This window comes from Acipenser ruthenus, chromosome 22 (assembly GCF_902713425.1).
Source record: "Acipenser ruthenus chromosome 22, fAciRut3.2 maternal haplotype, whole genome shotgun sequence".
NCBI classification, from domain to species: Eukaryota; Metazoa; Chordata; class Actinopteri; order Acipenseriformes; family Acipenseridae; genus Acipenser; species Acipenser ruthenus.
The window spans coordinates 18906013-19137978 of NC_081210.1; the positions used below are offsets into that span (position 1 = coordinate 18906013).

At 39.2% G+C, this 231966-nt stretch overlaps 8 protein-coding genes and 1 long non-coding RNA gene across 12 annotated transcripts; 8 read left to right on the forward strand and 1 right to left on the reverse strand.

The window, feature by feature from the left end:
* Positions 1-8118: 8118 nt before the first annotated feature.
* On the forward strand, positions 8119-19626 carry LOC117431316 (arylsulfatase I-like). Of its 2 annotated transcripts, XM_058996072.1 has the most exons (3): positions 8119-8331; positions 8934-9218; positions 17416-19626. In XM_058996072.1, exons 2-3 carry the CDS (start codon positions 8968-8970, stop codon positions 18809-18811), a joined length of 1647 nt encoding a protein of 548 aa, XP_058852055.1. In that variant the 5' UTR covers positions 8119-8331; positions 8934-8967; the 3' UTR covers positions 18812-19626. The 2 variants fall into 2 exon arrangements, with proteins under 2 accessions (XP_058852055.1, XP_033908015.3); XM_034052124.3 differs by lacking the exon at positions 8119-8331 and having other exon boundaries at positions 8338-9218.
* Positions 19627-26065: 6439 nt separating this feature from the next.
* LOC117431681 (calcium/calmodulin-dependent protein kinase type II subunit alpha-like) lies at positions 26066-117165 on the forward strand. Of its 2 annotated transcripts, XM_058996073.1 has the most exons (19): positions 26066-26228; positions 32092-32186; positions 65749-65808; positions 74553-74607; positions 86936-87001; positions 87454-87526; positions 90070-90172; positions 93698-93781; positions 101608-101702; positions 101977-102099; positions 102203-102286; positions 102741-102783; positions 107365-107405; positions 108447-108479; positions 108884-108932; positions 112105-112180; positions 112665-112759; positions 113042-113270; positions 114444-117165. In XM_058996073.1, exons 1-19 carry the CDS (start codon positions 26167-26169, stop codon positions 114445-114447), a joined length of 1470 nt encoding a protein of 489 aa, XP_058852056.1. In that variant the 5' UTR covers positions 26066-26166; the 3' UTR covers positions 114448-117165. The 2 variants fall into 2 exon arrangements, with proteins under 2 accessions (XP_058852056.1, XP_058852057.1); XM_058996074.1 differs by lacking the exon at positions 108447-108479.
* Positions 117166-126785: 9620 nt separating this feature from the next.
* On the forward strand, positions 126786-137214 carry LOC117431095 (T-cell surface antigen CD2-like). Of its 2 annotated transcripts, XM_034908527.2 has the most exons (4): positions 126786-126913; positions 127675-127992; positions 136356-136613; positions 137009-137214. In XM_034908527.2, exons 1-4 carry the CDS (start codon positions 126853-126855, stop codon positions 137137-137139), a joined length of 768 nt encoding a protein of 255 aa, XP_034764418.2. In that variant the 5' UTR covers positions 126786-126852; the 3' UTR covers positions 137140-137214. The 2 variants fall into 2 exon arrangements, with proteins under 2 accessions (XP_034764418.2, XP_058852570.1); XM_058996587.1 differs by lacking the exon at positions 127675-127992.
* Positions 137215-138417: 1203 nt separating this feature from the next.
* Positions 138418-152837, forward strand: LOC117431268 (uncharacterized). The gene is made up of 7 exons (XM_058996609.1): positions 138418-138493; positions 148188-148445; positions 148665-148922; positions 150603-150857; positions 151672-151767; positions 151995-152090; positions 152532-152837. Exons 1-7 carry the CDS (start codon positions 138418-138420, stop codon positions 152762-152764), a joined length of 1272 nt encoding a protein of 423 aa, XP_058852592.1. The 3' UTR covers positions 152765-152837.
* A 9699-nt stretch (positions 152838-162536) lies between these two features.
* Positions 162537-170878, forward strand: LOC131699528 (uncharacterized). Its single transcript, XM_058996610.1, has 4 exons — positions 162537-162581; positions 166432-166618; positions 167158-167463; positions 170663-170878. The coding sequence occupies exons 1-4, from the start codon at positions 162537-162539 to the stop codon at positions 170791-170793; spliced, it is 669 nt and encodes a 222-aa protein (XP_058852593.1). The 3' UTR covers positions 170794-170878.
* A 5506-nt stretch (positions 170879-176384) lies between these two features.
* On the forward strand, positions 176385-178373 carry LOC131699529 (T-cell surface antigen CD2-like). The gene is made up of 2 exons (XM_058996611.1): positions 176385-176699; positions 178033-178373. Exons 1-2 carry the CDS (start codon positions 176636-176638, stop codon positions 178371-178373), a joined length of 405 nt encoding a protein of 134 aa, XP_058852594.1. The 5' UTR covers positions 176385-176635.
* A 1096-nt stretch (positions 178374-179469) lies between these two features.
* Positions 179470-183065, forward strand: LOC117431267 (uncharacterized). The gene is made up of 4 exons (XR_009308143.1): positions 179470-179718; positions 179989-180104; positions 181255-182740; positions 182970-183065. It is a non-coding gene; the product is annotated as an uncharacterized LOC117431267 (long non-coding RNA).
* An 8523-nt stretch (positions 183066-191588) lies between these two features.
* Positions 191589-196661, forward strand: LOC117431021 (uncharacterized). The gene is made up of 5 exons (XM_058996612.1): positions 191589-191914; positions 192581-192766; positions 193046-193144; positions 195107-195202; positions 196438-196661. Exons 1-5 carry the CDS (start codon positions 191734-191736, stop codon positions 196659-196661), a joined length of 786 nt encoding a protein of 261 aa, XP_058852595.1. The 5' UTR covers positions 191589-191733.
* Positions 196662-203575: 6914 nt separating this feature from the next.
* LOC117431090 (uncharacterized) lies at positions 203576-212811 on the reverse strand. The gene is made up of 7 exons (XM_058996075.1): positions 212626-212811; positions 211600-211896; positions 211062-211346; positions 205979-206275; positions 204939-205193; positions 204016-204147; positions 203576-203792 (listed from the first exon to the last, which is right to left on the reverse strand). Exons 1-7 carry the CDS (start codon positions 212678-212680, stop codon positions 203683-203685), a joined length of 1431 nt encoding a protein of 476 aa, XP_058852058.1. The 5' UTR covers positions 212681-212811; the 3' UTR covers positions 203576-203682.
* Positions 212812-231966: the final 19155 nt, after the last annotated feature.

A 231966-nucleotide genomic window follows, 5' to 3' on the forward strand; every position in this document is an offset into this window, starting at 1 on the left:
GTGATAAACCACTTTATTGAATTGGAGTAAATTATTAGTGCCATGGGAATTTTAAGCAGTCTTCCAGCACACCATTAAATAATATATACTGCACCTAAGCAACATTCTGGCAGATGTCATATTTAAAACTGCCTTTCCTGGCTCTTTTAGAAAACACTATGCCCTATTTAGTGTGATTAATTCCAACATGGTTTCTGAAGGAGGCCTCTGGGGAGAGACACAGCAAGAGAGATTCATTTCAAGTTTATTTGGCAAGAGGCAGACATTTTGGGCTGCAGATTGAAGCCAATATAAACACAAACATAATGCAAAATTAAAGGTAATAAACCCATACTGGTTTCAACTAGATCTCTGAATTGAAGAAACATTTAACAACCAGCAGTAAAATAAATAGCGATATACCAGTACTTTACGTAACTGGCAATTCACCTGATACCACCTTCTGCTTTTGAATGTAACGCTGCACTGCAGAAAAGGACTATATGTTGCTTTACATTGGGTGTTTGAATAAATGCTGTCTTAGGAGCAGGGCTGAAATTCTCAAGAGAAAAGTGCAGGTACTCATATGTGCAGCCAGGTGTAAACGTAACAAATGGAGCCAATTTGAGTGCCAATGAATAAATACTTCTAAAATGTATAGATATCGGTACACGAGAATTTTTTAATACAAATTAAGCCTTAAAAAATAACAGATACAATATAACCAACTCACCATAAACAAAGAAGCTGAAAATACTGAAAGCTTTGTACCCTCTGCATGTATCACTCAGTCATGTACTGTAATATAACACTAAAGTTAAACCTTAAATGACAAGTATTAAGAAATATTACACTATGCAGTAACTGCTGTAGAGAGGGAGTTTTATTTCAAGATATCCTAAAAAAAGGGATGATGTTATACAAAATGGTATAAAAAAATGTCAAACAATGCACAATAGGGGCTAAAATATCCCTCAAATTTATTATGTAACAGGCACTACTACTAATGATGATGCCATTTTAATCTCCATAGTATTCTCTGAAATCATGCCCATACTTTCCAACAGGACCTGGCCATGCTACAATAATAGCCTTGGATTAGAACACATATCCCTGTTTCTTTTATTTATTTTGTACTTATTTTATGGTGTGCTTTTCTGTTGTGTTTCTGTGTAGATTAATTACCATATCTATTCCAGAAAAAGATTTTTCAGGTAGAAACAGTATAAAAGTAGCCTGTTTTATTTTATCCCTTGTATTGTCAATGTGGTAAATCGGTGCAAGGCAGAACACGTTATATGTACACTATAGCAGCAAGTCCTTCCTGCACCTGCTCTGAGTATTTCACCAAACATATCACAAAGCATTCTGGGATATTGGAGGATACACAAAAAATGAGGTATGACACAGGCCCGGTTTTTGGGATGGAACCGCATAACAGTCTCGCGTTTTGATTGGTCCATGTCTGTCACATAAATACGTCGTCACACGAGTGGAAAAGCATGCAGGCATTTTTAACATTGTGATCAGATAGAGAGAGTGATCTGCTTTCCACAACCTTACCATTAAAATATAATGTGGTATTACACTGTACTGATATTACAAACTATGAGGAATTACTTTATATAAATTATCATGTTATGCACGAATGTAAGAATTGGCTTTCTGTGGTGGTGTACTTTTTTCTTTCAAGTAGCATATATCTATAATCGTTTTTGCGATATATTTTAATATAAAACATATACGCTATTGCAGTTTTGTTACAGGATACATTAGTTTATCTCTAATGTAATCACAGTTTTACATATAGACTGCCCCTGTTTTCATTTACGTCGCAAATTCTGGGCCGCTTTACTTTTCAGATAATGTCCCAAATTCTGGGCCGATTTGGTTTGCAGATAACATCCCAAATTCTGGGCCGCTTTGGTTTTTAGATAACGTCCCAAATTCTGGGCCGCTTTGGTTTTTAGATAACGTCCCAAATTCTGGGCCGCTTTGGTTTTTAGATAACGTCCCAAATTCTGGACCGCTCTGATAACATCCCAATTTCTGGGCTACTCCGGTTTTCAGATAACGTTCCGAATTCTGCATTTTCAAATTCAGGCCAGTTTTTGAGATATTCTGCTTAGCTGACAGCCGAGTTTCTAAGTCATGCATGCACAGTTTACCATAAACTGGACCATTAATTCATTTAAGAGTACATGAATCAAAGTTCTTTGATCTTTTTACTCTCCTCAGAAAACATTTAGGAACATGGTATACCAAAAAAAAAAAAAAAAAGGTAATCTCATTTGCTTATATAATGTCCATCAATATATAGTGAGGCATAGGGGTTTATCAGAACTTCTGGGTTTAAGAGACCAGTGCCCTTCAACAACTTCAAATAAATCCTATTGTATTGTATTAGTCAGCATTTCCCTTATCTATTCCTGATCATTTATACTGTAGGTCAGGGGTTTTCAACCTTTTTTTGAAACTGTACCCCTTCTATCTGGAGGTTTCAGCTCGAGTACCCCTTTACAATTTTCGCTCAACTGAACGGTACCTCAGTTACAATAAAATGGAGAATGATCTGATGACCCCCCCCCCCCTGTTTATTTAATAAATCTGGGTGACAAACTGCTGGTTTAGGACAGAACAACAAACAGTAAGCTTAATTCTTAAAACTTTTAACTACAAGTATTTGGATGCACAGAATTAAAAAGACAAGTATTGGGTTAGGAGCACACCTATTTTTTTGTAACTTTGACGGCCTTTTGTAAAAGTTTGAAGGCCTTTTGATACCCAGCATACACTGCAATACCTAGCAAAGTTATACACTGATATTCTGATAGCACAGCAATTCAAATGAAGTTTGTAATTGGTTGTGTTCCTCAAATACACAATAAAAAGTGATATTTATAGGGTATACAGTTATACAGCGATACAGTGGTTTCGGACATCTAAGAACAGGTACTGCGAGCATCTGGATTCATACTCAGAGGTACTCTGTAGCCTCCTGGGACATTCACAGCTTGTTTGACACCCTCTTGTAGTTGCCCGTTTCTGCATATAAAGCAAAATGCTGTTTGTCAATCTCTCTTTTTTCTTATAAATCAGTCTTTGCAAGAATCATTCCAAAAACACTTGAATCAGTTAGGCACTACCAGTCTGACACTACAGGCCTTTAAATTGCAGTACCAATTTGCAAGTTGCTAAGTGGTTGCGTTCCTCAAATTTGCAGTGCAAAGTGATATCTTAAAGAATAGGGTATATAGTGCTTTTTTTCGCCTCCCCTCGCTTTTGGTGCAAAACTATGCTCCGATACACTCAGGCTGATACTGTGATCACAAAACACTTGGAATGGACTTAAATTGGTGCTTCTGTACTCTTTTTAGATGCACAACAATCTTAGCTAAAGAAAATGGGTTCCTTCGAGTTCGTAAGACCCACGACCGCCATTGGCCAAGCCTTACCCCAATGGTGTTTTTATAATGGGATTTGCCATAGGGAAGGGGGTGGTCTCTTATCGTACCCGTATCTCCACGACCCCTGGGCCAAAGAACTCAGAAGGGCACTCTTTGCGTGCACAAGAGTCTTAGCTAAAGAAAGACATCGGCCACGGGTTCATACGCCACCCCACCGCCAGATGGTGGGCGTTGCCCCAAAGGGGTTTTATAATGGGATTTCCAATAGACATTTTTCAGGGTGCTATATCTCAGGTTCCGGCGGTCCTGAGACTTGAAAATCGGTACGGAGGTCCACCTCGGGGCCTCTGTCGATCCCTCCAAGCGACGTGTCCCCAGCTAGAAAGGACACCAGTTTAGACTTTTTTTTACCAACCTGGAGCTCAAAAGCTATTGGAAATGCAACCTTGATATGCCATCATGCTGAAAATGTGTAAATTTGTTGAAAATATAGCATTTAAAAACGGGTGGCTCCCTGTGAAAGAGAGCCCCCAGACATGACCCTAGGAAGTTCAACCCGGTTTCTAGGCCCCGGGGTCATGGAGATATGACCCCGAAAAGGGTAGTTTTTGGACATTTTTGACAGGATGTATCTCAGGTTCTGTGGGGGTTAGGAACTTGATTTTATTTTTTGCGGCGGGGCCCCATGGGCCCCCGCACAAGGAGTTACCATTTTCATGGTTCAGATGCCAGGACGGCTTGGCAAAGTGAATTTTTTCGTCATGACATGAGTTTTTGGGTGAACCACCACACAGTTTTAGGGGGTGGTTTGGGGTGCTCCCCTGAGTCTATATCACTTTGAATGGTGATTCTACGTGCTCGGGTTCGAGAGATATGCCTGAAATGTGTTTTTCAACCCTGCCATAGACATGAGTGAGGCTGAACATCCTGAACGCCCTGAAAATATTTTTTGCAAAGAATTGCTACAAAACTGGGCATGTTACATTCAGGCTGGTCTAGAACCATTCGAACGGTGGTTGTAGGTGCTCTGGTTGGAGAGATATGACTGAAAATGTGTTTTTTAACACTATCATAGACATGAATGGGGCTGAATACCCGAAAATATATTTTGCAAAGAATTGCTACAGTGGGTGTATGCGTGCAGGGGTTGCATGGTGGTGTGTGCGTGCAGGGCTTGCATGGTGGTGTCTGCGTGCAGGGGTTGCACATTGGTGTGTGCATGTAGGGGTTGCATTGTGGTGTGTGCATGCAGGGGTTGCATGGTGGTGTGTGCATGCAGGGGTTGCATGGTGGTGTGTGCGTGCAGGGGTTGCATGGTGGTGTGTGCGTGCAGGGGTTGCATGGTGGTGTGTGCGTGCAGGGGTTGCATGGTGGTGTGTGCGTGTAGGGGTTGCATGGTAGTGTGTGCGTGTAGGGGTTGCATGGTGGTGTGCATGCAGGGGTTGCATATTGGTGTGTGCATGTAGAGGTTGCATGGTGGTGTGTGCATGTAGGGGTTGCATGGTGGTGTGTGCGTGCAGGGGTTGCATGGTGGTGTGTGCATGCAGGGGTTGCATGGTGGTGTGTGCGTGCAGGGGTTGCATGGTGGTGTGTGCGTGCCGGGGTTGCATGGTGGTATACGTGTGTGGAGGGGAATTGGAGTGCAGGTTTTGCGCAAAAGAGGGGCGGGGAAAAGACTGGGAAGGGTAGGGTAAAAATTACTACAATCATTTATTTTCACTTTCGACTCCCAGTCTCCTTTCCCTCACTTTATGATTTTATTTTGTGATTATTTAATTATTGTCAAAATAAACGGCCTTCATCTACTCACAGTTGCAGTCTCATTTCTGTCCAAAAAGAACCTGAAACAGGTTGGGCAGCAGTGTGGAGTAGTGGTTAGGGCTCTGGACTCTTGATCGGAGGATCGTGGGTTCAATCCCAGGTTGGGGACACTGCTGCTGTACCCTTGAGCAAGGTACTTTACCTAGATTGCTCCAGTAAAAACCCAACTGTATAAATGGGTAATTGTATGTAAAATAATAATGTGATATGTGTATAATGTGATATCTTGTAACAATTGTAAGTCACCCTGGATAGAAATAATAATAATAATAAACACTACAATATATTGATGGACGGGACATAAGAAAATGAGATGTCCTTTTTTCGGATTACCATGTTGCTTCCCAAAAATGTGTTTTAATATTAGCCTTTAATAAAGGAAAACGACTGCTTTAATTAATTTTCATGTATCTATTTCAGTGCAATGTAGTTTCTTCATGTAATAAGAAATACGTTTTTTTTTAACATTTACATTTTATTTCTGTTTTTTCATTAAAAAAAAAAAGATTTCTGGGGAGAGTAAAAAATACATTAACTTTGATTCATGTATTAAGGGTTACTCTCAAATGAATTCACGATCCAGTTTATGGTAAACTGTGCATGGATGACTTAGAAACTCGCTGTCAGCTGAGTCCCCAAAACTGGGATGAATTCGAAAATGCAAAGCGGCCCAGAATATGGGACGTTATCTAAAAACCAAGGCGGCCCAGAATTTGGGACGTTATCTAAAAACCAAAGCGGCCCAGAATTTGGGACATTATCTGAAAAGCAAAGCGCCCAGAATTAGCGACGTAAATGAAAACAGGGGCAGTCTATATGTAAAACTGTGATTACATTAGAGATAAACTAATGTATCCTGTAACAAAACTGCAAAAGTGTATAAATTTTATATTAAAATATATCGCAAAAACGATTATAGATATATGCTACTTGAAAGAAAAAAGTACACCACCACAGAAAGCCAATTCTTACATTCGTGCATAACATGATAATTCATATAAAGTAATTACCCATAGTTTGTTATATCAGTACAGCGTAATATCACATTATATTTTAATGCTAAAGTTGTGGAAAGCAGATCACTCTCTCTCTGATCACAATGTTAAAAATGCCTGCAAGCTTTATTTATATATATATATATATATATATATATATATATATATATATATATATATATATATATATATATATATATATATATATTTGTACATTTGTGTGCAGTTTTAATATAAACTATGTTCCTGTGGAATGCAACAATTAAATAAGCCTTGTAAATTGCTTGTCTGGAAAGCATTTTGATATACTGGTAATGTACAAACAACCCAGGGCTTTGCAGCGAATGAGTGAGGCTTGGCAGTGAATATCAGCAGCAAGGCTTGTAGTGATAAGATATAGACACTATGTAAAAAATCTATAACAATGTAAGTAGAACCAGTTTTGCATGGTTTTGTACATGGGACTTTGGTTCTGATACCATAAGCTGGAGAATCTCTATTTTACAAGATGATAAAGGTTTTACAGTATGGAAAAAGCAGTTTGCTGTTTGTGAGTTTGTTGTAAGATGGCTGTAAGCAAAGATATATCAGAATCGAATGGGGCATGACTGGTATTTCAGAACTGGATCTCAGACTGATACTGCATCCAAGAAGTCATGTGTTTTTAAGGAATGGCACTTGTCCTTTAATACAACCACTGATTGGTTTTCAATGTAAGTGACTGGTTTCTGATAGGCGTCAATAAGCACAATAACCTAAACGTGGATTTCTGCAGGTATCATGCAAGCTGTATCACCCTGACCTAAAAACAAAACCTTTCAGTCATTTTCCTAAGTGAAACGGTGCTCCTGTAGAAAGAAATACACACACACACACACACAAGCTTAAACAACAGGACATGATTACATATCCTTCATGGCAGCTAGTCTGCAGTTGCCTTTGGCAGAAGCAGCTCCCTGGGGGAACCTCTTAAGCAATTGCCTTGCCCAGCAAGAATCAAGGCTGGTGTAAGGAGACAGTGTCTAAGGCTTGTGTACATTTGTGTGTTCTACCCATTACTGTAGTACACATTTAACAGATGAACTATATGCAGATATATGGTGCCATACACAAGAGCACTATTTATTATAATTTTAAACAAATAAACAAAAAAAGGTTCTGACTAGTTGGTCCTGTCATACTTTTTTGGCTAAAGGCTCCCTGTGATATTAGGCATCCAGACTAAGGACCCCCACCCAGTGAAAATGTACCACAGTGCCATGAAGATTCAGGGTGTCAAATTATTAAGACTATCATCCCCAAGGTTGTACCAAAGGATTATGGCAGTCAAATGTCCTGTTAATGTAATGTTAATACAACATCCCTTGTCCAACGGGAGGGACAAATATGAAAACTTAGTTAACCCAGCTCCCGTACTTCAAAAGCTCAAATCTATCATGAAGCTGCATCAATAACAATATATAACAACTCTGGTAAAGTAAAGCAGTGTATTGAATACAGACTAGCTAGATCAATAAAAAACGTGATTCAGTTATGCAGTGCTTTGTAAGATTTACAGAAACATTACCAACATATTTGAAGCCTAGTTACTTTTTTTGAGGTGCAGGCAGGGGTCTGAGAGAGAGAGAGAGAGAGAGAGAGAGAGAGAGAGAGAGAGAGGAGAGAGAGAGAGAGAGAGAGAGAGAGAGAGAGAGAGAGAGAGAGAGAGAGAGAGAGAGAGAGAGAGAGAGAGAGAGAGAGAGAGAGAGAGAGAGAGAGAGAGAGAGAGAGAGAGAGAGAGGGTGGGGGCATGTAAACAGAACATGTCAAAATTCCTCCTGGGGCTTAAAGCCTTCTGTTTCAACCTCTCCACAGAAAAGTGAACATTTGTAAAAGCGATCAAAATAACATGCTCATGTATTATTTGCATTTGCATTGAATTATATTATAGTGAATCAGGTTTAAGCACTTTGCAAGTGTCTACGTGTGTAAAGGGAAATACGCGGGTTTCTGCCGCCAAACCCAAAGTGCATTGAGATCCAGCGGGAGTGTTCTACTACCATTACCATTGGCTCATCGAAATACAACTGGGCGGGGATGTCTCTATAACTGTGAGAAGAAAATTTGGAGGAGTTTTAAAATCTGACAGAGTAAGTAACAACATTGAATGGGTATTTTAATTCTGCCAAAACTGTTTACTTTCAGGGTCGCTTTCAAGTATCAACTTTTTGATAGAAGGATCTGTGCTTAATGAAACAATACCTTTATTTTGGACGTTTATTTCGTGGGTTTGTTAAATAATCATTTTTTTGTTAAACAATCTTTAACAACTATTAAGCGAGAACTTTTCAATAGTCATTTTTAAAAGTTTTTAAGTTTTTTTCCCCTTATTTTTAGTTTTTTAAAGGCTGTTTCATTATACTGTAACGGATCGTTTACAATTTTTTCCTATTTTAACTTGATCTTATAATGCAGATCTCTCTCGGCTTTATTACAATAAGACATTTGCCTCAATGCATATTCTTAATAGAACTATTGTATAATAAATCATAAACTATAAATATATATATATATATATATATATATTGCAAACATATTTTGATTCGTTGCAACTCGATATATTATTAATAAATACGTACATATTTTATTTAGTTTGTATTTATTTTGCTATTTTTATTTTACAATGTATACTCTTTAAGTTCATTTTGTGCGCCATGGCAGTGTATGCCCTGACCGGGTTCTCCCTTGTCAGTTTGATAAGTTTTGGTTACGTGTCTTGGGACTGGATGAAGCCTACCCTGATGGAAAATGAACCTGCTGAAGACTACTCGGACAAAGCGTCGGACTTCGCCCCAAAACCGCCACCCCATATTATCTTCATTTTGACCGATGACCAGGGCTTTCACGATATCGGATACCACGGGTCAGAAATTCAGACTCCGACATTGGATAAGCTTGCAGCAGAGGGAGTGAAACTTGAGAATTACTACATCCAGCCCATATGTACCCCATCCAGGAGTCAACTCATCACAGGCAGGTAAGAGTTAAACGTCTTTACACAATTTGCCGTAGCGCTCACCTATGTATAGGTCATTAGCGTGATCTCTTTATTGCATTCCACTTTGTTATTTTGAAAACCATAACGTTACACTCCTGATAAAAAAAATCACGAAATAGGGATTGGACAAAAAAAAAGAAACACTGCCAGAGCACAGTCAATGGGGCTTCAGAACCAGGAAAGGCTCTGATTTATAGCAAGAAAAAAAATAACAAAAAACAACAAAAAAAACCCTGTACTCCAGATTCCCAATGGCCCATAATCGTCATCACCACAATGAAGCCTCCATATCTGCTGTCTTGCCTATTGTGACTGGAAATGAGTTGCAGCAGGGAGATGCAGCTTTTATATTTGACATAATAAATAAATCAGTCACACAAAGAACAGAGGGTTTAAATGATTACCTGTCTTGCATATGTTTTTGCCCAATCCCTGTACATTGGTCACTGCCTAATAACACCAACTGACTGTATTCATAAGAAAATTATATTAAGGTATGTTGAGATACATAAGACAAACTTTTTATGTAACACAGAATAAGGTAATCTAAGGGCTTATGCACGTTTTTGTAACTTCTTCATCTGGATACTGGACTTGTTCTCCTTGTGGCAGTTGAGTTAATAATACTGACATCAGCATAACACACATACTTACCTCATTAGTTGAACAGAGATGTGCCTCATTGAACCACATGATTTGCACTTTCCACCCAGGCCTTGACTTTCCATTCTATTGAATCGGCAGAGATGCCAATTCGTTACAAATTTAAGGAAACTTTGTACAGGAGCAAAGTATTTGTGAATATTCCCTTAGCGTCTGCTTGAGTTAATTTAACACACAGCCTGTGTTGTACTTCAACAGAAACGGCTTTGGTTTGCATAGTATGAAGAATGGGCACAGATCCAAGGTCTCTTGGGTCAATCTGTACATTCAAAGCTATGTGTCATGCAGGTCAAGCCCTACACATACGCAGCTCAATGCAGACCGTCCTACATTTTTCAAATTAGTCACACAGATTAATATAGGTAAGCATTTATTCCAAGCCTAAACATACAAAAACGGGACTTTCAGATTGAAGGAATATGAAATAATCCATGCCAAGTATTTATTGCCTGCCTTTTAAAAAAGTACTTTAGCTGGCAGCAGAAGAAAACAGCTTAGTCACCCCTACTATGATGAATTGCATGCCAACTTAGGCGAAAACAAAAACACTTGAACACAGTTAATTCCCTGGCACAAGAACAAAAGGTGATGAAACTTAAGATAAGCACGGTGACGTAACATTGTTATTCCCAGGGACGATGTGGTGCAAAGAGAGCCCCAATTGAGCAGTACTGTACATCAGGATGTGCAAGTCTATACTTCACATGCTGTTGGATTGGCAGGTCACATTAAAGCATAGGTGATATTCAATGTGGTTTGAGGATTATCATGTAACTGCTTTAGAGATGGGGAATGCACTGCTAAACCAGGCTAGAAACCTACCCACTAAGACTACTGCTTTAAACATGAGGAATGGACTGTTAAACCAGGCTAGAAACTTACCCACTGAGACTGAAAAGGAGCAACAGGGTCAAAAATTGAGCTTAGGCCTACAGACTATAGAGCCACATTACAGTTGACTAATCTTCTTTTCCTTCCTAACCTCTTTAAGAACTGCAGACAGGCTGTCAAAGATGAGTAGGGGATGTTTAATTACCCAGCGTACACTTGGGCATGTTTATAGAAAACACATGATAGGTTTGCTGTGTGTGGAGAGTGTATACAGGATCTAAATAAGTATACCTTAAATATGGACCTTATTGAGTTTTTAACATTTTCAAGTTGATAGTGTATTTTCTCCTGCACATTCTCAATAACGACAGAACACTTACAAAGAGACAACAAAAAGACAATGATGTCTACTCAATTGAGCTACATGCTGCTCGGTCTAAATCATAATAAAGGGCTAATGGTTATACAGTACAACTCAAATATCCATCAGGACATGCTGGTATCTTTAGTTTATTTCTGTCTGTAAAAATGTTAGTCTAAATATTGAAATAAATCAATCTAAATAAAAATGACACAAAAATCTGATAAAAACATATTTTAATCTGTTTATATACTGTAGAACCTGTTGTGGTTTAAACGTTTAGACTCCTTTGTCATTGACATTCTGAGGGAAATTAGAAGTGTAGTTGCTGCTAATCGATTCCAATTGGGCCATGACTTATAATGTATTTCAGGACAACAGTCTATACAGTAAGAGCTTTATTTCTGTGCAAATATGTTCTGGCTTGGTGTGGACAAGCTACATTGAAAAAATATACTTCCACATGAGCTTTACTGTCCCTGTTAAACTACCGATATATCAGAATAACAAGTGCTTTCCTTGGCAAGCTATTTAATGAAATCTCTAATCACCTTAATGAAGGGGAGAGATGAAAGAAACTTCATCCTACGACACATTTCCTTATTGTTAAATCAAATATTGCATGTGGGTTTAAGAGCAGGTGGTACACAGCGTGACAGAGTAATGAAGACAGGATGGCAGGATACAGTATGCAGGAAAAAGAGGAGGGGGTTGTAAAAAAAAATCAAAAGTTGGGAATGTATTTTTTCATGCGATGAGGAATAAATGCATGTGAAAGGCGATGGGCTGACAGGATTAGTGAGTGAAGATGAATGTTTGTTCCTCTCGCAGGAGCTGTAAAACAGACACGCTAACATGGAAATGAAGGGCTTGGTTCGGCTGGGTCCTGCACTGTAAGGGCAGGCAGACACGGCACATGAAGTGAACGCATCCTCCAAACCCCAAAGCAGGGTGCTCAGATTACCAGCAGCATCCATTAAGTTTACTGAGATGTTTAAGATGAGCTATTCATCAATTCATATTTTTTGACAAGTTAAATGATTACTTTATCATTCGTTATTACTTTGTACTAAGTTTTAGGCTATTGAGAAGCTTTTTTTGTTGCTAATAGTCAGATAATACCCACTGCTTTCTTTTTCTAGTTAATAATTGCACGCCCCCTCTATATTAAACCCTGTGTTAAATAAGATTGCAAACGTTCAGCTGTTTGACATCAACTTCTCAGAACAAATGTACTAGTGCACAACAAAAAATATAAAATACACACAAACTCGACACAGCCGTCTGTAAATCCACCTCCGGTTTCTGCTGCCCATGATAACTCACTCATGATAGCGTGCTTGTTATGTCAGCAGAAACCCTCACTGGAATTTTAGCCTTTTTGTTATTACACTTTCTTGTTCTGGAATGGCAAGAGGTTCATGTGGATATAAGATAAAACTAAGTTTGTTCAAAGTGTTAAGGAGCGAACTCGTTTAAATTTAGCCACATTTAAATTGAACTACTTTGAGCACAGTTTTGCTTAGCAGTGTTTGCTTTTGTGTTTATTTACTTATTTTTACATTTTCACCAAAGCCACTTATAGCTTTCCTTAAGTCTGACCATTACTTAACTATTTCTGTTATAGAACTACTTAAATAGGGGGTGATATTTTAAGTAAAGTATGCAGACTTTAAATATTCATCTATTCTCTAGGAATGTATTTCAAATATAATAATGGGTTGGATACAGTATATAATCATCACACAATGAAATGGATCGCTCCAAAACCAATGAATTCTCTCGACAGCAGGAACAGAGGACGCCCAGTCATCATGTACCTATGTGTGAGCACCTAGATTATAAGGATATATACTTTAGCAGTTCTAGTTCTGTGGTAACATTGACTATATAATAACGTAAATTAAATAAACATGTTTCACTGATGATTGGTACTTGAGAATAAGCTTTGAAACAAACCTTTTCTTCACAAAATGAAATTGAGTAGAGTGATGTGAGCCAATGAGGGGTGTAATGAAAGTCCAACAGAGGGTTGATGAGAAGACAGAGTACTTCAACATGTGTTATTGATACCAGCTATTGATAAGGGCAAAACATCCTGGAAATGATCTTGGAAAGACATTGTGTACAAACACCAAACAATGCTTTTAAACACTGCACCCATTCTGTGGGGGTAATTCAACTTGATTTGCAACAGCTGCCATATCTGTGAGTCTGTATTCTTCCTGTTCAGTTTTTAACAAATGAGTATTCACAAGTGCATGTGCACAAGGTCTCATTGACCTAATAAACAAAACTGTTACACATGTCGACACTGCGATCCAACCACAAGCAGACAGATATGCTTGGACACAAAACCCAGTTTAATCCCCACACCTCTCCCTCCAAAACCAGGGGACTTGATGTTGTAATCACAACTACTTCCACCTGTCAGCTTGGATAGTTGTTCTCATTATTTATGGGATCTTTGATTCCCATAAAACTGAATAAGTACAAAACAAACAGGGCCCAGTTTACAGTTCTTTCCACCAAATGCAGTTTGCACCATTTTACAAACCAAGTAAACAATTCAAAAGTTGAATTCAGGGACTCAAAAGTGTAGTAGTAGGATGTTATTAGTTATTTTACATTACATGCTTGATTTTAATTTTAAAAACATCTTACACTTTGGCGTAAAGATGTTGGAAAATCTGTCCCAGTGTTAAAGTTTGCGCTCTTGTCTTAAAGCTTTGGAGTAAAGACGTTGGTAAATCTGTCCCACAGTGTTAAAGTTTGTGCTCTTGTCTTAAAGCTGAATTTAGTTTTTTAGACTGTACAATATTTACTCCCGGATCGCATACAGTATATAGTGGAGGGCTTTAATTTGTTATGGACTTTCAATATCACAGATTCTGGAGAGCATCAGAATGTAGGTATTTTAGATATCATTTGAGAACCACTCATCACCTTGTGATAACCACATTTCTTGAAGATTGTGTCACATGGAAACCTATAATGTTATTAAAGGATATTTCTTGTAAGTGCTCCACTGAACTGAATCCAACTGCATTTGTATATATTTTATAAAGTATATCCAGAAAAGCTTTCAAGGTCACTGATTTTTACTTGTATTTACTGTATGTTTTACTTATATTTAACTGACACAGTGCATTGTCTGATTTCTTATGGGCTGTGCCAAGGCAGATTTAATCCACCACAGCTGCAAAGCCTGCAAACAGGAAGCAGCTAATCAATACAATCTGGCTTTTGCTGAAGTCTTGAAACTATAACATGGTGACAAAGGGGGTCTGTTGGAATAGTGGGGTGGGGGTATGGAATTCTAAATCATTTTCAAGTCAATAGCTACTCGGATGAGAAAAAAGAAGGGCTTTCTCTGTTCAGACTGAGGCCTACAGTGGTTGCAATATGGGGTTTTAAGCAATTATTTTACTGCATGGGTAACAGCTGAAGGTTGTAAAGATACACTGTCTTGTCTACTGGCCAGTATAAACTAGAACATCCTGCAATTAAAGCATGAGTCACTTTTGGGATGGGGTGTTCCTAAAACTCAGACTTCCTTCACGAAAAAGTGTAGTCGATGTCTGGCCGATGGGATGGCGAAATGAAAATGGATACTGATACTGTGAAACTTTAATCTTTTAGAATGGTGTATTGGATTAGCTTATAATTGCAAATAGTAAGTGCTTATGCAAATTTAAAACAATTTAAAAAATGTTGCATACAAATCTTTATTTTTCACAGCAGCACTAAAGTCAATGAAGCCATGTTCCAAATCACAGTTCCTCTATCAATCTTAAATAAGCTCTTTATTGCAAAGGCTGGAAGTATAAAAATAATATTTACGAATTTAATGAAGCACTGTAATCACACATACCAATATTGTTCAATGAATGTAAATACAGACGTGCTCAAATTTGTTGGTACCCTTACAGCTCATTGAAATAATGCTTTATTCCTCCTGAAAAGTGATGAAATTAAAAGCTATTTTATCATGTATACTTGCATGCCTTTGGTATGTCATAGAATAAAGCAAAGAAGCTGTGAAAAGAGATGAATTATTGCTTATTCTACAAAGATATTCTAAAATGGCCTGGACACATTTGTTGGTACCCCTTAGAAAAGATAATAAATTATTGGATTATAGTGATATTTCAAACTAATTAGTTTCTTTAATTAGTATCACACATGTCTCAAATCTTGTAATCAGTCATTCAGCCTATTTAAATGGAGAAAAGTAGTCACTGTGCTGTTTGGTATCATTGTGTGCACCACACTGAACATGGACCAGAGAAAGCAAAGGAGAGAGTTGTCTGAGGAGATCAGAAAGAAAATAATAGACAAGCATGGTAAAGGTAAAGGCTACAAGACCATCTCCAAGCAGCTTGATGTTCCTGTGACAACAGTTGCAAATATTATTAAGAAGTTTAAGGTCCATGGAACTGTAGCCAACCTCCCTGGGCGCAGCCGCAAGAGGAAAATCGACCCCAGATTGAACAGAAGGATAGTGCGAATGGTAGAAAAAGAACCAAGGATAACTGCCAAAGAGATACAAGCTGAACTCCAAGGTGAAGGTATATCAGTTTCTGATCACACCACCCGTCGCTTTTTGAGCGAAAGTGGGCTCCATGGAAGAAGACCCAGGAGTACTCCACTTTTGACAGAAAAACATAAAAAAGCCAGACTGGAATTTGCTAAAATGCATATTGACAAGCCACAATCCTTCTGGGAGAATGTCCTTTGGACAGATGAGTCAAAACTGGAGCTTTTTGGCAAGTCACATCAGCTCTATGTTCACAGACGAAAAAATGAAGCTTTCAAAGAAAAGAACACCATACCTACAGTGAAACATGGAGGAGGCTCGGTTATGTTTTGGGGCTGCTTTGCTGCGCCTGGCACAGGGTGCCTTGAATCTATGCAGGGCACAATGAAATCTCAAGACTATCAAGGCATTCTGGAGCGAAACGTACTGCCCCGTGTCAGAAAGCTCTGTCTCAGTCACAGGTCATGGGTCCTCCAACAGGATAATGACCCAAAACACACAGCTAAAAGCACCCAAGAATGGATAAGAACAAAACATTGGACTATTCTGAAGTGGCCTTATATGAGTCCTGATCTGAATCCTATCGAACATCTATGGAAAGAGCTGAAACTTGCAGTCTGGAGAAGGCACCCATCAAACCTGAGACAGCTGGAGCAGTTTGCTCAGGAAGAGTGGGCCAAACTACCTGTTAACAGGTGCAGAAGTCTCATTGAGAGCTACAGAAAACATTTGATTGCAGTGATTGCCTCTAAAGGTTGTGCAACAAAATATTAGGTTAAGGGTCCCATCATTTTTGTCCATGCCATTTTCATTTGTTTTATTATTTACAATATTATGTTGAATAAAAAATCAAAAGCAAAGTCTGATTTCTATTAAATATGGAATAAACAATGGTGGATGCCAATTACTTTTGTCAGTTTCAAGTTATTTCAGAGAAAATTGTGCATTCTTCGTTTTTTGTGGAGGGGTACCAACAAATTTGAGCACGTCTGTATATCTAAATACTTCATTAACAAACGGTGCTATGGCAATAAAGAGTAGCTTTTTAGGTAATCACTAAGGCTATCATTTTCTTAAAGGGATGTCATTTGCTCCTGATTTGCTAACAGCTCCTGACTCCCACTTTTTCTTCACGAATTCCGTCAGTGCCCAGCTCAAACTCCCTTCAAAATCACAACATGAAGGGGACAGTGCAATCCAGCTCAAAACGTAAAGCACTTTGCCCTTACTTTTAAGCTTTACCGCGTTTCCTCAAAATCAGGCCTCAAGTGTATTGACGGCATTTTAAAAGAATGAAGTCCTCTTCTTCACTGTACAGTAGACTGTTTTATCTGAGTTTCCAGGTATGTGATAAAGCTTGACCCTTGACAGTATCAAAATCAACCCAGGTGGCATACAGTGTCATTCTACGGTTGTATTGAAGGCTATTTGTTTTTAAGTTAGGCAATGCTTACTTCAACCATCCTCCTGCAGTTAGATATGAAAAGTTTCATCCATAACTAATACATGCTAAATAGGTAAGTAAATGGAGAGAGATTTCCTTTAAATAGATAGGTAGAGGCTACTGAGATAGTGAAAGTCAAATGCAGGGATAAGGGGGAGAAGTGTGTGCAATGACCAATTATTGGATATCGTTGACTTTTAATTAAGGAATCTAGTTTTAATCAGAAGTAATTTTTATTGATTTAAGAAAAAATGTCTCTAGGTTCCCTTAAGGATTTCTTGTTATGCATGTCGCTCATCTTGTTGCCTTCAGATACTAATTATTTTGTTCTTTTAAGGTATCAAATCCACACCGGGCTGCAGCACTCCATCATCCGGCCTCGACAGCCTAACTGCTTGCCCTTCAACCATGTCACTCTACCCCAGAAGCTGCAAGAGGCTGGCTATTCCACCCACATGGTGGGCAAGTGGCACCTGGGCTTCTACAAGAAGGAGTGTTTGCCCACACGGCGAGGGTTCGACTCCTTCTTTGGCTCGCTGACGGGTAGTGTGGACTACTACACCTATGACTCTTGTGATGGGCCTGGTCAGTGTGGCTATGACCTGCATGAGGGTGAGGGTGTGGCGTGGGGGCAAAGTGGCAAGTACTCCACTCAGTTCTACACCCAGCGAGTCAACAAGATCCTGGCCACCCACGACCCTCGCCAGCCCATCTTCGTCTACCTGTCCTTCCAGGCTGTGCACACCCCGCTGCAGTCACCCAAGGAATACATCTACAAGTACAGGGGAATGGGCAATGTGGCCAGACGCAAGTACGCCGCCATGGTCTCTTGCATGGATGAAGCAGTGAAGAATGTAACTTATGCCCTACGCATGTATGGCTACTACAAAAACAGTGTTATTGTCTTCTCTACCGATAACGGTGGACAGCCTTTTTCGGGAGGCAGCAATTGGCCTCTTAGGGGGCGCAAAGGTACCTACTGGGAAGGTGGGATAAGAGGCCTTGGGTTTGTGCATAGCCCACTCATCAAACGCAAGAGGCGGGTTAGCAAGGCCTTGATCCATATCACGGATTGGTACCCAACCCTGGTGGGGCTTGCAGGGGGTAATATGTCAGAATCTGAGGGCTTGGATGGGTACAATTTGTGGCCGACCATCAGCGAGGGTAAAGAGTCACCACGCAAGGAGATCCTCCATAACATTGATCCCCTCTACAACCATGCAAAATACGGCTCCTGGGAGGAAGGCCATCGGATCTGGAACACTGCTGTCCAAGCTTCAATCAGGGTTGGGGATTGGAAGCTGCTGACTGGGGACCCTGGATACAGCGACTGGATCCCACCCCAGACCCAAGCCAACTTCCCAGGGAGCTGGTGGAACCTGGAGAGGCGCACGGACATCCAGAAGTCGGTCTGGCTTTTCAACATCACCGGAGACCCCTACGAACGCTATGACCTCTCGGAACAGAAAAGGGAAGTGGTGAAGGAGCTGCTGGCTCGGCTAGCCCACTACAACCACACCGCCATCCCAGTCCGCTACCCTGCTGAGGACCCTCGTGCCTCCCCGGAACTGAACGGGGGGGCCTGGGGGCCATGGGCTGGGGAGGAGGAAGAGGACAACTGGGACGAGGCTTTACCGAAAAAGAGCAAAACCAAAAAGAAGAAATGCAAGTTGTGCAAACTGAGGTCCTTCTTCAGAAAACTGAACACTAGAATAATGTCAAACAGAATATAGAGACTATGCAGATGTGGGTACTTTATCACGATAGCCCATTAATTTATTTTGATTCCATTAGCACTGCAGTATAACACCACTCACTTAATAGAACCCTAAGAGTACAATACAAGACATTCTTCTGTAGCATGTTTTATAAGGCACTTTACAAATTGAACAAAGCAAAAAACCTTGACAAAATAGTAAAATCTTAAACTTAAAAGATGTGAACAGTGCTTGCATAACAACAGTAACCAGTCAGTGAATTTACCATTTTATTCTGAGTACAGTTCTATTCGGGCTAATAGTACCTTCTCAAAAGCACTTGAATGTGTCACTAACTCTTCAGTAGGGTACTTTTGATCACTTTAGAAATCACAGACAATGTTTTCTGGTGTCGTGTAGTAAGCCTATATCACCTGTTTATTAAACACTTTATTGTTACATTTACTGCTGTGTAAAGCTTAAAGCTGCAATACCTCTTCAACCACCTAAATGTCAGTATTTATACTTTTTTTTTTTTTTTTTTTTAGGGTAATTCAAAACCTTGACACAAATTCCTTTAAGATTATTAAGTAGCATGAAGAATGTAAGTGTTATCAATTTATCAAGTTTAGAATTCCTTTCTGGAAATTTCTTTTTTTACTGTTTTTTCAGCAGTAGTACCAAATACATTAAAAATGTTTGCACAAAAATGATATAGGTTCTTGGTAAACCTTGGAAACTTGCAGGTTTTCAGAAATTCAATCACAAGTTTGATCAGACACTACTTTTTGTACAGCATTTGGACATACAGTATAAAACAAATGCAAGGAATAAGAAATATAACTTTTTTTTTTAAATCGTGGTGCATGTGTGGTTTAGTGGTGTCTAAAGGGCCAATGGCACTTGCTACAGGACCACTGCAGTACATTTCATGCAAGCTTCCCCCCACATCTCAGTGAATGCACCTCAGTCATGACCGGACCCCCCTCTGGCAGTTAGTCTTGTGCACTGTAAACACTGATCCCCCTCTGCCAGTCTTGGCATTGCAAACAGGAAATAGTAAAGGAGCCGCCCTGCCTTTTGGAATCAGATAAGTCCCTGGCCATTCCAAACACACCCTAGTAAAGTGCTGCAGAATATCAAGTGCTGTAGAAAAAACAGTGTTCTTGCAATAGCTTTTCAAGTACTAATTATTTAACATTATTTTCAGATCATTAAAGTTCCAGATTACTTAGCCACAGATTAGGAAACTTCACCCTTGTTGGGTACCATTTCCGATCAACCTGTTCTGTTATTTGTGTGGTTTATTTTTGGGTGGTCGTTTTGCAAGCTTGCTAACTGATCCAAAGCTATACCTGCAATACTACCTAGCAGAATGTAAATTTGTATATATCCTTTGCAGCGACCTGCCAGTTAAGTTCTTTATAATATATAATGAACAGTGTCCTAATGTAATCTAGTATTGTATCATCTGGCACAACACCTATAAGTCACACATCTGGAGATCCGCTCATCCAATTTCAGGCCATGCATGGAAATTTACTTCAGACATTGTGAATGTAGGCATTTTTACCTTTACCATGGTATACTGGGGTGAAATCTCTTAAGGGTAGTACAGACAGGTCAAATTGAGCCAAGCCAGGCTAGATTGTGTGCTCTGACATGTCCCACAATGTATGTACTTAAGTTCTTCTTTGAAATCATGCCATGGATATTTCCGTGGAGGTCTCCCATCAAAGTACAGACCTGAACCTTGTCTGGTTGAGAGCTGATGAGGTCACACTCTTCTAAGGTGGTCTGACTGTTGGCATGGACTGTGTACAGGGTTAGCCTGTCTGCAGCTCACTTTGATATGTAGCGTCTTTGCAGATTCCAAGGTATGTAGAAGTGCTGCCACCATTCTCTCTTATCCTTGTGTCCATTTGTTTTTCCAACCAAATAGCTACTGGACAGACTTGCCAGACTTTAACGAAACGTGAAACCCAAAGAAAATTGTAGTCAACCGGTTTCCACCCGTTCAAGAATTCACAGTGTAGTTCCTGGATATACTCCAGTGACTGTTTTGCATGCAGAGGAATATAAACAGGGATTTAGAGAGTTTCTGTTTTCTCTGACTTTTGGGAAGAAACTTCAAAGTGGTACCCGGACGTGCTGTGGCTAAAGAGATGCAGAGATACAGCAAATCAGATACAGAAAAGGGTCTGTTTAGATACAGATTTGCAGCTTCCACTGGGAGACTTGCCTTTTTAGAAGCAAAATACATTTAAATGAACAGATCTGCACTTTGTCTGCAGTCAAAACATTTATATTTGGGTGACTTATTTCACTGTATTTTGTATGTAGCAATGTTAATAATTTCCCACTTGTTGTCATTGCAATATACTCATTTCCCCTGGGGGAAAAGTCAAGATGGATTAATACAGAGTGGCAGTATTTAGACCAGCCACTGTTTAGAAATAGACCTCAGCTTGTTCTATTACTGTATGTTCTGTATAAGCAACTTTGTTAGACAGAAGAAGGTCATTCAGGTATGTAAGCCTTAGTTCCATATTTCAGGAACCAATTTAAATGAGCTTTCATTTGCTTCTGTTAGCAACAGAGAGAGATCAAACAGATTTGAATTGGTGTAGCTCCAGTAAAGATTTTTGGCATGGCCCAATAAGCATGTGTGAAAGTGATGTACTTCTAAAAATCTGTCGACCATTACCAGAAATAAGCAAACACAACATATCAGACATATTTGGTTTCACATCAATGTGTTGATTACCATTATATACAGCATCAGTAAAACAGTATGCAGTAAACAGCCCAATAATGCTCCTGCAACCCACAGACTGAGAAGAGATTCCTATTAATCCTGCATTCCTGTGCGAGAGCATATATTTGTATTGCCTCTAATTTGATCCCATCTGAAAAATGACAAAGCTAATTGGACTCAGTTAAACTCACTGTCTACAAACCCATAAGATCTTGAATGTGCTCTTGTGAACACTTGAGGAGTTGGCTACTATCTTGTGCTTTCTGAGTTCATTTCAATATTTGACTTGCTCTTCAAGACATTTCTAGGTTGTGTTATTGAGACCCCTAAGGTGTTCTCAGGATTTGCAGTTACACCTTGTTTTTTTAACGTATTCCCACTTTTCTTTGGGAGTTTAATAATTACCACAGCAAGGGATTTAGAAATTGAAAGCTGGTCATGTATTGACTGTAGAAAGGGCTGTGCGTGTTCTGTTAACATTTGCAACAGCTCCTTGCGATCCTAGGAGGCCATTTTAATCTGTTTTCTTCTAGTTTTTTTAAAACATTACAAAACAGTATGGTTACCAGGTAAGATTAGAGGCACAGAGTGAGTACTTTTAGTATAATATACTGTGCATATATTTTATAGCCTAGATGTGGAGTTTTTCCACAAATCTAATGTGAATGACTAAATTTGAAATATTTCATTTGTTCCAACAGTGGCCAAGTTTAGCCACTTAAACAAGGCATTGACCAGGTCTGCAGAATACTTTTGTAGGAAATACAACACTTATAAAGTGAACATTCCACATGCGATCAGTTATATTGGGAGTATGAGTATGCACCATTGGCTACGTGATATATGCCAGTAGTGTTCATAATAGTAAAAGTGCTTTTTTTTCAGTCTGAGCATAAATTCTCCCAAAAGTAGGTTTGAAAGACGGAACTTCATGTTTTCATGCTTACAATTGTAAGTCGCCCTGGATAAGGGCGTCTGCTAAGAAATAAATAATAATAATAATAATAATAATGTCCACCCATGCACGATAATTACCGTTGCTTAGTATGCATATTGCCAAAGTTACATGTAAACTTGAAATTCTAGAGGAATACCATTTAAACACAATATTCAGAATACATATTTATATATGCGTCTTACTGCAGTATGTGTAATACTTAGTGTGTGAGAGGAAGGTATTTTTTAAGAAGGGAATGTCCTGTGCAAAGAAACGTTCTGTTTGTGAGTCTGCAGTGTCTCTTGGTTTATTGGTGCTCTACTTAAGTCAAACCCTTATTATTTGAAATCCATTAAATGTATTTAAGCTTCAGAAAGATAAAATGAGCATGTAGCTTTATTAAACAGTGAATAGGAGCTGAATGCTGGGATTGTACTGTGTGTTTTTATAGGAGCATATGTTTTATTCATGTAATCCTTATTTATCTTAACTATAACCATGTATGTACTGTACATATTGTATGTAAAATGTGAAATGTTTAGAAAGAAACTACTGACTGTGAACATTTACAGATGTTTTGTTTTTTTATTATTATTTTTTATAAAATGAAATAAAAAAAAAAAAGTTGAAACGTGTAATAAACCTCAGTCACATAGAACTCTTAAGAAGAGGGCTTTACCATCTAAGGCCCACCTTGTGCAGTTAAATGCCACAAATAAATACCTACATGCTGTGTTTTCATTGCTTCAGGAAGTTATTATTTTTATTGGTGTCATTAAATCCAATTCACTAACATTAACAACGGCTGGTGTTATGTAAATGTTTCAGTCATACTGGAACTGAGGCAAGTAATTACAATTTAAAACTAGTACTGCTGACAAACTCCATTTTTCTATGGATGTTTCCTTATTTTATTAATTAATTACATTATTTAATGATGCGCTTCACACTAGTTACTCTGCAAAGCCAGCAAGGACAAATTCCTTTTCAGTTTTCACGAAGCACTAAAGACACACACACATACAAAAAATAAAAAAATAAAAAAAAATAACACAGATGTGTCCTGATGGTGATTCATGCTTTTACGCTGCTATGGAAACAGTGGAATTTGACTTTAGCCAGCAGCTTGATGATCTCCACGGAGTACAAACATTTGCACTGTCATATAGTGAACACACAAAAAAGCAGACTGCTGACTTTATAGCATATGGTCTATGAGATGTGTTGTCTTCATGTAAAATCCAACAAAATAATCAGTGTGGGGATTCATTTGCTACAGCAAACATTTTGATCGGATTCCAAAAACAATCCATACCTTTTATTCTAAGAATTCCACTGCCTTAATTGAATGTGGAAACCTGCCTGGAATATTTCATTAAAAGGGCTGCTTTCTTACAATTTGGGCATTAATTTAATTAAATCTTTCATGACAACTTGGGTGAGATAAAATATGGAAGAAGCTTTCTACATATGTGCAATTACACATGATAATGACAGCTATACGTATTCACACAGGGTTGACATAAATGTGTGTGTAACTGGAGGGCACTGCAACTGAGTGGGGTGAAATTGATAAGAGCTGCTATTGAGGAAGGGAATGCGTGGGCATGTGTTCATTACATTTATTGGCTCTGCATAATTCCAGCTTTAACATTGTGCTATGTTCTAGCGTGTTCTTATAGACGCTTGTTAGCTCTTTGGCATGAAGGCTGTACATTGCGTAAGAGACTGAAACACCTTTTCATTTCACACCCTAAAGATAGCAGTGGCCCCATTTCTCTATTGAGAATAAAGTTAGTTCACACATTTGCAAACAACTGTCAGATCTGTCCTCTTGCCCAATATGACTCAAACTGAGTAGGGGGATGCACCTTTTAGATACAACAGAACCTAGCTGCTTAGTAGAGTAACCAGTCACGTTTTGTCTGGTAACACCAAAATGTCTGCTACACATAGATGCTGTTCTGGCTGCCCAGTGTGGCAGTGTGATGGGTGGTGTTTCTCTGTTATATCCAATCCCTAAGTTAATATGTACAGCTGTCTCTGTCTCTTATAGTGTCTTCCTGGGAGAACTCTGGGTGGGCAAGAGGACAGCCAAGTGACGCTGTCCACAAGGGACACGGTCAGCTGTACATATTAACATCATGTTTTAATTGAACAAACAAACACAATACATAGTTAACTGGATATAGGAGTTACACAGACCAAGGGAAACTTGAATGCTGTTCCTAGTGCATGGAAATAGTCCTATCCCTTTTCTTTTTTCAGTGAGGTTTTATGCCACTAGGTGGCACAGTTGCACTGGAGGTAGCTGAGTGTCCTCTGTAAGGTATGGTTCTTTGGAGATTAAAATCTTTTGTTTTCCCACACGGCATAACGATGTATCTGATATGAAGGTGCAGCGCTCAATAAGCATGGTAGATTTTACACCACAATATCATTACTGTCTGTTTTCTATATTCTTCTATGACTCGTGCAACCCCTGAAACCACATTCTGTAACACGTGTGGTTACATACAGCCCTCATGCAGAAATAAAGTGCATATATACAGTATATAAAAAAAGATCACAGATAATCAAATGGGGTTTAGCAACTGTGTATTTAGCCAGTTCAGTGTTTTTGTGTGACTTTCTTTTTTTAGCGACACATCTACAACAGAGCAAATAACCAAGAAGAACTGGTTTAAAGTCACAGTGGAAATGTGTGTGGTTTGCCTTAATGCTAACACAAAAAACAGCATTTAAATAAAACAGTGATGGCTTCCTGTAAATATACAGTAGACTTTACATATTGAAATGCTTTTTTAAATTATGTTTAAAGTACATGCTGTATCAGGAAGGACTTTCTGGCCGTGTCAGTCTGTCGCTCTGTCAGGCTGTCGCTAGCAATACTTTAAGACCTTGATTTTATACATTTTACCTTGCGGAACAACAATAATAATAAAAAAGAATAATCATTATATAACAGTGATGCATACAGGTTTTTTCTTTCTCTCAAGGTAGTTGGTTAAATAATTTTGTCAGGTGAAAACTCTTAGGAGGAGGAAAAAAAGTGAAATGTTTCCATTACAATATAAAAGCACTACATTATTGTCTGCATTATTTAAGGCTAACACATAGTTAACTCTTCTTAAAATGTGGGTTACATAATATTCACCTGCAAAATTTGGTAACACTTTAGTTTAGGTATCCATTATAATACTGGTCTTATTATTTCTAATCATATTGTTAATAGCACAATTAATAACATGTTTATAGATTGTTTATAATCACTTAGTGGAGATCTAAAGTGTTACCCAATATGTCAAGTTTTTAAAGGATTCCTGTCACCATGGAAACCACTTGCTATTAATTAACTGGCCAGAAAAGAGCAGTTGCCAAAGTAATAGAACAAAATCAGTTGCCTATTGGCTGTTGAAGTATGTAGTTGCCCTTGCAAACAAAGCAGAAACCTGTACACTGTGGGTGTATGCGTGTGTGTGAGGAGTGGGATGCAGTTGCTATGGAGACCAGGCTATGTATCCAAGTGCACACTCACCAGGATTGGAGGAGGGACAAAGGCAGTCCGACGCTACAAGAGCAGGTCTGTCAATCAAAGCATCTCCCTCCAGTCGAGAGATCAGGAATGATAGAGGCATACTGTATCGAGCAAAGCAAGCTGAATTCAACAGAAAGACCAAGATAAGCATCTGAAGCATGGCAACCATCACCTGCACCAGGTTCACTGAGGAATTTCAGCTTTTTGAAGAACTGGGCAAGTAAGTTTCATGCAGACACTAGTATTCATAAAAGATGCTCCAGATTTTACGTTCAGTACAGAAATTAAGTGCAAGCACCAGGTAGAAAGCTTTTTGTTTGTTCGTTTGTTTGACATACTTTCATTTTTAGTACATACAGTTATAGTGTTTTTGCAAAGTAAAAGGATAAGAATGAAAAAGGTTTAAATAACAAAAAGGTCTACATTTCTACGTCTGTTATTGACACATATGGGTAGTAGCTGATTACTTTAAAACATTTTGGAAACGAAAAGAACCCACATCATTGTGTTTAATTACTGAGATAAAATATGATTTAAGGACACATTTTCAACCCGACAATACATTCATGAAGAAGATGTGATGATAGCTTTGTCAATGGAATAATGGAAATAGAATGATTTCATCTCTAGAATTATTGAAATACAAGGCAATATTGCAAGCTGCTTTGGTAAAATGCATTATCTGTGTACTTCAAATGCTTATGATATTGTGAGGTATATAGAGAAGTGGACACACATGCCAGGACAGTAAGAACATGAATACATAAGCTGTGCAAGCATTTCAGAATATTTTGTTTTAAAAAAGCTTCAAAATGTTGCTTGTCATTTAACTGTTCATACATTAACTGGTTGAATGACACACGCAATAATTCAATGGAGTGGAATGAAGCTAAGTGATTTTATTTAAATATCTCATATCTTCAGGAATGTGAGGGTGCTGGTTGAATTGCACCTGGACTCTCTTACTGTTTATGGCTGCTTATTGTCTCCAAAATATAACCTAGAACCCACAATTTCTTACAACCAGATAGATATAGAAATGGGAAAAACCAATTAAAAGGTTGAATCTAGTGTCTGTTTGCATGTCTTGCACCAAATTGTGGGATTTCCAGCCCTCTGAATCGATGTCAAGAGGTTTATATAAGGCGCCGCTGAAAGGTTTGAATTGGATTTCATTTCTAATATATATTAGTATACACACAAACTGCTCGGACAAGTTCCCAGATTTCTTTCTTCATTTGTATGTATTTGTATCTCTGGTTCAGCGCACAGTGCATTTTAATCTGGATTATAATGTTAGGATGGCTATTCAGAATTCTAATGGGACTTTAGCATTGTCCAACACCCACTCTAAGATTCTTAACTAGACAGCCCCCATGCGTTGTTTTGACAAACCCAAGGTAAGTACTGAGGGGCTGTTATGTAATTCAATTTCGAGTGGCAATTATATGTAGCTCTGGCCTAACTGACCTATGTGATTTATAATGCACAGTATATCAATGCACCAAAAGCAAAATGTTTTCTGTTTGAAGTTTTCTTTGATGCTTACACAAAAAAATAAGATGCAGTTATATGTAAATCTGTTGCATCCCTTATTAAAGCTAAAGCTGTCTTGACTGAGTAATAACCAAGGCTTTCACATCTATTTTATTATCACTGGACTCCTTTTCTTGTGCAGAAAATCAATAATAATAATAATAATAATAATAATAATAATAATAATAATAATAATAATAATAATAATAATTATTATTATTATTATTATTATTATTATTATTATTAGTAGTAGTAGTAGTAGTAGTAGTTGTAGATATATACATCTGTATAAACTACAGGAGTTTACAGCCTTTTTATTTACAGTTGTGGTGCAAAGCTAAGGTAGTTAACAGACACAAATGAACAGCTGTTCAAAACACTTGGCAAAATCAGCAGATCCAAACAACATCTTGATTTAAAATGATTTTGATAAATAAGGAGGAGGAAGAAAAAATGTATTTAAATTGAAAAACTGCTACAACATGAAAGAAATCCACACTGCTTGTGCTTTCTTTTACGAGAGTTGGATAGTTAAACTGCATACTGTACACTGTTCATTCAACACAACGTTATAGCAATACATTAAATAAGAATAACAGTGAAAATCTTTAATGAACAGGTACATTCCTAAACACTCTCTCCATTTCTAAGGCTCCTGTAACTGAAGTGTTTTTTTAAATTTTTTTTACCAAGCTCTATTCTAATGCTTTGGACATTAAGAAGTAGATGGAACCAGATTTACAGACCCATTACTTAATGCATATGCACAAGTGCTGTATCTTTACAGCAAGACTAGAATAACAATGTTTATTCTGTTATGTGTGTGGGTGTTCCAAAGCATTTTTGATCTTTCAATTCTCATTGCACAGCTTATAGCAGTGATATCACAATAGCGGCTTCACCAAGCTTTGAATCCAGAGCCTCCCACAGCAATGGCAATGTTTTTTTAAAAAAACAATCCTGTTGCTGATTGAGAACTTTATATCGTGTATCCTCTATAAATTGTTTTGTTGTTCTAGATAGGTATTTCCTATACTAAGGGGTGAAATTCTCAACAGTGCAGGTACAGCCTGCACAGCCGGGTGAAAACATTTAAAAAATTGAGACAATCTGAGAGCCAAAGAATAAATACTTTAAAATGTATACATATTGGTACATGATACATTTATAAATACAAAATAAGCCTTATAAAATAACTGATCAATTATAACCAATTCACCATAAACAAAGAAAATACTGAAAGCTTTGTACCCTCTGCTTGTATCACTCAATCATGTACTGTAATATAACACTAAAGTTAAACCTTAAATGACAAGCATTAAGAAATATTACACTATGCAGTAACTGCTGTAGAGAGGAAGTTTTGTTTCAAGATATCCTAAAAAAAGGGATGATGTTATACAGAATGGTATAAAAAAAAATCAAACAATGCACAAAACAAAACATTGATCACCATGGTTAACATGTACCTTGCAAGTTGGGCCCGTGTTTGAAAAGCGTGAAGCGCACCTCCATCTGTATCCCAATTCTGACTCGCTTACCAAATCTGAAGCTGCACTTTGATCCTGTTTTATTAATGTTCATCCCTACTGTCCCACACATCACTTGCCATTTTAGAAAATGTCGCGCAAATTCTGACAATGTGGTAAATCGGTGCAAGGCAAAACATCTAATTTTTATCAACTATGTAATTTATGGTGAACACTGACATGGATTTTTGCCTTCAAATTCATGTGCAGCAATGTTCATTTCGAATATTTCAGATAGGTTCTCCGCCACACTAAAGAAAATAATTATTACTTCATAATAATGATAATTACTCCATGCTGCTGTTTTCACGTTGCACTGCTAAAGCCTTCTCTCGTTGATCAACGAATGAGCACTGACACAAAGCAAAATTGGCAGAGATTTGTGACTCATGCCAAAATGAATTCTGATCAACATGCAGTGATTATTCTGATGTTAATGGTGGCCAATAGCAGCTAACAGAAACAGAAGCAGTGAGGAAACAGAATGCAAGAAGCACGAACTGTGCTGAATGAAAGCGCATTTGAGAAATGTTGCGCTAGTGGACTGTGTGTGAGTGGATGGAATGCATCTGCGTTGGATGAAAATCAGATTAAATAAGTCCCGGTGAGTACCAGCAGAATTTCACCCCTGCCTATACTGCTAGAGCGGTCTGCTGTTGTTGTCTTCTGTAGAAAAGTTAATGCTTCTTTCAATTGTTTAAGGCAACTTGCTGATAACACTGACACGTGAACCAAGTAAGTATCAGCTACCTGACATTTGTCTCCATGGGGCTTCTATAGATGTTGTAGAGCACAGTGCTCTTAAGCTGCCAATATCCAATGGTTTTAAATCAAGGATAAACATCTATATAAGGTAACAGTCTGGACATTAAAACATAAAACTAGTGTAAATAAATACCTTTCAGCTTGCCAGCAACCAGATGAAGGAGGCTGGCCTGGTGTCTGTGGAGCACATTTTCAGGTCTCTTTGATGAGTTGTCAACATGAGGTACTGTGTAAATCATTCGCTCTGTGAAAACATCAATTATTAAATACATATTTTCATTTAGTGATCCTATCAACCCCCAAAGTGAATCAAACCTCAGACTGCAATAACATATTTAAAACCCCTGGGTCGGCTGATGTTATGCAGATTTGAATTCCCTTTGATGGTGTTCTTTATAAAAGAAGGTTTCTGTTCTTGCTGTTTCATTACTGTATCGTGCTTCAGGAGAGCTGCAATTAGGGGTGCTTTATTCAGCAATGAAAAACCTCATACAGACGATACTGGCTAGCTTACAGTAATAACTTAGTACTACTGTCTCCTGCTAATAGAAACAAAAGGACATACATTACTAAAATGCCTGTACGATAATCTATGTAAGGAATGTACTGCTTTGAAAAGAATCAGTTGTTATTGTTTCATATGTCAATATGGTTTATTACAATGAAAACAGATGGTACTGTACTATTCCCATTTCAACCTGTATATGACACTCTTCATTTTAATGTTAAAATCTCTGCTCTATACTATAATAGCCACCATTTGAAAAAAGTATGGCCACAAAGGCAACCTGATCAATTTTGGTTGCGAGAGTTGAAGGCATCCAATAAATACATCAAGGGTTGGGAATCCCATCACATTGAAAAAAAGCATTCCCTAAGAGCAGCGAAAACACCCAATGGGTCTGAAACTAACAGTTCCACATAGTGGTGACGTAAATGCAACAATAAACCTTCCCAGCTATTTGGTGCCATGGTACCATTATTGACAAACTATTTCATGGTCACTCATTGCAAATAGTTTGGCTGTGGTGCCAAAACAGTATGGTCTGGCAATGGCTAAATAGTGTCTGACCATGGTATTGGTTTATATGAAGAAAACTAAAAATAGCTACAGTTTTTACACCCTTACTGCCCTATTAATTGTCAAAGGTCAGCAGCTTTTAGCATGAATTCATGCCTGTCTCCAAACTTCAAATGGTCTGCACCTGTTGAGTGTCCACTGAGAAGCTGGAGGGTTGAGGTCTCTAGGGCTGTCAATCCCTCACCTTTCACAAGCAGCGGATTCATTACTGTGTTTACACATGGTGTAACCACTCACTGCACTGAGGGCGGGCCTCGTCTCTGGTGCTCAAATCCATTGCCTTGCACAAACACACCATTTACCTGCTCAGAACTGTGGAGACAAACAGGGCATTTTTAAACATTTACATGTACCATTTACCAAGTGTTGTAAAGCAGTAAGAAACAGCAAAGTAATATTTAATGTAGCACTAGTAGTCTTAATGTTAGGCACAGTATTTGACTTATCTAAACAGTGGTAAATCAAACTATGTTGGCATGTTGCCTACTTTTAAATAAATTAAAAAAAAATACTCTGAAGATACCAACATGCACACTAAAGGAATTGTTTTTACCAACATGCACACTAAAGGAATTGTTTTTCATAACCTTAGTCAGTAAAAAGCCAAATTCTTGTATCTAAACCTGAAAAGCTTTTCTCATTAACTTCAGCCCCTTTTGTTTTATTTTAAATAACCTTCGAAATTATGTGTTAAATAAAATTAATCTTGTGCATAATGTTCAAAAGCAATTTAAAATAATTAGTTTAGCCTATTTATTTAGTTATTTAGTTATTTAAATTTATATATATATATATATATATATATATATATATATATATATATATATATATATATATATATATAAATTTAAATAACTAAATAAATATATGATGCATCCTTAATATTATATCCATTATAATAGATGGTAAAAGCATAGCTAAGTAAAGTATATTGAAAGTATGGTAAAGCACACACATGCTTGGTAAAGCAACTGACCCCTGGCAGACCACAGTAAACTAATTGCATAGGATAATCGTGGGGAAAGGCAGGTAAAACTAACATTTCCATGTTTCCCTTTTATTTATACACGAAGCCGTCGTTTCCGCGGTTTGTTAGGTTTCTACCTTTACAGGCTGCCAGAGAAAGCACATGGATTTCCAAGAACGTATCCAGTTTTGTTTTGTATTTTCAGAGGTGCGTTTTCTGTGGTGAGACGCTGTCTGAAGGTCCTCACAGGACAGGAGTATGCTGCAAAGATCATAAACACCAAGAAGCTTTCGTCCAGAGGTAAGAAGGATTTGGAAACCTTTTTATTTCACTTTGCTTAACGCTTGAACTGAGCTAGATCTTTGAGCATGCTTGAGCAGATCGCTGATTCAGTATCTCAGACAGTTAATGAGATTATGAAGGCTTGGCTTACACAAAGTCAGAGCATATGGAGACCCTGAAATAATACATCAGTATTGGCAATGAAACAAAAGCTGCTTGCATTAAGTACAGTACTCTGATTTTCCTAATTGTTGTTAATGTATGTGTTCATTTAAAACAATAGTGACCAAGATGACCTTTGCATCAGATTATTCCAAAGAGTTTCTATCTAGGCTAACACTTTACATCAAGTGTCTCTAATTACTGTGTATTTACATATTAGCTATTTAGTAAATACACGTGTACTGACACATAATTACAATGTTATTATGCATAGGTTACAATGTACTTAATATGTAAATCTTTTTGCATGATATAACCCTAACCCTAACCCTAACCTTAACCCTTAACCCTTTTCTGATACCATTGTGTACTTTCACATAGTGTGCAAAAAGATGTACCCATTAAATACATTGTAATTGTGTGTCAGTACACATCTATTTACGAAGCATGGTAACTACTATGCACATACACAGCAATTAGAGACATTAGAGAATTATATCCTCGACTCCGGATGATCTTAACACAAAGGAAGAGCACAGTTTTCAAAATACAGTCTAGTATGTGATCGTCACATTTCTGCATGGTGCATTTTCTTTATAGGATTGTAAATACTCACTATACCCGCCTATACAGGGTTGGATAGGTGATGTTCCTCTGTAATGAAAAAACAAAAGTATAATGAATTAGTTTACTCATTTGAAAGGTTGACAATAACTATTTATATTATTTAAACAACAGCAGATACAGAGCATCCCTAAAACACACAAAACACCTTCAAAGTGATGTGCACCAGTTTTAATTGTAATGTCAATACCGGGATCAATAATTCACACCTGGTAAATGACTTCAACAGGAGGCAGCATTCAACCTGCCACGGTTTAGATAATTAAAATAGACCCCATTAGCGTGTGGCGGGCCTTTTATATTAGTCAAGCAGTAACAACATCAATTGCTTTTTATGTAGAAACATTTACAATTGTGGTACTTTACATAGGCATAGGCAATGTGAAATTACAAGTGTTTTCACATATAGATGCTTAATAGATTATGTATAATATAGTAACAATATAGTAATAACCTCATCAGTACAGTATCTTCCTAACATGGCCAACAACTGCACACTAATGCGGTCCATTCAGGGTTATATTGCTTAATCATAATAGATGGAAGTATTCATTTTATCCAAAAATTCAGCCATCATAGATTATTTAAACTGCATTGGAGTCAGAATTTGATTTTGATGGTTCCGTTATAAAAACATTCTAGATCAGAATTGTTGTGTCAACCAGGTGCAAGAGATTTCCATATTCCTTCTTTTGCAGATGTACAAAATCTCAGTTATTGTTCTTTGCTTTGCGAAGGAAAAACAGAGCACAGCACAGTTCTGTACGTAAAGCAAGGCATCCATATCAGGCAATTAAAACCGTTTGAAAAGATGGCATTCACAGAAGACCTATTCAAAAACGAACAATAGGCAACGATGAATAAAAGCGTGCGTAAGATTCTACAGCAACAATTAATCAATGTCATATAATTAAAGGTTCTGTTATTCTGTTAACATCAAAAGCCTATTATTACAATGACAGCTCCCCCCCTTTTTTTAACCAGAATTCAAAACTGTTTAGAAATGAAATTAGATAAAAACCAGGAAAGTTTGGGGTCAATGGCGAATGTTGCACTAAAGCTTTTTTTAGTTGTATTCACTTTTTTGATTGAGTGCTTGAAGTTTTGGAAGAATTGCAGCATACTCTGCCTCCAGGCAATGGTGTGCTCTGTGCATGTTTTGAGAACAGGTAATATGTATTAGTCTGCTTTACCCAGAAGCATCTGGAACTATTCAAAATGCCAATGTCATGTCTGGGTGAATAAAGCGCATGATTTCTAACACTGTTTATGAGCCACTTGATGTCCTTGAAAAAGGAGCCATCTGTGTTTAGAGTCAGGTGCTTGAATGGGTCGTCTTCAGGGTTATCTGTCAGTGCTCAGCTGCCAGGCATGTTTGACTCGTGTTAGTCTAGTCAATTTCAAAAGTTTAAATCACATATAAGAAATGAATCAATCACTGTGACAAATTTGTCAAAATTCCATCCTGTCCAGATAACATCCTGTGCATAGAGAATACTACTATAATTATCCCTACTGTTACTACTAGTGTTGCAATTTCCACACATTCACAAATTGTTAAAAAACAAAATAGCTATGCTGCCTGTAGCCTTCCTGCTTAGTGCATTTAGCTACACCACTTTATAATTTACCATTATATTTTGCCAGCTGACATTTTCCTTATGGAACACAAGCTGCTTTTCTCCATGATGATTCTATCTAGAGACTGTAGATCAATATGAATCCTGCACAGTACGGCACAAGCGCTTTGCTCCAGTTACTCACATTAGCAAACCCCCTTTGGTTAGCCTCACCTGGATGAATGTTGTCCCTCCAGGTTCCAGCTTCAGTTCAAATCAAGTTCAAAGTCAGATGATTAAAACAGCAATGGGTTCTCTCCGTGCTAAATCAACCAGGAATATGGAGTAGGAAATGTAACAGGCGTCCAAGGAAAAAATAAAAAAGGGAGAATGAACTGGCTGAACAGGTAAAAAAAGAAATGGGAAAATGTAAAGATAAATGCTAAAACAATCTAATCTTTTTTCACTCATCATTAATTGTTTGTTGAAACCAGAAACGGCTGGTTAATCGATTAATCGATTATTTTGATTATTGATTAAGCACACCCAGCAGTGGAGAGATAAAAAAAATGTTTAATATTTGAGACACCTGTTTTTCCAAGCTCTGTTGCATTATAGCTGGAACAGCTTGAACTAGAGCTTTTGAGTGTATGTCTTCAACTAGATTAAGTTGAATGTAAATAGATGAATATAAATAATAAAGCTAGTCAAGTCTATTGAGGTTATCTGTCATGACCCAATCTAGTATAATATGCATAACTAGAAAAAAATTGCTTACTTGAAGCATGTAAAGTCAAATGGTGTAGATAAGTCATCTCGAATGACTCCTTCAAATTCAGCACAGAGAGATGAGCCAGGGGGCATGGACAGAAGCTGGAGATGAACAAATGATCTGAGAAGAATATAGTGTGTGAAATAGTTTAAATGGCAAGGTCATAGGCTGAAGGCTTTGATATCGGGGACTTTCAGGCAGCCATTATAGCATATGCCACTGTGGGTAACTTGTTCTGGCTTCCAACATTTCCTCTGAGATTGTGAGTCTGCATCTGAGTCCTGTTTGAACTTACAGACTTAATGAGGTTAAAATTACCCAGCCTTCCATCATTTTACACCTGCTAGGAATTGATAGATGGGAAAATGGTGGCCACATCCTGTGTCCTACCCAATCATACATATGCAGTATTTTGTGGAATGTCTTAAGCAGAAATTGTCTCCATTTTATACCTGCTACCATCAATGAATTACAAATTGGCACCACCGTACATGGCACGTGCATTTTCATGTGAATCTGGAAAGAATTCTTGTACTTTCTATACTTTTACACACTGGTCTTCAACTTAGGCACATCAAGTGTTTCCTGAGCAGTTCAAGTCCAGCAGGTAAAAGGCAGAAGAATTTAGCTATACACTGTGTAAGATGGTTCAGAATTCAGAATCATGTCAAAGGATGTTAATATTTTTAAATATAGGCCACACATGAACAAACAGATGTACATTTTGAACGTGTTCTATGTGTCCCAGTTATTTTAAAAGGGATTTTCTAATTATACAAATAAATTGGCCACAGATTCATAATGTGTAACTGTCACAAAGACGGCCAGAGTGGGTGGCGTCAGACCAGACAGGAATACACAGACAGCAGAGACGGTGGTGATGATGAGCTGAGTGCAATGGCTGCACTCAGCGTTTAATAACAAATAAAGGGTTTTAAACAGTACAAAACAGGACACGGCACTTGCGCCAAAATAAACAGACATACAAAACGACTAACACTAAACAAACGGTGCACGGACAGACAAACAAACACGGTGAGTACAAACACTTTACGTTTACGATTTTACTACTACTTATTCCTCTCTCTCTCTCTCTCTCTCTCTCACCCGTTCTCCTCTTCCGAACACCCAACCCCCGAGTGACTAAACGTGCATCTATTTATACTGTTTGTGCTGGGATTCAATTACTAATTAATTACTCACTTGAATCCCAGCACGTGAATTCATTACGTGAAACCCCGTGTTCACATATTACATTTAACCAGCACGTGAAGTGATTTGTGCTCTCCTCGTGCCTAAATACAAATCTACACTTTTTAAATACACGTGAAACACAGACCCGTTTATATCCCGTGTACCAATCTATACACCGACATTAACACACGCAACACGCAACACATAACACACAATTGCACACAGGGGCGGGGCACATTGCCACATATACCCCCCCTTGTGCGCAGCACACATGGCCTCAACGGCCACCTCCCCCCTTAAAAACCCAGCAGTCCAGGACAAAGTCTCGGGCTGGGAAGGGAGGCTTCAGTGGGCCCATGGCTGGCCATGCTGTCAGCACCCCTGCCGGTAGTGGCACGGCTGACAGCCTGTTGGTCCCGTCCTGCAGCGAAAAAGCTGCGGGGGCAGGTGGTCCCCCGACCTCCCCCTTCTTCGTAGCCGGCAGCTCCCTCCTGTGGGGCTCCGGCCACAAGAACTCCTGCAGCGAAACTGCTGCTGGGGAAAGTGGTCTCCAGACCTCGTCCCCCTTCTTTGTAGCCGGTAGCTCCCTTTGGTGGGGCTCCGACCACAGTACTGCCGGCAGCGAAGAAGCTGCAGTGGGAGCAGGTCTCCTGACCTCCCCCACGATCTCCGGCAGCGAAACTGCTGCTGGGGTTGGTGGTCTCCAGACCTCCTCCCCCTTCTTCGTGGCCGGCAGCTCCCCTTTCTGGGGCTCCGGCCACCGTACTCCCTGCGGAGGTACGGGCAGCAGAGGCAGCTCCTGCTCCTCTGCTCCGGGCGGTGGCGGAGGCAGAGGCAGCTCCAGCTCCTCTGCTCCTGGTAGTGGTGGAGGCAGAGGTAGCTCCAGCCCCCCTGCTCCTGGCGGTGGTGGAGGCAGAGGCAGCTCCAGCTCCTCTGCTCCTGGCGGTGGTGGAGGCAGAGGCAGCTCCAGCTCCTCTGCTCCTGGCGGTGGTGGAACCAGCAGGTATTCACCCTCTGCTGGTGGAGGTGGGAGGGGCCAGCAGTCCTCCCACTGCGGTGAAGGTGGAACCAGCAGGTATTCACCCTCTGCTGGTGGAGGTGGGAGGGGCAAGAAGTCCTCCCACTGCGGTGGAGGTGGAACCAGCAGGCATTCACCCTCTGCTGGTGGAGGTGGGACCAGCGGGTATTCACCCTCTGCTGGCAGCTTGGGTCCTAGGGCTGTGGAAGCCCCGACTTCCCTCTCTTCGGGCTGTGGACGCACCGACTCCTCCCTGTTGGGCTGTGGACGCCCCGACTCCTCCCTGTTGGGCTGTGGACGCCCCGACTCTTCCCTGTTGGGCTGTGGACGCCCCGACTCCTCCCTGTTGGGCTGTGGACGCACCGACTCCTCCCTGTTGGGCTGTGGACGCACCGACTCCTCCCTTTTGGGCTGTGGACGTTCGGGCTCCCCCCACTCAGGCGTAGGACGTTCGGGCTCCTCCCACTCAGGCGTAGGACGTTCGGGCTCCTCCCACTCAGGCGTAGGACGTTCGGGCTCCTCCCACTCAGGCGTAGGACGTTCGGGCTCCTCCCACTCAGGCGTAGGACATTCGGGCTCCTCCCACTTGGGCTGTGGAGGCAAAACCAGCAGGCATTCACCCTCTGCTGGTGGAGATGGGGACAGCAGGTACTCACCCTCTGCTGGTGGAGATGGGGACAGCAGGTACTCTTCCTCTGCTGGTGGACCTGCTACCTGGGCTGCTGTTCCACTTATAATTGCCTCCAGGTAGCTGAGGACCAACCCCACACCTTCCTCCCAGGTGCTTACAGTCTGTTCCCTTGCATATGCCTCCCATCGCTCTCTGTCCATAAACTGCAGGAACTGGACGACTACTGGTATAGACTGGGCCTCCAGCCCAGCATTTTCCAGCATCCAGTCCCGCACTTTGATGGCGTCTTCTGCCATTTTTTTTTTTTTATTATTTTTTTTTTTTTTAAATCCAAAACTGCGGTTCCTGCTCTGGCCTGAGTCCTGGAGGCGCTGTCGATCCCACGCAGGACACCACGTGTCACAAAGACGGCCGGAGTGGGTGGCGTCAGACCAGAAACAGGAACACAAACGACAGAGAGATGGGGTTTTGGTGAGGCTGAACGCGTGATCGCGTTCAGCATTTAATAAACAGAACAGAAAATAAAAGGTTGGAACAGACAAAAACACTGGACACGGCACTTGCGCCAAAATAAACAGACATACAAAACGACTAACACTAAACAAACGGTGCACGGACAGACAAACAAACACGGTGAGTACAAACACTTTACGTTTACGATTTTACTACTACTTATTCCTCTCTCTCTCTCTCTCTCTCTCTCTCACCCGTTCTCCTCTTCCGAACACCCAACCCCCGAGTGACTAAACGTGCATCTATTTATACTGTTTGTGCTGGGATTCAATTACTAATTAATTACTCACTTGAATCCCAGCACGTGAATTCATTACGTGAAACCCCGTGTTCACATATTACATTTAACCAGCACGTGAAGTGATTTGTGCTGTCCTCGTGCCTAAATACAAATCTACACTTTTTAAATACACGTGAAACACAGACCCGTTTATATCCCGTGTACCAATCTATACACCGACATTAACACACGCAACACGCAACACATAACACACAATTGCACACAGGGGAAGGGGCACATTGCCACAGTAACATGTTACATTAAGTGTCTCTAATTACTGTGTATTTACATGTAATCCTTTAGACAAGGTTTGGGGGATGGAAGCAGGGGCTCCGTCTATACTCTATTAATCAATTAACACATTTAATTGATACATTAACACCCTATACGTTAATCACTTAACCCACCTATTTAAAGCCAAAACGCAAGCATCTCCTTGTCAAAGTGTTCCCGTTTTCAAACAGGACACAGCAAGACCTCTGTCTTTTTTGCTAGTAAAAGTAAAAAGACAGCCCGTTACCATATCTACTAGCCAGATCCCCTCCTTCTCTTCTGACTCAGATGATAGCCAGCAGCCAGGTACCTCAAATTCAGCCTTTCAGTCACCGATACCCCACCTCAGCAGCTTCGCAGATCCAAGAGCCGCAGTTCAGCACCGCAACCACTTCATTATAAAGACTGGCCAATTGGCCAATCCTGAACACTCTTTTTGATAAAGGTATACCCATACCAGCAGGAAGCGATCGTCTGGCGTTATTTTATATCCTCTGCTCAGATCTTAGAGCTGAACCGGTGATTCCCTGGGGTCACCAGTGGTCAAGGAAATCCATTTTATTCTACAGCTACAACAAATCAACAGTCCAAATCATCAATAAAGGCTGATCATCCTCCCTTTTCATCATGCAGTTACTCCGCTGGATTATTTGGATCTCTGTTTCAAACAATTTCATTACTGAATCCTGTTACTTGCCAGGCATCCATAATAACACAGCTCATGCTCTTTCTCGTCTCCAGGTTCTCAGATTCCGTCAGCTAGTTCCCGCAGCAGCAGCAGAACCTCTTCACATCCCCCAATTCAAGGACCCGATATTCAATTAAATACATCAATCTCTAACCTGCTTCAATCCACCTGGACCTACATGGCAGCCGCTTTGTACAAGGTCTTCATACTCCATAGCATGGTCTACCTTCTCAATCTTATGCGCCCAAAATTATATTCAACCCATTCCGTTTAACCAGGACTGGATTTGAGCTTTTATAGTCCACGCAACTCCTTAAACCTCACGCCAGCAACCATTAAGACATACATCTCCGGCATCCATTACCACTATCGCCTCATGTCAGTACCGTCTCCGATCCTATTACACCGTGTAACAATTTTTTTTTTTTTTTTTGGTTCCTGGGTAGTAAGTGTTATTTCCTAATTGCTTATGCCTCAAAAGTATAGAAAATGGCTATTATTCCCCACAAACTTTGCTTTTGTGACCAGGACAGTGATATTTTGAAATTTACCTATTTTCCAGAACATTCCAGATAGATTCAGTGCTGAGTAAACTTGGAGTAACTTCTAGAACTTTCTAGAACTTTCCAGTAATATAAATAGTAGTATAAATACAGGGGTCTTAAGCCCACCAGTTCAGTTTAGTTCCAGCTGCCTAAGTGGATAATTATCTGCATTTTTCTGAGATGGCATCAAGAGGCTGCAATGGTGGCATTCCTGATGGGTCTCCAAGGTGGTTTTACCAAGTTTCCCTAATATCTTTGCCTTTGGGACAGCAGGGACACCAAGGCGCACTACCACAGGCGGGACTGGCCACAGCGGACCGAGTTCTCTGTGGGGAGGAACAACGTCAAGTGGGAGCCACTGATGGACCCCCGGAAGGTGCTGATGCCACCACTGCACATCAAATTGGGCCTTATGAAACAATTTGTCACAGCTCTAGATAAGGAGTCGGCAGCCTTCAAGTACCTTCAAGACTTCTTCCCTAAGCTGTCTGAGGCAAAGGTCAAAGCTGGTGTCTTCGTCGGACCACAGATAAAGAAGATCCTGGAGTGCAATGAATTCCCCAAGAAGCTCACTAGTAAGGAGAAAGTGGCTTGGAACAGCTTTGTCGCAGTGGTTCGGGGCTTCCTGGGCAATCACAAGGCCGAAAACTATGTGGAGCTGGTTGAGACTCTGGTGAAGAACTACGGCACAATGGGCTGTAGGATGTCCCTCAAAGTCCATATCCTTGATGCTCATCTTGATAAATTCAAGGAGAACATGGGAGCGTACTCGGAGGAGCAAGGCGAGTGCTTCCACCAGGATATACTGGACTTTGAACGCCGCTACCAAGGACAGTATAACGAGAACATGATGGGAGACTACATTTGGGGGCTGATTCGTGAAAGTGATTTACAGTATAATCGTAAATCTCGAAAAACTACTCACTTCTAAATCTTTTGTAGTCATTTTTGTATTACTTTAGTATAAATACATGTTAATTTGGATTCATATGTTGTTTTTTTCTGACTTTATGTGAACGAAAAGACACAAATTCGCCCATTTTGTCATTGGAAATAGGTAAATTTCAAAATATCACTGTCTGGTCACAAAAGCAAAGTTTGTGGGGAATAATAGCCATTTTCTATATTTTTGAGGCATAAGCAATTAGGAAATAACACTTACTACCGAGGAACAAAAATTGTGTTACATAGTGTTATCAATCCTAGCAATACAGCTGATGCTTAGAGGGATAGCAAAAACTTCAGCCCCTGTTTCCACGTCTCGACTACCTATATCTTCAGACCTTCTCCTCTCGCTGATTCTGATTCTCCAGAAAGGTTGCTTTTCCCTTTTCGAAGATCTACTGATGGAAACTCTATGCCTTACTGCCTTCTTTAGATTCCTGAGATGTGCCGAATTTACTGTTACATCAATCTCCAGCTTCCCTTCCCTCGACATCCATTCCAGCGATATTTCCCTAGTATCTAACTCACACTTTATCATCTTCCTTTGCACCTCCAAAATGGATCAGCTGCGTCAAGGTCAATTCATCCAACTTGCTAATCTCAACTCTCTGTTATGCCTGTATACATCCATGGTAACGTACATCTCTCAGAAGAAACGTTTGCTCACATCGGATCCTTTGTTCATTGACAGATCACGCTCAGTGGTAACCAGGTACTGGTTCTCATCCCACCTAGCCTCCCTCATCTCTAGAGCAGGGCTACCACCTCAATTCTATACTCCCCACTCTTTCAGGATCAGAGCAGTCACTTCAGCAGCTAAAGCTAATGTCAATCAGCATCTTAGAAAGAGCATGGGGTGCTGGACATCATCAGTAGTAGAGGGCTACATTTGTTCATCAGTTTCAGACATCACTGCTGCCCACCAAAGGATAGTTAGTATGCCCGGAGTGGGGGCTATCTGACCGTCTGGACCACCAGAGGTTTCCTCCTAACAAAAGTGTTTTTTTTCCTCTCCACTGACGGCAGGTGTAAATCACATAGCCTAATCTCACTAACCCACTTTGTTTGTCTTGTTCGTTTTTCTTTCTAGTACATGAGATGAACGGCATGTCTGTTTATCCCACGTGTGTGGGGTTCTGCGGGGAGTCCTTTCTTTTGGGGGGTAGTGAGTCTCACTTCCCCGACCTCGGGTTGGACGCAACACAGCGAGCCTCTGTTCAGGGAGGTTCTCACCATGTCAGAGGGGACCCCCAGCCATGCTGTGTATTGGTGCAACTAAGCACTCTAATTCCCCTCACTGGGATGAGGCTCTATTCTAATCGAATTTGGGACATGGCTTGATCTTGCTCTCAGCGATCGAGTCCCAAACTAAACTAACACCTTGCTGTTTCCTTCCTCTTTCTGTCGACATGCTCAGCGAGCCAGACATCTATTATGTGTTTTCATGATATCTCAGGGTTGCCCGAACCAGCCTTGGAGGCAGCGCCTCTTCGCAGCAAGGCTCCAGCGTGATGAGACCCCTATCACTATTCTATCCTATATCAAGGGACTGCTCAGTGGAAGCATTCCAAAGCCTCGAATATTCGGCAGTTAAGTGGAAATGGCCGAAATGTTCTATGTAGCCCCTGCTTTCAACCCGTGAAATAGCAGTTACTTAATAAATACATTTGTATTTACACATAATTCCAATGCTATTGTGCAGAATTACAATTAATTTGTAAATCTTTTTGCCCGATATATGTAAGTACACAGTTGTATAAGAAAAAGGTTAGGGTTAAGATTAGGGTTAGGTTTAGGTTTAGGTTTATGGTTAGGGTTAGGTTTAGGGTTAGGGATATGGATAGAGATAGGGTTATGGTTAGGGCTAGGGTTGTATCGTGATTAAGTATATTGTAACAATGCACAATAACATTGTAATTATGTGTAAGTACACATGTATTTACTAAGTAACTACTGTATAAATACACAGTACTTAGAGACACTTCATGTAACGTGTTACCTCATAATTAATACACAGGCGACAATTAATGGGTAACACAATCTGGGGCTGTCTGTTGTCTGTTTCATAATCTCTAACATCTCAGAAGAATCTGCAAGATCAGTTGTTGTTCTCGCTGAACACTGGAGGTTAAGGCTGAAATACCTTTCACAGATTTCACATGCTCTGAATAGTTTTCATTCAATTAATCCAAAAGCATTGTTGAGACATTCTGGTAATGGATAGCATTCACATTATTTTCATTGTCTGGCCAGCTTTAGTTGTGCTAATGGGCAAGTTAGGCAAATGAAAAGAGAGATAGAGGGTGAGAGAGGGAAAGGGAACTGATGTCACCTAAAGGCAGCTTCTATCTATTCAACTACGTACTGTATCTATTTTACTAAAAAAATATTCTGCTGCTTATACTTATGCTACATATTTTGTCATACTGAGCATATATCAGGAAAATGATAATACATGGAGGTTTTCATCAACAAGTCATAACATTTAAAACAACACAGTAGTTTATTGAGCAGCATACAATTTCAATTTCACATCTTTGTGAAGGAAAGATCCAGTTTGCATCATCAAATTGATGGATTTGAATGGTTGTTGTTTTTTTGTTTTATATGTATGTTTGTTAGTTTTATGGACATAACACACTTAACCAACATAATTTTAATATCTTATTCTGCTTGCAGACTATTTATCATTAAGTGATAAGTTAATTAATAATCGCAGACCCCTACTGTGTAGATTAACCACGAGCACTTACCCCTGATTCCCCATGGTAACAGTATCAAGATTTATGTAATTTATCTAGATTACATATTTATCCTTATTGCTCACCTTCTAAAATGTTACCATGCTAATTCTGCAGTTTATTGTGTGTACGCCATGTATTTAGCACACGTTTCAATTGTTAACTATGGTTTTTACAATACAATACTTTGATATGATTTACCATGATTTCACAATGCTTTTAGAAATGCTATGCATTTACCTTGAAATACTGTGATAACATTTTATAATAGCTATCTAACAAGACAGAATAACCAAATAAATAATAACAAATGATTTGCTCATTTATTATTAAAAAAGATAACTAAACCGCACCTCGCGGTTCATGTCATTGTCTTTTTCTTATGCTCTTATAATGGACTCCGAGCTGTGTTTTGTCCTATATATTATTCAAGATATTCTTCCCTGCCATGAAAGATAGTGGGTTACCTGGCAGCCCTGCATATGCAATATGAAGTGTAGCTGAGAATTGGTGCATACGAGTGAGAAGAGAGCAAAGCGGGGAGGCTTAATAAAGCTGTTAAATTAAATAAAGAGAATATGCAGGTTGTCAGCGACAGTCGGACGAACAAGTAAAGCTGTCAAAAAGGATGTCTCTGGCTCATTAGGATGTGCTGCTGCTGCAAATAGATTCTAAATATATCTGCTCTTAATGGATGGGGGGTGCTTAAAGCTTCAATGCATATTAATAGAATTGTACTGTGCTGAACCAAAAATGTAATATAATATCTCCTGATGAAACACCTAGCTGCAGTAGCCTCAGGAAGTCGAGATACTTAATAGTAAGGAAATAATGTAAAGTGCTGACATGTAAACACATGTCATGTCATAAGAACATCGTGCTATTTTTTTTTAATTGAGATTCACATAGATTTTAGTGGCATCCCTAAGGCAAGTTACTTAAATATCTACAATTATTAGCAAGTTAACTAATTGGCAGGTTGCATAAAAAAGATAAACACAGAAAGGCTAGAGAGTTAAAGCGATATCAAATATCATCTCTTTTATTGATCCTTCATTGTAAAAACTGTTTAATTGTTTTTAAAATACAACTGCTCTAAGAGGATAGTTTTACAGTATATTTCAGTTCTGTAGCAGGGGCTAGTGCAGTTGTACTAGTCAATTCTATAGAGCAAAAACTGCTGACACTGGCTTATTGAGTCCAGCTCAGTTATCAATTTGTCCCATGCTAAATGAACCGTGAGCACCCACACTTTGAATTGTATCTATTGTGTAAATAATATTATTTTATACGTCCCGCTGGGGGACTGAAAAGCAATTTTGAAATCTTATAGTGACTCTAATGATGGGATTAAATTCGATGTTGGGGTTGAAATTGGGATTAAAGGTTAGGATTTGGAAGGAAGGGTGGAGGCATAGTACTGCGTGTGTCTACAGGAACTGTGGCCCTCAAACATCCTGCTGTCTGGTACAGTATATCACAAGGGGAAACAGCTCCTAAATTACATCTCTTCTCTCTGATAAACCTTCAAGCCCTTGAGTTTCTTTTATTTTAACCCTTTGCGGTCCTATGTCGGACCTGATCCGATATTGCAATTATTCCTATCTGGTCCAATGTCGGACCCTGTCCGACATCATCAAGAAAACGCAAAAAACGGGTTTCTAGTAGTTTTTTCTCCGGAAAAAGCCAAGAAAACCATTCAATGGCCGAGTGGGAGCGACAGGAGCCGAGACAAGCCGGAAAAAAAGGGCGTATCTCATGAATAGTCATACTTGCCACTGGCATCAGATAGGGGCGGCCATAAGGAAACAAGCTGGCTGTTACTGAATCAGCGCACAGAGAATATCACGGACATTTGCAGAGATTTTTTGAGATGTTATAGAAATAGAAAAATGACTTGGATTGCATTATTGAGGAGTTTGGTGATAAAACAAGTGATCAGGAGATGATTGATCGGTATGTACGACTATTATTATTATTATTATTATTATTATTATTATTATTATTATTATTATTATTATTATTATTATTATTTATTTCTTAGCATATGTGAAAGCGATAGAGAATGAAAGGGTTGGGCGGGGCTGGAGATGCCTAGTGAGTGCTTTGTTGATATGCAGGGCCATTTAAACAGCGCGTCTAAAATTAACTGCGCGTGTGAAAATAAATTGGACCTGACGCGCCTGACACATACTTAATAAATGGACTGCAAAGGGTTAAAAACAAGTAAAACTGATTACAGAATGATTTCCATTGCTGTCATAGCCATCTTTTCTGCTTTTATTGTTACAACAGCATAAGCAAGTACATTAACTACAGATGGGTGTATGTTATGAATGTTGCCTAATGCATGCACCCAATAAGAGGGCTGAACTGAAATATTGTTTTATTTTTTCTATCTCTATACACTATTATTTTTCCATCTCTATTTATACCCATCTATTCCTGTCAACCTTTCTCCTCGTTTCTGTGAATGTATGTATGAAGCAATGAACATTATCTTGTTTTGACCTGTGTGTCTGCCTTCATATCTACTGCAGGTTTATGTTGCCTGTCAGCCAGCTTCTGCATCTAGCTGTGTTTCTGGCTAACGACATACCATAACAAAGAGTGAGTGTCCTTCCTTTCATCCTCAAAGTGCCCAGAGTCCAAAAAGATTTTGTTCAGAAAGCTCACTCTCGAAACATAAAAGAAAGAAAAAGCATTTGCTTTAATCCATGTTCATTGGAGGAACAATGATCTGAATTACAACATCACCATTTCCATAGTGCATCCTCATTGCTTTGTGGTTGTCAGCTTGCTAGCTATCAACTTAGATTAACATCAGTCAAGCTGCGGATCTCAACGCCTCCTCCTCTCCACTAACGCTTTCATTGAGCATAGTGGGGTCCACAGATTCCAATGTAATGATGGCCTATTGTATATGGATCAACTTCAATGCAGTTTGGAAATACAGTCTCACTAATCCCACTGCAGCTGAGCTCTTTTTTGGCTAAAATTCTATAGCGATGATCAAAGAGCCATACAAACAAAAAAAATCATACATGAAAAAACAGTGCTGTCGACCAGACCACACACCGTTTCAGTATTTTTGTGCTTATTAAACATGTTTCATGTTTATACAAACAAAACATCATTTGTTTTTTTACATTCTCAAAAGAGACATACATCGTTCAAAAGCCATCCATTGGACAGCCTTGCCCAACAGTCTTGAAGTTAAAATAGCTGCCATTCCAATGTAACTCTAAAACGTCTAAGTTAGCACAATTTACAGTAAATATAAGCCTCTTATTGCTTATTACCCAAATACTTTTTGAGAGTAAAACTTGAAAAAGGTCAGGTCTACCTTTTGAAAAGCTTTAATCTGATTGAGGAATAAAGACTAATGACTTCTGTTAGCTATTCCATAAACACAGACCGATGCCCATAACTGAGGATACTTGCTACTCCAAAGCATGCTGGTCTTCAATGAGAAGCATGTCTGCTGATAATAGCTCTGGCACTGCTAGAGCTTTTTGCCAAACAAAGTCACTCCACCAACAGATAATGTGATGGATGCCAGATACGTGGCCTTTCAAGAAGTGCCCCCTGTGAACCTGCTTAGCTGGAGATTAAACTATAACATTAGTATGTGTTGTGAAAAAATTGAAGATTCCTTTACTTTGCCTTTAGGTTGAAGTTACATTTTACATTTTTAAATGCCCGCACATCACCTCTACAGTTTCATTCAGTTGTGCTGATTTGTAATTGTATTGTTGGGTCTCTGGATTACGTTACTCAACATTAAAACTGTCCCTGAGATTCATGAAATACTTAATTACATGTCATATTACACTGCTATTACACTGTAATTGCACATCTGGTTACTTGGAAATTACATTGTAATTACACAACCACAATGTTAAATGCATGTCATTACAAAAGACATGAGCAACTGCCTAACATTTTAGTTTTGTAATAAACACATAGCTGCATTGAAAAGAAGTACTGCTCCTATATTCCTATAAATAGGCTTGTTTAGCATTTTTGTGTAAGCTGATGACTTATTTATTCAAACCTAGACACATATACCAGTAGTAATCATATAGGAAATTTCATAGGCAACATATGTAGGTTTTCTATATATATATATACTATATGGTACCTATATGGTATCTAGCACCAAAATACTACATAATACAATATAAGTATCCTATAAAAATGTTATAGGAGATTTGTTTAATGTTTCTTTTAAACGCATACAGTCGTTATTACCAACCAGTAAAATACCAATAAAGGCACTGTTTTTCACTTTCTAACTGTAGCAAAGGTAGCTGGTCTTGTCTGTATGGTAGCACTCTTTCCTCATACCTTCCCAACACAGTCAACTAGCAGACGGTAATGCTTTCTCATCAGAGTTCTACTGCCTAAATATCTGACATTCTCTGATCTTCATCACTCTGATCTACTGTGATGCTTTTACAATACAAAGCATAATAGATAATCATTCAAATAACAAATCAAACCAGTTTATAGTGAACAACTATGCAAGCATATCGATATGACGATAAGTATCCAATCCACCAATTTCACACCAAACACATCTAATTTGAACTCAGATGAATTTGATTCTCTCTGATTGTTATAATCGTAAGCGTGGTATCATGGATCTACGGGACTGAAGAGCATAAAAGAAGAGGAATTGAAAACCTATTTCAACAGCTGTAGTAATGTGGGGCTCAGAAATGGCACAATATTCAGGGTCAGGCAAATATTATTATTTATTATTATTATTATTATTATTATTATTTATTTCTTAGCAGACGCCCTTATCCAGGGCGACTTACAATTGTTACAAGATATCACATTATTTTTACATACAATTACATTATTTATTTATTTTTTTTACATACAATTACCCATTTATACAGTTGGGTTTTTACTGGAGCAATCTAGGTAAAGTACCTTGCTCAAGGGTACAGCAGCAGTGTCCCCCACTGGGGATTGAACCCACAACCCTCCAGTCAAGAGTCCAGAGCCCTAACCACTACTCCACACTGCTGCCCCAATTATACCCCAATTTTTTAAGCAATGACTGACAGCTACCATTTATTTCCTGTGAACAAATAAATTAATAATTTTCTGAAAAACCCTAAGAAATAATTCAATGCCAGTAGCAGTGATTTCCTTCCCAGTATACTTTTAATGGCCGTCAGGTATTAGTTATGTATACCACATATCTATTATTATTATTATTATTATTATTATTATTATTATTATTATTATTATTATTATTATTATTTGGAGGAAGCTTTTGTTCCTGTTCAGCCTGTTGCAGCAAAAGGTTGATTTAAAAAAGAATATAGTTAACGCTTTCTGAGGTATTTTTTTTCTAAGTTTATTCCCACATTCTTGCTTTATGTTTGTTAGCTGTCTGTTTTTCTTGCTGGACAAAATGATACTGGATTGCTGCCCGGGGAGTGTGCTTCTAGCCAAATGCCAATTGCTGACCGAGGATTTTTCGGCTTAGACTTTTAATTGGTTGAAACTTATTGTTGGTTTTGAATCCTTAGTTCCCAAAACTTTAAGTCATTATTTAAGTCTGTTTGAATGAATTGAATGTCTTCTATGAATTTAATGTTTTGTGAATATTGCACTTTATTTATCTGAGCAAAACAGACTTCAAAACAACCTTTTTTTTTTTAATAACTTGATGCTAAAACATACACAGTTCTAAACACATATTCCTGGCCAGTATTTATTGCTATATACTACTGAGATTTAGACTTTCTTACAAAAAAATCTACAGTGCTGTACTTATTGCAGATTCCACAACCAATCTTCCTATTTATATTACCTGCAAGTAAAGGGGATGAAGATAATGAAATGTAATTTGATTTTAGCAAAGAGACACACATGGCTCTAAAAAATACTAACAGCAATTTAGGAATACGTTTGCCAGTACCCTTAAAGTGTTGAATGAGAGCCAGCTGTTTTATCCAGCGGGAGTTTGCAAGGATAAAATAATCTGCTGTATCAGTTATGATTCTTGTCTCTTTTGGTATTGCTTCCTATGACAGAATACTGAAAATCCTTATAGGCACAGAGTTTTCTATTTAACCTCTACAGTAGCGTCAACAAGGCTGATAGAGGACATACACACGCAGGGTCTGCCAACACACACTGCAGAATAAAATGCTGCTACTCTCACCCTCATGACATCAGTTAGCTCCGCACACTGTGCCAGCCTCCTAGGAAGCAAGTAAATTGACAATATATACAAGCAGTTAGTCACAGACCATTCGACTTGATGTTCTGTCATTATGTTAAAAGACAAAGGACCTTCTGGCCAGACACAAAGACAAATCATGTTGCCAATCTGATCAAAGACAAAGACCATACCTGTCACCACGTGTCCATTTATGGAACATTAACCTTGTTTTCTTTCCTCTAAATGCCTGTCCCTCACATCACTGTAAAACCCATGACAGAGGCCTGGGGGTTATTCCACCAGTTCAAACTATATACTCTATTCTGCACTTTAAACTCATTCAATATCCCCTCTTCACAGGATACTCCTGTAATTTTCTGATGCAGATGGTGTGTAGTTTTCAAAGTCTTTTTTTTAAATTATCATAGACCACACATTTTCCCCCTTCTCATTCTTTAGAATTAATTGGTATGAGATGAATGTTGAGAGGACAGACTTATAGGAAAGATACAATAAGTCATCTTAAACCCTTTGAACAAGAACTTGATTGTGGAGGAAACTGTCCCTAATTAGGATATCAAGACCTCCGTTTCATCTGGTTTTTAAGCCTTAAGTCTTATTCAAGTCCTAAGCAAAGAGCAACTGAAAAAGGAACTAGTGCAATATCACGTTGCTTTTTTAAAGCTGCTGCTGCTGCCTCAGAAGTCCACAAAGTGTACCTCTGAATATGATTAAACCTTGTTTTGATCTATTCTTGCCCTGTGGATTATATTAAAGTGCTTTGTTCTATCCATTTGGATCCAGTCAATCTTAAATTGCTACTAGTAATTCTATTTCCCTCTCCAATAATATTTTAAACTGTATTTGTTTTTGAGTATGTGTGCTGCTTTTTTATTATGGAAGTTATGTGTATGGCAAGTGTTCCACTTTAATGTGCTTTTATTGGATGTTTTTGAAAAAAATATATATAAATAAATACCATTTTCATCGAGTCACTGAATACCAAGCCAGCTGGCAATGGCAATTTAAACTTGATAAAACCCATAAACTTGATGGAAACCAATCAGAATCATTCCTGGATCTTCTGTTAAACTGGATGCATTACAGTTTGCTTTCAGTCATTTCGTCTTGAGCTGTTTTTAAGAGGGGTGTATATTTTGGCTCTGGTGGGGTTTCACTTTAGAGTTTGGAAGGAGAATGAAAAACCTCTGGGGCCATCTCTTTAAGCACAGACAGAAGAATAATTGATATTCCACATGAAAAACCTGTCAGCAGAAATTACATCACCATTGAATGGAAAGGAAATAACTGTCTCCAATTGAACTGCTGGAATGCTGTATTTTGCTTGCAATGCACATTTTGTGGAGTTAACTAGGGATCTAGATGTTGCCCAAAGAGTGGGACTATGAGCTGAATTTTGGTGCTCCTGAAATATAATGGCAGAACTGGAGACGAACATCCTCTCTATGTATCCACACTAACACTGTGACACAACTTACTGTCAATTCCTGAGACTGCCTACAAAGTGTCCAGGGCCATTTGAGCCAAGCTGGGTGATGGGTTTGTGCACTAATGTTTATGTATGGCTCAGTTTAATCTACCTAATTCACTTTACTATTGACCCAAGCTGAACTGAAACCTGCCAAATGCCATGTGGAGTGCAATTATCTTTCCTTGGTCACTTTCCTGGAGGCCTGCTGTGTTAATTGATATGACCACTGATAGATTATTCCTCTTTACCTTTGTTACGTTAAGATTATTATTATTATATTACACCTAGCTGTTTTTTCAACTTGGCGAATTAAACCTTTTGACAAGTCTTGGAGGTCATTCCTCTGCAGATTTAGACTTTATCAATTATTATTATTATTATTATTATTATTATTATTATTATTATTATTATTATTATTATTATTTTTACTAAAAATGGATAGAGATGTTAAAGCCTACATTTATACTGATACTTAATAAATAGCTTCAAATTCATTTTTTCTTATATTTTTCCCCTTTCATGATGTTTGCAATTATGTGCCGTGCTTCTGGGTTCTGTTGATCCACTATTGCGTTATTACAATTGTTTTTATAAATCTGTATTCACCTGTCTGTTGTTTGGATAATTACCTAGGACTGAACAGACTTCCTCGTTCCATTCAAATGAAGGAACAAAATGGTTTTTCAACTTGGCTAGTCCCATCTACTCACCCTCTCTTTATATACATACAATAGGTTGGGCCAGCAGAGTGGAAAGTTAACATTTAAAGGCATGTAAAAATATAGATACAAATGATAATTACTCAATATTTGAACATCAGAACCCAGAATCAGTCTCAAGATTGCACTAATCATAAACATTGAAAAAATAGGAGCACGCTAAAAGAGCAATGTTCTTGTATTGACATTGTGCTATAGGCTCAAGTAAATATACAGAATGTCGTAAAAAGTCAAGCACTCACCAGGTATCTGCTGTTAAGCTTATATATTATTATAACATCATTATGAAAAAAACGATGAAGCGAATTCATGCATGTGGGCAGCAGTGTAGAATAGTGTGGGCAGCAGTGTGGAGTAGTGGTTAGGGCTCCGGACTCTTGACCGGAGGGGCGCGGGTTCAAACCCTGGTAGGAGACACTGCTGCTGTACCCTTGAGCAAGGTACTTTACCTAGATTGCTCCAGTAAACTGTATAAATGGGTAATTGTATGTAAAAATAATGTGTAAAAAAAATGTAATTGTATGTAAAAAGAATGTGATATCTTCTAACAATTGTAAGTCACCCTGGATAAGGGCGTCTGCTAAGAAATAAATAATAATAAATATATAAGCTTAACAGCAGATACCTGGTGAGTGCTTGACCTTTTACGACATTCCTCACCATAAACAGACAAAGGAAAAGGTGGAACAAATATATAAAATGACATTTGAAGCTACTTGCTCTTTAAGAAATGTCAGATCAATGGAGTACACCAGTAAGTGACTCCCTTGCTACAGTGTGGGTGAGCTGTCCCTCTGCGTCTCACCCCTGAACTGAAAAGAGCAAGAACGCTGCAAAGGCTTTCTCTGTCCCCAGGCTTATCTGTTGCAAGTAGAGCACAGCATGTTGTATTATTCCGAGTGGTTAGTGGTTTTGAATGTTACCTGATTGGTAGTGCTGGAGACTAGAGAGTGACACAGAAATTAAACTTGAGTTCCGTCCCATCCTGTCCCATCATACATTTTCCTGTCCAGTTCCATCCCGTGAACATTATTTCAATGTCATTTTTGATTCCATCCTGTCCCACCAGAATCTTTCCCATCCCATACTGTTCCGTACATATCATTGTTTTTTTCATTCCCATCCCTTGTCAAAAAATGTCCTGTCCCCTCCCGTCCAGTGATATTTAAGAAAAAAGGGAAGACACTAATTTATTTGAACCTCTCGCTGTATTAGGCAGGATATTTTTCGGGTTGCCCTTTTTTTGTTATGTTTTTCATTCTCATCCTGTTCCCAGTTGAATTTTTAAAATGTCATTCACTACTGCCATATTACCTATTACAAGAATAACAAGAACCACACACACCTACTTCAACCATTTTATTATGCATAACGTGTTGATAACAGGGAAAAAAAAAACCTCAAGGGTCACAGTCTTTTGAGTTTCACTCCAACTTGAACTCCAATAAGTTTAATTAATCCAGTTATTTGCTGAGGTTGGCATATTTAAAATTAGTTTAGGTCTTTTACAGTTTTACTGTAAATGTTGGTTGCAATCAATGACAGCAAGACACAGTGGGTTTGAATTGAATGGGTGGGCCAGTGACATCACTAAATGGGGTGTCAATTAAAATGAGTGTCATTGATAAGAGGGTAATAGTGTCTGTCTTGGTAAATATATGGATACCCAGAAGTCTAAGTATGTATTTGATTGGTTTAATTTTACAACATTTCATATTGATTGGTTTAATATTACAACATCTGAAGTTCTTGTAGCTCGTCTGACAAACTAAAGTTTGGTACTGTACTGCTCTTCCCACTTCCTTCAGTCTTGCTCTCACCCGCTCCTGGAGCCTTTAGTTCCACTCCTATCCGTTCCCGTGAGATTTAAAACAATTTATTCCCGGTCCCACCCGTCCCTGCCAGTTTCATTTCCATTTCCATCCATTCCCCCAAACATAAAAATAAATATACAGGTATGTCACTCTCTACTGGACACTGAGGTCCCTCCATTTGTCAACTGAGAAGTTAAAGCACAGGCTACAATGATTCAAGCTTATCTACAGAGTCCCACACATGTTTTTAAACCCTGCTGTGAGCCCATTCTCTAAGAGGGGTGGGAAGGTTATTCAATGTCCATTCAGTCTACTGCCAAACCCCATCATATTTTGACACGCCGGTATGTGTGTTTAAGTGTCTCGGCTTGAATTTCTGTAAAGATATCAATAGTTATACTAGTACTAGTTGAAGGAATATATTTAGGGATCTCTATACCGCTACCACTGCAGCATGCTCATATTAAAAATATATCACTGACTTTTTAATATTGTTTTTGATATAGTTGATGCTTCCTTTAGATATAATTTCCCTTAAATGACTTTCTGAAAGAGACTTAACCTTAAATAACAGCACTTTTTCTGTCAGCTATTATACTCATTGACTTCAATACGAGCAACAGTACTGACATTATTTTAACTAAGAGCCCGATTATCATCTGGACAGTTTCCAGACATGGACAACTAAGCACTTAATGACTTGATCGACGATAACCAGGGCTCAAATTGAACAGCTGACCTACAGGTCAAAGACTGCAGTTTTTCTGATGACATTGGCAGCCATAAGACTTAATTTAAACTGATAAATAATTTCACTAGCGACCAAAGCGAGACAGATTCTGGGTTGGATATTTTGTCCCACTATATTGAACAAAGGAAATCATATTTTAAAAGGAGAGCCATGTCACATTTCATTGCATTCATCATTATCAGAGGCAGAGTGCAATCATCTGCCCAGATCTGTTTCTATAATAATATAATAAGAAATTAATCACAGATATATTGGAAACACATACTTTACTGTACAAGCTAAAGCAAGGCAAGCAACCAAATACACATTATATAATGAGCGTAAAGTTTATAATAATCTGAAAACATTACATTTTTTAATGTACAGACGTGCTCAAATTTGTTGGTACCCTTACAGCTCATTGAAATAATGCTTCATTCCTCCTGAAAAGTAATGAAATTAAAAGCTATTTTATCATGTATACTTGCATGCCTTTGGTATGTCATAGAATAAAGCAAAGAAGCTGTGAAAAGAGATGAATTATTGCTTATTTTACAAAGATATTCTAAAATGGCCTGGACACATTTGTTGGTACCCCTTAGAAAAGATAATAAATAATTGGATTATAGTGATATTTCAAACTAATTAGTTTCTTTAATTAGTATCACACATGTCTCCAATCTTGTAATCAGTCATTCAGCCTATTTAAATGGAGAAAAGTAGTCACTGTGCTGTTTGGTATCATTGTGTGCACCACACTGAACATGGGCCAGAGAAAGCAAAGGAGAGAGTTGTCTGAGGAGATCAGAAAGAAAATAATAGACAAGCATGGTAAAGGTAAAGGCTACAAGACCATCTCCAAGCAGCTTGATGTTCCTGTGACAACAGTTGCAAATATTATTAAGAAGTTTAAGGTCCATGGAACTGTAGCCAACCTCCCTGGGCGCGGCTGCAAGAGGAAAATCGACCTCAGATTGAACAGTAGGATAGTGCGAATGGTAGAAAAAGAACCAAGGATAACTGCCAAAAAGATACAAGCTGAACTCCAAGGTGAAGGTACGTCAGTTTCTGATCACACCATCCGTCGCTTTTTGAGCGAAAGTGGGCTCCATGGAAGAAGACCCAGGAGGACTCCACTTTTGAAAGAAAAACATAAAAAAGCCAGACTGGAATTTGCTAAAATGCATACTGACAAGCCACAATCCTTCTGGGAGAATGTCCTTTGGACAGATGAGTCAAAACTGGAGCTTTTTGGCAAGTCACATCAGCTCTATGTTCACAGATGAAAAAATGAAGCTTTCAAAGAAAAGAACACCATACCTACAGTGAAACATGGAGGAGGCTTGGTTATGTTTTGGGGCTGCTTTGCTGTGCCTGGCACAGGGTGCCTTGAAATTGTGCAGGGCACAATGAAATCTCAAGACTATCAAGGCATTCTGGAGCGAAACGTACTGCCCAGTGTCAGAAAGCTCTGTCTCAGTCGCAGGTCATGGGTCTTCCAACAGGATAATGACCCAAAACACACAGCTAAAAGCACCCAAGAATGGATAAGAACAAAACATTGGACTATTCTGAAGTGGCCTTCTGTGAGTCCTGATCTGAATCCTATCGAACATCTATGGAAAGAGCTGAAACATGCAGTCTGGAGAAGGCACCCATCAAACGTGAGACAGCTGGAGCAGTTTGCTCAGGAAGAGTGGGCCAAACTACCTGTTAACAGGTGCAGAAGTCTCATTGAGAGCTACAGAAAACGTTTGATTGCAGTGATTGCCTCTAAAGGTTGTGCAACAAAATATTAGGTTAGCGGTCCCATCATTTTTGTCCATGCCATTTTGATTTGTTTTATTATTTACAATATTATGTTGAATAAAAAATCAAAAGCAAAGTCTGATTTCTATTAAATATGGAATAAACAATGGTGGATGCCAATTACTTTTGTCAGTTTCAAGTTATTTCAGAGAAAATTGTGCATTCTTCGTTTTTTGTGGAGGGGTACCAACAAATTTGAGCACGTCTGTATATACTAAAATGCTTTCAGCTTATTAATACAGAATGTGACCACGTTTTTAGAAACTACTTAAACAATAACTAAGAGCTTCATTGAATGTGCGAGGAGATAACGTCATCTGAATGGATAAAATCCATGAAGAAAGTGTACTGTTGGTATTGGCAGTAGTGTGGAGTAGTGGATAGGGCTCTGGACTCTTGACCAGAGGGTCATGGGTTCAATACCAGGTGGGGGACACTGCTGCTGTACCCTTGAGCAACGTACTTTACCTAGATTGCTCCAGTAAAAACCCAACTGTATAAATGGGTAATTATATGTAAAAATAATGTGAGATCTTGTAACAATTGTAAGTTGCCCTGGATAAGGGCGTCTGCTAAGAAATAAATAAATAATAATTATTCTAGCGAGAGAGACTGTCTACAAGTATACCTCATGAACCCTTCATTTGTCTTTAAATTGAGTGAGATTTCAACAGAATCAGTCATTCAGAGCCAGGCTGTTCTATAATGTGCTGTAAATGGGGGTCCTTGTGATGTTTGTTCAGCTCAATGATATTATGTCCTGTTACTGCATGCTAACATCCCAATGAAAATTAACAGTAGAGACAGGCACAAACTTCTATGAGCTACAACTTTTAGAAGACAAGGTTTTTGTACTTTTATTTTATTTTGAAATCCTGAATTCCTGATGTAATGTAGAGCTGTTGTCACTTTAGACTCTGCTAGGAGTAATCAGCTGCAAGTGCAGCAATCAAGGACCATTTTGTCCCAATCTTAACAGAATGATAAGCTTCCCAGAGTACAAGTGTCTGCTTCTGGTCTGAAGGGATTGGTGACTGATTGGGATGTTAGCTGGAGAGTACTTGAAATAAGTCAACTTAATGCATACAGTAAGCCAAAACGGAACACAGAGCAGAGCACTATGAGCTGACTAGGATCCTACCAAAGTCAAAGATGATTACTACTATTATATATATATATATATATATATATATATATATATATATATATATATATATATATATATATATATACAGTACTGTGCAAAAGTTTTAGGCAGGTGTGAAAAAATGCTGTAAAGTAAGAATGCTTTCAAAAATAGACATGTTAATAGATTATATTTATCAATTAACTAAATGCAAAGTGAGTGAACAGAAGAAAAATCTAAATAAAATCCATATTTGGTGTGACCACCCTTTGCTTTCAAAACAGCATCAATTCTTCTAGGTACACTTGCACAAAGTCAGGGATTTTGTAGGCATATAGTCAGGTGTATGATTAAACAATTATACCAAACAGGTGCTAATGATCATCAATTCAATATGTAGGTTGAAACACAATCATTAACTGAAACAGAAACAGCTGTGTAGGAGGAATAAAACTGGGTGAGGAACAGCCAAACTCAGCTAACAAGGTTGCTGAAGACAGTTTACTGTCAAAAGTCATACACCATGGCAAGACTGAGCACAGCAACAAGACACAAGGTATTTATACTGCATCAGCAAGGTCTCTCCCAGGCAGAAATTTCAAGGCAGACAGGGGTTTCCAGATGTGCTGTCCAAACTCTTTTGAAGAAGCACAAAGAAACGGGCAACGTTGAGGACCGTAGACGCAGTGGTCGGCCAAGGAAACTTACTGCAGCAGATGAAAGACACATCATGCTTACTTCCCTTCGCAATCGGAAGATGTCCAGCAGTGCCATCAGCTCAGAATTGGCAGAAAACAGTGGGACCCTGGTACACCCATCTACTGTCCGGAGAAGTCTGGTTAGAAGTGGCCTTCATGGAAGACTTGCGGCCAAAAAGCCATACCTCCGACGTAGAAACAAGGCCAAGCAACTCAACTATGCACGAAAACACAGGAACTGGGGTGCAGAAAAATGGCAGCAGGTGCTCTGGACTGATGAGTCAAAATTTGAAATATTTGGCTGTAGCAGAAGGCAGTTTGTTCATCGAAGGGCTGGAAAGCGCTACATGAATGAGTGTCTGCAGGCAACAGTGAAGCATGGTGGAGGTTCCTTGCAAGTTTGGGGCTGCATTTCTGCAAATGGAGTTGGGGATTTGGTCAGAATTAATGGTCTCCTCAATGCTGAGAAGTACAGGCAGATACTTATCCATCATGCAATACCATCAGGGAGGCATCTGATTGGCCCCAAATTTATTCTGCAGCATGACAACGACCCCAAACATACAGCGAAAGTCATTAAGAACTATCTTCAGCGTAAAGAAGAACAAGGAGTCCTGGAAGTGATGGTATGGCCCCCACAGAGCCCTGATCTCAACATCATAGAGTCTGTCTGGGATTACATGAAGAGAAAGAAGCAACTGAGGCTGTCTAAATCCACAGAAGAACTGTGGTTAGTTCTCCAAGATGTTTGGGCAAACCTACCTGCCGAGTTCCTTCAAAAACTGTGTGCAAGTGTACCTAGAAGAATTGATGCTGTTTTGAAGGCAAAGGGTGGTCACACCAAATATTGATTTGATGTAGATTTTTCTTCTGTTCACTCACTTTGCATTTTGTTAATTGATAAATATAAACTATTAACATGTCTATTTTTGAAAGCATTCTTACTTTACAGCATTTTTTCACACCTGCCTAAAACTTTTGCACAGTACTGTATATATATATATATATATATATATATATATATATATATATATATATATATATATATATACTGTATATAGGTTTGGGGTCAGTCAATAAAAGGTAAATATCAGAAAACTCATTTTGATGGATCAAGTACAAGTACTCTAGTGGGTTGTAGTGGATGGCTTTAAACAGCTTTAAACAGTGTTTACACAACACTTCCCTGCAGTAAGCAGGGAATTCAAAACCTTAATGCATAATTTCAGTTTAATATAATTATAATTTTTAAAGTTGAAGTACAGTAAATTAGTGTCACAAAGACGGCCGGAGTGGGTGGCGTCAGACAGGCATCCTTGGGCGAAGCGTGGCAAGCATCCTTGGGCGAAGCGTGGCAGGCATCCTTGGGCGAAGCGAGGCAGGCATCCTTGGGCGAAGCGAGGCAGGCATCCTTGGGCGAAGCGTGGCAGGCATCCTTGGGCGAAGCGAGGCAGGCATCCTTGGGCGAAGCGAGGCAGGCATCCTTGGGCGAAGCGAGGCAGGGAGTCAGGACAAGCTGGGGTGCCAGTGTTGGCCCTCTTCTCGACCTCTGCGGCCGGGCGGTTCTTCCCCATGCTTTCCTCAGCAGCCTATGCAAGGGCTGCTGAGGACCGCCAGCATCTAGTCCTGGTTTTTCTGGTGAACGGAGAGGCAGCTCCTGCTCCTCTCCTCGTGATGGTGGGGAAAGTGATACCAGCAGGCATGCATCCTCTGCTGGTGGACGGGAACCCAGCAGGTATTCACCCTCTGCTGGTGGACGGGAACCCAGCAGGCATTCACCCTCTGCTGGTGGACAGGGACCCAGCAGGCATTCACCCTCTGCTGGTGGACAGGGACCCAGCAGGCATTCACCCTCTGCTGGTGGACAGGGACCCAGTAGGCATTCACCCTCTGCTGGTGGACATGGCAGAGGCAGAGGCAGCTCCTGCTGCTCTGCTCCTGCCGGTGGAGGTGGCGGAGGCAGAGGCAGCTCCTGCTGCTCTGCTCCTGCCGGTGAAGGTGGGAGCAGCGTGTAGTCTCCTGGCGGCGAAGGTGGGAGCAGCGTGTAGTCTCCTGGCGACGAAGGTGGGAGCAGCGTGTAGTCTCCCCCTTTTGTAGGGGACTGGTGCTGCTCTGCCTCTCTTGCAGGGGACTGGTGCGGCTCTGCCTTTCTTGCAGGGGACTAGTGTGGCTCTGCCTCAGAAGGGGAAACCAGCAGGCATTCTTCCTCTGCTGGTGGAGATGGGGACAGCAGGCATTTTCCCTCTGCTGGTGGAGATGGGGACAGCAGGCATTCTCCCTCTGCTGGTGGACATGGGGACAGCAGGCATTCTTCCTCTGCTGGTGGAGGTGAAACCAGCAGGCATTCTCCCTCTGCTGGCAGCTTGGGTCCTAGGGCTGTGGAAGCCCCAACTTCCCTCTCTTTGGGCTGTGGACGCACCGACTCCTCCCTTTTGGGCTGTGGATGCACCGACTCCTCCCTTTTGGGCTGTGGACGCACCGACTCCCCCCTCTTGGGCTGTGGACGTTCGGGCTCCCCCCACTCAGGCATAGGACGTTCGGGCTCCTCCCACTCAGGCGTAGGACGTTCGGGCTCCTCCCACTCAGGCGTAGGACGTTCTGGCTCCTCCCGCTTGGGCTGTGGACGCTCAGGCTCCCTCTTCTCCTTTCCCCTTCTCTGCCTCCTCCTCCCCTTCCTCTCCTGGGCCAGTTCCTCCTCTCCCTCTTGGTAGGGGCAGCGGAAGGGACAGTTGGCGAACAGATGATACTGGTCGCAGAGGAGGCACCCCGGCGATGGCTTGTTAAATCGCCGTGGATGTCTGGCCCTTAGGCGGCACTCCTCCTCTCTGTCCTTCACCTCTTTATCCTCCTTCCATCCCATTTTATTTATTTATATATATTTTTTTGTAATCCAACAATTTATTTATTTTTTTTCCCCCAAAAAATGCGGTTCCTGCTCTGGCCTGAGTCCTGGAGGCGCTGTAGATCCCACGCAGGACACCACGTGTCACAAAGACAGCCGGAGTGGGTGGCGTCAGACCAGAGCCAGGAAATAAACAACGGAGACTTGGGGTTTTGGTGAAGCTGAGCGCGTGATCGCGCTCAGCATTTAATAATTAACAAACAGAAAATAAAAGGTTTTAACACAAAACACGGGACACGGCACTTGCGGCCAAAATAAACAGGTAAACAAAACAAACAGACACTAACAAACAGGGACAAACACTAAACAAATACGTACTGTGCTGGTCCTCCAGCACCACGTAGCAATTGCGCACTTTCACTTTCTCTTCTTACTTTCTCTCCTCACTCTCTCCCGTTCTTTCGCCCTGAACACCCAACCCCGAGTGAAAGAAACGTGCATCTATATATACTGTTGTGCTGGGATTCAATTACTAATTAATTATTCACTTGAATCCCAGCATGTGAATTAATTCTGTGCAACCCCATGCTCACATATTATTACATACTTTAAATGCACGTGAAGTGATAGTGCAATCCCGTGCCTAAATATAATTATACAATTTTAACTCGCACGTGAAACACAGACCCGTTTATATCCCGTGTACCAATGACTATACACCAACATTTACACACGCAACACGCAACACACAAATGCACACAGGGGCGGGGCACATTGCCACAATTAGGCATTCAAAAAAGCTTGAGTAATACTATTTTAACTTTATTAAAGTACCTTTTCAAATATCTTTTTACAATATTTTACCTTCTCAATATCTCAATATAGTAACACATGGGTACAGGCTACAAACATCTTAAGCGAATTACTGTGTCGAAAATCTGGAAATACTGAAATTAGACACCCTGATAAATTCTGGATACTAAATTTAAAGGTGGAACACTTTGGTACAGTTTTGTACAGATTTATTTGACAGGGGCTCTGCCTAAAGTGTGTATCAGATCTATAATGTTCTGATTAAAAATGTATATAAAAATATTTACAGAATGTCAATTATGAATCAATCCCAACAGTACCATTGAATAAGAGAATGTGAAATGAGTCCAACGTGCTTCCATTTTTCCTCTGCCTTTTACTTGTAAAGCTGATGGTTTTAATTTATGATGGTTTAAAAACTTCCCAACCCAGTGTGATTTGTTCTTATAATGCCTTTCAATGAAAAAAGAAATTACACTAGAATCTAATGGAAATTCTAATAATTTCCTCTTGGAATTAAAAGGATTCGTGGAGACTGAAACTGAAAGAAGGCTGAATTGAACTATACATACTACAGTAGATGACTGATAATATTCAGTGCTGAATGAAAGGGGATACAATGTGTAACATATCTATATTCATGTGCCATGCCCATCTACTTGCATTTAAAGTATAACTGTGTTTCAATTATACAACAAGTAGTTTGCGGCTGACCAGCTTTCTGGAAGAAAGTTGTCAATAAGAACAAGTTCAAGTGATTGTAACAGAATAGTTCCATAAATCTAAATCTGTTTTGCACTTCTCAAAGAAACACAACTTATTACAAACATGTTATCTGGTACTAGGGTGTAGAAGTGTTCAGTTTGCATGCCTTTACCGGGTCAAAGCATGTTACTGGCTGAAAGCATGCCAGTCAATAAGGGAAGCGACTGATTGGTTAATGAAAGAAGCTGTAGGTTTTATTAAGCAGTGAGGAGGACAATGAGCAAGGAAGTGCCGCAACACTATAAGAAAGCATGGCTTGCAAACATGTTTTATATTACCAGGTATCATGTTTACTATGACATGTGTTTCTTTTTGCACTTTTGAGATCTAGAAAACGCATGGAAGTGTCCAACAGGAAAGAATAATGGAATTCTTCTGTTAGCTACAATCGCTTTAAGAAATAAAATTACTTCTGCGAGGAGCAATAGCAACTGTTCAAGTCTTGTCAGGCTGATGCTTCGAGCATTGAAAGCTCACATGAAACTGTGCTAAGAATCACTGGAGCAAAGAAATAATGCAGTGATCCTCACACTATAATGTTGGATTTCATTTGGGGTCAGGACTACTTGTCTCTCCCTCAGTCAGAATGCTGTTACAGTACCCTTAAAGTCAACTGTGTTGCCAAGCAACACAGATTTAGAAATCCGGCTAATGGCTTCTGTGGTTGTTAGAGAATAAGTTAAAAAGCAAACTCCCCAATAATCACTAGCCCTGGCTCAGCAAGGAAATGGGAAATGCACCAAATGCAATAATACTACTCAAAGGACTAGACATATAAAAAAGGTCCCATTGTGGCTTTTATTTTAAACGTAGAAACATCAAACTTGATTGAATGTAGAAAAACAAAGGGTAACAGAATACATTTTTACTAAACAAGCTTAAACACACAAGTCTCCAAAAACACTCGTCAATACTGAACTTCAGGTTCAGGGCAACTGTTTGCCTACCTCATTTCCAGAGACGTTTCATATTGCTATCCCAACACCGCAGTGCTATAATGTGACAAATGAACCAATGCACTCAATAAAGGGGCACTAATTCTTTGTCAATAATATTTCACATAATATAACAAGACACCCTACTAAATCCAGAGCACAACAATATAGTCATGTCACCTGAGTTTATTTGCATAATATTTAGGAATGTAGGACATATACAGTACATTCATACAGTATAGAGTATATCATAATGTACAGTATTTTCATATTACTGTATAAAATCCATTACATACTGTACGTTAATAACAATATGGTAGAGAAATATTTTTCAACTTGAGTGCCATAATCAGCATTATTCCTTTTGAAAAACTAAACAATAACAAAGTGTATTAAAAATCTACTGAATCTCACTCAATCTATTGGCAATTGTTCAAGTTCTAGATAAAAAAAGAAAACACATGTCGCTTCAGATAGAAACTTGGACGGATTCTCCCAAGGAGATACTCAGCTAAGAGCGTCAGATAGTTTACTTATGCCTCTGTGGCATGTGCATCCACCAAAGCCTAATCATCGCTCTGTTAGAGCACTCGAAATCAGACATAATTACCTAGAATTTAAATATAGTATATACAGCATAGGCTACATAGAGTGTTCATCAGTGTTGAAAAACCCTTCTCTGTGCAAAAGCGGTTTTATTTTGCTAAGCTGCTTTTTTAGCAGGCAGCCTCACGCCTCCACATTTTCATTAGCAGAGAGAAGTCTAATGCAAAACCACCTCATTGGAGTCTTAACGTGACCTCTGCAACATCCTCCCCCACACCCAGGTCCACGCAAAGCCACCAACTCCATTTTGCATGCATATCATCACATAGATATGGCAGGTGTGCAGCGTTTAAATTAGACAGCACTCATTAGAAAGGGGAGCTTGTTTGGAAAGTAGCTCCGGAAACATTTTTTAAACATCTATTGCTCCCCTGCTTGATTTAAAAGGAAGATTTGATTGTACAGGGTTTACTATAAGCTTGCTATACCTTCAATTTCCAGATACACTTAAAATTACAGTTATATTTCCTACACCAGAGATGGGCAACTCCAGTGCTTGAGGGCCATCTTGCATCCGATCTAATGGTTATAATGAAACAATCCCCTGTTCTGGGACTTGGTTGGAACAATGATCTGCTCTAGATTAGCTCATCCATGGAATGTGCTGTAGATACACTTTTATTGAGTTCTTTTTTTTATATAACAAAATATGAAAAAAATAACTTTGTTAAGTTCATGACAATTGGACTGAGAACTGGCAGTTGTGTTTTACATGACAGATGCGGTTCTACCTGGTAATGCATTTTTTTAAATGATGCCACATCTATTGAATTAGAGCGAGGGTGAGCATTTCCAGTCCTGGAGAGCTACTACACATGTTCAATAGGAAAAATGAAGTGATTCCCTAGTTTAGGACTCAATTGGAACATGGACTGGAAGAGGCAGTATTCCCTAGCCCTGATTTTAGAGGACTGATTGACAGTTGGATTTGACACATCTCCCTTGGTCTTCCTAATGCTAGATCTCAGTGGTTTTCCAGACTTCACAGGTTTCTGTTCAAGCTGGTAAACCGGCATACATTGTTACTGATTGGTTGAGTCATGATACAACAATAATGAAACCAGAGGATAAATATATACATTCCTTTTCTTTTCAGATCACCAGAAACTGGAGAGAGAGGCTCGTATCTGCAGGCTTTTAAAGCACTCAAATATTGGTACGTTTTTTTGTCATTGTATTTTTGATTTTTTTTTTAATGTGTTTAGACTGTTGTTGACTTTTATTACCGGTATCTTTGTGAATGAGGCCCACAGTTTGAACTTGTTTTTAGTAGGACATGCCCTCCTTTGTGGTGGCAAAATCTGAGGTTATTTGAGAGATCATACACAGACTAATTAAGGAAAGAGTTGTAAAGTAAATGTGTTTCTGAGACATTGATATACTTGTGCTAAAGGAATACATTATCATGGCCATCTTTTTTTTTTTTTTCATTAATCGTAATTTATTATTTATGATATGTTTCTGCACTCCTTGTTATTTAGCATGTTTAATGAAGCCACCAGCATACAGTGCCTTCCCTTTAGGGCCAGTCTCTGAGCAAGCAGGATTAAGGTGGAATGTCTGTAATGAAGCCAGAATAGAAACAACCCCCTGGGTGTGCTCTGGTATTTTCTGCCCTCCTGAAACAGAAAGTGTATTTGATTTTCAGACTGGCCTGAAATTCCACTTCGCTCAGGCTTGCACAGAGACCGCTTAAAGGTAAATATGTATCAAGAGATAATAAACAGACACACAATACATGTATTATAGTAAGTAAATATCCCTTTATTCTTTACAATTTACATTAATCAGGAAATTATAGGAACCATTAATGTAATTAAACAATAGTTCCTGTAGTGTACAAGGTGATAAACATTCAGAGGTTTGATGGAGATTATTTACTTGTGTGTAATTATCTGTAATTTCCTCTGTTTCTATGAAACAACATTGATTTGGCTAAGTTTGAGGTTAGAGTTGGGGCATTGGGTAATTTATTGAAATATTTTAATTTAATTGAAATAATTTTCACAGCACTTTTTGGCAACCTAGACCAGTTATAATTACTTGTAACATAAAATGCGGTCATGTACCTTTTAAACAGAGGTATCTAGACAAAGATTTCAAATCCTCACATTCCGATCTGCACTCTTGCTTTTCACTGAATTCGAATATAAATCACAATGGTGTGTGTCATTTTCTGATTAAGAGGCCATTCAAGGCTTTTCTTAGCTCCTCATATGTTAAATAATGCAGCTTGTTCTCTCTGCTGTAGACATTATCAGCTACATTATTCATTCCCTGTTATTTTCATCCTTTTCTGATCTTGAGAGATGTTCTCACAGACAGATTGAAAATGATTGAGAAGCAATTCCTTATGCTCGCTCACTGGTCAGGGTTTAGGCAGGTGTGAGTTTCCTGAGGATTAGGAGAACATCTATACTGTTTTTTTAAGGGGCAGCATTTTGTAAAATAAGTGAATAACTTATAGACTATAGAGAGATTCGCTTGAAAGGGGTTGGGGCTATACAGCGTCACTGTAGAGTAAGTGCGAAAACAGCTTTGATAATTCAAATCATAATGAAATTATGTAAACATTTTATGTATCACTATCATGTCTAAACATAATATAACAAATAAAGTATATGTTCTCAATAACCTGTAGTTTATTCAATAGTATGGTCTCAGACAATAGAGTGTGTCATGGATCTTAAACACCTGCTCTGTAACTCTATGATAAACCTGCTGGCGTCCATCCCCTCAAGGATAATTCATTAACTCACTTATTAACTACACTACATATATTAAAAACACAGTCAAACAAAGTCCTCAGTGAAAATGAGTTATACATTTTTTGGCGGTATTAAGATATGTCACTGTTTAGCTCATTAAAATAGACCCAATAATGTGTTGATACACTGATCAATTTTAATCCCATTTCACAATGTCTTAGTAAATTTAGATTTTAGCAGACTACATTCTAGCTTTAAGGCAATTGCACACCAGAACCATTTCTTTAACGTGACAACAAATATTTATTTAAAAACATGAAAATCAATGTTGGCCCATCCACAATAACTGGCTTAGGAGAATGATGCATCGATTTTGGATTTTAAATGACAGCAACAGAACAGATTGCCTTTATTTAACATTTTTGTAATATATCAAGCACCCAGAGCCACATTTCTATGTATATGTATATTCGATTGATTATTCATTCCCAGTTATTACAGTCTTGTTCTGTAGATGTTCTACACAGTACATCTTTTAAAAGAACATACCTCAGATAAAACAGAACAACAGACTTAAATGTACATTCTTAGGTGAAGGTCATGTTTTTTTTATTTTTTTATAGAAAAGAAATAAAACACACTCAGGCACATAACACCTTACGCTCCTGGTTGGCAGAATCTCTGATAAGCCCCAGGAACTGAGATTTTTGACTGCCGAGGTGGGTGATGGAGAGAGGGAGAACAAATGAAATCAGCATTCAAGGAGAATTGATGTGGATAATATTTGGAGGCAGGAGAGGGATGAGCATGTGTACAGTCATTTCAATTGAGATGAGCAAACATACAAGATCTTTGCAGAGTGTTACACAGCTATTCAGTGCATATTGTTTTCAGTGAAATTGAGAACCTGCTTCCACCCACAACTTGTGCGGGGGTTTGATTTCACCAAGTTGCTGATTTGTTTCGATAACAATGCTAATAAAACAAAGTCTATATCTTGCATTTGCAACCCCTGACTCCCAGACAACAAGTGGGTGCCTAAGGGGTGACACTGCATAAAATTGCTTCACCACTTTTTATATGATGACTGACGAAGAAGTTCATTCTTGTTGGGATCCTCATAGTATTTTTATTTTGTATATTAACTGAGAACCTTAGAGCATTAGCAAAAAAAAAAAATACTTTCTTTAGTTTTTAGAGTATAGAACAAATGTAATAGGACCCACCTTGCTCATATGTCTTATTAACCACACAGACTGTATTTAGTATCTGAAACAAAAAAAACAATGTGAATAAAACGGCAAGTTATCAAAAGCCATTTAAAGTAGAGATATCAAAAACACAAACCAAGTTTCAAGAAACCACTGGGGCAACCTTGCCCAGCACAAAGCAAATAGGCACAACTGTAAAACTGATGGGGACCAAGGTTGCATACAATTCAAAGGTTGCCCCAGAAACAACTGGGGCAACCTTGTGCCTATTAGCTTGGTGCTGGCCAAGGCTGCCCCAATTGTTTCTTCTAACTTGTATCAAAAACATAAGCTAAGCTAGAAGAAACAATTGGGGCAACCTTGGCCAGCACCAAGCTAATAGGCACAAGGTTGCCCCAGTTGTTTCTGCTAACTTGGCTTGTGTTTTTCATGCGTTTGATCCGCGTTTATTGTGTCTATATAAACATGGATATTCTCATAGAGATCAATCAATTTCTCAATACACCTCCATTGCCACGTAACTACAGACACCATTTCTCCAAGCTGTTTGAATTACTTTTATCACGTGACACCAACAGCCGTGCTTATTGGTTGATTCTGAGCAACTTGTCGCCCAGAATAGAGGAGAGCTCTATTTTCTGACAACCTGCCGTTTCTCGCAGATGAGAGACGATTTATCATCATAGATGGGGCGATTTTGTCAGACGGACATGTCGCAGGCGACAAAATCGTTATTGTACAGTCATCCTGCTTATTTAGAATGAACTACCACATGGGATTGGACCCATGAGAAATGCTGTACATGAGTAGGGGTCCCGTTTAGTCTGTACCCTCAAGCAAATCACTGCACAGAAGCATATAAAACCTTATGTCACAGCTGGGGGCCTTTTGTGCGTGGAACTGCACCTTAAACAGGGCTAGTAAGTAAAAAAAGATTAATAAAATCATTCATTTTATATATCAAATATGATTTTTTTCCATTTCTTCTCACAAACAAAGACTGCAGCTTGATTTTCAAACCAAGTTTGTGTTTGTACTTTTTTTTTTTTTGGAGCTGTCACACTCAATCATTTTCTAAATGTCTGCTCAGCATAAAAAAAACATGTTTTATTGTACAAAACTGTGGACACTGTGGTTTCCATGGAAACACTGACATCTGTGATATCCTGGTGGTGGGTGTATTGGGGGTGGTCTCCTTCACCATAACAAATACAAATAAATAAACCAAGATTCAAAATAAGGTGGTGGACAATTTAATTCATTGATTAATTTATATTTTGTCATGGAGTTCAATAGTCAAGTTACGACTGAGACCTAAACTGTTTCCATTTCAGAGTGAAATCAAGAGTCCTCAGTCCATCCTTTTTGTTTCCCAAAATATGGGACAATCATTTGTTTCCATTGTTTTATTGTTTCGGATTCAATGTTAGCACGCCACATTTGAAGCACCCTGTGAAACTCACTTCTTGCTGTCCTTATAAACACATCTTAGTGGTACAGATCCCTGAAACTAAATGTATGGAAACATTTAGTGATCAAGGAAAATGTATGCTTTCATTTAATTTCATTCTTGTTATCTATTTTCTTGTTCTTGATCAAGAAGCTGTAAATGCAACCCCACCTAAGCCCAACTACTTTGTGCATTAAGCTATGTAGGTGTCGGAAAACAACATGGTAGTAAAACAGCCTGTAATACAACATGTAATTAAAAACAAGGCGTGCATATCTTATTTGGCAGAGACGTTAATCATTGGTACCAAAGATTTGTGCTAATGAGCTGGAAATACCACCCTAGTGGCTCAGTGTTTAAGACTAAGTACCCTGTTCATTAAAAATGAACACGTAACACTTCTGAATTCAAATGAGGTGAATTAGGTAATCCATTCAATTTAGACAGCGCTTTTATCAATGTTAAAATAATCTTCATCGGGTGGTATCTCAAAGTATCTATGAGATAGATTAATGGTTCACCTCATTAAATACAAAATTAACACCCTGATATGAATATTGCACAGCTTTATGACCTGTGCATTATGCATGTTTTATGACGCTATTCAATTAAACTGACACAGCAGAAGTAGGGGAAAATCTTGTGTTAACATTATTAAGTTATTAATTTGATACCCCCAATACTATAGCTACAGGTTGAAAGTTACTCCATATAAAGACCCATTGCAGCAGCCAAAGTCATTTTCCTCTCCATTACCCTCCATTTCAGTTTTATTATTGACTGTCAGCCTTGTGATAAAAGCCAATTTCACACTCCTAAGTGTACGGTTTGGACAGACTGCCCCTTCTATACATTAAATGATGCTGGCTGGCACTTTTATAGACAAGGGTCAGTGTATTTGATTGTATCAGACAGGTAATGACAAAAAATAAGTTAATCTATTTAGATTATGTCAGCAAACTTGTGCAGTCGGTCACATATTTCATATCCTGTTACATGACTCTCTCAAACAGCTAGAACTAGTGAAATGGTCCTGAAATACAATTATTTAGATAGGTTGAGACAGTGATAGGCAAGCACAAGAGTTTTGAATTGTATGCGAGCGGCCATAGGGAGCCAGTGGAAGGAGTAGAACAGCGGAGTAGCGTGGGAGAAACGAGGAAGTGAAGTGGATAGAGATTACTTATATGACAGCAAGCTTCTAAACCCATCAAACAGCTGCTAATCGCAGAAGGGTAACATGTTGCATTAAGTGTTTCTAACTGTGCTGTAATTACACTAATGACAGTAATTACGCATATGGTTGTGTAGTTACTGTGCAACAACATGCTTCATTACAAAATGAAAAACGATGGCAGTTGTTAGAGTATATCATTTATAATATAATTGAAATGCAGCCACAAATGCAATGTAATTACAGTGTACTTAAAGACACAGTGTACATTGTTACCCACACAAGAGTTTGTGTTTTTGAATTTGCCGGTGTTCATATTTGTGTGAAATGAATAGTTTTGTAATGCAATGGTAGCTGCTATTCATCAAAGTAGCATATATGTTAAAGCTCTAGAAGAGTTCTGATGGAATATAACAGGAAGATCCAAATGCATGTTGGAAACAGAGGATATCCCATGAGTGATCTGTCTCAATATTTGAAGGGAAGTTATTTTAGCCTACACATATAACTTGTGCTTTTACACAAGTTTAGCGAAGCATGAGCCTGTATGTAAGGCTATTATACATATATCCTTGAATCAAATGCTGCGTACTTGCTTTGACCAAGCATTCATTGCAATCCCTTCCCTGTGAAAACTGGAATAATAAAAAAATTACAACAATTGAAAAACACTTCCAATGTCCAACCTTTCTTTCAACTTGACTGACAATTTTCCTTCTTCCATGGGATAATTAAATACCAATAGGTCCCCTGACTCATCCCCATGTTCACACTGTTCTCCACAGGCTCCGCTGTGATTTGCGACTCCAGTGTCTGGAGCTGATGAAAGGCACGGATTTGTCCGTTAAAAATATGTGATAGTATTCCTCTTTTATTTTTGTGGGGGACAATCGCTCACATAATAACTAAGGTCAATGACCTCCCTGCCATTTCCAATTAAGATATGGGAAGCAGTCACATTTCTGTAGTGAGATCCCTGCTTGACTAGAACTGAGAATCGTATTAAGGGTGCCACCACACAGCTACAATAAGTGTGTTGGGAAAAGATTGCTTTGCTTAAACATTATATTTTGTGATAAAAAGTTTTTTTTTTGTTGAAAACATGTAAGCTATATCAATAATGTATCTTTAATTATATATATATATATATATATATATATATATATATATATATATATATATATATATTTATAATGTTAATGTATCAATATATCAATAATATATACCAGAAATGTGCTTCATATATATTTCATACTGTAGCAGGGCCAAAAAAGAAATGATATCTCTGAAATATACAGTGCTGAAATACATTTGCAGCATGTGATTATTTGAAACCTGGGTGAATAACTTGCTTTTAAGGTCTTTTCAGACTGACAGGCTCAGAAAGCAGACACTACCATATTATTATTGTGAGTTTATGCTGGCTTGTTGCACAAAGGGGATGACGTGGCTAATTCAATGCATGAGTGCTTAAACTCCCTGATTTTATGGTAGGTACCCAATTTAATCTGAATCAATGAGTATCTAGTAATTACAACATTAACCACTTCTATTGCCCACCAGTGCTCTAAACTGCTAAGTTGCTTGCTTTTTCAACATGATAAACAATAATTTCATATTCACTGTGACTATCTCCATCACAATTGAAATAAAATCAAAACTAGAACAATGTTAATTCACAGAATCTACATTCTGTGAGGTAAGTACTTGACGCACTATCCTATTTTTGAGTGCTCTGCAATAGAGCAGAACCCAGTTAAATGACAATCATTTAACCCTGTGTTGCATACTCTGGATTGTATTTCGTTTTTCTGAGTGTACACCATCGTGCAGAAAGGGGTCTAAGTGACATCCATCACAATAAACATTTCTAGACTGTCAGAGCTCCACAATATGCTTATACTGTGCTTATACATCCTGAATCTTTATGTTTGTTGACCATGTTTTACCATGCCTTACAATGATTCACATGGTTAAAAAGAATAGTTTAATTTCTCATACCTTTTATGATGTTCACACTTATTATGAGTGAGTGATTCTTATTTTTGGTGTGCTCTTTGACATACATTCAGGAGTTGCTCTTCAGTTTTATTTGCCTACAGATTATACACACATCAAGCACAATTAAATCTTGTGATTTTTTAAAATCAAAATATATTGTTGTTAAATTGTTTTTGATTGTTAAGTTTAGTTATAGATACAAACTATACATTTCTTAGTGGACTGGGGTCCTCTCAAAATATCATTGCACATCCACCCCCTTAAATACATAGAAATGTGGGTGATTAATAAATGACACACCTAAACTTATAATCAAAATGGTATATACATAATTTTAGAGATAATTTTAGAGATAATAGAGATACATAATTTTCTTCCATCATTAACTGGGGCCACAGTTATAGTGCAGGAAATCTGAAATGCAGTCTTTCATCTTCTGTGCCCCCGCATACACACACACACACTCACACACACACACACACACACACACACACACGTACACCCACCCACACACTAAACAATGTATTTTTTAGTGGAGGCTGTAAGCTGTAGTAACATAATATACAATCCATGTTGTTTTAGAAATACATTTGCACTTGCTAGTGAGAGGCCTAAAATCATCAAATATTCTGAAGAACTATTTGATGCAAGATTGACAGAGAAAATAAAACTGCCTTTTCATCTGAACATTGATAATGTTTGGTTGCTAAAGTCTAACATGTAATGGGGCAATAGAAATTTGAATGAAGCTAGAAACAGTTATGTAAATTGGATGACTAAGTGTTCTATTTATAGATCTGGGAAAGTGATAGACTTTAAGAAGGAAACAATGCAATTAGAAGGAATACAATATGTTTGTTTTAAGGGAACTAGTATATTGTGATAGTTCTACTTTCAACTACTTTCAATATTTTAATTTGTACTGTATATGAAATCCCTGTGGTAACACATACACCAATATACATGTTAATAAATTGTTTTGAGTGAGTATTGTATTACTAGATGTATACTGTTTAAATTGCTTTTGAATGTAAGGCTCTTTTAATTGGTTAATGTTTCATAGAGTGGATAGCTTATTGAATAATATTGGTGATGCTGCATACTCTGTATGTCTTTTTTTTTTTTTACTGGAGCAGGAAACCAAGTCTTAAAAAACACACTCAACATATGAGCTCAAATGGCAGTCTAATGATCGATACACACATGCATGGCATCTCTAATGATTGTTTATTAGCATGTAGCTAAACTTCCGCAAATGGTTAATTGCATATTAATGTTATATTTATGGCACTCAAAATAAAGTGTTACCAAACTTTTTGGATGCAATTTCTCTAAAGCTTGTTCTTTCTGTTTCAGTGAGACTTCATGACAGTATCTCTGAAGAGGGTCACCACTACCTAGTCTTTGATTTGTAAGTACTTTGTGTTTTTACTTGTTCGGTATCTTTCCTCAGAATCATTTGTCGCTTGATTACTTTGCTGATGAGGAGAGCAATGAAGTGTGGCAGGTTAAGGCACCATATGATAAGCCACAAGACTAGCTGGTCGTGGGTTCAATCCCAGGTGGGGGAACACTACTGCTGTACCCTTGAGCAAGGTACTTTACCTAGATTGTCCCAGTAAAAACCCAACTGTATAAATGGGTAATTGTATGTAAAAATAATGTGATATCTTGTAACAATTGTAAGTCGCCCTGGATGAGGGCGTCTGCTAAGAAAATAATAATAATAATAAAATAATAATATATAGGAGTGTCACAAAGACGGCCAGAGTGGGTGGCGTCAGACCAGACAGGAATACACAGACACAGACAGTGGTTGTGATGAGCTGAGTGCAATGGCTGCACTCAGCGTTTATTAACAAAATAAAAGGTTTGAACAATGGAATACAAAACAGGACACGGCACTGGTAGCCAAAAGAAACATATAAACAAAACGGACTAAACACTTAACAAACGGTGCACGGAGACAAACAAACACGGTGAGTACAAACAAAACACTTATTATACGCTTTCTATTTACTTTACTTTCACTACTCTCTCTCTCACCCGTTCTCCTCTTCCGAACACCCAACCCTGACTGAACGAAATGTGCGTCTATATATACTATTGTGCTGGGATTCAATTACTAATTAATTATTCACTTGAATCCCAGCACGTGAATTAATTCTGTGCAACCCCGTGCTCACATATTACATTTAACCAGCACGTGAAGTGATTTGTGCTCTCCTCGTGCCTAAATATAAATCTACACTTTAAATACACGTGAAACACAGACCCGTTTATATCCCGTGTACCAATGACTATACACCAACATTACACACGCACGCAACATACAACACAGAACACACAAATGCACACAGGGGCGGGGCACTTTGCCACATATACCCCCCCTTGTGCGCAGCACACATGGCCTCAACGGCCACCTCCCCCCTTAAAAACCCAGCAGTCCAGGACAAAGTCTCGGGCTGGGAAGGGAGGCTTCAGTGGGCCCATGGCTGGCCATGCTGTCAGCACCCCTGCCGGTAGTGGCACGGCTGACAGCCTGTTGGTCCCGTCCTGCAGCGAAAAAGCTGCGGGGGCAGGTGGTCCCCCGACCTCCCCCTTCTTCGTAGCCGGCAGCTCCCTCCTGTGGGGCTCCGGCCACAAGAACTCCTGCAGCGAAACTGTTGCTGGGGAAAGTGGTCTCCAGACCTCCTCCCCCTTCTTCGTGGCCGGCAGCTCCCCTTTCTGGGGCTCCGGCCACCGTACTCCCTGCGGAGGTACGGGCAGCAGAGGCAGCTCCTGCTCCTCTGCTCCGGGCGGTGGCGGAGGCAGAGGCAGCTCCAGCTCCTCTGCTCCTGGCGGTGGTGGAGGCAGAGGCAGCTCCAGCTCCTCTGCTCCTGGCGGTGGTGGAACCAGCAGGCATTCACCCTCTGCTGGTGGAGGTGGGACCAGCAGGTATTCACCCTCTGCTGGTGGAGGTGGGAGGGGCAAGCAGTCCTCCCACTGCGGTGGAGGTGGCGGAGGTAGAGGCGATGGGGCTGATGCTGGCCACTCAGAGGGAGGCTGTGGCGGTGCTGGCTCCCTCTGCTGTGGCGGCTGGGCATGTGCGCGCCGTGCTGCCTTCAGCAGCATAGCTAGAGGCTGCTGGGGGACACCAGCATCCTGCCCTTCTCCCCCCCAAAAATTTTCAGGGGGTTGAGCCTGTAACTCCTCCCCTTCTGGCTCTTGGGACGGCACCAGCAGGTATTCACCCTCTGCTGGTGGAGGTGGGACCAGCAGGCATTCTCCCTCTGCTGGCAGCTTGGGTCCTACGGCTGTGGAAGCCCCGACTTCCCTCTTTTTGGGCTGTGGATGCACCGACTCCTCCCTTTTGGGCTGTGGACGCACCGACTCCTCCCTTTTGGGCTGTGGACGCACCGACTCCTCCCTTTTGGGCTGTGGACGCACCGACTCCTCCCTTTTGGGCTGTGGACGTTCGGGCTCCCCCCACTCAGGCGTAGGACGTTCGGGCTCCTCCCACTCAGGCGTAGGATGTTCGGGCTCCTCCCACTCAGGCGTAGGACGTTCGGGCTCCTCCCACTCAGGCGTAGGACGTTCGGGCTCCTCCCGCTTGGGCTGTGGACTCTCAGGCTCCTCCCATTTGGGCTGTGGACGCTCAGGCTCCTCCCACTCGGGCTGTGGACGCTCAGGCTCCTCCCATTTGGGCTGTGGACGCTCAGGCTCCTCCCATTTGGGCTGTGGACGCTCAGGCTCCTCCCATTTGGGCTGTGGACGCTCAGGCTCCTCCCGCTTGGGCTGTGGACGCTCAGGCTCCTCCCCATAACTGCGGAAGGGACAGTGGGCGAACAGGTGATCCTGGTCGCAGAGGAGGCACCCCGACGATGGCTTGTTACATCGCCGTGGATGCCTGGCCCTTAGGCGGCACTCCTCCTCCCTGTCCTTCACCTCTTTATCTGTCTCCCGCTTGGGCTGTGGAGGCAAAACCAGCAGGCATTCACCCTCTGCTGGTGAGATGGGGACAGCAGGTACTCCTCTGCTGGTGGTCCTGCTACCTGGGCTGCTGTTCCGTTTATCGTTGCCTCCAGGTAGCTGAGGAGAAACTCCACACCTTCCTCCAAGGTGTTTGGGGTGTGTTCCTGCTGATAGGCCTCCCATCTCTCACTGTCCATCATCCACAGGGCCCGAACGACTATGGGCAGAGCCTGGGCCTCCAGCCCAGCATTCTCCAGGAACCAGTCCCGCCATTTTGTGGCGTCTTCTGCCATTATATATATATATATATATATATATTTTTTTTTTAAACAAAACCCCTCCTGGTCTGACGCTTGGAGGCGCGGCTATCCCACGATGACACCACGTGTCACAAAGACGGCCAGAGTGGGTGGCGTCAGACCAGACAGGAATACACAGACACAGACAGTGGTTGTGATGAGCTGAGTGCAATGGCTGCACTCAGCGTTTATTAACAAAATAAAAGGTTTGAACAATGGAATACAAAACAGGACACGGCACTGGTAGCCAAAAGAAACATATAAACAAAACGGACTAAACACTTAACAAACGGTGCACGGAGACAAACAAACACGGTGAGTACAAACAAAACACTTATTATACGCTTTCTATTTACTTTACTTTCACTACTCTCTCTCTCTCTCTCTCTCTCTCTCACCCGTTCTCCTCTTCCGAACACCCAACCCTGACTGAACGAAATGTGCGTCTATATATACTATTGTGCTGGGATTCAATTACTAATTAATTATTCACTTGAATCCCAGCACGTGAATTAATTCTGTGCAACCCCGTGCTCACATATTACATTTAACCAGCACGTGAAGTGATTTGTGCTCTCCTCGTGCCTAAATACAAATCTACACTTTAAATACACGTGAAACACAGACCCGTTTATATCCCGTGTACCAATGACTATACACCAACATTAACACACACACGCACGCAACATACAACACAGAACACACTAATGCACACAGGGGCGGGGCACTTTGCCACAAGGAGGCAGTGTGGTCTAGTGGTTAAAGTCCAGGGCTTGTAACCAGAAGGTCACCTGTTCAAATCCCACCTCTAACACTGACTGACTTACTGTGTGACCCTGAGCAAGTCACTTAATCTCCTTCTGCTCCATCCTGCGGATGAGGTGTTAAATCAATGTCCTATTGTAAGTGACTCTGCATATAATGCACAGTTCACAGCCTACCTCTGTAAAGTGCTTTGTGATGGTGGTCCACTACGAAAGGCGCTATATAAAAAAGATATATATAAAAAATATAACCACCATTTTTCTTGAGGGCTTTTGTTATTAGCATACAGTAACACTAACAATGGCAGAAGACTCTAAGAAGGTAGTTCCAAACCTCATCATCACAGATTAGTTTGGTTAGCTATTTTCTTTTTCTTTCACAGCAGCACTGAGATATATTGTAAATGTATTGAGGCTGGAGTAGAGAGAAGTGTTTCCAACCACACATTTCTCAAGTGTATATTTAATTTATATAACCTATTGATTAACCAAGTCCACCATTTCCCATTTCATTACTCTATCGATCTCACTGAAAAAAGCCTTATTGAAATTGATCACCTCTATTCAGAAGGAGACAGTTCTCAAATTCAGTAAGATACCGCGACCCCACTACATCATGGCAAATGTGTTTATTAATAAATCATGTACCAATGTTTGAAGGAGATTTTTTTCAAAGCGTTTTACCTGAATATAGTCTTACATTTTCTGAAAAGAGCTTTAACGTCTTACAATCATGTTACAAAAGGGAGAAGCAAACTTTGAAATTGTTTAAAAATCAGGCTTGTACATTTTTCTCCTTTTACAAAAATAGGAAATAATTAAAGACTGGAGCAATACGTGATATGAATGTTTAATTTAAAGTACTATATAGATGCCATATACGATCCATCTGTCTGGCTTCCTCCTGTGCAAGCCTGTGTAGTTTTTTCCATGCTTCATTTTTCTTTCTTTTTGTTTTGCTTCTTGGACTTTGTTGATTAAACCTGCTTCTATATTTTACCATAAGATAGGTGGGGTCAGCAGAGTTCAAAGGTCACATTGTCACGATAGATCATGTTTAGGGCTGTATTTTTTTCACTGTAAAAATTACTTATTCGATAGCATTTCACTTTCTAAAAATGGTCACATTCAAAATTGATCATTTTCTCTAGAGTTATTATATGAGAAATTTTCCTAAATATTTTAATGCTTACCTGAAAAACAGTAAATACTAAATTATAGAATATTTAGTTTATGTCCACCTTTTAAATACATTCTATTTTTACCATCAGCGAATTATCAAACAAAATAAAAACAGAATAAATGTAAAAATAACAACAGAAACCTGGAATGCCTCTTTCTTGTACTGGACAGAACGATCATTGGCAGAATTTTTTTCTGATCTTTGATGCAGCTGGTGTCTTTTTCATTGAATATAATTTAAAGAAATCATGCAGCTCTATGCAGTGTGTTCAATCATTTACTGGAAGCAATATAAACTGGCTGCTGGTTCTTCCTGTAAATGCAGTGTAACAGGTAGTGCGTCAATAAGGGAAACGTTTGCTGTATTTATTTTAAAGTGATAAAAACATGTTTATTTACACAGCAATGGGTACATTTCATGAAAATCGTGATAAACGTGAAAAAAATACTTTAAAAAAAAAATAGATTAATGGGAATTAATGGTTGAACCCAGTGGAATGTTATATCCTCAAGCTGAGCCAACAGTGTAAAAGGCCATGTCCCTGGTTGTTTCTGATTGACAGTAATGAAAGCAAAAAAAAATAAAAAATCTTCATTCAAATGGGCATTTCCAAGATCAATGCATAAGTCCAGGTCATGGCATTCAATAATTTGTCATGCTGAAAATGGACACCTGGCTGATCTTCAATGTAATGATTTTCTTTGCAGAAATTAGAAGGTTGAGATTTCTTTGGCTTTTGAATGGGTTTTAGAGAGGTATGTGGTTAAACCAGCACATCTCCACAGTTTCAGTATCACAGTAATGGGTCACGTGTTGCTTCATAATGGATTGCCTTTTCCAACTTTTCAATAGACAAAATGATACTGAAATTCCAGCAAGGGCTGTCACTGAGTCAGGTCAAGTCAACATTTGAATCTATTTTGGTAATAATTGACGCCACAATTAAAATTATAAACGAAATGGAGAAAACTGCACACGGCATCTCTATAGCGCTAATAAAAATAAGTTTAATCTTAGACTAGGAGTGCTTTCTCACTTAATACAGTATGTGGCTGGCTTTAAGCCACACACACAGATGCATGCACAGAAAAAACTCAAAAAGCAGAGAGATTTTTCAGAGTGGCTGCAGAGATACTGTAACCTGAGCGGAAACACTGCAGATTATGCCATTCCAGTTGGCTGGCTTTCTGAAATGCATCACGGTGCTTTACAAGATATGAAATCTGTTACTGTACAGGTTGCATGTTAAAACCACCCCCCCGAGCGCTTGCAAAACAGTGCGACCTTCAGCTCAGAAATCAATTAGCCCCCCAGACCCATCCATCAGCTCCTAGTTTCTATCCTCTATTTCTTGCAAGCATACAGTGCCTTGGGAACAGCACAAAAAGAAAAAAAAGTACACACAAAAACACCCCAAAGCTATTAATATACAGTAGTTTGTGTTAGCAAATGTACTATTAGAATTAGACTTTTCAAATTCGACCATAAACCTTAACACATGAAAAAAAAAAAAATGGCAGTTTGACTAATTGTGTTGTTCCTTGACAATTATTTTACAGTTAATTTGCAGTTATACAGAATTATTTTACAGTTAATTCACAGCTATAGTTATGCAGAATTATTTTCCATAACTAGCTTGTGAAAATACAAACATGCCACAAATACAAGCCAGCCAAGCAGACAGCTGTTGTAATGAATAATGTATTACAATTTGAATTAAAAACGTAATTATAGTATGTCAACTAGTATTTGATGCATGACCGATTCAGATTTTTTTAAAAAAAAAATCAGTTTAAAAACTAAAAATTATTTTCAAGTAGGATAAACAGAAATACTATGGTTCTGTGTGGGTAACAGAAACAAGAATCAATAAGGAAGACAAAACAACAAAAGAGTGTTTTTTGTGTTACATAATAAGACCCATTATATATATCCTAAATGCTGCTCTTCAACAAGAATTGCAACAGCTGGAGATTAGTGTCTCACTTATGAAAACTGCATTGCAACATAATGTGAACCAGGGCTGTATATAATGTTTCAGCCATTCTGTCAAGCAACGCATTCACCCAAACATGTATATGACTAGAAAATGTACATGCTATAGTCATATATTATTATTGTCTTAGTAGATGCCCTTATCCAGGGTGATTTACAATTGTTACAAGATATTGCATTATTTTTACATACAATTACCCATTTATACAGTTGGGTTTTTGCTGGAGCAATGTAGGTAAAGTACCTTGCTCAAGGGTACAGCAGCAGTGTCCCCCAACTGGGATTGAACCCATGACCCCCTGGTCAAGAGTCCCGAGCCCTAACCACTACTCCACACTGCTGCCCCTATAGCACAATTTATGGAGGGTAGTTCATATTAGGCCCTTGTGTCTGCTCCATGTGGACTACCCTGTGGCCATATTTTATTTTTTAAGTTTCCGTTTTAAAACGGAGAAACAATTAAATGATATATATAGTTGCAGACATAAGTATTTGGGCAGTTAAAATAAAATGAGAAAAACCACAAAGAAAGTGATTTCTATCATTTCCAATTGTTCTTTTGAAAGATATAAATTAGAGATTCAGCTTTATAATAAAACAACAAATTATTACAAAACATGCATACAATGAAAAATAACATTGAAAAACTAATTTCATTCTTTGACAAAAGTATTTGGGCACCCTTACGTTAGCATTTTTTGTTTCCACCCTTTGCTTCCTTTACAGCTTGCAGTCTTTTTTGCCCATTCTACAACACATACAGCTTTGAGTTCTGCAACCGACTTTGGTTTCCTTTTTGCAACAGCAGCCTTCAAGTCAATCCACAACATCTCTCAAGTCTGGAGAAAAATAACATGCACAAACTAATTAAATACTTTGACAAAAGTATTTGGGCAATCAACATGTTTTGTATGAACCCATTCGTTGCTAATTATTGACAATTATCATGATTGAAAAACACCTGATGATAATTATAGAATAAATACATACATAATCATCAAGTGCTGAAAAATAAATGTGATTTAAAAAAGCAACAAAAACGGTTCAAACTAAAGAGTATAGCAACGATCACAAAAATTGCAGAAAGATTCGGTTTACCGAAAATCACTGTGTGGGCTATTATTATAACAGGAACTAATGCAGCCAGCTCCAGGTATGGAAGATCAAGAAAGATTTCTGCACAATCTGGAAGAAGAATCGTTCGAGCAGCTGGTAAAAATCCTTGGATTTTGACACAATAATTGAGAGAGGATGGTCAAGAAATTCACAATCAAACAATTCAACGATACCTTAACAAGAATGTCCATGGATGAAAACCAAGATGCAAACCTTTGTTAAAAAGAATACACAGAAAAAGCGATTTGAGTTTTCCATTGAATACTTGAAAAGGTCAGATGATTTCTTCAAACAAATTTTATGGTCAGACGAATCCAGAATATAACTTTTTTCACCAAGAAAGCAACAATTTTTGGAGGAAGAGAGAAATAGAGGAGAAGAATTTAAAGAAGTGTTAAACATGGTGGAGGTTGTGTGATAGTATTGGCTTGTTTTTCTTCTTCAGGCCCTAGCAACTTTTGTATTGTAGAATGAATGCTGCAAAATATCAAGAAATTTTGCACTCTCGTTTGTTACCCAGTGCTAGAAGACTTATTTGACAGAAGTTTGTATTCCAGCAGGATAATGACCCTAAGCATTCTGTGAAGTCTTCAAAGAAATTTCTGAAAAAAAGGAAGATTACAGTTATGAATTTGCCAAATCCCCAGACTTAAATCCCATGGAGATGTTGTAGATTGACTTGAAGGCTGCTGTTGTCTATTGCACAACTCAAAGCTGTATGTATTGAAGAATGGGCAAAAAAGACTGCAAGCTGTAAAGAAAGCAAATGGTGTGTGCCAAAAATACTAACATAAGGGTGCCCAAATAATTTTATGCATGTTTTGTAATAATTTGTTGTTTTATTATTAAGCTGAATATCTACTTTAATTTATATCTTTCAATAGAACAATCGGAAATTATAGAAATCACTTTCTTTGTGGTTTTTCAAATTTTTTTAACTGCCCAAATACTTTTGTCTGTGACTGTGTGTGTGTGTGTGTGTGTGTGTGTGTGTGTGTGTGTATATATATATATAGATAGATAGATATATACATCTCTCTCTCTCTCTCTCTCTCTCTCTCTCTCTCTCTCTCTCTCTCTCTCTCTCTATATATATATATATATATATATATATATATATATATATATATATAGATGAACTCATTTTATATCACCTCACTTAATATCATAGCCTGTTTATTATCACACTCGCCATGCACCATAGGTTCTTTGAGAAATTACCTCTCTTAATATCATCTCACAAATCCGCTTATTGTCACGTTTTGTGCAGCCTGTCAAATGCTGCAGGGCTTTACTAAGTAACCACAGGATATAATTAATTTCCAACGCAACTAGCAACCAATAATTATCTCAGCTGATAAACTGACATTTTGTGCAGGCTACCAAATGCTGCACGAGCAGACTTAAGGGGATAAAGTTCAGTTACAAAACACCAACGTTACCAAATTGTTCTTCTTTAACATAGTCTTGCTTATACAAATTCACACAAAAAAACCCAACCAACTGCAACACCTAATTGATAGTTCTCATAAGTCGACTTTTTTAGTCGATTCATGCTTTTTTAAGATAATGACACAAACTGTTTCGTTCCAGTTAATGATACAAAACGTATTTGTCCTGAAGTCAACTATATGCATTTGTATAAATGTAAAGAATAAAATTCAAAGGGGAAATTTGCCTAGCTAGGCCAGTACTGTCAAATAGTCCCCTGTTTCACCCCATAGATCCCACGTGGAGCTGGCAGACTGCTGGCACAACTTGAGCTGCCCCATTAAGCAGGAAGCTTCACACTCACCACTGATTACTCCTTCCTCATTTGCTGTAGAGATTAGCATACATAACAAGCCCAACTCTCACACACAGCTGCTCTGGTAGTTATTAGGGAGAAAACAGATATACGGAATACATTTGTCAGTACTGCAGCATGCACATGTTCCACCCACTGAAAACTACACAGGACTCTTTGACTCCCCTGGAAAGTCGAATAACAGCCTCTCTGCACCTGAATATTGTTGCTGATCAAGTCTGCCCCACAATGTCTATCTTGATGGACAGGGTAGCTTTCATTGAAGGAATGACACTATCAGAAATACATCATCCCTATTGTATTTTCATTTTACTAAATGTGGTAGGGTCTGATTTCTGTGGTGTCTGTTCCTTCAGAATTGGCTCATTGACTAATAAATGATTCTGTCAATCTAGCACTTGCAGTGGAGACAATGCTTGCAACGGAAGCACGTATGTGCCAATTAAAGATAGAGTTGTTGTCAAATTCAATTTTTAAGCCTGGCTGACCTTATTCTGTGTGTCATCTGAGTTGTCAGAATGAACATGACTATTTGCATGTAACAGACACACGATTGCATTTGCTTTCAACTGCACATGCAAATTCAAAGGACTGGAGTAAAGCTTATATAAAGCTAAAGGTTATATATGAGCCATAGAAGGGAAAAACGGTGTAGATTCGATGTGGTTTGAGGAGGCTATGGGTTCACAGACTTTCACATTAACAGGCCTTTTAAGACTTCATGAAAGTTGCTGCAATTTCCATAGCCTAGGTAGTCTATGGGATGATATTTATTATATACATTCTGCAAGTGTTTTTAATGGATTGCTGGGATGGCATTCACCAGAACAAAACTGCTTTTTAAACTTCTGAAATCTATTTATACCTGTAACAGGGGGTCTTAGTACCTGCTACTTTAGTTGTGGGTGTCCGCTGAATGATAAGAGAGAGACAGAGGGATGCAGTTGACAATGCCACTCAGGCGTCAAGATTTTATTAAAGTAAACAAAATGTTGTGACAGGTGACTGCCACTAGGGTACCAGCAATGATAGCCTGAGTGCACGAGGACATACACAGACAGAGTGTAATCAAAATAAGAGCTCAAAAAATACAAAACAAAACACAGTGAGAAACAGCTAAAAACAAAAGTTTGCCAAACACTGACTTAGCGCTGCTCCCACTAAAAGGGAGGTCCCGCTCCGGAACCTACTCTGACACACTAAAATAAACTGGGGTGGGATCAAAATCCCCTAAATTAATCCCTATACAACTCACTCACACTGGCTCTCCACACAGTAGTGCGGCTGCATGCTGGCTGAAACAAAAACCACCAGAACTGCTTTTCCAGCTCCTTTTTTATACCATGTGGCTGGGCTTAATTGATCATCAATTAGTCAATTAAGCCCCAGCCACATTCTGCACATGGATTTGGCAGAGTTGGATTTAACCCCATCCCTGCCAAACTTAAATTCAAAACTTCACAACTTTATTTACAACTGCAAAAACCTGCCATATCTAGTGCACACTTATTCTATATATATTTTAAACTATACATACACACAATACAATTCATTATTTACACGTGCAGGGCTTTTGCCCTGCCACAATACCATTTGAAAAACATTGTAAAGAAATGCATGATTCTGCAGTTAGGTCATGGCTCAGGAAAGCAGGTATAAAATAACTCTGACAATGTTGGATGCAGCTATTACAGCTGCTGCTTTTTATTTGTTCCTATTGTTAACAGGCTGTGGAAATAAATACATGGTTATGTAACATTTGTGTGCCCCCTTAAGGCTAATGTAAACACAGATCTGAATGAAGATGCACTGCTATTACAGCTGCTGCTTTTTATTTGTTCCTATTGTTAACAGGCTGTGGAAATAAATACATGGTTATGTAACATTTGTGTGCCCCCTTAAGGCTAATGTAAACACAGATCTGAATGAAGATGCACTGTGCATTGTTACACAGTATTAACAGGCTCAAGCAAGGATGACTAACTTTGGTTGCCATCAGTTCTACAACTTAATGATTAGTGTAACAGACACTGGTGGTGGGTAGACATTCTAAACGCCAGAGTTCTCTACACAAGGTCTCAATCTCATCATTGTAGCCAGAGGGAATACTGGAGGAAATGTAAGTGAACAGAATAAATATGGAATTACTTTTCGCCTGCTGAAAAATACTATTGGGAGATCATTATAAAACTAGAGTTATTACCCCGAAGAAGCCATAGCGGAACAAACAAGCACACCAAAGATTTTCTACCAATGGATGCACATTTCCCCAATGTTTCTTATACAGCAACATACTGTACTGGTAATAAAAAACATTGTTGCTGCAGCAGGGATAATGATGGACTACCAGCGTGCAATACCATTATGCCACCACTGATGTGTTAAAATATGATAACGTTTCCACTATCATGCCTTTCTACCACTGGCTCATGCCACTGTAGCTGCCCTTGTGCTGCCATTATCCCTGACTGCAGAACCACTATTGTTGTGCTGGTGCATTATCATTGAAGACCATTTGGAAGGGTGTTCGGACTCTGTAAAACACATTGAATACCATTCATTCTCCAAGGGTACAAATGTATCAATGAATGTGTTGCCTTATTTTCCTTTCTTTTTGTTAGAATAACTGGAGGAGAACTTTTTGAAGATATTGTTGCGAGGGAGTATTATAGCGAGGCTGATGCCAGGTAAGTGGTTTGTTTTGATTATTATCATTTATCTTACAATAAAACCTCTCCCCCAACCGCTGGTTACACAATTTCTGTGGTATCGTCAATAATTCAGTTGTACCAATTCCTTTATTTGAAAACACACCCTCCTATATATTTTAAATGTTATCACTTGTAGTAGTATTTACCTTGTATATATATTTTATTATCCTTATCATTTCAATCACAGGGATAAAAGAAAGCATACAAAAGCAGACACAATTGTAACCTTACAACATCAATTTGTCAACGGATACAGTAACGCCAACGATGGCATTACAATCTAGCTACAGTAGAGCAGTCTGAAACAGTCATACTTTCTTATATTTAGACATTAAAAAATCTTGTATTTTAATGTGCTACACTTTTCTGTGTAAAGGACTAAAATGAACAGCTTTTTAACCCCAGAGGGAATTGATTTTTTTTTCAAGTCACTGTATTCAGCAAATCCTGGAGGCGGTTCTTCATTGTCACCAGATGGGAGTGGTCCACAGGGACCTGAAGGTATGTTTCACAGCTCAGCTACAGCTAAAGAAACACTTCAACTTTTTCATAGTGAATAATAAAAGAGTGTGCATGACGCATCTGTGTTTTTGGCCAGCTGTTAATTCCTCAGTGGCTTGTGGTGCCGTGCATGGACGTCTTAGTTTGCTTTGGGATTCGAGAAAAACATCTCTGCCAACATATAGCATCTTCACAGCAGCTATGTGGTAGTGAAAGAAAATCCACAAGCAACCTGCGTGGTGTGAGGACTACATATCAACCTGGTAATTGTTGTCACAATGCCTTGAACAAGTACGGGTTTGCCATTTTTGCCAACCCTTCTGTTGTACCTCCAGCAAAGGAATTTTGAAAGACAGTTGGCTCTACAATGCTGGATATCTGACTATTTTTATTATTTTTTCAAAATTCCCTTATGGAAAAAAATATATATTTGTAATATATGGTAGAAAAATATGATCCTTATATTTGGCCCCTTTTTATATATTTAAAATATATTTAAATATATATGTAATCCATATATTTATTTTATATGTTGAAAATATACTGTATGGTGCACCATATATTTTCATTAGTCTGTAATCCATATAAAATAAATATATGGATTACAGACTAAAATATATTTGAAATATATCTCATAAAAAAGGGGCCAATTTCTATATATGAAAAACATAAGGATCATACTTCTATCATATATTAAAAATATATGTTTTTTCCATGAGGGTTTAAATGTCAAATTCAAATGTAGCCTCACCCACTTACCGAAGAGAACTAAATATCAACAAACGACATTCTTTTCTGCAGCCAAGCCAATCGCCTCTCTTCACCCGGTGAACCTAAGCAGCAAATGTTACCAAACTCCTGAATCCTGGAGGCAAGGACAGTGATGTGTGATGAGCCCTAGTTTACCCTAGTGTAGTCAGTGCAGCTCTGTTGTTTAATTAGTCTATAACTTTTCATGAGCAGTTTCTTAAAGTGATTTTGAATACACATTTACCATTTCAGTTCTAGGCCACAAATATGATTGCTAAGTGATCGGAGACACAAGTCACCCCAGTTGGAGTGTCTTAATTCTAATTTGACTTATCATCAAAAATCACATAATACAAAATGCATTAATCTGCTAATAAAAAAGGACAATTTAACATAAGTGGTGGTGGCAGATGCAATCGTTCTGTGTGGCACATTGTGGGACACTTTCAGTGGCATGAGTGCCTTCAATTGTAATCTTTTGTCTCAGCAACCACAGTTTGTATCGAAAAACGATCTTCCATCCCAAAGATTTAGAAATAAAACTACAGGATAAAACTTTAGAGCACAAAAGCAAGCAGGAGGTTAATTACAGTATTGTGTGATTCCAATAAGACTCCCTCAGTCATACGAAATAATCAGTGAAATCTTTTTTTGTTAATAATCCTGTTCAATCTATTGTAAAGACTTAATTTAAGACTTTTATGCTTCTTGAAACGTATTGACTTGAAAAAGTTATTGCGGTAGAAAATTCTTCCGAGACACGTAATCGTGTCTTTTGATGAAAACAGGAGACAGGAGAAGTCCTTTGAAAAACCTTCCTTTGAAAAACATAACGGCATAGCTAATAGAGCTAAGGATTTATGAACTTGAATTGGCTTTGGATTATGAGGATAAAGGCTGCTGCACAGCCATTATTGGATATTGCATGTAATATGTTGCATAGCAACCAAAAGCTGTTATTGGAAAAAAAATGATTTAGTAATAATTTACCATGCACATTTACCACTAAACGTGGACAATGCTTTGCTTTTTAATATGCTTTCCCTTTTACTCTCCCTGTGTACCACTCTTTTACATGCTGTTACCATAATACACTTTTATAGGTGTGACTAAACCCCTTTGTACTACGAAGATGACAAAGAGGGGCCATTAAGTTATGCTCGCTTGCATGTTTATGGACAGTAATTGTATGTTTGCTTTAACAATTTTTGCTATTGTAGCAAAAAAAGCAGATTTTATCAAGGTTTATAAAACTGAATAAATATCCTATTGTGGGCTTAACTGTTTAGCAAATATGCATTCCATTTTACCAGAGAAGAGTCTCATTTCCTACATGACTAAGTGTTATAAATTACTTTAAAGTCAACTGTGATTCTTAATTAAAGAAAGAAAACGAACATATCCACACTAGGGATTCAGTTTTTAATTCACAGTTTGATAAGTTCTACATTTTACTTTCAGAGGAAATTTTTACATTACGAAGTGAAGGCGGCATAATCCCAGTTGGCTCAACATAATTATTACACCTTAAACAGGAGCAGAAAACCATTGTCTGTTTTTCTTTATTTTGTTTGTATATTTTAAATCATGAAGCCACTCTCAGCCAAAATATGATGTATAATAAGTTAATATGTAAGGTTGACCCTGTCTCTTAATGAGAGTGTCATCTCACTGTCCTCTTGCCCACTCAAAGAGCTCTCTGCTATATGATCAGAGCCAGGGTCAGCCGTACATATTAGATCTACAGTATGTATATAATCAATCCCTTTTGCTGTACTCTTTTTCCTGCAAAGCCTGAAAACCTGCTGTTAGCGTCCAAGTCGAAGGGAGCGGCGGTGAAGCTGGCTGACTTTGGCCTGGCGATTGAAGTGGAAGGAGACCAGCAGGCTTGGTTTGGTAAGAACAGCAAACACCACTGCAAAGATCTACAATGCAAAGGAGCGACAGAAACAATCACAGCCTTCCCTTTATAAATCACATGTGTTTAGACATGTCTCCCACTCAGTAAAACACAAACAGACTGACAACATGCACTCTTTAAGCTCCCCCCCCCCTTTTTTAATTTAAGGGATCGATATCAGTTGACTGTACACATCTCTGAATTCCTTGCAGCTGACATTGCTTTGCACATCGCAGGGGATGATCAGATATAATAATGCTTTATGAGTGTGAGGTTCTCTGTAGCTCTGTTACCAAGACTTGAGTTAGTGTGGATGTGTGGCAAAGTGGTTAGCGGTGATGCGGTGCAGGAGTGACAGGCAGACAACGGTAATCCAGTGACAAATGTTTTTATTTATTTTGTTTCCTGGTCTAGCGACCGTAAATAATAAACCCCGGCAATACACAACGATGTGTAGAGCGCGGGGATGAAAAACACAGGTTACAGTCCTGAAATAAAGAAAACAAAAACACGTTCACCCGTCTCGGGTGCGTGCAGTCGTGCTGGTGGTGAGTGAATACGCTTTTTATTCGGTGACAGTTCGTGAAGTGGTGATCCGGCTTGTGCTGGCCCAAGGCGACAGCTCCGGATGTGTTTTAGCTGTCTGGTGGTTGTAAAAACACAGACAGTTATTTTTTTACAGTGATTGAAACAAAACACAAACACACACACACACGCAACTCTTTACACAGTATCACAGTACTTTACTGTCTCGTCCTTCTCGGGCCTTGGCTTAACCCAAACGAAGGAAAAGAACAGCGTTACCCTGGCCCCTATATGTAATCCCGCATGATATCTAGGTAAACGGTTGCAGCTGCCTTATTACTTGCAGCTGCCCCTCGTTTACCTGTCAAATCAATACGGTCTTACAACAGAGTCTCGCTTCCTTCCAGGCTGACCCACTTCCCGGTCCCGGAAACGAACTGTCAGGCCAGCCCTTCCAGATACTTCTCCTCCCGTTCTTTAGCGCCCTCACAGGTCGGGAGGAAGATTTATCACCAGAACTCATTGTATTTCTGTCACAGGATGTTTAAAAAACTCACATGTTGTACTAATCCTATAATCTATAGTACAAAATCTGAATATATCTCACACTGACAATAACTAATGCTATATCCTTAATACCAGATTTGCTGTTGTACTGTATGTATGGTTCAGGAAAAGGACTACATTTATATTTGGTTGTGTTGGGTAATAACCATGATTAGTCTTCCCCATTGCCCTAGCCACTGGTAAGGTTATACTCTCCCTGATGGGGTGGGTGTACTCAATCTCCCTCTGGTTGCTGGAATAAGCCTGTTCATTCTCTCTTAAATTTCCCCCCTGTTACATACCGTATGGTATATCCCTTATCAATGTGTGCCACTATACATTTACAATGTCATTTTGCAGTTTTCCTGTGTTTTAACCATGGTTATATTAGGCATTGACCATGGTTTACCATGGTTTGGCATGTCTTTAACTATGCTGTATTACACTTTGCTATGCTTTTACTATGGGAAACTTTTATAAGGGATCTGCTTGCTGGCTAATAAGGCAGTTATTCTACCTGCCTGCTTATAAAGCTGTGATTTGGGTGAGATAATTGTGTCCTTATTATAAAGTTCAGTCTGAAAAGAATTGTGAAGCCGTCCTCCAAACACATTTACATTTGACATTTCAACCTTAAAGAAATGTGATTTAGGGATTGTGTTGTTCACTAAGTCATTAACAATAAGAAATGCTCTCAGTGCCATTATTACTGACTGTTATGTGTCATAAGCACATTACCTGCTGTGAATTCACAGCATATATCTGTACTTTTATGTTTTGCTCAGGTCAGTGTACTTGCATTATTTATGACTGGTGCCATAAAGCATGTGAGGTTACTGTAACTTATAACTTTTGACATCACCTGCCAGGTTGCAACCCATCATGTTGACCTTTAACCCCAACAACTCAATCTACAATATAATTATAACTGCTGATGGCTCAACAACAAGACCTTCACATCTGCTTTGAGGTCTTTTAGCTGTTAAACTTACTGCAACAGCTGGTCCTGTCTTTTACTTCTGATTTAGCAGAACACAATGTATAAAGAATGAGATTATTAAACAAATATTTGCCATTCCTGACATGTGTTTGAAATTGTGAAGGCCACACTGTATATTATTATTATTATTATTATTATTATTATTATTATTATTATTATTATTAATATTATTATTATTATTATTATTAGTAGTAGTAGTAGTAGTAGTAGTATTACCAGTAGTAGTAGTAGCGGTGTAGTATGGCTCCTGAGTCCTCCATAGCTACACCATACCCAAGTTGTCAGAAACCATCTTGGGGCATGTTACATTAAATAAATCGATACATAAATGTAGTCTGAAAGCAGCATTTGGCAATATAGAGTTACTTGTATGTGTAAATCCCATCTTAACCATGCATGCTCTTGATATATTATTCTTGCTTATATTACATTCTGTAAATTGGATCTCTCGTTAAAACTGGATGCCTCATACCAATGGCTAAAGAAATACTGACACAGGATTAACGGTCTTCAGTATCTTGGCATCCCTGTGATCAATAATGCTTCTATAATAGCACCCAAGCCTCTAAAGGTTGCTGTGCAGGGGTATGAGTCAGACACAATCTTTGGTTTAGCACTTTAGGAAATAAGCTACCTGAAACAATGTTTACTTTTTACTGGTACTTGTATTAAAGGGTGGGTAAATAGTATTAAAAAAAAGTAATTTTAAAATGGCTGCCAAGATGGATATTTATGTATATTTCATAAATCCTTTCATGATATTTGCAATGATTCTGAGCTCTTCCAGTACTCTAATATTATTATACATATTTTGTATCTATAAAACAACTCATATTTTAGAATCACTTGAGAAAAAATGCAATTAAAAGGCTTCTGAAGATATTCATTTTTTAATGAGATCACAAATTCCACTGGGTATATTTTATATATGATCACTTTAGAGATATTTAATAGATATGTGAAATCAAATGGAACACTTGCATTTAAAGATCAGTTACAGATAGCCTATGTATACTGTATGTAGCAGACTACTGGTTTCTGTTTTCAATGATCTAATAATATCATGTTGCAATGACATTGTGTTAGAGATCGTAATTGTGTAGCGCTAAGCCAATAACTGGTTCTGGAAAAGGTTAAATACTACTGTCGAAACAGTGATGTGTGCTGTTTTATAATAATGCTTATCCATCGCCTAGCCCATGTTATATCAGCTATGGAGTCAGACATATGCTGTGCTACATAATCTTGATAACTGCCGGCATAGTGCGATTTAGTCAATACCACATTTCCTTTGAAATGACAGCTCTGATAAAAGTACTATTGATCTGCAGAAAATTTCTGCAACAAATTGAGCTAATGATTTCCTGAGGTCTGTTTTTCGGGTTTGCAAGGAAATCAAATGACCGTTAGCGAGTCATTTCAAATGGCCCTTTGCTTCCTTTCACTGCAGGCTTTGCTGGAACCCCTGGCTACCTGTCTCCGGAGGTCCTGAGGAAAGACCCTTATGGAAAACCAGTTGATCTGTGGGCCTGTGGTAAGTATCGGCCCCTGTACTGGGCTCATGGTCCTGCTTCATGTTTCTCCCACTGTCCACGTAGTAAAGGCACTACCATATGGAGTACAGGGTGAATCATGCCATCAGAACCTTGTCAGTTCAAATTCCAGTTGCGCCAAGTTGCTGGACTTGACTGGGACACCACAGAGAGCATTACTGTACATTGGCCTTTGCACTCAAGTGAGTTATGTAAAGACCATTGTCTGGGATTGGTTTGAATCATTGCACCACAGTGACCCCTGCTGGTCAGGTGCCAGAGGAGGTCAGGCAGAGACTGGTCAAACTGAACTGTCTCCTTCGGGGTTCAGTAACTTGGCACCATCCTCTGCTTAGGTTTGCTGGGTGAAAGAGGTGATTGCCTTGCTCAGTCCTCCTGGACTGGGTTACAGTATTGAGGTGAGATTCAAACTGGCCATGAAGAAATGCTGAATTCATTCTGCTGTTTTTGAACATTACCCCAGCGATGGAATCACTGCAGGCAAATAGAAGCACCTATCACTTATAGGTATTGGACGCAATGGTATACACACTTTTAAGTCATGAAATTAACCATCTGAGATCTTTGGTACACTGTGGCGGAGTGTCCCGCCTCTATGCATCTTTTATTATATTTAAAAACCCCGTGAGGATGCATGGCTGATCAGCTACTGATTATTTAACTAGCTGACAGTCATGCATCCTTACCAAACGCGTGCAGACTCTGGCCGAGGGATAATAAGATAATTACCAACTAGTTAATCCCTCGGCCAGAGTATATAAACCTGCAGCTCTCTGCACTCGAGGTTGGGTGTACAGAGGAGAGTACGGGGAGCGGAGAGAGCGAGCAACATTCGAAAAACAATTGCTAAAACGTGCTGGATTGTCCAGCACGACACTTACTTGTTTGTTTGTTTATTTGTTTGGCCCTCGTGCCCTTTTGTTTTGTGTTTTGTTGGTTTGTTTAAATATTTTGTTTATTAATAAATACGCTGAGGGCCGTTGCACTCAGCTTTAACCGCCCATCCATTGTTTGTGATTCAGTTACTTCCTGGTCCGTGACGTCGTCACACTCACCACTGCCAGCCAGTCTGCCACATATGGTGTCAGAAGTGGGATAAACAACGCCTCCAAGAGCCGGACCAGGACAGAAAAGTGCGTTTTTTTTTGTTTGTTCGTTTTTTTTCAAATTAAATAATGGGAAGAAGGAGGAAACAGCAGCAGCAGGTGCAACAGCGCGGGGCTGGTCGCAAGTCCCGCCGGGTCTCTGCTGTGCTGGACGTCTGCCTCATCTGTCTGAGGGGTGAGGAATGGTGCTTCGCCGTTGGTGAGGTTGGGCATGTAGCACCCGACCAACCCCCTCCATGGCAGGTGAGGGAGGAGCCTGAACATCCTGCGCCCATATGGGAGGAGGATGAGGGGTCGGTCCGTCCACAGCCCAAGAGGGGGGAGGCCGAGTGTCCACAGCCAATGGCTCCACTAGCAGGGGAAGAATACCTGCTGGTTTCACCTCCACCACCACCTTCTGAGGGAAAGGAGCAGGAGCTGCCTCTGCATCCTCCGAGGCGGACTGGTCCACTCTCCTCAGAGGGGATCTGGGACTGGCTGGCGGAGCCTGAGAGGGATATTGTGGACGCCCTCCCTGCTGTGATCAACCTCCTGTGGGCAAGAGATGGGGAGCGCTGGGAGGCCTGGGAACAGAAACACCACCCAGCATCCCTCCCAGATATCGCAGCCATGGTGCTCAACTACCTGGCTGCAGATATGGGAGGGGCCCCGGTGCTGTTTCTAGCGCCAGAGGGAGAGGGGTCATCGCTGCCGTCTCCAGCGCCAGAGGGAGAGGAGCCATCGCTGCCGTCTCCAGCGCCAGAGGGAGAGGAGCCATCGCTGCCGTCTCCAGCGCCAGAGGGAGAGGAGCCATCGCTGCCGTCTCCAGCACCAGAGGGAGAGGAGCCATCGCTGCCGTCTCCAGCGCCAGAGGGAGAGGAGCCATCACTGCCGTCTCCAGCGCCAGAGGGAGAGGAGCCATCGCTGCCTTCTCCAGCGCCAGAGGGAGAGGAGCCATCGCTGCCGACTCCAGCGCCAGAGGGAGAAGAGTCATCACTGCTGTCTCCAGCGCCAGAGGGAGAAGAGTCATCGCTGCCTTCTCCAACGCCAGAGGGAGAGGAGCCATGGCTGCTGTCTCCAGCGTTAGGGGGTGAGGAGCCCTCGCCACTGTCTCCACCACCAGGAGCAAAGCAGCAGGAGCTGCCTCTGTCTCCACCACCGTCAGGAGCAGAGCAGCAGGAGCTGCCTCTGTCTCCACCACCGTCAGGAGCAGAGCAGCAGGAGCTGCCTCTGTCTCCACCACCGTCAGGAGCAGAGCAGCAGGAGCTGCCTCTGTCTCCACCAGGAGCAGAGCAGCAGGAGCTGCTTCTGTCTCCACCATCACCAGGAGCAGAGCAGCAAGAGCTGCCTCTGCCTCCGCCACCTCCACCAGCAGAGGGTGAATGCCTGCTGGTACCGCCTCCACCGTCGTGGGAGGACTGCTTGCCCCTCCCACCTCCACCAGCAGAGGGTGAATACCTGCTGGTTCCGCCTCAGCCGCCATGGGAGGACTGCTTGCCACTCCCAGCTCCACCAGCAGAGGGTGAATACCTGCTGGTTCCGCCTCAGCCGCTGTGGAAGGACTGCTTTCCCCTCCCAGCTCCACCAGCAGAGGGTGATTACCTGCTGGTTCCGCCTCAGCCGCCGTGGAAGGACTGCTTTCCCTTCCCAGCTCCACCAGCAGAGGGTGAATACCTGCTGGTTCCTCCTCAGCCGCCGTGGAAGGACTGCTTTCCCCTCCCACCTCCACCAACAGAGGGTGAATACCTGCTGGTTCCACATCCACCGTCATGGGAAGGACTGCTCCTGCCCTGCCACGCACCACCCAGGGATGCTTGCCTCGCTTCGTTTAAGGATGCCTGCATCGCATCGCCTGGGGCTGCCTGTTGCTCTGCATCGCCTGGGGCTGCCTGTTGCTCCGCATCACCTGGGGCTGCCTGTTGCTCCACATCGCCTGGAGAGCCACCAGCTACAGGGAACGAGGGAGAAGTGGAGCTCCCGCTGCCGCCTCCATGGCCAGGGACTCCCCTCCCGAGTTCACCTCCCGAGGGTCCGCTGCTGCTGCTGCCGTCGCCTCCCGAGGGTCCGCTGCTGCTGCTGCCATCGCCCCCCGAGGGTCTGCTCCTGCTGCCGTTGCCTCCCGAGGGTCCGATGCCGTCGCCTCCCGAGGGTCCGCTGCCGTCGCCTGGGGTCGCCAGTGATCCTGCTTCGCCTGGGGTCGCCAGGGATCCTGCTTCGCCTGGGGTCACTACACTATGGCCAGAGCCCTACGGAGGGGAACGGACGGCCGTGAAGAAAGGGGGAGAGGTCCGGAGACCAGCTCCCCCAGCCGCACTTTCGCGGCCGGAGATCATGTGGTCGGAGTCCCACGGAAGGGAGCTGCCGGCCATGAAGAAAGGGGGGGAGGTCAGGAGACCAGCTCCCCCAGCCGCACTTTCGCGGCCGGAGATCATGTGGTCGGAGCCCCACGGAGGGGAACTGCCGGCCTTGAAGAAGGGGGGGAGGTCAGGAGACCAGCTTCCCCAGCCGCACTTTCGCGGCAGGAGATTGTGTGGTCAGAGCCCCACGGAGGGGAACTGCTTGCCGTGAAGAGGAGGGGGAAGGTCAGGAGACCAGCTCCCCCAGCCGCACTTTCGCGGCAGGATAGAGTGTGGAGGGAGCCCCGGAAGAGGGAGCTGCCGGCCACGAAGAATTGGGGGGTGCCAGAAATTCCACCATGGCCACCCCCCAGAAGCAACTTGCTTCCCCCTCTTCCAGGACATTGAGACTGAGGGGGGAGGTGGCCGAAAAGGCCATGTGTGCTGCGCACAAGGGGGGGCATGTGTGGCGGAGTGTCCCGCCTCTATGTATTATTATTTGTATTTTTGTTTGCGGCGAGGATAAAAGCGCTGCGTCTTTTATTATATTTAAAAACCCCGTGAGGATGCATGGCTGATCAGCTACTGATTATTTAACTAGCTGGCAGTCATGCATCCTTACCAAACGCGTGCAGACTCTGGCCGAGGGATAATAAGATAATTACCAACTAGTTAATCCCTCGGCCAGAGTATATAAACCTGCAGCTCTCTGCACTCGAGGTTGGGTGTACAGAGGAGAGTACGGGGAGCGGAGAGAGTGAGCAACATTCGAAAAACAATTGCTAAAACGTGCTGGATTGTCCAGCACGACACTTACTTGTTTGTTTGTTGATTCGTTTGGCCCTCGTGCCCTTTTGTTTTGTGTTTTGTTGGTTTGTTTAAATATTTTGTTTATTAATAAATACGCTGAGGGCCGTTGCACTCAGCTTTAACCGCCCATCCATTGTTTTGGTTTCTACTTCCTGGTCCGTGACGTCACCACTGCGAGCCAGTCTGTCACATACACGTTTTGTTTTTCTTTCACAAAAATGGTGCAAATTGTATTTGGGCGTTACAAGCGTGATCAATCTGGTTAAACATGGATAGCAATACCAATTTAAGTGCCAATTTGATTGCTAATTTATTACGGTGAAAACACATGTACATATATTAATATGTTTTTCTCTGAGTTAATTGGTAATTCCCTCCTTGGTTAAAAAAATCATGAATTCTGCTTGCCTTGAAAATGTGCATTCATTCTCTTTTCACAAATCCAAGATCTACTGTGTTGTACTGTATATGATATTTTTTGCTAAACCAGGTACAAAAAAGTTTAAATGAAAATACAGGTTTCCGGGTATTAGAACAATTGTTGTGTCATCTTCAGATTTGATATGCGTGTGGGAGGGAGTGTGGGGGTGTGTGTGTGGGTGGAGAGATCATGGTTAACAGTTTCTTGACATGGAATTCATTTTAATTTATGACACAACCTGCAGAAACTTTTTTTCTTTTCTCCATATAGATAGACATACGTTATCCTTATTTGAGCTCTGGGGAAATATGGGCCAGATGCGTATAACGTATATGAACATTGATTTAGCTTTCAATATCAGTACAGGATGACAGCGAATACAATAGATAATGACTGTGTGCAATCAATTTAACATGTTTAAATAGCAAAAACCCCTTCAATGGATTTTTTTTATGTGTGTGGAACATAAAATAGATTAATAAGATTACAGATCCAGATAATTATGCTACAGCTATGTATCTTACTGCAGTAGCTAAACAATTACCTTATTAGTGTGTGTAATTATATAACTTATTGTTATAAATTATAATGCTAGTTTTAGGGGTTGTTAACTGCACTGTTCACCCTATTTACGACACCAGTTTCCAGGACTGTATGAGCTCAGTGCTCCTTTAATTTGTGGACGTTCTTCCTTGGTCATGCCTCCACAGTAGATGTTACAGCATTACTATACCTTTCTAGAATTGGAAACTTCTCATTTAAAAAATAAATAAATAAACAGGACCTTGTTGGTTCAAATTCCAGCTGCACCAATATAATACACATACATAAATAATTATTGTAAGACTGAGACACAATATGAAGGAACATGGCTTGTTGTAAATAAAATAAAGACATATCTGGGTCATCATCATAATCAAATTCCTTTATTTTCTGCTGATTTACCGCAGGGGTCACTAATCCCATTTAAATCATGGAGAGAATGGTTTATAATGCCCTTACTGTGGTGTACCAACACATTGAGGAGAGGGGGTTTCCTTCTATGATTAAAACTTCTTAAAAGTCCAAACCAGATCTCTGACAGAACATAAGCACAGCCCCTTGGCTGGGACATGCACAAAGAGCCCTATATGGTATTGTGCTCAAAGAGCTATTCTCAAATCTGACAGCACGTGTTAAAGAAAAAGCACAGGTGAACGCTTGGGGAAGTTTGCACTGATAGACCTTACTAAGGGTTTCCAGGGCACAGGGGATCGTACAGCTTCTCTGAACTCCCAGATACAATATCAGCAGGATGAAATAAGAGTTATATTTATCAGGCCAATGTTTTATTGCCTAAAGGGCACCACTTCACAATCATTGGCAGTTTGTATGAACAAGGGTTGGAATACATGTGGAATTCACTATGAATTGAGTGTCACTTTGCGAATCACTAGGAAAACAACACCAAACGGGCCCTATTCACAAGCTTTAACTCTGGAGTCATTTCAATCATTTTGATAATATAAGTACATTTTGATATTAATGAAGCTCTTCTAGACTGTCATTGTCTTCTATAACAATTGTCTTGAACAGTTACCCACTTGCAAAACATACTTAATCAAAACAGAATTAATAAAGTGTCCTTAATGTTGCCTTGTTATAGTCAGTTGGTAAGTTATATATACTGTATATATACAGTGGCTCTCAAAAGTATTCACCCCCCTTGGACTTTTCCACTTTTTATTGTGTTACAACATGGAATCAAAATGAGTTTTTGCCACTGATCAATACAAAAAAAGTCCATAATGTCAAAGTGAAAAATAAAATCTACAAATTGTTCTAAATTAATTACAGATACAAAACAGAAAATATTGATTGCATAAATATTCACCCCCTTGAGTCAATATTTGGTAGAGGCACCTTTGGCAGCAATTACAGCCATGAGTCTATTTGGATAAGTCTCTAGCACATCTGGACACTGCAATTTTTGTCCATTCTTCTTTGCAAAATTGCTCAAGCTCCATCAAGTTGGATGGGGACCTTTGGTGAACAGCAATTTTCAACTCTTTCCACATATTCTCAATTGGCTTGAGGTCCGGGCTTTGACTGGGCCACTCCAGGACATTAACCTTTTTGTTTTTAAGCCACTCCAGTGTGACTTTGGCTGTATGTTTGGGGTCATTGTCCTTCTGGAAGATGAATCTTCTCCCAAGACCCAGGTCTCTTGCAGACTTCAGCAGGTTTTCCTCCGGGATTTCTCTGTACTTTGCTGCATCCATTTTGACCTCTATCTTCACAAGCTTTCCAGGCCCTGACGCAGAGAAGCATCCCCATAGCATGATGCTGCCACCACCATGCTTCACGGTAGGGATGGTGTTCTCAGGATGATGTGCAAACTCTAGCCGAGATTTGTTGTGAGTTTTTTTCAAAAATGGCTTTCTTTTTGCCACTCTCCCATAAAGGCCAGTTTTGTGAAGCACCCAGGCTATTGTTGCCGTATGCACAGTGTCTCCCAGCTCAGCCGTGGAAGACCAACTCCTTTAGAGTTGCCATTGGCCTCTTGGTGGCCTCCCTGATTAGTGCCCTTCTCGCCTGGATACTCAGTTTTTGAGGACGGCCTAGACAGATTCACAGTTGTGCCATATTCTCTCCATTTCTTAATGTATTACTTTATCTCTAACTTCTGTAGAATGCTCTTTGGTCTTCATTTTCCTTCAGATTCACAGCCTGACCAATGATCCTTCAACAGTGGGGTTTTTATCCAGAAAATGTGACAGCATCTTTAATGGTTCACAGGTGGAGGCCAATGGTAAGGTAATTGTGTCCTCGTTAGGGCAATTTCTTTCACTGGTGTAAACTGGGAGCTTCCACAGCACAGAGGTTGAATACTATTGCAAGCAAGATATTTCAGTTTTTTTATTTTTCTTAAAAATATTTCTCAACATAAAACCAATCTCACCTTACAATAATTGATTTTGAGTTTCAGTGTTTTAAAATAAAATATCAAACAGAACGAAATTTCAATGTACCATTTTTAATTGAGTAATATGACAGAATTGGTCAGGGGTCTGAATACTTTTGCAAGGCACTGTATATGTTGAACTGAGTGCTAGGTTTTTCACTCTACACTCGAATTGCACCTTTAATAATTGGTCCCTGTCATACTTTTTAAGGTGTTATTTTATATATCCTCCTGGTTGGATATCCACCATTTTGGGATGAGGACCAGCACAGACTCTATCAGCAGATCAAGGCTGGAGCTTATGATGTGAGTGATAATTATGTAGATTACAAAACAGCAACTTCATGAAAAGACAACCAATTACCAGATCATTAATTAATAACAATTACGACACACATGATTATAGTGATGGCAGGATTAAATACATAACTACAATTGAAACTTTTCCATACCAGAGTGTACATTTATGAACTAATTTCTCAAAAATGACGCTCAAAACTAATTCGACTTTAATGTGAGACAAAACTTAAATGCAAGTGCCATCTCTTGTATAGAAGTCAACTCTACTTCTTCTCTTCAGTTCCCTTCTCCAGAGTGGGACACCGTTACCCCTGAAGCAAAGGACCTCATCAACAAGATGCTAACCATTAACCCTGCAAAGCGTATTACTGCCGCGGAGTCTCTCAAACACCCCTGGATTTCGGTATGTTTGGGGTGTAACTTGAGATGATTCACATTAGTTTATAGATCATGTCTCTGAGATGAGTTTACCCAGCATTTACATGTCTGTTTTTCCATCTCTGCAGCATCGCTCCACGGTGGCGTCCTGCATGCACAGACAGGAGACGGTGGAATGCTTGAAGAAGTTCAATGCGAGGAGGAAGCTCAAGGTACAGTGGCAGTGACCTTTCCTTCTTTCTTTCGATCCCACGTTTCATCACTTTTAAGAGTTTGCATTACAGCAGCAATTGAAATTCTTACTTTGATCTTGTCTTGGTGTACTTCACGAAAAATTCATCAAACAGTAGGAGTCCTATGTGCTGATTCACAGAGGACTCCTGGTGACTGACGCTGAATCCTGTTTCCACATATTTTATTGCTCATTGAAAATTGGAGCAAATTCACAAAGCAAGCAAAAACGTAGTGAACAATTTAGGCTTTTTGCTACAGTATGCTGCATTTCTACATATCAGATACAATCCTCAGTCTGAATATAAAAGGCTGCTATCTTACCTATTTGTTGAACAGTTATGATTAAAACTATTATTTAATCATCAATCCATGTACCAAAAGGTTTACAATTCCTCTCTTGTTTTATTTCACCATTTTCATCTTTTAATTTAGGGAGCTATCCTCACTACAATGTTGGCGACAAGAAACTTTTCAGGTAAGTTCTTCTACACACACAGTACTGTAGATCCATTATTATTATTATTATTATTATTATTATTATTATTATTTATTTATTTATTTATTTATTTATTTATTTATTTATTTGTTTCTTAGCAGACGCCCTTATTCAGGGCGACTTACAGTCATAAACAAAAATCAACTATCACAGTACAAGTATTAATACAATTAAGAGCAAGATAAAATACAATGACTTTGGTTCTAGCAAGTACAAGTATGACAAAATACGATTCAATAACGGAGCAGATAACAGTGATAGTTACATCAGGATATAATTAAATACAAAATACTACAGATTAAATAACACTTGACAGATTACAGTAATCTAAAGTACAGGATTAAATGCAGTAAAATGGGGAGCAGATAAGAGCAAGTAAAGCACATTTAAGGAAGAGTGATAGTGTCCAGAGGGAAAAGAGGAGTTCTACAGGTGCTGTCTGAAGAGGTGAGTCTTTAGGAGGAACCGGAAGGTGGTCAGGGACTGGGCAGTCCTGACATCTGTAAGAAGGTCATTCCACCACTGCGGGGCGAGGGTGGTGAAGGAGCGGGCTCTGGAGGCAGGGAAGCGTAGAGGAGGTACAGCCAATCTTCTAGTGCAGGAGGAGCGGAGAGGTTGAGTGGGGGTGTAGGGAGAGATGAGGATCTGGAGGTAGCTGGGTGCAGTCTGGTGGCTGCGAGCAGTGATCGGGAGCCAGTGGAGTGAGCGGAGCAGTGGAGTTGCGTGGGAGAAGCGAGGCAGAGAGAACACCAGGCGAGCAGCGGAGTTCTGGATGAGCTGGAGCGGACGGGTGGCGGATGCAGGGAGGCCAGCCAGGAGGGAGTTGCAGTAGTCTAGTCAGGAGAGTACCAGGGCCTGGACCAGGAGCTAGGTGGCGTAGTTGGTGAGGAAGGTTTGGATTCTTCGTATGTTGCTCAGGAAGAATCGGCAAGTGACTCTGAGGTTCTTAGCTGAGGAGGAGGGACAGTGTCGTAGATTCCAGAGGGATGGAGATAGAGAGATCAGAGGAGGTCATTACCTTTTGATCCAAGACACATGGTCATTACTTTTTGATCGAAGACACATGCTTTCATTGCTGAAGGAATGAAATTAAGTTTGTTCCTGGGGAGCTTCATGAGCGGATACTGCTGCTTCAAAGCAGAGATTCATAGGCAGTGGCTTTGAGTCAGAGGATTTCATAACAACACAAATTAGCATATTTCACATCCTCGAGGCAACTCCAGTTTGGCAAATTAAAAAGAGACAGCCTGATTGTAATAAACATGGGGGCCTGAACCACTTTCTCACAGAAGTGGAGGTGGAAGAGTAACAATGATTTTTTTGGAGTGGTAATTTTTTGGCTGGTGTCCCTGACCTTCAATTAGATGTGTTAGCGAAGCAAAATTACATAACACACAGATATAGTATACAATATATAATATAATTCATGTTTTGTTTACCATCTGTGCAATAATGGTTCTTCAACAGAATTTAAAAGCGGTCCATAACAAAAGTGCTAGTGAAAAGGCCTGTCAATGCAGCCCACTTATATTGGTGCCATCTGGATCATTTCTTTTCTCTGACTTATATAGCAGGCTTTTTGGAATGCCAAATTTACCCTTTTGTAACATTGTATTGTACATAGTAAGATTTTTTTTAATTAATAATGATCTACTATTGCATTTTAATAACATTTATAGTATATTTTTTGTGCTCCGTTTGCTTGGAGCTGTCCTTTTGAACAATTCACTTTTATAAATTAACACTAGCAATTGTTGACCAATAACTAACAGCTACAGTCTGATTATAAGAATGACAGGCTAAATGAAGCACTCACCCTTTAATTAAACAGTTACACAACCTTGTCCATGCTTTGGACTATTACTAAAGAGCCTTGGCCTGTTATAAAATAGTTGGCTGTCCCTTCATTATTGCAGGAGATGAATCCCTGCACTCCTGCTCAAGGTTTTGACTGGTGACACTGAGCCGCATGTCTGCATACTGACAGCACTGCTAATTGGAGGGACTCTTTAGTTTAATCCTGTTATGACAGCTATCTGAGCAGCTTTCTCACAGAATGGAAAGAACAGAATTGCACAGCTGAATCTCACCACAGCATGGAGAGAGATACAAGTACAATAAAGGGCTACAGAAACTAAATTGTATTGGAAATAAATTTTAAAAATCTGTTGTTATTAGGATTGGCCGGTTTGTAGCAACCCATACGAAGGTTTATTCCAGTAATTAAGGAGTTTACAATGTTTTCATAATGTAGACACCATGTTAGGATTTTACAATGATATACCACGATAAATCTTTATAAAGAAAGGTGACTGTCACATGGATGGCTTGGTGGTGACGTCAGACCAGGAGAGAGACGGACACAGTACTGCGGGATGAAGCGCTGATGCATGTATTTATTATATTAAATAAAATATTTAAACAAAACAAAAACACTTAACAAACCACAAGGCATGTTGGCCAAAACAAACTGACAATACGAAACACAGAATCCAAAAACAGTATTGTGCGGGTCCAAATCCAGCACGAGTAGCAATTGTTTCCATTTCTTTTCACTCACGTCTCTCTCTCTCTCTCTCTCTCTCTCTCTCTCTCTCTCTCTCTCTCTCTCTCTCTCTCTCTCTCTCTCTCTCTCTCTCTCTCTCTCTCTCTCTCTCTCTCTCTCTCTCTCTCTCTCTCTCTCTCTCTCTCTCTCTCTCTCTCTCTCTCTCTCTCTCGTTCTTACTCCCTGAACACCCAACCTAGACTGATGGTTCCTGCCTCTTTTATGCAGCTGTGCTTGAGCTCAACTGCTTGTTAATCATTCAGTCAGGCTCAGACACATTCTGCACCTGAAGTGATTTGGCAGGGAAGGCAATTAACCCTTCCCTGCCTGCCTAAAACAACAGTGCCCAAATACATACATTTAAATAATAACAATACAACACAAATACAACAATAAACAAAATACGCACCGGGCAGGGTGTCCCCGCCACAGTGACATACTGTAAACTTTATCCCAATTTGAAATAATATTGTTGCTCTTGGAGGATAAACATTAAAGTACAGTATCTTTTCAACATTGTCTACTGTCCTACCTTGGATATACTATAAGAGCCTGATAACTAAGACTGTATAATAAAAACATTGCCCAAAGGCATCTTAATTACACAGTGCAAAAGAGCTGTGAGGGCCTCATGCAGTGGGAAATGTGGGCATGCATCAGAGCTTTATTACACTTTTTTAAAATATGAATTAAGAACTAAATATATGTTTTTGTGCTGTGGTCATTTTCTCAAATATACAGCATTGTTGCAAATGACTGATTGTGTGCTTGCCATCTTTAGAAAGATGTTTTTAATGTTCAGAGCACACTCAAGAATATATCACTGCACATGGAAGAGTGATAAAGAAGCTCAGGAAGAACTTAATGACTATACATGGTGTGTTAATAGACTTGGTGGTCCATTATAGCCTGGTATCTAATATAGCAGGAGCATGAGATTCTGTACTGTACATAATGTGGAACAATGGATTTCTAGTCACAATACATTTAGCACAAATGTGATTATACAGTTATACCTGCTTGTGGCTCTGTTGTATTGGTCTATTTAGAATAGAGGTTTTGTTCTAAGCCAATGGTGGCTCTTCTAAGTTAGGCACAAGCATGCTGTAAACAAGAAGTGGCATCTGAGCTATCATGGGTAAATAATGTCAACACAAATAACCCACCTTTAATACCTCTGCCACAATTGTGTTCCAGTGAACCAAAAAAGCACACCGAGGGATTTAGAACCAGCTTACTGTTCTATTTATACCCCCTCTAACAGGACTAATGGGGCAAATGTGAGTGGCCCTTGCTTATTATTAGCTCCTTGAATTATGCAGTGGCCTGGATTCAGGGGATGCCCCACCATCAGGCATGACAAGCCTCTGGACTGAAACCAAGCCCCCAGAGACTGAGGGTCACTTGCCTATCATGCTGTCAATAGGGCTCCTGCCAGAACGAGGACCATATGACCCGATAGAGGTTGGTCTAAAATTCTCTGATAAAAATAAAACAAGCAAACCAGAACCATAAGGAATCAACGAGGATACAGCGGTTAGCTGAACTGGGCAGTGTAGTATAGCACGATTAACCAGTTATAGAGTAACCCCTGGAATATTCCATACTGATGCATTTTTTTAGTCCCCTGTCAGGCAGTTCTTGGGTCTCTGGTTTTACTTTCTTCTTTGGTCTCTTTTCAGCTTCTGAAGGCTGAAGCAGGAGGTCTCTTGTGTGTCTTGTCGGACAAGCAATTTTGAATTTCTTAAACAAATATTACAAACGGAAAACTAACATTGGAAATACGCATATTTTTCAGAACAATTACGTGATTCGACATGTGGACCCAGTGTCGGCAGTTTCTTTAATAATAATTTGACTACAAAAGGCTGCAGCATTTCTGACCTCTGGATTTCTTTGGATTTCTGTCAATTCAATGCTGAGTTACTTTGACTCCATAACAATGCCGTTTGCTTTCCTGTTTTGGGGGTTTATTCCCTTCCTGGTCTCACTGATTATCCTTATTTTCTGTTCAGGGAATAAGAGTGGCGCTAACAAGAAGAACGATGGGGTGAAGGTAGGGAGGAACAGTGCCTTTATTAATGCTTACAGAATGTGTGTGGTGGTGCTCATTTACTGTGCAAGTGGCTACATATCTCATACTCAGGGCTCAAATCAATAAATATACAAACAATCCACATATCATTTTTTTATTTGACATTTAAGATTGAAGCAAGAAATTATTTTCAGTGTCAGAATTTGAAAAAAATATAACTGCAGAAACAAGTTTATTTAGTTTTACCTAAAGCAAATTTTAGCTGCTTGAATTTGAGGCTTTGCTGAAATTGTACTGAAAAGGCAACCAAGTATCCAGTATGTACTAAAACAATCAATACAAATAAAATGCAAGACCTATGGTATGGTGGTATGGATTCAGTTTTCATGATTCTGTAATCCACAACGTCCTTAATATTGAGATATGTATTGGATCATTCCTGCACAGTAAATACAGTTAAAGTGTATATTCATTTTCCTGTGTGTTTATGTAATATCACATTTCTCAATTTCAGTGGAACCTTGAGTCCTCAATCGTGAAAAGCTGGCCTGGTTGTACTGAGAGGTCTAAAGCTCAACCTGCAGTGTGAAAACAATAGCCACATTGGATATTTAGCACTACTCGCATGACTTTGGCATGTTAAATCTCAAGCACTTTAATTTTAGTGCTGGGATATCCCCTGCAACTCAAAAACAAACTATAGCTTTCAAGCAGCCCCAGTAATATTGACAGCCAAACCGTAAACTCTGAGCATAAAGGAATCTATTCAGGGAATCGCTGGGAATTCCCGCAGAACAGGTTGTGACAAGACAAGCAAAACATGTCACAGCAGCACGTTCTCTGATTAAAAGGAATTCCTCTTTGGGCAGGGCACCAGTTTCTTTGTTTTTTTTGCTCAAATGTGAGCCACACACACACACACACACACACACACACACACACACACACACACACACCAGAAACACAATGGAGCTCTCTGGCTCTGCTGTCTCCCATGTCCTCCTCTCCGTCTCCATTACCTTCTACCTGTTCCTGTCTAACTTATTCTCGTTTCTCTTCCAGAAAAGGAAGTCCAGTTCCAGCGTCCAGCTCATGGTGAGTGTGCTATTCCCTCTTGACAGCGTGTGGTGGCTTGCACCACAGAGGAGTGAGGATTTTCTTCTCAGTCACAACTATTGCAAAATGCAATATAATTCAAATGGAGCTGGACTTTCTTTTTTATAACATTCCATTTTAATGTAATGTTTGTTCATTTATACCACATTTATAAATTCACACTAAGGCACTTTTTTTCCACTCAAAACTAACGAAAAAAAAGGGGCTGTGTTCCGTTTGTTTTTGAGGTGCAATTTTTTTTTTTTTTTTTTAATTCTTTGGGGAAAAAAAATGCACTCACAAAGGATGTGTGAGTTCAGCCCTCAGGTTTGCTGTGGTGTAATTAACATGTTTGTTTAAGGAGAACAAAGTAGAGACTAATTGTGCTCATATCTTCTTTCCAGGAATCCTCTGAAAGCACTAACACCACCATTGAGGATGAGGATACCAGAGGTAGTGAACCGTTTCATAGACTGTTAAGCAACAGTATTTTCAAAATATTTATTTTCATTATTTTTCTATTTTTAACCAAGACAGTCCATCAGTTTGAGACACGGGACAAACAACTGACTACAGTATTTTTTATCATTAGCGCTGTTTGCAATTAATTTGCAAATTGCATGATTACAATCCTGGATCTGCTTGCAGACTGTGGAACCGGTCTAGTAACAGTTTCTCAGGCAATCCACAGCAGACCACTTTAGAGGTGCCTCAGATCCTTATACAATACACTACAATACAATACAATGTGTTTTTTATATTGCGCCTTTCATAGATTGGAGATAGATAGAGAGAAAGTAGAGAACTTGGGTGCTATATTTTGTTTGTTTTCCATGTAGACTGCCTGCTGAGGGTGGCATAGCAGAAAACCAATGGCCAAAATAAACAAAACACTAAACAAAACACACTAACAAGTATCACACTGGTGCGAACCAGCATGAATAGTTATTGTTATTGACTTTTACTGCTCTCTCTCTCTCTGTCTCTCTCTCTCTCTCTCTCTCTCTCTCTCTCTCTCTCTCTCTCTCTCTCTCTCTCTGTTCAGGCTGGGCAACACACATTCACTGAACTGTCTCCAACACACTCTCCAAACAAGCAGTCCTTTGTTTTTATACCATGTCATGTGGCTGTGCAAGGTTGGCCATCTTGATTCCAGCTTCCTTTACCAAGGTGGCTGCCAGCCAGCAAACTCTCACACACACATGTGTACACCCACACACCCGTGCCCCCATGTGCAGAGCCTCTACTCTGTCACATATCCTCCCCCTTGTGTTTACACACATGGCCATCCCACCACTGCCAAAAATGTGTGAAAGGTGCCTTTCTAAGGGTTGTGGGAATTCACTGGGTGTGATAATGTTAAATAACTGTCTCTGTGTCCTTGCCCAGTGAATTCACACAACCCTTAGAAAGGACCCTTTCACACAGCCATAGAGACAAAGCGGAAAGAAGGAACAGATGTAATCAGAGCCAAGCCTTATAGGTCAGAAGTAGGACTTGAAACTAAATTCTCTGTTGAACAGGCAGCCAATGTTCTACCTGATGTAGGAGCCAATACCAGAGGGGATGATTACTGGCATCATACATGATCCTTTCACTACCTTTATCCAGACCTACTTTTCGTAGTGTTGACTGTGTTGTTGGAGTAACTGTAAACTGTAAATAGAGTATTACCTCAAGCTTCACCTAAAGCCTGAGATTTGCCCATGTTCCAAACAGGAGAATTTGCTGTGGAAAATCAATGCTTCCATCTGGCTTGTAAATGGCACATTAATATGAAATGTGCTTGATATGAGTACAGACTCAAAATGATAGGAAGGGCTCTCTATTTCTCATAAGCACTGACTTTTCACATCCATACACACCCACACACCTACATACATTTACCATCTTTAATTTAAAGGGGCACTTTCTTAATGCATTTACTGTTAACAACAAGCTTAACTGGTTGATTAATATATGGACTAATTAAACATACTTGCCAACATTTGGAAACTGTTTAGCGGGGACACTCGTCCCCTGGGAGGGGGAGGTGTTATACACATGGGAGGGGTCATATGCAAAAAAACTCTCTATTATATAATAGACGTATCCCCTCAGCTCAACACCACATGACCAGCATGACAGTAAACATAGACACAATGAAGCGTTCTTACTTTTGTATACCGGTAAGTTAGTGATCAGCAGATGTGTCAGCCGCACGAAGAGCACAGCGTGTGGTTTTCACTAACTCTACTGTGCAGAATAATTTTTTTTTTCTATGTGTAAATATCGGGACTATGCATAGGGACGTGGGACATTTGCTAGGAAATCGGGACTGTCCCGACCATATAGGGACTGTTGGCATGTATGATTAAAGTGTGCTGTGACAGTCTGATACAATAGTGCTATTGGGTTATTTTTGTGTGATGTCCTCACCAAAGAAAACTGTGAAATGTTACAGGCAGGAAGAAGTTCTGGTATGTGTGTCAACACAGAAAAGCCATTAACACTTTTATAACAGGAGTAAAAAGAGAAGTGAATTGTTTTTTTTTTACTTTGAATTAATCCAGTATCAAAAGCAGCGGCACAATCCCCAGGCCACATTTCTTCTCAGTTCATGTCTTGTGGGTTTGGTTTGTTTGCATGGTGCCTCTTTGTGTTGCTATGGCCAAAACGGTGAGTTTTTTTTTTTTTGTCTGCTCTCAAAGATTATTTTTTTGCTTTCAGTCAGGTTTCCAAAGCGGCATGTTCCTTGGAGTTCCGGTGTACATTTAGTTACATAAACATAACACACAATGGTGATAAATTTTGAAACACTAAAAGAAACTAAATTAATTCAGTGACAAACAGTTCCATTTTTTCAGCTGAATGTCTTCAGTTGAAAAAGGCTTCTAGTCAAAACATTTAATGTACTTGGTTTCTTTTAGTATTTTTAAAAATGCATATATTTTTAATTGTGCAGAAAATCAGCCTGAAGTGCCTAAAGTAGAGGGGGAGAGGAGGGGTATATTGTAAATGTACCCCTCATTGGTCTGGAACCAACTCCCCAGTAATGTTGTTGAAGCTGACACCCTGGGATCCTTCAAGAAGCTGCTTGATGAGATTCTGGGATCAATAAGCTACTAACAAGCAAACGAGCAAGATGGTCCGAATGGCCTCCTCTCGTTTGTAAACTTTCTTATGTTCTTAAATAGGTTATATAGATTCTGTATGTTAACCTACTGTTAACAGCACATATATGGTCATATGTTAGCATGTAGTTGTAGACATTTAATAAATAAGTGCCCTGGAATGTCCACATATTGTATATCTTACACACACACCCCAGTAATATATGCACTGTTCTATCTTAATACATTTATATCATAATCTTTTCTGATTAAGAGTCCACCCACAATCTCTCAATCCTCATTTACCTGAGTGTGAACAACAGCTGTTATCAGATAACATTTGTAGAGTTTTCATTCATAAAGAGTATTTTAGTTATTTTAAACTGGGAAACAAATGTGTAATTTTTCTGATTACAAACTCCTTTCAGGGTGCAATAAACATCATACTTGGAAATTGCATGCAGTTGGTTATTACAATATCTAGTAGCAGACCTAACTCCCTGTACACAAATAACCCTATTCTGCAATTGCAGGGAGGAAGCAGGAGATTATTAAAGTGACAGAGCAGTTGATTGAAGCTATCAGCAATGGGGATTTTGAGTGTTACACGTAAGTTATTTTATTTTATACAGATACGAAACATTGACTTCTTATTATAACCAAACTGACTTTGCTGTTCTGTATTCATGCTTTTTGTCCTGAACTGACTATTGTGAATCCCTGTTTGGACTCCCTGGTAAAAACATTCTCACCACTGCAGTTTATTCACATCCAGCCTCTTATATACTGACATATAGCAGATCCCAATAGCAATAATGCCCCCTCTGAAACGGCTGCACTTCCTTTAAGGCAGAGAACTGCTCTTGACATGCCTCTGGATTTGGGGTCTGTGTAAAATTGTGTTCTCTATCCAGTACATCAGGTTCATACCACTATTTTTCTCCAGGGAAAGTGCGATATGTCCAGATTTTGAACTATTTGGTGGGATCCCTATAATAAAAACACTATCAATTGTACGAGGGGATCAGTATAGTGACTTCTCACCCTTCACTCATTTTGATGTTAATCATTTGTCACTTGCTATATTCTTCAGGAAGATGTGCGACCTGAGTGTCACCGCTTTTGAACCCGAAGCTCTAGGAAACCTGGTGGAGGGACTTGACTTCCATCGATTTTATTTTGAAAACTGTAGGCAACTGAGTTTTTATAACTGGTTAAATCCTGGGAATTTAAGCTATAGTAAATATTGATGTGAGCGCAGTAGGCTACCCTTGCAAAATGTATCAAACTAAGATCTGATTGTTTTAAGCAAACTTAAGTTGATGAATTATTCTGTTTTATAACCATATTTTTTTCACATGATTAACATGTATATTCAAAATTAAATTCCTTAACAATAATTCCAGTAACTTGCATATTTTGATTGTCGAAGCCTTGTCGAAATGTAGCTCAAATGTCTTCTTTTTTCAGTGTGGTCTAAGAACAGTAAGCCGGTCCACACCACAATCCTGAACCCCCACATCCACCTGATTGGTGAGGAAGCTGCCTGCATTGCTTATATCCGCATCACCCAGTACATTGACAGCAGCGGTCTGCCGCGCACTGCACAGTCAGAGGAGACGCGCATCTGGCATCGCCGTGACGGCAAGTGGCAGATCGTTCACTTCCACCGCTCCGGCACTTCTTCGGCAATTGCTAAGTAAGGACCCATGCAGCAAACCCATCCAGCTTAAGATGCACTAAAGTATAATTTGCGCTTGAACTACTTAGTGTTTTGAAGAGTGAAACATGACAAAAAGAGAGGATTTCTTATTCCATCCACTCTGCTGAAAGATCAGCTTGAATTAAACCATGTCACTGGCATTCACTTCATTCACAATCACGTTTTCAAAGCATGATAATCGCATATCATTTGGCTGTGTAAATAGGTTATGAGATAACTTTCAATGTATTCTTTGTTTCTGACTAGCTGCAAACACTGATGTCTCAGTGGGCCAGAAATAGCAAAGAAATGAGATCTCAACCCTGCTTGGCTAAGATAAAACTATGTGTACCAAGCTTGTATTTTATTATTCCTATTCTTTACATTCAATATTTCCACCCCACAGAGCCAGAAACCAGCGTTTGCAGCTAGACAGCAACAAAGAAAAACAAAACCTGTTGCACAATTCATCAATGGGTTTCATTATATTAAACTGAATCCATTTAAAACAAATACGTTTCTCTAACAGACGTGTGATTTATTACAGAACTTTGGGCACTCCTCAAAAATAAATAGTTCCATATGTCATATTTGGCTTCTATATATATATCACAGCCTCTTTCATGCATGTTTATAAATATGTGCATGCCAGCAGAGTAAAGTGGGAATGAAACCTTACATCTTACTTTTCTTAGGAACTAACTTTTTGATTTAATATCACAGTGCACTTTGAAACTACTGCAGAACTATTTTGCATTTTGCAAATTCTTTAAAAATGTATTTACAAATAAAGCAGTAATGGGAAACAAACCTATACAACAGAAATAATAATTGGTTGGCATATCCAGTTCCTGACACACTCTCCTTTTTGAAGTAACAATGTGCATTTATTTTCTGCTTTATAGAAATGTTTAACAAGCTATATAACATGCTTTTTTATGCTTTTGCTATACTAATACAGTGTTATGTTCAAGGGGTGTTTTGTTATGTTGTTTTTTTGAACCACACCGTATAGCGCTGGTATATTTTCTAAATGAATCTGTCTTATAATCAATAACGCTGTTTCACAATTACAGCCATTGGCCAGTTGCATGTTAAGAAATTGCACTCTTTGTGTCTCTATAGTGTATGGGAAACCTGTTAGCGATTACCTATCCCCTTTTCTTTCAGTTGAACTATCGGATTTAGGAAATGAGCTGCAAGACTCTCCTTAAAGTCTCCAATCAGCTTTCCATCCAGGAGCTGTCAGAGGTCGGATCACCAGGGGAACTGAAGTCCGTCGCATTTCATATCTTACTTGAAACCTGTTTACACTTCCACTAAGTCAATATGAATGGTATTATAAAACACTATCATTTATATATAGATATATATACATACATATACATACTTCATATCCATTAAAACAGAAGTTGTAGAAGCATGATAAACTGATTCATATTGAAAATGTTTTATTATTTTATACATTTATTAATAATTAGAACTTTTTGTTTTTGTAAGCAGTATTCCTGATTTTAAATCTTTTTTAAAGATTATTCCTGGTCCTGTATGTTGTTAAACTGAAGTAAAAACAGCTTGATAAAATTAAGTATAGTGTTGGAACAATCATCTTAAAAAATTATTGCATTTTTATAGTTATACTGGTTTAATAAATGCTGATTTAACTATTTAAGAACAGCACACTCTATCCCCCTAAAAGCTAATTTGAAAGCCTGATGCTTAAGAAATGAACTCTGTAGTAATACTGAAGAAGACACTTCTCAAAGAGATTACTAGACTTGCAGTGGATGCATTATCTTTAGCCTGTATCTATTTAAGCACAAGCACTAGAATAACTATGTGATTATAAATAGAACAATATCTGTGTAATGTGTAAGTGTTTAAAGACTTGGCCTTTTAGTATCAGCATACTCTGTCTTGGTAGTAAGGTTTTTGCTTTCATGTAACACCCTGGGATAGAATCTTTTTTTGCCCACAATTATCATTAACACCAAAAAAATACAACCAAAAACAACTGAGCCATTTTATTTTGGGGCTTGCAATAGTATTATCATTATTATTTTAAAATGAATTTGAAAACTGTAGTAGTGTGCTAATGGTGATTAGGAGCTTTGAGAATCTCGCCCCCGAAGAAAGATGACCCTTTTAAGAGAGACTGAAATACTGTTGCCAGCACAAAGAAGTATTACAGTTCAGAAACACCCCACATGCAATTTCAATTCAAATTTAAATACTACAGTATGAATGAAAAGCAGATATTAATTATCTTAACAGAAAAATGTGTAATTTTCAAGTTAATTATTCTTCATACTTTTTAGACAGCTGCCGTTTTTACACTTATCCACACAAGTAAACACTAATCACCACAAACATGTAAAACATGTAAATTGGTAGATGAGATTTTCTTTAAGAGGTTCATTTATCTTCCAGTCTTCAATGATTACTTGATTTGTTTAAAATTATATTTACACAGAACTAGTTTTGCACTAAAATTTGTTCTGTAGGTTAAATGCTGATTATTATTATTATTATTATTATTATTATTATTATTATTATTATTATTATTATTATTTATTTGGCAGACACCTTTATCCAGGGCTGACTGGCAATAGTTTATGTAAATGAACTAATTCAAGTAATTACTATATATTATGTGTAGAAACACAAATAGTGAGTCAGTTCTGATGTTGTCCATTTAGAATTCTGTTTTAATAAGGTCTTGCTTAATTTAATATTTTCAACTGATTTGATTTAATGATAGTATATAATGTGTCAAAGTATAAATGCACATTTTATAGCATGCTTCTGGTTTAATAGCTTGGCTCTAGTATAAATCCAGGCTTTAAGAAGTTAAATGTCTAACTCGCTTTTCTACAGGTGCGTGTTATAAAGTATAAAAGTACATTTTATACATACAATTTACAGCAGGACTGGTATTCTACACATGTGTGCAATATATCAGCATACTGCTGTCCTGTTGATACTGAATATACTGCACTTATAGCAACACAGGATATTTTGCAATACATGTATTATTGATCATGCTGATTTTAAGATGCACTTTTTGTTTAGTAACTGTTAGATTTAGTAAACTAACATTATGTTGCATGTTTACAGATTTAAAAAAGTTTTGTTACTGTTCGCCCCATTCCACTACCCTGTACTTCAGAATTATCAACTCCAAGTCAATGTAATGTGTTTAAAAAGGGTCCCAAACCTGAACACCGCACTCAGATTCGGACAAAATAGCGGGGTTATGGGAATGTGGAAAATAGCTGTCACTGCTGACGGCTTATTAAAAACCCTAGTGGCAAGACTAGTGCATTACATCACAGAAAAAAAGAAGAAAAAAAGGAAAAAAAAGAAGAAATCCCCAGTAAGGCTATCCCCAGCATGTTACTGATTATACTTTTTTTTTTATGTATTCCTAATTGAGTTACTCTATGTTTGGCATGTGTTAATATTCAAGTAAGCTAGTTGTTAACAGTTGATCAACAACAAAGTGTTGTAGAAATAGAGCATAAATGTATTTTATAAGATTTTCTTTTTCCATACACACACACACACACACACACACACACACACACACACACACACACACACACACACGCGCGTTTGCATTCCTATATTTGTGGGGACTTCTCATTGACTTTTACTATATTTTTATTTACTATTTCTAACTCCAGTCAGACAAAACTCCACACAAGGTGAAAGTCGACAACAAACTAAATATTTTGGCACTTTTTTATTTTATTTTTTTAAGACATATTTAGTTCATAAAAATGTGTTTTACAAAGAAGGGACGTCCCCACAACGTAATTTTTTCAGGAGTTACTATCTTTGTGGGGATATTTTCTCAAATTGTGTCCTCACTTTGATAGTAATACCTGCCCCCCCCCCCCCCCCCCCCCCCCCACACACACACACACACACATACACACACACACACACACATACAGTACTGTGCAAAAGTTTTAGGCAGGTGTGAAAAAATGCTGTAAAGTAAGAATGTTTTCAAAAATAGACATGTTAATAGTTTATATTTAACAATTAACAAAATGCAAAGTGAGTGAACAGAAGAAAAATCTACATCAAATCAATATTTGGTGTGACCACCCTTTGCCTTCAAAACAGCATCAATTCTTCTAGGTACACTTGCACACCGTTTTTGAAGGAACACGGCAGGTAGGTTTGCCCAAACATCTTGGAGAACTAACCACAGTTCTTCTGTGGATTTAGGCAGCCTCAGTTGCTTCTCTCTCTTCATGTAATCCCAGACAGACTCGATGATGTTGAGATCAGGGCTCTGTGGGGGCCATACCATCACTTCCAGGACTCCTTGTTCTTCTTTACGCTGAAGATAGTTCTTAATGACTTTCGCTGTATGTTTGGGATCGTTGTCAAGCTGCAGAATAAATTTGGGGCCAATCATATGCCTCCCTGGTGGTATTGCATGATGGATAAGTATCTGCCTGTACTTCTCAGCATTGAGGAGACCAATAATACTGACCAAATCTCCAACTCCATTTGCAGAAATGCAGCCCCAAACTTGCAAGGAACCTCCACCATGCTTCACTGTTGCCTGCAGACACTCATTCGTGTACCGCTCTCCAGCCCTTCGGCGAACAAACTGCCTTCTGTTACAGCCAAATATTTCAAATTTTGACTCATCAGTCCAGAGCACCTGCTGCCATTTTTCTGCACCCCAGTTCCTGTGTTTTCGTGCATAGTTGAGTCGTTTGGCCTTGTTTCCACGTCGGAGGTATGGCTTTTTGGCCGCAAGTCTTCCATGAAGGCCACTTCTGACCAGACTTCTCCGGACAGTAGATGGGTGTACCAGGGTCCCACTGTTTTCTGCCAATTCTAAGCTGATGGCACTGCTGGACATCTTCCGATTGGAAGGGAAGTAAGCATGATGTGTCTTTCATCTGCTGCATCTACTGCGTCTACGGTCCTCAACATTGCCCGTTTCTTTGTGCTTCTTCAAAAGAGCTTGGACAGCACATCTGGAAACCCCTGTCTGCCTTGAAATTTCTGCCTGGGAGAGACCTTGCTGATGCAGTATAAATACCTTGTGTCTTGTTGCTGTGCTCAGTCTTGCCATGGTGTATGACTTTTGACAGTAAACTGTCTTCAGCAACCTCACCTTGTTAGCTGAGTTTGGCTGTTCCTCACCCAGTTTTATTCCTCCTACACAGCTGTTTCTGTTTTAGTTAATGATTGTGTTTCAACCTACATATTGAATTGATGATCATTAGCACCTGTCTGGTATAATTGTTTAATCATACACCTGACTATATGCCTACAAAATCCCTGACTTTGTGCAAGTGTACCTAAAAGAATTGATGCTGTTTTGAAGGCAAAGGGTGGTCACACCAAATATTGATTTGATTTAGATTTTTCTTCTGTTCACTCACTTTGCATTTAGTTAATTGATAAATATAATCTATTAACGTGTCTATTTTTGAAAGCATTCTTACTTTACAGCATTTTTTCACACCTGCCTAAAACTTTTGCACAGTACTGTACATGTACACACACACACACACACACACACACACACACACATATACACACACACACCCACACACACACACATACATATACACACACACACTCACACACACACACACACACACACACACACACACACACACACACACACACACATACATACATATAGATACACACACAGTCGCAGACAAAAGTATTTGGGCAGTTAAAAATAAAAGAGAAAAACCACAAATAAAGTGATACAATAATTTCTAATTATTCTATTGAAAGATATAAATGAGAGATTCAGCTTTATAATAAAACAATACATTATTACATAATGCATAAATTGAAAAGTAATGTGCAAAAAGTAATTTCATACTTTGAAAAAAGTATGTGGGCACCTTTACATTAGTGTTTTACAGCTTGCAGTCTTCTTTTGTATTTTGAAATCAATTCCTGACATCTTTCCAGATATATTTTTGCCCATTCTTCAACACATACAGCTTTGAGTTCTGCAATCGACTTTGGTTTCCTTTTTGCAACAGCAGCCTTCAAGTCAATCCACAACATCTCAATGGGATTCAAGTCTGGGGACTGAGATGGCCAATCCATTACTGCAATCTTCCTTTTTTTCAGAAATTCCTTTGAAGACTTTGCAGAATGCTTAGGGTCATTATCCTGCTGGAATACAAACTTCCGTCTAATAAGCCTTTTGGCACTTGGGTAACAAATGAGGGTGCAAAATGTCTTGATATTTTGCAGCATTCACTGATCCTTCTACAATACAATCTTGAGGAAGAAAAACAAGCCCATACCATCACACAACTTCTACCATGCTTAACACTGGGCATGATGAACTTTTCTTTAAGTTCTTCTCTCTTCCTCCAAATATATTGTTGCTTTCTTTGTGAAAAAAGTTATATTTTGGATTCGTCTGACCATAAAATTTGGTTAAAGAAATCATCTGACCTCTTCAAGTATTCAATGGAAAACTCCAATTGCTTTATTTTGTGTATTGTTTTTAACAAAGGCTTGCATCATGGTTTTCGCCCATGGACATTCATCTTGTTAAGGTATCATTGAGCTGTTTGCTCGTGAATTTCTTGACCATCTTCTCTCAGTTCTTGGGTCAAATCTTTTGCAGTAATCCGAGGATTTTGCCGGGCTGCTCGAACGATTCTTCTTCCAGATTTTGCAGAAATCTTCCTTGGTCTTCCATCTATCTGGAGCTGGTTGCAGTAGTTCCTGTTCTCCTGTCTTTGTCAATAATAGTCACAGTGCTTTTTGATAAACCGAGTCTTTCTGCAATTTTTCTGGTAGATTGTCCTTTTTCGTTTAGTTGCTATACTCTTTAGTTTTAACCATTTTTGTTGCTTTTTTATCACATATTTACAATTTATTTTCAGCAGTAATGATTATGTATTTGTTCTATAATTATCATCAGGTGTTGGTTTTCAATCATCATGATAATAATTAGCAACAAATGGGTTTCATACAAAATATGTTGATTGCCCAAATACTTTTTAATGTTATTTTTCATTTAATACATGGTATGCAATAAATCTCTTCTTTAATTTATATCTTTCAATAGAACAATTAGAAATGATAGAAATCACATTTTGGTGTGTGTGTGTGTGTATATATTTCTGGCTAATTATTAAGAAATTAGGTGGCTCCAGCAAAGCTTACAATATAACAGACCTATCCATTTCAGTGGTCACTATACAATTAGACACGTATATTTTCAGAGACATTAAATTAGCCATCATCAACCAAATAAGAACAGTCTGTCCTAATGAGGATTGAGACATGTTTACAAAGTACCCAGTCGGGCACTGCTTCTGTGCTTTATTTACAGATAGCTGTAACCCAGCACTGCTTTCCATATCGAGTACTAAATAACTAATGAGGAAACTGTAGAAAACAGCTTTCCTCTGTGACTTCCATTGGACATGGGGTTTTAGACATTCCACATTGGCTTTACTCAGAAGCAGGATTTTGTTCTGCACTTGTTTTGTGGTTAAATGTCACATTGGAGTTTGGTAATTAACAGTTTTAAGGAGAACATAGATACTGCAGCTTTAATATCAAAAGTTCCAGAAACTTTTTTTTTTTTGCATCTCATCTTCCATGCATTTGGACACTTGGTTGTAGGAGTAAGAGACAGCAGCGCAGAAACGGGGGCCTGTCCTCTTCACCTTTGTAAGGACAGCCCCTTGCAGGGTTTCTGATAACAGATGCCACTTTAAGGCCTCTTTTATGTTCTGACTTCCCAATTATTATACTCTTTTTTTTTTAATCTGAAATGCAGTTTTGGTGTTGTCACGAAAGCATGCAATTTGTTCAGTGCTGATGTGCGAGTGTGTTTATTTTTGTAAGTGCTTAAACAGTCTACCAAAATTGCTATAAATATTGATAGACACTCTTTGAATAAAAAATAACTATCAACTGCTAATGATTTTTCTAACAGCATATCTTTATGAAGTTTTATGGGGAGTTGTGTATTATAAGCCTTTACTTGGGTATAATGGATCTGTATGCACAATAATCTTGCTGTTTGTTAAAGCAAGGGACACACTTTTTAAAGCTAGTTCGAGCAGTGTGAAATGATGTTGCTAATAAATGGACAAACTGGGGTTTGACAGAGGTGGAAGAAGATTAATAACCAGACTATTTCTGTCAAAATGAACTTGCAAATACAGTACATAACAAAAAAAAAAATGGATGCATACCATAGTAAAAATAAGATATTGCTGTTTCATTTCTTATATACTTTAAATTAATTTAATTAGATACACTACAATATTATGTACTTTTTTACGCAGAGTAAACAAATGAAACAATCATTTAAACAAAATGTAATATTTTAATATCAGTGTTTAAAATTGGATGGTATAGGGTTATACTCAGAACTGGGACCTTTTTGATTCTAAACATTTGGGGACAGGCAATTTTATTACCAGAAATGGTTTCAAGCCTTCATTGACACATTGGTTCAGGGTTCAATGTACAGTAGATGGACACAATAAGAGACACCTTCAAATCCACAATTTAACAGTTGTTTTACACTAGTTTTGTGCCAATTTTACATGGAGTAACCAGCACTAAATAAACAGCACTAAATATCAAAACATATTAGTTAAAAGAGTCCCTGTATCTGCGATTCAGGCTTCAGGCTTTCCAGCCAGAGAGCATAAGGTACTGTGCAATGTGCGCCCTCTATTGGAAAAAGGGAGAATTTCAATTTCCATTTCTGTCGCACCTGAATGGTTTGTTTTGGAATAATATGCTTCTCAGGCATGTTTTGGAGTCCTAAAACAGATCCACTTTCCTCTCAAATATTGTTAAATATTGGAAGGCATTTTTTTGTATAAAAATTGGTGTTTAGTGTCTACATAACATTTTTATTTTGTATTATTTTATGCCTGCCTCTTTATTTTACTGACTGTAAAATAAAGTGCTATTGTGTGAAAACATGAATAGACAATCCGAGCAGAGATTGTAAGGTCTTACACACATGGAGAAAAACAACCTTTTTATGGATTCTGAGGAAGAAATGTAGGAATCTTCAAAAATGGAACCTGTTGTGTGTGATATTCATTATCACAGGTATTACACAGAAGCATACAGGACATCACAGAAATAAAGGCCCTGAAGCTACACAGGAATAGAGTAAAATGATCTAAAGCTGCACCTTGAATGCTGTGCTTTTTCGTGAGCTTTAACTCATGAACAGTTTCATGAATATCAATCTTTATTTTACTCAGAACAAAAAAACTTCAATTCACTTGTGAATGGGGGCCTTTGTCTGAAATTGTATTATTATTTTTTTTTTAAAAGCAACATCCGCATTTGAGGATGTGGTTTTGTGAGCTTGGCCCCTTGTGCAGAGCATTGCATTCAGTGTCTAACATTTATCAAAATATCCTAATGGCTTTATGTCTTTAAAAGTTTCAGTGATATATTTTGTAGAAATCCGTAGTAAAATATTTTTTTCACTGCACTAGAAAATACCTTCAAATGTTTAAACCGCTATCAGCAGATTTGACTTTTTTATATGGCACATTATTAAGCAGTTGTAAAGTACTGTAACCTGGACAATGAACATATTTTACATCAGCAACTACTGTACAAGTATCAGAAAATCTCTTATTTAATTCACCATAAAGCACACCACTATTCACCACTGATGATGGTCACACTGCAGACTGGTTATTAGCTTTTGGAATTAAACTGTATAAGATTAACAGATGAGTAATGTTGAGTTTATGGCATGTCAGTGTAAAACACATGTGCATTGTTCTTCTCCATGTGCACAAAGTCATTTTTAACTGGTTGAACACCAACATTTGATAACTCTGAAAGACACATTTATTAACCGTATTCTGGTTTTGCATCAGTAGTGTAACTTTCTTGTGAACTGAACGAATGCCTTGTGTATTTTTTTTGTAGGTGCATTTAATAATATTGTAAACTATTGTATCACTGCAGAATAAGTGTATGATGGTTTGAACTTGAAACTTTTTTTTTTTTTTTACATGAATGTTTGTATGTTCTGTTTTATCACTGCCAGAATCAAATATTTAGTGGTGTTTCACAAATAAAGCTGTATTTACCAGTTAACAATATGGTTTTGCTGTCCTTGGTATTCATTGAATACTGTGATTTGATATCGGGGCAGTTCAAGAGCAGATAACAGTGTTGATAGTTATGTCAGGGTTACATAAGAGTGCAAATACAAAATACTACAGATTGGGTTAAGTGCAGGATTAAATGCAGTAAAATAGGGAGCAGATAAGTGCAAGTTAAAGTGCATTGAAGGTAGAGTGCTATATTGTCCAGAAGGGAAGAGTTGAGTTTTACAGGTGTTGTCAGAAGAGGTGTGTCTTGAGGAGGCGCCGTATTAGGTCCTCTCCTCTTCCTAACCTACATTAGTGACTTAGATTGTGGTATATTAAGCAAACTTGTTAAATTTGCAGACACAAAAATAGGAGGAGTGGCAAACACCATTGCAGCAGCAAAGGTCATTCAAAATGATCTAGACAGCATTCAGAACTGGGCAGACACATGGCAAGTGACATTTAATATAGAAAAGTGTAAGGTACTGGCAGGCAGGCAATACAAATGTGCATTATAAATACCGTATGGGAGGTACTGAAATTGAAGACATTTGACCTGAAAAAAGAAACAAGGTCCAGAAGCCAGAAATGGAGATTTTTCTTTTTACACAGAGAATTGTGGGAGTCTAGAACCAACTTCCCAGATATGTTGTTGAAGCCGACACCCTGGGATGCTTAATGAGATTCTTGGATCAATAAGCTACCAACAACCAAACAAGCAAGATGGGCCAAATGGCCTCCTCTCATTTGTAAACATTATGTTCTTATAGGAACCTAGCGCTTTTTTTTTACAACTTTGAATATCTAATGCTATATAATATGTGAAAGACCCCTTAAAGGCCAGTACTGAAAAAGAAATCTGAATATTAGGCAAAGCCCTATAATACATCTAGAGATTATGTGACAGACTAGGTTGAGCCTGTCACGTGCAGGACCATCTTTATTATTATTTATTTATTAGCAGACACCCTTATCCAGGGCGACTTACAATTGTTACAAGATACCACATTATTTTTACATACAATTCCCCATTTATACAGTTGGGTTTTTACTGGAGCAATCTAGGTAAAGTACCTCGCTCAAGGGTACAGCAGCAGTGTCCCCCACCTGGGATTGAACCCACAACCCTCCAGTCAAGAGTCCAGAGCCCTAACCACTACTCCACACTGCTGGCCATCTTTACTTGTCTTTGTGTAAAAGGATCAGCACTCCAAAAACAGGTAGGTTTTAACAGGACAAGCCAGTATGTTTATTTTAAACATAAAAAAATGAACAAAACAAAAACTGAACTCCTTCCAGGAGTGCTAACTAAACATTTCAGGTTTCTAAGCTAATAAACTGGACAGCTAAGCTGTTCACCAGTATCAAACAAAAACATATCCACACAGTACTTTTTCTACTTAAATTGTTAAGTTAATCCTAAAATAAGATTTCTTCAACAGTTTTCTTGAAATTAATTACATGCTCTAGTTTCTTGTTTATGCAATGCAATGCATTTATCAATTCATTTTTCTTTAATAAGAAAAGATTACACATTAAGAAAACAGCAATCTCATATTAGGAAGATCTTTTGGGTTCATTCTAATATCGTGTCTCTCAAGCATTATATTTAGTTTTTATTCTGTCATGTACATAGAGCTTAACACCACCAGCTAGTCTTCCTGTGTTGCCTATAGGTGTTAAAACTGTCACATTTGTTTTGCTCTGTGGTTCCACTACTACTTGCCATGTAAGAGCCTCAGTACTTTCTTGCACAGACACAAACTTCCTGACTACTGGCCTATACCAAGTGAGATATTTCACTCTTCTTGTTTTGTGACTACCCTGTGTGTTCTTAATACAATGGATGCTATGAATTTCTGCACTGAAACTTTTAAAACTATTTTCAAAATACACTGATCTGTGGTAACATGGAGAACCCACACCAGGCCAATGCTAAATACAATCGGCTAGACGAGTCCTAATAAAGTGGCCAGGGCATCAATATTTGCAAACAAGGATATATCTGGAGATAATACAGCAGAAAATTAGTTACTACTATGACTACTACCATAAATAACTATGACTACCACGGTGTATAGAAGGAGAGAGGTGGAAACTCATCTGTCTGCTCTCTGAACCAGACACGAATGGTACTATCCCAGGCCAACCATCCCAGGCCAACCACGGAGCCACGGCGCTAGGGTATCATTATGTTTAGGAGGATTTAGGATTTAGGACTAAGAGGCATTTAGCCATAATCCCACGACGGTCTAACCCCAGGTCACGTTTCTTATTAGTGGGTGAACAATCGAACGCTTGGTGAATTCTGCTTCACAATGATAGGAAGAGCTGACATCGAAGGATCAAAAAGCAACGTAGCTATGAATGCTTGGCCGCCACAAGCCAGTTATCCCTGTGGTAACTTTTCTGACTCCTCCTGCTTATTATTATTTGTTTATTTAGCAGACACCTTTATCCAAGGCGACTTACAGAGACTAGGGTGTGTGAACTATGCATCAGCTGCAGAGTCACTTACAACTACATCTCACCCAAAAGACGGAGCACAAGAAGGTTAAATGACTTGCTCAGGGTCACACTGTGAGTCAGTGGCTAAGGTGGGATTTGAACCGGGGACTTTTGGTTACAAGCCCGTTTCTTTAACCACTGGACCACACAGCCTTAAAACCCAAAAAGGCAGCAGGAACTCGAGGCCCCGCTTTCACGGTCCGTATTCATACTGAAAATGAAGAGCAAGCAAGCTTTTGCCCTTCTGCTCTATGGGAGGTTTCTGTCCTCCCTGAGCTCGCCTGGGACACCTGTGTTACCATTTGACAGGTGTACCACCAGAAGAAGAAGAAGAAGAAGAAGAAGAAGAATATACAGCTATGACCAAAAGTTTTGCATCACCTAGAACTTTAGGATTGAGACATCATTTTACAAAAAAAAAAAAAAGAACACATTAACATAATTTAGATCTTTTATTTAACATCACACAATCAAAGCAACTACAAAATGATATTGCAAAAGTCTTCAGGAAGCTATAATAGTAGCACAGCATCTCACATTAGATTTTGAAATGGCACACTTTAAAATGTTTGTCAGTTTTTCGTTGAGTATATGGAAAAAAAGTGGTATGTAATTCAATATGTTAACGTAACATTATTCATCAGGTTTCATTCCACTTTATGAAGCAAAATTAGTTCATTCTATAGGGTGATGCTAAACCTTTTTTGTGTGTTTTGTGATTATATTGAAAGATACAGACTTTAGTGCTCATAAGAGAAGGGTTACAAAATAGCTTTGATGTGTTCGTGTTTTTAGCACTATGCAAATCTGCTTGGGGGAAATAAGGAGTGGCTTCAGTCAGTTACTTTGAAGAAACAACTAGCACATATTCACTGCAATCATAAAACAGTTGAAGATTGCTAACAATACTGCAACTGTTGCCATCAACCAGAAAGCTGTGCTGGACCTGCTGTACAATGATAAACCTTAACAAATTCATTCCTTATTGGCTCTTCTTGTTTTCTTTTAAAGGATACGGTAAGCAACTTTCTTATTGTTTATGAATCTAATCAGTTTAGAAACATGTTCAATAATCCAAAGAAAGTAATCATGATCTCTATTTACTTGCATTTGTTTAGCATTATTATGGGAAATACACACATATACATTACATGGGTATTGCTATCAAATTACATTAAAACAATGACATTACAAATGCACTAGTGCCTATTTAATATAGATTTGTTTGTATTATTATCTGCAGCCCTAAATGATGCTTTCTGTTCGTCTTTCACACTCCATAACTCACAAACTAAATAAGATATGGAGGTCATTGTCACATATATAAGCATATATAAGGAGTGTGGGAAACCTTTGACTTTTGACCTCCAGGTCAAGGTCACAGAATACCAAGCCAATTCTCATATGAGTAGAACCAATAATGCGATTTGTAATAGCATTTTGTAGAATTAAACAGTTTGGTACGAACTTGGTTCCTATTGCATTTCAAGTAAATCCGTTTGTAGATCAAAATGGCCTCTGTTTTTATGGCAAGCCAAGTTATTATTATTATTATTATTATTATTATTATTATTATTATTATTATTATTATTATTCTTTAGTCATTTGGCAGACACTTTTATCCAAAGCAACTTACAGAGAGGGGGTGAATTATGCAAGCACAGCTACTTTTTTGAGAATATTTTACTAATGCTGCACAGGAAGCTATGAGGTTTTGGTGTATCATATTGTAAAGCCATAGAATAACTTTACTTCTAATTGGATATTCATTTTTACAGTTATTGCAGGAACTTCTAAAGAAAATATAAGTGTGCCTGTATATGGAGCCCTGGGGGACTCTGTGTATCTGCATTTCAATACGACCTTGAACAGCAGCGTTGAGGTGCAATGGAAGCAGGGACTCAATCGCATTGCTGTGTTTAAAAATAGCAGAACTGTCCTCTATGATTCTTATGTAAACAGGGCTGAGATTTTTGCTATTGCCACTCTCAGACTGGACAGGACTCAGAAAAGTGATACAGGAAATTATTGTGTGGAGGTATTTGATATTACTGGATGTAATATACTTAATGGATGCATCCAGCTGTATATCCAAGGTGAGATGTTAAATACAACTTGAGTTTAATGTTATAACACTGTTTTAACAGAAGCTACTGTAGTCGTTCCCATGAAAGCACACATTGTTAGATTTAGATTATAGACATACAAACATAATATAATTAATTTATTTTACAACATAGGAACAGACACTGCTGACATGAACTGTATAACACATTCTAATGAAACAAAAAAATTATATATATATATATATATATATATATATATATATATATATAGATAGATAGATAGATAGATAGATAGATATATATATAGATATAGATATAGATATAGATAGATAGATAGATAGATAGAGTGCCTTGCATAAGTATTCACTCCCTTGGTCTTTTCCACATTTTGTAGTGTTACAACCTGGAATTAAAATGGATTTAATTAGGATTTTTTGTCACTGATCTACACAAAATAGTCGAAGTGTGGAAAAAAATCTATATATTTTTCAAAATTATTTACAAATAAAAAACCGAAAAGTCTTGATTGCATAAGTATTCACCCCCTTTGCTGTGAGACCCCTAAATAAGCTCTGGTGCAACCAATTGCCTTCAGAAGTCACATAATTAGTTGAATGGAGTCCATCTGTGTGCAATTAAAGTGTCACATGATCTCAGATTAAATACACATGTTTCTGGAAGGCCCCAGAGTTTGTCAGAGAGCATATCTAAACAAACAGCATCATGAAGACCAAGGAGCTATCAAAACAAGTCCAGGATAAAGTTCTGGAGAAGCACCAATCAGGGTTGGGTTATAAAAAAATATCCCAAACTTTGAACATCCCCCGGAGCACCGTTAAATCCATTATTAAAAAATGGAAAGAATATGGCACAACTGTGACTCTGCCTAGAGAAGGCCGTCCACCAAAACTCAGTGACCAGGGCATTAGTCAGAGAAGCAACCAAGAGGCCAATGGTAACTCTGAAGGAGCTGGAGAGATCCACAGCTGAGATGGGAGAAACCGTCCATGGGACAAATGGTAAAAATGGTAAAAATCCCAATTAAATCCATTTTAATTCCAGGTTGTAACACTATAAAATGTGGAAAAGTCCAAGGGGGGTAAAATGCAAGGCACTGTAGATAGATAGATAGATGCAACATTTATTTATTTATTTATTTATTTATTTATTTATCCAATTTCAATATTGGAATGAGCAGCAAGAAAAAAAATAGAGTGCTCCTTTTTCACACAAACATTAACATAATATAGTACATCAATCACTCAACATAACGATGGGTTGCGGATGCAACCCCGGTTCCCTGAAAGAGAAAATAACCATCAAGTATGGGACATTGCCGTCAGGCAGTAGGGATTGGCTGAGCTTTATAGCAAAGCTGCCGATAGGCCTCTGCGTGAGCTGCCACGTAAGCCCGCCCCCCTGGGAGCTTACTATACGCAGCGTGCAGAGACTATCTTCCTTTTTTGCTCTTCAGGTCGTGAAGGCTTCCGGAGCAACCTTGCGGCTTGATGGTTATTTTCTCTTTCAGGGAACCGGGGTTGCTTCCGCAACCCATCGTTCCCTTTCAAGTCGAAAATAACCATCAAGTATGGGAACAGTGTACCCAAGCCGTCGCGAGGGAGGATTCTCGGCAGTAGGACAGACTTACGTCATAACGCAACTGCGTAGGCAATACATCTACGCATATGCGGAGCCGTGCCTCAGCGTCTACGCTCGCAATGACACCTATCCTAAAGTGGAGTCAACACCATATCGTGACAACACTCAATATGATCGCCAACTAGGGCGTCATAGAATGTAACACGGATGCTCCGAATGACAGAGCAGAGGATTCCAGTACATTTAAACGGTAGAACCTCATAAAAGTATGCAGTGTAGCCCAACTGGCTGCAGCGCAAATGTCAGACACCAGCACCCCTCTAAAGAGGGCCCAGGATGTCGCCATACCCCTAGTGGAATGTGCCTTCAACTGCCCTGGTGGCAGAAGGCCTGCAGATTCATATGCTAATTTAATAGCATCCACTATCCAATGGGAAAGGCATTGTTTAGACAATGGCTGACCCAAAATCCTAAAACCATGGCATATGAACAGCTGTTCTGTTCGCCTCACAGTCATTGTATGGTCAATATAACACCTCAATGCCCGCACGGGGCAGAGCATGTGTAACCGTTGTTCCTCTGGGGAAGAAAAAGGAGGAGGATGGAATGCCATCAACTCAACTGGTTGGTTCATATGAAACGGGGATATGACCTTGGGTAAAAAGGCCGGATTTGGACGCATGGAGACCTTAGAACCGTCTCCTGCGAAACGAGTACATGACGCGCGTTTGGCTGATACCACTGATAGCAAAAACGCAGTTTTCATAGACACGAGCTTTATACCCACGCTGTGGAGAGGCTCGAACGGTGCCTTGGTAAGGGCTTCTAATACCACGTCAAGGCTCCATGACGGTAAACTGGTCGTCCTTGGAGGCCGCAAGCGTCTTGTGTCTTTCAGGAACTGAGATGCCAGAAAATGGCAACCTGGTGATAAACCGTCAATGCGTACATGGCAAGCCGATATGGCGGCTAAATACACTTTAAGTGTAGAGAGAGATTTCCCTTCATCTAACAGTTTCTGTAGAAACTGTAATATCACTGCCATAGGGCAGGATATTGGGTCATGGCCCTCTGCCAGACACCAATCTTGAAACAACTGCCATTTGTACGTATATTGCGACCTAGTAGAGGGCGCTCTGGCACTCTGAATGGTTGAAATCACCGCCGTCGAAAGCCCTAAGGCTGACAGGCGCTCCCGCTCAGGGGCCAAGCCCATAGCTGCATGAGCTTGGGGTTCGGGTGCCATAGCCCTCCTTGGGTTTGGGACAACAGGTCCGCTCGCAGAGGGAGCTCCCTCGGGCGACCGTGCAACAACTGCACCAGACTCGGGAACCATATTCTCCGAGGCCACCGAGGAGCGATCAGAATCACTGTCGCTTGCTCTACCCTGACCTTCTCTAAGAAGGCGGGGAGCATCGGAATCGGTGGAAATGCATATAGGAGTCCTGGTGGCCATTTGTGAGCCAGTGCATCGACTCCTAGGGGGCTGTCGAGGTCCTTCACGAGAACCATAGGGGGCAGTGCGTGGTCTCTCACAAAGGGAAGAGATCTACTTGCGCTGTGCCAAACCATTCCCAGATGTGCTCTACCACCTGATGGTGAAGACGCCATTCGCTGGGAAGAGGGCCTCCTCTGGATAGGAGATCTGCTGCGTAATTAACTCTGCCCGGTAGGTGAACCACACGCAGAGAGGTTAAACGCGGTTGTGCCCACAGCAACATCTGTGTTACCATCCGGTGAAGACCGGGGGACCGCAAGCCACCCTGGCGGTTGATATACGCCACAACTTTGGTGTTGTCTGACCGCACTAACACATGCTTGCCTAGAAGCACTGGCAAGAAATGCCAAAGGGCGAGGTCCACTGCTCTGAGTTCCAGAGCATTGATGTGGGCTGACCTCCAGGGTCCTGATAACACTCCACGGGTCCCTGTCCCGTTCCCGACTGCTCCCCAACCTTGGTTGGAAGCATCGGTCGTGATGACTTCCCTCCGGAAAATGGGACCCAAGCATACACCCTGGCGGATGTTCGACGGAACTTTCCACCAGCGTAGCGCTTCCCAGCAGGCTCGGGATACCCTTAGCCTGCGGTGTTTGTCTCTCCGCGGATGCAACGCGAAGGCATTGAGCCAGGCCTGCAGAGGTCTCTGGTGTAGTAAGCCCAAAGGAAGGGCTTGCGAGGCGGCAGCCATCAACCCCAGCGCTGACACAGCTCCATGCTGACTGTTTCTCTCAACCTGAATAGGGAGAGACACCGCTCCATCGAGGCAACTCTTTGTGTCGACAGGGTCACTTCCATGGACACTGAGTCCAGATGCAGACCCAAGAATTCGGTCTGTTGGCTCGGCACGAGGCGGCTCTTTTCTGAATTGACCTTCAGACCTAGCCGCTGAAGATGGTCTGTAACCATCACTGTGTGCTGTGCCAACTGCTCCTTCAACTGCGCGCAGACGAGCCAGTCGTCCAGATAGTTCAGCAGTCGGACGCCTTGAGCCCGCAAGGGAGCTAGAATAGCATCCATACATTTCGAAAAGGTTCGAGGAGCTAGTGACAGGCCGAATGGAAGGACACAAAACTCGTATACCCTGCTCTGAAATGCGAAACGCAGATACTTCCTGTGACCCGGGCAGATGGGAACGTGAAAGTACGTACGCATCTGTCAGGTCCACGGTGGTGAACCAGTCGCCGTGTCGGACTGACTGGATGATGTGCCTGTGCGTAAGCATCCTGAACGAGAACACCCACAGGTATTTGTTCAGTACTCGCAGATCTAAAATAGGGCGGAGCCCGTCGTCCTTTTTGGGCACCGGGAAGTATTTGGAATAGAACCCCTAGTCGATCAGAGCAGCGTCTACTTGTTGAACTTCCTGAGCAATGCCTGTATTTCCACATTCAGAGCTGAGGACTGAACCGAGTCCTTCACTGCAGTAACCACCACTCCCCGGAAGGGGGGAGGTTTTAACCGGAACTGAAGGGTGTACCCGGTGAGTATAGTCTTGTGCACCCAGATGTCGTCGATGTAGTGTTGCCAGAACTGGAGCTGTGGGACAGTGTAGGGGTGGGTTAAGGGCAAGGGATGGGCACTCAGGTAGGTCTCGAATGAGTGCCGCCTGGTAGACCGTTAGGAGGCTGGCCACGTTTGACAGCCTGACTGCCTCTGTGGCCGCAGCGTACCCCTTTTTGAGGTGCACCTCCATAATCCTGCATTGTTTGTTCGGGCATGCAGGATCCTTGGTCAGCCCAGATAGCGTTGGTGTCTTCACTAATGCAGCAAACGCAGCGCCCACCAGTGGGAATGATGCCAACCCAGTTTCGCTTGCCCCTTGCATAGTGAAGGCCGAAGCCTTGCGAGAAGTGGCAGGGGCAGAGGCCGGGGCCCCCCAGGTGGACTGCACCTCTTTGATAAAGTCCGGGAATGCCGGAAGCATCCTGGGCTGGTGGGGCTGGACTGAAGGCGACTCAAAAAGAGCGTCGAGGTTGCTCGACGGCTGGCCACTCGATCCCCAGATGGCGAGTTGCTCGCTCCACTAGTGGCCACAGGGGGTCGTTGGACCTCGCCCTTCCAATTCAGACTCCTGCTCTGAGTGGTGAGACACCAATTCCGCATCCACACTATCCTCTTCGAGAAGAGGTTCCCCTTCAGACGCATCCCTGGAGATGACGTCAGCGTCCCAAACCTCCTGGGGTTGTTGCACAACCTGGGCGGGCAGGGGCTGCAGCGGAACTGTTGGCTGGTTGGCAACTGGTCCAACTAAATCATCTGTGGCCCGAGGCACCCTATTGGCCAGAGTCATGAGCAGGGACTGTTGGCCCATCATGACCTCCATGAACTGGGACATCTTAGAGGTGAGCTCTAAGACGCCCGATCTGTCCCTATGGTACTTATCGCGACGAGGGGAACGGGAGCATCCCCTTCAGCACGGTGACCTGGAGCGGGATCGTGATGTCCGGCGGGAGTGTCCCCTGTAAGGAGAAGGGTCTCACGGTTGTATTGACGGGCTGCGGGGTTGCCGAGCGCGTCCGCTGCCGGGGGATCTCTGACCAGCTGTCAGCTGGGAGGACGGACTCCCGGACAGCCGCAGCCTAACGGGAGTCGCCACTGGTGGGGCAGACAGGGTGTGAGATGACCCTGAGGAGGGGGAGTGATCCCCAACCGCCTTCCTCGCCCTCTGGCGAAGAGTGAGCGGCTGAAAATTGGCGCACAATGTGCAGAACGACCTGTCCGCCAAGGCAGATGCAGTGTGCTCTGGTCCCAGGCATGCCACGCAGTCCTCGTGAGGGTCGCTCGCCGGCAACTTGGACTGGCATGTAACGCAACGGTGGAACCTAGACATGCTGAGACACCGAGCGCTGGAGCGTCGAGGTGCGTGTGCCGATAGGCACCAAACGTTGAGTGCAGAGCGTCAAACGTCGAGGCGCGTGCACCGAGCATACCGAAGGTGCGTGCACCGAGCGCTGATCACCGAGCGCCGAAGTGCAGCGAGGGTCGAAGCGTCGAGCACTGAAGCATCGAGCGTCGAGCACCGAAGGTGCGTGCGTCGAGCACCGAAGCGTCGAGCAACGAGCATCGAGCAACGAGCGTCGAGCACAGAAGGTTGCGTTGCGTACCGAGGGTTGAGCGCCAACGCGTTGAGCGCCGCTGCGTCGAGCGCCGCTGCGTCGAGCACCGCTGCGTCGAGCGCGTCTGCGTCGAGCACCGCTGCGTCGAGCGCCGCTGCGTCGAGCGCCGCTGCGTCGGGCGCCGAGCATCGCGTGCGTCGACGTGCCGAGCGTCGACGCCTGGAGCACCGAGTCCCAAACGCAGACGCGCTAGCACCAAGCGCAGAAGCGCTGCACAAAGCGCCGAAGCGCTGACACCAAAAACGCTGGAGTGCGAGTACCGAGCGTAGAACGCTAGCACAGGCGCCTAGGCGTCAGCTGACCCGCAGAGCGGAGACGCTAAGTGCTGGTACAGTGTCTGGGGTGCTGTGCAATACCTACCTGTTGGTGCTGGGGATTTGTAGTTTGTGGTCGTCTTCCTCTGTATAGTGAATGGGAATTTTTTTTTGGGGACACTGCAGCTACACTATGTAGTGATTGTGTGACTGGGGCACAGTATAGCTACCACGCGGTTGGTAAAACACACCGCAGAGGTAATATATGAGAGACTGGCGTGCAGGCTCTACACACGTGGTCTAGCCAAGGCAAGACCGGGACTGCAAATGCGTGCGCGGCCAAAGCCAACGCAACGCGCGTCCTTCACAAATATATACAACATAATTTTTTATTGCAGAAAAACTCAAAAACACAACAATAATAATTAAAATTAATTATTAACAATTAACACAGGAAAGACGAAGACCACGAAGTAAACAAAAACGCGATGCCGAAGCAAAGCGTGAAGGAAATATATTAGTGTAATATAAAAAATATACAAATATATAATCCAAATTAACAAATAATAATAATTACTCCGAAGAGTACAACTGAAATAAACTCGGAGAAGTGGCAAAAACCAGCTTCTCAAGCCTAAGCTTAGTGAGTACAATCAGTTAAGCTCTATTACCTACCGCTACCGATGCTGAAGACAAAAGAGGAAGAGAGTCTCTGCGTGCTGCGTATAGTAAGCTCCCAGGGGGGTGGGCTTACGTGGCAGCTCGTGCAGAGGCCTATCGGCAGCTTTGCTATAAAGCTCAGCCAATCCCTACTGCCTGACGGCAATGTCCCATACTTGATGGTTATTTTCGACTTGAAAGGGAACCTCTGCTGTTTTTTGTTGTTGTTTTTTATTACCTTTATGCATTACAGAGCCAACAACACAACAATAATGCAGTACCAATAGTATACTGTAATACATAAAAAAGATCTACCAGCCCTTGTTATTAATCTTTTTTACAGTCTTGAGACCACTATTATTATTATAGCATGTAAACGCAATCTAACCTGTAGCCCACCCACGACAACAATAAAGAGCTAGTATATTTCTATATACTATATACTTCTATATTTTAAATACACAAATATCTGGGCGAGATGCTTCAATAATATATTAGAAAAAAAAAATCTTCTTTTCCTTCTGTTATTTCTATGCTACTGTCACAAAGACGGCCGGAGTGGGTGGCGTCAGACCAGAGAGGAATACACAGACAGAGACAGTGGTTGTGATGAGCTGAGTGCAATGGCTGCACTCAGCGTTTATTAACAAAATAAAAGGTTTAAACAACGGAATACAAAACAGGACACGGCACTTGACGCCAAAATAAACAGACAGACAAAAAGACTAAACACTAAACAGACGGTGCAGGACAGACGAACAAACACGGTGAGTACAAACAACACACTTATATTTCCGATCTTATTTTACTCCTTCTCTCTCACCCGTTCTCCACTCTCCGAACACCTAACCCTGAGTGCAAGAAATGTGCGTCTATATATACTATTGTGCTGGGATTCAATTACTAATTAATTATTCACTTGAATCCCAGCACGTGAATTAATTCTGTGCAACCCCGTGCTCACATATTACATTTAACCAGCACGTGAAGTGGTTTGGGCTCTCCTCGTGCCTAAATACAAATCTACACTTTAAATACACGTGAAACACAGACCCGTTTATATCCCGTGTACCAATCTATACACCAACATTTACACACGCAACATACACAAATGCACACAGGGACGGGGCACATTGCCACAGCTACTAACCTGGTAAAATATAGGTTCTAGAACCTTGATATTTTTAAGAATCAGGCCCAGTGAGTATAGTTTTTAACAAAGCAAGAAAAAACCCATACAAACTGAAAGCCTTTCTTTTTCAGAGGCTGTCTCCCAGCCTGTGATACACTCCACATGTCTGTCCCATGGGAAGATGCTGCTGGTCTGCACAGTGGATAAAGGAGATAATGCTTCATTTAACTGGAGTTTAGATGGAGTGCCGCTGAATACCAGCCTTGCTTATTTCAGTGATAAAGAACATGTAGTAATATTGAAGAAGCATTTCTCTGGTAATCTGATCTGCATTGTTACAAACCAAGTCAGTGAAAAGCACAGTGACTCTGTGAACTTAAACTGCTCAGGTAAGAAAGAATGGACCCAATTTGTCAATTGTTTTACTCCAGATTGTTATTAGCACCAGTCAGGTCAAAAATAAGTCTCCTTAAGACTAAAGATATTAATAATAAATAGAACATAAAAACCAGGGAATTTAAACAAAAAATCTATTCATCGCAGATTATACTAAGACAAGGGTTTGTCATCCCACTATGTTATATAAACTGGCTGAATGTTTTTACAATTGTATTACATTCAGTTTTACCATAGGATGAGAATGCTTTTTTGTACTTTCAAAATCTTATTATTACAAATTGTGCTGTACATTTTAAAAATAACTATTTTATGAGTGATGATTTATTTTTCATTTTTCTATAACTTTGCCTTTATGTGGTTTTGTCTCTCTCGCTCTGTTTTTTAGGCAAGGATAAAGCGATTCAAGTGAGATTAGTTTATGGTTTCCTTGCCTTTGTGATCCTCACCATCTTCCCTATAACTCTTCACTGCAATTCCTGGAAATCAAATAGTAAAGGAAAACAGAGTGAGGAATAACTTTACAATACTTTATTCTATTTCAATGCATTTCATAATATTTGAGTATCATGCATATCCCCCATCATTACTCAAACGCAATATATATATATATATATATATATATATATATATATTACATATAATATATAATACATGCCACTGTATTGCCTGTTAACATTGTTTATCATTTACTGTTCTTATGCCATCATGCAATTGGATTACAAACCATTAAACAACATTGCACCTGGATTATGATCGTCTGTCTGTTTATTGATCACCTGCACCTGCACACTGTTAACCACTTTGCCACATGAGCCTTCTGCGGGTCTGTAACAGGGGAGATCTGGACTGACTGTCTGGCACATTCGTATTACTGCAGGTAGAGGGCAGCAGTCTCGTGGGATCCGCCTGTCGGTCATGGCGATGACACAGAGAGGTGGGGAAGAGTGTGTGTGTGCTTTCCCTCTCTCTGAGTGGCTGAGGGGCGGGCCTTGGGAGACTGCTCGGCCCATAAGAACTGGCTTGGTTATGCACTCGGGTGGCCGTGTTGGGGAAAGTACAGTGTCGCTGGCAGAAGAGGGCAGCGTGAAACAAGGAGCAGGCGAGCCCGGCTGAGGGGGCAGCCTTTCATAAAAAAATAAAACAAAAACCAAAACTAATTTTCACAGAGCGAGATAAATAAATATGTACCTGAGGGGACGTGTGTAGAGGTATAGCACAGCTGAGTGTAGGACGGAGACCCGTGCTGACCGGCTTAGCGGCAGTGGGGGCACTGCATAAGCAGCACTTTTGTTTGTAGTTTTATTACTGTGTTTTATTTTCCCTTTTTCTTTCGCCTTCTCTTTTCATGGTTATTTTTGAGCACTTGAAGGTGCACGGATTGGGATACCTGTGTTGGTAACCCCGTGGTCCTGGTTTACTGTTGGCAGTATCCAGACCAAGGACAACAGCGCCCTCTGCGGGCTAAACTAAATAAAAGAATAAATAAATGAAATAAATAAATCTGGGCACCTGTGTGGTGTTTGCAACTAAAATCTTCTGTCTCCCGTGTCAGTGAATACCCCCACCCTTCCACAGGGTCCTAGTACCCAGTCTGTGTCTCGCTCCCCTAAACCCAAATCCAAGAAGCCTAAAAGATGTAGGCACTCACCAGATGTTAAATGTCTCAGCTAGCAAGCACTGTTGCAAACCAGCAATCGTTGCTACAACACCTTGTTAATCTGGCAACTCCCCCTGCAACTCCAGCCCTTGAGCTACTACCCACTCCCTAGTCCCTCCTCTCCCTCAGTCGCCTCCATGGAGGGTGGCAAATTTGAAGGGGGAATAGAGGAACCCTCTGTCATGGAGGACTCCCCGTCAGAGGATTATTCGGGTAATAGTGGTCCGCTGCTGCTGCCCGAGTCCAGATTCCATGGACTGAGGAGACCCAATCTGAGGCAAAGGAGGGGATTTATCTCAGAATAGAGAGGCATGTGGGCTTCCTCTCTGAAGCTGCCGCAAGTAGAGGTCTTCTTGGATATCCGGCTGGATACCCTAAATATTTGTCCTTAAAGACTACGTTTCTCCTGGCTGTCATGTCAGCAAAACGTGTCAGTGAGTTACAGGCTCTCTTGATAGAGGATTCCTGTTTGCGCTTTGCCAGCGGTGGTGATAAGGTTAATTTGCACACTAGCCTGGCTTTTCTGCCTAAGGTTGTTTCGCAGTTTCACCTGAACCAGTCGGTGGAATTGAAGCCGTTCCAACCGCCCCCTTTTGCTTCTGAAGAAGATCAGAGATTTAACACACTCTGCCCTGTCAGGGAGCTGAGGTGTTACATGGATAGGTCTAAATCATGGCAACAAGCAGCCCAGTTACTGGTATTTTATGGGTCACGTACTCAGGGTCAGGCACTTTCCAAGCAATGGTTGTCACATTGGATAGTGGATATGATCCATTTGGCTTATGAACGGGCTAACCTATGTTACAGCTTTCTCGACTAGAGGTACTATGACGTCTTGGGCAGTGTTTCATGGGGCATCCCTGCCAGATATGTAACTCTGCAGTGTGGGCCACACCACATACGTTTAATGTTGCGGGATCAGCGGTACCTTCCTTGAAGCTGCTTGCCCTCTTGTGCAGAAACCTAACAGTTAGGCTCGTGCCAGGCCAAGGCTTGTGGCTGCTTTGGCTCACTGCGACAGCATTTCCCAACTGATTTCCATTACACGAGAGTAGATGTTAAAACTTCATGCTGATTTGAACTCGGCTCTCGCCAAGATAAGCACCAACTAAGACGTAGCTTTACAGTAAACTAATGTGATCCATATGTGTCTCCATCCATTTACGTTTCCTTCCATATGATGATGTAGATATCCTTCTGTCTGGTGTTAATGGCTGAAGTGTAATGCTGGCTCCAGGGATCAGCTTATTTTGCCTCCCTGGCGCATCAGCACACACGACGGCTGCGATGCTGGCTCCGGGGATCAACCAAAGTGCGGCCTCCCCAGCGCATCAGCATGACAACCGTCTGGATTGAGCTAAGTAGGGTACATCTCTGGGGTTTTCAAGTGGGCACCTTCCATCCTCAGTGTTTCGTCGACTAGCCCACGACACCTCAAGAGGGCTCGACGGTGATTCTGGCGTCCCAGCATCACCCCCCTCCGTCCCCCACTCAACTCAGCCCAGCTTACTTACCTGTCCCCAGCCAGAATCTTTCCGTCTCAACCACAGCCAGTTGCTGCTCCTCTCTGCTGCTTCAGATAAGTTCTTCACTGTGCGACGCAACTCTTGGCCACTGAATCCGACGTCTCTGAGAAACCGGGTTGTAGAGTGTGCCACAAATCCTCGACAACCCACTTCCACTGGGTAAACCCGAACTCTCCATCCTCGCTGTTCCGCTTCAGTGGCTAGTTGAGCATACCGCAGTTTCTTCCTCTCATACGCCTCATCTACAGCGTCCTCCCATGGCACTGTTAACTCTACCAGGTGAACAAGGCGTGCTGATCCAGACCACAAGACAATATCTGGTCGAAGGTTAGTGGTGGCAATCTCAGGTGGAAAAATAAGCCGTTGACCAACATCTGCCAGCATATTCCAGTCTCTAGCAGCTTCCAGTTGTCCTGGGCGAGGATTGGTTTTAACACCTTTTCTTGGTGGTTGCTCTCCTGGGCGGAGGAATGTTGTCTTTTGTGTGTAATGTTTTGATGGAACAGGTGGCAACTTATTGGTCATGTTACGCTTGTCTTCCAATGCTAAGGCCAAACATCGCAGCACCTGGTCATGGCGCCAAGTAAACCGTCCTTGGCTAAGAGCCACCTTACATCCTGTCAAAATGTGCCTTAATGTTGCAGGTGATGAACACAAAGGACATGAGGGATCCTCTCCTACCCAGAGGTTTAGGTTCTGTGGTGATGGGAGAACATCATATGTTGACCTGATGAGGAAACTGATCCTGCTCTGTTCCATTGACCATAGGTCTTGCCAGCCAATCTTGCGTTGTTCCACACTCTCCCATCTCATCCATTCTCCCTGTTTGGCCTGGGAAATGGCCTTTATACACCTCATCCTCTCCTCCTGCTTCTGCACCTCGTTGACTACCAGCTTCCTTCTTTGAGCTGGGGCCGCCTTGTGCCATGTAGGAGGAGTTGAACTGAAACCAAGACCCCCTCTTCCATGCTGAACTTGCCCCATGATATCACCAATTCGAAGGGCAGCCTTTGCATCTTCCACAGCTTTCTTTGCCGCCCACTTTCTTCCAGTTTTCAACACAGGTGCTGCCTCCCTTACGCATTTATCGCGTGACTCTACTAATGTCATTTCCAGTCTGACCTTGGCGCACTTAAACTCCTCGGTTAGAGCAGAGACTGGTAGCTGCAGTATTCCTTTACCATAAAGTCCCACTCTGCTGAGGCAGCGTGGAACTCCCAACCATTTCCTGATGTATGAACTGATTAAAGCTTCCAGCTTCTCTACTGTTGTCAAAGAAACCTCGTACACAGTCAGTGGCCACAGCAACCTCGGCAGTAGACCAAACTGAAAGCACCAGAGTTTTAGTTTACCTGGTAGTGCGCAGCTGTCTATGCTCTTCAACCCTTCCACTGCTTGTTGTCTAACTTCTCCCACACGAACTGTGTCCTTTAGATCCCCGTCGTACCATCTCCCAAGACTCTTCACTGGCTTCTCAGACACTGTTGGTATTGCCTCACCATTAATGAAGAATGTTTTATCTACTACTTTGCCTTTAATTATAGAGATGCTCCTTGATTTAGTGGGCTTGAATTGCATTCGTGCCCATTCAATGTTATTGGTTAATTTGCCCAATAATCGATTAGTGCAGGCTACTGTTGTAGTCATGGTTGTCATGTCATCCATGTATGCTCGAATTGGTGGTAGTCGCATTCCAGAAGCCAAACGCTCTCCTCCTACTACCCATTTTGATGCCCTAATGATTACTTCCATTGCCATGGTAAAAGCCAGTGGAGAAATGGTGCATCCTGCCATTATTCCAACCTCTAGGCATTGCCATGTAGTGCTGAATTCTGAAGTTGAAAAACTGAATTGCAAATCTCCAAAATAGGCTTTCACTAAATTTGTTATTGTCATCGGTACACTGAAAAAATCAAATGCTGCCCAAAGTAGTTCATGTGGCACTGAACCATATGCATTAGCCAAATCCAGGAATGTCACATGGAGCTCCTTCCTCTCCTTTTTAGCTGATTGAATTTGTTGCCAGATCACATTGATGTGTTCTAAGCAACCTGGGAAACCTGGAATGCCCGCTTTTTGTATTGAAGTGTCAATGAAGCAGTTCTTTAATAGGTAAGCTGACAATCTCTGAGCAATAATGCTGAAGAAAATCTTGCCTTCTACGTTTAATAGGGAAATGGGACGAAACTGACTGATGCTTGTAGAATCTTTTTCTTTAGGTATAAAGACTCCACCTGCTCGGCGCCATGCTCTTGGTACAACCTGTTTTTCCCATGCCACTTTCATCAATTTCCACAGAATTCGTAGAACTCCTGAAGCACTCTTGTACACTCTGTACGGAACTCCATTAGGCCCTGGAGATGATGAAGCCCTTGCTTTTTTCACAGCTTGCTCTATTTCTTTCCACTTAGGTGCACAGTCCTCCATTTGGTATTCTGGTGGATTGATAGGTGGGATGTCTGACGGAATTGACATAGGCTCCTGCCTTTTTGAATCTGTATGTGTTTCCTCCAAATATCTCTCCAGCTCAACCTTAGATGCTTTTAGTGTGCCATTCTTCTCACTGGTGAATAACTTCTTTACAAATTTGAATGGGTCTTTATAAAAGTTAGCTCTCGCACGCTCCTTCTTTTTGTAGCGTTTCCGTAGGCGCTCAGCTCTGCGCAATGTTGCAAGCTTATCTTTTATGACCCTTTGTAAGAGATTGAGTCCCTCCTTCTGACTTTGTTCTGCTCTTCTCCATTGGTTCCTCAGCTGTCTCCTTTCTCTAACTAAGCGTTCAATCTCCTGCTGCCGTCTAGACTTTCCAGGAATAGTTTGTACTTTTTCCTTCCTTTTTTCAACTCCAAACCTCTCACTTCCATATGCGTAGATGATGTCCCCAAATTTATCCAGCTTCTTTTCAACTGTTCCACTTAATCTTTCCAATGCAACGCAGAGATCTGTGTTTACTGTGTCCCATGCAGTTTTCTCACAAGCTCTTGGCCATTTAACTCCAGGCTTGTGCCCGTTGAGGTTCTTTTCTCTCTTATGCTGGTTTGTCTGACCGGGTTCACAAGGATCATTAGGTTCATCACTAACTGTGTCCATGCAAGTCCTCCTCACATCTATGACAGGGGTGCTGATATCCTGCGAACTGTGGTTTGCTTCCTGTCGCTGGATTTCATTCGACTGACTTGACTGACTTCGTAAGAAGTACTGATCAATGCGAGGCCCTTGTCCCTTCTTCCTCAAGCATTTCATTCTCCCTTGATGAATCTTCAAACCCCTGACCGTTGTCGCCTTGCTCCAGCCGCAGACACAAACCTGGAGTTCTATGTCTTTGTTAACTGCAGATCTTGAACTAGTCTTTTGTGAAGTACTCTCCATACTCATATCCGTTTCCGTTCCTAAGTCGTTAACCGTGTTGTCCAACGTTGAGTCATCTTCCGCCCCCGCTCTCGCAGACTCTAGGGGTATTTTTCTCTTTAATTTCTTAGAAGCCTTGGGCGGGTGTCTCCAGCATCCTGTAAACACAGAGCTGGATACTGCCGACAAGGGTAGCTAACCCTTACCAGCCCCAATGGGGTCTCTTTCCTCCTGTCAGCTGTCTCTCCAGGCTGTCACAAGGTCTTTCCCTTGTTGCCAGCTGCACTATTCACAGCAGTCACTGGACGTATCCAGATCTTCATGATTTCCATTACACGAGAGTAGATGTTAAAACTTCATGCTGATTTGAACTCGGCTCTCGCCAAGATAAGCACCAACTAAGACGTAGCTTTACAGTAAACTAATGTGATCCATATGTGTCTCCATCCATTTACGTTTCCTTCCATATGATGATGTAGATATCCTTCTGTCTGGTGTTAATGGCTGAAGTGTAATGCTGGCTCCAGGGATCAGCTTATTTTGCCTCCCTGGCGCATCAGCACACACGACGGCTGCGATGCTGGCTCCGGGGATCAACCAAAGTGCGGCCTCCCCAGCGCATCAGCATGACAACCGTCTGGATTGAGCTAAGTAGGGTACATCTCTGGGGTTTTCAAGTGGGCACCTTCCATCCTCAGTGTTTCGTCGACTAGCCCACGACACCTCAAGAGGGCTCGACGGTGATTCTGGCGTCCCAGCATCACCCCCCTCCGTCCCCCACTCAACTCAGCCCAGCTTACTTACCTGTCCCCAGCCAGAATCTTTCCGTCTCAACCACAGCCAGTTGCTGCTCCTCTCTGCTGCTTCAGATAAGTTCTTCACTGTGCGACGCAACTCTTGGCCACTGAATCCGACGTCTCTGAGAAACCGGGTTGTAGAGTGTGCCACAAATAGTTGATAATAATAGTTGACATTTCGATATTGAAAGGGAACGTTAGGTTATGAATTGTAACCCTGGTTCCCTGAGAAAGAAATGTCAACCATTAATTTTGCGAGGTTGCTAGCTCGCCTTCATTGACATTTCGGAATCAAATGGCGAAGGTTGCTGTGTGACTTACGGTCTTGTTCCCAAAATGCAACAGACACGTGGTCACAGCGGGCCTATCAGGCAACTTTTTAAATATGTGCTCAGGTCATGTGACACAAGGGTCATTTCCCAACTCGTAATGGTTGACATTTCTTAAGGGAACCAGGGTTACAATTCATAACATAAAGTAATGGGCTTACTGTTTTATCAAGGGATAACTTTAGGCCTGGTTACACACTACCAGCCCAGTAAAGCCTGAAAAGCCACTCAAACAGTCTGATTAGGTACTGTACCATAAGAATCTCATGTTTTATTATTATTTCAAAATTAGAAAGACAGGCCAGATTCAAAGGAGGCTGGAGTCAGAGCCTAGCTTTAAAAGGGGTATGCCTTTATGACGTTGTGTTCTGGACATGATCTAGGAATACAGGGTGAATGGGGGCACTAAATATCCCTCTAAACCATCAAGATATCTGATCAACAGATAATTGTGATGAGCAATTTATCTTCAAGTGCAGTAGTACCCGAAATATAATTCATTTACTAGCAATACAGAAGGGAGTTGTGCAGCATTTGTTCTTCATTTCACCTTACAAAACAGGATTCTGCAAAGGTGACTGGAAACACTGAACCACCTTGAATGTATTTGTTGGAAATTATCTTAGTTTCTTTTCATATACATTTTTTTTATCAAAAATAAAAAATAAAAAGCATTGTTTCATTTCCTCATGCATTTCTGTTTTCTTTGCTCAAATCATATTTATGTGTGCACATGATTTAAATGAGAAAACAGTGGTACCCTGGAATTAGCAGAAGACACCTGGGGTGTTTTTGCAAAATGGGAAGATGAGGAAATAAAATAATGTTGAGTGGTTGGTGGTAAGCTGAGCTTGGTTTCAACATTATTTCTGTGACGTGTGTTTTGAGAAGCTACTGAAAGACACAAGCCAATGTAAGGTTATAAAAAACACCTGTGTCTTGTTCCTCTTTATCTAGGTTTAGTCGAAATAGAGAGTGGCTTTGCAGGGAAAGGAAAGGAAAACAAACCATCCAAATAAAGAAAACTGTTAATAATAGTGTGATGTATATGTTGGTCATTTTCATTTAGTTCCTGTTTAGGAGAACTATACCTATTTTCATCAGTGAAGTTTAAAGCCTTGATGCTTATCTGAACCCTGCACTGGGCGTACAATGGCAAAACTTAATGAATGCATTCCTTTTGGGCTCATCTTGGCTGTTCCTTTAATTGCTTATGATAAGCATTTTTCTTTCTAATATTTACTTGATGTATTTTGATACAGACTAAAAAAAAGTTAAATACACAATTACATATGTGAGATCACGGTTTTCCTATTTGTTTTCATTTTACATTTGTAAAATGTCTCCAAATCATTTAGGTTTTTTTGGGTGAGGGGGAATGCAAATACTAGCAGTGCAAATGTTGGTTTGATAAACACATCATCAGTAATGGATAAATAATTAAAACATAGTTTGTTTTGTTCTTTGCATGCTGCTGTATTCATTGCACCCATGGTGTAATTGAATGTGTAATTACTATGTATCCATATGTGTAATTACAGATTAACTAATGCAAAACAGTTGGGAGAGTGTGTTATGCTATGTAAGATATGCTTTTCTTCCTTGGCTGTTTTACCTTGAAGCTTACAGAAAGTCTGTTGTCTCTTCTATTGTACTGTTAGTTATCTTCAGGTGTATTTATTTTAGCAGAAAGCTGTTCAAGTCAACATCAGTGCTGCAGATCTTTGGAAAGACAATCAAATATAGATCACTTCAGACAATGAACTTCACAGTTTAACAGTACTGTTATATGTTCAGTTGGGTTATTACCACTCACTGATAAAATTAGAAATGTTCTGTTGCCAGACATCAGCTTTTCTAGAAAACCATTGATGAAATACATTTTTATTAAATATAGTTGGGTGTATATTGTGCTGAATATGAGTTGTGTTAAAACAAATTTCTTTCACATTATGTAACTGACACATTAAAACAAGACTGCTGGCACATATATCTTTTAAATCCCTTCTTTCTTGATCAGTTGCTGTCTTCTCGTTCCTTTTATTTACAACGGCTGCCATTCTGTTCTCATATTCATTCAGACACCACCTGGTAACTTTCTAAAGATGGGGGTTTAGTTTCTCAAAGAATTTTACTCCAGATCACATTAACATGGTTCTTTCAGAAAGGAAAACAATGCATTCAATAAAGTTACCAAAACAGAAATAAACAACCCAGGCATTTCATGTAGGGGTTTGTAAGTCGTCTGAAGTTATTTCATAATTGTTTAAGAATCCATTTGTGTTTTTGTGTTTTCATTTGTGTTTTTGTTTTTGTAATAATCTTATTTTAAAAAGTGCTGCGTTCAGGGCTATGGGGTTTTGGCATATCACATGGTAACACAACAGAAACTCTTAACTTTACTTCTAATATCATTTTTTTTGAGTTGCCCACTTCTCAAGCTAAACATGTCTTAAACAAGTGCAGAGATAAATACCTTGATTTCTAATGTTTTAAGAGAAATTGAAAGTATTATTTTAAACTATGTCGAAAAAAAATTGACATGTTATTTTAGAAAGTCAAATTCTCATTTAGACTTCTTTTTCAGGTATGTATATGTTAGGACAAGTACCAGCTGCAATAATAACAAATGGTTACAAGTTTTGTAAAACAAAGTCCTTTAACATGGTTTTTATCTTGGAAACATATTTATAGTAGGAGGAACAACTGCCGATCTTCTACCTCAACTGAACTTGCAGGTTTCACACCGCTTTGCAGGAGCAATTTCCAAAGGATATACAGTAGACACCCATGCAGCCCTAACTAAAAACAGCATATCATAAAAAATAAAAAATCTTTATACAAAATGATGAACAATGATCATATCTACATACTGTACCACGCTAAATGGCATCGTCCCTTTACGAAATATTAATACTTAGCTATAAGAGTTGTGAGCATGGAGATAGATCCTGGATTTAAACTAACAATTGGTACATTTACTATTTAGAAATCTTGTCATAAACTCCTTTGAGATTTGAGAAACCTGATCTGTTGTATTCTGATCTGAGGACCAACAGCATAGAACGGTAGATAACTGATCTGCATATCTGTATGGGTGCATACAAAAAAAGAATGATTAGAGGTAAGTAAATGAATTCATTTATTCAAGAAAAAAAGACAATATGTACTGGTGAAGGTACTGTATATTATTGTATGTTTAAAAAAAGGTGTGTGTGTTTGGGGGTGGGGGATAGATATAAATAAATGTAAGTACCTTTCTATACAAATTCAGCACATCACCAACCACATTCTTCACTGAAAATGCTGCATTAGGATTTCCAGATCTGATTATATGTGATTGAGTTACTGGGGAATCATAATGTACTGATTCCTGAATGGATTTGATATCGGCTTGTCATTCAACCTGATATTACCTCAGGAGTGAAAATAGGGAGAGGCAATCCATAGCTTTCAGGCTTTGTTGTACTGTTCAAATCTTTTTATTCCTACACATCCTTCAACATTTATCAAAAAGTACAGGGTTGATAATCGTCTATTTTTTTAACATTATGTGCCATGTAGTAGATGCCTAAAAAGCAGATAGATTCAAAAATAGATAGATTCATTTCCTGATTTGTTTAAATGTGAACAAGAGCTGCTATTGGAATTACATTGTATACTACATGGATCTTAACTTCATTAATACTGTATGTAGCCTGGTTACATCAAGGATAATTGTATAAAAAGGTGGTTAAACAAAGGTAAAAGGTGACAATTGGGAATTCAAAACCTTTTGCAGTAAACAATTTAAATGTGGCACCCTACACCACTGATACCAAATGCATTTTCCCTGTACTGGGGTGGAAGTGGGTTTGGGGTGTTTTAACATGATGTAAATCCTAACTGAAAAGCCCCTCTTTTTCAGAGGCTGTCTCCAAGCCTGTGATACACTCCACATGTCTGTCCCATGGGAAGGTGCTGCTGGTCTGCACAGTGGATAAAGGGGATAATGCTTCATTTAACTGGAGTTTAGATGGAGTGCTGCTGAATACCAGCCTTGCTTACTTTAGTGATGAAGAATATGTTGAAATATTGAAGAAGCATGTCTCTGGTAATCTTGTCTGCATTGCTACAAACCAAGTCACCACAAACCAGAGCGACTCTGTGATATCAAAATGCTCAGGTAGGAAAAAAAACATGTTATTTGTCTTGCCTTGCTTTATATAGAGCTGCCTTGTTGTTTCTATATCAGACACATCAACAATTAAGAAATTAAAAACAGTGTATATGTAGTAGACATTTTAGGACTTTGTTATTTTTAAGACTGAAGCACAGTGTGCCTACTTTTGAGATACAAAACCATTAAAAGAAATGTATACATAAACGGGCCACTCTCTTTCAGAGCCTGTCTCTAAGCCTGTGGTACACTCCAGCTGTCTGTCCCATGGGGAGGTGCTGCTGGTCTGCACAGTGGATAAAGGGGATAATGCTTCATTTAACTGGAGTTTAGATGGGGTGCCGCTGAATACCAGCCTTGCTTATTTCAGTGATAAAGAACACATTGTAATATTGAAGAAAAATGTCACTGGAGATCTTGTCTGCATTGCTAAAAACCAAATCAATGAACAGAAGAGTGACTCTGTGAAGTCAAACTTCTCAGGTAAGAAATAATTTAATGTTTAAAACTGCCTCTCCTTGTATCCAGTACAAACTCATACACTGAAGTTACAGGGTACTGGTTATACTCTTCTTTCATGGTATCTTTCTCATGTTGTTCTGATAATGTATAGGTAAATGTATCAGCATTAGTTTGCCTTGTGTATTCATACAATTGTTTTTTCTCCTTGTATTTAAAGTGTCTTTAGAATTTGCTTTTCATACTGTAGAGCAGACAGTTTAGCAGAAATGAACTTATTCACCACAACACCTCATCATCAGTTTAATTTTTAATAGTGTGTCCACTTCTTTATTTTATGTTTCAACATCTCAAGCTCTAATCTTCTGCTGAACATTATTATTTGTACGGTAGGGGAATGCTCTTCTTAGGACGCTGGATTGAATAGTGCCATAAAATAAGAAAATAACTCTGATCATAACACAGTTCTGTATTTTTTAAATCAAACAGAAAGGTATCATTTAAAACAATCTGCTGACTCAAGATGGTGTGTTAGGATTGCATACTGTAATGAAGCATTGAAGGGATTAGATCTCTACAACCAGTTAGGTGTGTCTCATGTTATTTGCCATGAGGGTTCATCACCATTTTACTTGATTTATGAAGTCTGCTAATTATTCTATACTGGTGCTGCCTGTTGAAATGATCTATACTAATATCTAACATATTTATTAGATTGTTAAGCTTCTGATATATTTGTATATAAATCACATAAACTGTGAACTATATAAAGCCCACCAGGTTCTTAGTTTGTACAGGCAGTACTTCTAGGCTACATGTCCTTTCACCAAATAAGGTTTGTACATTAAATAAGATCTGTGACTTATCAGTTCAAAAATGCAGTTACTCTCACACTTTGGGTTTCCCCTTCCAGTGAACAGAGGTCGACACTTGATATAGAGACCTATTATGATACACAACAATAGCACCACACCCAAGACCCGAAAACACATAGACAGAATCCCCCACTCTGTGGAGAGCTGCTTACATGATGGCTTGGGAACGGAGCTACCCATAAGGGATTGGAGGGACACAGGACCCTACTCTCGGAGAGCTGCTGCAGCTGAGCGACTTGGGCATGGAGCTACCCACCGGCACCAAACGAACCTCCAAAGGAGAGCCTTGAAAGGGAAAAAGTTAGAGGGACTCTGGATCGTGGAACAGAGCTTACAGGAGTCCTGGAGCTAAAAAGAAAGAAGCAGAGAGATTAGAAAGAGATCGAAGGACTGCGAGACAGACTTCACGTCGACAGCTGAGAAGGAGAGAGAGACCAGTGCAGGGTTGCTGAATCATAAACGAGAAGGGGAGAAGGTTGGGTACGAAAACAAACAAACGCTAGAGAAGGCGGAAGTGGAAACAGGAGCCTTATATGGAAGAGGGAGAGTGATTGACAGGGGGATTAGAGATAGGGGAAGGATAGACGCAACTCACCAGGTTTACACTTAACCATTTTTTTTTGTATATCTTTATTTTTGCTTTTTCAGGGTACTATATGCATTTTTATGTGTTTACCAGCAATTTCAAACAGGTTAAAAAATATCAAACTACCAAGAAATAATAAATCTAGGTAACAACAGAAAGACTGCATGGTCAAGTCAAACCCATTCATCAGAACCTGCACGGAGAACAGCTTGTCACTAACTTGAATCTATTTCTCTGTACCAGGTTCTGAACCCAAGATTAATCCAACATCCACGCCCAATCTAGCGACCCAGTTCCATTGCACCCTGGAGAATGGGACCGTTATTGAATTATCTGATGGCAAAGAAGGAGAGACTTTTCAGTTCTTAATCAATAAGAGCATGATAATAACAAACTATACACATGGGATTGCATTTTGCAGTCTACAAACCTGCTCTTCAAATTGCTCTGGTAATTTAACCACAGAGCCTGGTGATGCCAGTAATGCAGAGGATGCTGGTACTTTATTTCTTTATTTATTCATTTCAGTTCATATTGATTAGGTAGCAATTACTGTATGGATTAGTCATTTACAGATGTGTTGGAAGTCTATTGACTGTCTAAATATCTTACAGATAATGTTTAAGTTTTACATTCTCAAATGTATTTAAGTATTCAGTTCAATGCAATTATATGGAAATGAAGGCACACAGTAAATGTACTGTTCTAAAGGTTCACAGATGTTTGTGACGTTTCATATCACACACGTTTCATTAGGTCACATCACAGACACTATTTTAGACATCAGTTTTAAACATTCATGAAGATCACAGGAGATTTCAAACAACAATTAGTTCTGGTGCTCCAATATTGAGATTTTTGTTGTCTCTAATGATCTTCTGGTTTTGTCTTTAACTGGCTGTGATCTTGCTTGCATTGCTGTGGAGAAGCTTTGTGAAATTGTGACCATTCCACTCCTCTGGCTTCACCTGCTAATAAATTACTATAGTATATAATCAGGTGGAGTTATATTTTATATATATATTTCATATTTCCTAGTGCCTTGACATATGTTTGTGGTGAAGCTATTTTGTGATCATCATTCCTCCCCTGTATGTGTCTTTTATGACCTGACCTTTTTCTTTCTCCGTCTTACTCACTTTAAATGTACCTCTGCAAACCCACACCAACATACAGTATTGATAACTGACAATTTGGTAAATACTTAGCGCAAACACAATTTCTACCAGTTAGGACAGAAAGGCTTAATAAGTGTATTAACATATTGAAAAACATTATAAGCATACGCATTCAATATTTTTTTTTTTTACAGATATTCTTAAATATGTCCTTGGTGGAAGTGCTCTTCTTGTGATCGTCATGCTTTCATTTACACTCTTGTGTATGTGTAAGAATAAAAAAAGGAAGGGTGAGGTTTATTTTTGTTTTTTTGCACAACAACGCATCCTGATTTGAAAGTTTGCCGTGTTGCAAAAAAGTGCTAGACAACACCCACATGTGTCTTTTGAGGCCTGTTATGCCTCAGTTATAGATACAATCAAATCTTCCAAGCTTAAGCATTAAGAAAAAAGATTCTTAGTTTACCTTTAAAAGAGAGAAACACAAGATAATAGTTTCTTCTTGTTTGTTATAAAGAGAATGTCCATTTGATGATTACACAAAACAGGAGTGATGAACAGCATGTTTCCCTATCCACAATGATACCAGAGACTGCAAGCACAGCAATCCAAGGCAAGTATCTCTACAGGTCACTTTTTCACTTGTATACATGTGTATGTTAATCTAAACGAGTGGACGGGTGGTGAGGATTTGAAAACATATAAACTAACGATGTATTGCTTGAACAATACGCCTAGATGCTTTTCTTTCCATCTTTTTGTGTTACCATTGGAGGATACAATCAACAAAAACATTACCCAAACAATACAGCAACTCTTAAAGACTCCACTGTTTTTACAAAACTATCATTCCTTTGTGAGATTCAATGAGCTCTTATTTAAATCACATGTTTCACACATCTCATACAGTTCTTATACATTCATCATAAAAAAGCAGAACTGTGAACTTTTTTTTCTCAGTATTTCCAGTGGTCAGATTTTACCAGCGTGTCAAGAGTTTTTCACAGAATGGAAGTTATTTGCTTTTATATCTATGTTTTGTTTTTTTTAACAGATGACCAGGTTTATACTCAGGTTGTTAATAAAGGTGGAAAAAAGAAATCCAAATGCAAGCCTAAAGAGGACAGTGAGCTGGTTTACGCCCAGGTTGTTATAAAAGAAGGCAAGAAGAAACCTATTCATGATGAATCTGTGGTTTATGATGAAGTTAAGGGGAAAGACAAGAATAATCAACAACAGGATGACAGCGTGATTTATGCTGCTATTAACAAACGAAGAAATATATAATTGAAGGCATTGTTTGATATATATATATATATATATATATATATATATATATATATATGTGTGTGTGTGTGTGTGTGTGTGTGTGTATCTGTAAGGTATAAACCACGACAGGCTGTGCAGTTCTCATGAAATATATACATGCCTGGGAGGTGATTTTTTTGTTTCTTAGTTCTTTGTATAATAATTAAAAGATTGTGTTTTAATGTTTTGATAAGTCAGTTTTAACTTTCTTTGGCTTTAAGTTTAGGAGCTTCTATTCAGTTCTAGTTGCTGTTTTGTTTTTACATATAAAGTTTGTATCTAAAATATGCAAAGCAATTGCATTAGGTGTATTAATAATAAAAAAAAAACATATTTTCACTTTTCTTTTATTTAAGCAGATGTGTTTCCTAATGTGTGTTGTATACTTTTCTGGTATTTTCTGAAGCTGATTGCTATAACATAATACTCCATTGCAGTCACACATTGGTAATTTAAACTTGGTTATATTAAACATGGTTGACTATGACATCTCAATAGATTTATTCAGCATGATCTGAACAGATCTTTCTAAAGTGATCACACTTATTTGCTGTAGGTTGTACACGGTTACAACCTTTATGTATAGTAATAGTATTAAGATAATTGAGACAGTATCATGACAAGACCTCTCAGACTCTGAAATGTTTAAAAACCACCACAAATCCTGACTGGGGTTCTGGAGCTCGCATCGGCTCCTCCCCTTCTTCCTCTTCGGCGCAGGTGGCAACTCCACCTCACCCTGACCGGGGCAGCACACAGTACAGTGCCTTGCGAAAGTATTCGGCCCCCTCGAACTTTGCGACCTTTTGCCACATTTCAGGCTTCAAACATAAAGATATGAAACTGTAATTTTTTGTGAAGAATCAACAACAAGTGGGACACAATCATGAAGTGGAACGAAATTTATTGGATATTTCAAACTTTTTTAACAAATAAAAAACTGAAAAATTGGGCGTGCAAAATTATTCAGCCCCCTTAAGTTAATACTTTGTAGCGCCACCTTTTGCTGCGATTACAGCTGTAAGTCGCTTGGGGTATGTCTCTATCAGTTTTGCACATCGAGAGACTGAAATTTTTGCCCATTCCTCCTTGCAAAACAGCTCGAGCTCAGTGAGGTTGGATGGAGAGCATTTGTGAACAGCAGTTTTCAGTTCTTTCCACAGATTCTCGATTGGATTCAGGTCTGGACTTTGACTTGGCCATTCTAACACCTGGATATGTTTATTTGTGAACCATTCCATTGTAGATTTTGCTTTATGTTTTGGATCATTGTCTTGTTGGAAGACAAATCTCCGTCCCAGTCTCAGGTCTTTTGCAGACTCCATCAGGTTTTCTTCCAGAATGGTCCTGTATTTGGCTCCATCCATCTTCCCATCAATTTTAACCATCTTCCCTGTCCCTGCTGAAGAAAAGCAGGCCCAAACCATGATGCTGCCACCACCATGTTTGACAGTGGGGATGGTGTGTTCAGGGTGATGAGCTGTGTTGCTTTTACGCCAAACATAACATTGTTGCCAAAAAGTTCGATTTTGGTTTCATCTGACCAGAGCACCTTCTTCCACATGTTTGGTGTGTCTCCCAGGTGGCTTGTGGCAAACTGTAAACGACACTTTTTATGGATATCTTTAAGAAATGGCTTTCTTCTTGCCACTCTTCCATAAAGGCCAGATTTGTGCAGTATACGACTGATTGTTGTCCTATGGACAGAGTCTCCCACCTCAGCTGTAGATCTCTGCAGTTCATCCAGAGTGATCATGGGCCTCTTGGCTGCATCTCTGATCAGTCTTCTCCTTGTATGAGCTGAAAGTTTAGAGGGACGGCCAGGTCTTGGTAGATTTGCAGTGGTCTGATACTCCTTCCATTTCAATATTATCGCTTGCACAGTGCTCCTTGGGATGTTTAAAGCTTGGGAAATCTTTTTGTATCCAAATCCGGCTTTAAACTTCTCCACAACAGTATCTCGGACCTGCCTGGTGTGTTCCTTGTTCTTCATGATGCTCTCTGCGCTTTAAACGGACCTCTGAGACTATCACAGTGCAGGTGCATTTATACGGAGACTTGATTACACACAGGTGGATTCTATTTATCATCATTAGTCATTTAGGTCAACATTGGATCATTCAGAGATCCTCACTGAACTTCTGGAGAGAGTTTGCTGCACTGAAAGTAAAGGGGCTGAATAATTTTGCACGCCCAATTTTTCAGTTTTTTATTTGTTAAAAAAGTTTGAAATATCCAATAAATTTCGTTCCACTTCATGATTGTGTCCCACTTGTTGTTGATTCTTCACAAAAAATTACAGTTTCATATCTTTATGTTTGAAGCCTGAAATGTGGCAAAAGGTCGCAAAGTTCAAGGGGGCCGAATACTTTCGCAAGGCACTGTATATTGCCTGGGCTCTGCATCAGCGAGGGTCCAACCTTGGTCCTCGAGGCAGATGAGGAAGGTGTCCCTGTCCGTCTGAGGCAGCCTTCAGGTGGATTCATTCCTCCATCGACTCCACCTCACCGCCTGAAGGCCTTTATGAAAGTAGGGGCACATGAAAGTAGGGGCACATGGGAGAAAACCGGAGTACCCGGAGAAAACCCACGCAAACACGGGGAGAACATGCAAACTCCACACAGACAGTACCCTAAGCCTGATTTCAAACCCAGGACCCTGGCGCTGTGAGGCAGCAGCACTAACCACTATGCCACTGTGCCACCCACCAGTACAGATTTATGAAATGTAATTAAATAAAAATGACTGTGTCAATAATATTACTATAAAGCTTGCAAGGTTTTCAGGCAGGAAATCTATAGTATCATTAATACAGTTCCTAGTACATTGCATTTCATTGGTCAAACAACAAGCCAACAAGCAAACGCTGCCCTGCCGTGCATCAAATTACCACCTCACTCCCCAACCACCACCACCTCACTCCCCAACCACCACCATCTCACTCCCAGCCTCGTCTGGGGCGGGGGAGTATATGATGCTCCTCTTTCTGTGTTGCCTATAGGTGTTAAAACAACTTAAGCTGTCACATTTTTTTTTGCTCTGCAGTTATTGCTATCACATGTGGGGCTCGATTTGTCACTGTGGGCAAACTACCCACTTCACTGGTCAATTTGCTTGCAGGTTTCCCATAGTGGAACATATAGGTCCTGGTTTGTAACAAGTAGCCCAAGCTCTAAATTCATGCAGTATAATGTGTCTATTTTGAATTAACAGCTTAATTACAGCATGCCTTTTCCACCACTACATACCATGTAAGAGCACTAGATATCAAAACATATTAGTTAAAAGAGTCCCCGTATGTGTGAATCCAGCTTTCCAGCCAGAAGGAGCATAAGCTACTGTGCAATGTTTGCCCAGGGGTCGGCCACGGACAAACCAAACAGAAGTTATATACAATTCTGTGTGTGTGTGTGTGTGTGTGTGTGTGTGTGTGTGTGTGTGTGAGTGTATGTGTGTGTTAGACGTATCCGCTGCCATGGACACTGATAACCCTTGCCATGGACATGCGTGTCTGTGTAGGGACAAGTTGCCGACCCCTGTGTATAAACTAAAAGGTTTGTTTTAGAATAAAACTGTATATGCTTCTCAGACGTGCTGGTGTCCTAAAACAGATCCACTTTCCCCACTCAAATATTGTTAAATATTAGAAGACTTTTTTGTATAAAAATAGGTGTTTAGTGTCTACATAACATTTTCTATTTTGTGTTATGACTGCCTGTGACAGAAATACAATGAGTTTTGGTTGTAAATCTCCCTCCCGACTTGTGAGGGCGCTAAGCAGTGATAGTTCTTTGGACGGGCTGGCCTGACAGTTCTTTCCCCGGGCTCGGAAGTCAGTCAGTCTGGAAGAAGGTGAGACTCCTTTGCAGGAACGTATAAAGGGGACGGAGAATCGCAATCTACTCCTTCGCTTGGTTTGAGAGACAAGAAACTGGAAGGACCGGGAGAAAATAAGAAAAATGATTTGTGAGTGTTTTGTTTGTTTATTGCTGTTAGTAATTGTCTTTTGTTTTTGTAAATCACTAGACGGCTAACACGTATCCGGAGCTGTTACCTTGGGCCAGCACTACCCAGAACAACAATACACCACAGTCACTGTATAATTGTTATCACTCACCACGAGCACTACTGCACGCACCCAGGACTGGTGACCTTGTATTGTATTATTATGGGGCAGATAACGTGTGTTTATTATTTGGACTGCAATCCATTTATAATTGTTTCTTCTGTGCTTTACACATTGGTGTGTATTGCTGGAGGTTTATTGTTTGGTCGCCAAATCGGGAGTTTTAATTTTAAAAAACCCTTTTCCAAATGTATTAGTTTCCTGGTGTGTGATCATTTTTGCACTGCATCACCAATGCACCTGTTTCCAATCAGCAACCACTTTGCCACACTGCCTCTTACTAACTGTGTAAATTAGTATTATGTAAACATGAATTAGACAATTCGTGCAGAGATTTGAAGGTCTTAGAAACATGGAGAAAAACAACCTTGTTTAAGAAATCTGAGGTAGAAATCAACAAAAAAGGAGCCTGTTGTATGTGATATTTGTTATTACATGTCTTACACAGAAACATACGGGAAAGCAATAGAAATAAATGGCCTAAAGCTACACAGGAATGAAGTAAATGGTACTTTGAATGCTGTGCTTTTTAGTGAGCTTTAACATGAACAGTTTCATGAATATCAATCTTTATTTTACTCAGAACAAAAGACTTTAATCCACCTGTGAATGGGGGCCTCTGTCTGAAATTGTATTTGCTTTTGGAGTATTTTTTTTTTTTTTTTTTTTTAGCAACATCCACATTTGAGGACGTGGTTTCCTGAGCTTGGCCCCTTGTGCACAGCTTTGCATTCAGTGTCTAACATTTATCAAAATATCCTAATGGCTTTATGTCTTTAAAAGCTTCAGTGATATATTTTGGAAAGATCAGTAGTTAAATATTTTTTTCACTGCACTAGAAAATACCTTCAAATGTTTAAACCGCTATCAGCAGGGTTGGCTTTTTTATATGGCACATTATTAAGCAGTTGTAAAGTACTGTAACCTGGACTATGAACATATTTTACATCAGCAACTACTGTACAAGTATCAGAAAAGCTCTCATTTAATTCACCATAAAGCACAATACTATTCACCACTGATGATGGTCACACTGCAGACTGGTTATTAGCTTTTGGAATTAAACTGTACAAGATTAAAAGTAATGTTGAGTAAACTTTGAATATCTAACGATATACCATATGTGAAAGACCCCTTAAAGGCCAGTACTGAAAAAGAAATCTGAATATTAGGCAAAGCCCTATAATACATCTAGAGATTATGTGACAAACTAGGTTGAGCTTGTCACATGCAAACATTTAATAAGAAAAGATTACTCGTTAAGAAAACAATAATTTATTCTGTCATGCACGTAGAGCTTAATACAACTAGCTAGTCTTCCTGTGTTGCCTATAGGTGTTAAAACTGTCACATTTGTTTTGCTCTGTGTTATTGCTATCACATTTGTTTGCAGCAGCATTACTTACAGCAACAGGACTTCTGCCCTGCCCTTGAACAATGCACACATGGCCGCAATCGGCCACCTCCCCCCTTAAAACACCAACCCCGCCCCCCCCGTCCGGTTTTCTCTCTCCAGATTCTTGTGGGTGAGCTGGGGGGCCGGTTGGTTGGTGTTGCTGTGGAGGTGGTCCCCACGCCTCTTCCTTCAGCTGGGGGGGTCCCGGACCTTGAAATGGGGGTACCCATCCCCTCGGGTAACCCCTGGGCTTTTATAAGGGGCGTCCATTTAACCCGCGTGACTATCCCTGGGCTTCTGTAAAGGGGTGCCTGCTAACCCCTTTTGTGACCCCTGGACTTCTATGAGGAGGTGCCCGTTTAACACCCTTTCTACCCCTTTTTGGTAGAGCCTGTCAGCACAGCCAGTGGGGTGGGACCCAGGCCCCTCCTGAAGTAACCCTTTAACCCTTTAATTACCCACCACCACTACAAAACACACATATACACAGGCCAGTACCCTCATTCTGCCACATTCCTCCCCCCTTATGTGCGTAGCACATACAGGCCCTCAACGGGCCACCCCCCCCCCCCATTCTACCAGATTTGGGAGGGAGGGTGGGAGGAAATGTTGGGGACCAGCCGACCCCTGTCAAACACCAGACGGGCAGGGCCAGTCCTCCCCCCTTGTGCACCCTGCCGTCTGGAGTCCGCTGGCCCCAACACTCCCCAGCACTCCTTCAACTCCATGGGGCTTTTGTAAGGGGGTGCCCGTTTAACCCTCGTGGTGACCCCTGGGCTTATGTAAGGGGGTGCCCGTTTAACCCCCGGCCTACCCCATAAACCCAATGTCTTTATTGTCCCTTCTCGGGTCCCTCCTGGATACCCGTCAGTTGGCCCAGGCAGGTTGGCCGCCCCTAGCGGCATAGGCACTGGATTGGGTCCCTCCGCTGGCACTGGAATTACTGGCGCTGACGCTGGATCCTCCTGAACCACTGGCGCTGGACCCTCCGGAACCACTGGCACTGGACCCTCCGGAACCACTGGCGCTGGACCCTCCGGAACCACTGGCACTGGACCCTCCGGAACCACTGGCGCTGGACTCTCCGGAACCACTGGCACTGGACCCTCCGGAACCACTGGCGCTGGACCCTCCGGAACCACTGGCACTGGACCCTCCGGTGGAGCAGCAGCTCGTCTCCCTCTGGTGGAGGAGGCGGGAACAGCAGCTCGTCTCCCTCTGGTGGCGGAGGCGGGAACAGCAGCTCGTCTCCCTCTGGTGGCAGAGGCGGGAACAACTCCTGCTGCTCTGTTCCTAGCGGTGGTGGAGACAGAGACAGGTCCTGCTGCTCTGCTCCTAGCGGTGGTGGAGACAGAGACAGCTCCTGCTGCTCTGCTCCTGGCGGTGGTGGAGACAGAGGCAGCTCCTGCTGCTCTGCTCCTGGCGGTGGTGGAGACAGAGGCAGCTCCTGCTGCTCTGCCCCTGGCGGTGTCGGAGACAGAGGCAGCTCCTGCTGCTCTGCTCCTGGCAGTGGAGGTGGCGGAAAGGCTGCCGACTCCTTCGGCAGTGGTGATGGGGCTGATGCTGGCCACTCAGAGGGAGGCTGTCGTGGCGGCTGGGCTGGTGTGCGCCGTGCTCCCTTCAGCAGCATAAATAGAGGCTGCTGGGGGACACCAGCATCCTGCCCTTCTCCCCCCCAGAAAAATTCAGGGGGTTGAGCCTGTAACCCCTCCCCTTCTGGCCCTGGAGACGGCAGTAATGGCTCCTCCCCTTCTGGCTCTTGGGACGGCAGCGATGGCTCCTCCCCCTCTAGCTCTTGGGACGGCAGCAGCAGGTGAACCAGCAGGCATGCTCCCTCTGCTGGTGGCGGCGATGGAGGAAGAGACAGCAGGTAATCTTCCCCTGCTGGTGGAGGTGGCACCGACTCCTCCCTCTCGGGCCGTGGACGCACCGACTCCTCCCTCTCGGGCCGTGGACGCACCGACTCCTCCCTCTCGGGCCGTGGACGCTTGGGTTTCTCCCACTCGGGCTGTGGACGCTCGGGCTCCTCCAACTCGGGCTGTGGACGTTCGGGCTCCTCCCACTCAGGCTGTGGACGTTTGGGCTCCTCCCACTCAGGCTGTGGACGTTTGGGCTCCTCCCACTCAGGCTGTGGACATTTGGGCTCCTCCCACTCGGGCTGTGGATGTTTGGGCTCCTCCCACTCAGGCTGTGGACGTTCGGGCTCCTCATAGTACCGGAAGGGACAGGCAGCAAACTGATGTTGCTGGTTACAGAGGGGGCACAACAGTGGTGACCTACAGCTCCTCGGGTACCTGGCCCTGATGTACTCCTCCTCCTCCCTGCCCTCGCTTCCCGGTCCTTCTTCCACCTAATCTTCTCTTCCTTTTTTCCTTTTTTTTTTAACAAAACAAAAAAAAATCCTGCACTCCTGCTCCAAGTCTCCAGAGGCGCTATCCCACTCTGACACCAAATGTGACAGGCTGACCGGGGTAAGGAGACTCAGAGTCAGGATGTGCAGGGAAAAGCACTACGGCACGTATTTATTAAATAAAACAAACAAAATAAACAGTTTAAACAAAAACAGATCTCGCACACACAGGATCAGAGATCTACCCTCTCCAGAATCCTAACACCAACTAAACCTGTGCTCTCAGTGCTCCCTTATATACACACACCTGTGCAGCAATTTACACCCACTTAATCAATTAAACCCTCCACCACATTCTCACATGTTTTTAAAGTGCTGGTGAATTAACCCTTCAATTACCCACCACCACTACAAAACACACATATACACAGGCCAGTACCCTCATTCTGCCACAGGGATTGTGGTGGAATTTTCTGCATACAACCGAGCAGGCACCGGTCCCATGCTGAGGGAACGATTGAGACAGAGACAAGTTGGAGCAAATTCACACTTTATTAGTTTGCAAACTGGAGCATTCAACAGAGTAACACAGACTCTGCAAGCAATCGCTAAGAAGGCTCAAAATACACTAAGTCAAACAGTTCCTTATATAATCAGTTTTTGCACAGAGTTCATGACTTGTGGTAATTCTTATCTTCCTTAGTCAGCTCAAACCAACCGTTGTCTACTGACTTTTCTGATTGGTTGATTTTTCTAGTTGCTAGGGAGAGAGTGTCTATCAGGTCCCACAAAGTTGATTCCCCTAATACAAGAATATTAGCTTAGTGACTGGGGAGAAAAGAGGAATTATCGCTGTCTCAAAATATTATCATTTGAGACAGTGTCCTATTCTCATGTCGCTGGCTCATGCACTTCTCTGAAAACAGGGCTGCTGACCCTTGGCCACATTCCAGTGTGTTAGTTCAACATTGTAAATCTAATACTTTGTTAACATCAAACTTCATATAATATCATTATTCAGGTTATACAAATCACAGAAATCATCAAAACACATTAAATTAAAACTCTTCGTACGATTAGTCTAAATTACTATGATTAGTCCGAGTTATTCTAACACAGGATCTACCACATTAAGTCAGTAGAACCTGGTGAATGTATGTGGAGTAGCCCAGCTAGCCGCAGTACATATATCATTCAATTAGGCTTCTCTAAAGCATGCCCATGAAGTCGCCACTCCTCTAGTAGAGTGTGCAGCTACCCGCCCAGGTGGGGGTAAGCTGACATTATTATACGCAGTCGAAACTGTACCCATAATCCAGTGGGACAATTGCTGCTGGACAGGGTGTGACCGAGGGTCCTTTCACCATGACAGATGAAGAGCTGGTCAGACTGATGCCGCACTCTCATTCTATCTACATAACTTCTCAATACCCAAACAGGGCAGAGGGAATTCAATCTCTGGTCCGTCTCCTCCGCAAAGGGAGGGGGATGGAAACCCTCTAGTTTCACTGATTGATTCAAGTGAAAAGCCATAATCACCTTAGGGAGGAAAGCAGGGTTTGTGCGCAACGATACCGTTTCTATTGTCCCACATACGCAAACAGGAAATGTGCATGGACCGAGCCTGTAGCTCACTGACCCACTTAGCGGAGATGATGGCTAAAAGAAAGGCTGTCTTCATAGAGAGATATTTCAACTCTATGGCATGTATAGGCTCAAACGGGGCCTTAGTGAGGCCTCGAATACCACGTCTAGACTCCATTCGGGGAAAATGTCCTTCTTAGGATGACGTATCCGCCGAGCACCCTTCAGAAAATGGGTCGCTAGTATTATATGAGCGCCTAGGGACACTGAGTAAATGGGGACATGACATGCAGATATGGCTGCCAGGTACACTTTCAGCATAGAGGGGGATCTACCTGCTGTAAGGGTGTTTTTTTTTATACTGCAAGCAGAAAAACAATAGTAATAGACAACCTGTAGGGGCAGATTAGGCCGTGCACAGCGAGTGTGCGAGCCGAGGCCGCCCAGAGTACTCGCCTCAACAGCAGGAACAGTGGAAGCTGGGTCCCGCTGGAGGATACATCTCTCTCTCTGATATTTTTCAAAGCTGCCAAGGCAGAGGAAAAATAGAAAAACACAGGCAGCAAGCTGCAAGATTAGTAGAAGCAGACTACAGTCGCTAGGCAATGTAGGCTTGTGGCAATGTGCCCCGCCCCTGTGTGCATTTGTGTGTTATATGTTGTATGTTGCGTATGTTAATGTTGGTGTATAGAGATGGCTGCACGGGATATAAATGGGTGTGTGCAGCACGAGTTATTTAAAATGTATAATTGTATTTAGGCACGGGATTGCACATCACTTCACGTGCATTTAAAGTATATAATATGTGAGCACGAGGTTGCACATAATTAATTCACGTGCTGGGATTCAAGTGAATAATTAATTAGTAATTGAATCCCAGCACAACAGTATGCACGTTTTACTCACTCGGGGTTGTGTGTTCGGAGAGTGGAGAACGGGTGTGGAGAGGAGAAATCAAAGTGAAATAACGTAAATAATAAGCGTTTAAACTCACCGTGTTTGTGTGTCTGTCCGTGCACCGTTTGTTAAGTGTTAGTCCGTTTTGTTTGTCTATTTATTTTTGGCCTCAAGTGCCGTGTCCTGTGTTTTGTTTTGTTCAAACCTTTTATTTTACAATAAACCGGCGCAAGCAAGTGTCTTCATCATTTCATCCACCGTCTGTCTGTGTCCTCCTTTCTGGTCTGACGTCATTCACAAAGCCACCCTGTGACAAGGCTGTTAAAATAATATATTTTATTTTATTTTTAAAAAACGGTGCGCAGTTGCATGGCGTTTGCTCAGGCTTCAGCTGAGTTCTGATTCTGGGGAAGTGGCAAGCTGATTTTCAGCAAACCAATTACAAGGGAATTACATAAACTTGAAGAGATGGGCTCTTTTTAAGAGACAATCTAACAACTGGAAGAGGTTAGTATATACCCACCTTACTTGCCTGGTAGTGAGAGGCAAAAGAGGATATGAGCTCCATGGAGTGACTATTTATTCCCTCGGTAGGCAGGACCGAGGACCCTATCGGGAGCTTTGGTATAAAGTGCTCAGTGAATACCTGACCTGTGGCAAGCATATCCGAATGGTTGGTGGTCATCTTTGAGTTGAAAGGGAACTTTTTTTGAATCACCTAGAACTTTAAGATTGAGATATAATTTTACAAAAAAAAAATACATAAACATAATTTAGATTTTTTATTTAACATCACATGAATAAAGAAACTACAAAATGATTTTGCAAAAGTCTACTGGAAGCCTTAAAAGTAGTACAGTATCTCACGTTGGATTTTTAAATGTCAGTTTTTCGTTAAGTATATGGAATTCAATATGTTAATGTAACATTATTCAACAAGTTTCATTCCACTTTATAAAGCAAAATTAGTTCATTCTATAGGGTGATAGCTTTGGCCATAGCTGTATGTGGAGATACAAATGTTTAATTATGTGGTATGTGTTTTGTGATTATGTTGAAAGATACAGACTTTAGTGCTCATAAGAGAAGGGTTGCAAAATAGATTTGATGTGTTCGTGTTTTTAGCACTATGCAAATCTGCTTGGGGGAAATAAGGAGTGGCTTCAGTCAGTTACTTTGAAGAAACAACTAACACATATTCACTGCAATCATAAAACAGTTGAAGATTGCTAACAATATTGCAACTGTTGCCATCAACCAGAAAGCTGTGCTGGACCTGCTGTACAATGATAAACCTTAACAAATTCATTCCTTATTGGCTCTTCTTGTTTTCTTTAAATGCATACGGTAAGCAACTTTCTTATTATTTATGTATCTAATCAGTTTAGAAACATGTTCAATAATCCAAAGAAAGTAATCATGATCTCTATTTACTTGTATTTGTTTTGCATAACACACACATATACATTACATGGGTATAGCTAGCTATTAATTTCCATTAAAATCAATGGTATTACAAATACACTAGCACCTATTTAATATAGTTTTATTTTTATTATTATTACTATTTGCAGCCCACAAAGCAGGGAGCAGATACTAAAATGTAGCTTTCTGTCCATCTTTCACACTGCATAACGCATAAACTAAATAAGGTATGGAGGTCATTGTCACACAGGTAGACTAAAGCATATACAAGGAGTGTGGACAACTTTTTTTTAGGGCAGCAGTGTGGAGTAGTGGTTAGGGCTCTGGACTCTTGACCGGAGGGTCATGGGTTCAATCCCCAGTCGGGGACACTGCTGTTGTACCCTTGAGCAAGGTACTTTACCTAGATTGCTCCAGTAAAAAACCCAACTGTATAAATGGGTAATTGTATGTAAAAATAATGTGATATCTTGTAACAATTGTAAGTCGCCCTGGATAAGGGTTTCTGCTAAGAAATAAATAATAATAACTTTTGTCTTTTGACCTCCAGGTCAAGGTCACAGAATACCAAACTGATTCTCTCTTTTTGACATTCTTACAATATGAGTAGAATTAAGCAGTGAGGTAGTGTAATGAATGACCCCTACTGGCCGAATAGGCACATTGTATGTGTGCATAAAAGACATGACTAAAAACCCCACTATGGGGGCATTCCCCTTTAGTGAAACTGTAGCATGTCTGTCTGTAGTGCCAAGGGTCAATAGTTCAAATCCAGACCACAGTGAATGTAAAAATAAAATATAATTAATAAAATGCATCACAGTACAAACTTGTTTCCTATTGTATTTGAAGTGAATCACAAGTAGCCTCAGTTTTTACGGCAAGCCAAATGATCATTTAGAAATACTTGAAATTGCATTTTAAGATATCTTGAGGTATTTAGAGATATCTGTAAATCATTTGCAGATATATTGAAATGAATTTGAGATATCTGTAAATAAGTCATTTTGAATATATCTTCATTTCATTTTGAGACATCTAAAAATGAAATAGAGAGATCTCAAATTGATTTACAGATATATTTAAATAATATGTTTTGCTAGTATGGTACGCCAAACTGTCTTTTAGAGATATCTCTAAATAACTTTCTGTTCATTTAGAGATATCTCTAAATTATTTTAAGACATCTCAAAATGAACAGGAAGTTATTGAATCACCTCATTTGATTTTCCACCTAACATAGCTTATGTCTCACACCTTCAGTATAATTCTTATATATATATAAAATGTATATTTTTTAAAATGTCTAATTTATTGAAAAGTATACTAGTTTAATGTCCAGCCACATTGTGTTTGAGGATCCTGCTCTTGGAGTTTGGAGACTGCTAGCAATACTGTAAATTTAAAAATAAAAAAAGAACTGACCAAATATCTGGGCAACTGTTGCCATTCACCGAGTTTCAAGCTTTGAAACTTGCATTACAAAACGTATTTGCTTTCTACATTATCTTAATACGACAAACACTGTATATGAAAAAAAAACGTTGCTATATAGCCTACTGTACCTGTTGCTTATGTGCATTTGAAATAAAAACAAAACCAAAAAAACTCTATTACAAAATGATTCAGTACCATTTGCCAATCAGCTTCCAGTTCTAGTGGGCTTCTATGAGATGGTAGATGCCTGCTGGAACGTCACAGCACCAACTGTGATTCAAACTTAAAAAGCAACCAGTTCTGTACACACACTACCAAATCAGCCAATCCTGTCAGCTCTACTCATCAACAACAACAAGCCAAGCAGTGTTGCCAGATCACAGGGTTTCCCTCCAGATCCAGATGAGTCGTAGTTTTTCTTCTCCCGCCAGCCCACAGCCTGCAAGTGGTTTCTGGCGAAGCTGTGGACCAACTCCTGGCTGTCCTGCAGTAGCCTGGCATGCTCCGGTCTGGGTGGTTCAGCGGAGGGGTCCAGCAGCCGACCGAACACTATCTCAGCAGGGGTGCCAAGTTCCTGGCCCAACATCAAGAGCGGGAGGGTTCAGGAGCTGGAGTCCTGTAATGCTGAGTGGCAAGCCAGGAGGATGAGGGGCAGTTGGACGCAGCTTAAAGATTAGAACACAAATACAGTCCTGTGAAAGACACCTTTGTGTGCTTGGGTTTCAAGTCTCATTTCACTGTCTTTGGTTGTAGCAGGAATCCACACACACAGACACAGGCAGCTGGCAAGCAGGCTAGGAAACAGGGAAAGATGAGGGAGACAGACGGTAACTTTCTAAAGATGGGGGTTTAGTTTCTCAAAGAATTTTACTCCAGATCACATTAACATGGTTCTTTCAGAAAGTAAAAAAATGTATTACAATAAAGTTACTAAAACAGAAATAAACAACCCAGGCATTTAATTTAGGGGTTTGTAAGTCATCTGAAGTTATTTCATAATTGTTTAAGAATACATTTGTGTTTTTGTCTTTTTTTCTAATTAGCATAACAATTGGGAATTTTCTGTAATAATCTTATTTTAAAAGGGCTATGTGGGTTTGGCATATCACATTGTACCACAACAGAAACTCTTAACTTCTAATATCTTTTTTTCTCAGTTATTGCAGAAAATATAAGAGTGTCTGTATATGGAGCCCTGGGGGACTCTGTGCATCTGCACTTCAATACGACCTTGAACAGCAGTGCTGAGGTGCAATGGAAGCGGGGAGTCTATCGCATTGGTGTGTTTAAGAATAACAGCGTGGCCTTAAATAATCCTTATATAAACAGGGCTGAGATTTTTGCTAATGGAACCCTCAGACTGGACAGGACTCAGAAAGATGATTCAGGAGATTACTCTGTGGATGTGTTTAATACTGATGGAACTAGCATATTTAAGAGAAGCATGCAGGTTTATATTCAAGGTGAGTTGCCACTTCTCAAGTTAAACATGTCTTAAACAAGTGCAGAGATAAATACCTTGATTTCTAATGTTTTAAGAGAAATGTAAACTATGTCATAAAAGTATGATATGTTATTTAAAAAAGTCAAATTCTCATTTAAGGATTTATTTTTCAGGTATGTTTATGATAAGACAAGTACATAAAAGCAATAATAACAAATGGTTACTTTTACAAGCTATGGCATTTTGTATAGATATACACCCATGCAGCCCAAACTAAAAACAACATATCAGTAAATAAATAAATAAATAAATCTGTATACTAAATTATGATGAACAATGATCATATCTACATACTGTACCATGCTAAATGGCATCACCCCTTTAAGAAAGTATAAATGCTCAGCAATTTTAATGCTCAGCAATTAGAGTTATGGTCAGAAGACTGCGAGATAGAGCCTGGATTTAAACTCCAGCTAAAAATCGGTACATTTACTATTTAGAAATCTTGTCATAAACTCCTTTGAGATTTAGAAACCTGATTTGTTGTTTTCTGATCTGAGGACCTACAGTATAGAATAGTAGGTAACTGATCTGTGGATCTGTATGGGGGCATACAAAAAAGAAAGATTCGAGATAAGTCTGAATTATGAATTCATTTATTCAATATGTACTGGAGAAGGTACTGTATATTCGTGTATCTTTTTTAAGGGGGGGGGGGGGTTGATGTAAATACATGTACTGACTCCTGAATGGATAGGATATCGGCTTGTAACACTCAACCTGTTATTACCTCAGGAGTGAAAATAGGGAGAGGCAATCCATAGCTTTCATGCTTTGTTTTACAGTTTAAATATTTTATTCCTTTCTGATTTTTTTTTTCTTTTCAGTTCCTTCAACATTTATCAGAGTACATGGTCGATATATTATCGTCTATTGTTTTAACATTAAGTGCTGTATAGTAAATGAGTTGAAAACACACAGAACAAAAGTAGATAGATTATTTCCCCGGTTTATTTAAATATAAACAAGAGCTGCTATTTGAATTATATTATATACCACATGGATCTTAACTTTATTAATCCTATATGTAACCGGGTTATATCAACGATAATTGTGTGAAAAGGTGGTTAAAACAAAAGTAAAACAGTGACAATTGGGAATGCAAAACCTTTTGCAGTAAACAGTTTAAATGTGCACTGTGTGGGGTTAGAGGTGGACCCCAATTAGCAAATCTTTTGAGTCCAAATTGTTATTAGCACCAGTCAGGAAAAAAATAAGTCTGCTTAAGACTAAATATATGAATAATAAATAGAAAACAAAAACCAGGGAACTTAACCCTCTATTGCACCACGTCAAGCACCAATGACAAAGAGAAAAACTGTTTATTTTACTACTGAAAAACATTTGTTAGATTGTATTGTACTTTGTTATGTACAGATTACTCATCTTCTATCCAAAAAAACTGTTGGGATTAGTCATGTGATCATCCTGACTGGTAACCAAGGAATCAAACACAATCTCTGCCACCTGTTGAAGCACATGGCATAACAGTCACATGCTAAGTTCATTTTTGTGTGTAAAACATTATATAAACAAAATGGAAAATATATTTTTAGTTTTTTTTTAAAGTGTTGTGCCAGAGCAGAAAGCATTTTACGGATAATTTGAAGACATAAGATGTCATGTATGTCATTTATAAATTACATTATGCAAATTCAGTAAATATCATGAACACTATCACTGATTTTATACACATTGTGATCATCTCTTTTGGCAGGCTAATCTGCCTGCCAAGTTCTTATGGCAGGCAGATTAGCTACAGCAGTCCCTGAAAATAGCGATGGCAGTGATGCTAGTGATGGTAGTTCAGATGAGGAAAGAATAGAAGATTCCTATGTTCTGTTTGAACAGCAAAATAATGGCAAAGAGAAAAGCAGTGAAGAGAGCCTAACTGAAAATGATGATGAAGAGTCACTACCATCATCATTCTTTGGAGATACAGTGTCTGCACTCATTACCCAGCTCCCCTTTGGAAATGTAAACTTCCTCAGGTAGATGAAGTGCATTCTCCTAATTTGTATTTCAGACAGATGTTCACAACAGACGGCATACAAAACATTGTTGAACAGTCAAACTTGTATGCCCTTCAAAAGAAAATAAACTCACATTTGCAGTGCACCATGAAAGAGCAATTTATTGGAGCTACTTTTTACATGTCCACTTTTGGACTCACTAGAACTTCAATGTTCTGGAAGCCAGAATGTAGAATCCCTCAAATTGCTGATGTCTTGTCTTTGAAGAGGTGGGAACAAATAAATGCATATCTTCACTTCTATGATAATTCTATCCAGATAGCAGCTGAAGACGACCCAATTATATCATTTAATTATAGCATTTGACTTGTTAAACCTGGAGTGGAATGGCCCTCCAGGACTGTGATTGGACACCCCGGTTTTACATCTATAGACAAAATAGTCTTGAATTCATAAGTGTCATTGTCATTGTCAAGTTATGGATAAGACCTATTTTGTGAAAACAAATAAAACTTCATAGAAAATAGCATCCAATTAAATGGAACACAAAACTAATGAAATTGTGTATGTTTTAATACTTCCATTTGTGTTTGAAATGGGACAAAATCATCTGTGGAAAGAATAAAATAAATACATACATTTAAAGGAATGTATTTGCATTTGCATTTATGAATTATGCAATACATTTTCCATGTATCAAACTAATATTGTATCATTTCATTCTTGTGTTGGAATTATTCTTTTAAAAAAATTATTAACCGTAGTTGCACATTGTCATGTATAAATGACACTCATCCTAAAAAAAAGGTCAAAGGTCAAATATGTAATATTTAGGTATCAGATGAATTCTTGGGTACAATGAAGTCAAAATACCAATCGATTTATTTTTTTGTCAGTTAATCATAATTTGTGCAATAGAGGGTTAAACAAAAAATCTATTCATCGCAGACTATACCAAGACAAGAGCTTGTCATCCCACTGTGTTATATAAACTGGATGAATGTTTTTACAGTTGTATTACATTCAATTTTTCCAATGCTTTTTTGTAATTTCAAAATATTATTATTATTATTACAAATTGTGCTGTACATTTTAACAATAACTATTTTATGAGTGATTATTTATTTTTCATTTTTCTATAACTTTGCCTTTATGTGGTTTTCTCTCTCTCACTCTGTTTTTTAGGGGAGGATAAAGCGATTCAAGTGAGATTAGTTTATGGTTCCCTTGCCTTTGTGATCCTCACCATCTTCCCTATAACTCTTCACTGCAATTCCTGGAAATCAAATAGTAAAGGAAAACAGAGTGTTGAATAACTTTACAATACTTTAAAGTACTTTAATATAATGTATTTCATAATATTTGAGTATCATCCATATCCATCATTACTTAAACACAATAGAGCTGTCAGTATATATATATATATATATATATATATATATATATATATATATATATATATACACATACCAGTGTGCAAAGGTCTTAGATATGTTGCACTTTCCTACTCTGATGCATTATGAATTATGAGCATCAACAATTTACTCAAAGCCTCCACTAGTGTTTTCTACTATTATAACAACCTTGACTTGCATAAAGAAGGAAAAACACTGAGTGAAATAGCTCGCATCACTCGATTTTCAAGGTGTGGTATCCAAAGTATAATCCACAAGTACAGAGAAACATCATCTATAATTGACAAACCCAGGACTGGAAGACCTAAAAAGCTGTCTAACAAGGATGAGCAATACTTGAAGATAATATCCTTAAGGAACAGAAACAAGCCAAGTGTTGAATTGACAACAGAACTGGCAGAAGGCAAAGGTGTCGTTGTCCATCAAATCAACAGTATGAAGGTCACTCTTGAAATCAGGACTTAAAGGATGTGTTGCAGTAAGAATACCTCTGTTAAGAAAGGGGAACAAGACTAAAAGGCTAAAATATGCACAAGAACACAGAAATTGGACTATGGAACAATGGTCAAAGGTGCTTTGGACTGTTGATGGATGGACAACGACACCTGTGCCTTCTGCCAGTTCTGTTGTCAATTCAACGCTTGTCTTCTTTCTATTCCTTAACTCACCCTGTAGGAATTACATTGCCTGTGTTATGTATTATAAATCATGCATGAGAAATCAACCAATCACCTTTAAGGATTTTTCAACATTCCAGGCCCTTATCTTGAATGTCATCCTGTGCATCGTTCTAAGGAGTTCCTGAGGACAATATCATTTTTGTATTTTCTAGTAAGTTCATAAGTTGGACAGCAATCAATTTAGAATATATTATTGCTGAAATCTAAGAAAGCTATTGTAATTATTGTAAATAGTATTGTAAGTTATGAATTTAATCTATAACCACTTCAACATGTGATCAGAGTGGTTAAGTTGATTTTTCAATAGCATTGGCTTTTTATATTGATGCTATAAATTGTTTAAGTATTAATGCATTGTTTTCAGTGCATGTGAGTTAAATATAAGTTAAACATCTATTTAATTTTTTATAAAGTTTATTTTGCTTTTTTACTGCCCATTGTTAATGAATGTGTGATTACTGCTGACTGCTGTATCTCTGTATTTCCCCTTGCTGTATTATTGCAAATAATTATACAGACGTGCTCAAATTTGTTGGTACCCTTACAGCTCATTGAAATAATGCTTCATTCCTCCTGAAAAGTGATGAAATTAAAAGCTATTTTATCATGTATACTTGCATGCCTTTGGTATGTCATAGAATAAAGCAAAGAAGCTGTGAAAAGAGATGAATTATTGCTTATTCTACAAAGATATTCTAAAATGGCCTGGACACATTTGTTGGTACCCCTTAGAAAAGATAATAAATAATTGGATTATAGTGATATTTCAAACTAATTAGATTCTTTAATTAGTATCACACATGTCTCCAATCTTGTAATCAGTCATTCAGCCTATTTAAATGGAGAAAAGTAGTCACTGTGCTGTTTGGTATCATTGTGTGCACCACACTGAACATGGACCAGAGAAAGCAAAGGAGAGAGTTGTCTGAGGAGATCAGAAAGAAAATAATAGACAGGCATGGTAAAGGTAAAGGCTACAAGACCATCTCCAAGCAGCTTGATGTTCCTGTGACAACAGTTGCAAATATTATTAAGAAGTTTAAGGTCCATGGAACTGTAGCCAACCTCCCTGGGCGCGGCTGCAAGAGGAAAATTGACCCCAGAGTGAACAGAAGGATAGTGCGAATGGTAGAAAAAGAACCAAGGATAACTGCCAAAGAGATACAAGCTGAACTCCAAGGTGAAGGTACGTCAGTTTCTGATCGCACCATCCGTCGCTTTTTGAGCGAAAGTGGGCTCCATGGAAGAAGACCCAGGAGGACTCCACTTTTGAATGAAAAACATAAAAAAGCCAGACTGGAATTTGCTAAAATGCATATTGACAAGCCACAATCCTTCTGGGAGAATGTCCTTTGGACAGATGAGTCAAAACTGGAGCTTTTTGGCAAGTCACATCAGCTCTATGTTCACAGACGAAAAAATGAAGCTTTCAAAGAAAAGAACACCATACCTACAGTGAAACATGGAGGAGGCTCGGTTATGTTTTGGGGCTGCTTTGCTGCGCCTGGCACAGGGTGCCTTGAATCTGTGCAGGGCACAATGAAATCTCAAGACTATCAAGGCATTCTGGAGCGAAACGTACTGCCCAGTGTCAGAAAGCTCTGTCTCAGTTGCAGGTTATGGGTCCTCCAACAGGATAATGACCCAAAACACACAGCTAAAAGCACCCAAGAATGGATAAGAACAAAACATTGGACTATTCTGAAGTGGTCTTCTATGAGTCCTGATCTGAATCCTATCGAACATCTATGGAAAGAGCTGAAACTTGCAGTCTGGAGAAGGCACCCATCAAACCTGAGACAGCTGGAGCAGTTTGCTCAGGAAGAGTGGGCCAAACTACCTGTTAACAGGTGCAGAAGTCTCATTGAGAGCTACAGAAAACGTTTGATTGCAGTGATTGCCTTTAAAGGTTGTGCAACAAAATATTAGGTTAGCGGTCCCATCATTTTTGTCCATGCCATTTTCATTTGTTTTCTTATTTACAATATTATGTTGAATAAAAAATCAAAAGCAAAGTCTGATTTCTATTAAATATGGAATAAACAATGGTGGATGCCAATTACTTTTGTCAGTTTCAAGTTATTTCAGAGAAAATTGTGCATTCTTCATTTTTTGTGGAGGGGTACCAACAAATTTGAGCACGTCTGTACATTTGTATTGTTTGTGTACCACAATTAAAAGATGCCTTTGTAATCTGTAATCAGTTATAATTAATCTGTAATCATTCCTCAGTAAACCATATTTCAGGCTCACTGGCATTTGGTAAAATACTTCTTGCCACTGTATATGCTGTGATTCTGGGACGCCAGAATCACCGTCGAGCCCTCTTGAGGTGTCGTGGGCTAGTCGACGAAACACCGAGAATGGAAGGTACCCACTTGAAGACCCCAGAGATGTACCCTACTTCGCTCCATCCAGATGGTTGTCATGCTGATGCGCTGGGGAGACCGCACTGTGGTTGATCCCCGGAGCCAGCATCGCAGCCGTTGTGTGTGCTGATGCGCCAGGGAGACAAATAAGCTGATCCCTGGAGCCAGCATTACACTTCAGCCATCAACACCAGACAGAAGGACATCTACATCATCATATGGAAGGAAACACAAATAGATGGAGACACAGATGGATCACATTAGTTTACTGTAACGCTACGTCTTAGTTGGTGCTTATCTTGGCGAGAGCCGGGTTCAAATCAGCATGAAGTTTTAACATCTACTCTCGTATAATAGAAATCAAGCAGCATGTTCAATACTATAGCTGCATTAATCTATTAAATAATATAGATCACATAATAGCTTTTGAGTGGTTCATTTGTTCTTAATTTCCCCTACAAATGGGGTTCTGTTAGTGATTGGTGCCACTTTGAATGCACAGTGCAGTTATTTCTCCATCTGACATCAAAAAATGCAAGAGGGGCAATGTAACTGCCCATACAGCTTCTGAGCACTGCCAGTGAGAGGAGGTAAAAACCTCATATGTGTGTAACTGCCCATACAGCTTCTGAGCACTGCCAGCGAGAGGAGGTTAAAACCTCATATGCCAACAAGCCTGGCTCTTTGGCAGAGTGACACACTTTCTTCTGAAGTACAGCTGCAGGGTTTAAATCTTCTACTGCATGTGTGGCAAAGGGATCTTGCCATATTAACAGTTCAGCAATCTAAGGCAAAGGAGGGTATTTATCTCAGAACAGAGAGGCATGTGGGCTTCTGGAGAGCCCATTAAAATCTTGTATTGCTAACCCTTTTTTAATGCTGCAAGACCGGAAGACACCCCCACGCCGTGTTATAAATAAATACTGAGTTTCCTGAAGACTGTAGTTACCTGACTGTAGTTTTTTGTCTCATTTTTTCAAAGGGGTCAAGAATCACCTCAGCATTTTTATTAAAACCCCTCTTAACTGCAGTCATGGGCTGGGTTCATTATAGATCTATGCACATACTGTTCAGTTATGTAAGAAAAGATACAGTAACATTTCATTTGTCTTAATCAATGATCCTAAAGCAACTGTCAAACGGTCGTAATAATTTCTTGAATCAGCAGAGGGCCCTGTTAGATCAAACTATTGAGCTTCCGGGGTATACAAAACACTAGTGCCATTATCCAATAAAGTGACATCTCAGTTTTTTTTTCTTCGAATTTACCATAATTATAAATACATAACTAGACTCTTTTAAATCCCATAAAAATACAATTTCAAGTACAAGTTGAATAATGTCAGTTTCCGGAGGTAACTATCTCTCATAGATATTTAAGGTTAAGAAATCTTGTCATTGGTTGTAAAGTGTGGAGACTTCACACATTAGTCTCTTTAAATATTTGCAAGCAGGGATATACTTGGAGACGATTTGGTAGAACATGAGAAAAAGGGAGAATGAAATCTTCAGAGGAGTAAAGTTCACCACATGCAGTCAGAGCACCAGATAGAGACACAGCTTCAGACAGTGGCAAGCATCTCAGATTCAGGAGTAGTAACACGTAGTAATGGACTTGCTGTTTTATTAATGGATAGTTTTAGGCCTTGTTACACACAACCAGCCCCTACATTTATAGAAATAACTAACTAAAAAGTCACCGTTTCAGTGCGTCAGCAGCGGAATCTATGAGTGAGTTGGAAGGAAAATGAAAACAATACAGCCACTTCAGACAGCCTGATTAGGTACTGTACCATAAGAATCTCATGTTCTATTATTATTTCAAAATTATAAAGACAGGCCACATTCAAAGGAGGCTGGAGTCAAAGCCTAGCTTTAAAAGTGTAAGCTATGACATTGTGTTCTGGATATGATCTAGGAATTCAGGGTGAATTCCTCTAAACTATCGAGATATCTGATCAACAGATAATTGTAATTAGCAATTTATCTTCAAGTGCAGTAGTACCCAAAATATTATTCATTTACTAGCAATGCAGAAGGGCGCTGTGCAGCATTTGTTCTTCATTTCACCTTACAAAACAGGATTCTGCAAAGGTGACTGGAAACACTGAACCACCTTGAATGTATTTGTTGGAAATTATCTTAGTTTTTTTTTATATTTTCCTGGAAACTGTGGTGCAATTTAAACATATTTAAAAAGGATTTCTTACTTAAAAAAATAAAAATACAAAGCATTGTTCCATTTCCTCACGCATTTCTGTTTTCTTTGCTCAAACCATATTTATATGTGAACATGGTACCACCCTGAAATTAGCAGAAGACACCAGGGGTGTTTTTGCAAAATGGGAAGATGAGGAAATAAAATAATGTTGAGTGGTTGGTGGTAAGCTAAGCTTGGTTTCAACATTATTTCTCTGACGTATGTTTTGAGAAGCTACTGAAAGACACAAGCCAATATAACGTTAGAAAAAGACCTGTGTCTTGTTTCTCTTTATCTAGGTTTAGTGGAAACCAAGAGTGGCTTTGGGGTGGTTGATAAGGAAAACCAACCATTCAAATAAAGAAAACTTTTAATAATAGTGTGATGTACATGTTGGTCATATTCATTTAGTTCCTGTTTAGGAGAACTATACCTATTTTCATCAGCTACTTTTAAAGCCTTGATGCTTATCTGAACTCTGCACTGGGCGTACAATGGCAAAACTTAATGAATGCATTCCTTTTGGGCTCATCTTGGCTGTTCCTTTAATTGCTTATGGTAAGCATTTTTTAAATATTTACTTGATGTGTTTTGAAACAGACTAAAATAAGTTAAATATGCAATTACATATGTGAGATCACAGTATTCCTATTTTATTCCTATTTGAAGTATTAAAAGATTTGCTTTTGTATTATTTAAATACAACAGTCTTCATCAAACAAATTGAAATCATATTTTTCAGGACTGTTTTTATAAGCAGTTGGGAAAGGTTTTACATATAACACTAATTTACTTAAAAGCAGGCTGAAATAAAAAAGTGAGGCAATGTCTCCAATCCAGTTAGTGTTTTAGGGGGATGTAAATGCAAGCAGTGCAAGTGTTGGTTTGATAAACACATCATCAGTAATCGATAAATAATTAAAAAAAAAAACATAATTCGTAATTTAATGTCCAATTACTATGTAGCCATATGTGTAATTACAAATTAACTAATGCAAAACAGTTGGGGGAGTGTGTTATGCTATGTAGGGTATGCTTTTATTCCTTGGTTGTTGTACCTTGAAGCTCACAGAAGGTTTGTTGTCTCTTCTATTATACTGTTAGTTATCTTCAGGTGTATTTATTTTAGCAGAAAGCTGTTCAAGTCAACATCAGTGCTCCGGATCTTTGGAAAGACAATCAAATACAGATCACTTCAGACAGTGAACTTCACAGTTTAATTAGATCCACCATGAAATGTTCATTCTATCAGTAAAGTGCCTATACAGGTCTAAATATAAGCCACATACACTGTGTTTTAGCTAGTTCTCTTGTGTTTTGTATGGAATATTTTGTTATTAAGTACATTTGGGTGTACATTGTGCCGAATATGAATTGTGTTAAAAACGAATTGCTTTCACATTATGTAACTGACACATTAAAACCAAGACTGCTGGCACATATATCTTTTAAATCCCTTCTTTCTTGCTCAGTTGCTGTCTTCTCATTCCTTTTGTTTACAATGGCTGCCATTCTGTGCTGATATTCATTCAGACACCACCTGGTAACTTTCTAAAGATGGGGGTTTAGTTTCTCAAAGAATTTTACTCCAGATCACATTAACATGGTCCTTTCAGAAAGGAAAACAATGCATTCAATAAAGTTACCAAAACAGAAATAAACAACCCAGGCATTTCATGTAGGGGTTTGTAAGTCGTCTGAAGTTATTTCATAATTGTTTAAGAATCCATTTGTGTTTTTGATTTTTAGAAGAAAAAAAAATAGTATAACAATTGGGTATTTTCTGTAATAATCTTATTTTAAAAAGTCCTGTGTACAGGGCTATGTGGGTTTGGCATATCACATTGTACCACAACAGAAACTCTTAACTTCTAATATCTTTTTTTCTCAGTTACTGCAGAAAATATAAGTGTGCCTGTATATGGAGCCCTGGGGGACTCTGTGTATCTGCACTTCAATACGACCTTGAACAGCAGTGTTGAGGTGCAGTGGAAGCAGGGAGACAAACCCATTGGCATGTTTAAGAATAACAGAATGGCCTTCAATAATCCTTATATAAACAGGACTGAGATTTTTGCTAATGGAACCCTCAGACTGGACAGGACTCAGAAAAATGATTCAGGAGATTACTCTGTGGATGTGTTTAATACTAATGGAACTAGCATATTTAAGGGAAGCATGCAGGTTTATATTCAAGGTGAGTTGCCACTTCTCAAGTTAAACATGTCTTAAACGAGTGCAGAGATAAATACCTTGATTTCTAATGTTTTAAGAGAAATTGAAAGTATGTCATAAAAGTATGACATGTTATTTTAAAAAGTCAAATTCTCATTTAATTACTTATTTTTCAGGTATGTATATGATAGGACAAGTACCAGCAGAAATAATAACAAATGGTTACAAGTTTTATAAAACAAAGTCCTGTAACATGGTTTTTATCTTGGAAACATATTTATAATAACTGCTGATCTTCTGCCTCAACTGAACTTGCAGGTTTCACACTGCTTTCATGTGCAATCTCCAAAGGATATACAGTAGACACCCATGCAGCCCTAACTAAAAACAGCATATCACAGAATTATGATGAACAATGATCATATCTACATACTGTACCACGCTAAATGGCATCGTCCCTTTAAGAAAGTATAAATGCTCAGCAATTAGAGTTACCGTCAGAAGACTGCGAGCCTGGATTTAAACTCCAGCTAACAATCAGTACATTTACTATTTAGAAATCTTGTCATAAACTCCTTTGAGATTTGAGAAACCTGATTTGTTGTATTCTGATCTCACTCACTCAACCTGATATTACTTCAGCAGTGCAAATATTTAGAGGCAATTCATAGTTTTCATGCTTTATTTTACTGCTCAAATCTTTTTATTCCTTTCTGGAATTTTACCTTTTCACTTCCTTCAACATTTATCAAAAAGTACAGGGTTGATATAGCATCGTCTATTGTTTTAACATGAAGTGCTATATAGTAGATGCCTAGAAAAAAGATAGATTCAAAAGTAGATAATTATTTTCCTGATGTGTTTAAATATAAACAAGAGCTGCTATTGGAATTATATTGTATACTACATGGATCTTAACTTCATTAATACTGTATGTAGCCTGGTTACATCAAGGATAATAAGGGTGGTTAAAACAAAGGTAAAAGGTGACAATCGAGAATGCAAAACCTTTTGCAGTAAACAGTTTAAATGTGGCACCCTACACCACTGATACCAAACGCATTTTCCCTGTGTTGTGTTGGAAGTGGGTTTGGGGTGTTTTAACATGATGTAAATCCTAACTGAAAAGCCCCCTCTCTTTCAGAGGCTGTCTCTCAGCCTGTGATACACTCCACATGTCTGTCTCATGGGGAGGTGCTGCTGGTCTGCACAGTGGATAAAGGGGATAATGCTTCATTTAACTGGAGTTTAGATGGAGTGCCGCTGAATACCAGCCTTGCTTACTTTAGTGATGAAGAACATGTTGTAATATTGAAAAAGCATGTCTCAGGTAATCTTGTCTGCATTGCTACAAACCAAGTCAGCACAAACCAGAGCGACTCTGTGATACCAAACTGCTCAGGTAGGAAAAATAAACATGTTATTTGTCTTGCCTTGCTTTATATAGAACTGCCTTGTTGTTTCTATATCAGACACATCAACAATTATTAAGAAATTAAAAACAGTGTATAGGTAGTAGACATTTTAGGACCTTGTTATTTTTTAAGAATCAAACACAGTGTGCCTACTTTTGAGATACAAAACCATTAAAAAATGTATACATAAACGGATAATGCTTCATTAACTGGAGTTTAGATGGAGTGCTGCTATATACCAACCTTGCTTATTTCAGTGATAAAGAACACATTGTAATAATGAAGAAAATGTCACTGGAGTTCTTCTCTGCATTGCTAAAAACCAAATCAATGAAGAGCAGAGTGACTGACTCTGTGAAGTCAAACTGCTCAGGTAAGAAATGATTTAATGTTTAAATCTGCCTCTCCTTGTATCCAGTACAAACTCACATACTGAAGTCACAGGGGACTGGGTATACTCTTCTTTCATGGTATCTTTCTCGCCTGCCTTGTGTGTGTATTCATACAATGGTCTTTCCTCCTTGTATTTAAATTTAATTTAGAATTTGCTTTTCATACTGTAGAGCAGACAGTTTAGCAGAAATGAACTTATTCACCACACCTTATCATCAGTTTCATTTTTAATAGTGTGTCCACTTCTTTATTTTATGTTTCAACATCTCAAGCTCTAATCTTCTGCTGAACATTATTATTTGTACGGTAGGGGAATGCTCTTCTTAGGACGCTGGATTGAATAGTACCATAAAATAAGAAAATAACTCTGATCATAACACAGTTCTGTATTTTTTAAATCAAACAGAAAGGTATCATTTAAAACAATCTGCTGACTCAAGATGGTATGTTAGGATTGCATACTGTAATGAAGCATTGAAGAGATTAGATCACTACAACAAGTCAGGTGTCTTTCATGTTAATTTGCCATGAGGGTTCATCACCATTTTACTTGATTTATGAAGTCTGCTAATTATTCTGTACTGGTGCTGCCTGTTGAAATGATCTATACTGATATCTAACATATTTATTAGATTGTTAAGCTTCTGATATATTTTTATTTAAATCACATAAACTGCGAACTATATAAAGCCTACCAGGTTCTTAGTATGTACAGGCAGTACTTCTAGGATACATGTCCTTTCACCAAATAAGGTTTGTACGTTATATAAGATCTCCGACTTATCAGTTCAAAAATGCAGTTACTCTCACACTTTGGGTTTCCCCTTCCAGTAAACAGAGGTCGACACTTGATATAGAGACCTATTATGATACACAACAATAGCACCACACCACCACATGAAAGGGCATTTTTTTCTATATTTATTTTTGCTTTTTCAGAGTAGCATATGCATTTTTGGTGTCTTTACCAGCAATTTCAAATAGGTTAAAAAATATCAAACTAACAAGTAATAATAAACAACAGTGTTCCCAAAACAGAAAGCCTGCACGGACACCTCCAACTCCATTCTTCAGCAGAACCTGCACGGAGAACAGTTTATCACTAACTTGAATCTATTTCTCTTTACCAGGTTCTGAACACAAGATGAATCTGACATCCACGCCCAGTCTAGTGACCCACTTCCATTGCACCCTGGAGAATGGGACGGTTATCAAATTATCTGGGGACAAAGCAGGAGGGGCTTTTCACTTCTTAATCAATAAGAGCATGATAATAACAAAATATACAAATGGGTTTGCATTTTGCAGTCTACAAACCTGCTGTTCAAATTGCTCTGGTAATTTAACCACAGAGCCTGGTGATGCCAGTAATGCAGAGGATGCTGGTACTTTATTTCTTTATTTATTCATTTCAGTTCATATTGATTAGGTAGCAATTACTGTATGGATTAGTCATTTACAGATGTGTTGGAAGTCTATTGACTGTCTAAATATCTTACAGATAATGTTTAAGTTTTACATTCTCAAATGTATTTAAGTATTCAGTCCAATGCAATTATATGGAAATGAAGGTACACAACAGATGTACTGTTCTAAAGGTTCACAGATGTTTGTGACATTTCATATCATATACGTTTCATTAGGTCACATCACAGACACTATTTTAGACATCAGTTTTAAACATTCATGAAGATCACAGGAGATTTCAAACAGCAACTACCATAAAAAACGGTGTATAAGGCGCACTGGTGTATAAGTCCCCCCCTCCTTGTGAGACAACAATTTCAGGAAAAAGCCTATAGGTCACACTGGTGTACAAGTCGCTCCCCCCTTTTCAGGACCCCCCTAAAAATACCTAGATTTATACAAAGGTTTTTAAAGTAGTTCAAGTGCTCCAATGTTGAGATATTTTTTTTTAATGATGGCTCTATTGATCTTCTGGTTTTCTCTTTGACTGGCTGGGATCTTGCTTGCATTGCTGTGGAGAAGCTTTGTGAACCTGTGACCATTCCACTCATCTGGCTTCACCTGCTATGTGGTTTACAGTGATTGTGCAGTATATACCAGATGTTCACTCTTATCAATACTGTCTGATGGTGGGTTTGCAGAGGTACGTTTAACGTGACATGACTCTAGTACCTTATCTAAAACACCATAATATACTAGAATAACTCTACTGCACACCTTACAAAACATGCACAACTCATGAAAACCTCTGCATGCCATTTTTAATAAATTACTATAGTATATAATCAGGTGGAGTTATATTTTATATATATATATATTTCATATTTCCTAGTGCCTTGACATATGTTTGTGGTGAACCTATTTTGTGATCATCATTCCTCCCCTTTATGTGTCTTTTATGACCTGACCTTTTTCTTTCTCCGTCTTACTCACTTTAAATGCACCTCTGCAAACCCACACCAACATACAGTATTGATAACTGACAATTTGGTAAATACTTAGCACAAACACAATTTCTAAGCATACACATTCAATATTTTTATTTATTTACAGATATCCTTAAATATGTCCTTGGTGGAAGTGCTCTTCTTGTGATCGTCATGCTTTCATTTACACTCTTGTGCATGTGCAAGAATAAAAAAAGGAAGGGTGAGGTTTTTTTTTTTTTTATGCACAACAACGCATCCTGATTTGAAGGTTTCTTGCCATGTTGCCAAAAGTGCTAGACAACACCCACATGTGTCTTTTGAGGCATGTTGTGCCTCAGATATAGATAGAATCAAATCTTCCATGTTTAAGCAATGAAAAAAATATTCTTAGTTTTTTTCTTTAAAAGAGAGAAACACAAGATAATAGTTTCTTCTTGTTTGTTATAAAGAGAATGCCCATTCGGTGATTACACAAAACAGCAGTGATGAACAGCAAGCTTCCCTATCCACAATGATACCAGAGACTGCAAGCACAGCAATCCAAGGCAAGTATCTCTACAGGTCACTTTTTCACTTGTTTACATGTGTATGTTAATCTAAACGAGTGGACGGGTGGTGAGGATTTGAAAACATATAAACTAACGATGTATTGCTTGAACAATACGCCTAGATGCTTTTCTTTTGATCATTTTGTGTTATCGTTGGAGGATACAATCAACAAAAACAGTGCCTTTTTCGTGGGTAGATTCCAACAAACAATACAGCAACACTTAAAGACCCCACTGTTTTCACAAAACTATCATTCATTTGTGAAATTCTGAGCTCTTATTTAAATCACATGTTTCACACATCTCATACAGTTCTTATACAGTCATCATAAAAACTTTTTTCTTTTCTCAGTATTTCCAGTGGTCAGCGAATTTAGATCAGATTTTACCAGTGCGTCCAGAGGTTGTTTTTTTTTTAACAGAATGGTTCACTGGAAGTTATTTGCTTTTATATCTATGTTTTTTTTTTTTTTTTTTTTTTTAACAGATGACCAGGTTTATACTCAGGTTGTTAAAAAAGGTGGAAAAAAGAAATCCAAATGCAAGCCTAAAGAGGACAGTGAGCTGGTTTACACCCAGGTTGTTATAAAAGAGGACAAGAAGAAACCTATTCATGACGAATCTGTGGTTTATGATGAAGTTAAGGAGAAAGACAAGAATAATCAACAAGATGACAGCGTGGTTTATGCTGCTATTAACAAATAAATAAATATATAATTGAAGGCATTGGTTGGTACTGTATTTATATATATATATATATATATATATATATATATATATATATATATATATATATATATACAGTATATAAATGAACCGTATTGCGCTACAGGTGTTCTCCAGCAAAAGCATTATTCAGAAAGTCTATATCATTATCCTTAATTAGGTGCTGCCAAGCGGAATAAACATCCAACCAATTTCTTGCACATGCAAAGAACAAATTTATAGCACACACAAAATATGAATATGAAATAATTTCTTTATCATATATTTTTTTAAAAGGCATAGCATTCTACCGGTTTCGGCACAAATGCGCATTCATCAGAATAGCACATCAAACTGGATTACAGCCCTTTCCTATAGCAGAGTTCTTCCCTGTATGTATTTTAGCACTTTAGAATTTTAGTGGTTTAATTATGAAATTGTATTAATGACCAAAAGCTGATCATTTGTGATTAATTATGGATGATTGATAAATGTTTGTATATCACATTAATTAAGTTAATGTGGTAGTTGCGGTTTAAAAAACTGTTTCTGACTTGTTAATTGGAACTAATATAGAACTCCTGAGTGAATCTGATATACTATCCTAATGAAGGCACATTTGTGCCAAAACCAGTAGATGTCTTTTTTATGTATTTTGTTAAGTCTGTTTTAAGTTGCTTGGCTTTAAGTTTGGGAGCTTCTATTCAGTTCTAGTTGACATAAGCATTAGCCCTGCTAATTTTTTTTTCTTTTTACATGTAAAGTTTTTCATCTAAAATATGCAAAGCAATTGCATTAGGTGTACTAATAAAGTTTTTTATTTTAATTTTTTTTTTAATTTAAGTAGATGTGTTTCCTTATGTGTGTTGTATACCTTTCTTGTATTTTCTGAAGTTGATTGCTGTAAAATAATACTCCATTGCAGTCACACATCGTAATTTAAACTCGGTTTTATTAAGTGAAAGTGAAAGTGATCACACTTATTTGTTATAGATTGTACATGGTTACAACCTTTGTTTTTAATAATAGTATTAAGATAATTGAGACAGTATAATGACAAGACCTCTCAGACTCTGAAACGGTTAAAAATCACCCCAAATCCTGACTAAGGGTGGTGGGAGGGTTGAATCTTTTTCCCACCGAAATGGGGGGTGGCCTGTACAGTATGTACCGAATCTATCCCCTTTCCCTGCTTTTTTCTAAAGAGTTGCAGATTTTCTATCTTCTTAGGACATCTCATGGATTGTTCCCAAAAGTAAAACTACAATATATGTGAATATAAAGAGTACTGTGATTACAGTTCTCTGTTAAATGCAATTTCAAAAAGCTTTGATGGAACTTTCCGGTTCATTTTTACACTTCCTCTTACTGTAACTGGTTACATTTCTATTTATACCCAATTAAAATAGTGACTTTAACAGCTAGGCCACTAGCAGTAAGGGATTACATTGCCCGTTGTTTACTACTCTAGTAATATTCTGTACTGGAAAGTTACAGAACTTAATATATATTTTTAATGTATTTATGGAAAGGATCAGATCTCTGTATAGTATTACCTTATTTGATCACAGTCTACAGTATGGCACAAGTCCCTGTATTATTGGAACAGTCCCAGTTTCCTACCAAACGCATCCAGTTTTAAACAGTATCCTTCCACTACCAAAAAATATAAACAAAAAACTGCCAAATACTGTGTGGCTTATTAAGGTTGCAGACTCTAATATATTTTGAGGTTAAGAGTCCCCTCAAGGCTGAAATTTAAAATATGTTTAAACACACAAAGGGAAAATGAAAAATGTTTGTATTAAATTGACAATGACTAAATTAGAAAATCATAAAAGGTGGTATTTGACCAAGCACTTGTAACGACACGGCAAAGTAATTAGACTAGTCTATAATGCATGCTCACATATTGTGTACTTTCCATAAAGGGGAGCTACAATACATTTGCACTTTGGCCATTAGCAAATCTTTGCAAACACCTTTGTTTTTAACTTGGCCCTTGTTTTGACCTATAATAAATATGTAGATGGCAACAATAAGCCTGAGTATGCTTTAAATAATAATAATAATAATAATAATAATAATAATAATAATAATAATAATAATAATAATAATAATAATAATTAGCCACAAGCCTTTCTTAATCATTAGCATACATTGATTCTCAGACTTTATTTTCTTTATTAGAACCTCAACTGAAAATTTAAACTTAATTTGAATCACATAGGAATTTAGGTTGTATCAGGTGGGAATCCTATAATACCTATTGCACAGATAGCTAGGGAATGACCTCTGCCCCTAGACTTCACAAATCCCAATGGTACAATCTGAACTGCGGATGGTTGTATATGACCCTTTTAAAATAGTGCTTTAGTGACCTGTATAAATGTATATTACCACATGCTTTGTCTACCACGTGTTTTATTTAAAATCTTTCACATACACCTCTAGGTGGCAATGGTGAATTATGACTAGGGCTACTAATTTTCGGTTACAAAAAAAAATGAAATCGGTGCCTATCCAATAAACACCGGAAAAACACTGGAAATGGTCGCTCAATTCATTGATTTGACCCCTTTCCCTGTGAAAAAATAAAATAAAATACAGTATCTTGCATTTATTTGTTCTGAATACTTTAAACCCACCCCAACTACTGAGTGGCAGCACATTCCTACATTTTTATTGGAGGATTGTAACATGAGTGTGAGGTTTAAAATTAGATCACAATTACTGGAGCGGAGAATTGTTCTTTCTCACGAGATTTAAAGCAATATTACAGTTCCATGGGGAGTATTTACACGCTTGTGGAACTTAAAACAGTGCTCAAGAATTTTAGAAAATAACCGAAAACAATAATTTCATACAGTATATAAAAAGCGAAAGATCCGAAATAAAAACAAACGTAAAAACCGGTGTATAAGTCGCATCGGTGTATAAGTCGCCCCCACCCCCCTTTTTGAGACAACAGGAAAAAGCCTATAGGTCACACCGGTGTATAAGTTGCTCCCCCCCTTTTTAGGACCCCCTAAAAATACTTAGAGGTCCCTGGTTCAAGTCCCACCTCAGCCACTGACTCATTGTGTGACCCTGAGCAAGTCTCTTAACCTCCTTGTGCTCCGTCTTTCGGGTGAGACGTTGTTGTAAGTCACTCTGCAGCTGATGCATAGTTCACACACCCTAGCCTCTATAAGTCGCCTTGGATAAAGGCGTCTGCTAAATAAAAAAAAAATAAGCACTGAAAAATGAAATTAATAAAAAAACAGAAGCCCTCATTATGACAAACACCCTGCTCACTTCTAATTCAGTAAGCCATCTATAACACTGTTATACCAAATGTAATGCTTTTAAACCAGCAGTGTGGAGTAGTGGTTAGGGCTCTGGACTCTTGACCAGAGGGTCGTGGGTTCAATCCCAGCTGGGGGACACTGCTGCTGTACCCTTGAGCAAGGTACTTTACCTAGATTACTCCAATAAAAACCCAACTGTATAAATGGGTAATTGTATGTAAAAATAATGTGTAAAAAAAAATGTAATTGTATGTAAAAATAATGTGATATCTTGTAACAATTGTAAGTCGCCCTGGATAAGGGCGTCTGCTAAGAAATAAATAATAATAATAATATTATCTTAGTAGAACATTATAAAAAATAAAAAATGATAAGCTGCTTCATATTACAATTAATACATTATAATATTTAAATGAGGGGTTTAACCTTATTACAATGTTATTGTTTAATTCATATGAATTCACTTGTAGTTACTAAGTAGTTACTATGCAAGTACATTACAAGAACCCACTACTGCATGCTGTTGCAATAAAGTTTAACTTTATCAAAATCTCTCACCTAGATGATAACATTTAAGTTTCAGTGCACGATGTTGTCAGTAAGCAACATATTTTACAATCCAATCAGGACCAGAGTTAAACTATGATGAAATGTGGGGAGGTGGTACCGTCCTTCAAGAAGCTGGACTTGTAAAGGGCATAGTATGTCAAAGAGTTAAGAAATGTTCCTGTTTTCAGTACAAGCTACAGTTCAGTGTGCTTCTGAGATTTTTAATTGCTCCCTCTATTTTAATTTATGAAATGTGATTTGCTCCAAACTGCATATTGCCTATGTGTTGCTGGAACACTATGTCATGCAATGCAATGAGTTCACTTCAAACAAACGTAAAACTTTCTATAGATAATCTTCTAATAATCTTTTAAATAAATAATAAAAGAAAAGAAGGGAATATAAAAGATATGAGGATGCTAAGGCACTCCAAAAATGTATAATCCTAGCATAATAATCCAGGTTATAAGTATAAAATAGGATGGAAATAGGGAAAGAGGACTTTGAAAAGGACCTCACGCTTATACTGGAGTTCTCATTAAAAGTATCTCACCAATGTGGTGAGGCAATTTAAAATGCCCCCCCCCCCCCCCCCCCCAAGGGACAGACCTTGATGGGCTAAATGGCTTTTCTTGTTCCCAAACTTTTCTTATGTTCTTAAGTGCTCAAAGTGCAATCTATGTCTTCTCACCAGAAAGCAATTGCTTTCTAGAGTTCTTCACCAATTAAAATAACAAATATAGGGATGGCTCAGACTGATTTACTGCCCAAGAGATACAGTATAACTTAGCAAACTTTTACAAGCTAATTATTCATTTTCTGTTTTTTGGTAGTTCATTTGTTTCTTATAAATAAACATGAAGGCCTATACATGTACTGTTAATATACACTTTCTAGTTTGGTTTTTGCTATGTAACAAAGCACTGAACCTAACTGTGTGTGCTTTGTTTTTACTGCCTTAACAGTGCGGTGTTGTCTCGGGGCAACACAATATATTAATGACAAGGGGATGAACATTTAAAAAACAAACTAGAAAGAATGCCTTAAATAAGAAGAAAACAAGGACAAAAAGTAGAGAGATAATAGATCTCAAGGGTTCTGTGGTTGGATACCCTGTAGGTTGCTCATATATAGTATACGTTTCTATATGTTATTTTAGAATATGTCTTCTTTATGCGGGCAGCTCCAATGCAATTGCACAGAACTCCATTCACAAAAATTCGATTTCAGTCTGAATCAACACATCCCCAGACACGTGCCTTATAGGGAACTTGACAGATAATTCAACACAAATTACTACATTTCTTCAAGAGATGTGCAAATTGTATTTAATAATTACTTATATTTATTATCTACAAAAAGTCTTATTAGGAATTTCTTAAAACAGGAAATGTATTTGTCTTGCTTACAGTAGTTATAGCTTAGCTGACTATAAAAGTGAAACATACTGAACAACCCCTGAGAGGAGGCTGGTAATCAATTGAGCATTGACTATATTCAAGTTTTAGGTCCATGAAGGAAAAGAACCCATTCAAACAGTATGCCAACTGCACTCCTTATTGTGTGTGAAGTGATCAGTTTGAAATGCAGTGAAGGGGAAGTGATGTGCTGTTTTTTGCTGGGTTCCCTTTACTGTATGACTGGTGTGGTAGGAATAGACACTGTGCACCACCACGGTAACATCCTGAACTTCTAAAGCATTTAACCACCTGGGTTCCAGAGCATAGCAGAACCTAGATCACTGATGATATAATAGTATTTTGATTAGCTGACAATCTTTTACTAATGCTCATCCTCCCCAGCACAATTTATAACAGATAACATACAAAAATAATAAAAAACAAACAAACGTACAAACAAACAAACAAAACAGTGCTCCATGTTGACCAGCTTTATGGTGCAGTGCTCGAGTATATGCTGATCAGTTGGAGAAATTACTACAAATGGGGCTATAAATGGCATATTGTTACAATATGTGTTATAACAATGTGTTATACTAAGAATATTATGTAGTACATGTATATGTACAGTCATCTTAAATCCCGTGTACTTCATAACCATTTACGTGTTAGAGCTTTATCTTTAACAGTTTTGAAAAGCACCTTATTTTCCAATACAGTATATAAATCTTTTCAAAGCTTTTAAGTTTTCTCATGTTTAGTTCAAATATATAATTACCTGTTTATCTTTACAAGACGTTTGCAATGTCTTTAATATTACTGAACGTTCCATTTGTGACCACTCCCTCAGCCACAATTACCAAGCAGAGTTACTTGCTGTCAGAGTGACTGATTGCTTTGATCCTTAAGAAGGCAGTTTAAGGCTTTTGTTGCTTGTAAGATCTTTTACTTCTACAGGACCTAATAATGATCTGCTCTAATCAAAGATTTTCACAATGGATTGTTTTTTGTTTTCTGTTCACACAAGGTAAATATTTTTTTGTTCCTGAACTTAAAATATATATATATATATATATATATATATATATATATATATATATATATATATATATAGTAGAGCTGGCCTTACCTCTGTGACCATTTGGTGGACAAATGGGGCCCCCCTTTCAGCCATGGTATGAATAGATAAACAATGGGTTAAAGGGGTTGGTAGCTGGACAGTCTTGCAGTTTTTATAGTCTTTGCTGGTTAGTATTCAGTAGCAAAGCAGTCTAAAAACACCACTGCGTTAAATATATACAAAAAAGAAGATTTTGTCTGAAAAATGCTGCTATAAATTCAGTAACTCACATCATCAGAAATGTACTTGCTTTTATGCCGCAAATTGATGATGTGGTCCTAGTTTTTGAGCTTCAGCACTCCCTTTTGAGATCCAGAGAGGTATGTACACCCTTTTTTTGTTTGTTTGTTATCAGGATGACTATTTTTTTTGTTGCTAATATCTTGCACCAATATCCTGTTCACTTGTATTTCCAATGTGTCCTTGTCTGCTGTTCTCTATTTGTTTTTATTTATTTAATTAGCTCTTTAAATCATTAAGCTATTCCTCACTGTTTGTCTTGCCTACAGATTTGTTTCTCTGTCTTCCTCAATCAGTATGAAGTTTTGGAGGGTTCAGCACAAAAATGCTTCATGTATTCATGCTTGCTTATTAAAAAAGTAAACTGAGAAAAAAAGCTTATTGAAACCAACCAGTAAAGGCAAAATTGAAATAGTGCTGATCTTGCATGCAATTGATCTTGCATGTAGAGGAATTGAGTAAGCTTGTATTTGTTATTTATTATTATTATCATTATTTAAACTTGAAATGTATTCAATTGTCATGTCCCTGACAAAGCGCATGTGGTTCAATTGCAGATCCCTCTAGTTAAAACAGACTTTCTTATAAAGTATTCACCTCAGACACTCAGAAAAGGATTTTGCATTGGCCCCTAATTGAACTAATAATTGTAATTGTTCTCAGCTCCTAAAAAGTTGCCAATTTCAAGTTACTTATAAAATTCTATAGTTAACTTGAAATCCCCAACTGTTTAAAAGCTGAAAACAATTAAAAAATGGTCTAATTAAGCGAATGAATAGTTCAATTAAGGGATCAGTTAAGTAATTGAGAACTCAGTTGGAATGAAAACCAGCAGACACAGGGGTCCCCCAGGACCAGGATTGGGAAACCCTGCTCTAGAGGAACACGTCACAAAGGGTTCGCAGCAACAGGAGCCGGGCAGAATGACACATTAGGTTGAAGTCACAATCAGAGTGGAAGTGGAACTGAATGTATTATTAAAAACAGGACTTTAAAACAAGGAAAGACCAAAGCACTTGAACTAAAATAGCTACAACTAGAGGACCCATCAAGTGTACTTTGAGACAACACTGTCTTGGATTTTATCCATTCAGTATATTATCATATATGCCATTAGGTGTTTGAATATAGACATATTACAAGTATATGGATAATACACCCTGCCCTTCAACAATTCATTCTGTCCCAGGTAGTAGACATAAACAAAGGTCATGGGATTACTGTTTTTCTTTTTTTTTTCAGTTGTTGGAGAAAACAGTAAAGAAAGTGTGATTCAGTGTCGGGTGAAACCTGTGTTCCTTCAACTAGCGAATGGGAATTGTACTAATTTGTTGTGGAAGAAGGACAGCCAAAAGTTGGCGATGTTTAAAAATGGAAGGTTTATGCCTTATTTTGGTTTTGAAAACAGAGCAGAGGTGTTTCCCAATGGGACCCTCAAGCTGGCCATGATTAATAACAATGACACTGGACTTTACCTGCTGGAGGTGTTTAATAAGGAAGGGATAAATATACTCAAGGAAAGCATCCATCTGCACACACAAGGTGAGGTTTTATTATGCCCATTCTTAATAATGAGTTACATGTTGTACTTACCTGTATTAAGGTGTGTCATCTTGCAGGTTAGGTTATTCTATAACAGTGAATGAGAGCAGAAATCAACCAATGATGAAACATTGTATTGTATTCATGTACTGCTACTGTTTCAGTGTAGTTTGCTTTGTCCCTTCATTGTACTCTCCCTGTTATTATTATTATTATTATTATTATTTATTTCTTAGCAGACTCCCTTATCCAGGGTGACTTACAGTCGTAAACAAAAATAAATTTCAAGAATCACAGTACAAGTATTAATACAATTAAAAGCAAGATAAAATACAATCACTTCGGTTCTAGCAAGTACAAGTATATGACAAAATACGATTCAATAACGGAGCAGATAACAGTGTCAGTGACAGTTACATCAGGATATAATTAAATACAAAATACTACAGATTAAACGACACTTGACAGATTACAGTACTCTAAAGTACAGGGTTAAATGCAGTAAAATAGGGAGCAGATAAGAGCAAGTAAAGTGCATTTAAGGAAGAGTGATAAGTGTCCAGATGGAAAAGAGGAGTTTCTAAAATAATCTAGTTCTTAACCAGCAACATTAATAATAGGAATAAATCCTTGTCTTGCATTACAAATGGTCTTTTTCCAAAACAGTCTCCCAGCCTGAGGAAAACTCTACCTGTGTGATGCCTGGTGAAGCAGCACTGGTCTGCGCAGTAGAGGAGGGGGACAGTGTATATTTCCACTGGAATGAAGTGCCAAGTAAAAACACAAATGATCAGGAAACTGTTCTTATACATCTTATCTGCACTGTTGCTGTTGAGAAAAGGAGTCGCTCAGGTAAGAAACACTACATGTATGCTTTATGGAAGATCTAGAATTGATGTGCATTTAGAATTGATGTGATGTTATCATTTTCAGAAACAAACTAGAAAAGATGGATATACATGTATTACATAGAATTGAAGTACTCCCTTGCTATGTTGCTGCACATAGATAACATCAGAAAAACATGAAAATATAAATATGACAAAGTGAGAGCTGTCAAGATAAACTACAGTACAGTTAACATAAATAATTTGTACTGTTTTTTTTTACTGGTTTTTTTTGTGGTTACAGCAGGTCGAGTAGCAACAGTGGTATGTCTTGCTGGAGCTTTCGTGATAATCATTTTCATGCTTATATTAAAAGAACTAAAAACCATAAACCAAAATAAAGGTGAGAAGTAACTTTGATGTTTAATGTTTTTTTTTTCTTTCATTTTCCCCCTTGGTTGTAATATGTATACTAGGTTTGTTTTTTTACGAACCATTGCTAGAAGGCTGCCACTGATAATACACAAAACTTTTCCCTTAACATACGGAAAGACAATGCAGTTCATCCACTAATCATGATTGGTTGACTGCTGTTTGTTCCGTTACAGTACATGCCTGCTCTATAACCATGACTATACAATTGTATTGCCTCTGTAGATTACCTTTAGGACAAGCAGTCTGCCCAACACCAGAACAGCAATAATGCATTTCTGCAGTTCATTTCTAATCAGAAATACAGGGTCCATGAAGGTTGCATGTTTTTGAAATGAAGGCTTTAAAATTATAGTTTCAAGAGCAAATAACTTCAAATTACACCGTGTAACAAATATATATTTTTTTTTTGTTCCTGGGTAGTAAGTGTTATTTCCTAATTGCTTATGCCTCAAAAGTATAGAAAATGCTTTTGTGACCAGGACAGTGATATTTTGAAATGTACCTATTTCCAATGAGAAAATGGGCGAATTTGTGTCTTTTCGTTCACATAAAGTCAGAAAAAAACAACATATGAATCCAAATTAACATGTATTTATACTAAAGTAATACAAAAATGACTACAAAAGATTTAGAAGTGAGTAGTTTTTCGAGATTTACGATTATACTGTAAATCACTTTCACGAATCAGCCCCCAAATGTAGTCTCCCATCATGTTCTCGTTATACTGTCCTTGGTAGCGGCGTTCAAAGTCCAGTATATCCTGGTGGAAGCGCTCGCCTTGCTCCTCGTACGCTCCCATGTTCTCCTTGAATTTATCAAGATGAGCATCAAGGATATGGACTTTGAGGGACATCCTACAGCCCATTGTGCCATAGTTCTTCACCAGAGTCTCAACCAGCTCCACATAGTTTTCGGCCTTGTGATTGCCCAGGAAGCCCCGAACCACTGCGACAAAGCTGTTCCAAGCCACTTTCTCCTTACTAGTGAGCTTCTTGGGGAATTCATTGCACTCCAGGATCTTCTTTATCTGTGGTCCGACGAAGACACCGGCTTTGACCTTTGCCTCAGACAGCTTAGGGAACAAGTCTTGAAGGTACTTGAAGACTGCCGACTCCTTATCTAGAGCTCTGACAATTTATTTCATAAGGCCCAATTTGATGTGCAGTGGTGGCATCAGCACCTTCCGGGGGTCCCAGCCGTACTCATCATACTTTAAGGCGTCCAGCAAGGTCTTGATGCTGTTGTAATCCTCTTTGAGGTGCACCGAGTGAGCCAGGGGAAGAGACGGGTACTTGTTACCATTATGGAGCAGCACGGCTTTGAGGCTCCTGGATGAGCTGTCAATGAAGGACAGTATAACGAGAACATGATGGGAGACTACATTTGGGGGCTGATTCGTGAAAGTGATTTACAGTATAATCGTAAATCTCGAAAAACTACTCACTTCTAAATCTTTTGTAGTCATTTTTGTATTACTTTAGTATAAATACATGTTAATTTGGATTCATATGTTGTTTTTTTCTGACTTTATGTGAACGAAAAGACACAAATTCGCCCGTTTTCTCATTGGAAATAGGTACATTTCAAAATATCACTGTCCTGGTCACAAAAGCAAAGTTTGTGGGGAATAATAGCCATTTTCTATACTTTTGAGGCATAAGCAATTAAGAAATAACACTTACTACCCAGGAACAAAAATTGTGTTACATAGTGTTATTATTATTATTATTATTATTATTATTATTATTATTATTACTATTATTATTATTATTATTATTATTATTATTATTATTATTATTATTATTATTATTAACTGTTCCCGTACCAATTGATCACCTTAGCAAACATTCTGAATAAGTCATTTTTTAAATATTGTACAAATACTGTTTTGGTCAGTCCGAGTTTAATATATGTGTTATTGGTTTAATAGGGCAATATATGGTATGGAATAATACCAGAAGGGAAGAAATGAAGAGCTACACCGAGGAGCAGAGTCCCCCGTCCACCAAGGCCACAGAACTGGAAGGCAAGTAGCTCCAAGTCAGGAAGAGAGTTGTTTATTTCACAAGCCAGAGGAGGATCTGTATTAAAAGAGCCTGTGTGCTTCATCAAACTTTCTACAGATAAGCTTCCACAGTGAAAACAAACAAACCAGACTGATCTTAATAAAAGGTACAAAGTGCAAAATGGCACCTGGGCGTCAAGAGGTGAAGCTGCAAAGGTTGCATTAGGTTTTTAAATGATATAGTTTGTATATGCAATCTTTTAAAGTATTAATTGTCATTACCCAGTTATCCATTAACTCTTTAATGAGGCTCTGTGGTCCAGTGGTTAAAGAAAAGGGCTTGTAACCAGAAGGTCCCTGGTTTAAATTCCACCTCAGTCACTGACTCATTGTGTGACCCTAAGCAAGTCACTTGTGCTCCGTCTTTCGGGTGAGACGTAGTTGTAAGTGACTCTGCAGCTGATGCGTAGTTCACACACCCTCATCTCTGTAAGTCACCTTGGATAAAGGTGTCTGCTAAATAGACAAATAATTTACATTTCAGCTACAGTGCTGGTTAAAAGTAGTCTCAGATTTTCTTTATGTGCTTGTTTTGATTTTTTTAAATATGTTTAGTTTTTCTTTAAATTATTTTAAAGAGGAATATGTCGAAATGAATCTGAAGAAATGTGATTCCTCCTCAGTCGTGATTTCTGAATTGGATGCAGACACACTAGACCTAGGCAAGTATCTCTCTTTGAAAGCGGTCTAATTGTAATGTCTTTGTAAGGTATATTCAGTGAAAGAAAGGGAAATAGATGTTTTTGTGAATGAGTTTAAGGCAATGGGAAATAACATTCTAAAAGTACAATTACCATAACAACAGCATAGCACAAAATGTATTATAGAATAGATGAGGGCAACAGCTCCTAAAAGACAAATAGGCCATGAATTAAAAAAGCAGGTTATTCAAGGTGATATTGATGTATTTTTTAATAAGGATTTGTGATGTTATACAGTATACTATACACATGTTCTTGGGAAGCTGTGTAAGATGGTAAGATTATTTGAATTATTTGACATTTGTACACATGAACAATTTCCTTCACCTGAAGGGAGGTTTTTCATTCAAAGTTCAATCTGTTTTCATTATCTGTTAAAAATAACGCTATTATGCAGTATAAATAACTTAGATGTTATTCAGCTTGCAGCCATTCTCTTGTTCTGAGTTCAAAGTATAAGATCTCAAATGCTGTTTTGTTTCGCTGTTGTTTCAGAAAAAGAGTATGTCGATATGAGACAGACCAGGGCCATGGCGGCGCTGGATATATCGAACACATCAGAAAAAGAGTATGTCGATATGAGAGAGACCAGGGCCATGGCGGCGCTGGATATATCGAACACATCAGAAAAAGAGTATGTCGATATGAGAGAGACCAGGGCCATGGCGGCGCTGGATATATCGAACACATCAGAAAAAGGCAAGTTGCTGTACCACTGAGGATTAGGTTACTTTGACAAGCGTCTGGTTTAACAGACCCTGATGAGCACAAATCTAGAACTGTCTTACTTAAATTATCATTAGGAAGTCCAGGGCAATGGAACATTTTCTGAAAATAATACAAAAATGTGAACAGTATAAAACTAGCATTGCTTAGAACAAGAATATACCTGTGTCCAGCAGCAACTAGATTGTGTCTTGCTAGTTTTATACCATTAAAATGGTTTTATTCCTTTTAGAAAATGTGCTTTTGTACTTGTTGTTTAAGCACTTGTCCTGAAGCAAATGCAAATCTACGTAATGAGTTTGTTTGACGTTAAAAACAAAGTTTTAATTTGTACATGCTGTAAATTAATCAATATACAATATTCTTGAGCTCCAGTATGAATTGTACATTTATTTCTTAAATTTCAAGCAAAACAACTTTTTTTTTTTTTTTCAACAGATGAGTACAATATTGTTTATGCCCATATTAACACTGGACAAAACAAGTTGACAAGAAAACCAAATACAGATGAAAGTGTGATTTACACTTCAAGAAAGATTTTGAAATGAAGATTAAACCTGTGTAGAAATTGAAAAGCTTTTCCTGCTGGGATCTCATTGCCTCTAAATAGATAAACATACAGCAGCCAAAGTTAGCCTTGTTCATTTGTGAGTTAACAGCACATACTTAAGATTTTTAGACTAACAAAAAACAGGAGTTAATTTGTCTTGAGTGTTACAAAACTTATGTTGGCCAGATTAAATAAGAGTTTTAAAAAAAAGTTTTATGCACCCAAATCTTTATATAAACCAATATAAAATCTAAGTTAAAATGTGCTTATTTTTATTTTTTTACTGGTAAAAGAAAGTTTTATATACACATGCTTCTTTTTTCCCTGTCGGCAAAACAGCAGGGTTGCAGATCTGCTATGTAAATCCAATGTTGTGGTCTGCCATCACAGAGCTTGATCTTTGATGTACACGTTGTGAAGACTTGGCATGCAAGGGGCCCTGGAAATCAAGGATTGATTGATGTTGTCATTTTGTTACTTAAGTCATTCCACCCCAAACTGTGAATAAGAGTGTATTTATTTATTTACTTTTATTTAAAGAATAATGATAGTATTAGATGTATGACATGAATAGCATAACATAAGATAACATAACAATCTGTATCTACTATATGTAAATAGCAAATTTATAGTGTGTTTAAATATATCTGAATTGTCAAATTTGTGTTTTAAATGTTAAATCTACAGTGTGTTAAATGCTTTGTCCATACTCAATTAACCTTTAATACAATTCTAATTGTTTTTTTCATATTGATTAACATGAGATATTACTGGCTTTGAACTGTCACCACAGCTCTGAGATTATTCCATACATTCAATACCTATGCCCTGTGAATTCAGCTCCTTCTCACTCATATCCTCTAAATACACTTGCACCACTTTCCAGATCACTGTCCACTTTCCTGTTCTCTACAGGAAAACTACATTTAAACATTATTTGTAAACACATTCAAAGATAATTTAAGAGGTCAGGATATGATATTTCAAACTGACACTATGTACTGTAACCATATATATGAATCATCTGACAGCAGGAACTGGGTGAAAAGGAAACCCAAAACAAACCAAGTACACCAAACCCAACCAGAGTTGGGTTCAAGTGCATTTAAATGCAAACACTTGTTAATCTTACAAATGCAAATACGAATGCAGCTGAGACTTCACAAATGCATTTGAACAATCTATCAAATGCATTTGCATTTGTGAAGTCTCAATTGCATTTGCATATACTGTATACTGAAACTCCTCAACAATAATTGCAAACATGGAAGCTTTTCTCTACCAATTCAAACTACCTGTTATAATAAACGTCTTTAATCACCCTGCTCATGTAATTAGTTATGTGTCCTGCAATGACTTGTAAGTTCTCAATTAACCCTGCGATTACTTTAACAATGTCTCACTAATAGCTGTATCATTAATTGTACTTGGAGTTGGTTAAATAGTAACACTTGCTAAATGCATTTGATAGATTATTCAAATGCATTGGCTAAATACATTTGAAATCTGTCAAATTCATTCTGTCAAGTGCAAATACTTTGCAAATGGATTCACATGCAAATACGATGTGGTGTGTATTTCTTGATGGCATTTAAATGCAAGTGCCCTTGCACTTCAGCCCAACTAATACCAGAACTACGAGTACCAGTGTGACCAACCTACCCTAAAATGTGCTGCAAAGTATTTAATGTAAATAGAATACCATGATATAAGTTTATCATACTTACTGTCTGAATTGTCTGTCTTTTACCACAGTTAGCTGTGGTTTTTACAATGATGTACCTTTACGTGCTTAACCACACTTAATATGACTGCTAATCAGAAACAAACAAACAAAAAATCAGAGGGACCAGAAAACAAAAAGCGTATTATAATCAAACTAAATTTACATTTCACCTGTGCAAAATACTTTTGCTTAATAATATTGCAGGGACGGTTTTGATAAAGACTGATCTTACCTCAAAGCACTGTTCGAAAAACAAGCGAAAGGTTTTTCTTGAGAACAGTTGGCCCTTTGTTCATGTTCACTGCACTTAAAAATAGAAACCGTGCTACTTATCTCTCCTCTGGCTTTATACGTTGCTACTTTTACAGACACGAAAATGCAGTATATAAATACACACACACACACATCTGAGATGCTGTTTCTGTAACCTGCTTCTGCTTACTTACAGTACTTGTTTTGTGTTGCAATGCGAGCATCAAACACTTTGCTGCCTGCACAAGGCGTTCTGTGGTGCTGCATATAACTGTTTAACTGGAAACTTGCAGCTTATTCAACTTCTGCCTGTGGTCATCAAGCATTATTTAAAATCCCAGTAGTCAAGATACAGTATAATAAGCATGTAAAACAAAGATGGCTATGTTTAAAACCACACTGCTAGGTGTTGCAGTAAAGTCCACTATATCTGACATGGCTATGTTTAAAACAGAAATTCCTGAAAGAAATTCACTTGACCTGTTCTTTTTTATTTTGGCATGGGTTTACAACAAACTTTATAAGTGCTGCGCCAGTGGGTGCCATTTTATGGTCATATAGGAGGGTCTGTGCTAATATTTGGGATGTCACACATCATGAGAACCGTACTATTAATTAAACAATTCTATATATTTTAGCCACTCTCTGCATTGTAAATAGAGGTATCATAGCCTGTAGGTTAGTCGCATCATTTTAAGGGATTGTAGTATTTCTGTTGTCCTGAAATTCATTAATGAATGTTCATGCCACTACGTTTAGCACTGAATGGCACATTTTAATGGAAGCATGCACTGGCTTATTTAGCTTGTTCATTTAACTGCATATTATACAGAATAAAAACATAATCACACACACACACACACACACACACACACACACACACACATATATATATATATACACACATATTAAAGAATGTCTCCACAGTCATAAAACAGGTAAACCATCCATGCATACCTGGCTTAATTGCTTAATATTATATTATATGTTCTCCCATTAGCAATTGTTGTATAGCTACACTTGTGGTTTTCTTTGTTCTGTTTGAATCAAAATGTTTTTAAGCTAATAAAAGGAGATTTTGCTGCACAACATCAGTAGTCATGTCTCAAAAAAGAATATAGAAGAGATTTTTTTAGTGTGCGACCAGTCACGACTTCACAATATATCAACAATTAAGCGAGGTGTGCATAGATGGTTGGTTTACCATTGCTAAGAACTGTTTTATCACGTTGTAGATACATTCGTTAGTGTACAAAGTGCCTTATATTGGTTAGCACCTTTTTTTAATAAAAGCTTTGATGTGCATTTTTTATTTTATATATATATATATATATATATCTACGTGTGTGTGGTGTGTGTGGTGTGTGTTTGTACATACTGTGCATGTCTATAAATACACTGAGGCATGAGTTTATTTATCTTCTTCACTCATACCTTTCAAAACTCCTGCTAATGTGATGCATAGTCTTCTGGGTTTAGCAACCAAGACAGTTGCCTTACAATAAACAAGAGTGACCAGGCATCAGTGACAAAGCGTGCAGCTTCTTTTTCTAAGTAAGTAGTTATCGCAAAGTTAATCTGACGCATTAGGAATTGACCCCTTAGTTTCAACCAATATTGGGTGCTATTACTAAGTAGAATGTATTAGATCTTGTTCTAAAGTCTACCACTTAAATGCAACCACAAAACATTATGATTTCCAATTATTTTAACCAACTACATACCCTGTAATACAGAATTATATTTATGTGTTGTGAGGTAATGACACATACATTTAAATCACCACATTTAGAATTGACTGAAACAAATATAAAAAAGTGAAAAAAATCATTTTTACTGTTGGCAACAAGTTGACTACTGTGGTCACTGCCAAATACCGCTGGAATAAACTAAAACTATATTTTAAAACCCTCTAAAACGGCACCACAAATACACATCACCATCTTTCACTTTCTGTTTGGAGAGGATGTAGGCCTAAAACAGGTGCATATCATCTTTATGTATAATGCATTGAGTCCCAAATTAAACAACTCAATAAATGGATGTGGCTGCCTCTATCTTTAGAGTTGAAATTTCAACTCTAAACAAAAATTATGATGTGGTTTATTCAGAGTGAAAGATATAAGATGACAAGGAATCTACTGCAAGCAGTCTAATATAAGTTGATAACATGGTACATAAAAAAGTGCATACAAAATAATAATAATAATAATAATAATAATAATAATAATAATAATAATAATAATAATGAGCAAGACACACACATTCATTTTCAGTTTATTTTCAGATATCTGAATGCAGTGAGCACCTTAACTGCAAGTACATGTTCAGAGGCACCACACTGTCTCCCTTGGGGTTCTCAGAAATTATCTAACTGGGATTTTTTCATGGGTGAATTGTGGTTTACTCATTTCTCCTCCTGTTGCATAATTTTGCACATGTACAGGACTCGGCATTAGTTCAATTGTTCATAATCTTGCCATTTGCTTCTTCCTTGTTTGGTTCTACTCTTAATATTGCATATATTTTGAGTATTTCAAAAATGAAAGCTTTGTTTTTTCACATTATTTTAGATTATGTTAGTATTACTTTAACATGAAATACTAAAAAAAAAAATACATCTAAAGACATACTTTTAAAGCTTTTTACCCCAAGCTGTTATTAGCAAAATGTAATTTTTAAATTAAATACATAAATATATAAACCACCAGTTACAATTCTTAAACAAATACAAAACAACTTAAGATTACTAACAAGTTTATCACTTTCTGGTAGCTGCTATTAACAATGTGAAGCTTTGATAATCTATCCCTTTGTATTTCTGTTCCTCGGTAGCATTTAAAAAAGCACTATGGTTTATCCTTTGAGTGTAATTTTGTAATGTATTGTATTTCAGTTTTTCACTTTGTGTTGTTAGCATGTGTAAGGACGCAAGGCTTCACATTGTCCTTCATAACACAATGTGCCTAGACTACTGCAACTCCCTCCTGGCTGGCCTCCCTGCGTCCGCCACCCATCCGCTCCAGCTCATCCAGAACTCCGCTGCCCGTCTGGTGTTCTCTCTGCCTCGCTTCTCCCATGCAACTCCACTACTCCGCTCACTCCACTGGCTACCGATCACCGCTCGCATCCAGTTCAAGACTCTTGTACTAGCCTACAGATGCCTTGACCAGACTGCACCCAGCTACCTCCAGACCCTCATCTCTCCCTACACTCGACCTCTCCACTCAGCCTGCACTAGAAGACTGGCTCTACCTCCTCTACGTTCCCCTGCCTCAAGAGCCCGTTCCTTCTCCACCCTCACTCCACAGTGGTGGAATGACCTACCCACAGATGTCAGGACCGCCCAGTCCCTGACCACATTCCAGCGCCTCCTTAAGACTCAATTCTTCAGACAGCACCTGTAGAACTCCTCTGTTTTTCCCCTGGGTCACTATCACCCTTCCTTAAAGGTGCTTTATTTGCTCTTATCTGCCCCCTATTTTACTGCAATTAATCCTGTACTTCAGAGTACTGTAATCTGCCAAGTGTTTAATCTGTAGTATTTTGTATTTAATCATATCTTGATCTAACTATCACTGTCACTGTTATCTACTGTATTATTGAATTGTATTTTGTCACACTTGTACTTGCTTGAACCAAAGTCATTGTATTTATCTTGCTCTTATTGTATTACTTGTACTTTAACACTTGAAATGTATTTGCTTACGATTTTAATTCGCCCTGGATAAGGGCGTCTGCTAAGAAATAAATAAATAATAATAATAATAATAATAATAATAATAATAATAATAATAATAACAATGGTTGACACACCAACTGGATACAGGGTTGAAATGCCAGTTTTAACTTATTTTACAAATTATAAAACAAAAAGGTTAAACAAAAGCTTTAAAAATACATATTTAAAATAGTGTGGCTGGTTTCTGCACACAAAAAGTGTAATGAGGGTTGTACAGCCTCCTGTTGATGGCTACCTCTCAGGTACTGAGATTCATCCTCTCCTGTTACTCTGAACTACCTGTGTTTTAAGGTGTTCAGAGTCAAATCAATTGGAATGTCAGATGGGAACTGACCAATAAGCATTGCTCCCAGCTGACATTCTGCACATAGAAATTAACAGCCAATCAGGAATCTAATGCTCATAGTTAACCCTGTTGTGGGTTCAGTAAACACACGTTTTACAACACTAACATAAAATAAACACATTTAAATATAAAAATAAAGATAATACTCTCGTTGATATAGTCGGTGGAATAATTATGCACATTTATACTGTAGAATATAGGAGTGAATAAGTACTGGTACAAAATAAATAAGCTATTTACAAAAAAATAAATCACCAAAATAAGCCCATATTTACATGTGAGGGGGTTTTCTCCCATCCAATGTTTATTGAACACATTAAAAACATTAAAAAGATAATTACATTACATTTCAAAATGAAAACAAATGCATGTATAAAAGTGTCATTCAGTGTGAATCTCTAATATGTGAAGGTTAAGAGCTCAGTGGCCGTGGTGCACACTCTGTCTTCTGGAGGGCTTGGGTGATCAGGCATTTCATCTTCTTGTTGTGGGACTGGAGTTAAAAGCACTGAAAAAAAAAATCAATACAAAGCCTGATAATACAGAATTCAACCCATAAGTGTCTTTTCAATGTTATAAAACTGACCTGATGCTTTACATACAGCAATACATTCACTCCTAGACAATTAAATCAAAAACAGTCACATTGAATCATATGGTAAGAATCATCAGTCTGCTTTGTTAACGCATACATTTAATATGTATACTAAAAAAAAATAGTATATTCTTACTTAAATTTGTTTGGGGCTGTGGGTTGGTGTTGCTCCGCTTATGCATAGCTACAGCTGGGATGAAGACAAATATTGCAATGCCAACAATGACAGCAACCACATACCATATAACTGAATTCATCCTGTGCCTTCCTGCAAAACAAAACACAATGCCTTGTACAACAGCGCAAGCCTCTGCAGTCTTCGGTTCACATTCATATGGTGATTTGAGGAATAAAGAGAGACATACACACTTGTTTTTTCTTCCCTTTATATTTGAATTGGATTACTTTCTGCAGCCAGAGCTGTCTCCTTACCTGATATCTTTCTAGAAGATCAAACAGGTGAATATGTGCAACTCAACTGGCTGTATATTACAGATTACTGCATAGCGAAAGATGGTCAGCTATACATGCAATTGTTGCTTTATGTCAGCTACAGTTATCACTACTACAGTCATTAGAATAGCAATATTAAGCTAAAATACAAGCGATGAACTGAGTCTGGCTGTCACATTACAACCTAAATGGGCTGAATATGCAAGTAGAACAAAAAAAAAACTACAGGATCATCTTCTGAAAAAAAACCCAGTTCAGCAGGAACTAGAGTAAGAAAAATAAATCACTTAAGATTCTTCTTGTTATGTAAATTACCTTTCAAGTCTCAATATATATCTATAAAAAGTCATGGGACAAACTAAGCGCTCAGATTGGTTGTTAGTGATCACATGACCATGCAGGAAGGCACTACAGTTTGGATCTACATCAGAGTTCAAATGTTATGATTGGTGGTTGAAGGCACATGACTTCACCTTGTGCCTTACAATGCACCCAGGGTGTGCAGTAATGCTTTAACTACTGCAAATCATGTTGTGTGCTATTGCTTACATATGCAGTATATTCTGTCTTCAAAGTGAGACACCCTATTGGTTTAACATTTCTTACCTGCACAGGTAAATGAAACAAGGTCGCTTTGCTTTTTACTGACATGGTTTTGAGCAGAGCAAACTAAACTTCCAGAATCATTGTACACAACTAGCACATGTTTTCTAACACTATGGAAGACACTATCTCCATCTAGAGTGTTTCCATTTAAACTCCATTGGAATACAGGGTCACTCCCGTTTTCTACAGAGCAGTAAAACTGAATTTCCCCATCGGGTAGGCAGGAATATTTCAACACAGGCTGGGACACTGGATCTGAAACAAATAAACACATGTATAAATAAATAAATAAATATCCATCACAAACACTGTATGGTTCAGTATGGAACAATTAGCAATACACAAGCAAGGATACCCTACTAGCCCATGTGGAAAAAACACATATTTTCAATATATAATAAATATATGCAGTGTAACCATTTTATATGTTACAGATACATCAAATATCCATACATATATTCGAGTGCTGGACTGAACACTTACTGTATTTTGGATTGTTATGTTTCTTTAATCTAAATGTATAATAATATTTTATTAAATGTCCAGTTTGAACACATTTTCATGAAAATATATGTTATCCATTGTCTTACTTAGATAATGGATAATATATGAAAATATGTAGAAATTTGTATAAAATGTTCACCAAATGAAGGGCATATGTTTAAATTATAAAAAAATCCCATATATTTGAATTGTAAAAAATATATATTTAGATTATATAAAACATATATGGAGAGCACTGTATGTTACATATACTAACACATGAAATCCTTATATGACAAATACTGTATACCCGCGCCAATTTCATAACCAATCTGCATATAATTTATATATGAACAAATATGTAACTCATAAAAACTAAATGAATAAAAAGAGGCATATACGTGTAACATATATTGCTTTTAATATATGTAAAATATAAATTTATTTCCATATGGATAACACAAGTGTCAGGCCAGGCTTCAGTGTGCTGTAATATATTTGAATATATTTTTTATAATATATTCAAATATATTTTATTATATCAAATAATACTTTACCCATGATAAATAACTGAGTTATCCATTTCTGTTTTATTTTATTATCAAAGAACTCCACGCTGTAATTTCCAGTATCAGTTTTCAGAGTCCTATCCAGTCTGAGGGTCCCATTCGTAAAGATCTCTGCCCTGCTTCCATACTCTCCATAATAACAAGGGGTAGGACCCTTAAACTCAGCTACAGAGTTCTCTCCCTTCTTCCATTTTGCATCAGAAATGTTTCTACCATCCATGTGTTCAATAAAGAAGGTCACTGAGCAGGCCGTGGCTCCATATACACATGGTAACTCTGTTAGGTCTGCAGTTTAAAAAGGAGTAGGATAAGTTTGAATTAACAGGCATAATTATAGAAAGCAAATGTATGATACGATTTGCAAAGTACAAAAGTATGAGGATGACCAATAGCAGGCTCTGTGTTTATGTGAAGAATGACTGCTTCCTTGAAACTTCTATTGAAAACATGCCAAACAGACATATCTGCAAATGAACAGTACAAGCTATGTGTCTGTCCTTGAACACACACATTGCTAATGTTTTAACCAACACTCACAACATCAGGAACAGTAATTAGTCTTCATATGTATTTAAACTACTGTACAGGTATCACTGGTACAGTAATCAGAAGAACAATAATAAATAAATGTGCCAACGCATACCTCTCTAGTTCAATTCAACATTAAAAAGGTATTTTATTGACAAACAAGTCAAAGACATTTGTTTTGTTCAAATATAGAAAATACTCAAGACTCGGTCTGCTGTTTAAAGCAAAGAAAAAGGTAATGAGATGGAGATTGTGCAACTCATATGTAATGATTTAAATGACAAAGAGTTTAAAGGAATTCTGAACATACTGCTTTACTTGTGGAATCTTGAGGAAACAAATGTATTCTGATTCATTGTATTCCCTCTTCACAAGAGCCATCATAGAAATGAAAAGCTGTTTGTGTAGGACCCTTCACCAAATCACTGGCATGAATCTTTATATATATATATATATATATAAAGATATATATATATTGTAGTGTGCACGGGGGAAGGCAGCAATAGGGCTGGAAGGTGACGTAATCACACACAGAGACATAAGCCTGATATATGCTCCTTACAAAGGAGCTGGCTCTTTTGTACAGCGGTATCGGAGCTATGCTTTAGTGCGAGAGGTCCCGGGTTCGCGCCCGCCCTCCGCCTGTGTGTGGATTGCCTCGCCCTGTGTGATGCGCCTGGGAACCAGGATCGCTTCAATATATATATTTAGATGGGCTTCAGTGAGTTACAGGAAAATAATTTCATTGAGGGTTTCTGTGATGTCATAAATTACGAGACCGAAGGTCACAGAAACCTGAGATGGAATAGTTTTCCTGTAACTCACTGAAGAGGCCCATCTATTATTTTGTATAATACATGGATACCCTTGTGATGCGAATATTAAAGAAGACGAGGTTCAGCAGTACAGGTCCGTTTTTTTAAACGTAGTGTTTCAGTGCTGTACAGACGTTCTATGTCGTTATCCGTTTCTCCAGTTTCTCTGAGATACGAATGTACCAGCTTTACATCTTTTTTTTTTTTAACGTATTCTCATTTTGTTGATCATTAGAACATTACTGTACTGTGGGTGTTGTTGAGTGATTGAAAACAAGACATTTTGTGTTTGAATATATATATATATATATATATATATATATATATATATATATATATATATATATATATATATACAGACGTGCTCAAATTTGTTGGTACCCTTACAGCTCATTGAAATAATGCTTCATTCCTCCTGAAAAGTCCTTGCATGCCTTTGGTATGTCATAGAATAAAGCAAAGAAGCTGTGAAAAGAGATGAAATATTGCTTATTCTACAAAGATATTCTAAAATGGTCTGGACGCATTTGTTGATAACCCCTTAGAAAAGGTAATAAATAATTGGATTATAGTGATATTTCAAACTAATTAGTTTCTTTAATTAGTATCACACATGTCTCCGATCTTGTAATCAGTCATTCAGCCTATTTAAATGGAGAAAAGTAGTCACTGTGCTGTTTGGTATCATTGTGTGCACCACACTGAACATGGACCAGTGAGGAGATCAGAAAGAAAATAATAGACAAGCATGGTAAAGGTAAAGGCTACAAGACCATCTCCAAGCAGCTTGATGTTCCTGTGACAACAGGTGCAAATATTATTAAGAAGTTTAAGGTCCATGGAACTGTAGGCAACCTCCCTGGGCGCGGCCGCAAGAGGAAATGGTAGAATGGTAGAAAAAGAACCAAGGATAACTGCCAAAGAGATACAAGCTGAACTCCAAGGTGAAGGTACGTCAGTTTATGATCGCACCATCCGTCACTTTTTGAACGAAAGTGGGCTCCATGGAAGAAGACCCAGGAGGACTCCACTTTTGAAAGAAAAACATAAAAAAGCCAGACTGGAATTTGCTAAAATGCATATTGACAAGCCACAATCCTTCTGGGAGAATGTCCTTTGGACAGATGAGTCAAAACTGGAGCTTTTTGGCAAGTCACATCAGCTCTATGTTCACAGACGAAAAAATGAAGCTTTCAAAGAAAAGAACACCATACCTACAGTGAAACATGGAGGAGGCTCGGTTATGTTTTGGGGCTGCTTTGCTGCGCCTGGCACAGGGTGCCTTGAATCTGTGCAGGGCACAATGAAATCTCAAGACTATCAAGGCATTCTGGAGCGAAACGTACTGCCCAGTGTCAGAAAGCTCTGTCTCAGTCGCAGGTCATGGGTCCTCCAACAGGATAATGACCCAAAACACACAGCTAAAAGCACCCAAGAATGGATAAGAACAAAACATTGGACTATTCTGAAGTGGCCTTCTATGAGTCCTGATCTGAATCCTATCGAACATCTATGGAAAGAGCTGAAACTTGCAGTCTGGAGAAGGCACCCATCAAACCTGAGACAGCTGGAGCAGTTTGCTCAGGAAGAGTGGGCCAAACTACCTGTTAACAGGTGCAGAAGTCTCATTGAGAGCTACAGAAAACGTTTGATTGCAGTGATTGCCTCTAAAGGTTGTGCAACAAAATATTAGGTTAGCAGTCCCATCATTTTTGTCCATGCCATTTTCATTTGTTTTCTTATTTACAATATTATGTTGAATAAAAAATCAAAAGCAAAGTCTGATTTCTATTAAATATGGAATAAACAATGGTGGATGCCAATTACTTTTGTCAGTTTCAAGTTATTTCAGAGAAAACTGTGCATTCTTTGTTTTTGTGGAGGGGTACCAACAAATTTGAGCATGTCTGTATATATATATATATATATATATATATATATATATATATATACATACAGTGCCTTGCAAAAGTATTCAGACCCCTGACTAATTCTCTCATATTACTGAATTACAAATGGTACATTGAAATTTCGTTCTGTCTGATATTTTATTTTAAAACACTGAAACTCAAAATCAATTATTGTAAGGTGACATTGGTTTTATGTTGGGAAATATTTTTAAGAAAAACAAAAAACTGAAATATCTTGCTTGCATAAGTATTCAACCCCCACACATTAATATTTGGTAGAGCCACCTTCGCTGCAATAACAGCTGTAATTCTTTTGGGGTAAGTATGTACCAGCTTTGCACACAGTGTCGGAGTGATTTTGGCCCATTCTTCTTGGCAGATTTGCTCCAGGTTGTTCAGGTTGGTTGGACGACGCTTGTGGACCGCAATTTTCAAATAGTGCCACAGATTCTCAATGGGATTGAGATCAGGACTTTGACTGGGCCACTGTAGGACATTCACCTTTTTGTTCTTGAGCCACTCCAATGTTGCTTTGGCCTTGTACTTGGGATCATTGTCCTGCTGAAAGGTGAATTTCCTCCCAAGCTTCAGTTTTTTAGCGGACTGAAGCAGGTTCTCTTGCAGTATTTCCTTGTATTTTGCTCCATCCATTCTTCCTTCAATTTTAACAAGATGCCCAGTCCCTGCTGATGAGAAGCATCCCCACAGCATGATGCTGCCACCACCATACTTCACTGTAGGGATGGTGTGTCTTGAGGCATGGGCAGTGTTAGGTTTGCGCCACACATAGTGCTTTGAGTTTTGGCCAAAAAGCTCTATCTTGGTCTCATCTGACCACAAAACCTTTTCCCACATCGCAGCTGGGTCACTCTCATGCTTTCTGGCAAGCTCCAGACGTGCTTTCAGATGGTACTTTTTGAGTAACAGCTTCTTTCTTGCCACCCTCCCATACAGGCCAGTGTTATGCAGAGCTCTTGATATGGTTGACTGGAGCACCATTACTCCGCTCCAAGCCACTGAACTCTGTAGCTCCTTCAAAGTGATTGTTGGCCTCTCTATGGCTTCTCTCAGAAGTCTCCTTCTTGTTTGAGCGCTGAGTTTTGAGGGACAGCCTTTTCTTGGAAGTGCCTGGGTGGTGTGATGCAGCTTCCACTTCCTGATTATTGATCCAACTGTGCTCACTGGGATATCCAAACACTTGGATATTATTTTGTACCCTTTCCCTAATCTATGCATTTGTATTACTTCATCTCTAACTTCATTTTCCTTCAGATTCACAGCCTGACCAATGATCCTTCAACAGTGGGGTTTTTATCCAGAAAATGTGACAGCAACTTTAATGGTTCACAGGTGGAGGCCAATGGTAAGGTAATTGTGCCCTCGTTAGGGCAATTTCTTTCATCGGTGTAAACTGGGAGCTTCCACAGCACAGGGGTTGAATACTTATGCAAGCAAGATATTTCAGTTTTTTATTTTTCTTAAAAATATTTCCCAACATAAAACCAATCTCACCTTACAATAATTGATTTTGACTTTCAGTGTTTTAAAATAAAATAAAATAAAATAAAATATCAAACAGAACGAAATTTCAATGTACCATTTTTAATTCAGTAATATGAGAGAATTGGTCAGGGGTCTGAATACTTTTGCAAGGCACTGTGTGTGTATATATATATATATATATATATATATATATATATATATATATATATATATATATATATATATATATATATATAACATTACATATATATACATTACATTAAATTATAACAATAGATGCTGTAGAATGGTATAAAAAATATAAAAAAACCTTACTGCTTATGAGTAATTCAGCATATTCTGTGTAAGCGTTGTTTCCATCTTTATCAGTCACATTCACTGTGTAAATCCCCAAATCGTTCTCCTGAATCTTGTGCAGCCTTAAAATTCCATTCGCAAAGATCTCTGCTCTGTTTTTATAATAGCCAAAGTAACGAGGGTTACCATTAATTAATGAAGCCACAACAGCACCACCTTTGTTCCATTTCATTTCAGTGCCATGTGTCTTTTTTTTCAGGTGAAAAAGCGCTGAGCTCCCCAACACTCCTTCTACAACACTTTCTATATAACAATGTGAACGAGAGAGAGAGAGAGAGAGAGAGAGAGAGAGAGAGAGAGAGATATGTTTTAATATATACATACAACAAAAATAGAGTCAAAAATGCTTGCTGTAGGGCCTGAAATTGGTAAGTGGATGTTGAGTTTGTTTACTTTCTTTTTTTAAGCACTTTCATCAGTTTGAAGTATAGAAATACTTTTTTTACCTTGTTATGAAAATGTAAACAGTTGAGAATGTGTGTAAATAACAACTTACCAATAATGATTACAGTATGAGCCGCTTGGTGTGACATCGTACCGGATTCATCAAACATCTCCACAATGTAATGTCCTGAATCGGTAGCCTGGGCTTCATTGAATCTGATGGTTCCATTTGGATAGATTACAGTTCTGTTTCTGTACTCTTGATAAAATTGACTGACAGCTTTATTAACCTTAAATACCAAAGTGGTGTCCTTTTTCAACAGAAAATCTGAACTGTTAAGGATATTTTCAACATTCAAGTGAAGGTATAGTGCACCGCCCAGGTATCCATATGTGTCATTACTTTGTACTGTAAAGTGAAGATTATGCATCGATTGGTTATTTAATCAAAATAATATATATATATATATATATATATATATATATATATATATATATATATATTAATGAATCCAGCTTGCTAAAATCATGAAGAGTTGAACAAAAATAAATACATATAAATACCTTCTTAACAGATTTTCAATGAATGTAAACAGCGACAGATAAAGCTACTATTAAATCAATTCATAAAGGTCACAAGGTTATGAAAAACAGATTATTTAACGAACAATTGCAACAAATTCAAATAGAAAATACGGAAACAAACAAATTAAGCTTCTTCCAAATATTTTAATGCCATGGTCACCATTTTGCATTTTGCATACATACATATTGTACATGCAAACACTTAAAGGGATCTGAGGTGGTCCATCCAGAACTTCAAAAAACAACATCCCTAAAATAAAGCAACTGTAGACATAGCCCCACATCCATACAAGAGTATGCTACTCAACACACAAAACAGCACATAAACAAAGTGTGTAACAACATCCTAATAACTATTATTCTCTCAGTTCTGAAGATTTCTATGCTAATATGTCATTTGTTTGGAACTACATTGACATTTAGAAGTTGCACATCACCTACTGCATTATTTTCAGAATGTATTCCGGAAGACATTTTCAAAGTTGCATTATATTAGGTTATATTACGTAAGTTGTTATTATTGTGTTTAGTAATGAAATATTGAAACCATTACCTGAAAAAATGAGAGACATACTCCAAACGAGCAGCGTAGGAAAACAGGAGTTCATTGTTCAAGTGAAGGTGACTTTTTCAAAAACATGAACACAGTAAGTGAAGTGAGAAATCTCTCTGTAGCAAATGGAGATTTTAAAGTTACAGTCCTTTTGTAAAATGTGGTATAGATCAACATAGAAGTGAGTCTATGTGACGTGTAGTTCTCATGTGAAACAAGAACAGTGAACACCCAGTTCAACCAAAACCATCTGTGTCCACCCTGTTGTGTATTATACTATTAGTTAAAAATAACTATGTGAATGTGAAAAATGAAACAGAAATGTAACCAGTGTTGCATACTAATGCTAGGCTGTAGCCACAAAACCCAGAAAGCCTCTATTCTTCACAGGATGGAAAAAAAAAACACTCTTCAGTGCTTCTTACAACAGAGGTACAACCTGAGGAAACACATCAAATTCACATTAGCATGGATTAATAACATATAAAGACCACAGTAAGACTAAACACACAGAACATTCTGATATATTATACATCACTGGTTTCAATTAAAACGAGGCTGGCAAACACTGAGCAAAGTCTTTTACTGTAGGTTTATAGTCAATGTAGCTCTTATTTCTACACTGGGTAAAGCTTCAGCCTATTTTTTTTAATCCATAACAGTTTACTGTATCTATATCCCTTCAGTTGGCCAGAGAGGAATTGTATTTTGGTATACAGGTTTTTATGAAGACTGTTTCCCTTGATACACATGCCAAACTTTTAAACAAAGGTCACCTGACCACCCACAATGCCTGATGCAGATAAAAAAAAAAAAAAAAGCTCACCTTTTGGGGGTTCAGTTCAGACCTGTGTCCTGGAGGTCATGACTTCCACTAATAATAATAATATTTGCAATTTATCTTGTTTTTTCCTAGTCACTTTTTATTATGCTACATGGTAAGAAAGTGAAGTTTTTGTGGTTTAGGGAACTCACATTTCCCTGTTTATCTATAGGACGTTGCTGGAGGTACTGTACTGTTAGAGGGAAAACAATCACGTGAGCAATATACTTTTATTAGGGTAAGATCAGACTGCTGCAAACAAATTCATTGATACAATTTTCTATTTTATCTCTGATGGTGACCATGAACACTTGTAAAAACATTCTTCATCTACTTCTTAAACTGTTTTTCCTCCTACCTTCATTTGGTAAGTATTGTTTTAAATCAAAATCTGTCCAATTATTTTGTACAAAAGAAGCTGCCTAATTTCACACTTTCTTTAACTGACAAAGAAACCCGACGTCTGTCTGCTATAGAAATGTACTTTGTGTTATTTCTCACCACAATTATGTATATCTTGAAGTGAATCTAGAAAGAAGAAATAAAACTAACAAAAAACAAAAATACACTTTATTACTTTATTTCTGAACATGTCATTACTCTGTGTTTAAAACTGTAATAATTTAAGACGCTCAGTTAGTCAGTTATTCAGTGGTGTGGCATGCACTTCGTTTATTTGCGTCGGGTACTTCTGGTACATCTTAACGGGTGTCATATCAAGTGCTGGCTACTGTCTTTTATTTCCACCCCATTCTCCACTATAATATTCATGTGTACTGATTAGATTCTATTGTAGAAACCCGAACTGAAGTGCAGCATTTTCAGTAAGTAACAGAAAGAGACATGAACTAATCAATAATGTGTCCTGCAGAGATTCATGTGTGCTCAGATTAACAAAATGTTGGGACATAATAAAGAAATCAAAGTTTGGTTCCCTTTAAAATGTTAACACTTCATGGACGGTCCTATCAGCATTTCTAACAATATGAACTCATTTGATTTGCTTCAATGCTATATCGGTTCTGTTTGAAACATTGCATTTAGATTTTATTATAAATGTATTCATAGATATTACTATATATGAATCTATGTGCATGATTTTCTTAACAAGGTTTGCACCAATAGTTCTGGAATATGGCCTTTTAGTGTTTAAAAACAAAGAAACAAACAACTCCAAATGTTAACTGAAGAGTTCCTATTGTGTTTGCATCATAGCTGATTTACTATTTTATAACAATAATCACAGTTGTATAACCTTTTTAGGGAAAACTGAACTGATGACTTTGTGATTCCCAGGCGAGAACATTAAACTCTGTACAAACAGATTTTGACCAGTCTTTTTTTTTTTTTTTAAAGCTTACAGTATATCTTTTTACAGTAACTCTTCACAACCACGATATCTTACAACAACAAGAATATTATTCAAACTAGCTGGGGCAAGTGCTCAGTAAATCTCATAGTATGTGTTTAATAAGACAATTTCAAACATGCAGTACAGAAATAAAGGAAAAACTCAAGTAGACAAATGTTTAATTTGTAGATCAGTTTGTTTAAAAAAAGACGAATAAAAGATCAATTCTAATGTTATTTTAATGTAGACTTGTTTACAGAATGAAAATAAGAAAATACTGTGAGCAACAAACGTAAGCCCACAAGATACAGTAAAATACAGAAAATGTGACTTAATAAAATACATCTGAAATACAAGTGATAATCAGAGCGTTCATTAGATGCACTATTCACACTGGTTATGGTACAGCTTGAAAGTGCAGGTCATTTAAGAGTAACTCAGCTTCACATGAGGCTGTGTGGTCCAGTGGTCAAAGAAAAGGGCTTGTAACCAGGAAGTCCCTGGTTCAAATCCCACCTCATCCACTGTCTCACTGTGTGACGCTAAGCAAGTCACTTAACCTCCTTGTGCTCCGTCTTTCAGGTGAGACGTAATTGTAAGTGACACTGCAGCTGATGCATAGTTCACACACCCTGGTCTCTGTAAGTCACCTTGGATAAAGACGTCTGCTAAATAAACAAATAATAATGTACAGCATCTGCATTACATCTGGTAGGTAGACGGTTCTGGAAGTCTCTGATCGTTTGTACTGTGACTAGGCTTATCTTTACTAAGATCAAGACAAGCAGCGCCCCCTTGTGGCATTATCCTAGTATTCTTATTCTTTATTCTGTCCAAATGATATGTGTTTAAAACCTGTGAGGGTGATAGAGCAATTCACCATGAAGGTTTCATGCAGTTTGTAATAAGATAAATAGGTACTGTATGTACGCTTCTAAAATGACAAAGGTGATACAATATGCTTTTCAATTAAATGTGGTAACAGCAAGCTAATTATGTTTAATAAATTAAGAATATTTAAAAATCAATGAATGGCATGCAGTTTTTTTAGGTTGATTTCCCATACACACAAGTATATCAAGTATACAGTACCTGGACTGTAAATCACCCATTTGTCTAATCCATTTGTTTAAAAACTTACAAATGCACAGTAGTACTGCACTAGACCATCTATACATGTGTAATAAGGTGTTATAGGGAGTTACAGACAATAGTATGCTAATAATAATAATAATAATAATAATAATAATTATAATAATAATAATAATAATAATAATAATAATAACCAATTGTGATAAACCAAGTGATCCATCTGCAGATATTATTCCCCGCTTTGTCAAAAAGGTTTACGCTGTAAATTCCAGTATCCGTTTCCTGAGTCTCGTCCAGTTTGAGGGTTCCGTTATTGAAGCCCTCAGCCCTGCTTCCATAGTCTCCATAGTAATGAGGGGCAGAACCCTCAAAAAACTCAGCCACAGGGGAGTCCCCTTTATCCCACTTCATTTGAGACATATTTAGAATGGACACCTTCTCCATGAAGAGAAACATTGAGTTGCCTATGGCTCCATATACAGGTGATAGGATGCCTGAAATACATTTGAAGTATTTTATATTATCATACATTATGAATACATTGTGAAAATATACTACTATATTGTGACAGACTGGCTCGCAGTGGTGATGTGTGATGACGTCGCGGACCAGGAAGTAACTCAAACCAAAACAGTGGATGGGCGGGTGAAGCTGAACACAATTGCGTTCAGCATATTTAATAAACAAACAAAAGATTTAAACAAAACAACAAAACACAAAACAAAAGGGCACGAGGGCCAAACGAATCAACAAACAAACAAGTAAGTGTCGTGCTGGACAATCCAGCACGTTTTAGCAATTGTTTTTTTAAATGTGACTCGCTCTCTCCGCTCCCCGTACTCTCCTCTGTACACCCAACCTCGAGTGCAGAGAGCTGCAGGTTTATATACTCTGGCCGAGGGATTAACTAGTTGGTAATTATCTTATTATCCCTCGGCCAGAGTCTGCACGCGTTTGGTAAGGATGCATGACTGCCAGCTAGTTAAATAATCAGTAGCTGATCAGCCATGCATCCTCACGGGGTTTTTAAATATAATAAAAGATGCAGCGCTTTTATCCGCGCCGCAAACAAAAATACAAATAATAATACATAGAGGCAGGACACTCCGCCACACATGCCCCCCCTTGTGCGCAGCACACATGGCCTTTTCGGCCACCTCCCCCCTCAGTCTCAATGTCCTGGAAGAGGGGGAAGCAAGTTGCTTCTGGGGGGTGGCCATGGTGGAATTTCTGGCACCCCCCAATTCTTCGTGGCCGGCAGCTCCCTCTTCCGGGGCTCCCTCCACACTCTATCCTGCCGCGAAAGTGCGGCTGGGGGAGCTGGTCTCCTGACCTTCCCCCTCCTCTTCGCGGCCAGCAATTCCCCTCCGTGGGGCTCTGACCACACAATCTCCTGCCGCGAAAGTGCGGCTGGGGAAGCTGGTCTCCTGACCTCCCCCCCCCTTCTTCAAGGCCGGCAGTTCCCCTCCGTGGGGCTCCGACCACATGATCTCCGGCCGCGAAAGTGCGGCTGGGGGAGCTGGTCTCCTGACCTCTCCCCCTTTCTTCATGGCCGTCCGTTCCCCTCCGTAGGGCTCCGGCCATAGTGTAGTGACCCCAGGCGAAGTAGGATCCCTGGCGACCCCAGGCGAAGCAGGATCCCTGGCGACCCCAGGCGACGGCAGCGGACCCTCGGGAGGCGACGGCAGCGGACCCTCGGGAGGCGACGGCAGCGGACCCTCGGGAGGCGACGGCAGCAGCAGCGGACCCTCGGGAGGTGAACTCGGGAGGGGAGCCCCTGGCCATGGAGGCGGCAGCGGGAGCTCCACTTCTCCCTCGTTCCCTGTAGCTGGTGGCTCTCCAGGCGATGTGGAGCAACAGGCAGCCCCAGGTGATGCGGAGCAACAGGCAGCCCCAGGCAATGCGGAGCAACAGGCAGCCCCAGGCGATGCGAGGCAGGCATCCCTGGGTGGTGCGAGGCAGGGCAGGAGCAGTCCTTCCCATGACGGTGGAGGTGGAACCAGCAGGTATTCACTCTCTGCTGGTGGAGGTGGGAGGGGAAAGCAGTCCTCCCACGGCGGCTGAGGCGGAACCAGCAGGTATTCACCCTCTGCTGGTGGAGGTGGGAGGGGCAAGCAGTCCTCCCACGGCGGTGGAGGCGGAACCAGCAGGCATTCACCCTCTGCTGGTGGAGGTGGCGGAGGCAGAGGCAGCTCTTGCTGCTCTGCTCCTGGTGATGGTGGAGACAGAAGCAGCTCCTGCTGCTCTGCTCCTGGTGATGGTGGAGACAGAGGCAGCTCCTGCTGCTCTGCTCCTGGTGGTGGTGGAGACAGAGGCAGCTCCTGGTGGTGGTGGAGGCAGAGGCAGAGGCAGCTCCTGCTGCTCTGCTCCTAGTGGAGGAAGCGGTGGAGGTGGCGGAGGCAGAGGCAACTCCTGCTGCTCTGCTCCTAGTGACGGAAGCGGTGGAGGTGGGCGCAGCGTATAGTCTCCTGGCGATGGAGGTGGGAGCAGCGTGTAGTCTCCTGACATTGCAGGGGACTGGTGCGGCTCTGCCTCTCTTGCAGGGGACTGGTGCGGCTCTGCCTCTCTTGCAGGGGACTGTGGTGGAGGCAGTGGCAATGGGGCGGATGCTGGCCACTCAGAGGGAGGCTGTGGCTCCCTCTGCTGTGGTGGCTGGGCTGGTGTGTGCCGTGCTCCCTTCAGCAGTATAAATAGAGGCTGCTGGGGAACACCAGCATCCTGCCCTTCTCCCCCCCAGAAAAATTCAGGGGGTTGAGCCTGTAACTCCTCCCCTTCTGGATCTTGGGACTGCAGCTTGGGTCCTAGGGCTGTGGAAGCCCCGACTTCCCTCTCTTCGGGCCGTGGACGCACCGACTCCTCCCTTTTGGGCTGTGGACGCACCGACTCCTCCCTTTTGGGCTGTGGACGCACCGACTCCTCCCTTTTGGGCTGTGGACGCACCGACTCCCCCCTCTTGGGCTTAGGACGTTCGGGCTCCTCCCACTCAGGCTTAGGACGTTCGGGCTCCTCCCACTCAGGCGCAGGACGTGCGGGCTCCTCCCACTCAGGCGCAGGACATGCGGGCTCCTCCCACTCAGGCGCAGGACGTGCAGGCTCCTCATCCCCTGGCTCCTGCTCTGGGCAGTCCTCGTCCTCATGCCCATAGGCAATGCACATGGTGCACCACCTTGGCTCCCTCTGCTTCCTCCTCACTTTTCCCCCTCTCTGCCTCCTTCTCCTCACCTTCCTCATTTGGGCTGGTTCCTCCTCCTCTTCCTGGAAGGGGCAGACAGCCACTGTGTGCCCATACACCCCGCAGGCAAGGCACCAGCCTTGGTCCTCCAGCCTGCCGAGGAGCTCCTCCAGGTCCCTGCACCCGTCTCTCCAGCCTTCCATTTTTATTTTATTTGTATTTATTTATTTATTTTTTTCCCACAAAAAACACTTTTCGAAAAAACAAACACAAAAAAAAACTTCCTTTGCCGTTCCTGGTCCAGCTGTTGGAGGCGTTGTTGGTCCCACGCAGGACACCATATGTGACAGACTGGCTCGCAGTGGTGATGTGTGATGACGTCGCGGACCAGGAAGTAACTCAAACCAAAACAGTGGATGGGCGGGTGAAGCTGAACGCAATTGCGTTCAGCATATTTAATAAACAAACAAAAGATTTAAACAAAACAACAAAACACAAAACAAAAGGGCACGAGGGCCAAACGAATCAACAAACAAACAAGTAAGTGTCGTGCTGGACAATCCAGCACGTTTTAGCAATTGTTTTTTTAAATGTGACTCGCTCTCTCCGCTCCCCGTACTCTCCTCTGTACACCCAACCTCGAGTGCAGAGAGCTGCAGGTTTATATACTCTGGCCGAGGGATTAACTAGTTGGTAATTATCTTTTTATCCCTCGGCCAGAGTCTGCACGCGTTTGGTAAGGATGCATGACTGTCAGCTAGTTAAATAATCAGTAGCTGATCAGCCATGCATCCTCACAGGGTTTTTAAATATAATAAAAGACGTGGCGCTTTTACCCACGCCGTAAACAAAAATACAAATAATAATACATAGAGGCGGGACACTCCGCCACATATATTCAGAGGAAAATTATGTATGGTAAACAAATTCCCAATTAAGTTATACTATCCCTGAGGAAATGAAGGCTGTATGGAAGTGTAATTCTTCATCTTAACCCTTCACCATTAAGCAGAGGGATCTCCCTCAGAGATGCCAAAGCTAGATGATCTCAAAGAGAGTCAATGATGAAGGTGCACAATGAGGACTAAATGAAGTCAGAATCAAGTTTTAAACTGCATATCATTACTTAACAACACATTAATTTCTGAAAATTAAATGTTTCACTATTTTAAACAACATTACTTAACAAAAATAAATAATAAAAGCAAGACATATTTTTGATCCAGTTTAAAACATTGATAACATCTTACGGCAAGTTTCAGACTATAGTCTCGCACAGGATTACAGCTTACACAAGAGTACTTTGAGTTATTGTAAATCCCTCCGTGATCAAATCAGTGAAATATACCTATGACACATGACTTGTAGTTTATATTTAAAAATGTCTAATCATAATATAATACTTACATACCAGTTATAATTAACTGGTGGGTCTCTTTATGGTTACTCGTTCCATCTTCAAAGTACTCAGCACTGTAATTGCCTGCATCCGATTGTTCAGTGTTATCAATTCGGAGGGTCCCGTTAGTTCGTTAATCCGTTAGGATTTGTAGTTACCATAAAAAGTCACTTCTGATTTTTTTAACCTAACCAGCCACTGATCATCTTTCCTCCACATTAGATCAGAACAGTGCAATGTGTGGTTCTTTTCCATATGCAGGAATACCGAGCCTCCCATTACTGCATATACAGGGTGCACAGCATTACTCTCTGCGGCACAGAAAAAAAAAAAAAAGTTCCTCCAGATTAATTTAATCAGATACCGTGTAAACAATTCAGGTAAATGGGTCAGTTTGAAAATTCAATGATCGGTTCTTAGGTGAAGATCTTTGATACCTACAGTAGCTGAATACATAACAATCACTTTTGTACCCTCTATCTTGTCAATTATGTGTGATTTTAAATTGTACATTCATAGTGTATAAAGACAACACATTAAAACAATTATCTATTTTACTGTAGATAATGGATTTTCCCCTTTTTACTTCTATCTTGGTTGTATTTTAACCCATTATAAATATTTAGGTTCCATTATACGGTTTAACAAATAAAAATCTTTGAAATAGATCAGCAGAAGTCTCCACATACTAGTGTAGTGCAAAATCCTTGGTTCAAGATTTGTAAAAGTTGATTTTCGTAAGAACATAGTGCAAACTTAAATGGAAATTATAAAAGCACACATTAGTGACCACAGTTTCCTCTGACAACCATGAGTGACATATCTTTGGAACATGGAAACTTTACTGATTTTTTTTTCATAAACAAAAAAATAAAGACATCCTGCTTTTATTATATAATTGATGACCTGGCCAACATAGCAAAATAATATATTTTGTACACTGCTGGGACTATTGTTTAGAAATGGATATATTTCAAAATGTAGAACGAACATCACATTTGAGGCAGTAAGCAAACATTTTAATGAGGTAAATTAATTAATACAATTATGTGAACTACTTTTGTACTTAAAATACAGTTAACATACATTTGACAACACTTTGAATCAAGTGTCTCTTAATAACATAGTTATGGTGATATAACACAGTAATTACACATGTTGGTCTGTAGTTACAATGCAACTACATGCTTAAATACACATTTTGTTTTGCAGTTGCTAAAGTTTTAATTGTATTTTGAAATGCCGTTGTCTACTTTTTTCTTAACTATATGTTACCATAAAAACAAACAAATAATAATAAAAAAAATTGAGTTTGGAATTCTGATGTGAGTTATACCAGACACCCGTCCAAACTGGATAAAATATAAATAAAAATGATTTTTAAAAAATGAATAAAATCCATACCTGATAAAGACAGCGCGTAAATGCAGATGAGCAAGGACAGTTGAGGTGTGCAGTTCATTTTTAAAATGAAATAAAAAGCCACGAAGACCTGGCTGACAGCTCTTCTTTGAACATGTGACACGGAAACTTTAATCTGTGGTAACCATTCCCATACGTTTGTTAAGATTAGCGGTTAAAGGACGTTTGCAATAACACTAAAACGACATGCATAAGTGATCAGTAAGTTAAGAACAGAAAGTAATTTAGGCTTTACCTTACTAAAATCATTAAAACAATTAAAAGTATACACATGACGGCCTAGAGCAGCTATAATTAGGGTGATCTAACACAATTTTAGACTTCAACAAACAAAATCCAAAATAGATTTTTACATTTTGTTTTGAACTAACTTAAACATATCTAAAATCATGTAAAAATGAGTTTTAACGCACCAAATTCAGGTACTTTTTCTGCCCGGCGGCCATCCTAGATTTGAATTATGTCCTCTACTGACTTTGAGCCTTCATAAATTAAAAAAGTTTAAATATGTATGCAAAAAGATCAACACTTTACCGGTAAAAAAAACATTGATCTCCGTTTCAGCACTGGTCCTTTCAGTTTATATGCATTTTAAAGAAGACATCAAGCCTTTGAAAGATCAGGCCTTCCAAAACACATACCTCTCACTGTGCATGGCACGAGCACAGCAGCTCTGCCAGTGCCATACGCCCTTACTGAGGGATATTATTTAAGCCTTGTTTAAAATGGGGTGTATCAGTACTGCAGATATTATTAAAGCCTTATTTAAAATTTTGGAGGTTAAAAAGCCCAGTATCATAGAGGCAGCATTGGGTGAAGCTCGCTCTGCCCTCCCTACATCACCGTTGTAAAATGACACGCTTGCAAATTTTCAAGCGCAGATCATATTTCTGCTGATATATCTGAAATATATAGACACCTTCAACAGCAAATAGTGTAAATCTTACTTCAGCCCTAATTGGTTTAGGTATTGAAATCTCATAGTAAAGGAAAGAAATACATTTTTTTCCTTTTCTGTATGTCCTACGATCAAGGGCCTACACAGTCAGAAAGCTTTGTCTACTTTTCAGTGATGATACAAACATGAATCTGTAGACAAAGACAGACAAATGGAGCTTTGTGGCGGAGTGTCCCGCCCCTATTTATTATTATTTGTATTTTTGTTTGCGGCGCGGATAAAAGCACTGCGTCTTTTGTTATTGTTTTTTTTATTTATAATTTAAAAACCCCGTGAGTATGCATGACTGATCAGCTACTGATTATTTAACTACCTGACAGTCATGCATCCTTACCAAACGCGTGCAGACTGTGGCCGAGGGGTAATAAAATAATTAACAGCTAGTTAACCCCTCGGCCAGAGTATAAGAACCTGCAGCTGTCTGTGCTGCAGGGTTGGGGTGTACAGAGAGGAGGTACGGGGAGATAGACAGGAGACAGAATATAAAAACAACTGCTAAAATGTGCTGGGTTAGCCAGCACAACACTTACTTGTTTGTCTGTTTATTCGTTTGGCCCTCGTGCCCTTTTGTTTCTGTTTTGTTGTTTGTTTAAATCTTTCATTTTGTTTTGTTTATTAATAAATCAGCTGAACGCCGTTGCATTCAGCTTCACCCGCCCATCCATTGTTTTGATTCAGTTACTTCCTGGTCCGTGACGTCACCACACCTCACCACTGCGAGCCATCCTGCCACAAGCTTGAATAAGGGTAGTGCTATAAAAACTGTGTTCCACTTTTCCACAAAATATGAATCCATTGATTTTTATTATTGCACTTCATTTCTGGACTGTATTATTTTGTGGCTGAACATGTCACAACATGTTTGCAGAAAAAAACCCTGGCTATTTAGTCAATAAAATCAAGCCATTAAAAAAAAAAAAAACACTGAACTAACCTACACAGCAGTTTACTCACTCATCTGTGAATGGTAAATTAAATGTTCACAATGTCAAGTTCTTTAAAACCACTCAATATTGCACTTTGCTTCAACTCAAATCATTTTAAATTGCCACCTAACTGGGAATATGAAAGAAAGAACTATATGCGAGGCAGCTGTGGCTTTTGCAACAACAAAAACAAAACAAACAAAAAAAAAAAACATTTTCCGTTTTCTATAATTGTTTTGCACTTAACTGTATGTTCAGAGACCATAGATGCAGCATACACTGTGGTGATGTGGTTAGAGATAACAGTACAGCTTTCTATTTAATAATATGATGGTTAAAAAAAAAAAATACAGGTACTAAGTTTCAGCCTTCTTCACCAAATTATATATAATGAGGCAACAATTTCCATTCTAAAATACAATGGCTTAACTGACCTTGGTCACTTTGTACTTATCAACGATGGCTTGCCACAGCACATGTTGTATAGGCCTACTTCTTGAACTGTTTCTCTTGCTACCTTTACATGGTAAGTTTTGTTTGTATTCATAACGAAATGACTGAATTTGTTCATTTCATTTTTAAATTGATAGTACCTGAAGATGATATGCGTCTTCATAAGCAATATATATGTGTGTGTGTGTGTGTGTGTGTGTGTAAATCAAAAAAGGTAATGTAGGTTCACAAAAATGTGAATAATTGAAAAATAAAATCTATTATATCAGGCCGTTTCAGACTACAAGTCCTTCTTCAGCTGGATGGAAAAAAGCAGTGCATAAACAAGCTGTTGTTATAAGCAAGTTGTCTTTGTATAGGCAGTTTTCCTTTTTAAAATGTAATATATATATATATATATATATATATATATATATATATATATATATATATATATATATATATATATATCCAGAGTATGTCATTTTTTTTTTTTCCAGTACATTATATTATTTACATATATTATTTACTGCACTGTATGATTATCTGTATTTTAATGAAGGCTACGTTTTATGAACTACCTGCATGCAACAGATTGTTTAAAGCATTTCACTGTCCTAATTGGAGGGAAGCTCACAGTGTTACTGCATGTGATAATCCTGCTTTGTCAATAATATGAGAGGACAGCTCAGAAGAGGTAACAGGACTATGCGCTCTGAATTGACTAGTGTTTCATTTTATTTTTCTATTGAAGCAGGTATTGTCAGTGAGCACGAAGTCGTGTGTGGGGTACCAGGACAATCAGTTGTTCTCGCAATGGAAAGCAAGAACCTAACCAACTTTTTTGACATTATATGGAAGGCAGGAGATGATCGTATTGCCAGGTTAAATAATGCAATCCCCTCATACTACGGGGACTATCATGGCAATATTGAGATCTTTGTAAATGGCACCATCAGACTGAACAGAGCTGAGCAAGATGATAGTGGAAATTACACAGTGGAAGTGTTTGATAGTAATGGTAAGAGTATAGTGAGGAGAAGCATCCAGGTGTACATACAAGGTGAGATGCTGTTTGTATCATGTTTTGTTTTGTATCACTGCTGACTTATTTGATAGTAGAAACAATGAACAGTATATAAATTGCATCCTCGTGTTTAGTTTTCTATTTCATGCAATTTTTAATTTGTTTTGGTTGTTGAGAAACAAGGACCAACACTTTGATAGAGCTGTTCTTTTGCAAAAAAAAAAAAAAAAACACTTTAAAAAATAATCAATGTGACATTCTTTTTTTTTAATTTATAGGAGTAACATGTGGCTTTCTTGGCATCTTTCTTGTCGCACATGCCGTGTTACAAGCTGCTGTCGCTTTTCTCCTTATCCTTTTCATCATTCGTCAAGCGAGCCTACAAAGAAACCAAGGTGAGAAGGCATCTTTGTAAATACTGGAATGAAAACTTGAGTAGCCTTATTTTTAGGAAGGGTTCTCTTATAAATGAGTGCTGCAGGGGAAAATTAATAAACCATCTAGCAATGGTGAATTTAAGGAATTGATTCAGGTATTCCAGATGCTGGAATTCCATTATTAAGAACATAAGAATCTTATGTTATGATTAAGACACTCACATGAAAAAAAACTGAATGGTAAAGCATTTTATAGATAAAATGTAAAAAAAAAATTGTTTTTGTTTTTCATGAAGTACTACAATATATAGTAAAAAGAAAAATATTTGCCTGAAATGCTGTATAAAGATGTCTTCTTTACAATGTATGTAACCTGACAGGACCAGTGCTGACATGGAGACAGGTTTTTTTTGTGGACAATACGTATGAAATAGACTAAGATGATAATTTTCTACATATGGAGGCGGGGAGGTAAGTTTTATATTTGTAAAAATGGCCCGGAAAAGTGTACTTGAGGGCTTTCTAGATCATTTTTTTTTAATTGTTTTACTGCAGATGTTTGTAGATCTTTCAAAATGTATGGAGATTAATCTGCTACTCCATTCTCCACTGCCACAAATTCATGTAATTTTAGTCAAGTTCACAATATAACATTCCAGATCACATTGAAAACCGCTTAATATCTGATGATGCATAAAGTTACACCATCCTCTCTTGCTAATTGAAAATGACAGAATCAAATAAAATATAATATAAAATAATCTAAGTCAATTCAAATCACATTCATTTTAAAACCAGGCCCAGCATTTCTCCACAATCAAATAAGTGCAAGTAAACTGTAATTAGAATGTCTCATCAGAGATAGATCCAAGTAGTAACAGTTAAACAGATCTGTCCACAATGTTTTTACTACACAGGGAATGTTATTTTTATATAAAGTGCATTATAGCTTTAAATATAGATGTATATATTTAGCATTAAACATAGCTTTAATTCTAAGCATTATCTTTTATGCATGCCATAAAATCCACATTCCATATCTTTGTTATTTACAGACTGTTGGGTCTCTGCCCTTCTTCGATGGGATCAGCAATACCACAGCATTCAAACGAGGAGGATCATTATTCAGTAACAATGTGTGTTAAATACATTTCATATAACAGTGGATGTGGACAACAGCGAGCAGTCATAATTGTACTGTATGTCTCAATATGTTGTGTATATTTACTGCAAGCACAGCTACAGTCACAAACGAAAGTAGATCTGCACATTAGCAACCACTGCAGTGCAACTGGGAGTACAGTACTGCGAGTGTGTAAACTGATGGTTCTTACATTGGCTGTATTCTTTCAAAGATATATTTTAATGTAGCATATGACAGCCTGGACCCACGCAGCAATCTGATTGGTGTTGTAATGATTTTTGTTTATATATACAGTATACTTATTTAATCAAAACATATGCATTTAAAAACGGAATCAATATTGATCCCACATCTTCAAAATACCACTTCTTCTTCTTCCTCTTCTTCTTCTTATGTGTATGCTAGTTCTATCAATCCTCACATTAAAGAATGTGTCACTGCTTTAGATAGAACCCCCCCATAGAAAACTGAGACGAATGTGATATGAACAGTACTTACTGAACCGATTTTTATTGTATGAAAGTACATTATAGTAATTAAACATGATAGCAATTTCTTGTGTTGAATTAGAAAAAAAAGAAGAGGAAAAAATAGGCACAGTCTTGACAACACAGCTTACTGAAACGTTTGAAGTGATTTCAAGGAAGAGTATTCTACTCTATTTTTCATTTGTATCATATTGATTATGACATCTTCATCTTCATCTTCAATTGCATATGCTGAAAGAAAAACAACATTCAAATTATTCAGTTTACGTGCTTAAACATTTAATTCAGTGACAAAATGTGATTCCTATTAATATCCCTTTTCAAACACTATATATAGCATTTGGCATACTATATATATATATATATATATATATATATATATATATATATATATATATATATATATATATATATTATTTGACATCACATAAAATAAATGAAAGCTGTGTGACCAGAATAAAGGCCTGTCCTTACGTATGACGGTCGGAAACTGCGGCTTTGATCCACATTGATGATACACCACTGTAGCCATGACAACCAATAAAACAATGACACCAACGCCCACAGCCATAAACCAGAGGAGTCCACCTACCCTACCAAGCAAGAGAACAATGTCATGTTATGGAAACAGTAGTTTGCCTTATCAAATCTTCATATGTTAGTCATTCATACTTAAGACTGTTCATTCTGGCACATAGCATTACTAAAAAAATACAGGTACCTTTACATTTGGCGTGTTATAACATGTTATAAATTGTGTAATAAACAATATTTTATAGTTATTAATAACAATTTATAACAATAAAGCAAATTTAAAGCATGTTCCAGGAAATTTATAAGTTATAAATGACTAGATAACATAATTACATAACAAGACTAATAAACTGTTATTTCTTGTAAATAATCGTCATGCTTATAACCCATGGTTGCAGTTCTTGAATCCTCTTCTCCATTTCTTAGTGTCTCCACCAGTTTTGTTGTTTTGCTCTGAAAAAAAAGGTAAATGTTGTCACCTCCACAGGTAAATGAGACAGGTTCACTCTGTCGTTTATCAACATTGTTCTGCTATGAGAGGCATGTTGACCCTCACTTCCTGTTTGTGCTGAGCAGTGGAGCTCAAGCTTCCCTTTGTTTTTGCAGGAGTATTCCACCACTGGCTGGGATATCGCCTCTGAAAGATATAACGGTTATATTCATACTAATAACAATATTAAGAGGTCATGAACCACAATAATTGAACTTCAAGCATATACTAGCACTATTGCTATTCTTGTAGTTGGCTTTAAAAGGTGACTGGCTTGACAACTATAGTTCTCTTACAATAAGAGGCACCTCACCCACAACATATTAATCTACAAAATGAATAAGGCCCCAATTGTTGAACTGCATGTATATGTAAAAAAATATACATATATATTTTGTGAAATTCTGAAAAATATTTTATAGAATATTATTTAGTTTTATTTAGTTGATGCAAGCTTCAATTATGACATGTGTAAAATAAAAATAATTTAATAAAAATAAAAATATATACCGGTACATTTTATTTTTTAAATGCCACATTTCAATGTAAAATGTATTCAGATAGAACAGGAAGACCTTTTTTTTTCTTTTAAATGAATTTTTTTGACGCTGAAGTAGAGGGAAGCTAATTATTTCATATGTGATTTACATTGTTTCAGACAGTCAGTGTTGTGGTTCTTGTTGTTTGTCTTGTTTGCTTTTTCTAAAAAGGGGATTAAGAAACAGTTAAGAAATGGTTTCCCACCCAACTAGAGTGTATGAGTTTTACATTGCAGTATATTGTCTGGTAAAGACTTTGAATACCTGTAGCACAGTGAAGCAGCTCTAGCCATGAGTTTACTCTCATAGAGTTTCTATTATAATGTGTGAATGACAACTTACCCTCAATTTCCAGATGTTGTGCTTATTTTCTTATACATTTGCCATCTTGGTCAAATAGCTCCACCGTGTAATTTCCAGAATCACTTTCCTGGGTTTCTGTCTATTCTGAGAGTCCCGTTAGTAAAGATCTGAGCTCTCGTTCCATAGTCTTTATAAAAATAGGAAGTCGAATTTTTCAATTTACCTAGCCTGGTGTTATTCTTCATCCATGCAATATCTGAGTTGTTGAACTGTTCCCCTTTGTCTAGGTGCAAAAACACTGAGCTTCCCAAGGTTTTATAGACAGGTGATATGTTCTTTGCTGTACAATATATATTTTATTCAATGTTAAACCTGTGAGCAACTAATATACATGTCATATATGTTTAGTCATACATTCTTTTTTTAATTATCCGAAAAATTATATATATATATATATATATATATATATATATATATATATATATATATATATATATATATATATGCAATTTTGTCATAAGATCTTAACTAAATAGATATAAAAAATAGTAGCAGTGTATAACACGTACATTATAATAATTGTTAACAACATAAAATGCTTACCAGATAAAAATAAGGACAAAAACAAGATGAGCCGAAGAAAAATATTTTTCTTCCAGTTCATTATTTTCGTGAAAGTTATCACCCCGTTTTTTTGAAAGCAGTTTTATATTGAGGTGCAGGGAACCCAATGTGAATGTGTTTTACAAAGCAAGAGCTCTATTTAATCTGCAACATGCTCCATAGACAGACTGGGTTTCAGGAATTAAAATAGACATCTGACAGTGCGTGTGTTTATTTATAAGTGATCAGCACTGACAAAGGCGAGGCTTTAAAGCTTTTTCTAACCCTAATCTCATGTGCCGATGAGGCTATTTTCACTGGAATTAGGTGAATTGCAAACGCAATGATTATTGTACATTAATGTCTTTAAAGCACATTTACTGGGTAGCTGAGCTGCTAGCAAACTTCTACCCAATCGCGTGTGGCCAGCTTATAGCCGGGATGGTCTAGGCAGCCAAGCACAGCACCGCCTGTCCCCCCTTACCTAAATGACTCAGTTTAGTAGATTAAGCTTTGTTGCCTACGTGACCAGCCAATCACCACCAAGCCCTCTACTATACAGAAGATGGTACACTGAAAAGCTCCTGCTCTCCTAAGCAGCACTCAGTACACAGCCCAGGACACCAGGAGTACAATTTAGCCCAAAATACTTCCCTCCTAAATCAATCAAACAGAGCACAAGCAGGCTGAGATAATGATAATCTTTTAATTTACATACAGACATGTATTTTAAAATTATAGACCTACGACTGGTAAAATAAACTACATAGGGGCTCTAAAAAAAGGCAAAAATAAAATTGAAGTTGGTTCAATTTCACTCTTTATCCTGGTTTTGGAGTCAGTTGTACAACAAATCAAGTATCTCAAGTTTAGATTTAAAACATTCTAAACTCCTGTATATTATTGATTAGGTAACATGGGAACCTCAGTTTTTTAGAACCTTGGTGTATTTCGGGGGGCTGTAGCTGGGGCTAAAATGCTTGTTTATGAAAGCACTCAAGTGTTTTTACTTAAACACTTGTGGTGCCTCGCTTCCTTTTTTATAACCATGTTATAGTCAAAACCATGAACGTTTTGGTATAACTAAAAATAATGCTCTGTGTGAAAATGGGTGGGGGGAGGAGGAGAAAATTGTATCTTAAAGTGACAGCCCGTTTTACTGGTCACCACGAAACATATTTGACTTGTGAACATAGCTAAATTAAAGGCAATTATATTAACCCAATGTAACACCTTGTCAGTAATATCAAATGTGATCATCTAGAATGCTCTCTGCTGTAATGTGGGTGTGGCTGTCGTTACTTAGCTGTGATTACTGTCAGGATTCCAAGTGTATTCCGTGTATTGAGGGCAGTAAGAAAGCATCAATTTACTTGAATGTGTGTGTCTTTCTTAATCTTGAACAACAGCACATATAAAGTTTGTGTACACTGGAACATATTTACAAAGCAGTTACAGCATCACCATTCACCGTAAACTGAAAAAAAATGTATGTTACAAAAACAGCAAATAAATGTGGATCTTTTTGTGTTTTAGTTTAATATTTGCTGTCCAACAGATAGGAAATGCCTGAACCATTTATCATCAATGTGTGCTGTTAATTTAGAATTGCAGTACATGCTTTGTAAATATGGTCCTTCAGCATGTCAGTGCTGTCATAAATAAAAGAGAAAAAGGAAATAACAATTTTAATCAGATTTCAAAACGTTTATTCAGTGTAATCCTGAATCCCTATTTCACATGCTGGATTCCTTCAAGTACCCCTTGCAGCAGGAAACTGCACATGTAAAAATTTAGCAGAGGCATTAAAACATAGATCATTTTTAACTGTTAAAAACTGACTGCCATACACAGGAAACTTTGCAGTAGATGATAACATTGTGGCTGCAAAGTAGCAGGTACCAAATTATTCTATTTACAAAAATAAATAAAGTATGCCAGGCTGGCAGATCTCGAATATTGTGGTCATTACGAGCCCTGCTGTTTGATAGGGTTCTGAGCCTTGCTATCCTTCAGAAGTCCATGGGTAAGGATGCTGTGCGACACATCCCTCCACTGGGGCGCTTTACCTTGTGTCTGAACTCTGAACCCACCTGACGCATGATGCTGCACACACCCAACTCACCTCCTGTCATGTGTTAATGTTTCATTTATAATGTTAAAACAAATACAGACAAACAATGCATTAAAATAAATCATCTCTTGAATTTAACCAGTTCACTTCATTTTTTTCGGATCTTGATTGATGCGTACACCACACT

What these genes read in the sequence shown, in the direction of transcription:
- LOC117431090 (XM_058996075.1), bottom strand. Translation starts at nt 212,680, where the DNA reads ATGAACTCCTGTTTTCCTACGCTGCTCGTTTGGAGTATGTCTCTCATT. An exon ending in TCATACTGTAATCATTATTG is followed by an intron (nt 211,347 to 211,599) that starts GTAAGTTGTTAT and finishes ATTGTTATATAG; the next exon opens with AAAGTGTTGTAGAAGGAGTG. An exon ending in AACTCAGTTATTTATCATGG is followed by an intron (nt 205,194 to 205,978) that starts GTAAAGTATTAT and finishes TATTTGTTTCAG; the next exon opens with ATCCAGTGTCCCAGCCTGTG.
- LOC117431268 (XM_058996609.1), top strand. Translation starts at nt 138,418, where the DNA reads ATGGAGGGTGGCAAATTTGAAGGGGGAATAGAGGAACCCTCTGTCATG. An exon ending in CCCGTCAGAGGATTATTCGG is followed by an intron (nt 138,494 to 148,187) that starts GTAATAGTGGTC and finishes CCTCTTTTTCAG; the next exon opens with AGGCTGTCTCCAAGCCTGTG. An exon ending in TGCAAGCACAGCAATCCAAG is followed by an intron (nt 152,091 to 152,531) that starts GCAAGTATCTCT and finishes TTTTTTTAACAG; the next exon opens with ATGACCAGGTTTATACTCAG.
- LOC131699528 (XM_058996610.1), top strand. Translation starts at nt 162,537, where the DNA reads ATGGCTGCCAGGTACACTTTCAGCATAGAGGGGGATCTACCTGCT. An exon ending in TAGAGGGGGATCTACCTGCT is followed by an intron (nt 162,582 to 166,431) that starts GTAAGGGTGTTT and finishes TTCTCCCGCCAG; the next exon opens with CCCACAGCCTGCAAGTGGTT. An exon ending in GGTTCAGGAGCTGGAGTCCT is followed by an intron (nt 166,619 to 167,157) that starts GTAATGCTGAGT and finishes TTTTTTTCTCAG; the next exon opens with TTATTGCAGAAAATATAAGA.
- LOC117431316 (XM_034052124.3), top strand. Translation starts at nt 8,896, where the DNA reads ATGGCAGTGTATGCCCTGACCGGGTTCTCCCTTGTCAGTTTGATAAGT. An exon ending in AGTCAACTCATCACAGGCAG is followed by an intron (nt 9,219 to 17,415) that starts GTAAGAGTTAAA and finishes TGTTCTTTTAAG; the next exon opens with GTATCAAATCCACACCGGGC.
- LOC117431021 (XM_058996612.1), top strand. Translation starts at nt 191,734, where the DNA reads ATGTTTAAAAATGGAAGGTTTATGCCTTATTTTGGTTTTGAAAACAGA. An exon ending in CATCCATCTGCACACACAAG is followed by an intron (nt 191,915 to 192,580) that starts GTGAGGTTTTAT and finishes TTTCCAAAACAG; the next exon opens with TCTCCCAGCCTGAGGAAAAC. An exon ending in AACCATAAACCAAAATAAAG is followed by an intron (nt 193,145 to 195,106) that starts GTGAGAAGTAAC and finishes TTGGTTTAATAG; the next exon opens with GGCAATATATGGTATGGAAT.
- LOC131699529 (XM_058996611.1), top strand. Translation starts at nt 176,636, where the DNA reads ATGGCAAAACTTAATGAATGCATTCCTTTTGGGCTCATCTTGGCTGTT. An exon ending in TGTTCCTTTAATTGCTTATG is followed by an intron (nt 176,700 to 178,032) that starts GTAAGCATTTTT and finishes TTTTTTTCTCAG; the next exon opens with TTACTGCAGAAAATATAAGT.
- LOC117431095 (XM_034908527.2), top strand. Translation starts at nt 126,853, where the DNA reads ATGATAAACCTTAACAAATTCATTCCTTATTGGCTCTTCTTGTTTTCT. An exon ending in GTTTTCTTTTAAAGGATACG is followed by an intron (nt 126,914 to 127,674) that starts GTAAGCAACTTT and finishes TCATTTTTACAG; the next exon opens with TTATTGCAGGAACTTCTAAA. An exon ending in TGTGAACTTAAACTGCTCAG is followed by an intron (nt 136,614 to 137,008) that starts GTAAGAAAGAAT and finishes TCTGTTTTTTAG; the next exon opens with GCAAGGATAAAGCGATTCAA.
- LOC117431681 (XM_058996073.1), top strand. Translation starts at nt 26,167, where the DNA reads ATGGCAACCATCACCTGCACCAGGTTCACTGAGGAATTTCAGCTTTTT. An exon ending in AGTTGATCTGTGGGCCTGTG is followed by an intron (nt 93,782 to 101,607) that starts GTAAGTATCGGC and finishes ATACTTTTTAAG; the next exon opens with GTGTTATTTTATATATCCTC. An exon ending in TCGATTTTATTTTGAAAACT is followed by an intron (nt 112,760 to 113,041) that starts GTAGGCAACTGA and finishes TTCTTTTTTCAG; the next exon opens with TGTGGTCTAAGAACAGTAAG.